This window comes from Mixophyes fleayi, chromosome 4 (genome assembly GCF_038048845.1).
Source record: "Mixophyes fleayi isolate aMixFle1 chromosome 4, aMixFle1.hap1, whole genome shotgun sequence".
NCBI classification, from domain to species: domain Eukaryota; kingdom Metazoa; phylum Chordata; class Amphibia; order Anura; family Limnodynastidae; genus Mixophyes; species Mixophyes fleayi.
In genome coordinates, this window is record NC_134405.1 from 161,046,363 (window position 1) to 161,311,938 (window position 265,576).

Sequence of the window (265,576 nt, forward strand, 5' to 3'; positions counted from 1 at the left end):
GGATAGACCACAGGAAAAAGAAAACACATATTGGCCTACGCTTTTAAGGCATTGACTCATTGACATTAGTCTATATAATATAGGCTAGGCTTTGATTTGCCACATTTCCTACTTAGAATCACAGCCAATTTTTTGTACAAACAGAATGTCTACGGTATTCAAGATATTTTTGTTGAAATTTGTATTGTAACTGCCAGACCACTCAATGATTGGTTGAGAGCTTTCACTATTTTCCATTCGTTAAAAAAAGAGAATACAAGAAACATGTGTCTTTCTCAATGCAATACCCATTGCAGTTCTTTCAGATTATCTTAATGCCGCCAGAGGAAGTTCAGTGCAATACAAACAGTAAGTGTAGTGGCATGATTTTTGGCAGATAATTGCTCTTAGCTTTTTAACATTACTCCTTGTACATAAACACCTGGGGACATATATCAAGCATAGTGAGTAAGGTTAAATAACTATTTCGCCTAAGTCACATTTACAATAACATTTGTTACCTGTTTGATGCTTAGAAGGTATTACACCATACTGGACATAGCGCTTAAATTTAAAACACTTTAGTCCACTTTTATGCATGTGTTTATATTTTCATATATTTAGATGATGAAATATGTTTTGCCTTGCAAATAAACATGAAAACCAGCATAATCCACAGCATTTCACAAATGAAAACAAACATAGTAATAAAATAAAACTGGGTAGTAAGAAACATGAGGATAAGTGCCACAGATTACATATTTGTCCAGAAAGATTGCAATGGGGAAAAAGTGCTTAGGGGGGTTTTATGATCCAGTCACATAGCAATGTTGATTTGGGAGGTCAGAAGGATGTTGTTCTAACATAGACGGAGAATAAATCTAAAATGTGAGTGATCTGTGTAGAGTGGAGGTAATTCGGTAGAGTAGGTGTTTGGGAATTTGATAAGCTTGCCTGAATAGGTAATTCTTGAAGGCCTGGAGGTTAGAGGAAAGAGAAGGGAATTCCACAGAGTGTGTGCAGCCTGAAAAATTCCTGTTATGGGCAACATTTCTAAGGTTTAAAATATATATTTATTAAACATTACAGAATAAACCTAAACTGTAGAAATCCATTGACCAGTATTGTATGCAATGCCTATTCTGTTGATCCCACTGTGAAGATACCAGGTTTTCTGGCCCAATTCGACCCACTTCACATTGGCTGGCCACCCAGGGGTAGCTTACTATGCCAGGGAAGCCTACCCTAGTACATTCTAAGGTTTGTATAATCACTCAGGCAAATGCAGTTAGAAAAGTAAAACGGCACATTTATTGTAATACAAAAAACAGTAGAATATTACATCCACATAGTAAATAAATGCCAGGGCAGGTTAACCACATTATCTGTCCCTTACACCACTAGCATAAGGATCTGCCGATGTATTCCACTGGTAGAGGATGGCAACTCAAAAACCAGCCACCCTGCAGCTTCCAGCTATCAATCCCAGAATAAACATCATCTCACCCCCCGAGTATCTCCTTCTATCTATGGTCAAATTTCCACAGTGTTTTCCCCTCCCTGGGCAAACCCCTGGCTCTCTCTTTCTCTTTAAACATTGGTGGGTGCTGGACTAGGGGGATGGAGGGAGAGTGGAGATGAGCTGTTATTCCACAGAAGCTCTCCTGCGGTTTTGCAGACAGAATGTCTCAGGAAGTCCTGTAGAGGACAACAGGTACTAATTGGCCTTCCCCACCTCCAAATATCAGATAATAGTTAACCCCTCCTGAAATTAACCTCTTACACTATTTTGTGATGTCACAGGGTCCCCAGCTGTTCCATGCTTCCTGTAGAGAAATGAGAGGGGGTGAATGAATGCAGCTCCAGTCCCCTCAAGTGTATCTTGGATACCACCTAATCCTTACCCATAACCCACCTGGCTTCAATTTGAAAACCATGCATTACAGCATTACTGAATTAACAACAAACACATTTTTACAATGGGTAACATGGAATGAAGGAGTCTCTTATCTAGGCATGGCTACAATGTCCACTTATCTACATGTACACTGCAGTTGTACTCTGTTGAGCTGGAACAAAAGCAAGGGCTTTAATCCACATTTTGTGTGAGATGAGTGACAGGCTGTTTGACGTGCTATCAAACTCGTTTCATCACACCCACTGATCGCTACATATATATATATATATATATATATATATATATATATATATATTGTTTTCTATCTCAGTTTCAATCAGTAATTATTCCTCTCTCCTCATCAGAACAAACAACTAACAAGCTGCAGTCATTTGCTGCTCTAATTGCTTTTAACTAAATAAACCCCAGTATCTTACACAGACTTAACAAAGATTAAGTGCACTCCATTAATCCGTTAATAATAATAATAATAATAATAATAATTTCATGTCTGAAAATCATTGAGTAAAAAGTAAGGTGTTTACACTAATTCTTAAATCAATTTATAAGATGATCAGAACAACTCCCACTACAGCTCTACAATGAAAGCATTTTTTAAAAAAAGCATTAATAACTACAGTGCTATATACATACTGTGTATGATAAGCCAACGCTGTCAAACTTCTTACAACAACTTAAGATAAGAGACAACTAATGTGCAGCCAATCCATTAATGTAAACAGTGCTTCCACTGAAGCTGAAGAGCAAAGCTGCTGCTAGTCTTTTTCTATCTCGATTCCACGTAATGTGAGGTTCAGAGGTGAGTTGGGGGGTTAAATAGAGACAGACTAGTAAAGAAATAACTAAATACAATACACTTGTAGGCATATAAATCAACAGACTGATTGGGAAAATGTGATAGGCAATTTTTTCAAGACAGACAAATAACACCAGTAAAACAGGGTGGGCAACAAAAAAATATTGTTCTAACCTAAAATCATATTATGGATAAAGCTGAATAGAAATATTAGGTTCATCTTTTTTGTCACATCACTTATTTATCATTATAGACATGAATTGATACATATCAAACATGTAAAATTCTCCGCCATGGCTTTGCAACACAATGCATTGTTCTATAATTGCATTGTTTGTGCTCTTTGCTGCTGAATAAGAAAAGAAGGCAAGCGCACTATTGGAGCTTAATTAAGTACTAATCTCTGAAGAACAGAGCATTACTGGCCAATAATTAGCCAGTAATGAGCTGTTGAAGACCCAGAGAGAGAGAGAGAGAGAGAGAGAGAGACTCTCCAGTGGACCAGTGGACTGGATCATGAGTGCAGACATCTATGTATGGTTTGATATAAAAAAAAAAACGAAAGCTAACCTCTTTTTCTGTGGCCTGACAGAAGTTGTGTGGTCTGTGCATTCAATAATCCTGAGCACTTTACGCCCACATAAATCCAAATGTGGCTGGTCTATTACTTCGGCAACGCTCTTTTGTTTTTTATATTACTTTCCTTTATTTGTATATTATCAGAGTTATGCTTTTCCCACTACTACAGTATTGTTTAATATGTTAGTAATGCATGTTTGTAAATACAAAAATAATAATAGCAATGAAATTAAAATTTATAATACTACTACTACTAATAATAATAATAATAATATGTACTGTATCTTTTTTAACTATTTAAACTGTGTTTTTTGTACAGTAGCTCATGTTTTCACATTCCCAGTATAACTCAAGCTTTTATCTAACACATTTGTAGCTTCACAATGTTTATAAGGCACTATCACATATCAGGATGTGTGTAAAAGTGAAATACATGTACAGAATTACGCATGTTAAATATGGAATTTTGCAATGTTTCTTTCAATGTAAATAAATGATGCAGTCTAGTAAAATATATAGCACGCATAAGGAATAGGGAGTGACATTGGCACACCTGCATTATGTTTCATTTGGTTTACGTTATACAGTAAATGACGTTTGTTGGAAAGATGTTTACAAATGTTTCACAATTTCCGAACATTGACTTCACCTAATGCATGGCATTTGATTTCCTTATTTGTTACTATATCATGTTTAATTTTCACTGATTTGAAATTTAGAAAAAAAAAGGTTAATGTGTAATACAATGAAATACATAAACTAATTCGGAAATATCAAACATATGGTAGATGACATAACTCAGCCATCCATTGATCCATAATCTTATGCAACACAATATGGACTAGATTATTTTTGCTGAGATAAGAGTGGAAGTAGAATTATTCCTCTTAGAGTCCATCAGCTTGGCTGCATTAGCAGTAATACGTCTCAAAATGCACTTAAAAGTGCAGCTGTCATAGGGATCGTTGATGTGTCTTTTGTGATAGATCTAGTAGCTCTTGTATTTACTAGATATTTTAACATAATAATTCCTACATTGAGCTGCTGAGAATCGTCATGTAGAGAGGTTTGTTTGTTCATTAAGTTGTTGTACAGTGTAAACATTTAAGTCTTAAGATGTTTTATTATTGCCAAAATGTCTATGTATATCATGTGTCACAACTACTAAAGTTTCATCAAGAAACATAATCAGTGATTCAAACACAGAGAATACAGTCACATTCCTACAACTCGTTCGTGGACGTGAATGCCCACAGATGAGTCAGGCAATTTGGAACAGCAGAACCAGAAGATCAGTAATTTGTCTCTCCTTGTGTATTCTCCTATCTCCTCATTTGTATTTTAATTTTTATATAATTGAATGCTAACAAAGTAAAAGTTGATTTTTATTAGTATGCAAGTGTTTGTGTGAATTTCCTCATAAACTACAATAATGTGACAAATATTAATAAAATATGTAAAACAGAAAATGGTCTACACTGCAATGCATGATATAAAGCAAATAGTAAAGCTACATAAGCAATATATTATGTTTCATGACAGCTGTAATACTTCTATGTAAAGTCACTTGATAGGGCATTGAACCACCATGTGGGCCAGTATGACCTGCATGCACAGTGGAACTGAGTCTACAAATGCATAATAGCAGTGTAAAACTTCATACTACTGAGCGACAACAGGTGCTCTGTGAAAGACAGAAAAGAATGGCTACAAGATGGGTTGAAGATGATCGAATAAGTAACGATTAGCAATTGACCTTTCATTCGATGGGAACAACTACATGCAAACCATGCACAGAAATGCTCCTCACCACAACACGGAACTACCAAATATCTTCACTGTACAAAACAAGTACTCCGGGCTTTACAGATTTTATGTTGGCGCTCTACCTACACTCCTCTGTTTGTCCGGATCATGGAGAAGGTCAATTGATCTGACCCACATCTCCTTCCTCCACTGCTCAGTATTCTACTGCCTGTGCTATTTGCAACATTTAACTCTTAAACCTATATTGCCAGTTGTAATGCGCACTTTATGCACTGAAACCGACAATGATGTCCTGCTCTGTGGGGGTCTCATCTGACCGTTTTGATAATATTGTCTGCCTGTGCCATAGGTGGAAATTTGCAGTCAATTGATTTGAAGTTTCTTGCCTGTTTACCTTGCTCGTTGAATCAATACACATATAGCATAATCCTAGAGTATGCTGTCCACTGTTGTCCTTTGCTGATGATGTATTTACCTCAGAGTTCAATGATGACATCACGTTAGACACTATATTTTGTGAGACATTAGAAGTTGAGCTTTTTTTTTTGCCACTAAAGCTACTGCCAAACACACAAAAACAACCCATAAAGCATGAGCCACACATGTGAGGAAGCCCTTGATTTTGTTAGGCTTGGTGTCACTCATTGACATAACTGGGTTTTCAGTTGAGAGTATTTAATAACTTTATTAAATATAAATGGTACTGGGAACTATAGCTGTTTTCAGATATTATACCTTTAGAGATGAAAAGAGTGAGAAGGTGGACATTGGACTCTAATTTGCAGCTGCAGAGATGCTTTTGACCAAGATACATATATACAGTAAACACCATTATCATCAACATGTATTTATTTTTAAGGGTAGAGAGACATAGGGTAGAAGGACCTTTCCTTTGACAGCTTACATTCTAGAGGTAATGGGTAATGAGAGATAGTAGGTACAAATAGGACATGGTTGGATGTTGTGGATGGAACAAGTAGAGGGAGTGGACAGGCGTTCTAAGAGGGGGTAGGGTAGACAGAAGGGGTGAGCTTGAAGGGGTGAGTTTTGAGGGAGCACTTGGTGGTTAGTATGATGGGGGAGACTCTGGTAGGGTGGGGCAAGGAGTTTCATAGGTAGAGAGCAGCATGGGAGAGGTTTTGGAGATGGGAGAGGCAGGAGGTTATGAGAACAGAGATGGGAAGGAAGTTTAAGGTCAGAGGAGGAACAGAGCTGGGCTGTATCTTGTGACAAGGTTAGAGATGTATGAAGAGGAAGCATTAGTGAGGGCCTTGTTGGTAAGGCTGAGCAGCTTGAACTGAAATCTGAAAACATTAGTTTTATCTGATCCTGACAATCCCCACCATGTAATGTACACTGTTACTAACTAGACTTATAATAGTAAGGTGGGATGGTGAGTTATAAAGCTTTTTGTATCAATAAAATCATATTCTCCTTAGCGATGGTCAGATGATTTATGAACAGAAGTTACATTACTCTTTAAATCATTGGAAATGGGCTTTCTGTATGTTTTTTGTAGAACCTTTGGGCTCCAGTTTTTCCTTGTAGCAAAATTGTTATTTTGGCTCACATAAGGCTTGTTAAAGTGGGTGTCAACCTTAATACTTTTCAAGCACTTCCAGTATCTATTGATTATAATAATATGGGATTTATATATTTTAATATTTTTTTTTAAAAAAAGAGGCTATACAAAGAACATACACAGTCTCAGTCTTCTGTACAAATATTAATCAATAAAGGGCCATATTTTTATGGGAACAAAATTAGGTTGTGAAATGTAGAAACATTTAAACATATAAATATATTTAATTATTTAATAAGTGCCTGGTAATACAATCATCAGCCTTGACAGAAATTGTGAATCCACTACACCTCTTATGAAGATAGAACTTCTCCTGGAGTGTAAGCGGCACCTGATATTTCACACAGGTCTTCCCAAAGACCCCCTTTGCTTTGGGGTACATTTAGAGGGGAAGAAAACTCTGGTGTGGAGGAGGCGGCTGGTAGGTTGTTGGGTAAGTCACTGGAGCGGGGGGGAGGAAGTGTGTGCCTGTGTATTTTCCATATTTAAGTGTCTGCTGTTTATAAATGATTAAACCTATTTTCTAATTTATTGTTTACTTCAGGCAATATCACTTACCTGCAGCCCTGTTGCTATGACTTGGTTACTTACAGGCATAAATTCCCTGAACAGGGAGTCACGATAGGAATAAAAGGGAAAACAAAATAATTTTTTTTATAAATACTGAAAATACTTGCAAAATGGTCAAATATGCCATGGGGAACATCGATGTGGAGCTTTTCTCTGTAGTACCTTTATTCTGTGTATCTAGATAGAAAATCATTCTAAAGTGGTGTCTTTTTATGTGTTTTAAGTAATTGAGAACAAAATAAAAATCGCTCTTGGCTCTTGTTTGCAATATAAATGTTTATTTCCTGCTTCCTCCAATATATCTCTAACCCTATCTAAATCTCTATACTTTACCCAGCAATATTAAGTAAGCTGGTAGTAAATGCCACATATTTAGTCCTTTTATCTTGATGAATTCACTCCTTAACTGAAATTTAAATCCCTTTTATTATAAACATAAAGAGTGACCTTTTGACCTCTGTTTGGTCTTAATCTCATTGTACTGACCTTGGGTGTAATACAGTGGGATAATGTCCTGTTATGAGTGTCTCTAATCTAATGTAACCTAAGTCTCACCCACCTCCCAGTCTTTAGAAACATCCTGTGACTACATTTTTTGTATGGGCATAATCTGTAAAATGTGCATATCTCATTATTGGCTTAAATTAATCATGGGACTAAGAGGACATATGTCACATTTGTATATTGCAGTGATTTTATTATTTTGCACAAAGAAGTGTACATAGAAATGTACTTACTGCAAATGTGCAATTGGAAGGTGTTCCCTTAAAAGTATAGGGATGTGGTTCAATTTGTGATCTTATGATGACACAGCCAATGAGTGGCCTTCGGGTAGCCTACTCCCCCGGGAGTCTGGAAGGTTTGCCAATAATCCGGGAGAGCAGGCAGCTTTGCTCAAAATATGCTGTCTCCACCTAAATCTGCACATTTAAATGATTCGGCCCCACAAAAATAAATCACATTTCTCCACATAAGTGAAGAAATAGGCTTGTTCACACAAATTTACACAGCTTTTCCTATCAGATGGTGCAACATTTTGAACCCATGCTGACACCTTCATCTTGCTCCGCAAATCCAGGTGCATTTTCACAAAAGTAGGTGCAGGACCTCACAAAAGAGCATTTGCACTGCAGTTTTGCACATTTGAGCCTTTATAATCTTTTTTGAGTCATTGATGTGGGCCCAGTGTCCTAGTCATGGGTAAATCATACTATATTTAATTGCAGTATACTACATGCAATTGTGCAGTAACCCTATAATATTTACATTAAATGTATATAAGAGCGCCTGATATTTTCCTTTTAACTTTTTCCTTTTTTTAATATTTCAAGTTATACCTTATTTATGTACTACTATGAATCTAGTGTTTGACTTTACTTCTAGCTTTTACCTTTATTATAAATATTTTAATTTACATGAGGCAAATCTGGCTGCCGATTGACATCTGAGAATACCATGCACGGAACAGCACTCTAGCGCTTTAATCAAATATGCTGAGAGAGGAAATGAGTTCATACTTTCTCCCTGAGCAGCATAGGAACAGAAAAAGGAAAAATCCTGTGTTTGCCCCGGATGTTACTGTGTTATAATAATTTCATAGTGTTGTGTTACTTAGTTTTAGTGGAAGTACCCTAGACCAGGGGTGTCCAACCTTTTAGCTTCCCTGGGCCACATTGGAAGACGACGAGTTGGTTTGGGCCGCACATAAGATACACTAACAATAACGATAGCTGATCATCCAAAAAACCATAGAAAACATAGTTAACATATATATATATATATATGAGAAAAAAAGTGATATATATATATTTATATATATATATATATATATATATATATATATATATATATATCACTTTTTTTTTTAAATCCCCCTATACTTGCCTTTCAAGCGCCCTGTTCAAAAAATCCTCTCTAGTTATTATACTATAATCACTTTTTGTATTGTTTAAGGCATTGTATATCAGGGTGCCCTGACCAGGCCTGTGGTACCTGATATATACATCACTGTGACCCCAAATTGTGACCTGTTTTGCTAATTACACCACTATGTTAGTTAAGGGATAACAACTTATAATGGGCCAAGAGAATAATATATAATGCCCCATTAGTATTACAAGTAGAAGTATGTAGCAGGGAGATAAGGTCCATGATGCTCCAGGACAAGATGACTTTTATTCACTGGTCAGCATCCCTTGAAATAATAAAAAAAATCCCCTGTCCTCTTCTCTTCTTTTCTCCAATTCTGTGCTGCTGATTGTTCTTCTCACGCGGGTGACTCCTCTGTGCTGCGCTCCGCAATGGATGTTGGGCGTGATGACATCACGCCCGACATTCACTGCGAGCACCGCACGGAGGAGGAGACAAGGGAGGGAGCCGGAGTACCAGCTGACGTGACCACGTGACCGCAAGGTAAGTATTTTCTTTTCTTTTTTTAGCAGGATTTTTTTTTTCCATTAACAGTGCTGCCCCCTTGCCACAACCAAAACTCCTTCTGGGCCACATTTACAGGCGTGCTGGGCCGCGTGTTGGACAACCCTGCCCTAGACAGTACAGAGATATTTGATATTGTATTAAAATTTACTGTGTATTTAGGTGCAAATGACTGTCTTTGTTATCAGCCATCTTCTATTTAAAGCTACACCTATAATGGACACTGCTCATGTACTGTGTAATATATATATATATATATATATATATATATATATATATATATATGCATGATTTATGATTTCTTTCTTCTTCATTTTTTTTCATAAAAATTGTCTCTTTGTTATTCACTTGAAAGGTCTCACATGACTTACCTTGATATCAGGCTTTCATTCATAAACACTTACAATTTCAAATTAGGGTGCATGGACTTTGTATTTAATATATTATTATATATGGGTAGAACATACAAACTCCACACAGATTGGGCCCTGGTTGGAATCAAACCCATGGCACTTGCACTGTAAGGCAGCAATGCTAACCACCGAGCCACCCTGCCACCTATATATATATATATTATATAACCAAAAAAGAACAGATCATCAGCATCAATTCATCAATTCTCAGGTCTGTAAATACTTTGTTTGAATTTTGGAGGCCTCTGCAACCCTAAAACGTGATACCCTGGAACATATGCTACTTGTAGTTTGCTTGTAGAAAGACTTGTTGCTTTAATACTCATAGACAGCTTGCTTTGGAGTGTGGATTTCTCATGTTCAAATTTACATAGTTACATAGTTGATGAGGTTGAAAAAAGACACCAGTCCATCAAGTTCAACCTATTTTGGATCTCCTGCGATCCTGCACTTATATTTGTAATTAATCCACAAATTGGACTAGGAACTTTTCTAAGACAGTAAATACAGAAACTCCAAAAACTGTATCTGTTCTAGTTTGTCTTTATGTGTGCTATCAAATTCATTTTCATTTTTATTCACTGTCTATGTGACAAAGCTAAAAGGAAATAAATATGTAGATACAGGAGCTAGTTTAGAGGTAGATGCATGTACATTAGCGTAGACAAATAGTGAGGATATTTGATTTCTAAAAGTGGAAACATTTGAAGTTTGCAATTATTTTAATGTAATTAAATTTTGCATTTGTATTTTTAAAACGTGATGTAATAAATGAACCGGACGGTAAAGTACTTTTTTTTTTTTTTAACATGTGTCTTTACCTACATACTGTTAGAATACAAATGCTTCCACTTCTAAATCAGTCTCCTTATTGAAAATAAGTCTCAGTACTTGTGACTTAAAAATAATCTTTTCCTGCTGCTTAATATATAGGGATTTGATTCAGGAATAACATCCTAAAGGTTAAAGGAAGAAGGTACCAAAGAAGGTTCTTCTTTGTCTTTTTCTGTTTTTGTGAGGAAACCCAACTTTGAAGTAGTTTGTACTGAATGACACATTCATTCATCAAATAATGAAATTATCCTGTAAGCACGTCATGCATGGCTGAGCCCCTGTTCAATAGAGCTGTTAGTTTTAAAGCCACTTAATGCCCTTCACGGATTACCTTTCAAGGCCCTGCTGTAAAAGAAAGAGCTGCTTTTTCTTTCGCTTCAGGGGTGAAATGTCACTGAAAGAACAATGTATTATATGTATAGAAATCTATTGATTTATCACTATAAATGCTGTAAAGAGCATTTGGCTTGGCTATATATCTACATAGCTTTTTGGTGTTCAGATATAAGATATATGTTACAGAGCCTTACTGAGCAGGATGTCATTTCATGGAAAAAATCCAGAGCATGGATATTAAAACAGAGAAGGACAAATATGTAAGACTAAAAATGGTGTATATCCGGGAAGTCCAAGTGGTCTTTTGGGGGCCACTTGCAGTCATCTCCTTAATTACCAAATTGTACCCCCTGTCCTTTCAACAGTTCTATATCACATTTCAATGCAATTGCTAATAAACCACTTAACAGTACTGATAATATTTTCTAGTGAGATCTCTTTATATTCATGTGGGGAATTGAACATACAGAGCCTGCTTCATTAAGGAATGCAAAATTAACCTATTGTGTGTGTTTTTATTAAATACTCATAAATCAGGCATACACATGTAAATCGGACATAAGCACATCTGTATTCACCTACAAGCGGATCTAAAGGGAACATCCTTGCTGAATACGGTGTAGGTGCATTCTGATTACACGGCACCTTGAGACATATATATATACAAGTTAACCCGTGCATGATACTCATGCATTCTAGTCAAATCAAGCTACTTAAGGTGTTAAAAAGGTTCTTGTCATCTTCATCGCCACACACACACGCCGCTAGGCTTTTATATATTAGATAATGCTAAGAATTTAGTAGGTCAGTGTAGTATATAACTCCGCCCAGCAGGTGGCGCTGCAGCTTGAGCACTCTGTCACCCGGTAGTTTTTTCCACACACACACACACACACTAACACAGCATTTGTGTTCATGAGGTAAAATTACCTCACGAAAATGAGTTTGAGCCCTCAACTCGTAAATTTAGCCTTTATTACCCCTCCCACGGGGGGATGGGGGGATGATGGAAGTTAACTGACTTCACTATTATAAATTTTTTGTCAAATAATGTCAGTATACCAAATTTCAGGTCAATTGGATGAGCCCTTTCTGAGATAATAGTTTTTTCCACACACACACACTAACACACGCCGCTAGGCTTTTATATATTAGATAATGCTAAGAATTTAGTAGGTCAGTGTAGTATATAACTCCGCCCAGCAGGTGGCGCTGCAACTTGAGCACTCTGTCACCCGGTAGTTTTTTCCACACACACACACTAACACACCCCGCTAGGCTTTTATATATTAGATATATATATATATATATATATATATATATATATATATATATATATATATAAACTTTTCCTATCCACACTATACATAAGGGTCAATAAATTAGTTATTTCAGTCTATTCTCTCTGTTACCATCCTGAGACGATGGTACATGTATCGCTGTGATACTTGATGAATAGGCTTCCCCATGCAAAGCTGGTGATAAATAGTGCCTTTATATAGAGTACAGCTAAAATTACAGCTTTCAAATGCAACATGGCTTTTTGTCCTTTAATAAATCTGCCCTGTGTTGCATCGTCTGATATAAGCTTAACATCTGCAAAAAACTCACTAAAATGCACTACTCACGTTTGGCATGCGTTCCAAGCAGCTTTCGACATTATTGTTATTTATTGTAATGAAAATAAAAATAACCTCAGTATTTACATTCCCTGTAATAGTTCTTATATATGTCAAATATTTCAGGTGCTACAGCATCTGTGGCGCTCTATAACTAAACGATGATGATTGCATAAAACTAAACAAACTTAAGTAAAACCAGAATAGTTCTGAAACAATTAGGCTAGGTACACACTGAAGACTTTTCCGACCGACATGTTATCCCAAACGATTGAACCTACGACTGAAAGTCCGATCAGCCTGACGATTCATGCACACACACTGACACGATTTACCTTCAGATCTGTGCTCTTCATCTGGTCCTCTAGTCTTCAGAGAATGACAACACAATATTCATTCATTATTGTCACATTGTCACACTGATTAAAACCACCTTGTTATAGCTATCCAGATGTCCTAACGATTTTCGTTAGCTTTTGTGACTCTGAAATGAAACATTCTATCTCAGAACGAACAAATGAATTATTTCTTCCACAGCACTCTCTACATTTCTTCATCGGGACATTCGTTGCTAGCATCGGCTATAAAAGAAGACAACTGTAAATTCTATGGAGATCGTGAGCATGAGTGCATACACACTACGTGATCGGTCGTTGGTTTGGAAAATATTATATAGTACGACCAACCAAATGAAATGATGATCGTCACTTTGGGATAACTTTAGATCATCGTGTCAGTATACACAATCACACAATATCTGACCAAACGGTCGAATGTCGGCTGATTGGAGGTTTTTTGTGCAATCACCGGGCCAGTGTGTACCGAGCCTTAGTATTTGTTGAAGAATGCAACACATATATATTGAAAATTGCAACAAAGCATCTAAAAACAAACAGGACAAACACTTCATAGTGTAAAACTGTTTTCTTTATAACTACATTTAATATAACACACAGATCCATTCACAGTAAAAAAAAATGACTACGGCTCATGCATTGACCCAGAAGAAAGCATGAAAATCACTTTTAGACAATTTCCTTAATGAATAACAACTTCCTTAATAACAAAAAAAAATGTTTAATCAGTTACAACTTTCTCTTGCTATGGACCTTCATTTATGACCTAATTAAGCCACAAGAGCACAAATACATTGGGACAGTCTATATTTCATGTGCTCTTTTTTCCACATTACAAGGTTGAAAAGATATTGCATTTCCAGCCACAGAGGACATATAAAAGTCAATTTATTTTGTAAAGGTAAAAAGGGTTTGCGACCACTAATTAAACTAGGAATTAATGCACTCTCCATCCATTGAAGTTATTTTTTTATTTTGCATTTGTATAGAGTTTGAGGAATTCATGCAGTTAGTTGCTTTTCAGCAGTTACATCCCTGCACTCACTGCTATAAAAATGGAAGCAATCACATGATGTTATGTATGGCATCTGTATTTCTCCTCTGTTGCAGATGGGCCCACTGAGTCCTATAATTGCTGGAAGAAACTGCTGCCCACCTTTCTTCCTTCACAACATTCACAGTACCAGCACACTCAACAGAAGAGGATGCAGAAGAGCCGGAGGTAGTGTCAGTATATGTTACAGAGGCTGGTACGGAAAATACTTACACACCAAATATAATGGGATGGTTAATATCCTATTCAACATCTGCTCACCCCCCTTCATGACCAAAATGACCCCATTCCTTGTGAATAACGTATCATGGGGGCTTCTAGGAATGCTAGTATATAGTATAAAACTGTATAGTGTAAACAGGCAATAAAGTCAGATTGCAGAGTTCCATTCCAAATCACATTGATTAATTGAAAAGAGTATATGGAACAATGATCCAATTATTTATGAATATTAAGCACAATCGTTATTTCCATCTTTATAGAAAATAAAACATGTATTAGGATTGTCTTCAGAGGATACTATTTTTTGTTACACCTGTTCAGCTGCCCCTGACAATCGCCTTGTAATGGCAAGCAAAGTAAATATTATTGAAGTATATACAGTATGTCTACTTGTCTCATTAGCAAAGTCTAGCCCCTATGCTCACATACTGTGTTACACATAACTCTTGTATCTGCGTTTGCATCTGCTAGACACAATTATCAGACAGATAACAGCACTTCAGTAAAGCATCTGTTGCCAAACAACTCTTTCTGACTTGCAAGGAAAAGCTATTTGCAGTCACTTGTTTCTGCAAATGACTATAAAAATGAGTGGTTGCCAATGGATTTGTCAAGTTTTCCATTGAACATCAAATCCTAAATGTGCACTGTGTAGCCTTTCCATCAATAAATTGCAATAAGAAGAACATATGGATAAAGACGAAACAAGACTAACCTTGAGTCAGCACAAAATGGAAACTGTCCCTCTCTGAAAAGTTATCTGTCTTTTGGATGGAAGTATTATTGGCACGATAAAATATTCTACGTAATTTATTTCCTTTAATTCTGATTTCCATATACAGACACAGCTGTCTAGCTGTTCAATTGTTTATAAATGATCCTAATACATATTGAGACATATTGACCCTTAGTGCTCCTGAGAGTCTTACAAGCAGTAAACTGCTTAATGAACTATATTGATTCAGGGCAAAGTTCAATTGAATGTGATATTGATGATCGTTCTCGGGGTTAAATAGTAAAGGACTCATTTTTTATGCAAAGTACAAAGGACAGAGCCGTGTAAATTCATTTGTATGGGGTGCTATTAAATGGATATTTAATAGATAATAGAAGTGTATGTATCTGTTTTAAATAGGTGTGCTGCAAATATGTGTGTTCTAGGTAGAAATGCTTTATATCTGAAAGATATTGTGTTGCTAGTGGGAGTTGTTTTATTATTTATACATTAGAGAAGGATTGAACACAAGGGAATAACTATAGCCATAGCGGCAAAGCAGTAAATGTTCCCAATACCTAGTAGAAAAGAAGTGTCTCTGGGTCACTCAGCTGGCCATGTATTAATTTTCCAGTCAGCTTTCCCATATGACATCTCCTAATGGTAACAGATATTACATGTAGTTCAGACATGTTTCAGATGGTTAATTATGTTATGAAAGCAATTCAGGATCTTGTTTTGGAGTGCAATTAATTTATATGGGAAAATTCAATTAGGTTTCCGGTCTGCGGTAACGCGCGTTTACACATAAAAATAAAGAATATCAGGCAGGCGGGCCCTTTACTGGTCAGAGGCCCTAGTACTCTGCACTGGCTGCAATGTCATTAGTGCCCACTGATATTATGCAAAGGACAAATGCCCTCAGCTTCAGCTTCAAGCTACACATTTATGGAATGACAAAGTTAAAATGAAACAGTCACCAAGGAAAAAATAGCCAAATGCAAAGAACATGGTAACATGTTTTGAAAGTTCCCCAAACAGTATTCAAAACAAATTTAACAATTTCTCTGTAAATTGATCCTGTATTGCGCCGCCTTTATGAAGCCAGATGTGGTCGAACAATGAATATTTATTTTGCTGCCCTCTCTATTCTCGAAACATCTCAGAAGTGAAAAGTAAATATATAGGAAAAACTCAGACAATAAATCTTCTATGAAAGTGGGAAAATTATCTCTGGCAATGCATCCAGTTTGGGCAAATGTGCCAGTTTATACCTCACATGCATGTATAGGTTCACAAAACGGTGCCCAACCAGGACAAACAATTACACTATGGATTCTGAGCTGCCCTCATAAAATCAGTCTGCACTTACGTTTGCTCAATCTGGTTAGAAATGTACATGATCAAAAGTGCGCTGAGTACTAATACTGTAGAATCACCCCTCCATTAATTTCCACATTTTTATTTATCTCTTGAACTACAGCTCATTGTAGCTTATTTGGGTCTTAAAGTACTCTTAAACTGGAGAAGACATGTGTCACTTTTGTGTGTTTAAATATTTTAATTACATTTTTGTGCATTTCTAAATGTGTATATCTGGTAAAAAAAACAAAAAACTTTACCACTGAAAACTAAATAAGTCCCTGTAAATGCTTCATCTACGCATTTTGGGCTAATTAATTAAGGCACGCAAAATGAACATAATATGCATTTTTTTAAAAACACCCATAAATTTCATGTCCGTATTCAAATATAAGTGGATCTGAAGAAATGTCTCTTGTTGAACATGGGTCTAGGTACGCTCTGCTTTGACAGACAATACACTGCAGGATATGTTCAATACATATATATAGAATATAAAGTCCCACAGAAAAAAAAATCAATAAATGTTACCTGTTGATAATATAGTCGTTGATGACAAAACATTAAAAAAAAGTAAAGAAAAATATTTTTTTTTCACCGCATAATACATTTATTAGGAAGTAATTAATGTCTACTGTAACTTAAATGCATTTTTACAGTTGCTGCTGATTGTAAACACGTGTTCTAGCATATACATGTGACCTTCATCACTAGTAAGCGGTGATACGACAAAAAGACACGTACCTTTGAGATACCCAAAGCTTGAATCGGACGTTGCTGCGTGTGCTTGAGCTTGGCACGCCCTTACTGAACATTGACTACATGCACATGCAAAGTCCCCTCACCGCTCTGACTCTGAAATCGTAGACTGTAAGGGGTATTTGCACTCAAAGATCAATTGGATGAATGTTGGTGCTCTTTCTGGGGTTTGGTCCAGTTCTGGGCATGCGCAGAGCTACTTTACGCAAGATATAGCACATATCTGCGTTTACGTTCCTTAGTGAATCAGGCCCTTTAAGTTTTATTTCAATATTTCTTCTCGCAAAATAAATCTTATTTTTGTATGTGGGTGCAATACAAGATAAGGAAATACTTGCCTACTCTCCCGGGATTCTCGGGAAGATCCTGAATTTCGAAGAGTAGGCAAACGTCCCGGATTTGCCGAAATTCACGGCATTGAATGGTGGGGGTGGTACCTAATTGTGCCATTAAGCCCCGCCTCCACTATTCAATGCCGTGAGTTTCGGCATTTTATAGTTGGGGTGGAGCTATGGTGACACAACAACGTCACCACGCCCCCTCCTACCCTCTGTCACTTGTCCCCGGGTTGAAGTTTTGAAAGTTGGCATGTATGAATAAGGACATGATGCCACAAAACAGTAGATGCACTATGCGGGTGTATTTTTGCATTTTCATAATTGATCCTCAATGGCTACACGTTTAAGCAGAAATTCTTAGTTCCTCATATAACATGTCAAGATGGTCAATTACTATATGTCATAGTTATCCTTGATGTGGCCAAAACTCACACTAATGAAAACAAATTGGTATTCAGTATGTTATTCTTTTAGAAACGGTCTGAAACTCACTTCAGTCTTTTGTTTGATATACCAGGTGATTAATTGGTGTATAACTGCAGTAATTAAAAAGAGAAAAGAAAAAAAAATAGAAAGCTTTGTGTTAGAATTGTCTACAAGAATTTTGAATAAAAAAACATATAACGTGTTCACTTTAATGCTTCACATCAGAGTGATTTATTTTAAACAGATCATGAGTCACCAATGCATTTCATAAACAATATAGACCCACCTGATTTAATTAAAAATGCAGAGGAGACAGTCTGGTGGCTGAAGGTAATAGAAAATTATGCAATATGAGAAATGCTATATGTAATACTGTAAGACAGGAGGAAATAGTCAAAGAGTTCTGAAGTATGCAAAAGAGATTAGCTGCAATTTGCTATACAAAATATGCAAGAGTAAGCCAGAAGATATATATATAACACCTGGCTAGTTTACTGTTGATCCTGACTTTATATCTAAATTAGATATGTTAAAAGAGTTAGTATCAACTGTTTATTCTACAGGCAAGTGTTTAAAAGATTAAATTGTTTTGTCTGGAACTTTGGCACATTCAGGAGTAGTCTTATCAAACAGCAATGAAAACAACTCTACTGTACACTGTTTTGTTAATATATGCAATAACATCACATACACCATATTGTTTATCAAAAAGTAGAGATATATTTAAGAAATTCGAACAGGATCAACCACGTGTTCAAGCTGACTTGTACATGATTCAGCTTCAGTTAATCCATGGTAACAGTTTTTAATGGTGGATGGCAAACCTTGAACTGAGTGGGCCTGAGTCATTAAGGAGAGAAAAGTGTAAAAAAGAGTAACTTTGTACCTTGGCAACACCATGTTGCATTGGAGGGGAGAGGTAAATTTAAAATTTGGGGACAGAGTTATAGTTGGGATAGGGCATCAAGGGGATAACTAAAGCTATCAAATATGTGTTTGCTACATGAAAAAACAGCCACTATTTTCCTTATATGCAAAATAATAAACTAATTTGCACCCCTTGCATTGTAACATGGTTTGTCCAAGAGCAAATTTACTCCTTCTTTTGCATGGCTCTCCTTAATGACTCAGGTCCAGTGGTCAGAGCCGTAACTCAAGATTTTAGCACCCTGGGCAAGTGGGAACACTGTTTCCTTGTAACTGTAGATGCTACCTCTCAGGGAGGTATAGCTCTCTTATGGTAGGGACATGCCTAGCCCTCAACTTTCTATTCTTGCAATTTGACTACCTGCTGCTGTTAGTGTCATAAGTGTACTTGCTGCTTGGCCATGTCCTGGAATGTTGGGTGCTGTTTTAAAAGAGGAAGATACTATTCATCTACTGGAAATCCTAGCAGTCAGTAAACAATCTAGGCCACCCCCCTACACATCCAGCTAGACATTAGCTCAGTAGCTTTTTTTGTTTAATAAACAGGCCTCCTAAAATCCACTCAGCACCAGAATTGCGTTAATAGTATTCACATTCAACAAACAGACCTATTTCTCCTCCCTTTCGTATTCCCTACAATAGAACTAGACAGCTAGACACATTATTATTTGTTCAACTTGAAAAAATGTGTTGTCGCACTAGTCTGTTCCCTACAAGACTATTATTCCATACCAGAAAGTGATTTGCTGTATGCCTATAATTATCTCATTCTTGGGATTTGGGCAAAAACTGCAATAAAACTATTGGTATCCCCACATAATTCCAAAGTGGTCCAATCACTAGTTATAAAGAAGGAGGAAGGACACACAGCTCATGCGCCAACACACGTTTCGCTGCATTCTGCTTTTTCCAGGCAAAACCATTTGTTATGAGAGCGGGATTTTTAAGCTCTCTATGGCCAGCCAAAAAATACGGGTGTGGAAATTGAGTGTGGAAGGATGCCAGTATCACAATTAACCCCTTTTAGTTAGATCCAAATTGATCCTTTAAGAGGTATTTGTAATTATGTAAACTAAAAAGTATTTCAAAATTCTTTGACGAATAGACAAATGATAGATAACAACTCAAAATGTTTGAATAGGTTAGTATAATACATACCTCATACCCTCCATATGCATTATATTTAGGCCTCCATTTATCCCTCAATATTGTTTGCGCTTCTTGATTTCTATCATATCAAATAATACATGTTCACCTTTCAATCGGGTAAAACTGCAACATCAACTACAGTGTCCTTAGCCATTAATACCCTCAGGTATTATCATAGAAAGCATAGAATATTTAAACTTCATTCCGAAGAATATTTAACAAAGTATCAATATTGATTGAGTATAGAAGCAATGAAGTGAATTATAATCCGTACTTTCACTCTGATATGACTTAATATGCAGGATGGGACCAAATACAACAGTGGCCGATATTATATATTAAACAATGAGCAAATTTATATTTAACTATTTTCTTGATATGTCCTACTCTCTATAATTATATTGTAATAGGTGATTATATTTCACTTACCTACAATAGTTCAAACTTATTAATGGTAATTAGATGGATCAATTTAGTGCTTACCATTAGTCTCACTATTCTCCCTTAAGGGGTGATATGGGCGACTCATATTCATGATATGATGTGGAATTACCCTTCAGGGAATTATTATGTCTATGTTAAATCATGTTAAATAATTGTTACTGAAGAAAATTTCAGGCACATTATGGTTCAAACTTCATCGTGAATATAAAAGATACCGTTCTTTAAATCACTTAATTTGGTTCTCAACAATTAGTATCTGAAGCTATGGAAACAATGTTTTTTTACTTACTGGTTTTCAAGGGAATTGATATAATCTCCTTTACTATAGAGTGAGTTTCTCTTTAACAAATCTTAATCCTTATACTTTTAGCTACTAATTTTTATAAACATCATACAATGAACAATATATCATAATCAAATACATTTGTCATCATAATTGATTTATAATATTTTCTTAGAGAATTCCAGGAGGAATAACTTAACTTCCTTATCCGATTCAGTTACCTTTACTTAAATGACAGAGTGACTGTAGGGCTATACAAATTGTATGTAGGAAGGATAGTAAAGTGTTTCTATACTTAATACATTTTGATACTGTGTTAAATATTCTTCAGAATGAAGTTTAAATACACATTGCGTTCTATAATAATACCTGAAGGTATTAATCACTAAGGACACTGTAGTTGATGTTGCAGTTTTAACTGATTAAAAGGTGAACATGTATTCAAACATTTTGAGCTGTTATGCATCATTTATATATTTGTCAATGATTTTTTCTGTCTGCAGCATTATGAATACTGCTTAGTTTACAAAATTACAAATACCTCATAGAGGATCAATGTGGATCTAACTAAAAGGGGTTTATTATGACACTGACATCTTTCCACACCCGTATTTTTTGCTTGGCCATGGAAAGTTTAAAAATCCTGCTCTGATAACGAATGGGTTTGCCTGGAAAAAGCAGAGTGCAGCGAAATTCACATCGGCGTATGAGCTGTGTGTCCTTCCTCCCTCTCTATAACTAGTGATTGGAGCACTTTGGAATAATGTGGGGATACCAATAGTTTTATTGTAGTTTCTGCCCATACACTGAGAATGAGATAATTATAGGCAGTCACTAAATGCAATCAGGGAACCGCATAAATTTAAGCGGCAACAATCCTATGCAGCTACATTTAGGGAGCTACGGATACTATATTTTCTCTTAACCTGATAACTCTGATGGGGTTGATTGATTATTTTATATTAGCCAATTTGTCAGTTGCATGTATCTAACGGAGCTCACAATAATAGGATACCATTACACCAACCTTTAAAGAATGATCAACAAATAGCGCAACAATAACTCCAATAAAGGACAATAAGGAAATACACAAAGATTTTTTTAATTTACTGTTTTATTTCACATTCACTTTTGTATATTTCACTGTTTTTAATATTATTAAACTATTTTAATTCAATTTATTAAAGGTTAAGTTTTATTTTTCAATAGTGGCATACACATATCTATCCACTTGGAAGTGAATGATCCTTTTTCTTTTCTTCTTACACTATTATTTGTTGTCTTGTTATAGCAGCGTGCAAAACAAGCTAATACGATCAAGGATGAGTACAGATGGTATAGCTCCCCTTTAGTGGTACTCTAACTGAGCTGCAATAGGCTCTTTGCTGAACCCAGTTTATACTGTATGTAGAATATAGGACTAAATATCCTCTGTGGAAACATACCTATAAAATGATGTATAGTAACAAAACTTTACTGCAGAACAATACAAAAAAAATGGACTTTCTTGCTGTCGACACCAGAGGTAGCCATGGAGGTGTGATCAGCCGATACAGATATTCCAAAATTGACTGTACTTACTTGAATTTTTGATGACTTCAAAAATAGAGAAATTTGAGGTTTGACCATATCCGGCTTGGTTCAACCCATGATTTGGCCAGGTTTGCACATGATCCAGCCAGTTCATACGTGATCGAGTTGCTATGAACATGTTCGAGATTAAATTGATACATTTAAACCTTAAACGCAAACAGCGAACTTTGAACTGCAAATACAGTAGTGTTCGCAGTTCAACTAAAAAAAGTCGAATCATTTTTTATTATTTAAAAGTATTATTTAAATAGTGTTTTAAAATAAAACCATTTAAAAACCCTAATTTTAATGTGATCAACAATCATACAAAGTGCAAACAGACACCTTGAATAGCAAACCTTAAGTGCAAACAGCGAATCGTGAATGTGAATGGTGATCTGCAAATGTTTAGTGCAAGCAGGGCCGGATTAAGGGAATGGAGGCCCCTGGGCTAAGGGGGCCTCCATTCCCCCGTGAGGGCCCCCCCCCCGTGATCCGAGCTGCCTGCGCCCCCCGGCACTTACCTCCTTCTCCGGCGCGCTGTACGCTCTTTACAGAGGAGATCTCATGAAAGTGAGACTCATGTGATCTCCTCAGTAAGGAGACTACAGCACGCGGGGAAGGACCGCAGTGAAAGTGCTCAGCAGCACTGATCGCGCCGGGGGCGCCCCCGCCCCCGACCGATCAAGCACTTTCAAGGGCCCCCTGGATGCCATAGGCCCCTGGGCTGTAGCCCAGTTAGCCCTATGGTTAATCCAGCCCTGAGTGCAAGATGTAATTTCAAACTGCAATTCAAATGAGACGATTGTTTCAAGAACATGCCAGGGGCCTCTGAGCCAGAAAAAGCTGATAGAATCTTGCACCGGTTTAAAATTTTCAAGCATCTATAGTCAACACTTCTTACATAATTCCGTGGATATGTCTCCATAGAGTACACTTTTCTATATAAAATATGAGTTGCTACATAAAATGGACAGTGGGCAATGCTATCTTCGCACAGACTAAATGTTCTTTTTCTACCACAGAAAACATTGTGGCAAAATCATCTGATTATCAATTAGTGGGTATAAATTATTTAAAAAGAATACTCCTTTAAAACAAGCCATGTTCTATGGTTAATGAGTAAAAGGGGGCAATGAACACAATATCCCTACAAAGAGGCCCAGGGTCTAACAGACTCTAAATCGCAAATGTGACATTTTTATATATGAAGCATGAACGTAAGATATAATGTTCAATATGATTGGGAAGGATCGCGCTCTTTGAAATATACTGCAAGAGCTGCACCAGCTGAGGGTATCCCTCCCTCAAACAACAAGAGAATTATAGAACATAGATAACTGGGCGCTCATTGACTATGGGTTCCTATTTGCTGAAAGTAAATAATGAAAATCAGTGTATAAGATGACAGATGCAATACATTTAATATAAAAAATGCAGACACAAGTGACAAAACTGCCTATATATCACTATTGTTAAAAACTATCATAATCAAAACAATACAAAAAAGACTATATTAAAAATTATACAATAAAAAAAGGGGCATAATGCAGACACAAGTGACAAGACTGTTTATATGTCACTGATGTTAAGAACAGTCTTAAACAAACAATACAATAAAAGGAGGCGTTATGAATACCAATGTGTGAGTCCCATATGCATTCTGCTTAATAAAAAACCAAGGGTATTGACAATGAAATGACGATAGCCTCCAGCCAATATATCAATGGGGTGTTGCTATACCACCCCAATTGGCTACGTAGCATCCCTTTGAGCCAATTTAATCGCATAAGAAGCAATTGTACAGAGATAGAGGACTACCGTTGAACTGCATATCGTCTTTCTAGCAACTACCTCTCACTTCAACTTACAAGACTTGTCCTGTGCTACTACCATGATGCTACCTACAATTTTATGGAATTCCCTACACGCCCTACCACTTCCGATCAGATACAGACACAGATAAGGCCATGGTCGGGAATTGAACTCATGACCCCAGCGTTGTGAGGCAGAAGTGCTAACCACTTAGCCACCGTGCTGCCCATACCACGTATGTCCCTGTCTTTTGTATGTCCTGTTTTCCCTAGTGTCTGTCACTGATAAGCGCTACACAAATCAACATTATTATTAATAATAATGATAATACTCTACATCAGTTCTAATAAGTGAGTGAATATTACTTTCTAGTCATCACAGACAGCAACATAAATTTTGTATTATTTTCTTATGTATTTATGTAGGGATTTTTAAATTTATCCATATGAAAATGTCTCTTCATTTTACAATCTGGCCTATGGCCAAGTGGAATAGATAATGGCTTAGAACAACAAAATGTCAGGCGCCATCCCCGCACTCACCATCGATGCCAAGGAAGGGCGCCTTCCTCTGCCGGCAGCGCTGACCATTGCTAGGCAGCGGGACACCGTTTTCTCTCCTCAGGATTGCCGTGCGCATGTGTGTCTGTTTGTGTCTCCGTTTCCTAGCAACGAGAGGCCTCTCTGCACTTCCTGTCGGCAGTCAGCTGTTCAGGCCACCGCCTTCACTGCCACCAATCAGGGAATGGGCTCCACTATTTAAACCTGCCTCTAACACTAGGTAGGCACCAGAGTATCTAGGTCTTCCTATGCTCCAGTGTTCCAGCCTGTTTCCCCTCTCTCTGACTGACCTCATGTGTACCAACCCAGCTATCCCTGGTTCTGCTTCTGGATCTCCCTTCAGCCTGATTGCTCCCGCTGTATCTGACCTTTAGCTTACTGACTCCAATTTGCCTTACCCTTTGCTACCATGTTTGCCAGTACGGTTTGACTTCTGCCTGTATGACCACGTCTGTTCACCATCCACTCTGCTGATAGATAACTTGGAGGGCCGCGACCTGCACGTCCCTTGCAGCAAACTCCAAACTCCCTTATGGGGGTCCCTGGCAAAGACCGGGGGCATGTTTATACTCCGCACCTCCTAGTTTAGCAGCGCAAATATCAGCTAGGGGCCTTTAGTCCCTGTGACTTGTGACACAAAAGGTGTGAGTTCAAATCCCCTGAGGATAGACAAGCTAATATTTATATTCTATATTTGTCATTTTCATAGATTTTATTTATATTTTAGTTAGTTTTAACTAGAGATGAGCGCACTCGGATTTCCTGAATCCGAGCCTACCCGAACGTTGCCGATCCGAGTCGGATCCGAGACAGATCCGGGTATTGGCGCCAAATGAAAACTTGAAAGCGAGGCTCCGAGTCATAATCCCATTGTCGGATCTCGTTATACTCGGATCCTATAAATTCCCCGCTAGTCACCGCCATCTTCACTCGGGCATTGATCAGGGTAGAGGGAGGGTGTGTTAGGTGGTCCTCTGTTCTGGTAGATCTCGTGCTGTGCTGTTTAGTTCTGTGCTGTGCTGTGCTGTGTTCTGCAGTATCAGTCCAGTGGTGCTGTGTGCTGTGCTCTGTCAATTTTGAGTTCAGTGGTGCTGCTGGGTCCTGTGTGCTGTGTCCTGTTCAGTCCAGTGGTCCTGTGTCCTGTGCTCTGTGCTTCTAAGGGCATAGTTATTTCCCCAATATTCCCAAGTGTTTAAAAAATTTAAAAAAAGTTATAAAAAAAAATACAAAAAAATAATTTTTAAAAAAATTTAATTACAACAAAATTTGCAAAACCAATCCTGCAGTATAAGCCCATTGGTACTGCAATATTACCAAGTTCACACATTCTGCAGTATCTTGTGCTACATATAATGGAGAGCAAAAATTTGGAGGATAAAGTAGGGAAAGATCAAGACCCACTTCCTCCTAATGCTGAAGCTGCTGCCACTAGTCATGACATGGACGATGAAATGCCATTAACGTCGTCTTCCAAGCCCGATGCCCAATCTCCTAGTACAGGGCATGTAAAATCCAAAAAGCCCAAGTTCTCAAAAAAAATCAAAAAGAGAAACTTAAAATCATCTGAGGAGAAACGTAAAGTTGGCAATATGCCATTTACGACACGGAGTGGCAAGGAACGACTTAGGCCCTGGCCCGTGTTCATGACTAGTGGTCCATCTTCACCCAAGGATCTTAGCCCTCCTTCTCCTCCCCCCCCTACAAAAAATTGAAGAGAGTTATGCTGTCAGCAACAAAACAGCAAACAACTCTGCCTTCTAAAGAGAAATTATCACAAATCCCCAAGGCGAGTTCAAGGGTGTTGGTGGTTGTCAAGCCTGACCTTCCCATCACTGTACGGGAAGAGGTGGCTCGGGAGGAGGCTATTGATGATGTAGCTGGCGCTGTGGAGGAACTTGATGATGAGGATGGTGATGTGGTTATTGTAAATGAGGCACCAGGGGGGAAACAGCTGATGTCCATGGGATGAAAAAGCCCATCATCATGCCTGGTCAGTAGACCAAATAATGCACCTCTTCGGTCTGGAGTTATTTTTATCCAAATCCGGACAACCAATGTATGGCCATATGTAGCTTATGTAAAGCTCAAATAAGCAGGGGTAAGGATCTTGCCCACCTAGGGACATCCTCCCTTATACGTCACCTGAATAACCTTCATAGTTCAGTGGTTAGTTCAGGAACTGGGGCTAGGACCGTCATCGGTACAGGGACACCTAAATCCCGTGGTCCAGTTGGATACACACCACCAACACCCTCCTCGTCAACTTCCTCCACGATCTCCATCAGATTCAGTCCTGCAGCCCAAGTCAGCAGCCAGACTGAGTCCTCCTCAATACGGGATTCATCCGAGGAATCCTGCAGCGGTACGCCTGCTACTGCCACTGCTGCTGTTAGTCGGTCATCTTCCCAGAGGGGAAGTCATAAGACCGCTAAGTCTTTCACAAAACAATTGACCGTCCAACAGTCGTTTGCCATGACCACAAAATACGATAGTAGTCACCCTATTGCAAAGCTTATAACTGCGGCTGTAACTGCAATGTTGGTGTTAGACGTGCGCCCGCTGTCCGCCATCAGTGGAGTGGGATTTAGAGGGTTGATGGAGGTATTGTGTCCCCGCTACCAAATCCGTCGAGATTCCACTTCACTAGGCAGGCGATACCAAAAATGTACAGAGAAGTACGATCAAGTGTCCTCAGTGCTCTGAAAAATGCGGTTGTACCCACTGTCCACTTAACCACGGACATGTGGACAAGTGGTTCTGGGCAAACGAAGGACTATATGACTGTGACAGCCCACTGGGTAGATGCATCGCCTTCCGCAGCAACAGCAACAGCTGCATCAGTAGCAGCATCTACTATCATATATTGTGGTGACCCACTCCTCTACGCAGTCCAGATACATTTATTGGTGCGATTCATACAAGTTCAGGTTTTTAATTTATATTGTGGTGACCACTCCTCTACGCAGTCCAGATACATTTATTGGTGCGAATCATACAAGTTCAGGGTTTTTAAATTATATTGTGAGGACCACTCCTCTACGCAGTCCAGATACATTTATTGGTGCGAATCATACAAGTTCAGGGTTTTTAAATTATATTGTGGGGACCACTCCACTACGCAGTCCAGAAAGATACCTCGTTGCAATGTTTTGGACTAATAACTATATTGTGAGGTGTTCAGAATACACTGTAAATTAGTGGAAATGCTTGTTAATGAATGTTATTGAGGTTAATAATAGCATAGGAGTGAAAATAAGCCCAAAAACTTGATTTTTAAACTTTTTATGCTTTTTTCAAAAAAAATCCGAATCCAAATCCTTAAATCCGAACCAAAACCTTTCGGCAGGTGTTTTGCGAAACAAATCCGAACCCAAAACATCACGAAAATCCGAATCCAAAACACAAAACACGAGACACCAAAAGTCACCGGTGCACATCCCTAGTTTTAACATTCATATCAGTAAAAGTTGTTGATATTGTTCATGTTTTATTATGATACATTGTTGCCACAATTACAATCACTAATTGTATTTATTAAGAATCTATGTACATATAAGAATGGTATATAAATGGTTAATTACAACTCCCGTTTTTTAATTGCACACATTGGACCTCATTTAGAGTCGGACGCAAAGTCTGTTTAAGAAGTGTAGGAGTGGGAGTATGCCGCAGCTTGGTAGGGTATTACGAATGGCAAGCAACCCCAGTTGTGTCCAACTCTTAATACCCTATAGAGCTGCGAGCAGTTCCTGCAGCTAACGCTTGCGCCACCTAATTCCTGCCGCACAGCTTTAGCCCTGTTTTGACGTGTGTTGTGTCTGCGCCTCACTGCGACTAGGATGTATTTACATGGTCACACCTTCAAAATTCCGCGTTCCTCCTATTCTCTTGTAGTGAGCCGCAAGCTGTCGCAAGTGGTTTTTGCGTCCAAGATGCAGGCGGATTTGGTGCTTTCTGCACATGCGTGATAGTGTTTTTTTGTTGGATGCGCCTAAAACGGACTTTGCGTCCGACTCTAAATGAGGTCCATTATGTTTTAAAAGGAAGTCCTGTTCTTGAACAAATTATCTCTGATGAAACCACATACCCTGCTGGTGGAGAAAGACGTAAGATAATTGATGCAAGAATAGCGTTCATTTTAACACTAAGGACGATTGGAGAAGCGAGGCAAATATTTTACCTTTGGATCCTTAAATGCTTGGTCATCTACCTTTAGAACAAGTTAGTCTTTCTGTGTGGCTACATTACTAATTTAATTTTGAACAGTGGCTTGATTTGCTCTTTAAGCTCTCTCACAGAAACGGGGTTGTAGAGTTGGATCTCTTAAATAATATTAAAAGGCTACAGTGTTTGTATGGTTAAAATATTCAAAGTACGTCAGTTTCTCTAACACTTATATTCTATCTATAGAGGCAACATAATATTTTTATTGAGGGAATCTTGGTTTAGTCAAAATGGGTCATTTAGTAAAAATGGAAAAAGGTGATTAAGTTTTAGTGCAACACATACATATAATTCACATAGTAAATGTTGTGCAGGCTATGGGCACGCTGTTAAAACCTGCTTTTTTCATAGCAAAGGATTTATGAGTTTTTTTGTTTGTTTTTTTTAAAAATAGCTTAAATTAACAAGTCCCATTAATTTGAAGCAATGTGTAGACATGTCCGGACATACAAAGCTTACTGGAGTTAAACTGCCACTCTGCCAAGATTTGCTGTGTCATTCTCAAAAAAGTGCATAATAGAAAAACATGCTTAGCTTTTAATACATGGTATTGAGATTTTGTATAATGCTATAGGTGAAAACATTTAATCTAGAATTAAAAATTTGTCCAGGGTCAATGATGTTTTGTATGAGCAGAAGTGAGCTCACTTCCCATCTCCAACTGGGATTAGAAACATCACAAATGGCTGTGTAGAAAACTGACACATAATTGGCAAAGTTTGGGCCCATGAAACACTGTGAAATAAAGTGGAGGAACAGAGTATCAAAAGTGGATATGGGTAAAAAAAGTTAAAACCAGGCCTGGTCTGCAGGTGTAAAGACAAAGCAGGTTATTATTATAAGATTATTATTAGGACATGCTCAAGCGTTTTAACATTTCTCTCCAGTTAGAGAAATTTAGGGACACAAGTGCACAGGAAAAAACTGCTCCAACACATAACAAAAAATTAAGGGCCTGATTCATTAAGGAACTTAAATTAAGAAGCTTCTTATTTAAGTCTCCTGGACAAAACTATGTTACAATGCAAGGGGTGATTTTTAGTTTTCTGTTTTGCACATAAGTTAAATACTGACTGTTTTTTCATGTAGCACACAAATATCAACTTTAAATGTCAGTGTACAAATAAGCTATCAAGTATTTGTGTGCTACATGAAAAAACAGTCAGTACTTAACTTATGTGCAAAACAGAAAACTAATTTTCACCCCTTGCATTGTAACATGGTTTTGTCCAGGAGACTTAAATAAGAAACTTCTTAATTTAAGTTCCTTAATGAATCAAGCCCTAAGTGTTCATCTCATTGTCCTTCCCTTTAGAATGTAATCTCTCACAGGCAGGGTCCTCTACTCTGTGTCTCCTGCCTGTCCATTTTTCAACTACCTCACTTTACCTTCCCATGCCTTATGCTGAGTTGTTTCTGTATGCCATGTGATTTGCTGTCTAATTTGCATCCATACATTTATTATTCCTCTTATCTGTGCCCATGTTACTGTTCTTTTTTATTTTGCATGGTTTGTCCTGAACTCAGTTTATTCGTTGTTTGTTCATTGTATAAGTATGTATATAAGTGTATTCATTGTTTCATTCGTAAATGTGTACTTTGCTCATCTGCCTACACTGTCTAACACCTTATAAATAAAAGATTAGAATAACTATTGTCTAAACATTACTAGAAAAATGACAGGTAAAATCGGATTGGTTGTTAGGCTGTACTACTTATGTTCCTGTGCATCAATTTTCATAAAGGTCCTCAATTGAGATCTGAACAAAACACAAACTGAAGGAACACAAGAATTAAGAATTAACATTTGCACAGAGGACCAGAAATTACATTATATAAATTATTTCACTACTTTGGTTCTCACACTACAGTAGGCTCTCTTTTTAAACTACTGGAATGCTGCTGAATTTGTCTCCTTTCTTTCTCATGTAAAGAGTCAGTGGTATAAGAAGGCGCGGGCTGGGAGATGTCAGCCCGGGGGGCACACAGGCGGCCGCATCAGTTGACCACCCGCCCCTGTATAAGTTACGGGGAGAAAAATCACAGATAACCCCAAAACATAAAACATTAAAAATGGTTCAAATTAAACATTAGACAAAAAATGTATTGAGTCAAATGAAATATATAACATTATTACAAGTGATCTAGAAGCTAACTAAAAATATTAGTATTCCACATAGACATTTAAGAAATGTTATTGTTTACCCAACATTTTTTTCTAATTACATTCTACATAAACATTAATTATGTAGTAATAACACAAGGCTCATGTATATTTCAGCAGGCTGTGGATGCATGCATGTGGGCAGGGAGCATATAATGGCATGTGTCTAGGCTCCTCTACGTTATTTGTATAGAGGGAGTCCAGCACATGAACTGCTACTTCTGCACCAAGATGTCTTTTCCCTTCTGTGACTTTCTGTCAGTGCGCCCTGCTCGGATGATGGGTGTGGCTGATACATAATGTAGCAGCTATAGCTGTGTGTTAGCTGAGAGGCTGATCTGCCCTTGGCTCAGCTCACAGTCTGTGTGAGGCTCATGCTTTCAGGCGGAGGGCAGCAGTTACTGTACAACAGGGCCAGAGCTGTGTAATTGGAAACCAAGGTCTCTCCCTCACTGACTGTCAAAGACTCGGCTACTTTCCATTCACTGTGAGGTTCAGGACGGATTCCGGATTGAAAAGAGGAGCTCCCAGGCGTAATAAGAGTTCACAGGCAGGGATTATTGCACAAAGTCTCTTCAACCAAATCAGCAGGCAACACAGCACTGGAGATTTACTAAAAAAGAGAGTTTCGAATTGTAAAAGGCACTCAAGGAAATATCACAGCACCCTAATCCTGACATGTGGAGCCAGGATTGAGATCTAGAGCTCTTCTGATTTCTTCCAAAATTGGGTAAGCTATTAAACATCTCCTATTGTGGAAATGACAGCTTTGGCATTGAACCTTTATGAGTAGACATTCTGTGCTATTTCTCTATGCTTTGCTGTAACGTGGACTGGTTGGATTCCTGTCCTTGAGGTACGTAGAGACCATGAGTAACTGTATGTTTATGGGATCAGGCACCTGCATATGCTGAACTTATATATGCTTTACACAGATAAAACGCTCAGCAGCCCAGACTGGTAGGATAGACAAATGGATCTCAGAGGAATAGGAATTCTTATCTTTATAGAACCTCACGTGGCTTACATCCAGAAATACTCTTTCTTTAGACTGATCTGATGCACATTCCTCTTTACATTCAATTCTCGTAGAAGTAAACGCAATGGTTAAATTGTATGGCAGCATTGTAGCAAATTCGGGTTTAAATAGATTCGCGGATTGGAATTGTAAACTTAAAATTGTTTAGAAAATGAAAGATCATCTGTTTGTATATGCTGAAACTGCAACTGCACGTATTTAATAATACAGTTTGACGCAAGTAAGAATGTTTATCACATGCCCTGACGTTTACTGCCTGTGTCAGTGCAACAAAATGTAATTATTGTAAATAGAGAAGAGTTCTTTGAAGGCTCTATGCCCTCCTCCATATGTTCTTGACTTTGAGCTTGACAGCAGTCCTTTAACTCTCGTTTTTTTATATTGAGTTGCAGTGAAGATTGTCGTGCTGTTATGCTAGGTGAATGTTAATAGCACAGTCAGAAAACCCTGTTTGGACAGAGCTGATCTTCAGTTTGCTTTAGCTTACAGCGTCTTTTGGATGATGAGGTTTTTAGGTGTGTGTTCTGTTTGAAGAAATCCACAAGATGTTATCATAGCTGAAAACATTTTGGAGAAGCCTCTGTTAAGACTAGTGTGTTTACAATGCTATAGGCAAGTTTATTATTCAGCATTGTAAACTAGTAGCCTGCTCACACTAGAAGTAGGAATTGTCCACAGGTAGTACCTGTTTATAAAAAGATATAGGAACATCTGGTGATAATATGCGCTGGCTCTGAGCTGACATACGCAGGCACAGGGGACATACACCACATTCAAAGTTTTGGCTTACTTTTCTAGATTGGCTATCCAGCAGGTGGAGTTATTATTCACATGATATGACGGGTCTATATTTCCAAGCTTGAAATGTCTTTATATATTGGTTGAGCAAAACATTTAGGGCGAATTACCCATTGTATTTATTTTACAGGTTGTGTGGCCTGGATTAAAAAGAAATAATACTTAGCCAAAATGGCATCTTTGGCCATCCAGGTTTTGATTGGGCTAGCTGTTTACACCAACTGTGCCGTGGGATCTCCGCAGACGCAGGCAAGAGTTTTTTTGACTTTCAATGGTAAGAAATTTATACTTTCATATGAAAAGACTGAAAGCATTAGATATTATATACTGTGATTTTCTACACATGAAAGTTTTCAAGCAAAAGGGAAATCTGTGAAAAAATGATAATACCAGATATTAAAACGAGACCTACACATTTCTGTATAAATCACAATGACTATTACAGTGCAGACAGTCATGCCAGAACAACAAGCTTGGTCATTGCACTGTCTGCTTGTGATTGATTCTGCTGCTACTGCATGTTGGACTCAATTCAAGGCTATAACTAGATATATAGCTAGCATAGCATGAAAGGCAAAAGAAGGTAGTCCAGACTTGGCAGAGATTTGTAATAATAAATCCATGTTTATGTCTGAATAACCAAAAATTCCTTAAAGTAGAAATACTTTAAAACAAGGTAGAGGGACAACGATGTATGACGGCATCACTGGGACAGCAAAATTGTTCTACATGTGTAAAGAAAGATTACACTTTGATTCTGAAACCTTCTACTTGACTTAAAGACAGCTATAAGAATTATGTTAACTCACATTAACACATTAATGATAACATATGGTTTTATTCATGTGTGTGTATTGAGGAAAATTGAAGTGATCTGCATTATATGCAGAGACGGTATTAAGGTTTGACAGCAGGGACATTTGAAGTGATCTTTCACACTCGCCAGACACTCTTGGTCACACACTCAGCATGTACTCTTGGTCAGGAATTCTTTCTTAACAACACTGGGCGTCTTGTAGAGTCAAATGTAAGTCTGGCATCTAACCGCAAAAAGAGCTTTTTACAAAACTTCCGTCTCCCTTGCACCTTTTGCTGGGAGAGGCGGGACAGGGGAGGTAATATCCTTCTAAATACCTTCTAAACTACAAAATAATGAAGTATTTTGCACCAGTTCTATATTATCCACTATATGAAAACTGTAAGTAAGGCTCTATCTTCTTAGTTTGACTTCTAAATACTTTACACTTGTCCTTTAAAGTTTATTTGGAACATGATTTTGCAATATTTGAAGCTATATAGTTTCCTTTTGAATATATGGCTATGTTGGAACAGACAGAATAGCTTTGAAGTAATGGACTAAAATGACCTAGATTATATCTTTGCTATCAATGATACATTTTTATCAAATTATCTTAACTGTAAAGTTATGAAAGTGAAATATCCCTTCAATTTGAAGTTTGTTACTAGTACATCTGCAATTGCGCCCCTTTGTGGCTAGCTATAAATTATCCTAGGAAAATGTGGTAAAGATCACGGCTATGGTGGGTTTGGATGGTGCCAAAACACTTATGTTTTGAATCTGTATTAAGTGTCTGAAGCATAATCCCATCTGACAAGTGTTTGTGTGACTGAAGGTTTAGAGCAGTGAATGAACGCATCCATAACATGATTGGTAACTACCTAACAATTACATTTTTTAAAAAACTATTCCACATATGGCCTTGTTGGTGGAATTTCACTTTTTGCCAATAGAGTTTGGCCTTACCTGTTCCTAGCCCTATCAAATCCGCACCACACAACAGAATGAATTGCTCTTCAGTGTTCCAGCTCTATTCATGAAATACAATTACATGGAGGATTAGCAAAGCAAAAACAGAATTGTATCTCTGGCACTTTGCACCACTGTGAAACTTGATTAATGTGAAACTTTGCCGCAACTTTGCTCATCTCTTCTAATAATGCAGACTACTGTCAGGTCTTAAAAAGGTTTAAAAAATAAATTAATGCAATGTCCATCAAAGCCTCAGTCCGGTGTAAAATCTTGAACCTGTAGTATAGCTGCTCTGGTAATGGCTGGTATGTGGTCTGGCAGCTGAGGGGCCCCATGTAGCAGTCACCTGTGCTTATTTTGGGCTCTATTCCCCTATGTGTGGTCAATGCAAGTAGAGTTATAGTGCAAAATTAAAATGAACACCCATTTTCATATTTTATAACATGAAAAGTTGACTGTCCAGAAGGTTATGCAATTCTTTCATGCTTCCCAACTCTTGAATCCAAATTCCCTTGTCTGGGTGTATTTTCACATTATACCTGTTTTGGTTTGGTGTGCAGGACTGGATAAACTTAAATGGCTTGTAAAAGTGTCTGCTTGACTGAAAAATGTATCCTTAATGTATTTCGTGACTTTAAAGTATTATAGATGTGTTTAGTAAGCTGAATTATGATTATTTCCATTCCAAAGTCTTTTGAGACACATATCTGTAAACATATGAGATCATTTTATAACAAATCTTAATTAAATATCCACCTTTGGTAATTTGAATTCTGGGGAATCTACTTTGTTTAGTCTTAGAGATGTGGGGCTTGATTCATTAAGGCAGGCAAAACGGACATATTATGCATTTTTTTAATACCACGGGCAATTCGGGCATACACGCGTTCGTATTCAACTACATGCTGATTTGAAGACACGTCTGTTGTTGAATACGGGTCTAGGTACTTCTTGCTTATAGAGCACATGCCGTATTAGCACAGAAACAATACACTGCAAGGAGAGCAAAGCAAAAAAAAAAAGGGTAAGTTTGCTCCTGGACAAATCATATTACAATGCAAGGGGTGGAAATTAGTTTATTATTCTGCACATAAGTTAAATACTGGCTATTTTTACATGTAGCACACAAATACTTGATAGCTTTATTTTTACAGTGAAATTTAATGTTGATCTAGGATATGGCCTACCCCAACTATAAATCAGTCCGCACATTTTTAAATTTGCCTCCTTCTCCAATGCAACATGGTTTTGCCTAGGTGCCAGTTTACTCATTTTTTATGCTTTGCTCTCCTTAATGACTCATGCCCAATATGTTTAATATAAAGTCACATCAGAACACACAAAACATTTTTTTTAATACTGTCACCCATTAGTAATATAATCATTTTTTTCCATAAAATACATTTTTTTTCAGGATGTTATTTATGTGTGCAGTGCATAAAATTAATTTGAACATTTGTTCCTGATTGCAAACACATGTGCGCATGTATACACAGCCATCGTCACTATCACTCTGCACTTACACCTGATCTGTAGCTGGTGCAAGTGTTACAACTAAAAAACACGGACCTTAGAGGTGCCCAAAACTTGAATCGGACGTTGTGTGTGCACTCGAGCTTGGCACGCCTTTACTGTACACTGACTATATACATATGATCCATCCCCTCCTTATTCTGCCCATAAAATTGTAAACTGTCAGAAGTGTCATTAACATGTGAAAATTGATTGCATTCTTCTTCATATATTTTGGGTTTGCACACGCAGAGTGAAAAAACGCTAAATACAGCACGTATCGTACATTCTGCCTGTGATGTCTATATTTCAGAAATTATTTTCTTTTATTGACAAAAGATATCTAGCTGTATACTACACTATATATTGTTGGTGAAGGCAAATTTAACTGATTTACTACGATACAGCCATTTTAATTACAAATAATATGTTATTTCAAGGAATTTTAAGGGTATTAATTAAGAAAATGTGTTGCTTTAAATATATACAAAAAACTTCCTGAATGTCAATCCTATTTATATTTTTGACACCTTCATTTATCCTTCCATCCAATTACTGCTTGAAGGACCTCAGTGCTTCTCAAAATCTTCCAATACAAATTGAGTGTGTTTTGCATGAGCATAAGTTCAGTGATTTCCCTTTGTTGAATATATTTATGAGCTGCACTGTCTGCTACCACATAAGGTGAGGTGAGAATAGTAACACTGATTATTATCCAAGTCACTTCATTAATTCTGCAATTGTCTTTGTTTAATCTACAACTTCCTTCCTTCCAAGATGCAAGTGCTATATTTAGATCAAGTGCTTTAATTGGTACATAGCAAATATGCAGTTGAAGGAACAACTCAAATCGAAATCCATTTTATTTTCATAGCCAATTTTTGAGCTGTACAAACAGACACAAACCAGGTACCTGTATGTAATTTTGTCACTAATGTTATACATTTTAGTTATTTCAGCACCTATTTTAAAATGTAAACTTAAAGGGTATAGTCATCTTCAGTAAACTATATCCAAAAGCACCTTCAATGAGCCAATGCATATGTAAAGCAAGATCTACCTAGCTTCTTCCTTTATTTGAACACACTCCAATAGAGAGTGTACCTAACAGCTTCTAGCAAGTGGGTATCACACAGGTTCGACTACAGTCCTTGGTAATTCAAGGTTGTTTTGAAGGGAGTGGAACTGAGGACAGCCTAGCTATTTGGAAAGCCCCCAAACTGACATGACCAGGCTCTTTTTGTGTGCGCCCTCCACAGCAAAGCATTGGCACTCTACAATTGTCCCAGTTACCTCTGGGATAATGTTAGGAGGTATGCTATAGACATTTAACCATACTTGCCAACTCTCCCGGAATGTCCTGGAGACTCCCGAAATTCGGGTCAGTCTCACGGACTCCCAGGAGAGCTGGCGATTCTCCAGCATCTGGCCCATCTGCCCAACTCAATAAAATTAGAGACGGAATGTACGGGTGGAGGGGGCGGGGCTTCACAATTCACATCATTTTGGCCCCACCCCCAGTGGCCCCACTCACGATTCACATAATTTTGGCCCCACACCCCAGTGATGTAATGCTTGTTTGGGGCATTACAGGCATTACATCACCGGGGCGGGGCCAAAATGAAGCAAATCACGAAGCCCCGCCCCCTCCACCCATACACCACTCCTGCCCTCCAGGATCTCCCGGACCAGCCAACATAAGGTTGGCAAGTATGCATTTAACTTCACGTCAGACAGCATTAGTCTAGAGATTTTTAGGCGAGGATGGCTTCCTATATCTCTCCTGATGATTGCCACTGCCTGGCTTCTCAGCTGTGACCTCATGAAAAGTGAAATTTCAGTGTGCAAGAAACATAGAAATCCTGATAAAATTATAGCTAAAATCCAAGCTGCTATTTTGTGAAAGTAAGTACACTCCAGGGATACTTAAAGAATGCAATATTGTGCCATTAGTTGCGCTGAAATAAAATTATAGCAATAATATATGTTTTGCCTTTAAAAGGCATTTGAGGTACAGAAAAATTTGGAAATGTACTAAGAAAAACGACATATCCTCTGGACCACTTTAATATAAAATAAGTTTTGTAGTCATTTAAACTAGAGTTGGAATTGTGTCAAAAAGACTCAGAAAAGGCCATATGTTATTTCATTCATTAGACAGGATGGAGCAGATAAAGTCAGGGGATTGGTCAGTTCATTTTCCTGCTGGCCCTTCCTCCACTTACCAGACAGCACTTGGGATATGCTGAAAATGGCCAGGGAGTTGGCCAATTCATTTTTTAATCCCGTCAGTGCTGAGAAAAGCCAGGGGTTATATAGGTCATGGTGGTGATCCCATTAATTATCCGATTAATTATCCGATCACCCTCTTTCACCGAAAATGTCTCTGACCTCTAACCTTAAAAGGAAGGGCAAGTATTGCAAAACCTGTTTTGCAGCTTCATGGGAATTATTTATGCGGTGTTGGATTGGACCGCACTATTGTAGAGGTGTACTTCTTTGCTTGTTATCGCAGTTGAGTAAACGTGCCCTATCTTATGACTTCAATTAAAAATGATTGTTAAGAAACCATAACGTGATGTCTCTAAAATATATTTTTGTGAAAGCATTGCTAGCATATGTATTACTTATTGCACTTTAATAAGAGGACACATTACGCTTTTAGTATATACAAAAAAAAAGAAAATGCATTTGGGCAGTGTAACTTAACTAAAAAGGAGCCTTAATTCCTTAACTACAAATTGGATTATAGATTTGAACAATTGCCTGGATTTCCCACTGTTGAAAGCTATTGAAAAGGAAATCCGGGGGAAACTGCTTTTCCAAATGAGAGGTGATATAAGAGAAAATGATTTAAAGGGCTTTTTAACTGGAATTTATTTTAGTCTAAAAATTGTGTTAATTATCCTGTATAATGATGATGAAAGCACTTATTCTTTTCAGTAAATGCCTGAAATATTCCATAGTTCATTTTCTCTATCTGTAAGTTTTCTTACAGCTTTAGTTATATTGCTGCCAAAAATTGAACATTTAGAATAGGATTCACTAGCCCTCATGGTATGCGTGTTCTATAGCGACAGAGAACAAAAGAGAGGACAAAGGTTAGCCATATCTGGTACAACTTATTATGTGGAGTAAGTTGACCATTACTAATTCAACCCTGGACTGTCTTTCTTTATTCTTGTGTCTAAGAAATTGCTGTGATCAGAGAACTATCTTAAGGTCTATTCAGCATTGTCATCTATGCATAGAATTGGTACCCTGGTCTTTAAGAGTTCTGTTAAGGATATAAGATGGTATTTTCTTGGCTAATTGCCTGAACTATAAATTGTATTTCTAAATGCATATTTAACTAGGCTCCTCCACATAGTTCACGTGACATACCATTCACAACATTTTTTCAGTTAGAAGAAACCTTGGTTAGAGAAAAATTCTATATCTGCAACAATTATGTAACATTTATGTGAATATTTTAAATGTCCCTTGCCTGCTACACTTGACAATAGTCAATTAAATTAGAATTCTGTTTTTAATTACATTAATATCTTCAAGTTATGTTGATTTTTCCCACATAAGCTTAATTAAAGGAATTAAGTACTTGCATATTCTCACACTGCAAATTTGATTAAATTCTTCTATACAAAGACAGAATACACTTGACCTGTGACCTTTACTAAGCCTGGGTGTGTGAGCAGTATGTGTAATCAGTAATAAGATGGGTTTCTAGGCATACAAGTCTCTTAATGGTATTTACTTTCTATATTAACTGCGTCATGAATTTGGATATTTGCCATAACGTCCTGCAATTATGCATATCTATGTGGTCACAGACTGTCTAAACGGGTGATGTGTTTTAGTACTGTTACTCTACCTATGTCAATCTGAATTCTTAAACAGTAGATTAGTAAAACTCTTCCGAATCCTAAGAATAACTTGCTAGTAACGTGCAACTAAGAAATAGTGAATAAAAAAGGAAGAAGATATCAATGTGGCATTCAAGGTAGATTATATTATAAGAGCATTATGAATAGTACTGTTACTCCAGCATCTGGGACTGTTGGCATTTGGAGCAGGTCATAGGTAATCTCTAAACCTTTGAGCATACACTGCAGGCTTAAAAAACAAAGTGAATCTCTTAAACCACAGTGAACGTAGCACTCTTGTTATTTTTAAATTTAAAAAAATGTATCCATGTTACCCTAAGTTTGCTCAGGCTGTAATATCTACCCCATCATCATCATCATCATCACCATTTATTTATATAGCGCCACTGATTCTGCTGCGCTCTACAGAGAACTCATTCACATCAGTCCCTGCCCCATTGGAGCTTACAGTCTAAATTCCCTAATATAGACACACTCACACAGACAGACTAGGGTCAATTTTTGTTAGCAGCCAATTAACCTACCATTATGTTTTTGTGCCCCAAGTAAGGTAACACAGTTATAGGAACATATTAATACTTGTCCTTTTAATGTGGTTTTAGCTGGAGTTTAAATTATGGGAATATTTAGTTCTGTAAATTCAAGATTTTGGGTGAAAAAAATTGGAACTATCGTGGGAAAACTGGGACACATTGGTGACGTAAGTGAAAGGCAGTTAAAAAACAAACAAAACTCAGACTAGGGAAGGAATTGTGAATGGGAAAAGTTAGACAATATTGCATTATGCTATAAATACCTGTCACAGATTGAACCTGCAATTTATGTGTGGTCATTGTGTGATTGTACACTTCCTATGTGTCTTTTTTGGAGCATGTGTATCAGAGGTCAAGGCACCAAAATGTAATGGCATACGGTCTTACTTTCTATTGTTTTGAGCACTGAATCTTCTCTTTATAGCTGCTAACACAGAACGATTGACCTTTTTACTAAGTTTTAAGAAATTTCTACTGATTGTGTAACACTGTAGTGAAATCTATATTTGTCTCTAGAGACTAGTAGCTATAGTATTTTGTCAGTTTTCACATGTTGTGGTCAATATTACTCTAGGGAGTTGTGCTTGTTGTACTTGCTTTTATTTTATTTTTTCTATCTTCTTGCCAATTTACCACAATATCCTGTAAATGTAGCGTGATTGGAATATCTATTCACAAAAACCATTATTTAATATTTAACGTTCCCTGGTTTATTGATAAATTGTGCACATTTATGGAAACACGTTGAATAATTTTTTTTAATGAACTGTTTGTGATTTGAAAGAAATTGAAACATAGTTTGAACTTGAATTATACAAAAAAAACAAAAATACATTCAGGCACTATCATATTGCATGTATCTTTTTTAATCAGTTTAATTTATACTTATACCGTGGAAAATATTAGACAAACCCTATGATTTTAAAATTGTGGGTTTGTGACCATGTACGTAACGCAGTCAAGCAGAGCAGAGATTTATTTCTAGATATATATGCGTGTGTGTATATATAAAAATACAAGTTAACCCGTGCATGATACTCATGCATTCTAGTCAAATCAAGCTACTTAAGGTGTTAAAAAGGTTCTTGTCATGCATTTGGGCCTAGCCCAGGCCTCCTCAGGGGAAGAGCGTTACTTCCCGATGCAAGCGCCCTTTTTTAACGTGGTTTTGTCCACATGTCACCACCTCATCATTTTTCTCCATCACCTCATCCTTCATCTTCATCACCACATCCTTCATCAAGCTACTTAAGGTGTTAAAAACTCCCCACTGTCACCCCTGGCAACCACCAACCACTCCCAACTGTCACTTCTCCTTCAAGAAATATATAGGTCAGTGTATAACTCTGCCCAGCAGGTGGCGCTGCAGCTTGTTTTTTTTTTCACACACGCCACTAGGCATTTATATAGTAGATATTCAGTATATGTGTGTGCTTCAACAAGGTGATCTCATTTGATTCATCACAAGTTAAGTGTCATACAATACTTTTTACTCTTTTCACTCTTTATATGAACATTTTTGTAACAAATGACATAATTATACATCCATCGACGAATCTTAGTCCCTGGACACTGTCATTGAACATTTTACACAGTATATGAACTGTTTTTATTATTGTTTACAATTGTGTGTTGGAGCAGAACTAATGAAATCACACATATATCCGTGGGTTGGATTTATGCCAAGATCTCAATTTATCAAGCTTTGAAGGTTCTGTGTTATTGATCCTTAGATTAAATCAAATATGCACCTAATTTGCATTTAGTAACTTGTGGAGTGAGGGCCAGTTTTTCTCACTACAGATAAGACCACATTTCTCCAACTTGATTTTTCACAGAGCGGTATTTTTAGCAGAAAGCTATTTTGTCTATAACACCTCTTTTAGTACTGCAATGTATAGCTGGAAGATTCTACAGCAAGGTTTCTGGGTGCTTCAACATATAGCAATATGTACAGGTTGTTCAGGAATCTTCTATAGCACACTAAATCAAGTTAGGAAAAAATGTTTCCTTCTAGCTGATAAATTTACATTTTTAAGCCATATATTTTTAACATGGAAACACAAACCAATGCCAAAGGTGTAAATTGCACTGTTTGAGAAATGATTCAGTGTATGTAAGAAAAGATGTCATAGGGCTTGCACTATAACATGTTATTGATGTACTTATTTATTAGTGTCAGGGAGATTTGGCTCTCTGTAAGAAATTTGACTAGTTGTTTTTGTGATCAATATATCCATATGTCATTTGTAACATATCTTGTTAGGGCATTCAGTTAGTGGGGGTTTGATTATTTTATTGAATTTTACATATGTGCAAATGCGCATCTTCACAAGAGAGAAACAAGACCGTGTCTTATATAATTAAAGATATTAGTAATCTGGCAGCAGACTTTGTAAGCAGTAGTCAGTATCTGTCCCCCTTTGTGAGTAAACACAGAAGGCCTATTTTTAGATGAAATCAAAAGTAATTGTATTTATAGTAGCTAGAAATGTCTAATTTGATTTTCCATGACAAAAATCCATTTCAGAGTTTTTGTTGTAACCACAGTGTAAGGTGTTTAATAAATGTTCTTATTTTTATTTAATGTGTCAAATGTTTTTTTTGTTTTTTTTTTAAAGTAAACTGGAATGTTGTGACAAGCAATGTTGCATGTTACATTATGGTGTGAGTGTCTAAAGGATACGGTTATTATGTGCCACAGTCTTTAAAGCTCTATTTCAACCTAGAAAAATATTTTCCTTTGTGGTCCCCCCCTATTGTCAGAGCACTGTGTGTGGTGGTGGTGGGGGGGGGGGGGGGGGGCTCAGAGCTATTCCATTTCCCTAAAACCCCTGGGTGAAGAGATTGTGACTTGTGATTGGTCCACAGCCATATAAAGATTGGGATCTTTATTTATTTTCTGAAAAAAATGCCTGTGGCTATTGGGAGGTGACACTTTAGGAAAAATGTTTTGTAGGTGGTAATGCAGCTTTAACAGTCATTTATAAACTGCAATGGTGGAAAAAGTGTAATTGGCAGTCTTCTACCCCTACTTTAGGACAATCCTTGCATTAGCTTCAACTTTTACAAGTATTAGTATTATTATTCTTTATTTATATGGCGCCACAAAGGATCTGCAGCACTGTACAAAATACAAAAATACATTACAGACAGTATACCAGGGTACAACAGTACAGAGTAAAGCGAGTATAACCAAGACTTCAATATCTCCAGGCAAAACAATTAAAGCGAAGTTGGAGCAGAAGAGTAGCTAGAGAGACAGGAGTGAAGAGGGCCCTGCTCATAAGAGCTTACATCCTAAAGGGAGGGCAAACAGATGGCTGACACAAAGGGAGTCAGAGAAGGGGAACACGCACAGGAGGAGCGAGGAGATGAAAGCGAGCATGGAGACAGTGTTAGGTGGAAGGGTGGTAGGCTTTGAGGAAGAGGTGAGTTTTGAGTGCCCGTTTGAAGGAGCACAAATTAGGGAACAATCATTAGATATTTCTTATGTTCATTCTATATTCATTCTATGAGATGAGTGAATCTCCATTATAAACAATATTTAGCTTACGAGAATGAGAGCGAGAATGTGCAGAAACACATCCAACACTTAGACCCGTAATGACACCCCAGGAGTATCTCGCAAGAGGTGAAGCACCCATGATTCTACTAGTAGACAATGAAACATGGGTGACATCTGTTATCAGTATGACAGGATGCAGTCAAGTAATTTAAAGAAAAGTATGTATATGTGAAAAGGGAAAAATGGTGGGGAAACATATGTGACATGGAGAGGGGTTTGGGTTAATACAGTGTGTGACAAGGAGAAAGTGTGGAAGGCATACGTGATAAGGTGAGAGAGGGGGCGCGTAAGCAACAAGGTGAGAGTGAGGGTGCATAAGCGACAAGGGATGAGTGGGGCACATAGGTAACAACACAGCAGTCTTGCTGGGCAGAGAAAAGTCACAAATTTTATTGAGATAAATCAATTAAAGTCATGGTGAAGCAAAACTGCATGGCCAAACAGTTATTATCTATCTATTTATCATATCAAGACAATCGCCCCCAGGGGCTTCTAGGCCGTGAAGCCCACTCTTCCTCGTGTGGCTCAGTGGTACCCGCCCATGCAGGCAGTACCCCATAACCACCCAAGAGGGAAAGTCACTAACGATAAGCCTCCCTTTTGAGGAAATTACTAAACATCCACAAAATGAGCCCTTTATGGTTGCTAATTGTCAGGCTTTTGACCACATTAGACACTTCTGTAAGATAAACAATGGTTAAACATGCAATATATAAATTACAAATCTTTCTAACGGACTGGGTGGGGGAGGAATTTCAAAAGACAAGAAGTAGAAAAAAGTTATATAACCCCTTTCCCAGGATGACCCCTAAGCCCAGCTATGAATGGCCATCATCTACTGTCTCCATACAGTCAGGCAGAGTAACACTTGCAGGGCACCTATGCAGGATTTAAGACAGCAGTTTTTATATGGCGTTGAGTCAATAACCAGTCCTAAGTTAGCTAAGGTGCAAAGTTCTGTCAAAATATTTTCCCGTTCTGTGCTGTATTTGTAAATTTGCAGTTTACAGAATTTATAGTCTGTGAATAGAGACGATGACGGTAAATTCATTCCACTGTATGTGAGGTAAATATTTTCTGGAACAGTTTTGAAAATTTAATTTATCTCTGTAACTAATAATTAAAATTCACTCAAATTAACTGTAGGTGCTTTTAATTGTTACATTCATTTTCATAATATTTTATTGTGTTCTAACTTAGGAAATTATGTTATGTTTCAGTGCTGGTCTACATTTCTGAAAGTGGTGGCACCGGGAGATTCACAGTAATACTGAACAGTAAACACAGTAGCAGAACTGTGGTCCCAACTGAATTAATGAAGTAATGAATTTGGCATTTGGCCCATATTTAATATTTCCTTTGGCATTGTATAGTTAGCTCATTGTTGCTTATCAATCTTGGTAAGAACACAAGAAGGGCTTTTGTTACCCACCCACAATTAAACTTGAAAACAGCAACAACTGATGTGCTTCCAAGCTAGAAATATTTAAATAGAACGATAAGTGCTTGTTAATTGATTTGTCCTTTGAAGGCCATTGACTTGCCTCAGAGCTGATTTTGATTTTATTTATATAGCGCCAGCAGATTCCGTAGCGCTTTACAATTGGGAACAAACAGTAATAAAACAATACTAGGTAATACATACATACGTAGAGGTAAGAAGGCCCCGCTCGCAAGTTTACAATCTATGGGACAATGGTTTGATACACAAGGGTAAGTGCTACATCATATTGAATATTTATTTAGCTAGAATGAAAAGGTTACAAAGTATTTAGTGGGCAGCATGCTCAGTCACACAACTATGTTGGTCAGAGGGTTGTTGTCTTGTGTTAGCTATGTAGAGGGTGGTAATAAGGTCACCTAGGGAGATTAAGAGAGTGATAGAGGAATATTATAAGCTTGCCTGCAGAGGTGGGTTTTCATAGAATACAAAAAGACAGTTTTCAGCGCTTATCCTTTACACTTCATATCTGTGTGTGTCTAGCAAAATGAAAACATGAGGTAATAGTTCATATTTTGATCAAAACATTTAAGCCTGCATCTCCGCGTCAAGGGCACCTGATTATATGCAGGTCCTACACTGACCTATATGCTTTAAAACACCATTAAATGCACTTAAAATCAGGTGCACTCAGAAGTATAGGGGTTTACATCTAGCAAGGGCTGGCTTGTGAGCCACACCCAAATGTGCCTTAAATAGGTTTGATGGACAGCTGCTAGGACAATAAGGCAACCAGAGAAAAAACAAGCCCGCGCTCGGTATATCCCACATTATATATGGTACCAGCTGCTTGGCAATAAGCCCATGCTCGGTATATCCCGTACCACATACAATATGGGATATACCGAGCACAGGCTTAATGCCAAGTAGCTGGTACCATATATAATGTGGGATATACCGAGCACGGGTTTTCATAGAATGCTTGAAGTTTGAAGACTAGAGGAAAGTCTTGGGGTGAAAGGGAGTGAATTCCATAAAGTGGGTGCAGCCGGAAAAAAGTCCTGTAATTAAGAATAGGAGGAAGTGATGAGAGTTGAAGAGAGACGCAGATCTTGTGCAGAACGAAAGTATCGAGCTGGGAGAAATTTTGAGACAAGTGAGGAGATGTATGTTGGTGCAATTCTGTTGATTGTTAGTAGAAGAATTTTATATTGGATTCGCTGAAAAGCAGGAAGCCAATGTAGCGACTGACAGAGTGACTCAGCAGAGGAAGAACGGTTTGCAAGGAAAATCAGTCTAGCCACTGCGTGCAAAATAGATTGTAGGGGCTCAAGTCTGATTATGGGAAGACCAGTAAGGAGGGAATTACAATAGTCTATGCGGTAGATGCAATAGTGCATGTATTAAGGTTTTTGCAGTGTCTTGTGTGAGATACGTACGTATTCTAGAAATACTTTTTAGAGGGTTGCAACAAGATGCAAATATAGACTTGATGTGGGGAGCAAAGAATAGTTGCGAGTCGAGGATTACATCTAGGCAATGAGCTTGCGAGGTGGGAATTATGGTCAACAGAAATAGAGATGTCAGACAGGAAGCTTCTGTTGGTGGGTGGGAATATTATTAATTCTGTTTTTGAAAGATTGAGTTTGAGTTGGCGAGAGGACATCCAAGATGAAATGGCAGAAAGACAGTCAGTAACACGAGACAACACAGATGGTGAAAGATCAGGAGAGGATAGATACATTTGTGAATCATCTGCATAGAGATGATACTGAAGCACAAATATTCATATATGCATAATGACGCAGAAACTTTAACTTTTTTCACATCATTTTAAGTATACCAAAACAAAAGCACATATATAAATGTAATACTTTCTTTCTATAGCTTTATCTCATAGTTTCTCAAACACTCAATCTGGGGTCATTTAGGTGCGGATTCAATTACGCATTTTTACAGTTACTACGGTAAAAAGTAACGCTCATTTTTACTCGCACCTCTATAGGGCGCAAGCAGAAATGAGCTTTACCTCTGTAAAAAAAATCTGTTTCGGAGGCACTTCATGTGGATATGTTGAGAATTGGACATACAGCACTTTTTTGCATTTCCATATTGCGCAAACACATAGAATTCATTCAAGGGAACGCATTTAAGCCCATTGCGCTCTTACTCACCTGGGACCTGATGTAGAGTCGGACCCAATTTACACTTAACTCGTAAATGTAAATTGCATCCAATAATTTACACAGTATTCCAAGTCAAACGAATCATTAGATCTGTGCCACTCAGCCTATTATGGAAATTGCACAAACACAGCTCTCTATCTGCCTTATGGGCCGGTGTGCATGATACACTTAAGTGTATCAGTAACAGCAGCCCTGTAAACAGGCCCGGCGCTCCCATTAGGCAACCTTAGGCAGTTGCCTAGGGCGCCGGGACCTGCAGGGCACCGCTGCCGCTGACTAGATTTGAAAATCTAGTCAGCGGTGAGAAGTGGGAGAGGTGGTGCCGCCGTTGTTACTTCAATGTCCGCCCAGGCTGCCCAGCGCGTCGCTCCCACTGTCTGTCACACACCTGATCACTGACATCAGTGATCAGGTGACACTGGGTCACTCTTCCGCGGCACCTGTGTAATATATCACACTATCTGTCAGTGACAGACAGTGTGAATAAAGTTTGCTACCCAGCACCCCCCTCCTTTCCCAGCATGCCACGGCTGCTCCACCCCTCTCCTCTGCTGTAAAGAAGCTGAGGAGCGGTGGGCAGCCATTACAGAAGAGCCTCACTGCATCTGAACAGCCTTCAGCATCCAAAACAGTAAGTATCTTTATCTTTTATTTTTTTTTGTATTATTAATTTCATTTTATAAAAAATGGGGTACCCAAAGGGGAAGTGTGGAGGCCCAAAAAATGTTGGGGGTGGGATTTTTTATTATTATGTCACACATTATGGTCTATATTTAATTTAAAAACTATGGTGGATAAAATAATTATTTTATTGCACCTCATGCTCTATATTTGACTTGCTTAAAGTCAATAATAGAGCATGACGTGCCAATAAAATTATTATTTTATCCACCATAGTTTTTAAACCAAAGATAGAGCATGAAGTTGCAAATAATATTAATTTTTCTCCCACATAGCTTGAAAATTAAATATAGAGCATGAGGTGGAAAATAGTATTTTTTCAATGGTATAAAAATTACTATTTTCCCCATCATACTCTATATTTGATTTGCAAAATATGCGGTGGAAAAATTACTATTATTTTGCACTTCATGCTCTATCTTTGATTTAAACACTATGGTGGATAAAATAATTATTAAATGACTATTTTATTGGCACCTCATGCTCTATTATTGACTTGCTGCTAGTCAAATATAGAGCATGACGTGCCAATAAAATCATGGTGCTGCAGGGGGGGGGGGGGGGACAGAGGACATGGTGCTCCAGGGGGGGGGGGGGGAGCAGAGGACATGGTGCTGCAGGGGGGGGGACAGAGGACATGGTGCTGCAGGGGGGACGACAGAGGACATGGTGCTGCGGCGGGGGGACAGAGGACATGGTGCTGCAGGGGGGGGGACAGAGGACATGGTGCTGCAGGGGGGACGACAGAGGACATGGTGCTGCAGGGGGTGGGACAGAGGACACGGTGCTGCAGGGGGGGGGGCAGAGGACATGGTGCTGCAGGGGGGGACAGAGGACATGATGCTGCAGGGGCGGGGACAGAGGACATGGTGCTGCAGGGGCGGGGACAGAGGACATGGTGCTGCGGGGGGGGGGGGGGGAGAGAGCACATGGTCAAGCAGTGGGGTGGGGCAGTATGCTGCAGGGGGAGCAGAGTGTGATGGGTCATTCTCACAAGTTTTTGTTCCCATATCTAATACTTGGATACTTCCCCTCTAGAAATCCTGTGATTGCCCCTGGACAGCAGTGGAGTCTGGACAACGTTCTCTATGAAACATCACGGCAGCCAGACCGCTGTAGGAGGTAAGGCTTATTTTTTTATTTTTTTTTACCAAAAGTGAAGTGTATGAGGGTCTGGGAAGTGAGTATTTGGCGTGTCTTGGGGTCGGTGGGGGTCATGCGGTATTTTGAAATTTTGCCTAGGGCGCTGAGAACCCTAGCACCGGCCCTGCCTGTAAAACAGATTACTGAATGAATTAATGAATGTAAAAAAAAAATAATTGTGCTTTTTCCCCCAAAGAGCACTATGATTGGTAAAGCTGTTTGGGAGGGAGTGCACACATATTTTATTTAATCATTTTTTGAATTATTTTTTTAATAATAGTTCTGTTGCACCAGTAGGAAGCACCCATGAGATACGTCTGCTAGAGACCTATCTGTGGCTGCTTTCAACTCAGCATAGCATGTAAAGTGTGTTTACACGCCTTTACATTGCTAGGTTCACCCACTTACGTTCCCGTTCCACCTCTCTAATCGCAGAGAGGTGCAAGAGGGAGATCAGTCTTGATCTGAATGAAAACTGAGACGGACCCTTGGCTAAAAGTGTTTTTTGCACTGATCAGTTGGACTTGTGTCCGACTCTACATCAAGCCCCTAGTGCATTTTTCTTCCATATCACTCAGCAACAAAGCTGTAAGGTGTAGACAAAGCTGACATAGGGCAATTAAGCTCCCCGGACAGCTTTCTCTATGCAGATGTCCATAAATAAGAAAAAAATAATAATTTTACCTATGGAGAGGAGGAACAGGTGTAGGCAGGAGAGTGCAAGTGTAAACTGGGTACATATTAGGGGGTGTTCACATAATTGTGAGACAATAAAACGAGATGGCAACAGCCAATACGCTTTTAGAGGCCTATCTCTTGCGGATGTGGAAGGGCTGGTGCAGCAATACATGGTAATGATGGTTACTGTCAGCACTATCTAGCTGTTTCTTATTGGCTGATTGCATATTTACCTGTCCAGCTGATTATATTTAAATCATTAACATTGCAGCTATTTGCATTCCATTTGACTACAGCATTGATGAAGATTTCTAATTGATTTTTAAAGGGAAAAACAACAAATGAGAAATGTTCGTATTTAATTACATTTTAAATAGAAATTTTGAATTTCTTATTTATTATTGACACTGTCAAATCACATCTCTAAATTATCGTGGTGTGTAAGTATACACACTTGTTATACCTAAAGTGTGTGTCTGGTGAAGAAACTACTGCTTTTGAGTGAGACATCATAAGAGGTGTCTGATTCAATATATGCATGTAAGTATGCGTTTTCCCATACAGATGCTCAGAGTGCAAATCCGTCCACCTTTAAATTAGTTCCCTTACCTCAGCCAGAGTGCTTTTTCTTCCAGACACAGCAGGACAACTGTATGGCATAGACAAAGCTGGCCTGGCATGGCAGAGAGCACATTGCATTCACGCTGTCAGTGCAGAGTGCCCGTTTCCTGTTTGGCTTTCTCTATACTTCTACATAATTCACACACTAGATTCAATGCTCTCATCCAGGTGATCACAGGAGAAACCCATATTTTATTTATGTTTTTCTATCTACATAGTATAAAAAGCACTGTGTAATAAAACAATAAAATAATATTAGAGTACTGGGTGGCATGTCTTCTTTTAAGGTCTAATTCATTTGACGGAATGGGGGATGTGTATGGTGTAAACATTTTGGCATCATTTGTACAGGCTATGAGGCTGAAACACTGTTTTTGTGCCCAAATATAATCCTGAAACTAACAGATGGGTTGAAGGAAAAAAACAGTATCCACATTAAATCTATTTTGCCAGATTATATTATGAAATCTGTTCAATTCTATAACCCCTGACCAATTATCACTACAAAACCCATTATGGTAATGTGAGGTAGGCTATGGTAGAGAGAGAAACAAACTAAAGAAACACAGAAACAAATCCAAGAATTGAATCTGTTTACTTTTACATCTGTTTAAATTTGTATGAAGAATATTATCAGACATTCCAATAAGGTTTAGTTTTTTTCCTTTAAACATATTGTTATATAGTTATCTTATGACACACAGTCCATGGAATGCACATCTCCAGACAATAGCATTTACAGTATCTGACAGGGCTTTCCAAGTGGTTTATCCTACATTGATGTGTTATTTGGATGTTTAGAGAGATGTGATTGTGTTCACTTGGCCAGATAATGAGGTTAAGACACATGTGCGTAGAGTGTAAATATATTTGTTCAGCTGCAAATAAAAGGAGCACTTAGGTCAAAAGTGATGAACCACAGTCCTTAACCCACGGAGGTGCCATATTTTATGCAGGAGTGCTTCAATTCTTAAGTGTGACCCATATATTATGTATACCTTGAGAACTTGAGAATCGATGCAGAATGAAATGCTGCGTATGATTGGCTGGACCCTCTTTTTGACCGTTTTACAGTGTCTGTGCTGCATCAGGTCCTCACCAAACTGTATATAAATAATACATTTAGTGATAAATGTTACATTCCAGTTTAAGACAAGTAGATAAACTTACATTTTTTCATAGACAGCGGAAGACTATAAAATCTTTGTTCATAAGCTGGAATCAGGTACTTAAGAAAAAATGTATGTATCGTTATGATATAAAACCATAACTGTTTACAGCTGAGGTTTTTGAATGTAAGGATTAAAATGTTTGTCCTTTAAATGGCTATAATAAAACAGTATTGTAAAATTGGTGGATTGAGTGGATTTACATTGCTGGAAGAGGGAAATTATTTTCAAAGCCTGTGACGCGTGACAACAGAACCAGCTTTCCACCATAAACTGATTACCGGAGCAATAATAAAATCACTTAGTGTTACAAGGATTTTCCCATGAAAAGTTGTGCAAATGAGTACATTGTGCGTAGACAGTTCCATCAGAACTATAGAGATAATAAATTGGCTCCAGCAGAAATCTTATAGAAAATACTTTTTGCTTTATTTCTCAAACATTAATAAAAATAAGCAGACCAGACCCCTGAACATAAAATATGCAATATCAAATATTTTATATTATTTTAAAATAAGATTTTTTTTCCATCTTCATTGTATCTTAGACTTTTTTTTCTTTGCAGATAACTATAAGCACGTGTACCTCTTTATAGGTCTATATGTTCATACTGCAATAGACTGGGAGCATGTACAAAGTGGAGATTGTTTACATGTAATCCATGTTGTATTACTTTGCATTCCAGACAGATATACCCAATGTGTTGTGCATATTTTATCAAATATTTGAAAAGAAATGTGCTCTTGCTGTTTATTTGCCAATTGTATCTTTTTTATGTATTGTGGCTTTTTTAAATTGATAACTTGTTGATGCAGTTAGGCTCCTATCAGTTGTGGTCATTTCCAGTGCAAAACAATAGCCTAATTTCCATCACCTAGTTCAGCATAATGGTGCATGGATTGTGACTTTTTGTTTGTGACTGCTTGTTTGTGACTTCTTGTCTGTGACTTCTTGTTTGTGACTTCTTGTTTGTGACTTCTTGGTCACAACCGAGCAGGCAAAATATTTGTCCTTTTCTTCTGAAAACTTAGCGCGCTCATTGCGATTTGCGGTATATATCTTCAATGTATGGGTTTGCAAACTTAAAAATACACATCAATACACTGCCTACTGGCACATTTGGTCCTTCTACCTCTATAATTACCTATGTAATGCTTGATTAATGCTAATTAAGATCTTAAATATCTCATGATAGCGAGGCAATGAGGGGTCTGTGTTTACTTCAAGGTCAGCATACATTTTTATATTCAAGTATACTGTTTGTGCAAAACTGGACACTTGCATATGCATTGAATGAACAAAAACTTCCCATTGAAAATTTTGAGCATCAGCACTTTCAAGATGGCTGTACAATCATGGCTGGTTTGTCTTAAAATTTTGCACCAATTAGCAATTTAGGCAGGACCTAGTCAAAATAGGCTCATGCCAGGGAAAACACAGAACATAATTTGTTATTGATTTTGTTGTTGTTTTCTTTTAATATTCTTTAATACTCTTTACCAGTCAATTGTTTTTCTGAGTAAAATTAATGGAGAACGCGAGTTGGATGACAAAAGGAGCAAGCAATTGCTGTTTTTTTAGAATGCCAAGTTCAGCATCAACAGGTACAATGAAGTACAGCCCTGGATTTTGACATTCATACAGTTGCAAAATTATGAGTAAGGGCCTGATTCATTAAGGATCTTAACTTGAGAAACTTCTTATTTCAGTCTCCTGGACAAAACCATGTTACAATGCAAGGGGTGCAAGTTAGTATTCTGTTTTGCACATAAGTTAAATACTGACTGTTTTTTCATGTAGCACACAAATATCAACTTTAAATTTTAGTGTACAAATAAGCTATCAAGTATTTGTGTGCTACATGAAAAAACAGTCAGTATTTAACTTATGTGCAAAATAAGAAGTTTCTCAAGTTAAGATCCTTAATGAATCTGGTACTAGATTGTCAACTTTACGAACATCCTAAATGTCAGCCTCTTCACCCCAAACTTCTCCATAATAGTACACGGTCTGCTGTGACCAACAATAATATATACTGCCAATGACCAGCATATTATACTACCCCATTTGACCAGCATATTAATATATGCTAAATGATTTAACATAAACTGTTATTTTTTATATTTGTTTTTTATGCCTGAGGGATAATTATGACTGCATCCATAACCTGAGAATGAACAACATGTACTGAACACTAGCTTAGAATATAAAGATTATAGAGAGTCAGGTTAATCAGAACTAGAAATAGGAAACATGACACAGGTGTTCATCTAATATTATTTATGTTTAACCTGCATGCCTCTTTCTGCATGTTCTGTATCTCCATGGAATGGAATGTAGATGTAGCCTATAACCTCATGAATACCACTAATACCGCTTTCATACTGCCGCCCCGGCAATATCCGGGTTTTTCAAGCCGGGTTTTTGCCGGGGCTCGGAGCGTCCCAGCTCAGAAACACCATTCATACTGCACCTCGGACCCAGGAATTTCCCGGGTTGACCCCATTCATACTGCACAAGTCTGTGCCTTGGCAATTTGTGGGAGTCATCACCAGAGCAGTTTTCATTGGCTGAAAAATGGTGATGTCATTGAAAGGTGACTGTTTTTTTTTTCTTCCACGGGCTCCCACCGATGACATCATCCTCCAGAGACAGGCAGACAGCCAATCAGCTTGTTTTCTGTGCAACCCGGGTTGAAAAACCCGGGTTGCACCATTCATAGTGCAGGCAACCCGGGTCCGACCCGGGAATTACCCCTCGATAAATCCTGGGTTGAAGACCCGGGTTTTTAGACCCGGGATTTTTGACTTGTACCATTCATACTGCGCCAAGACCCGGGTCGTTTGAGCTCGCCCCGGCAAAAACCCAGGATTTTGGTGCAGTATGAATGCGGTATAATTCGCAACTCTACTGCATGTGCAAACACTCTCTAGACTGTAAGCTCTGACGAGCAAGGCCCTTTCTACCCTCGGTCTCAGGTCCGCAGCTCCTTTGTCAATTCTGACAGTACGGCGATGTCCAGTTTTGTGGCACCTTACAAATAAACAATGATGAAGGTAAAGCAGTGAATACCTTACTACCACTAAAACCTACTGCTTGCTGGTTTATTGTGATCAGCACACAATCTTGACATGTGACTTGCAAAATCATACAGCCCTCTAGTCACTATCAATTAGCATCAGAGCCGGATTTAGACCTTGTGGGGCCCTAGGCAAGATACTGGTTTGGGGCCCCCTCCCTGAAAAAAATCCATAGCACTATAGTTTTTTGCATAACATATATCCCTATTCAGGGGCTGGCTGGCAGACTTTAGCCCTGGGGAAGCAAGCATATAGCACTGGCCCATATGTAGCGACCCATTTTTAAATTGTGGTCTCACCGCCGGCCCTGGGGGGGCCCTCTGGGGACCGCTGGGCCCTAGGCAATTGCCTAAGTTGCCTAGTGGTAAATCCGACCCTGATTAGCATTAGTACTAAATGCATTTTTAGGGTTGTTTGTCTGGGCTATTTTGAGGCTGAGACTTTGTGCAAACTCAGCTGCTGCTGTGAATGCTACACCAGTGCATAAAACAGTTTCACCTATGTGGCAGACACTTTAGTGTAGTGTTATATATGAAAACTGGTTATTTATCACATAGATTGAATAAAATTATGTTGGGTTCTAATATCACTACACAGAGTGAAGAAACCATTGATTTGTCAGAACCAGAAGACAGGGCAATCTTAACAACATTATGGGCCCCCGGGCAAAGCAGTGCACCGGGGCCCCTAGATATAGATATAGATATAGATATATACAGATACAGATACAGATATAGATATAGATATAGATATATAGAGATAGATAGATGTACTTGCTCAGTGACCCTTGAAGGTTTCTTTTGCAGGTTTTTTTATTTTGCAGGATTATTTATTCTCATTAAGAGCCATGCCTATGGGGCCCCCTTGCCCGTGGGGCCCCCGGGCAGCTGCCCATCGTGCCCAATGGAAAAGATGGCCGTGCCAGAAGATACTGTGTAGGCTGTCCATCTATTGTTTGGAGAACCAGGGCCAATACCAGAGACAGTACTTTTCTACAGGTTATGAATACTTTCCTGCAGCACACTGTGCAGTGTAATCAGGGGCAGGATTCTTAAAATAACTGTACTTCTGCTGGAAATCCTTACTAGGGGAGGATAGGAAATTACTTTTTAGGTCATACTGTGTATATACAAGTCCACTTTATCAAGTGCACATTTCTCTATTGTGAAAAAGGTAGAATATAATAATATTAAGTATATATCTTTGGTTTACTTCCAAGCCTGCCAAAAGTGCATTGTTATTCAAAAGAATCCAGCATGCATGAATAAATCCCCAATAAAAAATGCTCAGCTTCGAACTCTCCAAGATATTACATCTGGTTAAAGTTTTTATTTAATTCTAAATAAATAAATATATATATATATATATATATATATTCATACATACATCATTGAAAAATAACACCTTCTTATTCAAACAGATTCCAGATTTCTTGTAACATAATGAAACAAAAAACCCAACAAGTTTAATATTGGTTTAGTTATAACCTATTGCTACTTGAATTTGTGGAACAGCGTGTTAAAAGAAATTGTACATTGTATTTGTATGTTATACTGGTTGTAAGTGATGAATGCATAAAAATGAAATACCTTATGTTATACATTTGTACCCAAATCTACAATTAAATGTGCATCCAAATGGTTTTAGAATTTTGCAGTGCTGAAAAACGGCAAAAGATAATTCCAAACAAAATTGAAAACTAAAATCCTGTATAGAGCTAATCGTAAAATTGTGACACTGGCATACACAAAAAAATGCGTCTGTATACTTATTTTTCGGTAGCTGTATTCAGAATTGTACTCTTCAGGACCATAGGGAGCACAAATATAAGCCCACTAAAAGGCATAATTTAAACATATGTTCATGTCTAAATTTTCCACACCTCTAAGGAGTGTGGTTGACTCCCTTACTATACTGAACTTGAACACCCTTCACCCACAGGATGTGTTTGTACTTAGTGTGGCAAGTTACATTTTCAAGTGATGCAAATGGATTTATGTCCAACTATAAATCAGCCACTTTTGATTGGAAGTAGTGAGGTTAGAATGAATGGGAAGCTCACATGGGCAGGGCCTTGATAACATCATCATCATCATCACCATTTATTTATATAGCGCCACTAATTCCACAGCGCTGTACAGAGAACTCACTCACATCAGTCCCTGCCCTATTGGTGCTTACAGTCTAAATTCCCTAACACACACAGACAGACACACACACTAGGGTCAGTTTGTTAGCAGCCAATTAACCTACCAAGTTTGATAAAAGCCAGGCCCATTCAAGGCATTATGGGACCCATCAGAATGGAGGAGCGCAGGTGACATTTTACATATATAATTTAATCTCACCCAAAACTTAGAAAAACTTAAGAACTGTCCTTTCATTTCTTTAAAATCATAAATGATTACACTTTACATTAGTGTTCCATTGTTTTAATGTTGTTGTTTTTGTCTATTTTAATTTACTGAGTAACAACCCTTCCTTTACACCAGTGGAACTTTAGCAAATTTGACAGACTCAGGGACAGATGCTGTAGCTTAAAACCATTATGACCACTTTGGTGAACTCCATGAAAAGATAGTTACAAATATGTATTTCTGTTGTTGTACTGTATATGTGCACATTCTTATGTATTTAAACTAGTCTCAAATAAAATAGTTTTGTTTTTTGCTTTAGCCATATATTTACACTGCAGTTAAAGCCTATAAGAGCCCAGTAATTTAGATAAGACCGGAAGCTACTTGAACTGCCATCACTGCAACATGACCTGGAGTGCATTGACTTAAGAGTGTTCATGTTTATGCATCACAAATCCTAGCCTTGATTTATAGCATTGCATAGTTCTATAATGCAGCTTTGCATTGATGTTGCCGATGGTGACATTCTGTAACCGTAGACAGTGTGTACAGTTCTATGGCTGAACAGTAGTCCAGTTAGCAAACATCCCAATATTTAAAGTGACCAGTGCTCATCAGAGGCTTGGAACACAATTCCAGTTTGTAGCCAGGAGTTAAAAAATAAATATATTTATAATGTACCACATAAACCTTAAAAATGCAAAATCCCCCACTACAACAGCACTCAGCAAAGCAGTAGACCTATAGGGAGCCAATAAAGCTGATAAGTGTAACTCTTTTTTTTTACCATAATGTCTTATAGTCATTTGGGGGAATATTATTTAAACATATATAAGTGGACAGCTTTTAAGTCACATATCTGTTAAATATTGTAAAGGGGATTTTGCTCTACTTTTTATCAGCATCAATTACAATGATATAGAAAACATGTAACTAGTGAATTTATTACATTAGTACATAATGGGGCCTATTTAAGAAGCTCCTAATCAATTGCAATATTAAGGATCCCAGCTATTTATAACTAAAGGATCGCAGCAGATATTTCTGATAGCAATTAAAGCCTATGGTAAGAGCAATGCGGTAATGGGATCTTCGAATCCCTCACCGCATCTTACCTGCTCTCCCCTCCGGTCACTATCGCAAAGGTTGTCACTTTGTGAAAGTGACCTTAAAGGAGATGATCACCGGGGGAGCCGTTTATGATGACTGCTGTTCCGGCAGAACGCTTTTCATAAATGGTCACGATCTTTCATTCCTTATAATTGCGATTGTGTAAAAAAAAAACTGTTATTGTTAAATATTGCTTTTCACTTTTCTTTTCACTTTATACTCTATATACATTTGTGGCAGCACTTTTTAATTGTAATATAACAATTAGAACCACATATAATATATGTAATCTGATGATAGTACTCAATAAATTGCACCAGTTTCTTCAAAGGAAAACATGTCTTCATGCTTGCTGTCTCATATGCAGGGCCGGATTAACCATAGGGCTAACTGGGCTATGGCAACCAGGGGGCCCTTGAAAGTCCTTCTCCGGCGCGCTGTAGTCTCCTTACTGAGGAGATCTCGTGAGTCTCACTCTCACGAGATCTCCTCAGTAAAGAGCGTACAGCACGCTGGGGAAGGAGGTAAGTGCCAGGGAAGGTGGTAGGGGGGGGTGGGCAGCTCGGATCACGTGGGTAGGGGGGGGCCCTCACAGGGGAATGGAGGCCCCCTTAGCCCAGGGGCCTCCATTCCCTTAATCCGGCCCTGCTCATATGCATCTGTTATTTTTTTAGTAAGTGGATTATAAACATATTTTATCTATATCACATGTTTATGATCCTGATAGACATATTTAATGAATACTATATAGCATATTGGTCTGGTGAGTGCATTATTTAGCTTATCTGAAGTGGGCTTTCTTGTTTTCTCTGCCGCAGCCATCTGCTGCATTGTTCTCATGCCAGCAAAGGAGATTGCCAGGAGGGTGGGATAGAAGCTGATGGCATCCAGTATACATTTCTTAGATGTTGATCATTGCAGTTTATTCCTCTTGAGACACTGTCATACAATACCAAGATTCTTTCTTTCATGTCACACACAGTATGTAATGCCACAAGTTCTCTGCAAGGCATACTGTTCTGAAAGCGAATGATACATTTGTTTATTTTTTCATTATTAAATGTATATAATACCTTTAAAAAGATATTTTTTTTAAATAAAGAAATGGAAAAATAACTCTACTCTCTGAAAACAGTACACTAGCTAACTGGGAGTGGCTTAGCTTTACTGTTATGTTTCTAAGGCCTTCAAACTATTAAGCCTCTTACCCACTAGAATTACAAACATAGTTGCCTACTCTCCCGGAATGTCCGGGAGACTCCTGAATTTCTGGGAGTCCTCCCGAACTCCTGTGAGAGCAGGCAATTCTCCCGAATCCCGTCCGCCTCTCTAAATTAAACAAAGGGGGCGGGACTTGGTGCCGCTGTGTATGCGTCATTATGGCCCTACTCCCTGTTTTTATTGGTGCAAAATAGTGATGACCATTTTGGGTACGGGACTAATGACACAATTCTTCAAGCCCCTCCATGCCCACTTGACCCCCCCCGGACTTTCCGGGAAACAACTTGCCTATGTTGGTAAGTATGGTTACAAATACTGATAGCACCCTAGCTGTGAAGGATGTGTCAGAACTAAAAACCAACACAGCCAGTAAACTGAACCTGGGCTTCATAGCACTGGCAAGTGCAATGTAAGGTCTCTGAATTCTAAAAAGTGAGATACAAATTATTATGGACAAATGAATGGATTTACATACAGTGTAACTAGGCACTGAAGATAGTGGCAAAGATCTTTATGTAAGGAAAAGCAGATCACAAACAAAATACAGGTAGAACATGGATTTATGTGCTAAATGTTACAATCCAGAGTACCAAAGCTGCAGCAGATATGGCAGAACACGCTGTACCAATCTCACCAACTCAAAGCAGGCACTATTCAGTTTGGCACAGTTAGGGATGCCCGCACTGTTTAGAATGTTCTCCATCTGTAAAAAAATTAGCAAAGTATAATTTTCATGAATAGACATTTTTTAATTTGTTTTGCTTTGTCTGTCAAGGTGGTTCAACAATCCACAGAATAAACCTTGGCCAACATAATTCTTCCTATATACTAAAAATACCCTGCTAGCAAAAGTATTTCAAATGTCATTATGGAACATTATAAGTCATTTATGAAAACTGGTTGCACAAAACAAAAGTGTTGCAACCCATGGCGCCAATCCAGATTTATCTGGAAACAGTGACTATTAGATATTTATGAGCAGGTGGCACAGAGTTATTTGTACTTTATTGCAAACATGCCAACATCAGGAGATATGTGACTAAGACCTGTTTTCCAGATGTAATCTGCATCTGTAATCTATATATATTAGATCTATTTATCTTATCATTATTATCTTACTACAGGCCACACTCCACCGAATAATGTTCTTAGGTGCACTTCCCTACATATTGTATTCAAATGCTGAAAACAGCATTACATGCAGAAATATAAATAGCTAGTTTGATCATTTTGTTTGAAACTGGCCACAAATCCCTGCATGTGTGGCCGGAAATGACACTCAATCCCAAGTCAACATGTGATGAATATCAGGACTTGCAGTAAATGCAGTCAGGCAGTGACCTCTATCTTAAAGGTCTTTGGCCCACTGCATTAATTGGGTCTTATAGGAGCCCACAGAATGGCACAAAGAAAGTAGAATTGTAGAAAGAATTTGTAGTTCATTGTAGCCACACACATTATGGCACCTATAGTAAACCAAGATCATACAAAATGAAGACTCTTTAACATCTACAACCCTTATATAACAACTCTGCTTCTGCAGATAATGTTTTGCTTAATTCTGTTCCGACACCTTTTTATTATTCTTTATCAGCGTTTACAGTTCTGCATAATCAATGCTAAAGCAACACTTTCTACAGTTGTACTTTGTTAGGCTATAGGGCAATGCCTATTTACTTTACCATTGATATATATATTTTTCATCACATGTATGAAGCATAGCACGCTGGATACATTTTTACTGTTTTGGATAGCGCTCTGAAGTGAGCGCCCTAAGTTTTGAACTTGAATCATACTATAGAAATATTTGTTTATTCTGCACACAGCCAGGGATCTTGTGCAAGCTTGTTTGACATGGAGCAGCATATATTATATTTGTGAAGTGAGCAGAACAGTGGGCATTATTGTCTATGTACACAGGGAGATTATTAATGAGCTTGTAGAGAAATTCTATCTGCAGTATCACAGAGTTTTTCTGACCATTCACACATCTGGAAAAACAGAGGCAACAGCCTGACATTCATTGCAGCTTCACACTGCAATGATTTCCTCTTCAGGAAGACCACCTGCAAACCATACGTCTGTCCCCTTGTATTGTAACTGCTGGCATGTAAGACCTCAAGAAGAATAAAGAAACATTTGGATAAATAGATTATTATCTTTTATTTGATACTGTTTGACATAAAAGATGAAAAAAAATAATGTAAACCAATTTTAGATTTATGTCCTGATAGTTCACTGTATTAACATTTAAAAGCAACATTTAAGTTATGTTTATGTTCAGTTTGTCTTATTTAATGATTCCCTGTACAGAGAACCATTTTTATTTGTATAATAGTAAAGTCCTATTCACTGGCCAATTTATAATGAATAAGCAGATTGAATTAAAGAATGTTACATAGAGAACAACTAACAACTAAACACATTATTTTCAAAATAAAATAATTTTGTACCATAACAATTACACTATAGTATTTTGCTCTTGAAGCAAATATGTTTAAAAGTTAAACAAGATATTGTCACAATAGCAGCATCATTTGTTTAAATGTTATTTTCTCTTCTCTTTTGTTTAAGAGGAAGCTTGTGTGGACACAGGTCATAAACTTCAGTCAAGGCTAGGGAAAATCAACAAGTACTCTTAGGCAGTATATACAAGGTGCTGCTTCGGGCTCAATTTCCATCTAAAGTGCAGACGTAAGTTGCGTCCAGGATGAATGCACAATTTGAACAGGTATGTTGAGCCGGACGCATCTCAGCTGACCGTCATCATTATCAGTTTGTAACTTACACCAGTGGTCGAGCACCTGCATGTTTCCCATCTCTTCTCAGGCGTAAATGTGTATGAGTCTCGGTCTACATAAGTCACATTTGCTCCACCACGGCCATAATGTGTTTTGGCTTTATCTACATGCCCCCTCCTTCTCCTTTTTTTAAATTTTAAGGGACTGGAAGCAGTAGTAAACACATGATGTCGACTCATCTTCCTGTGGCCGCAACCATAGTTTGTGTGTATTTGCAGAAGCACGGTGGCTAAGTGGTTAGCACTTCTGCCTTACAGCACAGGGGTCATGAGTTCAATTCCCGACCATGGCCTTATCTGTGTGGAGTTTGTATGTTCTCCCTGTGATTGTGTGGGTTTCCTCCGGGTGCACTGGTTTCCTCCCACACTCCAAAAACATACTGGTAGGTTAATTGGCTGCTAACAAATTGACACTAGTCTGTCTGTCTGTCTGCCTGTGTTATAGAATTTAGACTGTAAGCCCCAATGGGGCAGGGACTGTTGTGAGTGAGTTCTCTTCACAGCGCTGCGGAATTAGTGGCGTTATATAAATAAATGGTGATGATGATTATATACCTCATACCACACTCTGCAATCAACTCTACATGACCCCCTCAGTATCATGATCTTTTGTGAAGGTATAAATACTGTGAGCGTAGACATAGAAAGTCTCCCATGATTCCATGGATATAATATATGAGACAATGCATACCCTAGTGTAAATTACATGTATCTTAGAAGTCAGTGAGGAGTTCTGTGACCATATAAAAGCACAAGGCTGTAGGCCAATAGCTTTATACAAATCACAGAAATATGAGGTAACTTCTAATAATTATAATAATTTACAGTAGGGGTGCAGTATTGCTTATAATGCACATGGTTTCCTAACACATACTGAAGTGATGACATCAGATTTCACTGTGTTATAGATATATTAACAGCACTTGTATAGTATAATATCCTATAAGGAATACAGTTTTAATAAAGGTAGTTTTGTGTTAGAATTTTCCATATTAAAATGTTATAGGAGTATTTGTCATACTCCTACAGATTGCAAGAGTAAGGTTTTGAGATTGTAAACGGTCTTGAGCAGGAACATTTTACCCCCTGATTGTTGTTGATGGGAGGTGTATTGTATTTTATGCCTGTGCACTTTTACTAATTGTATTGTGTTACATAAGACATTGGTGATTTAAATAATGATGTTTAATATGTCTATTTAAATCCTGCATTTGCTGGTGCTCTATCATTATTTCTCTGCTTTGTGCTCTATTTATACTTGCATAACTCAGATTGGTTACTATAGATATACATTCACATGGTTACCTAGGTTCACAGAAATGTTTGACTGTAACCTGCAAGGTAGCATTAATGGTTAAATGCTACATTGCATTAAAGTTAGTTCATGGTAAATATAAATTTATAGGTAGCTAAATATATTTGTGGTACTTTTTTGTTATTATCTTTCATTTCCTAATTAATAGAGCATGAGGTCACCGACTAGTTTAAATGTTCTTAAGTGTTTTGGTTTTGTGATCAGAGCGTTCTTCTTCCACAAGAGCCCTTCAGACAATTTGTTTTAGCTTATGCCAAGTTATGATACATGAGACTTGGGAACATTTAAAGCAGCATAATCAGGTTTTACTACCTACTAAGGAGTCACTGGATGCCTCAGCTAAGAGTCCCGCATGAGATCATTGAATTCTATAAGTCTGCAGTAAGTGTCCATGCTGCTGAGTGTCACAGTACTTTTGGTGAAAGCTGAGCCAGAGTTTCCAGAGAAGATAAAACATTATTCCATAAGACAGGAAATCTGTGTGCACTTGTAAAGGTAAAGTGAAAGGAATGTAAACTGTAAACTTTTTCTATACATTGTGTTAAGGTTTAACCTAATTCACAGTTGCCAACACTGAAGTTACCTTCTGATTTTTAAATTTATGAGTCAATCCAGAGGATCTTTTTTTTCATGCTATATGAATCCCCCTTTCCTCTGCAAAAATGTCTCACAGATATCGGTATCCAAACCACCCTCCTTAAATCACTAGACTGGCAGGAAGGTTAGTTGAAATAACTATGTTCATATTTTTATGGAAAATATATATTGCATGTGTGTATATACATTCAAATCACCAGGACCTGTCTACTAGGAAAAAGTTGCACCTAACAGCACAATCTCTTTCTTTCTATAGGTTTACAACAGACAGGAGAACGCTAATGTATGGTTAAGTAGGAAATAAAATTTTTAGCTACCACAATGGTATGATAAACCCCGCTTTATTGTGGAATATGAAAACAGAAATTCACAATTATGTTAGATAGTCAGGTGAGTTGGGCTTTATCTCAATTATCACTGTATTCCTTGAAAAGGAAACCTTTGAAATAATTAATCTTTCTTTGCAGGAATGTCTCTACTTTTAGCAACACACAGCCTAGTAAGATAGTATATAGAGATCATCTACTCAGGCCAGAGCAGCCAGCCTAGTGTATATGTAGGGGCACACCTCCAGAGCCTCACTACATCCCACATGAGGTATACATAGTCTAACACCCGGGAGTGCTTTATTGGCACAAATATGGAATGGAATTTCCTCCCAATCTAACTGGTCTACTCTCCACACTCTGGAGGGGAATGGCCTGGATATGTGCTTACAGCCTCCCTAACATAGATAAGAAAGAGTGAGTAAATTAATCTTTGTCTCATGTTATCACAGTTCATAATTATTTTTCATGCCTATGATTTATATGCAATGAAAAGCCATGATTCATTCCCTTCAAAAGTTATGGTTTAATGAGATTTAAATTGTTGTGTATGACATTTGTAAATTACTATTGTATATCATTTGATAGTAAAGGGTTCAAAGTACTTCAGTTAGTGCCTTATAAGATCTTGCTTTTTACATTCCATTCAAGAAATCTATTTTATATATGATTATGTACAAAGTGTCATATTATTAGTTATTATAAGCCTCAGGAATCAAATATATAATGGACTCAATATTTTATTGGAAACTTGCAACTGGGTCCTACAAGTAAAATGCACCATGTTTTCCCAAGAACTACATGACAATATTTTTACTTTAAGTTTCCAGTTATACAAATACTTTGTGTAAGTTTTTTTTTTTTAAGGCAAGCTGGCTATGTTATAGCTTAGCAATGATAACATTTATATTTCGATTAGGACTTAAATTTGCATCTTAAATTAGATATAGATTTAAAGCAGGGTGGTCCTACCCGCGGCCCGCGGGCCGCATGCGGCCCAGCACGCCTATAAATGTGGCCCAGAAGGAGTTTTTGTTGTGGCAAGGGGGCAGCACTGTTAATGGAAAAAATCCTGCAAAAAAAAGAAAAGAAAATACTTACCTTGCGGTCACGCAGTCACGTCAGCTGGTACTCCGGCTCCCTCCCTTGTCTCTTCCTCTGTGCGGTGCTCGCAGTGAATGTCGCGCCCAACATCCATTGCGGAGCGCAGCACAGAGGAGTCACCCGCGCGAGAAGAACAATCAGCAGCACAGAATTGGAGAAAAGAAGAGAAGAGGACAGGAGAACAAGCCGATTAAAAGGTAAGTTAAGGGGGATATTTTTTATTATTTCAAGGGACACTGACCAGTGAATAAAAGTCACCTGGTCCTGGAGCATCATGGACCTTATCTGCCTGCTACATACTTCTACTTGTAACACTAATCTGGCATTATATATTATTCTCTTTGGCCCATTATAAGTTGTTATCCCTTAACTAACATAGTGGTGTAATTAGCAAAACAGGTCACAATTTGGGGTCACAGTGGTGTATATGTCAGGTACCGCAGGCCTGGTCAGGGCACCCTGATATACAATGCCTGGCTTAAATGCACATTATTGATATTGCATCAAAATAATACAAAAAGTGATTATAGTATAACAACTAGAGAGGATTTTTTGAACAGGGCGATTGAAAGGTATACATATATGAGATAGCCCCCTTTTTATAAACACTAATTGTTTTTTAATAACACTGTATGTTTTTATTAATACTGTATGCTTATAAATGTACATTTTTATATATTGTATGATGTAGTTGGTATGTATATGTTTGGTTATTGGAATCCAACTATAGTTCTGTGACACATTTTAATTGTTTTATGTTACAGTGTATGTCTCATATATATTGCACTTTATGCACCTTCATATGGAGCAATAATCACCTTCATATGGAAGGTTTTGTTTGAATTAATAATACATATCACTTGGTTATACATCACCTTAATATCATTAGTATTATTGCCCCATTTTTGCCATATATTATATTAAAGTGTACATGTCTCAAAGATTTGGTACTTATAGCACTATTGGTACTCCATATATACTATATGGGAGGCACCATACTAACTTCACTTATAGATTATAGAGTTATCACATCAGATAATCTAGTCACTATGAGGCTGGATATATGGATTTTTTTAGGTAGGTTACATCTTTTTCTAATGTCTTAAATATCGTTGTATGCTTGTTTTACATAGTTTTCTCCGGTATACGGAGTGTCTGTTTTGTCCTTTTTCAATAAAGTTATTGTCGCGCATGCGCGGAGACTGGCGGCCTCTGCGCACGCGCCAAGATGGCGCGGCCGTTTGCTATATAAACGGCACTATGGATGTGTTATGTTATATGCTGTTGCTCCTGAGGAAGGCCCGTTGTACCGGGACGAAACGCGTTGAGCGGTGACATCTATCAGCGCTTTTGTGGTTACCTCATGTGAGTCACTATTGCGCTATTCAATTTTAAATAAATTGATTATATTTTTACATTGCATTTTTTCTGTTCAATCTTGTTCATTTCCGCTACTGGATGGGGTTGTGACAGAGGAATGGCTTGATCTTTTACATGGTCCAAGGAAATTCATGGTCTTTTGACTATCTGGTACGCAGTTTTTATTTACCTAGGGCTGTATGTTGCACCTGTGTGCTTCACCTTTAGGTCTGCTACCTATTTTTACACTTTGTCTCCTGGTGGAGGACTATCTCTGGGTTCTGGTGCAGTTTTTATATATAACAATACTGCACTATGTTATTTTTTGTTCTGTTTTTCTACATTGTCGTTATGTTCGATGGAGATTGAGAGGGACTACCTCTGAAGAGGAAACCTCCATATGATCTATACTTCTTGAATACATCCTTACGGTACGCAGTTATTACATTTTCCCAACACCATATTTGTGATAATACACATTGGGGCGCCCTACTTGTTTTTTCTGTTGCAATATATATATATATATATATATATACATCTCACTTTTTTTCTCATATATATATATGTTAATTATGTTTTCTATGGTTTTTTGGATGATCAGCTATCGTTATTGTTAGTGTGTCTTATGTGCGGCCCAAACCAACTCGTCGTCTTCCAATGTGGCCCAGGGAAGCTAAAAGGTTGGACACCCCTGGTTTAAAGCATGGACTATATGCCATGATAAGGGGCTAGTTGGCACTGATTAGATGAGGTCGCTATAATTCATTTCTTTATTCTGGATGTTAAACAAAAATATTTTACAGCCATGGATTAATAAAAGGATTTTTAGAAGACACAGTCATGGAAGGTAGTTTGGTGCTGAACGTTCTCTGTGGTATAAACATTTAGTACACGCTGGAAACTGCTACAACCAGCACCATACACACATGGATGCATGAGAGTAGTTGCTATGGTAGATGCATGTGGTCCTGCTTGTTATTATTAAAGGTGAATATGTTTTATAAGACTAAATATAGCTTTGTTTAACACACTTAAAGAGCAGCATTTGTAAGGGTTAGCATATATGATTTGTCTAAACCTGAATCAATATTTGCTATGAATAAAAGCACAATTAATGTTATTAATAAATAATTGGAATGCGGCATAAAGATCTGCTGCTTCAGGGTAACTGCTATCCCAGATGTGTAACAATCAATCAAACAAGAGAAAAAAAGCAGCACTAACGTATATTTTATTAATAGTAAAAATCAATAGATGTAAAACTTGGTATATCCAAAAAATATACAACAGAGTTTCAACAAAGTTTCACATCTGATAAACTTAGCACATATGATAATCAAAAACAAGTATAAATTACAAGAGCCTGTTTATAGTGTTCTTATAAGGAACAAATCAATCACCGCAGATCGCTAAAAGGGACAGAATACAAGGTTATAATAATGTCGATATCGCTCCATGTTGTAAAATACTTCTTCTTAGGAAGCATAATTATCTAACTGTTTAAGATGATAATCTCGGTGATATATGGGGAGTTAAAATGAGTTAATCTGCCACTTGGTACAATGTAACTTACTTGTTATGAATTACAGCTTGTAGAGACCGAACTGTCACATTGATAATAAGGTTTAGATCCAAATAGTAAATATAAAATCATTAACAAGAAATTAGAGCAGGTAACAGCAGAGATGAATATCAAACTGATTGTACTCAAATAACTTTACTAGTAGCTCCTAATTATATTAATCGGTATGGCTCAGTTGTTTAGAGGAAACTTCAATCCAGAGACAGTGACACAGATGGATAACAGACCAGTCAATCATACTCGAGTAACTTGTAAATAACTCTAAATTAGCAATTAGAATAACTGTTCTATACAGGACACTCTTATCCAGGTATGCTGCTAAATATCAAATAATAAGCACTTATGCGTTTCTCCACAGAACATGATTTCAAGCTTAAAACATGAATTGTGTTATTTTGACCCAAAAGGTCTTGGACTCAAATTTGTTAATCTACCCACTGTGAAACAAGTAGTATCTTCCTTGGGAAGACTCCATTACAAGGCAGTCTAGTAGTGGGTGCCCAGGCAAATGCTTGTTCTCCCCTAAGATGTATTTGGAAGCAAAATAAAACCTCTCTTTATTTCATGTTGTAGTATTAGATGCTTATAAGTCCATTTGAGTTATGTTTTTTGTTTGTTTTTGAAAGGGTTAACACTTACTCATTGTAGTCTTTCACATCAGTTAATCGATTCTCCTGTTAGAAATGTTGTGTATGCCACAGATAACTGGCCTGAGTCATTAAGGAGAGCAAAGAAAAAAAAGAAGTAACTTTGCACCTTGGAAAAACCATGTTGCATTGGAGGGGGAGGTAAATTTAAAATGTGGGTACAGACTTATAGTTGGGGTAGGGCATGTACTAGATCAACTTTAAATTTCAATATAATAATAAACCCATCAAATATTTGTGTACTACATGAAAAACCAGTATTTTCTTTATGTGCAAAATAATAAACTACTTTGTACCCTTGTACTGTAACATGGTTTGTCCCAGATCAAATTTACTCCTTTTTTTTGCATTGTTCTCCTTAGTGACTCGGGCCCAACATGGTGTACAGCTCCATTAAAAAGTCAAATGAGGTAAAGCATATCCAATATAATGTAAACACTATTAATGTGTTCCTCAGTTGTACATTGATCTGAGCTGACCTCTCTGCATGTTGTTTTGACGTTTTTGTTTGCTGTTTGTAGAAAATGGTCATTACTCTGTTGGAAAGAGGTGACTTGACACTGTAATCCGCAGTAGATACTATCTTTATCATCTATATATAGCGACACCAATTCCGCAGCGCTGTACAGAAAAAAAATGTCATTCACATCAGTCCCTGCCCCATTGAAGCTTATAGTCTAAATTCACTCATACTCATACACACACACACAAACACACACATTTATTTTGTCAGCAGCCAATTAACCTACCAGAATGTGCTTGAAGGGTGGGATGAAACAGGAGCACCCATAGGAAACCCACACAACCACAGGGAGAACTTACAAACTCCACACAGAAAAGGTCCTGGTCCTTAACTGTAAAAGAAATAAATATATTCTACTATTCATTGAAATCATGTATATAATTTTTTAAAGCAGATAGTAAAAACAGCAAAACAGAAAATGGCATTAAATGTACAATCCTTATGTGAGAATTTAAGGCGAAGTCTGCTACCCCTGTAACACTGCCACCCTACACCTGGACCCATGTCACCTTTCCACAAATCCCCAGCCTGTCATATTATATTTTCATATTTCTGTTATTGATTACATTCCATAGAATGTTTTAGCAATTACAGAAGTCCCTTCGTCCTGTGAGTCCCTTATGATTCATGAGTGAAAACAGGGCTGCCAGATGCATAATTGTAAATGGGATTTGAAATTTGTCCTTTGTACTTTGGCCAACAACGTTAATGAAGAAGACCACTGTACCACTGGGAGATGATGTTACATTTTTCTGTTAAAGTCTGTACTGTGGTTTGCATTAACCATCCCTGACAAATGCACAGCCCCAAGATATTGAACATTTCATTAGTCAGTGTTGCACCAACAGGGAATTGTGCTATTCAACTAGACCAATAAATAATGGAAAAAAGTAGCAAATATTTTGCTTTGACTCACTTGCTGGCGTGTGACTGGGTGTAACCCTGGAACCCAGTCACGAGGAACATTCTTCTGGGCTCTCCAGAGGCTCTCGGCACACGTTGACTAACGCAACACTCTCTTTTTGTTGGTATTTAGTGGGAATTCATCTTCCAAGTGCTTTTAGTAGCAAGTGCTCTCAATCTTTTTCATACAAAAAAAGAATGTCACTGGAACAGCTCAGTGCCATTGCTGCCTTTGTACATTTGCAAGTTCTTTTGAAGCCTTTGTAAATGGACAAGGTTGAAACTCGTTATTACAAAATAAAGTTCATTGATGTTTCTTATGAAGCAGTGCAGAGGTCATGTGTGAATGAGGTCCTAGATTCTAGTATTGCTGCCCAATAGCCACTTCAGTATCCAGCTGTGCAGGAAATTCTTCACTGTCGGCACTTTTGTCTTTTCACAGTTTATTTGCAGCTGTCACCAAAACATTACCCCTTTGACCAGGCAGATTTTCAGCTTAATGTATCAGAGCTTTACACCATACGAGTTCAAATACTATATTCATGACATCCTGATAGTCGCAATCAACGGACATGATGTGTGTTTATTTTAGAGAAGTCCTTTTGTAATGTTATAATTGAATTGTCATTTGTTTAGAAAACCTTGACAGTGAGTAAGTATGATAAGCTAAGTTTATTGCACAAGACTTTCACCTTTTAAGTCAAAGTTCAAAGACTGAACAGAATGCCAAGTGAAATGAGTGTGATGGTATCAAGCTGACTTTTTAATTAAATATGCAGGGATCATAAGGCATAAAACTGGTGCATTGAAGGCAGACAAGATCAAACATTCAATATAACAATAGATTAAACTTTTGTTGGTATTATGGAGAAAATGAAAGTATTTTGTTCTTTAAATTCTGCTTTCTAAAAATATAACAAGATCGGAGAATGTTGCAAATACTCAACATTAATATATACATATTGATAAACAATTTATCTCAATTGCTAACATAATAAATATATGTGATTTGCATTGTTTCCATTGCTTGATATGTGTTTTTCTATACCGACATATTTAGATAATATGAGTCGGCTTTCATCATCATCATTATCAACAACATTTATTTATATAGCACCAGCAAATTCCGTAGCCCTTTACAATTGGGAACAAACAGAAATAAAACAATAATGGGTAATATATACAGACAAAGAGGTAAGAAGGCCCTGCTCTGAAGCATACAGTATGTGGGACAATGGGAGTTTGGTAGTATAAGGTGAAATCAGTTCAATGTTTAATTTGGGTTTATTTGTGACTTTTTTTTTGTTTTCTAAAATTCTAATCAGTTAAATTGGCTAGTTATAGTTGCCATAAATAGCACTGATTTGTCTTAAGACATTTAGGCTGATCATCTAAAGGTGTTGTATTTGTGTGAAAAAAACGCAGGTGCATGTAAAAAAAACATAAAAACACTATGATTTTAGAAATGTAAACGCATCCAGCTGTGAGTTTTTCACACTCATTGCTATAGCCCATCCTTTTCAATGCGGTTTCCAAAATGTTGAAACCTCACTGAAATGAGTGGGCTATTGAAATAAATGGGAGACGCTCCTACTGTAAATAATTGAAACAAAAAAGAGCACTCCTTCATTAACAGCACCAGCGCTATATAGCCTGGACTGGTTCCCACTAAAGCAGTAAACAATGAACTTTTGGCCATGTTGCTGAAGTGGAAGGTTTCAGGCTTTCTCTACGTCGGAGAGGTTTCACAAAGAAACAAGTGGGCGACTTCCAAAGACTAGCAGCCCTTTGCTGAAAAGCACCGGGACCACTCCTGGCACCCTTGGGCTGTGGGGTACCAAGGTAATAGAAGAAAAATCAGATTGAACAGGCCATAAAATTCAATGGGAAAAAATACAGCACAATCCTTAATCAAGTGCATTGACATGCTATGAACTCACTGAACAAGCAGCGCCCAACAAGTCACAACACGGCCACAACAGGCGCAAATGCGAACACAGATAGTAGGAACGCACTAAATTAAAGGGACTTTAGTTTAACATTTGCACTTCAGTTAAAATTGCACAGTGAATAACTGGCCTCAAAGCCATACAATAAATTCTTAAAATTGAATTGCATTATCTATAAAGAAAAACATGTTATAGATTTTTTTCTTTTTAGCGCATGATTTAATGGCTGGTGTGGATATTCAATCACATGTCACCTTTCAAGTATTCTTACACTCCTAAAATAGCCAAATATGCTCCCTACAGACCACGGTGTAAATATAAACATCAAGAAAGAAATGTCCACACTTTAAACTCTGTTTTAGAACTGTTTCACTTGATGAAGCATAATGTTATAACCCAGGAGGCAACGCAGTGAAATCCCCCGCAGCGGGGCTCCGCTCCTGTGTCATACCTAGAGATGCACGTAGGATGGGCCAGGATTTGTGTCCAGGGGCTCAATCCCTGGGAGAACAAGATGTAGAATCCTTTACTTTGGCACTGATGCTCAATTAATACAATGCTCTCCTCTCACAGGATAAGCCAAGAATATCCTTCCTTTTGGCAGTAAGCCCAGATACCAGTTCTTCTTTTTCAGATTGACATCACTCTCTTATTCTTCCTATTAATACTGGTGTGCTCACACCCCAGGTAAGTAGACTAGAACGGGAGACTGGAACTATATATACAATGTAGCCACCAGTTAAAAATATTTTCAGGGACATTTTGCACGTTACATGCGATACTGTTTGGTGGAACTTGAAGCGTTACAAACCCCATTAGGTCATGTTTACTGAATGTGATAATAGGAACTTTTTGAGCATGACCTAACATGTAGGTAAGGGAGAGACACACATGTGGATGATAGAAATGTGAATGATGCAAAGCCAGTCTTCTCAGAACCCACTAATTACAATTTCCATTGTCATTGCACTGATGGCATCAATCTAAAAAAAACTTATTACAGATATCTAGTATATGATTTACTGCCACTTATACTAGAAGCCTTTTCATGTGAATTACTTTTAATTATTGTAGTTACTGTTTATACGTCATACAAGTTTAAAGTAGTAAGTAAAATATGTTCAAAACATTTGTATGTTGTTTTGGATGTTGAACTATATCACATTTGTGTGAAAGTATTTCCCACATCCTAAATCAGTGACTTGGATCAAAAAGTTCTATGATAGAATTACATTACATTTTACCTGCTTATTTATAGCATTGCGCTTTTTTATACAAAAAAATCAGAGCACAGCATTTCAAATATTATATAATTGTCTTTGTACATCACAATGTCACCCAGGTTGTTAAAGATAATCATGGTAGTCTCCATTAAAAAAATAATGTGTTTATAAAACTGATATGCTAAGAATAAGTTATCCGTAGCATACAGTGATATTTATAAGTGGCCAATATAAGGTTGAAAATAATATATTGTATGTAGTACAAACAGTTTATCCTTTAAATATGAAATAATATATAGTTTAAAATATCTAGTGGGTGGTTTTGTGACTTGAATGGAAATTGTTGATTTTTTTGTATTAAGCCTGCTAGTATGTATGCTGTGTGTATGTATGTGTATGTGTATGCGTGTGTGTGCGTGTGTGTGCGTGTGTGTGTGTGTGTGTGTGTGTGTGTAATTCTACTTTAATGGAAACTTGCATTTTTCTGTATTTGTTTGTGTCATGAGATATTAATGTACGTCGTATTGTATTAAACTTTTCAAACTGTTACCACACAGTTTCCTTTGTAAGGTCATAGCCAGACCTACATCATAGATTTCAAAGAAAATAAAATTTGTTTCTTTTGTTGTTTTAAAACAGGTTTTCTATTGTTTTTAAGCCAATATTTAGCAACCTTAATATTTTTTCCCCCAAAAAAGCACATGTGTTTCGTTCTGTTTCAGAAAATCTGCTTGTCGTTTTGGCTCAAGAAGTCTTAATTAAAAACGTGTTGAAAATGTTGTCTTTTATTAGTAAAATGTCTGATATATTGAAGCGGCTGCCAAGCTACATTGAATTGGAAAGCACTTAATAAGCATAACGCAAACACGTTTGGGCTGTCCATAATGAAATAAAGGACAGTGGTACATTAAACACAGTGAGGAAGTGAACACATCACCCTTTTATCTCGCAAATCAATAAAAGAAAAACAAAGAATTATTTATTTAAGGTTTAGCAGCTTATGGCTGGTTTTACAGAGAAGCAGACAAATCACCTACCTCCATCCCTTGACAAATTTGGTTGTAACGTGCTATTATTGGCCTGACAGAAGGACATGATAGTGTTTACCATTTAATGACAAGTAATTGTACAGTTGCAGTAACTTGAGGAGATGTTCCACCTTGCCCTTTAAAGTGAAACAAGATTCACAAAGATAAAATAATTGGATTTTTATATTGGCTTTGATTACACATTTGCTATTATTTTTAAACATTTTTCAAAGTTTAGTAAATACACACTATACTTGTTGTGGAATCGTCCTGTTAGGAGTCTCTAATGTAATATCCTTTCCTTATTGAGACAGCTGCTCTCTCACACTCTACTCTTGAACCTTTCCCTTGGGCATTGTTTGCTGGGCCTCTGCTCATTGGACTTGACTGGGATGAGAGTTCTCTGTTGCCAGACAGACTTAAGACAGCAAATAGGTGGAATCTGAGGTTCTCTTTTTGTTGCTGGTAAAGAACAGGTTTAATAGGATGTGTTTTAACAAACGATGTTTCCAAGCATTGCTGCATAGCATGAGAAAATGTAACGTATTTGGTTATTATTATCATTTATTTGTTAGGCGCCACAAGGTATCCGCAGCGCCGCACACAGTACTAACAGTAGACTATACAGGGTGAAACCATACAGAACAATGAACAAAAAGTACCAATACTTCAGAAACTCCGGCTAATCATATGCAGTAAAGATGGAGCGGAAGAACAGGTATGGAGACAGGAGGGGAGGGGGTCCTGCTCATACGAGCTTACATCCTAAGGGAGGGTAAACAGACCAGGCACAAGAGGAGCCAGTTGAGGCAATGAGGCTAGTTGGTTAGTATGACTTGCTTGTCCTCTCTAGTCAAATATGTTTTCATTCCTAAAAGAGCTAAAAAAATAGGGTTTTCTTTTTGTACTATATTTTAATACATACATATATTTCTTCTCTTGTGGGCTTTATATAGGAATAATGGGCATAAAATAAGCCAATATTGTGGGTAGTTTTAGCCATTTAGTACAGTCCCAGAAATGTACTTCATAATAATTTAAAAGACTTAATTTATCTAAAGATATTGCAAATCAGAATAGCACATAAATTGTGCACATTTAGTGAGATACGCTTAAAGCGCAGGCTCTGCAGGGCGCTTCAGAATTAAAAAGCTGTAGTTTAAAACTGTGCGGCGACCGCTGAGCATACCTTAAACGGCCGCTGCACAGTTTGAGATCGATCCACGGGGAGGGGCTATGGATCACCACCGCCGCAGTCCCCTCCAACAGCTGATGGGGCGCTCTGTCTCCTCTCCTCCACTCACTGACTGTCGGACGTGATATCATCATCACGGCCCAGCAGAGAGGACCAGCTTTATGGAGCCAAGGTAAGGAAAGATGGGGGGGGAGTTTTTTTACATTGTGCTGGGGGGGTAGGGGGCGGCTTTTTTTTACATTGTGCTGGGGGGGGGGGTGTATTTTTACATTGTGCCTAGGGCGCCGAGGACCCTAGCACCGGCCCTGTTAAAGCGAGGGTGTGTGCAGTTTAGTCGCAGCAGCCCCGTAATGCTGATCAATAAATAAGTATTAAAAAAAATAACCAGCTATACAATTACTTTTAGTACCCAATATACATAGTGTACAGCCAAAGATTTGTATACGTGCACTTACTGCTCCCAATCTTTTCTGTTTGTTTGGGTTTTTTTTACTCAATGTACATCATTGTTTAAATTATATTCACATTCAAATTTCAACCCCTATCTGTACATAGACTCTGTAACCAATGCATTTTTTAACTTTAGTCCTCCATGTATGAAGGCTTATATATGCCAGGAAACATTTAAACATGTCAGAAGAGGTATGTAGTGAAGCAGTACCTAATTAGATGGCCTCACACAGCAATATTTTTCAGGCTTCCAAATGCGTGTACGGACACCCATCTGTAGTGTAGAGATACGGCTGGGAGGTGTTAGTTATAAATGCAAAAGTCACATTACCTATCATGCACAATATAATATAATGAAGTGACATATACACAAGAAAGTAGTATCTTTAAAGTGTTATTAATGTGAAAGTCATATATTTCAAATAAAATGGAATGGAATATAAAACATCTGGCTTGTCCCTTTCCCCCTGTTCTGTATTATGTAATCAATGCTATTTTGTTCTTCTGTATTATGTAATGCATATTGTCTTATAAATAAATAGTAATAATAATAATTGCTGCTTTACAATTCCAATTGCGATCATCTTTCCTGCAGTAGTCCAAACTACAGTATGTTCTTCCTAAGAAGATGCATAGTGAAGGCAAGTTTAGTTTGGTCACATCTTTAAGGGAAGTGTACACAACGTTATTGTGTCTATCTTTAGCTTGGTATAAGATGCCATAGGTCTATAGTAGCTCAATCTAAGTAAGGATGTAGCAAGAATTGTCTCTAAATTATGCATACTCTGTTAGGGATTACTGGAACAGTGATTTTTTTTTTATGTTTTACCCATATTGGAAGGTTCTGTAAGATATTTCATCTTAAACTGCACTTCTTAAGTGTACATATGGCATTTTCTCAGAACTGTTAGTAACAAACATTCCTGGCATTCTCATAATTAGTAAGGTTAGCCAGCTTACCATTGTGAATGCCAATTTGTGAAGCCAGAAAATGATTCCTGAATCTAGCTCTGTCTTACAGACAAACTTAATCAGGCCAAAACGGATTATTTTGCTAATGATAGAATCCACAACTAGAATCATGCTGTTTACTTATGTACAATATTTTTTATAAATACATTTAAACCTCAGTATAGTAAGCAGGGCCTGATCAACCACTAGGCTGACCAGGCTGCAGCCTGGGGCGCTGGGTCCCGGGGGGCGCTGCCCTGTGGGTATTTAAAAAAAAAAAACATTTTTTTTACATTTTTTTTTTTTCTTCATTCATTTTTTTTTTCGGGGTGGGGGAGGGGGGGTCACCGCGGGGGGGTGGAGGGCTCGACAATCAAAAGCAATGGTGGTCAGTGGTTAGCAACACACAGCCAATCGCCAGGCTGCCTGTTGCTGTGCAGCAGACAGGAAGCAGGACGTCTTCACTTCCTATCTGCTGATCTGAGGAGAGGAGCGACACTGGCACAACTACAGGTAATTGAAGGGGGGAACTGCCCTGCATATCTATAGGGAGGGGGGGAACTGCCCTGCATATCTATAGGGAGGGGGGGAACTGCCCTGCATATCTATAGGGAGGGGGGAACTGCCCTGCATATCTATAGGGAGGGGGGGAACTGCCCTGCATATCTATAGGGAGGGGGGGAACTGCCCTGCATATCTATAGGGAGGGGGGGAACTGCCCTGCATATCTATAGGGAGGGGGGAGAACTGCCCTGCATATCTATAGGGAGGGGGGGAACTGCCCTGCATATCTATAGGGAGGGGTAACTGCCCTGCATATCTATAGGGAGGGGGGGAACTACCCTGCATATCTATAGGGAGGGGGGGAACTGCCCTGCATATCTATAGGGAGGGGGGGAACTGCCCTGCATATCTATAGGGAGGGGGGGGAACTGCCCTGCATATCTATAGGGAGGGGGAGAACTGCCCTGCATATCTATAGGGAGGGGTAACTGCCCTGCATATCTATAGGAAGGGGGGGAACTACCCTGCATATCTATAGGGAGGGGGGGAACTACACTGCATATCTATAGAGAGGGGGGGGAACTACCCTGCATATCTATAGGGAGGGGGGGGGACTACCCTGCATATCTATAGGGAGGGAGAGGGGGCACTGTCATGCATATGTATAGGGAGGGAGAGGGGGACTGTCATACAAATCTATAGGGTGGGAGGGGGGGGCTGCCATGAAAATCTATAGGGAGGGAGAGAGGTTGATATGTATGAAGGAGGGCAGAGGAGGGGGGCTGATATATGTGACTGGGGGAGTTTTGATGTGACGGGGGGGATAGCTAGCTAGCAGAGTGGAGGTAAGGAAAATAGCTGCAAGGGGGATGGATGCAGGATGGGAGGTAAAGAAAATGGCTGCAGCAGGGGTTAAGGAAAATGGCTGTGGGGGGGTTGTGGTTAAGGAAAATGGCTGCAGGGGGTATTTAAAAAATACAGCAGCTTTGGGGGGCAGAATCTCATGATTGTGTGGTGGTCACATGGGTGGTCTCAGCAATCACTAGAATACTAAATATTAGTGAGATGGGGCTGGTAGAGGTTTGTATTTGATTGACAACAAATATTCAGATATTGCTTATATATGCCTGTCCAATGGGGTACTTTTAGCTGGCCATAATGGAGTGTTTTGTTTTAACTAAAGGGCCTAATCATTCAGGGTTTGCATTATAATACATTTTTGCATTTTCAAAACAGGACGCCAACTTTCCAGAAGCCAGCGAGAGGATAACAAAGTTGCAAGAGAGAAGAGCAAGAACAGGTAAGAGACAATGGCACAATCTGTCTAAATTTGAATGCTGGAGAATACACCTGAACATTCATATTCAGGAGTGTTCCTATACACCTATATATTCGGAGGAGGGGGGGGGGGGGGGGGGGGCGCTGCGGCCATATTAGCCTAGGGCGGCCAGAACCCTTAATCAGGCCCTGATAGTAAGTTCTATCCAGAGACTTAGTTGAACATATTTTTCTTTATTGTCCCCATTTTCTAAGCATGCAAAATGAAAAAAATCCCCCTGCATGAAATCTGCATGATTATACAAATTACATAATAAAATCACTAATAAACAATATCATAAACTTGAAGAGATAATAGTCAAGTACAGTACATTAACATTAATAGTCCAAGAAATTTAGCAGCGATTGGCACTGCTGCCCCAGTTCTAACTTGTTGCCTTGTTATTTAATAACATACTTGCCAACTCCGGGAGACTCCCGAAATCCAGGTCTGTCTCCTATACTCCCGGGAGAGCAGGCAAGTCTCCCGCATCCGGCAAATACCTGGCCAAAATAATGAGAATTGCAGTGAATCGCGTAGTTTTGGCCCTGCCCCTGCATCAAAACATAATTTCCTACACGGGAGCGGGGCCATAATGGCGCGATTGACCGCGCCACGCCCCCTCCCACCCTCTAGTCACGCCCCCTCCCGGACTTCAGTGCCTAAAAGTAGGCAAGTATGTTTAATAAGTAGGATGTTGTGTGTGATGAAAGGTGATACTGTCTCAGGGGTCGGGAGCGTTCCTGAAATCTTTCAGCAGAATGTAGAGTGCTGTGACTAGAGATGAGAGGAATTTTCAAAACTGTTCAGCAAAATATTTTTCTTCTTCAGGATTTGCCCGCAAAATTATTCATGTTTTGGCAGTAGAAGTGTTCCCAGTCCTACCCCAAACACAGCACACAGCAGAATTAATTATCCATCATTAGCCCAGCTTCATTCACACTGCGAAATGCAGATTTACCCACATAGGGCCTGATGTAGTGTTGGTCGCAATTTACACTTCCATAGTATATATAATATTATAAATCTAATATGAAGTGTCAAATTGCATAACTTTCAGTGACTACCTATTACCCTTTAATAAAGAGTAATCAATGTCTTACAAAATCCCATTCACTAAAGTTTACAGGGTGGATTCCAAATCTGGTAGTCAAATAATAAAAAGTGAATAATATTCACAAGAAGGGTAATTGAGGTAAATCATAACCTCATCCCTGTTGTCTTTCTTTGTGTCCCTATCAATATGTCCAACAGGCTTGTTTTCCGATTCTCTGGTTATGATATAACCAGTTTCCGTACCCCAGCTGATGTCCTTTCATGTAATCTTCTTGTGCATTTTGTAGCCATGATTTTAAGGAGATTAAACAGTAGTTGTACATAACATTCAGGGATGTTCGGAACACATTGAACAATGTGCACAAGTGAACTTTATTGGCTCACTCCCTGTTGCTTTGTCAGATGAATAAAAAAACAAGGGAGAGTCTTCTAAGGCTAGCTCAGATTTTGAACTTAACCGCCTCTGGGACCACAGCTGTTGGAAGGTCTCATGTTTTCAGGAATAGTTTATTTATTAAGCACATAATGGTTTAGAACGAGTATAAATCATCGGGACAATACGATTATAGTTTTTATTGTTAAGAAAACACCTTGTGTGGTGTTTTAGCTGACTGCAAACAAACTAACATGCACAGTGCTGTTTTAGTAAAGCAGTTCACATTATACTGCAGTGTAATAGATACTTTATATGGTATGGCTGTGTCATATTATATTGTCTTATCTACTGGGTTGCATTTCCACAGTGTACTACATACACAAGGGCACATTTTTCCAAACAAATGCCTAAATGCTCAGGATAGTGACACAGGTCTGTACTTAAAATAATACGATTTGTCTGCAGTTGGAATCAAATAGAAATAACTCAAAGTACTTTTGAAAGGGCGTAACCAGGCCCATTACAAAATTCTTGGGGGCCACAGTAATGCTTCTCCATCCCTAGACTACCGCTCTGCTCTTATTCCTGAACATTCAAGCAGGATTTCACTGCACATGCACCGGACACTGCACACGCTCAAAAGAACAGTTTGGGGGCTGGGGTATCAGATGGAGAAACATAGTCATTGTACCACGAGATGCCTCCGCCTCTGCTCTTACGTACAGAACCCTGTGAAAATCCTGTTTCTAATTTATCCTCGTCTGTTTATACTATTGGAGATCTTTCATTTTGAATTCTAGTTTATCTAACATTTAGATTTCAAATATACCTGAATTAATATGATTAATGATATTTCTATAACTATATTACCGTAATAAATATTCAGAGAGAAGTCTATAGTGGTTGCTTTGGCCACGTATTGTAAGGAGAAAATGTCAGAGTAGGCTGATTATAACTTACCAAGTTTTTCAAAAATGGAAATGTCTGTAAATAAGGCTTCAAAGTAATAGGTAGCCAGTCATGACAACAAAATGCAATACTGAAAATGTCACAAGAGGAGTGTGATTATGTTGTGGAAGGCCGTGACATTTCCACTCATGTAATTATATAAATGAGGACATGGTTGCATGTCACAGGGACTGTGTAATGATTTGTAAAGATTAATGGGGGTAAAGAGGAGGCCACAGGACTCTGTGCTATTGTGTACCCTGCTCCGTTCACTTTTAATGTGAGGCTGCTTTCAAATTAAAATGTGTATATTGTGGTGTCAAATGCACCTGTATATGAAACAAATTTCATTTTACACATTTTTATGAATCCATCTTCCAGCCAACTAGCAGAACCCATCACATTATCCCAGCATTCTACACACTCATTATCTGAGTGTTATCATTGCAAGGCACAGCTTGGTCTGACAGTCACTGGGCATCTTTTTAACAGCTGGGATACTGTCATCGCCTGAACAGATGCATGTGTGATATGTGTATTCATCATGCTATAATGTAACCACAACACAATAAAGGGAGAGAGCTAGTGACCTAATGACTCTAGTAAATGAGCAGCTGTGAATATATTTTTCAAGAAAGGTTTGAGAAATATTATATCCCATTTGTAACATGTAGACTGTAGCCTTATATTCTCTTAAATATTTGTAATTTACACCTTGTTTTCATTAACTTGGTGATATGGGTTTGTGTTGAGAATGAAAGGAGGCAATTAAGGAAGAGTAATGTAGAAGAGAATGGGATATCTTGGACACACATCACATGATGCCTGTGATCTTCAAGTTGACAACATAATGTCCATGATTTAAACAACATTTATTGATATGAATGGGCAGATAAATGTGATGTTCTTTTCATGCACAATTACATGTTTATATATTTAGAGCCTTGAAAATGGTGTCTCATTACCCGATGCTGGGTGTGAAGCCTTGGTTGTGCTTCTTGTCTGTACCCCTAAACAGCAGTCACTTGTCATCTATGTATTTATCTATATTAATCAAAATTCATGCATTTAATGCTGTAGTATTGTCAGTACTTGTAAAAGATATACATGTAGGATGAGACCCCAACATCTGGTAATCTCTAAACCCCGCTAATCAGTCTCAGGGTCACATAAATACAGTAATATACATGGTAATACTTTTGATAGATATGAAAGGTTCATAGTTGCAGGTTGGACTGACATGCTATATGTTAGATGTGTAGATACCAATCTGTAGCTAGCTTAAATGTTCATAGAAGGAAAGAGCAGCAAGCAGTTTTCAAATACCATTCCCAAAGGATTCTGGGAGATGCGCCAACTAGGCCAAGTGTGCAGGTTGAAGTCACAGTTCTAGTTAAGAAGAGCAGCAACAGAGTTGTCCAAACAATATCAAGGTTCTGAGTGTAAATGCTTTTAGCAATTCATGCATCTGAACCCAGCAATAAATCTCCTCAGCACAGTATCACTGAACATCCACTTCTCAGTTGGCATACAGCATCGGAGTAATAGCAATGCAATGGTAAATATATGTTAGAAGGTACAAACGGGAACTGGCTTCACTATGCATTAATCAATAATTTGGATTAGTAGACTCACAGAGCTTAGAACAACAGTAATAAGTCTGGATACAAGTGTACAGGTGTTAAATCTGTAATTGAGTGCAGCGCCAGGGCAGCAGCGATGCACACAGCGGGTGATCAGAAAACAGATTAAGTGTTCGCTCCAAATCAGGGAGTAGCAATAGTTCATGCAGCAATTACGGTTGCCCATAGGTCATATAGCAGTAGTGCTCACAATACCACAAATGTACAGATGAGGAACAACCAGGAAACCAAAAAAATAGAGTAAAAAGGAAAGCATTGGTCAGAATGGATAGCAAAGTCTGTATGGCAGGCAGCAAATAACTAGTGGCAAAACTAAGCCTAGTCAATATACAGGAATACAGGAAACAAGTACGCTGGACACTGGTCAGTAAGAGTTAGTAATCTGGGAAGGTATCCCTGTACTGACCAGGGGTAAATTTATCAAGCTGCGGGTTTGAAAAAGTTGAAATTTTGCCTATAGCAACCAATCAGATTCTAGTTATCATACTTTTTCAAACCCACGGCTTGATAAATTTACCCCCAGATCTTATAGCAGCAGATATACGACCCAGTACCTGCATTACATCTCTGTTAATTAAGGTAGACATATTATTAACCCTTCTTCCTTTCTCTTTGTCTTAGACCTAAAGTCAGTCTAGCAATTGTCCATGAACAACAATTTCTAGCAAACTTCTTATACAGTGCCTTCTTAATTATATAAGCGTCTCTGTCTCTGAGCCCAAGTCATCACAGCTGACACAGTCCATGTCAAGTATTCTCCAATTATACTAAATGTGAAATGTAGAAGACTATAGATTGGTAAATTCAACTATACCTTCACCATGACTCAACTTTTCTGATTTGACAATATAACAGAAAAGACCATAAAAATACAGATAGAGAAAGTGTCAGAAGAAATTAAGGCACCTCATCACCTCAACTCATCATTAAGACTGGGAATATAGTGTCTGAGTTGGACATTTGTGACCTCCTGGGTAAGATAGGGGAGGTATAATGCCCTTGTAACGAAGTGCAACCCAAGCACTTTAAGCCATTGGGCATGTGTGACTTTAAATCTGTCTACTCTCCATTCCATTATTTGATAGGTGAATGGAGGAGGGATCAATGTTCATATAGAGTTTCATATTTTAGGTTCAGTGTACACTGTCATTTTACAGCTGAGAAAAAGAACGTGTAAAGGTAGAACTGTTCTACCTCCATTCAACTATCAAAAACATATTGTAAGGGAGATTGCTATAGGGAGACCCATGACCATAACCCTTTAGATTGTTCTATGCCACATAGGGATTTCTATGTCTGAGGTAGGAAGTGGATGTGTTCTTATTTAAGGGTTCATTCACATGGACAGGTTGCCAGTGGAAATGGCTTGTCAGCTATCTAAGAAACGTGGATCATTGAGGAATTATTCTCCGTCCTGAAGAGATTCTTAACAGGTTGGAAATCTTATAGGAGAAACATTGTCTTGTAATGTGAAGACCTCTAGGACATGCCTACATAGACATGTCTACATTTTTTATATGCTCCCTTTGGAGTTTAAAATATACTATAATAGTTTAAAAATAGATCCATTCACTGCAGCTGTGGGGATATAATAAAGGAATAATATTGACAATAAAAAAAGTTTATATAACAAGAAATGAGTCAACTGAAAAATATTAATTCTGTTCTGAAACTTGCTTTGTGCTCCATATGCCGTACAAACAGGAAATGTCTTTATCAGATAGATGTTATTGTGCAACGTGTTGCAAACAAATTATTGTGTTACTTCGTCTGAACTTGTCACAAATCCAAATTGAATGAATCTACAGCACCCAGCTTAATGATTGATTTTTCTTGTATTTTCCACAGAAGCAGGAAATGTGATAAGGACATCTTCATTCCCTTATGTTACAATGAATAGCTTTACACATGAGCAAATGTATTAGAAATCTGAAATGTGTGAAGGTCATAAGAAAACAAAGCACATTTCTGTGCTTGATATGTTTTAACAAAGCGAAGTTCATCCTTAAGCTGCAGATTGATTGTGTTCAAACTAGAAATCACTCTTTTTTGCTAAACCACAATACATGGAAAATTCCATTACCAACAGCTGCTGAAATTAGGTATAATTCTTTTAATCTAAAGTTATAGATATGTTCCTTCCTGCAATTGATTTTACATCCAGACTACCAGAATGCATCTATGTATTTCTGCTGATACTTGTGTAAAAACGGGGTGGAGGAAAAATGAAAATGACTTGCCTGCGGCAGCAAAATCCTGAATTCTGGCCCCACCTAATATACAGAGTTTTGTAAAAACATGCATGGCCCTATGAACATTTCCTGTACATCCCTAAAAGTTCAGATGGCGCCCTCTGCTAGTGGTGAGATAAGGGGAGGGGGGGGGGGGGGTGCAAGTGGTTCTGACACTTGTAGACAGGTGGAAGTTAGGGAGAAAAGATGTATGTGGTGTAAGTAGTTAAAGTAAACTCGGAAGGGAAGATGTCAGTATTTGATGAATAGAAATCATGCAGTTTAAGAGATAAAATTCTACTCCTATGTCTCCTGTAAACCCATTTGCTGTGCATCAGGCCTGGCCAACCTGTGGCTCTCCAGGTGATACTACAAGCCCCAGCCTGCTTTGCCAGTAGATAGCCAGCTGATAGCTTGCAAAGCATGGTGGGACTTGTAGTTTCACAATACCTGGGGAGCCCCAGGTTGGCTAGGCCTGCTCTACATGATCTATGTAAGCATACATTATGCCTCAAGAACACTGGAACTTATAGTTCTGTACCCATGTGGCACCTTCATCTGCACTAAATCTCAGAAAAATCAATATCAATGAATGTTTCACAAAACAAAAAAGTCAACAGATACACACAATAATATGGCTGTTGTGTAATGTTATATATGGTAGTGGGATCAACATTATTAGTAATGAATTTAGGGGACCCTATTGATTGGCAGTACCAACATTTGCATGTTTGCTTTCTGGATTACGCCTTCATTTACAACAATGGAAATGGAAACACTATTTCTTACTTGTACAAGGTTCTAACAAATATAGTTGAACATGTCTAAACTAAGTATATAGGAAAAGATGCTTTTTCAGTATTGGACTAATTCAGCTCTATAGTAGTTCCTTAAATGTAATTTTTATATATTAAATGAGTTTGTGCCTTTTACTATTTTGAATAATATACATTGAAAATATATGATTCATTTTTTAATTCATGGTTCGTGTATAAAAGCCATGAAATCCTAGACTAAGAAACTGTACTTCAGTCCAACAATTACAATGGTGTGAAGGAAGGCCAATGTGTAAGCTTATCATTCTAGTGTAACAGTTTTTAGTAGATGTGGGGTAATCATTGCTATGTGTCATTGTGATTTGAGGTCTAACTCTCACCACATCCTCAGCCGGAGATTAAAGTAAAATAAGCATTGGTTGATAGATCTCCTGAACTAATACTTCCATTACCATGTATATTTTTCTGAACTAATTACAGTAGAAAGAAGATTTCATCATTCATGACATAGTGTTTCCTAAAAAGCAACTTTTTGTTTATAGTATTTCTTTTAAGGTTTATCATTGCTGACTTTTATACTTGAAATAACGGATATAGAAATTATGTTTATGGGTCATTACTAAACTGTCAATGTCATGTAGATAAATTGACAATACCATTGAGCACTTTTTTTAATTGCTTCACTTGTAGTGCTCTTATTTTGCTGTTAAATCCTATTTAGTTCTTCCTCGGCTAAAGTGTTCCCCTGGCAATCGATTATTGTTTGTTTAACTGTTAACTGTTGCAAAATATTGTTTTCTAATAATCAAATGATCCACTATTGACTGTTTTGTAGCATTCCTTTCAGATTAAAATATTTAATTTGGGGGGGGGGGGGGCCTTACTGTGCAGACGGAGATTTTACCAGCTCTCCTCTGTCGGCCCCAAAATCTTCCCTATTGATCTCTATTCCCCTTGAGCGGGACCCCAGTCACCATAAGTGAGGGCAGCTTACCCCCCCCGGACACGTTGGCGCAACTCCGGGCGCTCCTCTCTCCTGTTTGGGCCCTCCAGCCACAACATCGCTGGAGGCTGCATCCTTCTGAGCAGGCTTCTGGTTTCGATCCCCGGCCTCGAGTGCGGGTGGTGGAGCTCGGCGGGTCACTTCCGGTGGGGGCATGGCCTGTTATCGGAAGACCCAGGAGGAGGAAAGAACTGCAAAACACAGTATAAGGAGAAGCCGAGCACAGTGGGGGCTACTGTGTACCTGGAGGCAGCGCATTGATGGCGGAGAGCCTATTAAACCACACCGAGTGTTCTCTGGGTGCCACAGCAGGGATCTCACATCGCTACAGTAGGTGTACTACTTTGTGCTTGATCTTGGGCCACAGAATCTCAGGGCCTAATACTCGTGACTGCTTTGTGCTCTGACCTACCTATATATCGTATCTGTGATCTGGTAATAAAACCTGCACTCAATTGATTACTGGGCTGTTGCTGCCACCTGCTGGCTAAATACAATGCTACAGCTATAGAGAATATCTAGCATCACAGGTTATTGGCACCCCTGTCATCACACGATTGAAAACAAGTAATTATCTCTCATACTGTACGAGTATTTCCCCGGAATAATAATGGAAATCTTCTGAATTAACATGTAAGGAGACCCATCAACACTCTGAGAAATCAACCTTCAAGCAGCCTTCATCTCTTAATCTCGCTGGCCTCATTCACCTGTCAGCCTCCTTGTCAGTCCGCCATGGCTCCTAAAAAGATCAAGCCTATCGTCTTGGCTCCTCCACTTAAATTTCAACCAAAACCTAAGTCGGCAACAAGCTCACCTTCTACCTCCAGAGCTTCCCCTACAGCGGCCCAGGCCAGGGAATCGGAGATGTCCCCTCTGCGCCCTCCTGTCTCTGATCTAGGAACTGATGCTGCAATCGATGCTCCATTGACGGCGCGTGTTCTGCATTCTACCTTACACCAGATGTTAACGGCTCTTCAAGCTGACCTGACTTCTGAAATGAGAGCGGCAATCGGGGGTTTGACAGCAGAGATTGCTGAAGTTGGAGACCGTACAGACCACCTTGAGACAAAGATGGGGGAAGTGGTTGCGTTCAACAATGACCTTTCCTCCTCACATCAATCCCTGCAGAGTGAGGTTGCTTTTTTGAGAGGTAAAATGGCGGATCACGAGGACCGCTCCCGCAGAAACAACATGAAGATCAGGGGCATCCCAGAATCTGTTTCCAATGCGTATTTACAGGACTATGCTGTCTCTTTGTTCAAGAAGTTGGTTTCGGTGGCTGACGATAGAGACTTTCTCATTGACCGCATCCATCGTCTTCCACGCCCTCGATCTGTGCCGGGGAATCTACCAAGAGATACTCTCCTCAGGGTGCATTGCTTTTATATCAAGGAAGCTATACTCCGAGCGGCCCGAGACCCGTCCAATGTGTCATCCCTGGGAGATCTCCAGCTCTTTCAAGACCTGTCACTTACCACCATCAACCAAAGAAGAGCTCTTCATCCAATAACAACAGCCCTGTGAGCAAACGACATCTCCTATCGTTGGGGCTTCCTGGTCAAGCTTCTGGTGTGTCATGAGGAGTCCTCGTATGTCATCTCGTCCCTTGAAGCTGGTACCAAACTCCTGGAGGAATGGCATATATCTCTTCCATCAGGAACCGCACCTAGCAGGACCCCGCTTCAATCAGATTGGACCCGTGTTACTAATGACTGAGGTTCTTTGTTTCGAATAACACAGTAAAGTTATACAACTTCTACCTCTGGCTTGATAAGTATAATCATTAGCATTTTTCCTCTCTACCTAATATTTAGTATCTCCTGTTTACACTGTTGTGGTTTGCTTCAAGAATCCTGACGCTTAACGTTCAAAAATTTGTCAGGTCTACCTAAGGTTACGCTGGGCTTATGCGAGGATTGGGATGCTGAGGTGGGTGGGCTTAGCTCCCCCACCGGGAAATGCATCCCTCCTTTGCAATGTCTGTATTATACTGTTGTAAGATATGTCTTTTTTCATATAATATTAGAGGCTTAAGTTTGATATTGTACAGTTGTTATATTGTTGCTTGTCCTTTTTTTGATTATCCTTTCCTGAGTGTTACATGGGTGGGACCATAACCTTGTTCCACCACCTCCCCACATGGTACCTACTTTTCCACATGCTTTCCTCTGTGGCAAATGCTCTGACCCCGTCCTACGGGTTAGTTCAGTCTCTTTTTTCTTTTTTCCTTTTGTTCTCTTCTACCCTGGTTCCCCTTCCCCCAGGATCACTTGCACTACACATTATAAAAATGAAGCAGGCGCACTTCTGATATCCTTTCCCTTTCAGGTCCCATAAAGTATGGTTCGGTTTTACTCCTTGAATGTTAAGGGACTTAACTCCCCAAACAAACGCCGATTAGCACTCACTACATTTCATAAACGTAAGGCGGATGTTATAGCCCTGCAAGAAACACACTTCTCGTCCAATGCCCCCTCTCCAATTTAGAGACCCAAGATACCCTTCTGGATATTTTTCTAATGGCCCATTTAAAAGAAACGGAGTGGCCGTGTTGTTCAGTGCTCGTGTATGCTTTGACTTGTAGCTAAAAATAGAAGATAAATCTGGTCGATTTATAATCCTGGTTGGATTGCTGGAGGATAAACTGGTGACTTTAATCTCCCTATACGCCCCCAACTCCCGTCAGATTCCGTTCCTTAAGTCACTATGCGAGGAGATCAGAAAGTACGTAGAGGCCACTTGGTCCTGATGGGAGACTTCAATCTGACTCTAGACCCCAAAATTGATAAATCCAGACCACTAAAATCGGTGGGGCCTGACTCAACCATAGGTCCTTCAACAGCATTTCGTAAACTGTTAGCAGAATAAGATCTCTATGATGTCTGGCGGGTCCAATCTCCAAATGTACGGGATTATACTTAACATTCTAGTGTGCATAACACATACTCTAGGATAGACATGGTGCTGACAGACAAATGGACATTACAGCACACTAATACAGTTAATATCCTTCCTATCACATGGTCAGACCATGCCCGATAGAATGGACCTGGAACTTAAACCTCACTAAAAACCCCCCGAGACCGTGGCGGATGCCAACCTACCTACTCACCTCCCTGGAGGCCAAGCTTGGCTTGTCAGAAACACTATCGCAATATATCCAGGTGAATAACCCGGAAGATACTTCCCTCTCCACCCACTGGTGTGCACTGAAAGCAGTTTTACGTGGTTCAGCTATCCAAATTGGTGCACGCTTGTAAAAGCAATACCTTTTTCGACAGCATACACTTGAATCTACTCTAACCACTCTAGAATCACAAAACCAGTCACGCCCTTCTAAAGCCCTCCAAAAAGAAATAAACAACATCAGGAAACAGCTTAATACACTTTTTATATCTCGCATGAAATCAGCCCTAACTAAATTGCGCCAGAAATTCTACTCTTCAGGTAACAGAGCCAGTCGGCTTCTGGCCCGTAAACTCAGAGGGAAGCAAGCTAGGAACCGAATAAAAACCCTTCATGACTTTAGGGGCAATAAGATTCACAATCCCGCTGACATAGCAAACCAATTCGCTAAATATTATGCCAGACTATACAACCTATGGGATGACAAAGACACAGTGCAGCCATCAGAACTGTCTATCTCTACCTTCCTCACCAACTTAATCTCCCCTCGTTAGATCCTGAAAGTCTGAAGCAAATTAATCTCCCTTGGTCTCAGCGAGAGATTGAAGAGGTCATCAAGTCCCTCCCTAGAGACAAAGCCCCTGGTCCGGATGGCTTCGTTAATGCCTTCTATTCCACGTTTCGGTCGGAGCTGGCCCCGCTCCTTACCAATCTATATAATAATGTTTTGATGGGAGGCAACTTCCCGGCTGAGATGTTAGAAGCGCAAATAATAACAATCCCCAAACCTGGAAAGGATCACTCCGATTGCAAGAATTATAGACCTATAGCACTACTTAATACTGATCTAAAGATTTATGCTAGGTTAATAGCTGATCGTCTGAATCCTCTCTTACCTCAGTTAATCCACCCGGACCAGGTGGGCTTCATATTGTGTCGCCAGGCGACAGATAATACGCAACGCATTCTAGATGTGTTGGACCTTCTATCCGGGACTGGAGAAGAGTTAGTAATGCTTTCTCTAGATGCAGAGAAGGCGTTCGACAGGCTCCACTGGCTCTATATGAAAGAAGTTTAACTTAAATTTGGGTTTCAGGGTAACATCTTACACTCCATATTAGCTTTGTATCAAGGCCCTTCTGCAAGAGTATTTAGCAACGGTTTCCTATCCTCTCCCTTCCCTATCACTAATGGAACAAGACAGGGGTGTCCCCTTTCCCCTCTGATGTTTGTTATGGCCATAGAGCCTTTAGCACATACTATCAGACATGCCTCTCGTTTCCCAGGCATCACATTTCACTCCTATACACATAAGCTATGTCTATTTGCAGATGACGTATTTCTATTTGTCACCAGCCCGGAGACCTCGTTGCCAGCCCTGAAGCGTATCCTAGATGACTACAGCTCAGCTTCACTATATAAATTAAATATGACTAAATCTGAGGCCTTACCTATTAATATACCGCAATCCTCATTATCGTCTTTGCAAAAGAAATTTCCATTTGCCTGGGTAAAGGATTCTCTGCCGTATTTGGGCATCTACTTTCCCCCAACCCTGCCTACAGTATTTGAAACTAACTTCACTCCAATTTTTTTGCATCTTTCCTCCCTAGCTAAGAATTGGCTTAACTTCGAGGTCTCCTGGCTGGGTCGCATAGCTGTTTTTAAAATGATGTTATTACCCAAACTGATGTATATTTTTCGTGCTATTCCCTATATTGTACCCAGGCAATTGATGGCCCGCTTCCATACGTTAATGATTTCCTATGTGTGGCGGCAGAAACGCCCCCTCCTCTCCCATAAACGTATGGCCCTATCTAAACAACGTGGGGGGCCGATGCTTCCTAACCTATCTAGCTATCAAGAGGCGTGCATATTGAGCCATCTGCGGGATTGGGTGCTCCCCCCACCTCTAAGACATGGGTGGACTTGGAGAGAGCCTTGTGCCCCAGCTACCCGCTGCTGGACCTTCTTTGTACACCCAGGCCGGTCCGTCCATCTGTTGTATGCAGGCTACGGTCCATTTCGGATGCCATGCAGGTGTGGGATAGAGTTATAGGGCTGCATCCAAACTTTGTTCTCCCGTCTCGTTATCTCTCTCTACAGGCAGTGGGTCAGCTTATCCCAGACCTAAATCTTGCTGCTTGGAAAGCTAGAGGGATTTCCTCCATGTCGGATTTATTTGCCCAAGACCTTTTTCTTCCCTTTCCTCAGCTCCAAGCTCGTTATAGTTTGCCATCCTCAGAGACATATAGGTACTTGCAAATCAGTCACTGGGTCAGAACTGTCTCTAGGAGCCCCTACTCTCTTATTTCACTCCCAACACCTGTCATTGACAGATTGACGAAGGGTAGTGGGAGAGGCGGAATAACATTCTGGTACCATTACATTTACTCCCTGATCCCCCCAACTAAAACATCTGCACAAACCCAGTGGGAGACGGATGTGAAGTTAGTGCTCACTGAGAGACAATGGGAAAGAATTTATGTAACTTCCCACCGTATGTCTAAATGCATTAATCATACCGAGATGCAGGTTAAACTTCTCAACAGGTTATACCTTACCCCGGAACGGCTACACAGGTTCTGGCCAAGCCAATCAAAATTGTGCTGGCGTCAATGTGCCCAAATAGCAGATATCTTCCATGTATTCTGGTTATGTCCAGTGATCCAGCCATTGTGGAGCGAGGTATTTGCTTTGATTTCTTCAGTTTTGAAGACTCCTGTTGCCCCAGACCCAGCTTTAGCTCCCCTCCACATCTATCTGACTTCTATTCCAAAGCACGATCACTGCATATTGGGTCACATTTTGATTACTGCTAGAGCAGCAATAGCACAAAATTGGAAGTCTCAGACCCCCCCTACCACTGCTCGCATCATCTCAAAGATACAGTACAGTTTTGAGATGGAAACAACAGACACGCCCTACGCCTCATCTGCATCAGCTCCCATCATGAAGTGGTTTAGGTGGCACGTGTACATTACGGACGGCCCTGGGTCTCCTCAGGATATTTCTGGTTTCCCATCAGACCACTCTCCAGCGGCTCTTATAGAACCCCCCCCTGACAGTTGGTCAGCCCGCATCCCCTGCTAGTCTATTTATGGCGGAGGAGCCTCCAAAATGCCAAAATGTAGGTTGACATGCCTTGCTACATTTTTTTTTTCTCTATTTTAAAATGTATACTGTTAATACTGTGTGCCTTATCTTAATTCAGTGATCCTCCTCCCCCTACGCGGGGATTCCCATGTGTTTTTCCCTATGTCTGTATTTCCTTTCCCCCTTCTTTTTTTTCTGTACCCCATATACCCTTGGAAAGATGTAATAAAAATATTGATGCAAAAAAAAAAAATATTTAATTTCTTCTCTCGCCTCTCCCATCTAATTGTACCACTATTAATAATATTTTTATTTAATTAATATGGATATTTCCTATCATATCACACATCACTTTGGTTCCTCTATTTATGTGTATCTTAAAATGTGTCAACCATAAAAAGTGATTTGTACTGCAGTAAAAACTGCAAATTCAATTTTCATTAATTTTGGAGCAATTAACTTGGTTTTTGTCAGACACATATTTATTACTGACTTACAACCAGTGGTGTCTGAGGGTTAGTCAGAGGAAGCAATTGCCTTGGGCACAATATTACTGTGGAATTAATTGAAAACACTCATGGAAGGTGGTGCTTTCCACTGCCTAGATATACTACAAAAATAGGCCTGAGTCATTAAGGAGAGCAAAACATAAGAAAGGAGTAACTTTACACTTTGGCAAAACCATCTTGCTTTGCAGGGGGAGGTAAATTTAAAATGTGGAGACAGATTTTAAGTTAGGGTAGGGCATGTCCTAGATCAGCTTTATATTTCAGTGCAAAAATAAAGGTATCAGGAGTCACACACTATAGCTTTTAAACTATGGGTCATGTTCGGACGCAACCTGCACACAACTTGCTAAACGTTTCTTGCCGTATGCTAACAGATAGAACAGACAATATATACACAAGTGTCTGTTCATTAAAATTTCACATCAGAACACATAACAAAAAGTGATTATAAAATAAATGAACAACTCTTAACTGTATAAAAATTAATAAAAATATAGCTTTAATTATTTTTTGTACATTAAATACAAAAATCAAGATGCTTTGATGTGTACTGTACATACAATGGAATACAGAGCTATTTCATGCAAGATACAGCACAAAAAAGAACTTACATCTCAACATGAATTAGGCCCTCTATGTCAAAGTACTACAACAATGTTTTACAAAGTAACAACGAACCTCCATATAAGATCTCTCTACTATTGTGTTATAGTATATGGGTAAGTAATATTAATGCATGTGTTCTATGGCATCAACCTTTTTAGCTTGGCACTAGCAAGATGATCTATCCTGTCATATATACATAATGTGACACATATCTCTTTGCCATTCAGAAGGCAGTAAATAGCTTTATATTAATCTTCACTGTATTGTTTTGCGTTTTTGTGTTAGTCAGCCTTTGTCATGCACCCACGGTTCCCAATATTGGTACGATGTAGTAATATAAGGTGTATAATTACTTATTTAAAGAATATTGATTCAGAATAACCTAAGACAGCACAATTTCTGTCATCCTGGTGATACTTTCATACTGTGCTGATTCATGTAAAATTATCTGTACCTTTTATGTTACTTCTAGAAACTGATGTTTTCTACTAGTGCAAAACAGTGAAAGTACCTTGCTTTTATTCTTGTTTGTTGTAAAAAGCATGAGATTGTATATATTGTTTCTAACAAGGCGGTTTAAGTATCTATTATATATTATATCCCATGGAGCACAACAAATTTAGTATGTTGAGACTTGTATTGCACATATTGTAAGATCACAGTCATCATCCAATCATAACTTCCGCCAGTCTGAACTGACCTGAATATATGGATCAGATGTTGGTCGCCTGTCATCATGTACACACAAATTCTGTGATTGGCAACCAGACAGGTGTAAAATGTCCTAATTAGTTGCCAGCATTGCAGCATGTATGGGCACCTTAAGAAAGCATAATGTGAGTGTTAGACTGGGGGAATGCAACGGTATTGGTCCATGAAATAGCATGAAGGGGTATGTCAGACACCAGAGGGGATGTGATCAATCATCAGAGAGGTGTGGACCGCCACTAGAGGCGACTGAGGAGAGAAGTATCACTGCCCTACTCACCTCATCTGAGTGACACTGTCTTCCATCAGTCACAGTATCAGAAGGAGAGAAGAATCACTCATGTGAGGTGACTAGGGCATTGATTCTTCTTCCTTTCCAACATACTACACGGGACGAATGGCAGGATGGGTATGGTTGGGGCATGGGGCCCTCAGGTACTGGTGCCCTCCATGGATTTCCCAGTCCCCTTGTAGGGCAATACGACCCTGTGCACTATATTACAACACACTAGAATACAAGTAATAGTCTCTATTTCTTTGTCTAATTGAATATAATATAATATCAATAAGTGCACATTTTCTCCTGTGAAATCTAAAGAAAAGAATACATTTTTTTTTTACTACAGGCCATAATTCTGCAGATATATAGAATATTTCAGCAATTGAAGCTCAAAGTAATCAAGTAGCATCTCCTGGAAACTGCTGCAGCTATGAAACTGTGTCAGAGGTAATCAGACATTGCAGCAAAGTAACTCCTGGCTTGGATTACACTTTAAAGATTTTATTTATAGTTCCCAAAGACCTGAAGTTAAAACGGAAACATACTTCTCCGACTTCTGTCGTCAGTCTCTAACCTTTTTTCTAAACTAAGGTGTTCACAATTTTTTAACACTCTGATTATTTTAACCAGTGTTCCCTCTAAGCTGAGCAATCTGGAAAGGAAAGAGTTAAAAGGTCACTCTAATGAGGGCTCCACCCGAAAGGTTTGCATTCACAATCTGCAGGATGATTCCTAGTAAGATACAGGTTTAACTCTATCATTTCCAGATTGCTCTACTTAGAGGGAACACTGATTTTAACATATGATTTTTAATTTTAAAAAGGATCTATATCCACTATTTAAATTCATACCCACCATTCAAGCTTTCACCATCTGATCCCAGTTTTATTTTTTCAAATATATCCCATCTAACTCTGAATATGCATTGTCAGCTTGCTTTGGAGTGTGGATGACACATCTTTAAACTGGTCTAAAATAAATCTTTAAACTGGACCAGAAAGAAGTCTGTGAACTCTTATAATTGCTCTGTACTTAGAGGTGGACAAGCCTTTGATATGCCTGTCAGGAGGCATTTCTGTAGCGAGTGCTTCACCCCTGGTGATCATCAGAACCTACCTTTGCAGTGTACACCTTTTAAAAAGGCAGGCTTCTCCCGCTCAATAGGGATCCAAGCATCAGTGCTCATTGCCTGGGCTGGTTGCAGCAATTGGTGATGAAGAGCATATAACATCCATATACTGAGATCAGACGCAGGGGGATATGAAGATGTGGTGCTCAGTTTGAAGTCAAAGAGGCTGTGGATTATGCATTCAGATGAATAAGATCCTTGGGGGCATATTCAAATAGCTTTTAAATTCGCGGTAACGCGCGTTGCCGCGAAAAGTGCGCGTTCTTGCGGGTATTACGGTACCGCATTAACGCGGATTTTCGTTCGCAACCCTATGGGCTGGGAATGAAAATCCACGTTATTGCGGTAACGTGTATTACGTTTCGCGGCTGTTCCGGCGCGTTACCGCAAATCCAAAAGCTAATTGAATATGCCCCTTTGTGTGATGTCAGTAATAGGTAAATACATACTTGTCTACTCTCCTGGAATTTCCTGGAGGCTCCCTAATTTTGGGGAGCCCTCCCAGACTCCCGGAAAAGTAATGGAGGCCGGGGCTTTATAGACGCAATTCCACGTCATTAAGTCCTGCCCTCATTACGAAATGCCGTGAATTTTGTCATTTCCTAGCAGAAGGCGGGGCCACGTGACACAATTACGCCATCACGCCCCCCTCCTACCCCTATCACATGACCTTCCCTCTGGTTTGAAAGTAAATACAGCATATGTTACTAATATTGAACCATATAGCCTGCCAGATGTCATACTAACGTTTATCACTATAAATAAAGCATAAAGCTATTGTAGTGGTCACGCTTGAATGATGAGGATGATAGTGAATAGAATGTGACTGCTGATATTTCCTGTATAGGAGTTGTTAAAGTGGCGAAGACTTATAATTTGTTTTATCAAGTTGCTTCTGACCCTTTGTAATGTCAGGCACAGCGGGGATCTGGGAGGTTCGCCTACCTTCCAGGGAATCTTGGATTCTCCCTGACATTCTGGAAGAGTAAGCAACTATACTTTCAAATAAACAGTAGCAATATAATAATAATAATTATGGTAAATGATTTACATTATGTTGTGTTTGCAGGGCCGGTGCTAGGGTCCACGGCGCCCTAGGCATTTTTAAAAAAGCGGGCCCCCCCCCCCCCGCAAAAATCGCCGCCCTCCTCCCTCCTCTCCTTACCTTGTCTCACCACCGCCGCCTCTCTGCTCCGTCTCCTCCCCTCTACTCACTGACACTAGTAAGTGGAGGGGAGGAGACGGAGCAGAGAGGCGGCGGTGGTGACAAAATAGCCTCTTCCCCCCCTCCCCGTGCATCTGAATGCTGTGCGGCGGCCGTGACAGGTATGGTCAGCGGTCGCCGCACAGTTTTAAAGTATTTTAGAATTCTGTGGCGCCCTCAAGGCGCCCTCCAGAGCCCGGCGCCCTAGGCAAGTGCCTAACCTTGCCTAATGGGAGCGCCGGGCCTGTGTGTTTGGACCACAACATAGCTACACCTGAAGAAAAATATGTCTAAAATAGTTCAGCTCCCTTTTCCAGAGCAAAAAGCCAGACATATACTTGAACTGTTTCTGTCATTAAGACTGGAGCATAAGACTAGTAAGGAAGGCTTAATCCTTCACAGCTGCTGAGTGGATGTACATTTAAAGTTGAAGTTGTGGTTACCCAAGAAGTGGAAATGCGTAAATAGAAACACCTGACTGAGCTAAAGGAAAATGTAACATTAGAATAACTAACTGAAAGTAAATAGATGTTTCTACAGTTTATAAGGCAAACAAACAAATGTAGGGCTCTTATTAAATATATAAAAAATGTTTGTATATTAATGAAAATATTGAAGGTGTTGAAGCAGAATATAAATATCTGTGTACCAAGCTGTAACTATTTACATGAATGCACAACACTATTTTTGGCCCCTATTTTTCTATATGTTCATTTCCAGCCGTCCTAGAGCGCCTCTGGCCCACCGATCCTTTAATATGTGTGTGTGTCTGCAGTGACTCCTCTGTTGTAATGTTCACTCAGGTCCTGAAACACCTTCCTACGAACATATCATGACAAAATCACTGACCTCAGCCAGCAACTAGCACTGTACCTGTATATAGCCAGGAACTAGCACTGTACCTGTATATAGCCAGGAACTAGCACACATGCCGGTAAACACCAATTGCCACATTCATGAACTAGTGCTGCACCTGCCTGAACCAGGAACTAGCACAGTGCCTGTAATTATCAACTGCCTGGAGCCAAGAACTAGAACAGCATCTTTGTCTATGTACCTGTATCCCCACCACAGCTATAAGTCTTATTCCTCTAACTTATATCACGTGTTCCCCACACTTGTTTTGGCAGGGCGGCCATCTTTACCTTCTGTTTGGTGTCATTATTTGTCATTTTTTTGTATTATGATCAGCCAAGTGCACAGTGCTGCATAATATGTTGGCACCTTTATAAATAAAACTTAAAAATAATAATTTGTGAATCCATAAAGTGTAACCTTTTTCTTAATAAAGTGTAAAAATAATGGTAAGAGTTAGGAATGTTGGATCTGTGCATTGTGTAAGTTTTGGATGTATATGTTTGTGTAGTGAAAAGACCATCAATATAGGCTTGTGTAAATTAAGAGTAGTTATCAGAATGCTAGTCTAAATACGTTCTGAAGAGAAGGTGCGTGTCGTACACAGAGATAGTGTGCAGGATGGAAAAAAAATGATAGAAGTGAAAGAACTGTGTTGACACAGACAGAAACCAGGCCTCAGCAGAATGTTGTGAACGACTTGAAGTATAACGGAAATTAAATAGGTTATCTGGGGAGGTAGAGGTAGATTTTCTGTTGCCATACAAATCATTACTCAGCAATGCTTACTTTTCATATAATTGTGTATATGAAATGTGTGTACTGTAATTTTTACTAGATATTATTCTTGATTAACAGTAGGAGGGCATCAGATGTCGTTGCGGTACTGTCTTCTAAAGAAACACTAACCTCAACATTTTTCTTTCTTTATTTGTGTTGTGTTTAGGAAAGTAAATGTGAAAATAGATTTTTTTTTATCAATGAGTAAAGACATTTCTTTGAGAAACAGCAAGCATACATTTACTGATTATACATTTTAGACCAAATAGGCTACACCCCCAATCTGCCAAAATCTGATGTAGCGAAACCATGCCCAGATATGTCCAAACATTTCTAGATACCACCCAACTCTTCTGACAGGACCTTTCTGCATGTGAAAATGTGGACTGTTTAGAAGCACAGAGCAGGCAGATATGAGTGGTCCTTGAAATTTCCCTCTTCTATAAACAAATGACTTATAAGAAAGTAAAATACCCAGGGGTGTAGCTAGCAGTTGCTGGGCTCCATCGAAAATTGTCTTTGGGGGTAAGACTCCTGCGATGCTTAGCAACTCACCACTCGAGAGGTCCCTGCTCTGTGCTTCTGAGCATAAGCGGGGGCCAGTTAGAACATACTTGCCAACTCTCCCGTAATGTCCGGGAGACTCCCGCATTTTGCGAAAGTCTCACGGACTCCTGGGAGAGTGTGGCAATCTTCCGGATCTGCCCACTTCACTAGGAAGGGCCCACTTCCTAGTGAAGTGGGCAGAATTAGGTCCCAAATGCCGCGATTCCCGGTGAATCGTGGCGTTTGGCCCCGTCCCGTTTTGGCGGGTCCAAAATGACGCAAATTTTGCCCGCCCCCATCACGCCCACCTCCCCCGCAGGCTCCCGGATACCAACATTTCAAAGTTGGCAAGTATGAGTTAGAACTGAAAGACAAAATGACAAAATGTACCAGCTCCGCCCATGCATAGAAGAGCAAAGCAGAAGCTTCTGGAGCTGATATCACTAGATCCCCCCTCACTGCTGGGCCCGATTACAGTATGGCCTGCTACAACATTAGTACCACTCCCTGCTTCTACTTATAGTTGAAAAGGGAAGTGGTGTTGATATATATCTTGAGCAAGTCTCATCTGGAAAGACAACAAGGACAATGGCGAAGCCTCATTTTGGCTGTTTAACTGCTGTTTGTAGTATATAATAAGCTGAAAGCCTTTATGTACAAATTGTTATATAAATAAATTTATTTATAATTCCACTGGATAAAAAATATGGGAATGCTTTACAAATGGGCTTGTGGGCTTTTAAAGGTTTTAACTTGTATAGAGATAAGTACAAACCTACATATTTAGAATATTGCTCACATCCTCAGGTGTGTGTCATATACACTATATTGCAAATAATATTGTTTTAATACAAAATGTGTCTGGGTACAATATGTTATTTCTCATAGCAGCATGTAAGGGAAGTAACTAAAATTTCTCTTGAAAGGATTCTCTGTGCTTTTAATGAGCTGTGATCTATTACATTTATCAATGGAATCTTTTCTTCTCTTTTATTACAGAACTTCAGGAGACAGAAACATCTGAGTATTATAGCTTATCCCAGAGTCCCCTGGACTACAGGATTTTGTTAATGGATGAAGATCAGGACAGAATCTACGTGGGCAGCAAAGATCATATTCTGTCATTGAACATTAACAACATAAGTCATGATCCTCTGAGTGTAAGTGAATATTATGCATTATGGCTTAAATCTCTATTAACCTGCTTACACACATACTTTTGTTCTCCTAAGTTGTTGCTTACATGGTATCAAATGCACTAGGGGGTATCTTAAATTGTCCTAATGCATAGTGAAAGCTGACACCATCATTCTGTTACAGAACAGGTTGCGTGAATGGCACACAGTGTTACATTTATCTCTAACTGGAAAATGCTATTAATCATGAGGGCCACAAGTTTGCCTCTTGATAGTGTCAGGTAGGAAAATGAATGTCCCACCAGGAAATTTAGACCATTGCTAATTAAAAATTAATATTATATGTAACACAGACATTTTAGACTGTACATGCAGAATGACATATAATATACATACAGTACAGATACAGGAGCTTTTCTGTAATGTTGAGCATTATGCCTAAATATACTTAATTACACTAAGAATTCTCCCATGGCATTCCTGTCTTCGTTCTGGGCCTCATGTAAAGTTGGACGCAAGTTCATTTCCGTAGCATAAAATGTGAATTTCATTATTGCGTATAACCACAATAAGACTCATGAGTCTGTAGCATCTTGCGTCTGACTCCTTACGCTTATAAAGGCGGATTGGGGGACGCAAGGGCTGTACAAGCATAGGCAATGTACAATAAGGGCGTATTCAAGTAAATACGACCGATGTAAACTTAGTCACAGATAAGCCTGTCAGGAAACCTATGTGCTGTAGATTCTCTACCCTTGGTATAAGTTATGAAGTGATGATGATGACGATCAGCGAGATGCGTCTGACTCAACATACTGCACAGAATGTGTCTTTTTTTCAGAAAGCGATTTACACCTGCATTTTAATTGTGTCCAACTCTACATGAGATGGAAATAAAGACAGCGCTGGATCTGATCAAGAAAAAACACACATGATGCTGAAAAGTAAAATACAAAAGTAAAATATAACAATGTATTTAATGCACACAATATAGATATTTCAGTGTAGATTCTGCAAACAGTTATATCATATGACAATAAAAAATGCTAAACTAGATCTTATAAAATAAAATAAAATCAGCACAAAATACCATGTGCCATAATCAGATAGTTGTTATTATATTAACCACATCAGCTATTATCAATAATATTAAGAGCTCATTAGAAAGTCACTGCACAGAATTGATGGTAATATAAGCCCAAAGAAAGCAGCACCGTTGTGCCCAAAGTCCATATAGCGGGCTCTGGGGCATAAATGCTTGATATAATAACGACTATCTGATTAAGGCACATGGTATTTTGTGCTGATTTTATTTTATTTTATAAGATCCAGTTTTGCATTTTTATTGTCATGAGTTATAACTGTTTGAAGAATCTACATTTAATTATCTATATTGTGTGCATTAAATAAATTGTTATATTTGTATTTTACTTTTCAGCATTGTGAGTGTTTTTTCTTGATCAGATCCAGCGCTGTCTTTATTTCCGTTTCTTGTTTGCCTTTAGCAGTAGGGTTACACAACCCTAGACAGCTGCGTTTCAGATCAAGAATTGGGTGTCATTAATACCTTATTATTAATTATTTATAATTGGGCTCTATTAGAGCTTAAACTTTTGAGTCAATTTTAGACAACATTTTAGCCAGTAGATACGGTGCGCCATTTTGATCTATATTTTTTGGTCAATTACAACTCTGCATAAGGCCCTATGTTGAATAGCATTGCTTCCTACAGTGACTGATCAAAAGATCCAATACCTGTATATAGCCAATTGTTGAATGTTTTGGGAGTTATAGGGGTAAATGTATTAACCTCCGGTTTCTTCAACCCCCGCGAGTTCGGCGTCTTTGGCGCTTAAATTTAAAGTGGCGCTACCTTGTAAAGGGAAGTTTCCCTTAACAAGGCAGCGCCGCTTTAAATTTAAGCGCCGAAGGCGCCGAACTCGCGGGGGTTGAAGAAACCGGAGGTTAATACATTCATCCCATAGTGTTACATGTGATGGGCCAGAGGGGTAACTTAAAAATGTTGCCTACTGGTGGATGACTTGGTTATTTTAATGAGCCTGAAAATAAATGGAAATAGTATATACTGTATATTGCAAACATGTATTTTCTGTAACATTTACATGTTGTATTGTTGAGAGCATATATTGTACCAACAGTGAAACATAATAAAAATATAAATAACAAGCAAAAAAATGTAGACGTTTCAACTGCAATATGTACTATGTATTTGGAAAATATGATTTGCTGCATGCTTGGAAGATGCAAAGTTATAGATCAAAATGTTATGGATTCTATCTTGTTAGTTTATCAGAAATTATTTATTTTATGGTCTGTTTAAAAAACACAGTTTTGTTTGTCATTTAAAACTCTTTCTATAGATGAAGTAACTAAGAATATGGCACAGTCACATAGCCTGCTGGGCCTCATCTGGTACTTGAACAAAGCACCAATTCATGGTTGCACAATACAGTATTATAGGTCTGAATGTACTTTAGCACCAATTTGTACAATTTCCTTGTTTTTTAAGCTTTATGAAGTGAGACTGTTACATATGGTATGCTACCCCATTTTATTCTCAGTACCTGACTTGTTTTAGTATAATTGTAGTTTAAGACACCAATACATATCTTATTTCTCCCAATTAATTTACAGGGATTTAAGAAATAGCTACAGAAAATAAAATATTAGATCTAATACAGTTAGTGCTAGTATTAAATGTATGGTGTTGCTAATGGGATAGTATATAAGATGAGTAGATAATAGATTCATTAATAATAGATTCAGTGAGGGAATATCCCACATTTCTGTACAAAATAGAATCTGGGCCATTGGCCTAATAGTTCGCCAATATTTTTGTAGAATCATTTGCTCTGGATGTCATAATAGTTTTGCCCATTTTCAATAAAATGGTATTGTTATGATTAGTTGTCATGTATACAGAAATGTATATGATAATCAAAGCTAAATTACAACCTATCCTAAAAGCTAGCAAACACATTTATGTCCAGAAGTTAAAATAATAAATAAAAATATTAATTTCAGTTTTTGTAGTTTTCTTTCTACTTCAAGAATGGGCATCTCACTTTTTGTATAGAAAATTCATAGATAAAAGTTTAGGTTCAAAAATAGAAATCTCTGGGTTGATCAGTGACAACAAGTATGAAAACAAGAGTTTCCCCAGAATGGGGGTTTGTGAGGGAATATCATCCCATCCTGCTTAGAGCATACTTACCTATTTTTTATAATTCCCCTAGAGAAGAGGTCAGGTGACAGGTGAGGTGTGTGTGTGTGTGGGGGGGGGGCGGGGGAAGGGGGCGTGATGCAGTGAATTGCCTTATTTGGCCCCGGGCCCCATGACATAGGGGCACGATCGTGGCTTTGAGGCCAAATGAGGCCAGACACAGGAGGGTGGCCTGCTCTCCCGGGAGTTTTGGAGAGCAGTCCAATATTCTGGAGTCTCCCGACATTCCCAGGAGAGTAGGCAATCATGGCTTGCATGCCAATGTTGAACAGGCCTGGGTGCCTATAACTACGACTTTAAGGCAGCCGTCACAAAACTTTAGTGCAGAGTTTCGAAAACTCTAGTCCACAAGCTCCTCATAAGAGTTCAGGTTTTAAAAATATCCATGCATTAGTATAGGTGACTTAATTAGTGCCTTAATCATTTTGATTGAACCGCCTGTACTCAAACCTGGATATCTTTAAAACCTGGATTGTTAAGGAGTCTTGAGGACTAGAGTTGAGAAACACCACCGTAGGTTATTATATGCCCAAATAAAAACCATGAAAAAAGTAGCTTACATTCCGCTAACTGCATATTGTCACTCTAGGAATGAGCAGTAATATTCATAAAAAAATTATGAAAAAACGGCACACAGTGATATCTTATCAAAATTGTGTTATATGCGCAATTGCACTGTAGCACATAGAAAGAAAACAAATTCCAATTATTATTACTATTAGTGCAATTTACAAAAGAAAAAACATGTGATTGGTTGCTATGTGTACATCTTATTTTATTATAGCATAGTCCCATTGATTTTAGTCTAACTATGTAGGCATCTTTCAGTCATTTGTTAGTTTTGTTTTGTTAGTGTTAATATAAAACTCGCTTGGTGAATACTAAAATGCATTCCAATAACATTCGTATATTAATATATTTCTGTAGTGCTTTTTAATATTCAAAATGTAACAAAATTTATACTGTACCAAATGCTATGAAAATATCTATACAGTTGTACAAATATTACTTTTTAAATATTTTTTGTGCCTTTTCTTTTCACATTTTCAATCAGGTTTTCTGGCCGGCTTCTGCAAACAAAGTTGAAGAGTGCAAGATGGCTGGCAAAGATCCCACAGTAAGTCAGCGAGTCAAATGCTTGTCCTGTGAGTCAGGTTGAGGCCTGTGCAGCCAAAGGAAAAATGAATATAAAGGGTGCGGTTTCTACTAGCTATCCCCGTGGAGTGATGGCATTAATGCACGCAGTTCCAAAAGGGAACCTGTTGATGTTATAACCATAGCATGTAAACACAATTGATGAGTTAATGTGTAACTTCAACAACCATAGCAGATGGTGTTAATTCCTGACTTAGTTTCTGCAAAATCTATCTTAATTGTTATAAATATTAATGTGTATGCATGTTAGCACATTTGATACAAATGTTTTTTTTTACATGTGAAACATATATTGTGATGCTAAAATAGTTACTTCAGGAGATATAATAATAACAATAATAATAATAATAATAATAATAAAGGAATAATTTTATTTATATAGCACTTTTCTTCCAATAGAACTCAAAGCTCTTTTTGTGCAAATTAAAGTGAGATTATATATAATCAGAAGCTGCTTCATGTAAACAGGACCCTGGTTATGTAATGCTTTGAATGTGAATAAGCCAATCTTGAAACAGAACTTGCGGGCAGACAGTGATAGGAAAGGAGAACCGGTGTTATGTGATAGGAACGGGGCTGGTTAGTTAACAATCTGGATGCCACATTTTTTACCAAATAGAGGTGGTGTAATTCTTTTTCTGGGAGACCCAAGTGCATTACAGTAGTCCAAGCCTGAGGACACAAATGCAGGAAGAATGCAGTTAGATCTTCTTAGGGAGCCAAATGTTTTTCAGATGAAAGAATGAAGATATGATAATGGCTGAAACCTGATGTTTAAATGTCAAGCCACAATCAAGTACAACAACAAGATTCTGCATAAGATTAAAGTTTTGCAACTCCAAACCCCCAAGCTTAAACCTAGCTGGTTGGCCTAGATGCAATCTTGTTATTTAAGGTTAAGCTCCTATCATAAGAAACTCTGTTTTATCAGGATTTAAACTCAACCAATTAGCACCCATTCATTCCTTGACCTCTGCTAGACAACCATTTAGTACCCGAAGCACAGATATAATTGAGTATTATCTGTATAGTAGTGTTAGGCTGCTTCCTATGGCCGCAACCAGGGCTGCCAAGAGGATTTCAGGGCCCCGGTACAACAAATTCATGGGGCCCCCCTTATAGTCGAATATGTTTATAAAAAAAAAATTAGCATTTTTTTTGGGGGGTGTGGTCATGCATTTGGGGGCGTGGCAAATTCACCATTGGGGAGTGGCTAACACTTCAAAATCACTAGGCTCTGAATTCGCCATAGCATCACATATGTCCAAGCACACCTGACTTTCAGGACATCTAGCACCACAGTGTAGTATAGAAAGAATGCAGTGTGTACACAAATAGTTCAGTCTTGGCCTGCATCTTACATTGGGCACAACACTCACCAAAAATTGGCATTGTCCCTACTAGAATCACAACATTTCACATACTGTCCTGCTCTCTCCTACCTGTTCTTCTCACTTTCACCACCTGTGGCTGCAGGTTTCTTTAGTTTCGGCTTGTCTGTATCCTGGAATGCTGGGGGCCCTATTTGAAACAAAATGGCTACATTTAGATAATTCCAAACAACCCTGGCGTTAAATCAATACCACCCACGATTAATAATTAGGTCTTCCTCCAGCTCCAACATTACAATAATGTGCCCCTTCATCATCGCCATACCTTATGATCACACTGCGCCCGCACTCTGTGCTGCTTTTGCCCCCTTCACCTGGCTCCCTTTCATCACACTATACTATGCTGCTCCCCCCCCTTTTTCAATCCCACTGTGCCATGCCTCCCCCCTTTTTAACCCCAATGTGCCATGCTGCCCCCCATTTTTTAACCCCACTGTGCCATGCTGCCCCCTGTTTTTTAACCCCACTGTGCCATGCTGCCCCCCTGTTTTTTAACCCCACTGTGCCATGCTGCCCCCCTTTTTTAACCCCACTGTGACATGCTCCCCCCTGTTTTTTAACCCCACTGTGCCATGCTGCCCCATTTTTTAACCCCGCTGTGCCATGCCCCTCCTCTTTTTTTAACCCCACAGTGCCATGCTGCTCCGTTTTTTAACCCCACTGTGCCATGCCCCCCCATTTTTTAACCCCACTGTGTCATTCTGCCCCCTTTTTTTAACCCCACTGTGCCATGCTCCCCCCCGTTTTTTAACCCCACTGTGTCATGCTGCCCCCATTTTTTAACCCCACTGTGCCATGTTGCCCCCCTTTTTGAACCCCACTGTCTCATTCTCCCCCCCCTCTGTTTTTTAACCCCTCTGTGCCATGCCCCCCCGTTCTTTAACCCCTCTGTGTCATGCTGCCCCCCCATTTTTTAACCCCTCTGTGCCATGCCCCCCCTCGGTTTTTAACCCATTTGTGCAAAGCCCCCCTGTTTTTTAACCCCTTTGGGCCATGACCCCCTCGTTTTTTATCCCCTTGTTTTCCTCCCTTTACTTACCTTTTCCTTTTCTTCTCTCTTCTTGCCCGGGCCCGGGTAATTAGTACTCCCTCCCCCCCTCTCGGCGGCTCTGCTGGGTACACACTGGAGCATTTTCGGCCAATAATTGGGTAAATCAGCTGACATACGACCAGGGCCATCTTTTCCATTGGGCACGATGGGCAACTGCCCGGGGGACCCACGGGCAAGGGGGCCCCATAGGCACGGCTCTTAATGAGAATAAATAATCCTGCAAAAGAAAAAAACCTGCAAAAAACACCTACAAGGGTCACTGAGCAAGTACATCTAGCTATCCCTATCTCTATATATCTATATCTATATCTATATCTATATCTATATCTGTATCTGTATACATCTATATATCTATATCTCTATCTATATCTAGGGGCCCCGGTGCACTGCTTTGCCCGGGGGCCCATAATGTTGTTAAGATGGCCCTGCATACGACTGTTCGGTTGGAAGTCGGGTTATAGTGACACGATGGTCGCAAGTTGTTCCAAAGTGTCGATTGTCGACTCATTTGGTTGGTCGTACACTACTTGATCACCTAATGATCATGTAGTGTGTATAAGTTTCTGATCGATCCACAAGGAACTTCCGATAGTTCCTTGAGCTGCGACTCCTTTGGGGGCGTGTGTATGTTAATTTATGATGCCCGTACCAGTCCCACGTGGTGTGGTGTCCGCACGTCACTCATTTGGTAATTAGGTGCTTCTAGAGGTAAAGCAATAGCAGGTGTCTATTGCGTTAATTCATACAGCATATGTCTGCCATTTTAGTTAGAAAACTTTGTTAGTGTAGTGTTGTAAAAAAACAACATTTCATTTATATGTGTATTGCTTATGTCTACTTTCTTAATAATAGCTATGTGTCACTTTATTGTACACTCACTACACATGAATACAAATGCTAAATTTGTGCATTACATTTTTCTGTCTGCATAATTATATATATTTTTGTATATAACACGTTTTTGTGTTTACTATAGATGTGTATTTTATATATGTCTGGTTAGTACATCTGTGTAAATGGTACTGCCTCTTTCACCTGTTTTCTGTAGCCCTTTACATGTACATTGAACATGTTTTATAATCGAACTTTACTTGTTAATGCATATGTTTGTAAAATAACAAACATACACTATACACGTGCTAACAAATGTATGAAGAAAACATGTTATCTTCGCTTTTTTATGAGGTTTGGGGTGGCTACTATTGAACATGCTCTGCCCTTTATTTACATTTCTTGGGGATATCGCTACATGGACCTCAAAAGTCGTTTCAGTGTGTACAAAATTCTAATTTTTGCTCACGACAATATGGCTGTGAAAAGTCGCTGTTCGGATGGTTGATCTTTCGTTAATCGTCTAAAACGTGACTAGTGTGTACGCATTAATTGTCCAAGCGATCGGACCTTCTGTCGAAGATAAAGTCGTTGTACATAACATGTCGGACGGAAAATTCTTCAGTGTGTACCTAACCTTAGGCCTGGCTATGACATCTGATTGTTTTCACCCAGCGGTATCATCTATACTGCAAAAAGCATGCGAGATAGGATAGAGCCCTATTTATCACAGCATGACAGGGGCCCAGGTGAAGAAGATTATACTCCTGAATACACTCTCTGTGACCTGCCAGTGAGAAACAATTTGTAGGAAATATTTTCCTACTGCGGTTGGCTGTTCAGGATGTTTCACTGTAGGGAATATATATTTTGGCTTGGATGGAAGCAAGAAAAACTGTAGATGTTTTATGACTTTCCTAGAGCAAAATACAGGAGCACTGCACTGGTTCCGTGTCATTTGGTTTTAAGTTGTTTGTGGGTACTATATTATTTTATTAATCTTTTCTTGTTACCTTTTTCTTGGCTGACACCCATTATTTAGTCAAAGTATTGGATAATGGGGTCTTAGACAGCTACGTTTACATCTAGGTAGCTAGAGGCCCATGGAACGCTCTGTGAATAGATCTGTGCTGCCTTTATCATCTCACCCTCTGCAGATTCACTTACCATAAAAGACAAACACATTTGTCCAGCACATAACACAGCTCAACAAATGAAAGCAGATCATCCAAAGCAACATGCAAGTCATTTCCAGTACATAATATGGCCCCTTCATTGTTTATTTTCCCATAATGTAAACTATTTACGGGCCCAAATTAACAGAAGAAGTTAGAATATGTTTCTATAGCAGTTATTATCCTATTTGTGTCCTAGAAGGAGGCGTGACATAGATTTCATGGCCTGAGCACACATGGGTGTCTTGGTTGCACTCTTCACCTCCTCCTGCTTCCGCCATGTGTTACAGAGAGAGTGCCTGGGTGCAGTTACAATAGCAATCTGCTCACTGGTTATAGGTGTGTTCCCATTGATGATATCTATATCACATGTTTAAAGAAGGGCAAAAAACTGTAGTGTAGTTTTATTCAAAGCAGTGTTTTACTGCTTGCTGTATCTGCACCTGAACCCATTCTCTGATAAAATATATTGATCATGAGCAGCAGGAAATGAAAGAGGATGTGCAAGAAAGCATTAGGGGCTGGTAAGTGCTATGGGGTTCCTGACTTGGACATCTCTTGGGAGAGATTATGTAGAAGTGCAGAAGATCATACTTACCTACTTTTGACAGGCTCCCTCCGGGAGATCACTAAAGAGGGGTGTGAAGGGAGGGCGGAAGCGGAAGGGCTTCATGATTTGCATCATTTTGGCCCCACCCCTAGGGATGTATACCTGTTTGGGGTCATTTTACAGTGGTAAAAAGACCCAAAGCAGGCATTATGTCTCTGGGGGCGGGGCCAAAATGACGCGAATCGCGACCGGCCACCCCTTTTCTGTCCATGCACCCCTCCATGTCAGCAGATGCGGGAGAATTGCCAGCTCTCCCGGGATTCCGGGAGACCTACCCGGAATTCGGTAGTCTCCCAGAGATATGACAGTTATTCTTATGTTTTTGCATTTCACCACATGTGGTGTTCTTCACTTTGTAAGTTACAGTATCATTCACAGTGGCCTAAGGCAGCATAAATCAACTTTTTGTATAGATTTGAGTACAGCATATTGTGTTGAAAGAAACGGTTATTTCAAGTAGTTAGGATGTAGGAATCCAAATATTTTCCTTTTAAAGACTGTATGTGCTTGTAAAGATAACGGATTCTGACATGGATGGAAACATATTTAACTGGAGATATATATGTACCTACCCACCTAAAATAAAATATATTCATTTTAAACCGTTGCCAAAACACAGACACTGCTTACCTTTTATTACATCAAGATCTCTTTTGACAGATTACTGTTTAACTTCTGTACAGAAATGTAAACTGTCTGTGATTGCTAATGCTCTGACGTACCACTGGAAGTCCCCGATAATTCCTTATATCTAAACTTCCTCTAATAACAGCACATTACCTGCTGTTTAATGTAGAAAGTTTTATTGAAAACAATATGACAATTATACTAACTCATATATAAGGAATTTTCCCTGAAATGTTCATTATGAATCCATTTTGATTGTACAGTTTTCAGTAATGTTACCACAGAGCTATTTGTCTCAGTGTTAACCATGTCATTTACAGGTGATTTTGCATTTTAAATGACAAGATGCATGTTGAGCAGATCACACCACAGACGACTTCATAGCAAAAGCCATAGCACCTACAAAGTCAGCTTGATGCTTTAAAAGTGGAACTGAAATAATAAATCACTTATTTCTTAAACCTTTATTAAAACATGTATACATTTTTTCATGGGCAGAATTGTGCATCCACGGGCCCCAAAGCAAAATTTGAGTAGGGGCCCAATAGTGCTGCTGTAGATACCCAGACCCCCTATTCGGTTCTGGAAAGAGCAGAGAGGGGCCTTCTCAGCATTAACAGAATCATTTATTCACTCTGGAGAATCAGGCCAATCACAATGCGTGGAATGTAAAGAAGCTAATCAGCAAGGATCAATAAATGTTACATGTCTATAGCCATATGAAAGGAAATTACAGCCCCTCTGGGATGCCTTCTTCCTGAATTGTATTAGGAGTTAATACATTTTTCTGATTGTGAATTATGATGTGATCTGTGACGGAGCAGTGAACTGGTTTCTAACTAATCTTCATCTTCACTTTTGTTCTGTTGCATGCTTGGTACATAGCAGCATTTATACTTGCTGACTCTCCCGCAGTGTCCGGGAGACTCTTGAAATAGTGGGTGATCTCCTGTAATCCCAGGAGAGTCTTTTAGTCTCCCGGAGACAGATGAATGAACAAAGTGCAGCAGCGGGATTCTCGCCCACACTTCTAACCGGCAGTAGCACTGTCCTGCACTAACTTCCAGGTCAGGTCCCCCACCGCTGATTAACACTAAGTGGGCGATTTATATGTGTTGTAAGTACAGTATCCAACTGTTCCTATTGAAGATAAGAAATTATCTAGGTCTGCTGTATATCAGCTCTATTAGATCCTGATTCCACTTGGTCTAAAACTAGTTAGCAGGAGAAACATTTTCTTGGTCTGCTCTGCAATCTTTCCACGCTGCACTTGGTTTCCATATAATTCAGCAGATCCTTGGTATTGTTCTCCTTGCCTCTCTGATAATCATGTAGTAGAAAGCTGTAGGCATATAGTGTAAAGCTGTGTTCCAGCAATTAGGTGTCCAAGAGCAAAATCATTTTCTTCTCTTTCTTCTTTTAGTCATTTACTGTACCAGATAGTGAGCACCTATCATCTAATATATAAAAGCCTAGCGGCGTGTGTTAGTGTGTGTGTGTGGAAAAAACTACCGGGTGACAGAGTGCTCAAGCTGCAGCGCCACCTGCTGGGTGGAGTTATATACTACACTGACCTACTAAATTCTTAGCATTATCTAATATATAAAAGCCTAGCGGCGTGTTAGTTTGTGCGTGTGTGTGTGGAAAAAACTATTTTCTCAGAAAGGGCTCATCCAATTGACCTGAAATTTGGTATACTGACATTATTTGACAAAAAAATTAGAATAGTGAAGTCAGTTAACTTCCATCATCCCCCCTTCCCCCCGTGGGAGGGTGTCACGGTTACAAACAGGAGTACAGCTAGGAGTCTCGAATATGGTGAAAATACTCTGTTTATTTGCAGATAATTATAAATAGCAGGTAAACGAGAGCAGTAGTAAATACCAGGTGCAAGCTGATGCAGGAAATAATACGAATGTTCAGGAACCAGCAGGTAAACAGCTAATGCAGGGAAGCAGGAGGTATGAACAGATTCCAAGCAGGCATGAACCAGAGGAGCAAGGCAGGAGGAAGAATCCAAAGGTTGCAACAAGGATATGACATCACAGGATGGGACAACAATAATCAGCAATGTGTGCTGGGAGTGACAGGTATATAAAGGGAAAACCACACCCAGGTGCATGGGATAATTGGTGAACATGAAGGTTAACCCCTAATGCACACAATAAGGCACAATAGCAGCACCTCTGGTGAATGGAGGTACTGCCAATACAAATACAATAATAAGGACAAAAAGGCAGGAGCTGCCATGCAAAGCAGCATGTAATGCATAAGCTGTAGGCAGATCGTGACAGAGGGGTAGTAAAGGCTAAATTTACGAGTTGAGGGCTCAAACTCATTTTCATGAGGTAATTTTACCTCATGAACACACATGCTGTGTTAGTGTGTGTGTGTGTGTGTGTGTGTGTAAAAAACTACCGGGTGACAGAGTGCTCAAGCTGCAGCGGCACCTGCTGGGCGGAGTTATATACTACACTGACCTACTAAATTCTTAGCATTATCTAATATATTAAAGCCTAGCGGCGTGTGTGTGTGGCGATGAAGATGACAAGAACCTTTTTAACACCTTAAGTAGCTTGATTTGACTAGAATGCATGAGTATCATGCACGGGTTAACTTGTTTTAAAATAAAACTCATTGAATAGTTGCTATAAGTAGAGATGCTCACTGACCCCCGTGTTTTGGTTTTGGTTTTGGTTTTGGATCTGGATTACCGTCGTGTTTTGGTTTTGGTTTTGCCAAACCGTCATTGCGTGTTTTGGTTTTGGTTTTGGTTTTGTTTGGTTTTGTTTTGCCATTTTTGAAAAAAATACAATTTTTTTGGTCTAAAATAACCTAATTTAGTGCTCCACTAGTTTCTTGGATAAGTGAGGTAATTCTAAAGCTAATAAATTATGAAAAAAACAGTTTAATCCCTGGTAGGCTGTCTTTAATGCGAACACTTGCCTGCAAATTATACAGACAAACCTGGTTGTCTACCTCCTCCATCTTTGATTATTGGCAATGTAGCCATCATCTTTGGGTGTATATTACACCCTCCACTTGTAGATGAATAGAAAAAAAGCAGCCTGCATAGTCTGTGGAATTAGAAAGTAAAAATAAATGGACCAAGGTAGTTTGGTGGCTATCTATGCCCCCCGCCCTTCACTTGAAGTTGAATAGACAAAAAGCAGCCTGCATAGACTGTGGAATTAGAAAGTAAAAATAAATTGACCAAGGTAGTTTGGTGGCTATCTATGCCCTTCCCCTGCCCTCCACTTGTAGTTGAATAGAAAAAAAGCAGCCTGCATAGACTGTGGAATAAGAAAGTAAAAATATATTGACCAAGGTAGTTTGGTGGCTATCTATGCCCTTCCCCCGCCCTCCACTTGTAGTTGAATAGAAAAAAAGCAGCCTGCATAGACTGTGGAATTAGAAAGTAAAAATAAATGGACCAAGGTATTTTGGTATCTGTCTGCATCAGACCCCCTCTCCACTAGGAGTAAGATAGAAAACTATTCGGCTGTTATAGAGTCTAGAACATAAATAGAAATTGAGAAAGGCAATTTGGTATCTGTCTGCATCATAATCATCAACATCATCATTAGTGTCCTCGTCGCCTACACAAATCTCCCCCTCATCCTCTTCTAATTCAAAAGTGGCATCCTCAATTGGTGTATCACCGACTACACTCGGGCTGTTAAGGCACACATCAGCAGAACTGCTGAAAGGAACCTTAATGGGTACACTATCACTAACAGAATGCTCACGATTAGACATACCACTGGTGGATGGACTCTCCACAGGGATTGTTGTCATTTCTGATTCAGAGCATACATTATCCTCTAATGCCTTACTGTTTTCTTGCAGCTCGGCTTTCACGCGTAACAGTACTTGTGCACCACTTTTAGACTCCAAATTACTTGGTTTTGCTTTGTCACGAGTGTCCGTACAAGAAGAAGGTTCAGTAACATTTTTTGATCTGCCACTTATGAGAAAGGCGAAGGCCTCGTTCTTTCTTTGCCACTGCGTGTGTAGAATGGGATGTTGGCAATTTTTTTTTTATCGGCAGTTAACTTTTTCTCAGTTACACTTCTTTTTCCCTTCAACAGGGTAATTTTTTTTTGGGTGTGTGTTTTTTTGACTGATTTCAAAAGACTGTGTAGTTTGACATTGCCTTTCCCAGATGACGTACTGGGAACACTACCTTCAGGACTGGTGACAGAACCTGGTTGCTCATTCTGCTCATATGTGGACTGCTTTGAATCCATTATGAGCCCAAAGCACTTGTAGTGCTACAAATTGTTTTAGATACTGCTGACAAATAGGACTTTTGACAGCCAGAAATATTAATGCAAAAAAATGGGGGACACCCCAAAAGCACTTGGGAGTGCTAAATATTATATTTTAAGTCTGCTGACAAATAGAACTTTTGACAGCCAGAAATATTAATGCAAAAGAATGGGGGACACCCCAAAGCACTTGTAGTGCCACATATTGGAAAAAAAAGACTCCTCTATCCTCCTCTCTTCTCTATCAATTGTTATCAGAATTGTAATCAGAATTGTAATCAGAATTGTATTCTCTGTCCCTGCTCTAATCAGCCTGTGACTACACCCTGCTCTCTCCCTCTGTCAAATGGCGATGGATTGCTGTGGAGGCAGGTATTTATAATTTTCAAATATCGCAAGAACCGTGCCCCGAGATCCAACGACGTCACGATGACGTTCGGCCTCGATTTGGATTCTGAGCGGGCGGGAGAGTACCGAGCCTGCTTGGCTCGGTACTCGGATAGGCAAAGTTCGGGTGGGTTCGGTTCTAGGTGAACCAAGCCCGCCCATCTCTAGCTATAAGGGTGTTTTCTTTTTCTCTGTAACCTTGAAAGGCATTTTACAGAATAATAATATATTTGTTCTTTGAATTGGGACATAAGTTATTCACAACTGTCTTAATTTTTCACTATTTTGTGTACATTTCTGATAAAAGATGAACAATGTAAGCTTCATGTGGATTTTTTCATGTGAAAAGAACACTTAATTATTTTGAGCCAGGGCATTCACTTCAAACAAAATGTTAATCCAATCTTCCAACAATGACTAACACATGAGAACTGAACCAATCTTGTTGTCTTCATGCTTACAAGTTCACTCTTTAGCATGCAAACACCACAAACAAGCCTGGCAGCAGTTTCAGTTTTATCATTTAGAAAGCACACATTTATATTTATATTGTGGCAAAGAGGCATATTTGTCACAATTCCCCTATAAGAAAATAGGTAAAATCACAGCTAGTCTGCAGGAGCTGGCTGCGGACAGGGTTAAATTTTCCCTGGGATCCTCTTTCAGCACATACACACACAGGTGTTCCACATGGGTGTAATTGGTTTGTTTTGCTGTGATTTGTTTGTAGTGATTGGGTTAAGGAGGGTGGAGGATAAAGACACTCTTTGTATTTGTGGGCGGGACCACCAATGCCAGTAAGTGGCCAGATAGTATTCAGGGAACTAATGTTTAGCCAGATGTAGGTGGTGAGAGATTTTGTGATACGTTTGCTGGATATGACTGCTGTACCATCGCTGAAACTGCTTAGCCATCCTGACAACTGCTCATAAACAGTGAAATGGTCCAACAAACCTGTGTGAGATTCCAGTGAATGCCACACTTTATCACAATATATATATATATATATATATATATATATATATATATATTTATATTGTCATGAGATCGGGTTAGAGGTACTGTCTCCTGAGGTAGATGTGTCACACCAGACCAGTGCTTTGGTGTGAATAGATTCGGCTAATTTTATTCACTAGCATGAAAATAAACAAAATATAAACAAAATCCTAGCCCATCTGACTTCTAACAAATACATGGCAACTCCTTTTCTAAAGTGAGGGACCTAGTGTCCCACACACATACAGAACAACAGAACTTAAAGATGCCGTATCTCTCAGCAGTCATCTGACCTCTTCCCCAGGTATTGAGAGACTGAATGAGCTGCCTAGCAACCTTATAACAGCACCTCAACAGGTGCAACTCCTTATTACTAGCAAATTACTAGCTGTTTGAAAAACCAGAATGGGCCTTATGAATGGATCCCACCTTTCTCTCTCCATTCATACACCAGGGACCCTTAGACCGCCTCTCCCTACAGCCTAACAGAAGAGAAGATTTTTCCCACAAACACACGCACATATATATATATATATACCAATTAGCCACATTATCTTGGAAGCAGGAGAAATGGGCAAGTGTAAGGATCTGAGGGTCTGAGCGACTTTGACAAAGGCCAAATTGTGATGGTTAGATGACTGTGTCAGAGCATTTCCAAAATGGCAGGTCTTGTAGGGTGTTCCCAGCATACAGTAGTTAGAACCAAGGAAGGACAACCGGTTACAGGATCACGGGCGCCCAAGGCTGATTGGTGCAAAAGGGGAGTGCAGTTTGGTCCAATCCCACAGAAGAATTTCTGTAGCACAAATTGCTGAAAAAGTTAATGGTATAATAGAAAGTTATCAGAAAACACAGCTTGCTGTATATGAGTCTGCGTAGCCACAGACCGACCAGAGTGCCCATGTTGACACCTGTCCACTGCCAAAAGCGCCAGAACTGGACCATAGAGCAATGGAAGAAGGTTGCCTGATCTGATGAATCACGTTTTCGTTTACAGCATGTGGACAGCCATGTGCGTCATTTATCTGGGAAACAAATGGCACCGGGATGCTCTATGGGAAGAAGGCAAGTCGGTGGAGGCAGTGTGATGCTCTAGGCAATGTTTTCCTCAGAAACCTTGGGTCCTGCCATTCATGTATACAATACTTTGACCACCTACTAAAACAATGTTGCATACCAAGTACACCTCTTCATGGCAACGGTATTCCTTGATGGCAGTGGCCTCTTTAAATAGGAAGTGATATCTGCCACTAATACGTTGGCGGCAGAGCACATTATCCTCTTTAAAGAGGCCACTGCCTCTTTAAATAGGATAATGTGCTCTGCCACACTGCAAAAATTGTTCAGGAATGGTTTAAGGAACATGCAAAAGAGTTCAAGGTGTTGACAAAGAGTTCAAATTGTTGACTTCAAGGTGTGAACTTCCTCAGTTCTCAGTCCGATCAAGCATCTGTGGGATGTCCGAGCCATGGAGGCCCCACCTCAAAACCTACAGGACTTAAAGGATCTGCTGCCAACGTATTAGTGGCAGATACCACATACTACAGGACACCTTCAGAGGGCCTTTGAAGTCCACAACGTTTTCTATTGAAAAATAGTATAATATATAATTTACATACTTACAATAAAATTTAATATTCAGTAAAATGAGAAAATGATTTGACCAAATTTGGTAATAACACCTGAATAATCCGGTCAAATTTATTTTTAATTCCCTATGGATGGTTTCCAGGAATTTAATTTAATCATTAATAGTTCAAACTCTTCATTTTTTAAAAGGGCGATGTCTAAATAAATATTGAGTAACATTTGGCCTGACGCTGCTGATTCACAAATTACATGTGAAATGTAGCACGATGGCCCTATGGAAAAACTGTAATTTATCAAGTGCTAATGTGAAAGTGATCAGAAAAACAAACCAATCTATTTTGAAGTCAGTGACATTTTGGCCAATCTCTCTTGGCAAGTTGCATCTGGTATATGCTCCTTTTATTTGGGTCTGTAGTTATATTTAAATAAATATTTGTTAATAGAAACAGATTTAACAGGATTTTTAAGCAAGTACATGGAACACTGAGGGCACATAGTGTAATCTGTAAAGTTCTCCAAGATGTATTTTAAAAGTCTCTGAGGTTTAAAGTTGTTATGTGTAAGCACTGTAAAAATTTGACTAATAGAAGTGATTATATGAGGCTGGATTTTCTAATCTTTGCCAACTTTTCCTTGTTGGCTTCAAGGAGATCCCGGGGGAGGTGGACGTGTTGGGGCGGGGCTTGACGAATCGCATCATTTTGGCCCTGCTCCCTAAACAATTGTTACAATATTGGCCAACTACAGCAAGCGGCGGGGCTAAGATAACACAATACTTACGTTATTAAGCCCCCACCACTTATCTATTGCGAGGGCGAAAACCGGGAGGTTGCCCTGCTCTCCCGGGAGCCCGGAAGGTCTCCCAAAAATGAGTGAGTCTCCCGAACATTCCGGGAGAGTAGGCAACTATGCATTAAAGAAAAGCAGCTAATGAATCTCTAGAGACTGAAGTGTCTTTTACATTTCTGTCTCCATTGCTGAAGTCATGTTGTCTTACCTGTCAGTCTTTGATTAAATCTTGGTCTCCATGAAAATGGCCACCTCCATATGCATCAATACATTGACATAGGGCACAATTTCTGAACTGAGTCATCATGCCACAGATGGTAAAGCCAACCATGTCTTGTACTGGTTCAGCATCAGGGAGAATGCCAGACTCTTCAGGGAGTGAGAGAGATCACTCCTATTTCAGGGAGTCTCCCTGGCACACAGGTAGAGTTGGCAACTATTATATATATATATATATATATATATTTACATTAAATGAGTAAGGGGGGGAGACAGGGGCACCGTTTTTGGTTACCACCACCTATGCCAGCTGAATGACAAGGCACACTAAGGCATGACTAAGTACATACTACAACATTATTTTTTTTTTTTTTCATTCAGTCTTTAATGGACAACTACATCCTGACATACATTTAGTATATGAATTTTTGGGGCTAAATGTACGTTTATACTGTACTATATGATGGACTATAATTTACTGACATTCACTCCCTCAGCTACAAATGCCCTGCCCTCACTAAAGCAGTGCTTTATAATGAAAAGCTATGACAATTATAACCACAATAACACTGCTATAGAACAGTTACAGCAGCATTTCCACTGACACTGCAGCCTGCTCCCCAAAGTTCAGCTTTAGCAGTGACAAAACTACTGAACGGAGACACTCTTATGAGAGCGCTTCTTTGTTACCTGAGATATTATTCCTTACAGTGTACCCCAAGACAAGGTCCTTCCCTTCGCGCATGATGGACATAGCCCCAGATGTCAGATAAATACAAAATACAAAATATCAAAAAGTAATAAAATGTAATAAAGTACATAAAACTCAGTATGATTTTTCTAGCAATAACTTGATTTACAGTCTACACTTTTGCTGATTGGGAGTTGCTTAAATGAACTTATTCAGTGTGGTTGTTACTGATCATGTTAATGCAGTTTATATACTCAACTGAATTGGGTGCTTTTACTAACATCACATTTATGTGCACAAAACTATAGTAACCCATCCAGCACTAGCTTTCATTGTCAAGCTTGCACTGAGACAGATAAAAGCTAATCACTGATTGCTGTGCTTCTGTGCACCTAAATATATTGCAAGTAAATGAGTCGTAATGATTCTAAGTAGCCCTGACCTTGTTACAGATTTTGTTACATCTAATGTGCATAAAGTGCATAACCTCTTGAGTCCTGCAGCTCCACTGCAGGACTCAAGAGGTCCAAAAATTATTTTTCAGCAGTATCATAAACGTGTAGAGATTTACACATAATTACCACTATAGAAAACATTTTCAAACTTTGCTCTGTGTGTTGCAGTTTATAAATGCATTATTAAGGTACTGCATGATATGATGTTATTAAACACTATATATTATATTTTTATATTATGCAGCAGTGTATTAAATGATTACATTTTTTTTTTTTCAAGCATGGCTGTGGCAATTTTGTACGTGTAATTCAGAGCTTCAACCGAACCCATTTGTACATTTGCGGAAGTGGAGCCTTCAGTCCTATTTGCACATATGTCAACCGAGGCCGCAGGTCCGAGGTACAGTACATACTATTAATTAATAGTTTTAGGTTCTGAATCTTTTTGTCTCTTATTGTTTGTTAAAGCTTTCACAGATACATCTGTATAAAATGTTTTGTCAGAAAAAGAGTTCATATATATATATATATATATATATATATATACATATACAAGTTAACCCGTGCATGATACTCATGCATTCTAGTCAAATCAAGATACTTAAGGTCTTAAAAAGGTTCTTGTCATGCATTTGGGTCTAGCCCAGGCCTCCTCAGGGGAAGATCGTTACTTCCCGACGCAAGCTCCCTTTTTAATGTGTGTTCATGAGGTAAAATTACCTCCCGAAAATTAGTTTGACCCCTCAACTCGTAAATTTAGCCTTTACTACCCCTCCCACGGGGGGGAGGGGGGATGATGGAAGTTAACTGACTTGACTATTCTAATTTTTTTGTCAAATAATGTCAGTATACCAAATTTCAGGTCAATTGGATGAGCCCTTTCTGAGAAAATAGTTTTTTCCACATGTGTGTTCATGAGGTAAAATTACCTCACGAAAATGAGTTTGAGCCCTACCAAATTTCAGCCCTTTTTGATTTTTTTTTCCCACACACACTAAGTATTTAGTAGGTCAGTGTATAACTCTGCCCAGCAGGTGGCACTGCAACTTGTTTTTTTTTTTTCACATACAGACGCCACTAAGCATTTATATATTAGATATATATATATATATATATATATATATATATATATATATATATATATATATAAATATATATATATATATACATATATATATCCAACTGAGCTTTTCTTTGATTTATTGGGTACAGTTTATCAAACACAGAAGTTTTGTGTTTTACTCATGGAAGACAGGAACAAACAGCTTTGACTAGTTCAGCAGTTTCCACTGGTGGCTTCCAGAAGATTTTTCTGCCACCAGAGGCACTTTCAGCATTTTTGTGCACCCCCAACATAAATGGCCACATTTGTCAAAGCCAAAGAAATTGTGGGCCATAGAGCAGCCAGCACTGTGATTGGAATGCTGGCGACTTCTCCTCTATTAATTCCCATCAGCCAGTATTCCTAAGTAATATCATGCTGGCTGCTCCAGTTTCTGTACGCCCTCTATTGAACACCAATAACAGTTGAAATATAATAATATATACCAATATACAATATAAGTTGAAATGTTGTACTAGGCTCACCAGGGCCATGGAGACACCGTATTCTTGCCAATGACAGTGCTGTATGTTGAGGATGAGGGGCAGATTCCACCTCCTCACTGGTTGGCTGCAGTGAGAACAGCATTAGTAGAGCTGGTCAGGGGTATCTGTGTGCTCACCCAGTGGTAGTCATTTTACCTATTACCAGAATTCCAACAGTTCGTATACTTACATAAAAATTCTGATGACTATATGGGCAACAAGAAATAAATATAGACTGACCTTAAAACAGACAGGCAACATAGCTGATAATGTTGATATTGTGACTACTCATCAATTAAGATTTCTGCTTATTGGACAGATAGGTTCTGTTTACAGGACAAACATAATATAGCATTTCTTAATGATTTGTTTTTTTATTTGCTGTACTATGTATTTTAAAAAAATAACTATGTGCTGAAAGAGCTTAGTTATGAACACAGAAAATGTTCACTGAAAATCAGTGGTCATCGCTAATAAATACTATGGTGAAACATAGAATGCAAAATGATATATATTGCAATGTAATTGGTACAATCCCAAAAAAATCAAGATTGTTTGGAGGTGGTACTGTTGCACCTAACTTTTACTATCTGAACTCCCATGTATGTCTTCCAAACCTAACTTACATTTTAAAATACACATACTGCCTGGTAATGAATTCTCCCTCTTTTAGAAGACATTGGAGGCATTTACTAATCTGCCCTCTGCACTAGGCTATGTCTGACACTACAGGAATGTACGTTAGGAAAGGTCACAGGAAACATTCTTTCTGCACAGTCACGCTAAAAATCAAAGACGCTATTCATAATGTTATGAACAAAAGGCTATTTAAGCATCTAGCATGTGCTACAGATTTGTTGGCTAGAAACTATTATATATTGTAGCCAATCAGTGACAGTAAGTCACTTGGGATTTCCATTCACAGATTTTGTTGCAATAAACTGCAGTCACTTAATATAGTAAAGTTTGTTTCTGATAAAAATCAGGACAGATAGATAGACAAACAGATTCCAGTATAACTAAATTTTATAATACAATACCTTGTCACCGGTTGGAAGCAATGTGCAGAAATTGTCTTATTTATTTAAACTCTTATTATATAAATTTGTTTTTGCTCAATTCTTTAGGACCGCACCTTTTTAATTGATTACAAGAATGAATCTGGAAAAGGACGCTGTTCTTTTAACCCTAAAGTAAACACAGTGTCTGTTATGATCAGTAAGTATATACATATTAATAAAACAAATACAATTTATTACATTCCAGAATTTTAAAATATGATCCATTTGGTATGATTTAATTACTTATTTTTTTTCTCTGTTTTGTCAAAGGAGGTTTCCCATTTAGAACTTAATTATTCCACCAAGTTATTATTTTTATTTCTACTTACCCATTCCAGTGATTTCAGTGCCGAGTAAGCATTGTGCAATTCAGTCCTCATCTAAATGTCTGCACTGAGACAATTTAACAAGTTTGCCATGTGACCCTCCTGCTGCCTGAATACACTAAAATGTACTACATGTGATATAACATTTTAGTTGAACCTAGTACTATAATATTTTATTATATATAGTACATTAAAATGAATGTAGCAGGGAGGCTATGAAATCACATAGGATGGGAGCTGACAGCTTAGTGTCATGCAATATTTGTATAGTGCTCGATCAACACTGGAATCCCTGGCTAGGTGAGCAGAAATAATTCATTACCACTAAAGCATATGATAAACATGTTGGGGAGGGTCAATTATTTATTTTATGCAGGTAAGGCATTTATGTTTGTCTGAAATACTAAAAGCTTCAATACTGGTCTGTAGTACTGTTAGTTCTATATCAGTAAGTTCGCTGTCAGCTCCAAAAATCTTTTGACCAGTTGTAAATATATTTATAATTACAAGTTACCAGTTATTAATTTTTACCCTGAGCAGAACAATGCTTGCAAACAAGTTTGGCGCTGGAATCCCCAGCATTTCCCCTGCAAAATTTTGTAAATGCGCAGTGTACATACTTACAAACAGTTTAACTTTGCAGATAATCACTAAAGCAAACACAGTTATAACATTGGGTGCATCATGAATGACATAAGATACCTCCATTGTCTAGAATTATTGAAACCACCTTGAGAATTGTAAGTATGTCATAGGGATCATCTGACCAGTAGTTTGACAAGCACCCAAGGGGCCTGATTTATTAAGTAACTTAAATGCCAATACGTGCTGTATTTTGCGTAAAATTGCTCTGCGCATGGCCAGAACCAGACCATATGCCAATGAACACAGCAACATCCAATTCATATTCTATCATAAAGGACTCTTACTACAGCTTATGATGGGCGTAATGGGGGGGAATGGACATATGCACATAGTCAGTGCACAGTAAGGACGTGCCAAGCTCGTTCACACGCAGCAATATCCTTCCTATTCAAGCTTTGGGCATCTCAAAGATGCGTGTTTTTCAGTCGTTTCACTTGCACCAGCTAGAGGTCGGGTGTGAGTGCTGATTACTAGTGATGACAGTTGTGTATGCATGCAAGAAAGAACATGTGTTTACACTCAGGAGCAACGGTAATAATGCATTGTATGTACAGTAAACCATTACAACATCTTAAAAATGTATTTTATGCAAAAAACAAAAACAGCTTTTCTTTTTTAATATTTTGTCATTAATGACCATGGGCCTGATTCATTAAGGATCTTAACTTGAGAAACTTCTTATTTCAGTCTCCTGGACAAAACCATGTTACAATGCAAGGGGTGCAAATTAATATTCTGTTTTGCACATAAGTTAAATACTGACTGTTTTTTCATGTAGCACACACATACTTGATAGCTATTTGTACACTGAAATTTCAAGTTGATATTTGTGTGCTACATGAAAAAACAGTCAGTATTTAACTTATGTGCAAAACAGAATATTAATTTGCACCCCTTACATTGTAACATGGTTTTGTCCAGGAGACTGAAATAAGAAGTTTCTCAAGTTAAGATCCTTAATGAATCAGGCCCCCATATTATTAAAATGTGACATTAATTGAATATTTTTTTTTCTGTGAGTTCTTTTGGGACTTTATATTCTACAAATCTATTGGATGTTTCCTGCAGTGTATTGTCTATAAGAGGAGAGTGCTCCTAAAGCTGTATTCAACAACAGACGTATCTTCTGATCCGCTCCTAGTTGAATAAGAATGTGCGTGTTAAAAAGAACGCAATTTACATTTGTTTCTCGTACCTTAAAGAATCAGGGCCAAGCTGTGTTCATGTTCCTGTGAACAACATACAAGCCATAGCAGATGAAAAACCTTATAAATTGTATGTACTGTAACAGAAACACTTTACTCTCAATACCTGTTTTAAGTTAGGCATTATAGTTAAAGTATTGCAGTAGCATACATAAACAGTTCCACTTACAGTGCAGCTTATTTATTCATTGAAGATAGTAAATTGGCATGTAGACCTGACTGCCATATTAGTATGGCATCTTGCAGTGAGCAACTTCAGATGATTTTCTGAGTGAGCACAACATTCAAGAAAAGACAATATGGTACTGTTCACTTTTATATATAACATGCAAAAGTGTTTTGCTTTTTTTTTTTAGCTCAACATTAGTGGTTTACACTGCACACACATTATGTTGGTTGGTCTACTGCAGGGGAAGACATTTGTAGGTAATTACATTTGACTAATGGTTGTAACATATGTACATACAGCAGACAGTGTATGCATTGCACAAACATGACTATTGAATAATCAATAAAAAGAGACAACACAATGAGAATCAAAGATTCCCAGCTGCAGCAGTAAGGCTAATGAGATGTACAAGCATCACTAATGTGGTCAGACGTCTCTGGAATGCTCATCCTTTCATCAGGCGCCCAGCTCCCAGACTCGTCACCCGTATTACCTACACATCTTTAAGGACATATTTTTGTAGTTCTTCCAGCCATATTCAAAGAAGACACGGCCACTTGTATTTTGTTTAGACTACCAATAAGTGTGACAAATCATCAATGCCTGTCGGTGTTATGTCTTAGAGTCTTGTTTTTCTAGTGCCTTGTGCCATATAGCTTGATTTCACAGAACTTTGGTTAGTATACCACTCCAGGGTATGTACTTTGTTTAAATGTATCATGCCTGGTCTATATTTGTAAGTGAATCGGTATCATAGCAAAGGCCAAGTTTAACTCAAACAAGGGGCTACAGATATTTCATGCTGGTGTACACGTCAGATCAGCTGAAATAGTTGATGCTTCCTTATAAAAGTAATAGGAAACTGTACAGTATTATCCCATATTGTGGCATATAGAGTCTCTAGGCTGAGATGTATTCATAGAAATCCAGGGTACTGAATTAGCTCTGCTCATTTAAGTAACACTCCAACACCCTCTTTGTTGCTGTGTCCCAAGTCAATCCGTCCCCACTAATAAACCTACAGGGAGTTAAGTATACAATATAACAGAGCAGTCAAAGGGTAATAAAATAAAATGCCTTAAAGCATAAGTGAATAGTAAACAGAGTATAATATTGTTAACAAACTTTATGAATGATGCCATTAAAAAGGAATAATAACAGATTAAATTAGAATTTGGAACACACGCCCGATCTGTTTGCCGACATGTAATATTATGCTAGTATGTAGAGATGGCTTAATGTTATATTATTCCTGGATAGAGAAATGGTTAGAAAAGTTCAGGAGAACCATTAAAGGCCCTAATTGCAGGAGCAACATGCCAAACGACTTCAACATTGTACTCAATTTATAAAGTATTAGTAGTGACACCTTTTATGTAACCGACTGAAGTAAAATTGCTGCTTAGCTTGTTATACATGACATCCTGAATGGTTCTGATATATTTCGTCTGAAACTATAGCACACAACAATAAGGCATTTTTCTAATAGGAAATAGGCTTACGTGGCCCAGGCCAATCACTGTGCTACTTGCCCTAAGGTTATATCCGCAGACTGAAGATTATTATGTCATAAAGCAAATTACCAGCATTAAATGGTGATCAGTGTTGAAAGACTGCAAGAGTTAAGATGTTGTCTTTTGTAGTTGTGTTTGTTACTGCTATGAGTTTGAAGAAAATGTTTTTAGCAGATATAATAATCCATGTGTTGGTTTATTCACTGTTGAAAGGCGACGGGTATGGGATCTATTGTATTGAATGCTTAGGACAAGGAGATTTCCTATCAGTTGGAGCACCATGATCAAATTATACAATATTATATTTAAAGATAACTACTGTCCTATTCTTGACCCTGGACCATGGGTTTATGGGTAAACGGTTCCATGCCTGCATATACTTTAGTTTTCAATCTTTTTACTTTTATAATATTTAGTCATGTGTTTATTGTTAAATTTGTGCATGTGGTAAAAAATATAGAAACATTATTTATACACATGTTTTATTATGTCACATGTAATTGTATTTTTTTAGATCATTTTTTGGCATTTTTTTTATAGATGAAGAACTATTTTCTGGAATGTATATTGACTTTATGGGCACTGACTCAGCCATATTTCGCAGTCTCACAAAACGTAATGCGGTGAGAACAGATCAACACAACTCAAAGTGGTTAAGTGGTAAGATTCTGATGCAGTTCAAGACTACTATTGTTATTATTTTTTTTATTTAGTATATATTTTAGCACATTTAAAATATGATTTTCAGTAGCATACAATAGAACATATTTTTAAATGTAAAACCTTTAATGTTTTTTAAGTGTTTGCACAAGTTTCAACATTTCAAATGGCAAAAGAGAGACGGTTTGAGGTGTTACCAACCTTCAGACAACTTTCTTTTATTGGTATTTGTTCTACTCTTAAATACATTGTATATCTTTCTGGCTTTTTCTTGTGTTGTTTTAAAAATGCTTTTATATCATTCAAGCATACCATTATTAACCTGCTTTAGATCACCTTAAGGTGTTACAATATTGTTACCTTACCCAGAAGCAAAATAATTATTACTTGTCATGGGGTAACACCTCTACTGAAACTTGATTAGTAGCATACCAAATGTAGCATGTCCATGTTATTACATTTCAACTACTAGTTTTACTCTAATTGAACTGAGTGATGTTCCTATCATCCTACTTAATGACCTGATATACTATTATAATATAATCTTCAAATTAAACTGAATAATTACATTATAAGCACTGATTACTGGGAACTGGCCATTTAACGGCTGATTCCAACCTCTTCCCCTTACCTCCATGAAGTAGAGAAATGGTCTAATATGTGTTGACGGAAAATTAGGTGATGTAACTCTTGTAGTATGTCAAGGTGGGGATGGCACACAAATTAGTCACATAGTTGATGAAAACCTTATTTACAGTTAAACTTTGTTAACTATATTCCTACAGATGACTAACTTGAGTCTACAATCTTTTCCACCGAGCTTTCTGTGCACTCTCCACTCTTGTGGTAGACTTGATAAATAGGTGTGTTACATTTAAGTGCTGAGCCATTAGGTGTTAATATAGTTGTTTAGCACTAACCAGTGTCTGATCATTTCTAATTACCAAAACCATTCAGAATGCCTGTTCTCTCCTACACCAGTACTCAGAGTACTCAGTTTCCCCCTAGCATTTGGTTAAGAATCTGTATGTTTTGTCTGTTTATTTACTGTACCAGCATGGATAGTTTGTGTGATTTTAAAATGACACATTAAAATAGATTTAACTTCTTCTATCCACTCTTATCCTCACTGGCTCTAAATGCTGATATCAGCCAGGCTCTCAGTACTTTTAGTACAGCAGTGTGACCTACATATGGCAGAGTCCTGGGGATGGGGCAACACTTTTGACTGGTCGTCCAAGGTTCTCCCTATGTGACTCTTCCATTAGAGCAAAGAATATATACTAGTACAACTGGGAAAAAGGCTACGTACAAAGCAAACGCCCCCCTACATTCATTATGCCTATATTAATTTTGTGACTAAAAAAATGTTAAGTACACTGGATATAATTGAACAAGTAATTATTTTAAGGAATGTTGTAATAGGAAATATTTTATGTTGTAGAGCCAATTTTTGTGGATGCACAGCTCCTTCCAGATGGGACTGATCCAAATGATGCAAAGGTTTATTTCTTTTTGAAAGAAAGATTGACAGACAACAGCGGGAGCACCAAGCAAATCCATTCCATGATAGCAAGAGTTTGTCCAGTAAGATCTGTTTTGTTCATATGTTGCAGCCCCGTAGAATATAATAAAATCTAATAATTACATCTGTGCTGGACAGTGTAAATGCATTTCCTGCTCACGACGAGCAGAGGAACAAGGGCATGCACTGTTAACAACCTCCTACTTCTAATATGTTCATAACTGCCTTTCAGTGTCTAGTTATTTCCATCTGGTGTATGTCCAAATTAATTGCATATACATAAATGGACATTGCTGGAATATTGAGTATTTTTAAATAAAAACTAAAAACATGAGGTTAAGAAGTAGTCATTTTATCAGTCATTTAAAAATATATCTATCTCCACAAAGTACTATACTTATATCCCACTTTATTAGAAATGAAATACATGACACAGCCAACAGCTGCTGCATATGTCTTAGTATACACTTTCTCTAGGCAAACTGTGTGATCAGATACCTAGAAGCATGTGCAGGAGTAGAGGGCTTCATGATGCATGGCCTGACCCCAGGAAGGGGGGCTGCCGAACAGCCCAGCACTGGCCTTACCAATGCTTCTAATGCCATTGGGCTAAGTGAGTTTGAGTGGACTAAACACTCTGCAGCTTGATTTATAAGAACAAACGAGGCTGCTCGGTCAGCAGTGGGAAAACATGACCTTGACCTTGCAATAGCCAAGGTCAAGGTGGAGATACAAGACTATACTTTCACATGACATCATCATGATTGCCATCCTTTTCCGTCTTATCAGAAAAGATATTGAGAGCTATATAAATAAGCGACAACAAGAAAAATAACTTGTGATGGGCCAGAACACCTTTCTGCAACTGAACACCAGTATGCTTTCTTTTATCCACCTGTTAAATGTAACACACAGTGTCATATATTGTCTACTTACCTGTTATCTTAAGCAGCTACCTTCTCAATTATTCATTTAGTACCATAATTCAGATTCTATTTCTTTGGTTTTACTATATTTCTATGCTATATTTGTACAGTAAACCTTGCCCCGTGCAGTAGTTTACCAGAGTTACTACAGTATGTTTAATGCTTATTATGATTATATATTTAGCAATCAAACCAATGCATTTCTGCCTAATTTGAAAATAATTTTGAAGACAATAGATCAGAAAATGTAGTTATAATGTGGGATTTGGGATTTATGTGGCTGAACAGGCGCCATTCAGTTTGATGTTAGCACTTAGCATTTAGTTCAGCCAGAGTTTTTAATATGTGCTAGTATAAAAAGCCCAGTGTTGGGGAGGACTGAGTAATGTAATCAAGTAAATGGAAAACACTATTTCTGTGACACAAGTGCTTCACCTCTAACAATGGTCCATGCAACTTATTATACAACATAAACATTTTGAAGTGTTCTTCTGCCACAGAAAAAACATTTCACATTGAATCTGTTGAATCACTAAAGATACTTCTGACAGCTTTAGAACTCCCATGTTTTCCTCATTAACAATGTTGTGTGCAAAGAAGTCAATGTGACATCAGTCTAACTGCTTTAAACCTCAGCTCAGTTCACAAGTTTATTGTAAAAGTCTGGTTTCCAGGAAAACGCCAGATTTCAACAATTAGGAAGTGAACACAAAAGCAGACGTTAGCCTCTTTTTGTACATAGATTTTAATGGTTTGGTGAAAGCTGGAAACTTGCACTCTTCTCTCCAACTTTTGAACAACAGCTTCATATTCTGCTGAATCCACTGCATGAGCTTATACTGGAGAACTCCAGGGAGCATGCTCATGATTCAGTAGTGGTTGTTTACTGGGAAGAACTGAAAGTTAGGAACAGCAGGGAAAGAAGGCACAGAAAAGCCCAGAAGCTTTCTTCTGCCCTCAGAGGTTCTTAAAAATTAGATAGTTATACAGAAAGCATGTTTAGTGTTGGGAATTAATTAGCTAATGTTTTGTTCTTTGATGTTCTAAACTTTTAAATATATTGTTAATGAATGTGTTTATAGTTGGATGCTCTGTACAAAGCAAATGTCATGAATTTGTTCAGTCCCTACTTATTTGGAGGTTAAGGGGCATATATTTAATTGTGGACGTTACTGGCCAATGTAACCCGGCACGCGCACTATTACCCATACTTTCCAACTCTCCCGGAAAGTCCGGGAGACTCCCGAAATTAGGTTCAGTCTCCCGGACTCCCGAGAGAGCTGGCATTTCTCCCGAAATTAATGTGCTAAAATGACACGATTCACCGGGAGTCGCTTCATTTGGCCTGGCCCCCTCGAATAATCGGCATTTCACTCGAGGGGGCGGGGCCAAAATGACGCGATTGAATGTGTTCTGCCCCCTCCCGCCCTCTAGTCACGCCCCTCTCCCGGATGTCGCCTACTGGAAGTAGGCAAGTATGCTATTACCGTCATTACGATAACAGTGAGCGTAAATACAGTTATTACGGTACCTTTCACGCTGGATTTCAGCTCGCGGCTCAGGGAGCTGCGAGCTGAAATCCGGCTTAGTATTACCGTAATAACGGTAATATTTTTTACGCGGTAGAAAACGGGAACAATTGAATATGCCCCTAACAGTCTAAATTCTTTTCCACACAAACACACAAACAGCAGCCAATTAAATAACCAGGTTGTTTTTGGACTGTGGAAGGAAACAGGGCCACCTGGAGCAAACCCATGCAAACACCGGGAGAACACACAAGCTCCATACAGATTTCTGTTGATAAAGCCAATAAGCATAAATAAGTCATATAGTATAGCTGAAATAAGTTGTTTTATTTCGCTGAAGACATCAATATAATATTATTATATATCATATTTCTTTTCATATGATGTTGAAATAATGAAGTTTTCTTAAATAACTTAAAAAATATGGCCATCACGGTTTCACTAATGAGCTAATATCACTTTACTTTCTAGAATGACATTGGTGGGCAAAGAAGTCTTGTTAACAAGTGGACAACATTTTTAAAGGCACGGCTTGTATGTTCAGTGATGGATGATGATGGGACTGAGACCCATTTTGATGAATTAGGTGAGATTGTGACGTGGATTAGCAGATTTTATGTGTTCTTATTTACACAATTTTAAAAGTGCATAAATAACGATTCACAGATTCCTACTTAACATTTTTTATTTCAATTGGATTGAATAATCATATTTATATTAATACAAATGTACATATATGGGGTCATGTAGAGTTGGACGCAATTTACAATTACAATGTAAGTGTAAATTGTGTCCCATACTCTACTTTGTATCCCAAGCCACATATTTTAAGGAACATGTGACTTGGAATAGTGCACAGAAATGTGTACAATCATCATCAGTGCAGATCTTACACCAGGGGGGAGCAGCCCTTACTGCACTATGCCTACCCCTGCCCCACCTCTCCCTCCCTTGTTCTGGCTAAGCATGGAGAGGTACAACGGGGAGATATGGCTTAGTCTGAGAGCAGACTGAGGGCCTGGTGATGAGATAGGAGCAAAGAAAAAAAAATGGAGAAAATTTGCACCTTGGCAAAACCATGTTGTATTGGAAGGGGGTAAATTTAAAATGTGGGAACAGAGTTATAGCTGAGGAGGGAGTAAATTTGGTCTTGGACAAACCATGTTACAATGCAAGGGTTACAAATGTATTTATTTTTTTTGCATGCAAGGAGAATACTGGCTGCTTTTTCATTTGGCACACAAATGCTTGATAGCTTTATTTTAACACAAAAATTTAAAGTTGATCTAGGACATGCCTTACCCCAACCATAAATCTGTCCCCACCTTTTAAATTTACCTCCCCCGCTAATGTAACATGGTTTGTCCAGGTGCATATTTGCTCCATTTTTTTTCTTTGCTCCTAACGCTGGATCAGACCCTAAGGGCTAGATTTACTAAACTGTGGGTTTGGAAAAGTGGAGATGTTGGCTATAGCAACCAATCAGATTCTAGCTTTCATTTATTTGGTGCATTCTACAACATGACAGCTAGAATCTGATTGGTTGCTATAGGCAACATCTCCACTTTTTCAAACCTGCAGTTTAGAAAATATACCTCTCAGTGTGTATTGCTGCTAATACTACTGTTAGAAGCTTGAAGCAGTTTTAATGATTATGAAAGCAAAAAGTTTAAATAAGATTTTTTTTCCTTTTACAATAGAGGATGTTTTTCTCATGGAAGCAGACAATCCTCGAACTACTCTGGTATATGGCATTTTTACAACTTCAAGGTATAATATTTTTTACATTAAATTCACATATATTTCTTGTACGTTATAAGGATTGTTACACGTGTTTCATTTGAAGCATAAAATATAAGTGGGGAGATTTGTTTACCAAAACCGAAGGCTAGACGGAATATTGTAACTTTGTTTTAATAGTAGTATTAATATAGAGAATAAGATCATGTCTAGCACTTGCCTACTTAGATTATATCCATGCCTGCTTCTGAAAGGCAATAAATCTTCCAATATGTTTTTAGTATAGTACATTACTACTGGTTTGGATTCTCGCAATTTTTCCATCATCGATCAGTTGTAGCTGGACTGATCTTGGCAAATAATTTTGTTTACCAGGGTTATTCACTATTTAAAGTTTCACATATGCACATAATATATGAGGACCAGCTACACCTAGTATCTATTTAACACACTTTCACAAGTTATACAACTCACTTTTAAACATTTAAAAAAGAAAATTTAAAATGGAGAAAAAATAAAGTTAATATTTTTTGCCTTCTCAAGTATGTTACTGGATTGGCCTTTATGCTAACTGCAGCCTCAACTACATATTGTATCTACTACATGATTATTTTATAACAAACAAGATAAACCATGTCACATTTTTACATATAATGTATAAAATGAAATACGTGATATCATCTATCCAAAGAAAATATCTCCGAGAGATATAGTGCTAGAATGAACATCCCGAAATAGTCATACATTGAGGCTACATCATTACACCCACTCGTATTTCCTGTCAGTCAGTTGTTATGTCAACGTCTTAACCAAATTAGGACTTAGCTCATGGACAGAGTAGGAAGTTATCTTATTTTAAAATCTCTATTAATATAATTTCACATATATTAAATGTAATTAAAAATACTGCTGTCTGGAAGATTTTTAATATTTCATGTAAATGGTAAAAATAATATTAATAAAATGAAATGAAGTCAATGATAAAGTTAATTCACTTTATGTATGTATACATGCCATACTTTTCAGCACAACAGATAAGCTTTTTCTTACCATCAATTTTGTCTGAGCACGGGTGCTTCTTATTTCTATATAAACACACAGGGCCGCATTTAGAGTCGGACGCAAAGTCCATTTCATGTGCATTGTGCACATTTCCACTAGTGCACATGCGCAGTAAGCAACAGTTCCGTCTGCTTTTCAGACGAAGTGTACACTTGCAACAGCTTGCGTCTCATTATGAGGGAAAGGGCGGAACGTGGAGTTATGTAGGCATGACCGTGAATAATTTAGATACTATGGACATCTACCCACAAAAACAACCCTAGATGGATCAAGACGCAGACAAAACACAAGTCAAAAAAGACTGAAAAAGTGCGGCAGGAATTAGGTGGCGCAAGTAGTTAGCTAGCTGCGGGAACTGGTCGCAGCTCAGTAGGGTATTACGAGTGGGATGCAATTGGGATTTCATGCCACTCATAATACCCTACCAAGTTGCGGCACACTCCCAATTTTGCTCTTGCATGTACGTCTTAGATGCAAATTGTGTCCGATTCTAAATGAGGCCCACAGATTCTGTCATTTTGTTTTTTTTGGTGGTGATCCCAAGAGAATATTTACTTACCATCGCCAAAACATTGAGTACATCGCCTGTGTCTTCAGCAGTGGGTGGCTCATACTGTTTAATAAGCCATATATCATTTGTCCACTATAATTATGATGTTTCTGGGCCAATAGTCTACATTCCGAACACAGCCGACTTTGAGATTAACTTGGCAGTTTGAACAGAAGTCTGTTGATATTAGAATTTATTATAAAAAAAGATAAGTGGGAAGAAAATAGCAAATTGTCATTCAATCCAAATTCTTATTAGAATGTACAGTTTAATTGCATGGCAGATAAATGCTTTCTTCAATTCTGTAGTTTAGATGGATTAATAGAGAACAAAAATAAATGTATGTACATCCTCCAAGAACTGCACTTAAAACCCATATAGAGGCTGTATAATAACATCAGTCATTAGACACAGAGAAGTTCAGACATTAAAAGGGCCGCATGGATACTTGCCAGCGATGTTATGGAAAACGGTGCAGCAAAAATGTTTTTTTCAATTAGTCTTTATCCTTGTTGAATTTTTAAGTGTACTTGGATCTTTGTACAGAAAGCTTATCAAGTAGTATGCAAATAACAGGACAACTAAAAGCAGTTTCAAGCTGTGTGTGGGCTTTCTGAAAGATTAAATCAAGTATAATATTTTTTATTTTCGTTAAGAAATGTCTGCTTGGAGAATAGGCAGTGCTTTTCCAGTATCTGTTCTCAAATGAAGTTTATTTAAGAAACTAGGCCTCCAAAGTTTAACAAATGTAAATAGAAAATGTTTTAAATGGAGAAAAGACGGAATTGTTAAGAATTGAGGATTGGTTGCCTGCCAGTAGGTAGGATTTCAGGTTTTGCTACATAAACCTTTAAACATGTGGATTTAATCCCAGAGGGAATTAACGTGTGAATGAAACAATTGAAAAGAAAGAGAAAAGTAAGCTACTGTGTCCAGACACAAGCTTTGTGGCACATTTCAAAAAGTAGTTCTTGGAAAGCGGTCAGTCGGACCGAATGAGGTAGTTAATGAAAGTTTCTTTTGAGTGTGGTTTTCTAAAGCTCAAGGTTTATGTTACAGTGCTGTTCAATGTCAGATTTAGAGGGGGGCCTTTATAAAAACTGAAGCAGCGGTAACCCATAGCAACCAATCAAGTATTTCATGCATGACGCATAGTAAAATATAATCATTTTTAAATTGTTGTAATATTAGATGTTCTATTATTATTGTTACTATAATTATTATTATTATTTTCAGTTGTATTTCTATAAAATGCTATTAACACATGATTATATATGATTTTTTTCAGCTCGGTGTTCAAAGGATCTGCAGTATGTGTTTACCACATGTCTGACATTCAGACTGTGTTTAATGGACCATTTGCACACAAGGAAGGCCCAAACCACCAATTAATTCCTTATCAGGGTAGGATTCCTTACCCAAGACCTGGTACGGTAAGTTACCACTTTGAGATGTCAAGTTTCACAATCTGCATGACATAAAACAATGTTTTAGCCATTTGAATTGTTAGACACTAGACAAAGGTAAAATGAGAGCTGGTGTAAGGAATACAGCACTTGTGTGTATGTGTTATTGTAGTTACACAGGGTATATAAAAATCATGTGATACCGCAGCACACAAATGTTAACGTTTATCCTATACTCAGCAGGCCCAAAACCAGTTGGCTTAGAAAATCATTGTGGTTTCATATTATTTTAACTGGTTTACGATCTGCAGAAGAAGTGGAGGAATAAAAAAGAAAACAAAGTGTTATCGGGATGTCAGTTACGTGAAAAGTAGCAAGTTTCCAGCAGTCTTATTTTAAAGAAGCGTTTTAATGTGCGTTTTGTATAGAGGAGTTGTCACTTTTGTGTTTAAACATTTTTGATATTGCATTTTGTCAGGAACGGTACTGCATTATGCTTGTCCCTAAGTGACTTCCTTTACACTGTTTCTATAACTGATCAGAGCTCACATTTGTATGCATAGACAGTGCAGAACACAATTATTTGTTAGTAAACAAGAAAAGATGAAGCAGTCATAAAAAAAATTAATAGTTATCTATAGGCTTCTATTTTAACCAGGAAAATCTGTATTTTACTTCTCATATATAGTGTATATGCGTATATATATATATATATATATATATATATATAAGATGCAAACACAACTGAGATGTAGAAGACACATAAAAACAGCTAATAGAGATACTTCTGGAACAAATAATTAAAATGGTTATTTGTGGTATTTAGTTAAATAGTTAAGTCAAGTGGACGTTTCAGATTTTTAATCTTTTATTGAAATTTGGCTTTAAAATGGGGGTTCCACTTTCAGATTCCTTTAACGTATTAATTTGTACATTTTCTCCTTTGTATTTCTATTTAGCTTCCATATGTACATTTCAGCTATTTATTTATGTCATCAGGTACAGTTGTTTAGATTTCTAGTCCAGGTATAAGTCAAAGCTCTAAGTATTGGACACAATTCTTTCCAGAAATCAGGTTTGTGTTTTATACCAGGAGACCACAAAATAAATAAATGCATTTTTATTATGATATTTATACTGTATATTGCTGATGAGTGCAAAAGGAAACTAAAAAATAAAGTCTTTGGGGTATATTTACTAAACTGCGGGTTTGAAAAAGTGAAGATGTTGCCTATAGCAACCAATCAGATTCTAGCTGTCATTTTGTAGAATATACTAAATAGATGACAGCTAGAATCTGATTGGTAATTATACATCTTTGTATTTAGTAAATGTTGTATAAGGACATGTAGAAGCCAATGCACTAAAGTCATCTGCTGGTAAAATACTCCTTTACTGATAGTAATGTTGATTATGTATGCAGCTGATATACAGCTATGTTCTGTTTTTTTAGTGTCCTGGAGGTGCATTTACTCCAACGGTGCTGACAACCAAAGAATTCCCAGATGATGTTGTTACCTTTATAAGAAATCATCCACTTATGTTCAACTCGGTGTATCCAGCACATAAGAGGCCTCTTCTAATAAGAACAGGAACAGACTACAAGTATACAAAGATAGTGGTGGACAGAGTACATGCCGCAGATGGGAAGTACCATGTCTTGTTTCTTGGGACAGGTAAGCAGAACAAATAATATACAAATATTTGTACAGATGGAGCATCTGATTATCTGTATCTGTCTCTAAATTCAGTATGATAAGTAGGGAAAGATGTATTGAAAAATAACAGTTACAATTATGGTTATAGCATCATTATTATTATTCTAGTTATCTTTCAGCTCGAATGATTGAAATCTGTGTAGACGTGGAACTTGAGTAAGTCAAATGTCAAGTGTGAGATTGCATGCCTTGTAAGTACATATTTATTTCTGTAAGGAAAATTTAAAGTTGAGTATTTTTATACTTACATTTTAGGAAACTAGTGACAAAAAGTTACACACTTAGTTTAATCAGTTTGTTTTGTACAGAGCATTTGCAACAATAAAATGTAAAAGTCAATATTATCTTCAAAACACATCCCTTTACAAAAATATATCTCATCTGGGAAGGGGCTACTTATACCATGGTAACCTACTCTAAAGGCACAGTTATAAATAGAAGAAGAGCAGGAGGTGCAATCGTTACCATGCCCAATACACCTAGAGGCAGGGGAGGGCTTTCAAATTTCAGCCCGGGGGGCAGGACTAGACTCAGCAGTCTTTTAGGAACATTTTAAAGGGGAAAAAAGGCAGGTAGCTCAGTGCCCCAGCCCAAAGTAGCCCACTATGGGACAGGCCCAGCCTGCCCCTGCCTAGAGAACTAACAGTGGGCATATCCTTTACATTGTATACCAATATGTACTGTTTATTATACTACAAAATGTCATCTTGTATTATATTGTATATTTATATATACCTCATGTTTGGATGGCCTGAACTCATTTTACTACTTTGTGGTTCCAAACATATATGTTGAGGTTAGCAAACAAAAATCACTTTTTTGCAAAATCAAATTCTGAAAGGCCTCAACATTTTGGTCATCCTTGATATTGTCACCGATACAGGTTCCATATCTGTGAATTGACTTCTAATATCCTTGGTAATTTTTAGTGGTGGCGCATTACTCCATATAATACACCAATTTTTCTTGTGATGATATTAAAGTTTACTATTTATACAAATTTGAACATAATTTGTGTTTTACATCGGTATTATCTACAGGAGAATATATTTATGGTGATTATAATTATATTTGTTAATAAGATGTACAGTATGAACAGGACACAACATGATATTAATTAATTTTTACATCACAAATGTTCCTTTTTTGATTAAACAAATAGGTAGCTGGCTTGCACAAAATCTCATCTTCAACACATCTGTTTCCAGTGTGTAGAAGTTTAGTTTACTTTTGGATAGTGTTGCAAATGGATATGCAGTTTTCAGTACATCAGAGAGTGGAAGCCTGTCTGATGTTTTGCCATTTACTGCATTTGATCTTGCATATCAATGCTACATTGTAATCTTCAAGACCACATTCTATTGTTAAATACAGCATATTGATGTTTATACACAGAATTAAAGACAGCACAAACAATTGAGTTTCTTTGGCATTGAGATAGGATACAATAAATGACAACAAAAAACAGTGAAATGTAATTTTACATTCAGCTTTGCTTTTCACTTTTATATGATATATTTATGATGTAATATTTTATATGACTATCCCTAAATGTTCACTAATACAGTAAAAATAATATTGATCTATATCCAGAAGTGCTGAGAGGAACCTCGGGCTCCAGAATAGTCGCTACTCGCCATTCCAGGCTGCGCCCAATTCTCCCTTAATAATCCACATCCAACTTCTCTGCATGCACCCAGTCTGGCTTCTTCTACGTTCTCATGCTGTGTGAGCTGGAGTTTGCCTAAATCCCAAATTTCAAGCAAATCAGGAATTTTACATGGGTTCTTAAACTGGGGCTTATAATGGAACCCCTGATAAAGCCTTAATACTACAGTATTACATTGCTATAGTAATTCCACAGAGAGTTCTGCAGTTTGAATAAATTCGGTTATCAAACTTAAACTGGGCTGATATAGTAGTTAGAAACAACATTCACAATGGGCCTGATTCATTAAGGAAAGTTAAGCAAAACGTATGTTGCATTGGAGGGGGAGGTAAATTTAAATTGTGATGGCAGGTTTCTAGTTGGGGTAGGGCATGTTCTAAATAAACTTTAAATTTCAGTGTACAAATAAGGTATCAAGTATTTGTGTGCTACATGAAAAAACAGCCAGTATTTTTCTTATGTGCAAAATATGAAACTCATTTGCACCTCTTGCATTGCAACATGGTTTTGTCCAGAAAACTTGAGTAAAAAAACTTACTCAATTTTTTGCTTAACTTTTTTTAATGAATCAGGCCCCAGGTTTCTATAAATTGAGCCAGAAAACGTAATAATAGATAAACAAATTAAACATTGGTAAACAGGAAAGCTGTATTATCCCCCAACATATGTGAAATGACCTGGTGGTTGACAAGGTTCTGCTTTGTTTTCACTGCTTTGTTATAACATACGTTTCTGGTAACTTCCATCATGCTATGAGAATAGGGTTATGACCTGACTGGCAAAAATGGCACTTGACGCCAATTTTGTTAATATGACAGTAAAATAGCAGACATAGGGGGGTATTCAATTGTTAACGAGACCGCTGAAATACTCGCACTCCAAAAATATTACCGTTAATACGGTAATATTGCGTGTAAATACCGTTAATACGGTAATTTACTCGCTGGATTTCAGCTCGCAGCTGAGGGAGCTGCGAGCTGAAATTCAGCGAGATATTACCGTATTAACGGTAATATTTTTGGAGCGCGAGTATTTCAGCGGTCTCGCTAACAATTGAATACCCCCCATTGACTGTTACTGTTTTTTAGTAAAGGTAACAACCATATTTGGGAATAGACACCATTCGTGCCACCACAAGGTTTTTAACCCCAAAAATATATTTTGTAAAATCAACCATATAATCTTCCCCTCAAAATGCATTGGTGACTTTTAGAATTCTCTGTGCTCTGTTATATATACCGGTTTGTTTGCGCCCTTCCACAAGGTTGATAAATGTCTCATTATTAGCCCAAAACATTTATTTCACCGTAATAAAATAATCTGATTGTGCAATCCTTTAAGTGTAGACTAGTAATGAGCATCCTGATACCGTTCAGGGGACACATGACCTACCCTCTAACCTTCAAAATGGTTGTACAATACCCTCAATCTCAGTAATATGTTAAAGCAATACATTTGATCAAAGAAAAGACGCCTGTCTGCAACAACAAATAATAACACAATAACATGTCCAAAGGCATTTTAAATAAGGGTTAAAAGCTATAACAAATCTGTAGCAGTAAAGCAGGTAGGAGCTGGGGGATACAGTTGAAGGCTGGGGGGGGGAAGGGGGGGGTTGTTGCCCATCACTAGTGTAGACCCTCACTGTTTGACCTTAATTATGTCTGCAGCTACTTAGTGTATATATAAGTCCTACTTACATCATGAAAGTGGGAAGAGCCAAGTGGATCCAAACCTTCTGTTCAGATGGTTTGGGGCCATGTGGTATAACTGTACTGACTGGGATACAACCAGAATCTTCCCTATTGGGATACTTAAAAAGATAAAGCTGGCGATATGCTCATAGATGGAATGTCAAAACACACTTTATAGAAATATTTTTGTCTCCGGACAGTAGTATTCTTATCACTTATGTAATCTTGGCTCTGCATTCCTTCACCTTCAATGCTTTGCAAGCGCAGAAGCAGGAAAATGACTTACAAGAAACAACCCCCCGGGAGTGAGTATAGGGCTGACTCTCAAGCACACATTTGCATACAGTGCTTTCTGCTGTGTTTTTTCTAGCTCTCATGTGAGTAAAGGGAATATAGAAAAACTCTTTTGTTTTAACACTTAAGTAGTGAGCTAAGCACGATTTAAAAAGCTAAGTAATGCAAATGTTATAGATGATCATTAAATTGACATTTAAAGGGCCTGAGTCATTAATGAGAGCAAGGCATAAAACAGGAGTACCGTTGCTCCTGGCCAAAACCATGTTGCATTGGTGGGGGAGGTAAATTTAAAATGTTGGGATATAGTTATATTTGGGGTAGGGCATGTCCTAGATCATCTTTAAATTTCAGTGAACAAATAAAGCTATAAAGTATTTGTGTGTTAGATGAAAAAACAGCCAGTATTTAACTTATTTAAAAAGAATAAACTAATTTGCACCCCTTGCATTGTAACATGGTTTGTACCAAAGAACATTTACTCCTTTTTTTTCCTTACTTTCCTTAATGACTCAGGTCCATAGTGTATATACTATAGTGACAGAGATATGATGTAAAAGAGTATTTCCCATCTCAGACTGCATTTCTTTCCTTTATAGCATGTAATGTATGTTTATTACTGTGTATGCCAAAGCATTATTGCACTGCCTGGATTAAAATTCTTATTGGATAACATTAAAGTTCTGGACTGGACTAATCTGTAGTGTTTAAATTTTATAGGATTGCTATTACAAAGAGACATTACAGAAATAAGCATTATATAAACTTAGTATATGCTTACTTAAAACAGATTTATCAAGTGATGACAAACTATCTGTCATGAAAATATATTGCTAAGCCCATTGTTTTAAATAGGCTGCTTTCACACGCAATGGTTTTCACAGCAAGGACTCAGGAGCAGACCTATATCTGTACATGTATTTTATCTCTATGTCTAACATCTGCAATGCAGCTTGTCTGGATGTTTTCTTTTGTCTTTTTAACTAGTGTTCCAAGAAAAAAACAAACAAAACAAAATTGTCAACCAAAATGAATAATTCGATTTTAAGGGTCAGATTAGAGTTAACTATACTAGACTAACTAATCTAGTGTTAGAATTATAATTGTGATAAATTTAAACCAATCTAAACTAAAAGCAAATAAACTGCATAATTATATATAAAGTATAATGTAACCTGTACGTTAAATTATAAGGATATTAGACCATACTTGCCAACTCTCCCGGAATGTCCGGGAGACTCCCGCATTTTGCGAGAGTCTCCCGGACTCCCGAGCGAGTGTGGCAATCTCCCACATCTGGATAATTCTGCCCACTTCCTAGTGAAGTGGGCAGAATTAAGTCCCAAACGAATCGCGGCATCTGGCCCCGCCCCCGCTGTCAAATGAAGCGTTTTGCGTTATCACATCATGGGGGCGGGTCTAAAATGAGGCCATTTTGGAGCCCCGCCCCCTGTTACGCCCACCTCCTCCGCAGGCTCCCGGATTTGAACAACAGAAAGTTGGTAAGTATGTATTAGACGTCTCCTCAGAATTCCATAACCATATAAAGAAACAAGGTGTACAGCTTACGTTATCCCTTACAAACATTTTGTTATATAAAACACAGACAATATAAAGGTTTTAAAATGAAATGAGACTTAGATAATAGGAAGTGAGAAGGAGCAGGCTGGAAAGTGTGGGAAACATAGATTATGTAGTGACGGTTTTTAATACAAGAAGCCATCTCACAGTAAGGAAGGAGATGTCTGTTGCTGTTTTCTCTTTGACTTACATACATATTCTGTTTCTAAATAGTTCTACTATGACAGGGTGTAGAACTGTCAGTAATAATAGAACATACCTTGAGGATAATATTAGCAACTGTGTATTGTGTAAACATGTATAATAATTTTATAATCAATGAGTTGTGATATCACAACTCAACGATTATATACTTAATTAGCACATAAATGTATTGGCATATAATATACATCAATGGGCAATGTTCATTGGCGTTTCTGTTACTATTATTTTATTATAATCAGTGTTTTCTGGCATCAGAACATGCTGATTACTGTAGACATCTCACTATCCTAGCAGGTGCTCTTTACAATGATATCTATTGCTACTAATCACATGACCTGCTGTGAGCAATGGCACGTTGTGTTCATCATTTCCTTTGAGCTCATCATTGATCTGAGCAGCATGTGAGCTGCAAATACTCTGCTGGCATCAGTGAAATGGAGGACCCAGCGCATCTCTCAGTCTGTCATGTAATCAACAAGAGCAGTCATTGTAAAGTCATGCATTTTTTCCTAGCCCTAAGCACAGGAAGGTGGGTGGAAGTATTTGAGTATGTGACAGCATAATAGGTTGTTAAAAATATATTCAGATCCAATCGTATATCAAGATGCGTTTCAATTTGAATCTGGGTGGATGTATGCTCTGCCTAAACAGTACTTGCCATATGTAGACAGACAGAACAGATTGCAATATACACACATGTGTAAATACAATAAAAGTAACATCAGGACACATACAACATATATTTTATCATAAAATAACTACTCTTCTATATTTTAATTTTAATTTATTTGTTTACATTAATTATATAACTAAAGATGCTTTCAATGCAAAGTGTACATACGATGCATTTTTATAGTCTATCTTAGTTGCATGCAGTTGTTCTAGGATAACCAGTGGCACGCATATGTGTACTTTTTAATTCAGAGGCCATGTCAGTCATCACTATCAGTTGGCATTTACACCTGCCCTGTAGTGGGTGTAAAAGATATGGGGGAAACCAAACATACTTGTGACAAACACAGAACTTGAATCAGCTGCATCTCTGCTGGAACGTCCTTACTGTACATGGCCTACTTTAGTCCTGTCCTTCCCTTCTCTGTTCCACTTATCGAGTCATAGATAGTCATAAGTGTCATTTGCGTGCGGACATGAATTGCTTTCATTTGCGTGATGTCAAGTAAAAGTGCAACTGGAAAGTGAAAAGGTATAGGATAAGCCTTTCCTAAGTGGAAAAATGTAATCTATTTGTGAGGAGAAAAATGTGGTACATTCTCCCACAAAGCAGGAACCTTCCACCTAAAGCTCTACCCATCCTCTAATTTAAATAATCATAAAACCTATTTTTTTATCTGTTCGTGCAAAAGTAGGTGCCTAGTCCATACTCATCAAGGAACACCCTCAATGCAAGCATCTCCGCACAGACGCCATCATCACCATCATATCCATGGCCTTTCCCATTAAATCGTATTTATTTGCACGAAAATAGACATGTGACATCATGAAGGAACATTTGCGCTTTCAGAGATAAACCTTATTTATTGACTCAGGGAAGCTGATTGAATGCGCTACATGTGCTAAGATGTTTACTAAGAACCACCCCTATCTATGCTTCCTCACTAGAAAGTTTAATGGTTGACTTCCTGTACTGGTGCACTTAACACAAATATCTCTTTGCCTCTTTATTATAACTGTTCTGACTACATTGAAAAAATGAGAATACCGTATATACTCGTGTATAAGCCGAGTTTTTCAGCACATTTTTTGTGCTGAAAAAAGCCCTCCTCGGCTTATACACGAGTGAACTCCTGTTCTCCCATCCCTCAGCTTTTAACTTCCACAGTGGAACGCATGCGCGTTCCACTGACAGGAAGTTTGGCATTTGGAACGCAAACTTGCGTTCCAAATGCCGAACTTCCTGTCTGTGGAACGCGCATGCGTTCCACTGCGGAGATAAGCAAAAGGCCGAACTCCTCCTCCTGATCACTTATTGCACTGCTTCAAGCTGATGACTTTTGAGGTCTCAGCAACAATAGTATCAAATGTAATTGGCATTAACTGGCGCAATGAGGAGACATGGAACTGGGGCGATCCCAACAGCGCAGTGGAGGAGACCCCAGGGGAGGAAAACTCCATGATTCTGGTAAGGTGCAGCAACTTTAGTAGCCCACCACAACCAATCAGCATTCAATGACAGAGAGGTTTTAATCACTACAGCATCAATTTGCTTATTTTTTTATATTTCAGGCGCTGGTAGCAATGGTTGCTAAAAACAGGAACTAAAATGTTAGTTAAGTTAACATATTCAGGGAGATCTTAGACTCCAATTTTCCCAACCTATCTGCCATGTCCTGCTGGACCCACCAGAACCTGTAAGATATTAGTTCCCCTCCATCACTTACATATGTCTCCTGTTTGCCAGTAGCTGCTGCATTTCCCACACTAGGCTTATACTCGAGTCAATAAGTTTTCCCAGTTTTTTTAGGTAAAATTAGGTGCCTCGGCTTATATTTGGGTCGACTTATACTCGAGTATATACGGTATATAGAAAATTATACTTTCCATGGTTTATACCCTAGCCTCTTTTACAAAAGAAGTACATTCCTATAAATTTATGTCAAAATGTAACCAAGATCAATTAGACCTGGTTTTACAATGAGTTTGGCAGGTGGAAAAATCATATCTGAATGCTGGAAGGAAAATGCTGTGAGCTAACCTGTAAAATTAGAAGCACCTCCCTAAATGTACCCACTCCACCCCAGCAAGCTATTAAAATAATTATGTCCTGCCAAAATGAAATTTTATTCTTCTACTTTGCTGAACAAGTATTTAGCAAGGCACATACCGATTCACCCAGCTCCCTCCACTGGTGAGTGTAAACGTTTGCAACTCCATTTTGTTGGAAAAGCAGGCACATGACATCAACAAAGACAATTTAGGATGTTTACTTTTACATAACTCTTAATGAGCCTGTATTTTTTTCTGTCTGTATTTTTTACATTTTCCTTTTACAAGATACTTGCCTTTTTGTACAATTTAAACCTACCACATGTTAGTATTTTGAACATATGAGAGTCATAAGAAAATTAAGAGGAGATTAGTTTGCTTTCCATGTAAAATTCTGAATGCAGAACATATAATCAGAACTGCCAAAATGGAAAGCCAAACTATAGAATCTTTGTTCCCTTTCTATAAAAGTACAAACACTGTAGTAACTGCTTTGTTAGATAATTGCTTGGAAGCCTCCATCAAGGGTTGCTGGATAAAGTGTAAAGTGGCTTTTTTCGCACCTGGTGCCAATTAGGATCAGCCTTTAGTGCTGAGAAATTCTGCAAAGCTGGGATCTAACCAGGACTGTCTCTCACTATCAGTGTCTTGTCTTGTATGGGAAAAACATATAGCACACACAAGTAAACCTTTTTTGTGTGTTTGGTTAGTAGTAAAGTTATAATTGCACTATATGAACCAATTGTGGTTACTTAGACAACAGAATTTGTATTCATTTGCATTATTACATTGATGAAATAATATCATAAAAATGGTTTATTTTGGTAAATAAGTTAAATATAAAATCTAATTGAATGTGAGAAATCCATGGGAATGTAACTTTACATATATTGAATTAAGATTGCCTTAAGCACACACCAATTTGTAAAATATTAACATATGGTATGATGGAAATGAATCAATATTATAACATTCTGATGAGTTTTTAACAGCAGTAAATGTGAAATTGTTTTAAACCTTTCTAAGATAGAGTATTTACAGTGAGGTGCAGAAGCCGGCAAATGAGAAGTGAACAGGGCAGGCCAGGATTTCTGGACAGGCCACATAGTAACGAGTTTAGCATTCAGACAGGAATTGCACCATTAACACCATTCCTATTCTCCAAGTTTGTTGTGGCCTGACCCTTAAGGCTCAGTTATCTATACTTTATTCTCTAACTAGGTAACCCCAATTTTACAAACATATATTAATATCTGAAGGAATATTGCTATAAAGAATTCAATGGCATCAGGGTCAGGACAGTTACTAATTGGAAATTATATAACTGAATTAGAGTATAAGATTGCATAAACCTATAGTGGGGAATTCAATTCCCCCCTTAACATCGCAGCCTTAAACATATTACCGTTAATGCTGTAATTTTAACACTGATTTCCGCTTGCAGCATTGAAATTACAGTATTAATGTTAATAATGCACACTATTAACGTAATATTGATAAGCGTGCACAGGGCGCGTTACTTTTGACAGCAATATGCCCCATATAGTCTTAGACTTCATCAGACAGTATCTGCTTCCTGCAGGCAAAATGCTTGTGCCAATGCCCTGATTTTTAAAGAGGAAACATTTATGGCTATGAGTGAGTTTGCAGGCTGATATTAATCATTCTGCTTAGTAGAATAATATTTTGATGTGGGATATTGTATGGTATAGTATTGCTATTGATTTCATAATCATTGTTCTTATGTCTGAGAAAGTTGATCATTGTCAAAATTAGCTATTATTATTATTATTATTATTATTATTATTATTATTATTATTATTATTATCTTTGACTTATAAGGCGCCACAAAGGGTCCGCAGCGCCGTACATTACATATACAGAAAACAGAACCAAGACACAACATGATACACAAATATATACAAACACAGGTGACAGGGTAAAGCAAAATCAGATTATATCTGACACATAGTGAAAGGGATGGTAGAAATCAGCAAGAAGAAGGCCGAAGATTAATAAAACAGGGAAAACAGGGCTAGCGAAGCAGGCCAAGAGGTACAGAGGGTGAAGGAACAGTAGAAGGAGCACACAAGGAAAGATGGCCCTGCTCATGAGAGCTTACATCCTAAAGGGAAGGGGGAGACACATAAAGGGTGGTACTAACTGGGGGAGAGAGCCAGGACAAGAAAGTTAAGAGGACTGATAGACTTGAATAAAGAAATGAGTCTTAAGGGCACACTATACATGTATGTGATCGAGTGGGTAACATATGGCTCTTTGTCTCTCAATCTGAGCAGCCAGATTCCCATTAGAATCACTGTGGCCTCTTTGTGCTATCAGAAGATGACCCTACATACAGGCCCATAGTAAGTATCTTTCGGCTACAATTGCCAACAATGATCCCATCAATAGTTATAGGACTGATATTGGGCATTGTAGTCATTTTGGGACATCACACAAGAGATATCCATAGTCCATACAGCGGCCAATTCCAGCATATTTGTTTGTACATTGCTGTCTGTGTGTGGTTGATCTGAACAAACATATTTTTTTATTATTTCTACTACAGCTATGTATATTTTAGGTAATGGAAAGCAAAGAAATGGGCCATTGCCATTTATGGTAGTTACTGAAGTCTGATCAGTGTGCTGCCTGCTATATGTCTTTGGATTTTAAACATTTACTATAAATTAGGCAGTTTTTCTTACAACACTGCTGTGTAAGTGTGTTTTGACATATTTCTAACAGCCTGCTCTTAGGGACATCTTGTAGAAGTAGATATTAAGACAATGTCATTGTGTAATGGGGACTACCACCCAGACTGTACATCTATCAGGTTTCCATGGAGTAAATCTCACAATAATTATTTAGCAACGCTAAATAATGAGACTTCACAAATGTAGGCTAAGCGAGACAAATGTAATACATGTCTAGATTACAAAACTATAGAGATGTACTGAATGCACAATGGCCTCTAGTATTCCTTTTGTGGAAGTGGCATTTGAAACAGGATACTGCAACAAAATCCAATACGCAGTTGAAATATGTATTTATGGCACCTTGAAGCAACATGATATTATAGTAGAAAAGATTGTATCACTTGTGGACTCAGAATTGTGATGTAATTATAAATTAGCATGCTTGGGTAGTTTAAATTACACAGTTCCCAAATCTACAGGATAATGTACTAATATGGTTAAATGTGCAACACTGTTCCAAATCACACAGTGATCCATTCTTTATAACCTATATCAAATTTTACTTTTTTTAGTCTGGTGCCATGAAACAGAAACACAAATGTGATTGTTGCTGCCAGGACTGGAAGCCCACCATGAACTTTTCTTGCAATGGAGCCTAGATAAGGGGGTTCCTAAAATAGGTTCTGTGTCAACCCCCTGACTTATGAGCAAGACAGGAGACATTTTTTTTAAAGATGTGAGTCTCCTCTGTAAAGTTGTTTCACCAAGGCAATCCTAGGATCTGCAGGGACCAAATAAAAAAGTGTGAATTATAACAAATACCAAGGTGAAATTTAACATAAACCTTAATTGTAATCCTCATATAGGGCCTAATTCCGTAAGGATCTTAACTTGAGAAACTTCTTATTTCAGTCTACTGGACAAAACCATGTTACAATGTAAGGGGTGCAAATTAGTTTTCTGTTTTGCACATAAGTTAAATACTGACTGTTTTTTCATGTTGCACACAAATATCAACTTTAAATTTCAGTGTACAAATAAGCTATCAAGTATTTATGTGCTACATGAAAAAACTGACAGTATTTAACTTATGTGCAAAACAGAATATTAATTTGCACATGGTTTTGTCCAGGAGACTGAAATAAGAAGTTTCTTAAGTTAAGATCCTTAATGAATCAGGCCCGTAGTCATTAATCTGGACCTACCTCAAGTGCTATACTTAGATCTAAATGAAGTGTAAACCCTAATACAGGCATAGGTTTTAACCATAAACACAGCTCAGGCTATAAACCTATCCTACATCCATTCCCACTACATCACTTATACTCTCACTTGCGCCTGGGAAACAATCAACTTTCTTCAGCTATTACTTCCTTGGGGATTAGGACGAGCCCCATCACACTCCCAATGGCCACACTATACATTTAGGTAGAGAAGCGCGGATCCCATTTTTGTTTTCTTGCTATCCAAAATCCTAACTTTTGCCCAAAGCTCCTTTATAAAGCATAATTTTTACAAGTGGTTTTGACTTGCTACAATTGTATGTTCTGCAAATGGGCATGGGGCCCACTAATGTGATCTTTGCCCTGGGCCCACCAATCTCTTAAGGTAGCCCTGATTACTACCATTTATAAAAGGAGGCTCTTGATATGTTTTTCTATATGAATACTCCATATGCCATTTTTATAGTTTATGTTATTATTTATATGTTTTGTTTTATATTTTTGTACTATTAAATACATATGCTCTTCCAATCATAGAATTTATACACGGGTGACATTTAGGGGTATATTTACTAAACTGCGGGTTTGAGAAAGTGGAGATGTTGCCTATAGCAACCAATCAGATTCTAGCTGTCATTTTGTAGAATGTACTAAATAAATGATAGCTATAATCTGATTGGTTGCTATAGGCAACATCTCCACTTTTTCAAGCCCGCAGTTTAGTAAATCTAGCCCTTAAACTTGGATGTCTTCACTTTTTTAACATGAACTGAGAAAAAATTAATTTTTTGTTTTACATTTTGTCTAGACAAGGGGACTGTACACAAAGTGGTCGTCCTGCCCAGTAATGGGTCTATGAGTGGAGAGCTCATCTTAGAAGAACTGGAGGTTTTCAAGGTTTGGCATGTCTTTTCTCTTCTTAAATTGAATATGTTTACATACAACTTTGATCTGCCAGACTTGGCACTATAAATAAAACTATAGATAAAAAGAGTTGGTGTTGTAATGTGTGTTTGAGTTTGCTGACACGAGTCTTGAAATAACGTAATGTTTGTTGAACTCTGAAGCTATGATCTCAGTGAGAAAATTCAGACTTCCCTTCAGAAATGATAAATGTAACTAGCCACAGAGCCAGGAGTGTAACAGAAGTTGTTTGTGTTCTTGCTGTAGTAAAGGGACGACACTTCTGTCATTGTAACCTACTTCAAGTGGGGTCACTGTTTGTTATTTTCAGCAGTGACTATACTTACTTTACATTAAGTTCTACTCCCACTGATGTGTATGCAATTGTTTTATTTGGGTAGATTGTAATTAAACAAGTTTTAGTTTTATTTTAGTTTCCTTTTTAATATCCTATCAATTCACTCTTCACATAGTGTCCTATAAAGAGTATGCTGATGGCAACTAGTGACGTCTGCCAAAAAGCAGTGAAATTATTTATTTTTGCATACCATAGGCATCTGCAGTTTGTTACTCTTTAACAGTCTATAGTGAACAAGTGCAGTCAAACATGATAATTAATATAAGCAAACACAATAAGATATATATTCATGTAAAGCATTATTTCATGGACACTAAGCCAGTACAACATCAGCTATGAAATCTGTGTTAAGTGGCATCCCTGTGCTGTTTGTTGTGAGAGCAACCTTAGTTATACAATGGGATAAATGTACAGTTTCTGGTAGATTTATGATCATGTTGTATATATTTTATACAGGTCGCTGTGTTGAAATGTACGTCATTTGAAATAAAGTCAACCATAATGCCATCTTGCTTCCATAAGATAAAACAAACACCATTTCATGTAATAAATATTTGTCTACTTATGCAAGTGGGGAATGCTTAGATTTCATTTTTCACCTTGGCTCCCTATGCACAGACCAATATTTACAATTGGTGTGGAAATGCGTATTAGGTAGACTTTGCTTTACATACAGCAAAATCAAGCGAGCTAATATTACTAAGTGGCTTTTGGATAAACAAAGTGTCATGATGACAAACTAAGGTTAAACAGTGTAGTTCATAATAGAAAGTTCAAGAAACTCAATAAATAATCCACTGTGAAGCAGGCAGAGAAAATGGATTGTATAAAAAGCACTATAAGCAAGAAGTATTAGCAACTGTACATATAGATCATAGTACTGTACATACTGTACCACAATGATAGGTGCACAAAACAGGTAAGCACACTGCAGTTATCAAAAAAGGAGATGTGCATGAAGAAAACTTATCCCAACCAGGATATATTTCCCAATATTAGCATGTTAACAAACACTTAAATTTATCTCTTTGCCAACCTGCTACATCTTCGTCTGTTGTCACGTTACCTTGACAACGCGACATCAACACCACTTACTATCAGCAATGATAACCAATCTAATAATAAACCTCATTGCGTATACAGCCACTAGCATATAAACTATATCATATGAGTTGATAAGACAAGGTGATCCACAGGGTTATATAATATTTAAGCAGTAATAAGACAGATAACTGAAATATCAGGATTTTAGACTATTTAGTAAACTGATGTTAAAATGTTTATTGTGCAAATGAATGTGCTAACAATGTCTATTTTCTTGGTTTAGAGTCAGGCTCCCATAACATCAATGAAGATTTCTTCAAAAAAGGTAACTTGCCTTGGCCTCAGTTACTTTCATATTACCTTACAACTTGAATTCTGGTTACAAGAACATTTTGTTTATTTTATAAACACTTGCAATTGGACAGTGTTACAATAAAGTAACATTTATTTTTTTAGTGCTGAATGTTCCCGAATTCCATTCTTTCACAGCCCAGCTTAATCTAATTTTATGTGCTTGTAGTAAGAGCTGTATTCACAAACTTAGAATTATGCAACAAACCAATTCAGAATGTATTCAGTCTGCTGACAGTTTAAACTAATTTTGCCAACAATTTTGATCCCTGTAATTTACGTTTGCACTTCAAGATGTAATTCCCCGAGGTATGTTTAAAAAACAACAACTAATGGTAGACATTTTAGTTTCCATAAATGATGTTTAATAAAAATTTACACTTTTAAAAAGAGATCTTTAGGGAAACCGGAGTACTTATGTGTTACATCCTGTAAAATGTATATGATATTATATTGAATCTAAATGAAATGAATAAACCATTTAAAAAGCCATAATACCGTATATTGTTGATTTGTATTCATTACATGTGATGCTCCTATGAGCATTTTGTTCATTTCATAGAATTGGTGTAGGTAATCAAACTACTTTCAAGTGAAATTACCATTTATTAAACCAGACTACACATGATTTGTAATAAAAAAAACATCTCTAATAGGCAATACCATGGCAAAAGAAAACAAAATAAAACAATCCCTAATAATAATAAATATGGGGCCACAGCATTCATTTTGCAGAGTATTTATAAAGCACCAATATTTTACATAGAGCTGAACAATTAGTGAAAGATTACATACTAGTACAAACTAAGTACTGGGTTAAGCGAGGCATGCTCTGACCACTGATATGGGAGTAGAGATTGAAAAAAATCACAATACAAAATACTTACTTATAACTCTTTCTCAATAAAATCCCAGGTCAGACACAGTGTAATGAATATGGTTTCAACTTGTGTTGCAACCCTTCACACCACGCTTTGGTCCCGGGTATATCCCTGGTCTCTGCCTTTCACACTGGACCTGTATCTTCAAGTTCAGTCATTATAAAGGGACATCAGAGGCTCATATAGATGACATAGCAGAGGCCAATGAGCAGCTTATACCTGAAGCTGGGTAGAATAACCCAGGAACACCTTTCAGACCGTAGAGGATCTGGCTTCAACACGGGAATAACCCTGATTGCGACCTGGGTCACGGACCCGGGTTGCATGACCCGGGTTGACCCATTCAAACCGACACACAATCTGGGTTATTCTTGGGTCAGTACCTTGGTGTGATAGGGGTATATATAACTGCCCTGGGCCCTTGCCTTTTCTTTTCACTTATTTGTAAAACATATTTTGTTGCTATTTTTCAGAAAAGTATCTGAATTTGCTTAAAAGTTTTTAAAAACCAATAGATGTGACTATTCTGAAACCATATTTCTTATTGCAAAGATCATGTTTTTTGTCCACCATACCCAGATCTGCTCTACATGCATAATAATTTGATATATTACTATTATTATTATTATTTTTATTATTATCATTATTTCCGTATTGTTTAATTATATAATTCTATTTCACAGCAACAATTGTATGTCAGCTCTGAAGAAGGTGTCACCCAGGTGTCTTTACATCGCTGCCACATTTATGGAACTGCCTGTGCCGACTGCTGTCTGGCCAGAGACCCGTACTGTGCCTGGGACGGGAAGTTCTGTTCCAGGTATTATCCATCTGGGAAGAGGTAAGACGTTTGAATGTTGTGTATTACGTTTCAGTAATGGTAGAAATCATAATGTCTGGTTCCCATCAGTATTCATGGATATTTGAAAGGACTGGTTTACAAATAAAATCAACATGTATGCTTTAATATGTTGTATGAAATTGAATATTAATGCACTTATGTGATTTTTTTTTTTTCATGATAAAAAATGTTTTGTAGTTTGTTGAATATACCTTTAAAATTTTCACTTACTAAACTAAGATATAATGGATCACCATTTTATGAGTCGAAAGCCAATAATGACTCTTAGTTACTAGCAATGATGGAAGTTTTTATCATAAAAATAGCTGACAGCACATTGCATTCCAGTGTTAGTATATCCAAGTATATCCAAAATAAATGTTATTAATACCCATATTTCCCAAGCTGAGGTTTTAGAACATCACGGTCCAATTCTCAAATGTTAACTCACCATGTATCAAATGGCATATATTGTGTGCACTGAGATTATCAGATGAGCATTACTTATACAATGGTGGTACTTTCACCCCTCAATTTCACACATATCTTTCACATGGGTTGAAAGAAATTGCTCCCCTAAAAAAGTCCACAATTACTGATAGTAGCTGTCACCACCGAGAAATTAACTTATGGAGTAACAATAATAAATCATTTAGATTCAATCAGTGGTCCAAGTATTAAATGCCATTCACTTACATTCCCATTGCATGTTTTAAAACCGCTACTTCTGAATTCCATACCGCCAATTCTAACTTTCCACTTTCTAGATAAATAAATACACTCTAGCACACTACATTCTAGCAGTCAATGGGTTAATGTGACACTCCTAGAGGCGGGTAATGAGAGGATCGTACCTGGTCCCTGGATGCTCTTCTTTCTATCACAGCACGACAGTGGGAAAAGAACCCCTGATTCTCCAGTATAAGTTGGACACCAAATGAATAAGTGCCGTCAGATTTATTATGTAGGAACAATACGTATTTAAAATATTTCTGGACAAAGAATGATTAGCAATAAGTATGTACAGTACTCTATAGATTTTCAACAGTTTTCCACCTCTCTCCAACACCTTCTCTCCCCAATTTCTACATTCCCTTCCCCTGGGTATGGCAGTTCCTCATTTTCACCATACCCTAGCAACTGCCCTTGATCAAGTGGCTCCAGCGACTCTTCATACTCTCAGTAGACTTCATTGTCAACCGTGGCATACTAAAGTAACACAAAATCTACAAAATCTTTCTCATAAAGCTGAACTTCACTGGCGTAAATCTTGTACCTCTAATGATTTCAGCGTATATATTGTTATCTACCACTCCTATCGAAATGCTCAGGACACTGCTTAATAAGCTTCCAATCTCTCATCTATGCTCAGGCTGCTAACCCAAAACACCTTTTTAACACTTTTAAATGTCTTCTCAATCATCCCACCCCAAACCCTCCAACTACCATCAGTGTCCAGGATCTTGCTTCGTATTTCAAGGACAAGATTGATAAGATCAGACTTGAAATGGTATCATCTCTCTCAACTAGCAATCAGCTCAATTTCTTCCCAGTATCCTCTGACATCTCTCTTCATTTAATCCCACAAATGAAGAGGAAGTTTCTACGCTCTTCTTATCTTCCTACTCTACCTCCAGTCCTCTTAAACCCATACCCACACAAATTGGTAGGTCTTTGTCTCATGTGCACATTCCCCCTCTAGCTAAAATCTGTAATCTATCTCTTTCTCTATTGGTATCTTTCAATCACTATTCAAGCACTTAGTGATTATTCCTATTCTAAAAAAAACAAAATTCTGACCCAGACTCTCTCTAAAATTACCACGCCTCAGCTCCCATGCCCCTCCAAACTTCTTGGGAGAATTGCCTACAGTCGCCTCATACATTTCCTTTCAATCATACTTTTGCTCTCAACACTCCATAGAGACTGTGCTGTCCAAGGTAGCTAAAACTAAAGATGATTATTCTCTTCTAATTCTCCTGGATCTCTCTGTCGCATTCAACAATGTTGACCACTCTCTCCTCATACAGACACTACAATCCCTAGGTCTTCAAGACACTGTCCTATCCTGGTTTTCATCCTATGCATCTAATTGCTTATTCAGTGTTAATTTCTCTGGAACAACCTCCACTGCGCTTCCTTTATCAGTTGGAGTACCACTATTAAAGTAATTTTATCGTTTTAAAATAAGCATTGCCCAATCAATTGTATGTGTGTCCAAAGCACAAAGTGATTTATTTTTAACAGATGTAAATAGTCAACAATTCAATACATTATTATATCATGATAAAGTACAGTACAGCACAGCCAATACCAAAAGATAAGTACATACCAAATGCAATCGCTTGCGCACGCTGCGCACCCACCGGACCCGATGGACAATATTCTGTATAGAATATTGTGTCAGAGTTGACTGAGGCCCCAGTGAGATGCAACTAATATATATACAGTCAGTGTTTCATTGTGAACAATAGAGATGACGTAGATTGTTTCTATAGGTCCAGACGTTGGGTGGGTCCAGGCCAGACAGGTAATAGGTTGATTCAATCTAAGGAATCCAAAGGTGGGGGTCTTCTCTCCAGGGGGTCTGCTCCTTTTCATAGCCAGTATCATACAAAGGTTTTACTCTCTAATATCAATAACTAAAGTATGCAATGTGCGATCTCTTCGCCGACTGCACCGGACAGCTGCTGATGATTAGGGCTTCAATATGATATCAGGCATGACACCTTTCCTATTACCTAAACCTTTAATAACACTACAATGTATATATAATCAACATATACATATATATATATATATATATATATATATATATATAGACTAATAATAAACCGAATACTATCTGCTCCTGAATTACAGTGTAACAGAACCAATATGAAATTATATAAATAACTAACTGTTGTAATGCGAGTGTGTGAGTGCGTATTTTACCGTGCGAACGCACCACGTCACGTAACACGTGGCGTACGCTTTGCAATACGCACGGCACACCAATATTAAACCAATATACTTTCGTTCATCCAATTATACGACTTCAACACACAAAACTCAGTCCTAGGTCCTCTGCTATTCTCTCTATACCACTTCTTTTGGAAAACTAATAAGCTCCTTTGGATTTAAGTATCATCTCTATGCGGATGATACACAAATTTATCTATCCTTTCCTGATCTCTCACCATCTGTGTTGTCTCGCATTACTGACTGTCTCTCTGCCATTTCATCTTGGATGTACTCTCACCAACTCAAACTCAATCTTTCAAAAGCAGAATTAATAATATTCCCACCCAACAATAGAAGCTTCCTGCCTGACATTTATATTTCTGTGGACAACGCGACCATAAATCCCATCCACAAGCTCGCTGCCTAGGTGTAATCCTTGACTCGCAACTATCCTTTGTTCCCAACATCAACTCTATATTTACATCATGCTGCATACATCTAAAAAACATTTCCAGAATACGTACATATCTCACACAAGACACAGCAAAAACTTTAATTCATGCACTCATCATCTCCCGCATCGACTATTGTAATTCCCTCCTAACTGGTCTTTCCAAAATCAGACTAGAGCCCCTACAATCTATTTTGAATGCAGCGGCTAGATTAATTTTCCTTGCAAATCGTTTTTTGTCTGCTAAGTCACTCTGTCAGTCTTTACATTGGCTGTCTGTTTTTCAAAGAATCCAATATAAAATTCTTCTACTAACATAAAAGGCCATCAACAAAATTGCACTGACATACATCTCTTCACTTGTCTCAAAATATCTCCAAACTCGAAACCTCCATTCTGCACAAGATCTGCGTCTCTCTGTCACTCTCATCACTTCCTCCCATTCTTGGTTGCAGGACTTTTTTCGGGCTGCACCCAATTTATGGAATTCACTCCCTCACACCACAAGACTTTCTTCTGGTCTTCAAACCTTCAAGTGTTCTCTGAAAACCCACCTTTTCAAACAAGCATATAATATTCCTCTACCACCCTCTTAATCTCCCTAGGTTACCCTATTACCACCCTCCACACAGCTAACACAAGACAACAACTCTCTGACCAACATAGTTCTGTTACTGAGCATACAGCCAACTAAATACTTTGCAACCTTTACATTAAATTTATCTCACAGCTCTTATATTGTGGGATAGACTGTGAAGTGAGAGAGAATGCACAGTCAGTTTCATTATCCAGACCTGTTTCCTGGTTTCTTGTTGTGTAGATAGTTTTCAGCTCCATCTTCAATATTACTGGTGTCAGACTTTTGTCTTTAGTGTCAGCCTCTTTGTAGCCGCTATAATAAAGTCTTTACACATGCTGCATTCTGGCTGACAACACACCTCAGCCCTCTGCAGCAGTCTAGATCTCAGTAACAACACTTGACTCCCTTTCCTCATAACAGCATCCAGAAAAACATGTGTCTATTTACAATTTCTCCTCAGTCCTCACTCACTCCTCGAGGTTCCTCCTCTCAACAGTCTCTGTCTCAAAACAGCCTGGGACTTTCCAGTAGCCTGACAGCCTGGGTTTTCCCTGGGCCCTAGAGTCTCTCCCATATCATGCTGTGACACAGTCATGTTCTGGTATCACATTAACCTACAATTTTCTAGTGAAAGTGTTAACACAGCTGAATAATAGATATTCTGTAATCCAGTGATGGGGAACCCAGTATACATCAAGGGCTGCATATTCGGCCCTCCATGCTCCAAAATTGCTATGTGTTACCATTAATTTAAAAATTTAAAAAACAGCCCCAAAACAACTTTTGCACCTCTACATCATTCACCCCAAAATTCACCCACATGCATTAAAAGTCCACCACATGCCACTTAGACAATATGTTGATTCAGGGCTACCTCCTCCTCTGATCTTCATTCATATCAAACAGACCCATCATACACGTTGCATATATCTCTCTGTCACTTTGTATAGACCCTTCCCTTCAGGGATTAAGTATAGTAAACCACTGTCCAGCTGTACCCAACTCATTCAATACTCAGTAAGGGTGTTATCGAGATGAAAGAGTGTGGGATATGGCAGTGCAACTCTTCTCCCCAGATCTTCCACTCGACAAGTCCTCTGACTCCAGGTTCTGAGTCATTCAGCACTATTAGGGCCTTACTAGTGCCTTTCCGCTTGAATGCAGAGAAGAAAAGAAATGATTACAACACTCTTTTTGTAATAAGGACATTTGTCATGCTGAGTTTCTGAAGTAGCTACCGCTGCTGTCCAAAAAAAAACCTCCCCTTCCCAACGAGCAACGCCATTTAAAATAGTCGTGAATCGGATAGCTTCAGTCCTATGTAGTAGCCTATGTTGTATTTCTGGTAATATGGCACTAAGTTTAGGACCTAAAGAAGGCTCTTAGTAAAGGACCATACATAATAGATGAGATTCTAAATCTGACTGAAAGGTAATACTAGTAATGAATACATTTGTTAAAATAGCAATAACATATTTGCAGGAGTTATGAAGCATGAGGAGCTCTTTACTTGCAGTTTGCCAATTATAGAGGCCTCAGCGGTCTCCATCCTGCTGAATGTTTTATAAATATTTAGCTACTGTACTTGAAAGTTAGTGAGCACCTCTAATTTTAATTTGTGCATCTTGTTTAATAGGCCAGGCAGATATGTTTACATTATACTTTGCTTCTATTGCACCTGGTGCTTACAAGATTGATATTATTATGGAAAAAGCCCTTTGGATCTTTGAAAACAGAAATACATGTGTGAAATATAGTTGAAAACCAGCTTTCTGCAGAAAAATATTTGCATTATGTAGGATATTTTCTTCCAAATGAGCCTCCCATTTATTTTGTGTTTAACTGTTTTAGGAGAAGCAGAAGGCAAGACGTAAAACATGGAAATCCAGTTACTCAGTGCCGTGGATTTAACTTGAAAGGTATACCTACTGTAGCTGTTCGTGTGTTTAAAATTGTAGCTAAATAAAATAACGTTTGGGACAATATATATGAAAAAAAGGTTTCCTATCCCACGTACAAGCTAGTTTTAACCCTGAAGGCAAAATGTAAGTGTCATCCTAAAATAGTGTCCACTGTCCATGGTGTTGTCACACTGCCCAACATGAGCTCTGCCATAAGTTGCCTGCATAGATGAATAAATAGTACTATCAACCTGCAAGTAAAAAGGAAAAACAAAAACAGTTTATAGTTATCTGTCCTATGCACCTAAACAGTGCCATCCAACAGTACAAAACCACACTTTATTGTGGTTTGCAAACAGTGAGATTTACTAAACATAAAACTCATATAAAACCACATTTTTTTAAACTTCCATATCTAATACCGTCATCCTGAATTCGGCACGTGGGAAGTATGCCATGCTCTTTGAAGTATCTTGCCTGTCAGAGTGTAAAAAAAAAAAAATAAAGGGAAAAAACTCCTCCTTTACATTTTCTACAAGACCAGTGTGCCTGGCTCTTCCGAGTGCGTGTGGGAGGGCTGAAAAAATAATCAAGCCTTCACACCTAGAGAGTATCAGGCCAATGCTGAGTAACACCGGGCCCCCTCTGCTATCCCTGGCCAGTAGATACCAGGGTAAATATAGTGCAAGAACTTGGCACTAAAAACTGTGTACAGTGCATACTATCACTTGTATGTAGTGTGCATCACAAGTGTTAGCCTCATAATAAATTAAATTACAGGGCCAACGCCTTATAAACATAACAATAATAGTGCCCTCTTTAGATAAATAATACATAATAGTAACCCTATTAGATAAATAATTCATAGTTATGCCCCATTTAGCTAAGTAATAATTAGTAGTGCCCCCTTAATATAAATAATATTTTAATATTGCCCCTTTATACAAATAATAAATGAATATTTCACCCTTTATAAAACTAATATATGAATATATATTAGTTTTATAAATTTTATAATTAGTTTTAAAAATATAATTTATTATCAAATGTGTCCTTAATAAATACTTACTTAAATTTTCTTTTCTTGTTCTTTTTCGCGTTCCATATTGGGATGCAAAAAAAATCCTATTGACCGAACTAACTGCTCATGAGGTGCACCCAACGCGAAATGAGTTAATCTTGAGCCTGCCTAATTAATAGCCAGGCAACAGTTTCTTACACTGCTTATCCAATCATGGATAATAGACTGATCCTGATTGGCTTTCATTTATTTAGTACGTTGTACAAAATGACAGCTAGAATCTGATTGGTTGCTATAGGCAACATCCCCACTTTTTCAAACCTGCAGCTTAGTAAATCTAGCTTATAGTGTTTAAGGCATAGTCCATATCAATTTAAATCCCTAGGATTTGTGATGTTTGATAATTAAGTAAAGTAATGAAAGCAAACATTTCATCAGCACTGATACATGTATCTATAAATCATTACTCTACCTTTTTAGCTTACAATAATTGAATTAATTGTTTTGTCCCCTTCATTTTAGTATATATATATATATTGCAATTTACATTGTATTTAATATTTTAGAAAACCCAGATTGAAAACATCTGTAAATGTGTTTGAAAAATACATAGAAACAGTATTTGCAATATATCCTAATGTAGTGTTTAAATGCTTTAAACTGAAGTAAATATCTAATCACGACATGCATAGTACCAGAGCTAGTGCTGGCAGAACAGCAAGATAAGTAATTACTGGATATTTTTAGCAGTCTAAATTAAGATGTAGCTGACATGTCACTTGTGTTCTTTGCGTCTGTCATCTATAGTGTACCTTTTACTATACATGTAAAATGTAAGTTGGTATATTTACTACTAAAATTTAGTTCTTCTTAATATCAAATGGAAAATAAAATCTCACTCAATGCACATTAATAGTATATTTAATGTGAGTTTTTCTTAAAATGAACATATACATTCACAAATTATGCATGCAATAATATTTTAGTGCTAGTTAATTTCACAGGTGAGAACTGAATAATCCTACTAATGTAAAACAAGTATATTGAATAATAACTATAATACTGCAGTCTTACCATTGATCACAAAATATTTAACAATTAAACAGACAACAATAACCCTTTTGAGAGGTTTTCAATGCAAAAATATAGTGTTTGGGGGTTACACATTTACAAGTCACTGGACAATATTACAAATTAAAAGCCAATTATAATATATCGAGTACCACACAATTTTATAGAGTATAGTTTCTACAAAACTTTATCCTTGGCGTTTCAATTTACATTTCATTTTTGCCAGAATAAAGTCACGATTCATTAATAATTGAGGATTTATATTCTCAAAATCATAAATTGTCCAGGACCTGGTGTCTTAAGACCTGTGATGTGGCTCTAGTACATTTATATTTTTCCCTTTGGCTCAGGTTTATGTAGCTAAATATATTTAGCTGTTTTGGAAAGATTCATACATGTGGCACAGTTTGAAAGATTTTTTTTTCTTCTTTCTTTCCAGAATACAGGAACACTGAAGAGATTGTTCAGTATGGAGTCAGAAATAACACCACTTTCTTGGAGTGCAGTGCTAAATCTCCACAGGCCTCTGTCAGATGGCTGCTACAGAAGGATAAAGACCGAAGGAAGGAGGTGAGTTATGGCACTGGAATTCAGGCAAATTATTAACTTGTTTTGCTCCAGTAGATTCCATCTTAAATACTGTGTAAGTACAAACTGATGGGCAACAGTCTATATAAATGATGTGCTAATTTATCACTTTAATCGCAATTGGTCACATGTGGATCTCCAGATGTTGTTCAGCTACAACTCTGCAAGTTAAGTGACATACCAGTGCAGTACATTACAGTAGCTGTCAGAGTTTATAGTCTGATACCATGTAGCTCTTTTCAATTGGTACATGTGTTGCATAAAATTGAGAGCTGGTATGTAATACACAAAGTATTACATTATGAAATTAAAAATAAAATATCAAAGGTTTTCATATTTTTGCATTTTTTAAGTAATTGAAACATAAAACACCCAAAACTGTTTTAAGAAGGCACAAAAGACTAGAAAATATAATGTCTACAATATACAAAGTACATTGGATTTGTGTTCTCATTGAGACGGTAATTTGGCCGAGCTGTATGTGTGTTCTTACAGGCTGCTTATTGCTAAATTGTTTAGGGAACTTTGTACAATCAATTATTTCAAGTAAGGTGGCTGTATAACAGGAAATTGGTGACAATAATTTCCATAATCTGTTATTTTTATATAACATTGTTTGGACCTATCTAATTTTTGAATACCTAGTTTTTTTGTCGTTTCAATAATTAACACCCATTCTCTTTGAACTACAAGTTGCCTTTTCATTTTTTATTCCTTATTACCACCACCTTTTTAATTCTCTAGGAATTCTCCTGTGCTCTACCTACAACTTGGAGTGACCTTATTCATTCTGGTGTACATAACTTTCAAACCTCTAAGTTAATGATAAAAAAACTGCTCTTCAAGAATGCTTACCACACAACGTAACTATTCTGTTATTTACGCTTCTCTTCCTGCCGTCACACTATGACCCCATTACTGATTCCTGATCTCTTACTTAATATGCCTAGGCACCATCCTTAAAGGACTGTATTTCTCTATCTATAAAAGAACAAGTTCTTTGGCTAATCCTGTCTATACTCGATAGCACAAAAATTCCACCCATGTAAACTGAAATGTGGCTTGCCCATAGCTTAAAATACAGGTGGTCAAAATGTAACCTCAAAATAATGTAACTTAAAAGTAAACACCAATATAAAGTAAGTTAAAAGGGTGTTGGACCACCAATGCAGCCTGTAGGCCTCATTGTATTGAGTCTACAAATATCTGGAATTATGTAGGGGGGATTGAAGATCATTGTTGCTCAAGAAAGTAATGAACATGACAGTAGGCTGATGGTGGTGGAAAAAATCTTGGGCATTGTTCCAGGACATCCCATATGTTCTCAGGTCCATAAGAAGGCCTTATGTATTATATTAGAATTATACTCATCAAGCCAGTGTGTTTGTGGATGGGGGCATTGTCATCTATAAAGACACCCCTCCTGTCAGGAAATAAATATTGCATCATGATGTGAAAATGATCACTCAGAACCATTAAATAGTGATTAGGATTGACCTTGCCTTCTAAGGCGATGACTGCAAACAAACCATGCCAGAAAAATCAGCCTCACAACATTATGGAACCTCCAGAACCCTTCACAGTTGGAAACAAGCTCTCATGACCTTAAGGTCTTTAGGTTGGCCCCAACATAGATTGGTAGCACATTGCCTGTGCTCTTTGCACCATTGAACATGCAAACATGCATTTCCAGTTGTGATGAAAGATTTATGAACTTGATATCTTGATCTGTGGAGTTCTCCATGGCAAATTCACCTTCACAAATTGTGGGTCCCAGTATAAAGGTAACAGGCAGCCCCTCTTCCCCTTTGCCTTATCACCTTTCGCCCCCATTTTTCACTGTCACCTAACTGATTAGGTTTCCATCACAGTGAACACCTGCATTCTTTACTTTTACCATAACAGATCTTAAACCAGCTGTCTCCCTCAGGATCAGCTGCTTAAAAACACCTCCAGGGACCTGAACTGCAGAGAATACACATCCACAGCAACTGCCAAGCACAGTGGAAGATGCAAGCAGAGACCAGTGCAGGGCTCCAACTAGCAAGATAGGGCCTAGTTGGGTGTATGCAGAGAAACTACTACATCCATTTTGCACAGTTACTAGAGGATATGCAGTGTGCATAGAATGGACTGCAAATTCAAAGATTTCTTCCACCCCTTGCATCATGGGAGATTCAGCATGCTAAGATTTTTTTTACTGTCAAGAATGCAGTTTTTATTTTTACATTTGTTTAAATGGCAGATATAAAAATGGTAGAATATTGTTATATTACGTGTTTTGTATGGTCGACAAAGATGCAGGAGGATATGTTGTACTTCTCCACTGAAATGTACTTTCCCTCAAGCTACCCACACTGGCTGTGTAAATGGAGCTCGTGACTTTTAATTCCTCTAGATAGTCAAGTTTGACCGTCTTCCCAGTTGAACTGGAAGCCCGGACTCGGGTTTCAGTTAAAGAAAAGCAATAGTTATTTTTTTTAAAAAAAAGTAAAATATAGAAAACAAATGTAAAGAATAACGTTATTTAAAAAAAGAAAAAGTAAAAATGCTTTATTTTACTAATAAAGCATTTTTCCTGCAGTGACCATCCTGTGATGTTAGTAGCAATTGGAGGATGGTGGCCGTACTTGTAACCCCAAATTTATTTAGCTATGATAAATAGAGCTCCCCATGCATAGGAAAACTTCACCGGAGGCCTCTAGCAAAGGCTACCGCCGGCGACAGCTTTCTCTAGCATGGGGGCTTTGATGAATAAGAAAAATCCCTAAATAGGGTTTTTCTAGTATTGAGTCTCAGATTAAGTCTACCATAGATACAATGAATGGGACCCACGGCAGGGCCCATCTAATACAGACAATCCCAGGACTGTGTGATCAGCCGATTAGAAATCAGCTCTTCCCACAGGTGCTAAGTAAACCATAGCTGCTAACTCACTAATTTTCAAGCACACACCTAACTTTTAAATATTAATCCCTAAAATGTTTACCCCTAAAAATGTCCCAATTTTTCTCCTTTCTGTTATTCTGTATGTAGGATGCATTTCTCACTGCCTATTCCTATTACTGGACTTAATAAATAAGTATTTATTGAAGAGACATATCTAAAATGCAAAAAAACAAAACAAACATACATTATAATCATTTCAATAAATAAATCATTATGGGTATTATAGAGAACTAAGGTCCACATCGATTGGGTCATGCACGATGCACCGATCTGTAGCTTAGTGTTCCTGGAACTAATTGTAAAAAACTGTCTACTCTTATAGAAAAATGCATACCTGCAGGGTGGGAATTTTCTTTGTAAAACTCCTATAGGTAGACTGGCTGATATGTGCACTGTAATGAAAAAGACTCACAGTGTACGAATCCATATCTATGGTTAATCATCATCAGGGCCGGATTAACGGAATGGAGGCCCCTGGGCTAAGGGGGCCCCCATTCCGCCGTGAGCCCCCCCCCCCCCGTTAGCAGACTGGCCCCCCTGTTAGCCGACCGCCCCCCCCCCCCCCTCCAAGCGCTTACCTTCTCCTGACACTGCAGTCCTCCTTCCGCGGCGCGCTGTAAGCTACTTACTGAGGAGATCTCGTGACACTCTCGCAAGATCTCCTCAGTAAGGAGATTACTGAGCGCCTGGAGAAGGAGGACCCCATGGATGCCCGAGGCCCCTGGGCTGTAGCACAGTTAGACCTCGGCTTAATCCGGCCCTGATCATCATACATTGCTTTTTGTAGAACTGGCTATTCTTTGTCCGTAACTATATGTCAAATCTTTGCACAGTGAGATCAGCTATATCTCCTGCTGTAAGCCTGCTCCTAGTAATATGACATGAGATCTAACAGAGGGTCCCAAGATTACTTACTCAGCAGCATTACTCTGCCTTTTCCATTACTAGCACTTATCCCAGACACAAAAAAAAAATGCAGGCTGGAGGTAGCATAAAGGGAGAAAACCAGGACACACGTGCACTATGAGACCATGTTCAGTCTATAGATTCTGAAACAAAAGTACTTGCATTTTATGGCTCAATGGTTGATACAGTTGTCTTTGGCTCAGCCAAAGTTCTGCCCGTACTAAGATTAGTAAACATAATATATAAATGATACAGCTGGAAACATCAGCATTTACAAATTAAGTTATATTTACCCGACTTTATATTATATTTTGTGTTGTTTGTATCAAAGCTAAAACAACGTATTGCTTTATATTCTATTTAATATATCTGTTATATTATATTTAATATATGCAATAATTTCTTAATATACAGAAGAACCAGTTTGAAATGATTATGCTGCTTTTATTATTTACTTCCCAATGAGGTCATTTCTTTTATGTTTATGTCAGAGATTCCTTACAGTTTGGACCTGTTAACCTTAGAGCATGACCCAAATCACCAGCTGTGCTTTCCTTCTAGACAATACCAGCATCATTGTCTGGAAATGAGTCTTCCGATTGCCAAGAGACAAATGTTACTTGGGCTTATTTTACAGGGAAAAATATATCCAAGCATGTTGCGATCGTTGGAGTGAATGTTAAGACTGAAAATTGTTCAGAACCAGATGCAATACGTGATGAAGTTAAGCATGTCAGTTCCTTACAATAGTGCCATTGTATAGAGCACAACACATAAAATACTTCAATATATACAGTTAGCGCTAGGATCTCTACACTTATGTCAGCAATCTTACACTGCTTTGCAATCTTAATTCCCTTCAACACATAAAACAAACAAGTTTTAAGGTTTACAGCATTGTATTATTGTATTTCAAAATAGAGGAGAAACTATTTATTTTATATACAAGTGGGTAATAATCTTCTAAAAGCTTGTTTTACACACACAACATCTCTGATTGAAATTTGTAGTCATGAAAAGCCATGGTAGACCGAGGTAGGAGAATAAAATGGCTCCCTACTTACTTCATGCACAAAGCAATATAATAATTACTTTTACTTTGCAAGTTGTAAGACACACATTTTTCAGAAGGTAAGAACATGCTTCTGAGGTATATTTGACTAGGATCAAGGCACCAATTGTAATCAGTCTTGAGAACTGGTAATATAGAGACATGCAGGAATAATAGTAGGTGAGGCTAGAATAACTTATAGATATCAGAGCATTAGAGTGTAAACAGCAGCCCAGGGTATTTCAACTCTTGCATATCCATGTGTAGGGAATTTTTAAGACAGAGGAGGGTGGCCATACTCTTTCCAATCTGAGCACCTAAATGTTAACAACATAGAGTAATGATGTGAGACTACTGTGCATTCATAATCATTTCTATTTAAAACATCGTTCATGTATTTCTACTTGTTGGCAAGTCCTGCCGAGACAGTTGCCACACAGTTGCAGCCAAGCCAGTAACTAATGCTTGTAATTGCACTGTAGTATATTATTACAGGTTCATCTAGTTCACTGTTCACTCTAGTATTGTTAGAGCCAGAGCCGACGCAAAAGCTGTTTGGTGTGCCCACCTTCCATCGGAATAGGTGCGTCCCCAACCCCTGCTGCTTCATATCTAAGCAGGAGGAAAGTGGGGGCTGCATCATCTGCATAAAAGGAGAGTTTTCTGAATGTTATCATGGTTAGTTTGTGATTTTTTTAATGATGATAGGAGAGTGCAGAGGGTGTCATTTAACCTGTAACATTAATATCAAGAGCAACACTCTTGTGCAGTTATTGAAGAAACACTACTATTATAATCAGGGACTGGAATTAAATGCAGAAGTGTCTATAAAGATACTTTTAATCAAACTGGTCTTAAATAAGTATGTGAAAATGCAGAAGAATTAGTGAATATATGACCAAAACACCATATAATTGACAACTGAAGGAAAAATGGCTTTGATATATATATATCACAGACTGTCTGTTGGTATCCTTACTAGTTCAGTCCTTGTCTTTAATCAAGTCCTTACAAGATGTCTCATGTAGAGAAAATGGAAGTTGCTCAAATCAATTTATAGGCTATATCAGGTGCATGAAAGGGTGGGGTTATCCTAAAAGGAACAAACACAGACAAATACCCCCAGCACACTGCTATAGCCAGCAACAGATCAGCTATTTCTACTGTAGATAAAAATGCAAAAGTCTCAGTTGCACACATTTGCAAATGTATGTTGAAGCCACCCACCACGCCAAGGTGCTTTTGCTAATAGGGTGGTCCTACTCTAAACAATGAGAGTCCCATATATTTGGGCCATACATATGTGTTTTTAAATTGAGAGCTAACTTACCAAAGAGGTACCCCAGAGACCTCCAAATAGCAATCCAATGTCAGTACTCCCCCTCAGCTACTGACACCAACATGCCTCTCAGACAAATAAAGAAAATGGAAGTTGCTCAAATCAATTTATAGGCTATATCAGGTGCATGAAAGGGTGGGGTTATCCTAAAAGGAACAAACACAGACAAATACCCCCAGCACACTGCTATAGCCAGCAACAGATCTGCTATTTCTACTGTAGATAAAAATGCAAAAGTCTCAGTTGCACACATTTGCAAATGTATAGTGAAGCCACCCACCACGCCAAGGTGCTTTTGCTAATAGGGTGGTCCTACTCTAAACAATGAGAGTCCCATATATTTGGGCCATATATATGTGTTTTTAAATTGAGAGCTAACTTACCAAAGAGGTACCCCAGAGACCTCCAAATAGCAATCCAATGTCAGTACTCCCCCTCAGCTACTGACACCAACATGCCTCTCAGACAAATAAAGAAAATGGAAGTTGCTCAAATCAATTTATAGGCTATATCAGGTGCATGAAAGGGTGGGGTTATCCTAAAAGGAACAAACACAGACAAATACCCCCAGCACACTGCTATAGTCAGCAACAGATCTGCTATTTCTACTGTAGATAAAAATGCAAAAGTCTCAGTTGCACACATTTGCAAATGTATGTTGAAGCCACCCACCACGCCAAGGTGCTTTTGCTAATAGGGTGGTCCTACTCTAAACAATGAGAGTCCCATATATTTGGGCCATACATATGTGTCCAAGATGTCTCATGTTCCATCAAAGCCGCTTTCTGTCCGGCAGGGGTTGCAGTTTAAATATTTTTCCAAAATGGCAGTTTTCTGTTACAGCGGTTCTTATGCCATCTGACAATGCCAAAGCTCAAGAAGAATGTGATGTTGTGCTATTCTAAACACTGAATCTGGGTTCCAGAAGTGTAACCTCTACACAATGAGCCACATAGTCAGTTAATTCCCACTTTACACTTTTTTGTTTTCACCTGTGTAGATCTGCATCAGGGAATTACTAATTACATGCTATATTAATTTAGTTGCCAGCACCTAAGACTTGTTTCAGGCCTATAAAAGCAGCTTCCTGACACATTGCCAGTTCAATGAGTTTGTCTCTGAACCAGCTTCTCTGAACCTATACACCTGACTAATTGATTTTTACCTATGTTTTGACCTTTGACTTTGTACGACTACCCTTCTGGCATGCAACACTTCTGGCTGTGGATGGCTACCCTTCTGGCTCTTAAACCTTTTGTCTGTAGATGAATACCCTTTTGGCTTTTAATCCCTTTGGCTCAGGGTAACTACCATCCCCTGAAATCTTCTAAGGACCGAGTTCCACTCTCTTAGATGAAAAAATCATTTTGCTCATTAAAGACTGAGCATTTCCTCCTAGAACTGGAACCCACCAGTTGAACTCTAAAAAACCACTGAGTATTACTGACGACATATACGTGGATTGCTTATACCTAACTAAAAATGTGTGCCATGCTCTTTTACTCCTTTGCATCGGAATCTTCTCTAGCTAATGAAACTATTACTTAGTGAGTAATCACTAATAGCTAGGCTTTTGAGAAAGGTATTTATTCTCAGTGGCATAACCAGTTATGTCAAATCAACTTAGTCTCAGCTTTTTCCTCTACATAAAATCTCATCAGGACACTGTCCTAAAAATGTGGGTGGAGCCTCAGCTGCCTGTAGTTGAGTGGGGAGGTAATGTATTTTGTTTTTGTTTTTTTAACAATGCTGCAGAGGAATGTCAGGTTATCACATTGCATTTTACCTTAAAGCTCTATAACCACCTAAATTGGTGAACATTTTTGTTCACCACTTTAAAATGGCTACGAAAGGGGGAGGTGTAAAGGAGAACTGCAGTGTCTGGGATTGCTGTTTCTCATTGGTCCTCCTGTTCACAAGACACTAACCACAGTGGCCCAGGAAAAGCTCCTAAATAGTTCCAGGTGGTAGTTTTACTTTTATGTCTTATAGGTGGAAATTGAAATGTTGGGGTTTAGTGGTCCTTTAATAATACACAGTCATTGTTTTTTTGTTTTTTTTTTAATACCAGAGCAAGAAAGATATGGATAAAGAAATAAATGAATATATAAATCTATATAACAATCTATAACAAATAATACATTTATAGTTTATGTTATTTACATTTACATATATTGCAAATCCACATGTCTAATAATAGGTTTAATTCTAATGAAACTACAATATATTGACCAACAGGTATAACTTGTTATGACAGATATATACTATGAGTGATGAGATGAGAGAATAGGCAGGTTTAGATACACCGTACTTCATATTAGTAGTCTGAAAATCAGTCATCTGTAATAATCTTAGTTTAGTGGTATTAAATTGATCTGCAGAGGATTCTTGGAAACATAAATACCTGTATTACTGTCGAGATGATTTTATTTGTGTAAAAGAATATATTCTGTTCTCATTTCACAGGTGAAATTAAATGAAAGGATTATTTCTACTGGTCAAGGACTCCTTATCCGTTCTGTCCTGGATGCAGATCAAGGACTGTATCACTGCATAGCTACAGAGAACACTTTTAAGCAAACAATTGCAAAAATCAATTTAAAAATCTTAGAGCCGGAGATTGTGACTTTCATGACTGACAAATCTCAATTGATCTGGGCCAGTACATTAAGTGGACTACAGTTTCATCCCAAGGACCTCACTGGATCCTTCAGTCACTCTGAGATGCAGATGATTAACCAGTACTGCAAAGAGACTAGGCAGAAAAAAAGTCAAGTAGTGGAAATTCCAAAACTCAAAGCGGATTACAGCAAGCTAAAAGTCCTTATGAACACCAGAAAAAGCAGGAACAGAAGAAATCAGTTACCTGGGTCTTAAGCGTCTGTTTTTTTAGGATTACGAGCATACAATTCTAATTTTTGTTACAAGTTGCATAATATAAAACACAATAGGATAATTATTACCATGGCATCAAGTGAACATGATGTTAAATGTCATTTTTGCATAGTCCTCCAGTAATGCATTGGTTGGCTGAAAATTCTTACATGAAACTTTAGTGAATTCTGTTTTTGTATTAGCTTTCATAAGCTTAAGTTAATATTAAACCTTATTTATTAATTTGTATCCAGATGGAAATTAAACTGACCATAAAAATACAATTTTCTTTCTGTATAAAAGACTATCGAGTTAGTTTATAGTGTTGACTATATAAATGTACTATATGTAATGGAGTGCTCCAGAAATTTGTCTTAATACATTGCTACTAAGGACATATAAATGAGCAATATGATTTTAACAATGTCCGTTTTTCATACAGTATATAACAAAACAGCGCAATGAAAGTCTCCCATCTTAGATCTTATTTGATGCATGTAACGTACTACACAGACATTTCCATTTACTGACATAGTTTAATAAAAACTTATAGCACATGTACACACAAGAGAAAGATAGAAATGTGGAATATATTTATTCTCTTGGTTGTAAGATGGTCTTTAGAACAGGTGAAATAGACGAAGAAGGCAAGTTAGAGCTGTAATAGACCTACAGTTACAATGACTCTATTGTCCTTTAAAAATAATTGTTTTCTTATCAAAAAGGGAAAAAAAAGTGCAAAGTGTTCTTGTACTTTCTGCTGCTTAGTAAAGTATCTTGTCTTTATGAGATGTGGTTATTCTTTTTGGCTCTATTTCCATACACTGGACAAGGAGCTTAATTAGCCCTGCTCTAATCTCAGCCTGAATATTTTACTAAGATTTAGTTCTACTAAGAATTAGTTATAGTAAGTGAAATTAATTAAAAAGAAATATACTGTATCCATGTATATGGCACTGGGAAATGGTTTGTCAATGTGAACAATCTTCAAGCTTGTGCTACATATTCTAAAGTAAAATTGCAACTTTTGAAATGAATATGTAACTGAAAAGGTAAAAGCATATTGGATTTCAGGTGTGCTAGCAGAGTAACCTTTTTCAAGAAACTTTCTTTGAATTGAACGTGTGTTTCCGTCACACTAATACAGCATTCATAACTGTCTGAAAGAAATGAAAGTCCTCTTTTGTAGTACTTCAATGCTGGACAATAATCCTGTTGTTAATGTTTACAGTGCTTGAAAGGTAAAGTTTAGTTGCTTTGCTTCCTTTGCTTGGTGAGGTTGCTACACAGAGGTGCAAATTTTCATGTGCCAGTTGTGGATATCAAAAAATAGAAAGAACCAGGGCACTCGCAGGCTTTGCCAAACGCTACACTTAGTCATGTTTATTTACATTTGACAGCTTGAAACATAGCTGAGATAAACAGCGTTTGCTGAAGCCTGCGAGTGTCGTGGTTCTTTCTATTTATTGCAACTGCTGAATGGATCTATTCTTGAGTATCTAGGTTCCTAGGGGTATATTTACTAAACTACGGGTTTGAAAAAGTGGAGATGTTGCCTATAGCAACCAATCACATTATAGATGTCATTTTACAGAATATACAAAATCGATGATAACTAGAATCTGATTGGTTGCTATAGGCAACATCTACACTTTTCAAATCTGAAGTTCAGTAAATATACCCCCAGAGGGCAAAGCAGGGAGACTTCAGTGATGTTATCAGCAGATGCTGGCTGGAATGTTCATATAAATTTGCCAGTTTGAGATATAACCATTATCTGCTTTATTGGAGAATAAGCATTAAATGTTGTAAAGGCTGTGGCAGTCCTTCCATTGCAACATGACTATGATCTGTTCCAGTCATGTAAATTGCATTAATCACATACATCATAATACTGTATGATATTTATTCCAAAAATGTAAATCATTTCTATTTAAGAAGCTTAAATTGCTAATATCAGTCACAATTGTTGAAAAACAAAAAGCCATATTTATTGTTGTTTGTTATAATAATTGTTATTTACAAATAACTCTATGCACACTCTTATATATGAGACTAAAAGTCTTAATTTGGGGTAGATGTCTCAAGTGCCATTATCAGGACACAAATACCAATAAGTGCTTCACATTACACTTATGCATATGTCTAAAAGGACTATGGAGAAATGGGATTGTCTACCCTAATTGATCTTGTCATCATACATTTGTGTTGCAGTTTTCTGTCATTCATCTGATTGATTTCTACAAAAACTTTAAATGTATAGATTTATCTTGTGTCGTGTTGTCATGTATTTTGTTAGTTTGCTTGTAGTTGTGAAAGGGTGAATTTCATCTGATTAATGTTTAATATTTCTAGATGTGTTGGGTACTTTTATAAATTGTTATTTCTGGATGGGGTCATTAATCATTATACCATTAAAAGGGAGACCGATATGCCTTTTCCTTGTACACATCTCTGTGCCTAGTTACACATTTGCCCATACACACAGAATAATTGTTGCCTTGTGGAAGATAAGTACTGCAATTCTCTTCAACATTGTAGTTTCAACAGTATACGTCTTTGTTACAGATGGAAAGGAGAAGGTAGAATAGCTAGTGACTCTGTTCTGGCTGCCATATGGCTAAAACATTTGAAGGTTCTCATATTAGGTCATTTGTTATTATATCATAGTGACGTTTGCCGGTAAAGTGGCAGTTTACAAGATGTGCTTCATATTTTTACATTTCTGTTCCAAACGAATTGGGGATTTTAAACATGTCAACTAACGAATCTTGAAAAAGATGTCAATTTAACTATTAATATTTTTAAATTATAGTAAAAAAACAAAACTTTTTAGCAGCAAACACATTTTTAAGATATAAACATACACAATATTTTGATTTCATGCAATTTTAGGAAACTTGTGTAGTTCCTAAACTGACAATGTGCTGACACATTCTGACATCACTGTTTAAAATGTATTATTTCTTTAATTGTAATAAAACTATTGACGTATTTATTAGATATACATAATTATTTGTATGCTTACGCACATTAATTATTTTGAAAATAACCATTATTAATATGCTTGTACTGTTTACAGAAATGTAATTTACTTAGAAAGATACTGTAGCATTCTCAAAGCATCAGTTTTATGAATTCATGGCAAATCTCACTTCTGCTTTGCACCAAATATGTGACAGCTTTGCATATTTGGTAATATTCTGGTATCATTAACAAGCACAAATTAACTCAGTGTGCTGAGGTTTTGTGGTAATTTCCATTTTACTAAATTATTAAGGTAGTATTAAGCAAAAAATAACATTACGATCAATTAATTGAACTCATAATGTTTCATCTCACAATAATAATACGAATCCCTCAACTACATATTAACTGTCTACACTAGTAGCTGACTACATATTAGTAGAATAAGTGTGTGTGTATGTATGTATATATATCACACCAATAAGCCACAACACTGGCAAGTGAAGTGGATAAGAGTGATCATCATCTGTCAAGGGGTGGGATATATTAGCAAGTGAACAGACAGACAGTTTTTCAAGTTGATGTGTTGGAAGCAGGTAAAATGGGCATGTGTAAGGATCTGAGTGATATTGACAAGGGCCAAACTGTGAAGGCTAGACGACTGGGTCAGAGCCTCTCCAAAATGGCAGGTCTTGTGGTGTGTTCCCGCTATGCAAGAAGGTTGTCCTTCGAGAAGGACAACTGGTGAAATGTTGAGAGGGTCATGGGCACCCAAGACTCATCGATGCGCAGAGGGGGGGGTGTAGGCTAGTCCGCCTGGCGAAACGAACCTACAATGTGCACGTGAGAGCCAGAACTGGACCATGGAGCAATGGAAGAAGGTGACCTGGTCTGATGAATCACGTTTTCTTTTACATCATGTGGATGGCCAGGTGCACGTGCGTCATTTACCTGGAGAAGAGATGGCACCAGGATGCACTTTGGGCAGAGGGAGTGACTGCTCTATGCAATTTTCTGCTGAGAAACCTTTTGCCCTGACATTAATGTGGATGTTACTTTGACACATACCACCTACCTAAACATTGTTGCAGACCAATTATTCCCCTTCATGACAACAGTATTCCCTGATGGCAGTGGCCTCTTTCAGCAGGACAATACAACCTGCCACTGCAAAAATTGAGAGTCCATACCTCAAAGTGTCAAAGCTGTTGTAGCAGCATGAGGGGGACCTACAGAATATTAGGCAGGTGGTTTTAATGTTGTGACTGCTGAGAGGTGTGTGTATGTATGTGTGTGCATATATATATATATATATATATATATATATATATCTATATATATATATATATATATATATATATATATATATATAGAAACATACTATCTCGTGCCCCACGCAACATGTAGACTTGGCATATACAACATAACACCAGAACGCACTCTTATTTGATGTAAGTGACACTACTGAAGAAGTGGTTGCATAATTGATAGTGTATGTGAAACAACTCTCAGGTCTACAAATTCACTGTTACTATAAATCATTACGAGGAGACCATAATTTCAACTTCAAGACAAATTTGCACTTATATAATGTACTGCTTTGTGTGTTCATAAGATACATATAAAATGATTATAAATACAGAACCATCAATGCAGGAGCCCCCATGTACCACTCAATGGTGGAAAAACTCACATATACACATGAGGCTTTGACAGGAAAGATTGGTCCCCTCAGTTATGGGCACCATGGCAGCTGCACAAATGCATGTGTGGCATGTACTCCCTTGCACTGATGTCATTGAAACCTTTCTGTGTAATTTTTATAAACCTTCTACTCTTTTAAGATTTTCATAACTTTGAAGCCATTGATCTTTTCCCCCTACAATATTTACTTGCATGTTACTACATCCTGTTTTGTTTAGTATTTAAAGCTTGAGTATGTTTTCTTTGAATTATGGTTCATTTCTGACATTTTCAAAGAGTAAGTTGCTTTCATCCTTGTTATATTCAGATAAGAGAACACCATTTCCATGTAACTGGAAACTATGTCTTATTTCACTACGTGGGTGCAGGAGCAAAAAAAAACAACTGAACACTAAGGGGTATATTTACTAAACTGCAGGTTTCAAAAAGTGGAGACTTTGCCTATAGCAACCAATCAGATTCTAGTTATCATTTATTTAGTACATTCTACAAAATGACAGCTAGAATCTGATTGGTTGCTATAGGCAACATCTCCACTTTTTCAAACCTGCAGTTTTGTAAATATACTCCTAAATATCATCATACTTTTTATATTGCATCTTTACAGTTAGACTTGGGAATTTTACATACTAGAGTACAAATACTTCCGATTGAATTGTGAATTATGATGGATTCATATACATATTATTTTGCACTTTAATAAACGTATCATATTATTATTGTGGTTTATTACTATTTGCTAGCATACTATTAGCATAGATAACATTTTACATCATGACATGAAGTAAGGATTATTTAATGATATCTGCACATATTAATGGCTTGCATAGAACCTTTTACTTGTTTAGCAACTTTAGCATTAATGTATTTGTCTTGTACACATTTTAAATAAGCTTGTATACTTTATGCCAGTGCATAGGCAAGAATTTTTTGTACATTTTCCCACTGACCGTTTCTCCAGCACTAGCAGAGAAGCAAGAAAGGTTTTTTTTTTTCTGTTTCCCTCCTAAAAAAATTATCTTTATACTGTCTCTACTATTGTAATATAAATGTTTTTAGATTGTTTTTTTCTGTGCTATTTAATGTGTCCATTTTGCAACATTTTTAAGTTGATGTATATAGATAGATTTTTGTTGTTTTTTTATTCTATTACTTGTACCCACCAAATACATATATTATGCTTTTGGTTATATTTTATTTCTACAATTGGTACGTATAATTGCCTATGTAATCCGTTTGTCCTATTATTTTGTACATACATTCATTGAACAATAGAGATGTTGTATAGCGTCTAGCATTTTGATGAAACTGTGTTACTGCGGTGAATATGAATGTGTTTATAATACATGTAACAAATCATATAGATACTTAATGATGGTGTTCATTGCTTGTTTAAATAAAAGACACTTACATGATTTAAAATTTGTATAATCCTCATCTATATTTCTAATTCATATGTGAATTTTTATTGGCAGTTTTTAGCATTAGGCTATGATCAGATTTGATTTCTTGCTGCAGGATATAATAATTTAATCAACATAAAAAATTTAGATTGGAAACAACAATAAAGCATTTACACTTGAACTAGTAAATGGCATAAATACTTATGCCTCCATGTAGATAATTAGCGCTAATTAAGAGTCAGGTTTTATGTACTAATTTTGTAAGCTACTGTGTGTAAAGTTTTCCCAGCTGCCCAGGTTTATTGACAAATCCTTTCAGATGTTCAAATGGTGGATGTGTGTCACGGCTCTGAAAGATTTTAGTAGATCCCTTGCCTCTACTATAGGGAACTCTGCCCAGACTAGTATAGTAGAGGTTGGTAGAGGTAGAACACAATGATATTCACAGGTTTAAAAGTTCACGACTCATAAGCATCACTCATAATAATAACACAGGAGATGATAGTAGTGCTGCAAAGTAGTGTAATGAATGATGGTACAACAGGAATGAGAGAATATATATATATATATATATATATATATATATATATATATATATATATATATATATATATCGGCAGAGACAAACACATGGCAGTTGGTCAGATTGCAGAGACAAATCACATATGCTACTTCATAGTTGGTAACCCTTGGCAACAGCATGAGATGAATAATACAACAGTTCAACGCAGACGTGATGAATAAGAACACAGATGAATGTGAATCACTGGTACAGCTAAAGTCCAAACAAACAGAGTAGTATATAGAACTTGGCTGATCCGTGAATAAAGATGATTTAACATAGCAGGTGGTTACTGATATCGCGGTGATTCTTATTTAGCAGAGTAGTAAGCGTTAAACAACATCCAAGGACTTGGATGAACACAGACACATGCAGCAGAATGTTGCCTAGAAGTAGCAGCAAAGTGAGTATCTGAACCGTGCATGGAACTACAGGTAACAGGTATTCCAGTCTTAGATGCAAAGGTGAGTTCACTGTAGTATGAGGCAGCTGAACAGAGGCACGCAACTTGAGCTGAAGTAATAGCCACAGACACAGCAAGCAGTTCACAATAACAGTCCAGCAAACGGGTTAACAGCAGAGTGAGGATAAACTGTGCCAGACGTGGAACTACAGGTGACAGGTAACTTGATAGTAGCTCTATCAGCGAGATGTAGCGATATAGCCAGCCAGATAGAGGTAACCTTGAGCCAACAGATTAGGCACAGGTGTAGCAAACAACTCACGATAGTAGTCAGCATGCAGATGAACAGTGGAGAGTAGTTACAGCTTGCAGATGAACAGCGGAGAGGAGTTTCAGCTGAGCCGACCAAGAATCAAAGATGACAGGTAACTTCGGCAGCAAGTATAGCCCAGCGAGCAGGTAACGGACAAACGGAAGGTCAAGGTATACAGCCAGATGCAGCGTGAGTAACCCGAAGAACAGGCAATGAGTCCATAATCATGGGAGGTTAAAATAGTGCTCCAGGACCAATGAGATTTGGGAGGAGGTCCAGATCAAAGTAGCAAGGAACACCTGTGTGAAAGTAATGTCTCTGAAGCAGAAGCAAACACAATCATGGTTCTTAAAGGGAAAGTCACAGCGCCGGCACCTAGCTATGGGACCGGCGTGTGACAATGTGAATGACAGTCCGACTGAGATATCCATCCCTTTACACACAAGCTCCATACATATGAATATAAATACAATTTTAGGGTTTGACACTACACACAACCAAATTTTCACATGTGTACAAAAATATGAAAAACCTAACATGAAATTAAATGATTTGTTCTAAAATATGAGTGGTTCAGTATAACTAGCACGATACGTTACGCACATTCCCTGCTGTATAGAAAGCCTGCACAAAATATGCAAAATATTTAAAAACAATAATGAACAGTGACAAAAGTGCAAAATGTGTGATTAAAATTGGCCACCTCACTATGTTAAGTATATTTTAGTAGTGAATCAATAATCACAATAGTAAATTATTATGAGATCCTAAATTGTTAATCTCTCAATAAAGATTATTTAATCTCTTTCAATGTCCTAATTGATACAATATAACAATAGCTTTTTAAAATCTGACAGACAAATTAATATTATATCTGAAAATTAACTAGGTACAAGAGAAAAAAGCCATTGAGAAAAACACTGCACCAGGTTCAAATGGCTCTATACAAATACCAGCCTCTGTATGGAGATTGAACTAAGTATTTATTATTATTATTATTATTCATTTTTATTTATAAGATGCCACAAGGTGTCCGTAGCGCCTTACAGGGACAAACGAATTACAATACAATGAGAGACAGCACAGTATTGTACAGTAACTCAGTAACTAAGTAAGCTCAATGCACAGCTAGAGAGGGCGGGAAGGGGGGAGGGAGGATCCGCGAATGACGGGGCCCAAGAAGGAGGGTGCGGAAGACAGGGAGACTCCCAGAGGGGGGAGGAGAGAGCGAGAGGGGACAGGGGGTGGAGGACCCTCGAGTAGGAGGGCTAAGTAGCTGGAGAGCAGAGTTAGAAGTGGTGGAAACAGGATGAGAGATGACCCTGCTCTGAGGAGCGTACAATCTAAGGGGAGGGGTGGACAGACAGAGAGAGACGCAGGGGAGAGAGGGAGAGTAGGGGGACGGAGGCAGAAGATAAGGTAGGAAGTTAAGTGGGAGACTGAAAGGCTTTAAGAAAAAGGTGGGTTTTTAGGGCCCATTTGAAACTGGACAGATTAGGGGAAGTTCTGATGGATGGAGGGAGCTTGTTCCAGTGGAGGGGGGCAGCGCGGGCGAAGTCTTGGATACGCACGTGGGAGGAGGTTATAAGGGGGGAAGAGAGGCGACGGTCAGAGGCAGAACGGAGAGGGCAGGATGGAGCATGAATAGAGGAGGGTGGAGATGTAGGGTGCAGTGGAGTTGGCGAGGGCCTTGTAGGTGAGTGTGAGGAGCTTAAAGAGGATTCTGAAGGGGAATGGGAGCCAGTGAAGGGCTAGGTAGAGGGGGGAGACAGAAGAGGAGCGGCGAGGAAGGAAAATAAGCCTAGCGGCAGCATTAAGAACAGATCGAAGGGGAGCAAGATGAGAGTGGGGGAGGCCAGTGAGGAGGAGGTTGCAGTAGTCCAGGCGGGAGATAATCAGAGAGTGGATAAGGCATTTGGTGGCATCTTGGGAAAAATACCACTAAGGATTGACAGATGTTTAGACCTATCCTGAACTGAGAGTGAAAGTCCCACCTTACCAGTTAAAGTAACTGTTTAACAAAACAGGTTAATATAACATGTATTCATTACTTGGATCTACAGGTAAATCAAATATCCCTGATGAATTGGTCTAGGTAAACAAATGGACCCCCATTGTGATAAATACTCTAGGCAATGAAAAATTGAAAAATAAAAATAAATGTAAAAATATTACATACAAATTCGAATGCAAAAAGAAAAAATTAAAAAATCTAACCATAATTGTACTAAAATATAGGTAATAATGATTAATTAACCCTATGAAAAATATTCTTAATGCTGAAAAAACAATGCCCTATTGAAGTGAAATAAAGGAGTGTAAGATAAGGTGAATGTTGAGAATGTGTTTAGCTGTAAACCAGTGAATAAAAATATAAAAACTGAAAGATGGTTCAAGTGAAATAGTATAAAAATGCTAAATATACAAAAGAAATAAATTAAGTGTTAAAGTGATAAAAAAGAAAAAATATGAACTTAGGCAAAGAGTGAAATAAGTGTGAAAAACTAGTGAAATAGTAATATAGGGCCACAGTAATTATTAGAGAGGATATATGTATTTATATAGAAATTAGCTCATATTTAATATGATCCTAAATCCTTTCCCTTTACCTGAAATAGATATGAAATATTAAAAGTAACATTATTTAATAAAAATTATTAGTAAAATGCCCATATATATTTACAATCACCATCTACACAAAGACCAAGTAGTTAGTGTGATCAATTAATCCATTCGGTATCAAGCTATTCATAAGGAATATTTTTTTGGACTCTTTTTTATAGTTCTTGTTGTAAATCCCCTCCTCTGATGCCGAGGGTCATTTTTTTCCATAACAAACGCTCCCAAAGAGTCAGGATTGCCTTCATGATGTGATAAAAAAATGTTTGACTACTGTCGTGAGCGGTTTAAATTTGTTTTTATCACTAAGAGCATTTCTGATATTACTAACATGCTCTAGTAATCGCCTTTTAAATGGTCTTGTAGTCATGCAATATATTTCAAGTCACAGGGACAGATCAGACAATAAATAACTCCTGGGGGTAAATGTATCATACTCCGGGTTTGTGAAATCGCCGGAAATCGGCGAGTTGACAGCTAAAATTTAAAGCGGCGCTGCCTTGTAAAGGCAAGTTTCCCTTTACAAGGCAGCGCCGCTTTAAATTTTAGCTGTCAACTCGCCAATTTCCGGGGACTTCACAAAACCGGAGTATGATACATTTACCCCCTGTTGAGCTACAATTCACAAACTCTTTAATTTTCCAAATCTTGTGGAATTTATCTTCATACTCATCCATTTCAACCGTATACTTGCAAGCTTTGCACATGCCATATTTGTGGAAACCAGTAATGGATTTGGATGTTTTGTGTTTGTTGGTAAAGTCACTATGGACCAGATGATCATTCAAATTTCGTGCCCTCCTCCAAGTTATTGAAACTCATTCTTCCAATTCTTGTTTCAGATCTGTATCTGAAACAAGAGGGGTGCCTTGAAAAAATTATGGAGACCCTAAGGGCGCCTTAAACTGAGAAAGTTTGGGATCCACTGGTGTAGGGTAATAAATTGAATTCATTTAGTGTAAACGTTATTTTAGTTTGCAGAACTACAGCAAACCCAGTCTGCCATTAACAGGCATGCTGGTGCTTGTAGAACTACAAGCACTAACATAGCCATGACAGCCAAGGCATGCTGGCACTTGGAGAACCACAAGTGCCAGCATGCCCTGACACCCAGTGCCCACTGAGCCACGTGGTGCCACAAGCTAAAATTTAAATAAACCACACTCCTCATTCATACTTTTTTTAATCTTCTTTTCTTCAATCTTGAAGAACAACCAAATAATCCACTGTATCCAGCTTGGCAAAAAAATAAACCGTCAAAGACAACGAATGTCAACATATATTATGTGAACTGTATAAGATTTTATATGTGTAATTGGATAAATATGTATATAAAGAAATATAGAGAAATATAGATAGATAGAGGTTGTATGTTATTTAAAGTGATGAAAAGGACTGAAGTAGACATAGTCTTACAAGATAAAGTGTGGAAAAGGTGTAAGTAATTAAAACTGTGGACGCCAGCCGGATGACCAATAATGGTACTGAAGGTATGCTCAGTAGTTGCCATATTGCTTCTCCTCTCAGAAGATGCAATTAATGTATAATAAAATCTTTAATAATAGAAGATTGTGTTATATGAGATGCAGAGCAAAACAGAAATGACTAGCTTGGCTGCTAGGCTAGATGTTTTTAGATGAATGCAATCAAGTTACTACTGAATAGAGGCATGTCAGTGTTTTTTTTACCCAGCATCAAGCAAAATGGATCTAGTTGAAAGTTTTACAAACATATTAGAGTTGTTTTGACATTTGACAATTAATTATTGAGTCCACTTGCTCCTCGGCACTCGTAAAAAATGTAGGCTAAACAGATTTTACAGGATCGGTTCCAAAAAAGGAATACAAATCTGCACCTGAGTATGGGAATATACAACATTCAGCCACAACATTAAAACTGCCTGTCTAATATTGTGTAGGTCTACCTCATGCCACCAAAACAGCTCTGACCTGTCCAGGCACAAGATCTATGAAGGTGTCCTGTGGTATCTGGCACCAAGACGTTAGCAGCAGATCCTTTAAGTCCTGTAAGTTGCGTGGTGGGGGCTCCTTGGCTCAAAATTGTTTTTCCAACACATCCCACAGATGCTCAATATGATTGAGATCTGAGGAATTTTGAGGCCAAGTCAACACCTTCAACTCTTTGTCATGTTCCTCGAACCATTCATGAACAAATTTTTTCAGTGTGGCAGGGCACATTATCCTGCTGAAAGAGTCCACTGCCATCAGGGAATACTGTTGCCTTGGTCTGTAATAATGTTTAACTAGGTGGTACATGTCAAAGTAACATCTACATGAATGCCAGGTTTCTCTGTAGAACATTGTCCAGACCATCACACTGCCTCTACCGGCTTGCCTTCTTCCCATAGTGCATCCTGGTGCCATCTCTTCCCAAGTAATCAATGCACACGCAGCTGGTCCACATGATGTAAAAGAAACGTTATTCAATAGACCAGTCCACCTTCTTCCATTGCTCCATGGTCCAGTTCTGCATTTGCACAAATAATGTACTGCACTGTGCATTTTATGCACAGTTATAAATTGATCTTACTATGTAGGCACATGAAATGTTAATAAGCAGTATTTATGCAGCAAGTTATGTGTAACTGCCATTCTTTATAACACATGCTGTAATGCAAAAACTGGTGTAATAGTGACTTTCTAGAGAGGGTAAACTCTAGTGCATTAATACATTTCAATGTACTTTTATGCCACCAAAATATTCAATGTGCAATAAAGAGAGATGTAAAAAAAGAGATTTATTGAAATTCTTTTTTATCGTTATTATTTTTCTAGACCCTTTCTTTAGGAAAAATATGACAGACCTGGAAAGCCATTACATATGTGTTTTCTTTTGCCTTTTTTCGCTGAAAACTTGGAAACAAACTTAAACGTTAAACATTTTGAAAAAAACAGATACAAAATCAATTTAATTTATTGTCTGGTATTCAGCAAATGCCAAAGCCTAGGAAAAGCCAAAATGCACAAAGAATGCTCAATACTATACAGAAAATGTGCTTCCAGTGGTGTTCAATGTCCCCATTGAATCACTAGCATATAATGCATACAAACACAGAGATCTGTTAATAGTACAGTGTGCTGCTCATACTGGATGTTCACTGTATTTTGTAACATTAGGCCAACTAAGGAAAGATTTGCATCACTCCAGCCAAAATTACTAGGATGAAGATTAATCTTTCATTTGTTAGCTCTGTGGATTATGCTGGTTGTTAAAAGAATGTATGAGTATATAAATACCATCTGTTTTAGGAAGACCTTTACTCCATGAAGATTTTAATCTTATATAATATACATATATGTGTATACTATTTACATAGCCGTCAATGAAAGGAATGTTTTCAATAAGCATTTCCCCAATCCACCATCTAATGCAGGAGTCAAAGGGAACAATGTAGACAATCCTTAGAACTGCATCTGTCTAGAGATGAGACACTATTAATGATAAGTGGTGGGCAGAGGTGAACTCACATGTAGAGCTGAATGCATTTGTGCCCCAAACATACACAGTAAAGAACACAAACTAGAAAAAGCACATTTAAGTGCATATGCTACCTATAGTGTACAAGTACAGCTAGTGTTAAGTACAGCTGATTTAGAAGGTAGAGTGGAGTGCATGCTATGTTTCTCAATAAAAACAGCTTGCAGTAATGACAAGTGAGGCTCTGAGTCGAACGGACTTAAATGTTGACTGTGCTTGCAACTAAACTTACACTTACCTTTAAGTGGTTAACTACAGTCCTGGCCTGACCAATGATAAATGGAGTGGGAGGGTCCTGGTTTTCATATAGGAGGCAGCACTTCCTGGTTGTTTCACTCTTCGTCATGAGATCCAGTGGGAGAACCTGCAGCAGAGATCAAGGATTTGTATAGACTGCTATACCGATTTTCTTCTTCTTTACATTTTCTCTATACATTCTTGCCTTTCCCTTTGTGTCCAAGCTCTGCAGTGTTAATATCTTTCTTTTTTTTTTCTATCCTATATTTTTCCTCCTTATTCCTTTCTTCCTCCTTTACTTCCCCCCTCCCCCCTTCCCTTTCCCCCTGTAGCCGCCTTTATTCCAGCCCCATTCCCAGTCCAATCCTTATTCCCCTCATTTCTGAGCCCATTCTCCCCTTTTTTGGAAATGCCTCGTCCGAAGAGAGCATCCATCTGGCCGGCGCGCCTCAGATCCTCCCACCCTCTCAGCACCGGCGACAATCTTTGGCTCCGATCCCCCCGTAGTTCAGGTCCCCATTCTGCTGTGGTTACAATCCCCGTGGCCTCTTCCCCCAGTGATCCCCCAACTTCCTCGTCCTCCCTCCCTCTTCACCTTCTAGGCGCGGCATCCGGCTGTCTGTGAACTCGTGTGGCCAGGTAATTCGGAATGAATTGCCTGGCAGCCAGGCAGGTATCACAAAGAAGCTTTTCCATATTGTTGTGGCCATGGAGCTGTGGGCGCCTTCATTGCAGGGCAAGCACACAGTTATTTGGTGCGACAATCTGGGAGTGGTTCAATCCATTAATAATGCCTCTTCATATCATGCTATTTCTCATCTGCGACACCTCATTTACCCTGCCTGCAACACGATATATCGTTTAACGCACGGCACATCCCTGGGGAGAATATAAAAACTCCACACAGATAAGGCCATGGTCGGCAATCAAAATCATGACCCCAGTGCTGTGAGGCAGAAGTGCTAACCACTAAACCACTGTGCTGCTCACACAATAGCACCAACATTATTGGCCAATTTAAACACATGTTGTAAAGTCTCATCATTCCCCTGGTTTAGTGCAAAGTTCACCAGATGCTAAAGTTCTGGATAACTAGATCAGTCTATACCAGGGGTGTCCAACCTTTTAGCTTCCCTGGGCCACATTGGAAGACGACGAGTTGGTTTGGGCCGCACATAAGATACACTAACAATAACGATAGCTGATCATCCAAAAAAACATAGAAAACATAGTTAACATATATATATGAGAAAAAAAGGTGATATATATATATATATATATATATATATATATATATATATAACTTTTTTTCAAATCCCCCTATACTTACCTTTCAATCGCCCTGTTCAAAAAATCCTCTCTAGTTATTATACTATAATCACTTTTTGTACTGTTTCGAAGCAATATCAATAAAGTGCATTTTAGCCAGGCATTGTATATCAGGGTGCCCTGACCAGGCCTGCGGTACCTGACATATACACCACTGTGACCCCAAATTGTCACCTGTTTTGCTAATTGCACCACTATGTTAGTTAAGGGATAACAACTTATAATGGGCCAAAGAGAAGAATATATAATGCCCCATTAGTATTACAAGTAGAAGTATGTAGCAGGGAGATAAGGTCCATGATGCTCCAGGACCAGGTGACTTTTATTCACTGGTCAGCGTCCCTTGAAGTAATAAAAAAAATCCCCCTTAACTTACCTTTTAATCGGCTTGTTCTCCTGTCCTCTTCTCTTCTTTTCTCAAATTCTGTGCTGCTGATTGTTTTTCCGTGGGTGACTCCTCTGTGCTGCGCTCCGCAATGGATGTTGGGCGTGATGACATCACGCCCGACATTCACTGCGAGCACCGCACGGAGGAGGAGACAAGGGAGGGAGCCGGAGTACCAGCTGACGTGACCACGTGACCGCAAGGTAAGTATTTTCTTTCTTTTTTTTTTTGCAGGATTTTTTTTTTACATTAACAGTGCTGCCCCCTTGCCACAACCAAAACTCCTGCTGGGCCACATTTGCAGGTGTGCTGGGCAGCATGCGGCCCGCGGGCCACGGGTTGGACAACCCTGGTCTATACCCTCACCAACAGACGGGAATGGCTCACCCGCAATGTCATAAGCCAACTTTGTTTTTGTGTGTCCAAGCTTGCCTGAATTATGAGATGTTTGTGGAAGTCCTGCCGTGATTCCCAGGATAACATTCCAGGATATCAGCTCCCCACAATCGAGTTCCACATACTGCGAGTTTCCTGGCAGATCCTTTAAGACCAGGATTCCGACCAGTGAATCAGTTTCCGGCATGTCCGGCTAGACCCACTCACAGCAGACTTCTTTACACAATGGGAAATCTCGTCCCAGAATTAGCAGATATGGCAGCATAGGTGTTATGGCAGCCATTACTTCCAAGGTTTGGCCATTGTAACTAATGGCCAAAAGAGTCCTTCTTAACGTCTTGGTTACCCCATGTGTGAAGCGCACTTCAACTGTGGCCAATCGCAAGACCTTGACTCCAGCCAGAACACAGCAGGAGATCAGTGTAAGTTTACTTTCAGAATCTACGACTGCCTGGTCAACCTTGTTGTTCACTCGCACATTCTCTTTAGTTAAAGTGAGTCCACTGGTTGCAAAACAATTGGAACAGCAATCTAGAAAGACAGGCCCAACTTGGGTAAGTGAACAGTTTATGTGTTTATGGGGACTAGTGCACTTGGCTTTAAAGTGTTCAAGCTCTCCACAGTTGAAACACCTCCGGTCAAACTTCTTTAAAACTGAACATCGACTAGCAGTAGCACTATAAAGCATATCTGACCTGTCGAAGTCAGCAAATTGGATAAAGTAATTTCTATTAATATCGAGCAAACTTGGTAGAGCGCGCTTCGGCGTGGAAGGGCGTATCCAGCCGCAACATGTGGCAATAACAAGGTTTTACATTTTACTCACATTTACACGAACACACACACTTGTAAATAGTACAAATTAATTGTAGTTGCACCACATAGTTATTTATGTTGAAATATAGTAGTATAGATGTTTAATAAGATAAGATATATGCATTTTAGTGAAACACAAGGTTCAGGTTGCAGGAACGGTGTCATGTTTAGTATCATTTTAATCTCCTATTCATCAGCAGTTGTCCGGTTCATTCGCATAAGAGATCGCACATCGCATACTCTAGTTAGTGATGTTAGGGAATAAATGTTTAAAGTGATACTGACTATAAAATGCTAATAGACTAGTTGAAACTGGAGTCTTGGCGGGAAAGTCGGAGCACATCCCCTGGAGAGATGACCCCCACCTTTGGATATTTTGGTTTGAACTGGCCTATGACCTACAGAACCCTGGACCTTCCTGAAGCCTGGACCAATAGAAGCAAGCCACATCATCTGCATTGTTTTACTGTATTTCTGACTGCATATAAGCAGGAGCTCTGGGCTTAGTGACCAGTCTTCTTTACCACAGCCTTCAGACCTGAATGACTGCTCACACCAGAGCGCCTGCGATAAGTAACGGCTATACTTGTTATTATTTTGCTTGAATTATTCTGCTACTTTTGGATAATAAATTACTTTGTGCTTTGGAAACACAAATCGAGATTCGACAATCGTTATTGGATAGCGACAAAACGTGCATAACAGACCAAACTGCGCTATGAGGCTCCACTGACCAAACAGCACTATGAGGCTCCACTGACCGAACAGTGCTGGCAGATACCTTTGGCTTAACAGTGCTCGGAGAAACCTTGGGCTGAGCAGTGCTGGGAGACAGCTTGAGCTGAACAGTGCTATGGGGCATTTCCTTGGGGAGTGGGACTTCAGGTTTACACATTTGGACTTTTTCATCCTTGGTGTTTACCAAGTCCTTCAGAGAGGAAGGCAAGGCCACAGCTTTGGTACGATCCTCAGAATGCTTATCAGAAAGAGTCTATTCTTGATGGAGCAAATGTTCAAGCTTTTCAAGCTCTGTGGCCAGGTGCAGCCCCTCTAATTTGTATTCCACGAGCTCCTTTACAGACTCTCTTGATGTGTGCACCTCTTGCTGAACCATGACAAGCTTTTGTTGTAAAACAGCATTTTCTTGGTCTCTACTGCTACCTCTTTAAGAGCTCTTACTGTTTCTCTTTCTTCATACAATTTCTGCAACACTTTTAACTCCTCTTTCATGGATTCAAAGACCACATTTTCTTGCTTTCTCTGCTGCAATTTCTTTGCAGTTTCTACCTGTTTTTCTCTTTCTTCATATTTTGTTTAACTCATGCAACTGTTGATTTGAGCTCCTTAACACTTTTTCAAGCCAGGAGATTTCTTGAAAAGTTTTCTCCAAGCAATCATACTCTTCCCTGGCCACATAATCTGATCCTGGTAACAGGCTTGCGCCAAGAGCATGAGATTTTCCAATTTCATGTCCGCTCTGCAAACTCCCATGCATGTTTTCCAAATTTTGCTGCTGGGACTGAATATCAGACACACCTGTTTGTAAACTTTCTTTTTGACATATTTTATTCTTTTTTTTGGCCATCTTAGCTGGAATAAAGAAACTTTGTACCGGTAACAATTTCTCTTTGCTGTATTGAGGACTTTAAACCCCAAGCTTGATCTTTACATTCATCCAGTACTTTCCATGGGCAATTAGCACAACTTCTATGTAAAGGTTTTTTTGGAACCACACTCAACTTACAGCTAAGAGAATAAACAAGGTGTGGCACTCCAATGTCCAGCAATTTTTAAAACTGGTGCTGAACAGTTCACAGTAATATGGATCCTTTATGTCTCTTTCCACAGACAAAATATTTGCTTTCCCTACAATACAGCAATATCGCCACTGCAACCAACAACTCTATAAATAGTTTGGTTTGCGAATGTGGTATTCATTACATTTCACTCACCGCCATTGCATCTGGTTGGCTGGGCGAACACCTTTGCTTTGGCTGTCCTTTACAGATCCCATTGTGACACCATTTTTAGAACTTCTGACACTGTGTGACACTGGCACCCCGCAGACATCAGACACCAACAGCTTGAAATCAAAAAGTGCTTTATTGTTCACATCACAATTACAGCATACAGTATTGTCAGGATGACACCAGTAAGCAATACCAAGTTGGCTACCCCTCCTTGTGACCCTAATGCTAACTTTCACAGTCCAGCTCTCTATCCACTGGCCGACTTGTTCAGCATCATTTGCAAACATAGCAGCACAGCGCAGGTTCACATACCATAAACCTCTCACTTTACTGTAATTACCTCAATTGGGCCATCTATGTGAGTACAGCCTACAAAATAAATATATATATATATATATATATATATATATATATATATATATACATATATATTATTAGACTGGCTTCCTGCCCATATAGGCAGGAGAAGAGTAGGAAAAGCACAGCAAGAATAAAAAAAAAAAAGAGAGAAAGACAGAATTTACAATCACTTTTATTGTATGTTCAGTTTTTTAGTATAATACTTTTCATTTTTATCGTTACAACATAGGATTGTTTTGTGTGTGAGTATAGTTCATCATATAGATAGCGTAAGGAGAGACATACCATATAACCAAAGGTAAGCTTACCCAGATTTTTGTGTCATTTTGGGGAGACAACTGTGGGACTGGAGGAGAGACCAATAAAGGAAGGGTGCGCTAGGTAGACTTTCATCTTTTTCAAGTTTTATATAGATTGATTTTGAAAGTAAATAAAAGTTATTTAAATGAGTTATGTGTTTTTTTTCTCTTGGTACTTATTAGTTATACAGATGCACATCAGTGCAACTTCTTTAACTTGAACTGTTTAATTATCTTTTGCTTGAGCGAATCTTGAGCCAGCAGCATAGGATTTGAAAACAGTGGTAGAAGTAGTATGCTGCTAATTAGCTACAGTTGTGTAATTAACAATATCTTTATTTAACGAATACTAATGTAAATGGTACTGCATTAGAAACATGCTTTGTTCCAAGAATTTAGCTTTATTTTAATGTTTCTGTTCTGGTAACAATATCTGATTATGGCTCTAATAGAACATGCAGTACCACCTCAGTGTCTGATAAATAGGTTTCCCCAACAAGGGTCATCGCCGGCAACCCTATTAGCATTTTCTGAAGGAAATCAAGCTATTTTGCTGGCAAATACATCAGTTTGTTAAAGAAAAAGGTTTTTTTGCACTTTGATAGATTAGTCCCTGTGTTCAGTACTGTAATCAAATATTATTACATTATCTATTGTTATAATATAATAGATAGATGTAATCAGCCAGGTATGTATGTAAAAAAAGGTGTTGTAGAGAGAAGGAACATATCGAAAATCAAACCTTACTTTATATTTTATTTTATACCATATTTATTTTCATTATTTAAAATGTATCATTTATAATAAAGTGTTCCTGGGTTACACAACACTAAAATAGCCTCTTTTTTGTATTGATAAATATATATATATAAAATATATATATATATATATATATATATATATATATATTGTACTAAAAACCACCCTTTAAGGATAGGCCACTAATTATGGGCCAGTGCTGTTTGCTTGCCCCCAGGCTAAAGTCTGCCAGCCAGTCCCTATCTACACGGTTAAATCATTCACTAACTATGGTGCAGAAACAAAATGCAAGATACTCTCTGAAGTTAAACATAGGCACTCATTAACTAGCAATCATTATGCCATGTTATCCATAAAATGTCATGCATATCAAATCAAGTATGTTTATCATTTCTGAAAAGATATTTTGAATTATTAACACCCTCAGAGATGACCCTATCTCATCTACCTCCTCCAAGTGACTGGCTCCTTCATCATAATACTGCCTCCTTCTACCCATGAGAACCTGGCTTCGCTTCCTCTTCAACCAGTGTCACTGGGCCCACTTCCTCCTCCTCCATCTACTCCATGGCTTATTCTGTGAAACATCATACATCATTTTGGGCAGGGGGGTTCCCATTAAGATGTGTTTTTAATTTATTGACCAACATTTCATCTTGTACATGGGATAAGAATGGTGTAGCTCACTATATATGCTAAAGAGAAAAAATAAACTTTGATGCATATGTGTTTCCAACACTGAAATTGTGTTATGTATATCTTAACACAAGCATGAGGTTCTTACTGTTATTGTGGCCAAATATGAATGTGCATACACTGCAACAAGGTGAATACACCGCTTGTCCAGGTCCTCTGGGAATTGGTGCATATAATTGGTGTGGGTGTAGGATTTTTTCTCACATCTCTTAGAAGAGTGCCTCCACCCAAATCTTGACATGTGGCTTCTCTTCTGGGGAATGTACGGGACCCTTTGCACATCACTATAGCTAAGCACTCAAACTTTAGAAATCACATTAGCACGTTTATTTTTAAAGCATGCTGAATGTCAAATGTGTTAACTTTTATATCAACAATATATTTTTCAAAAGAAGGTTGCTTTGCAAGATGTACTTAAAAGGGTCAAGGGACATAGTGTATCAAACAGGATTTTCAGTGCAATGAGATAAGCACAGAGCAATATATATGAAAGTGTTTAATACTATAGAGTGTGTCTTCTTATTAAACTAAGAGGTACCTCAAGCCCATGTGTCAACTTGTAATTCTGAATGAAAGAAGAACATGAACTACAGAGGAAATATGTTGTGCGTGAGTTCTACAAGGTAATTTGTATAAATTAAAAATACATAATGCAAAAAATTATTTCATGCTCCACATTTCTCAATTTTCAGCTTGTGTAATGTCTTTTAAGCAAAAGTATGTAAACAGTTTCTAGATATATCATACCTGTCTACTCTCCCGGAATTCCCGGGAGGCTCCCGAAATTCAGGGAGTCCTCACGGACTACCAGAAGAGTAGGCAAAGCACCCGCATTTGCCGAAATTCACGACAGTGAATGGAGGGGGCGGGACTTAATTGTGTCATTAAGAGGCTATGGTCACATGTAGGAGATATATGTATAACACATATAATTCATGTGGATATAAAAACTACTTAAGATTTTACTTGGTAAGAACACCGATATATAAGTTAATTTCTTTAATCTTCCATACTTTATGTTAACAGCTCTGCTCTAATGAAACGCATAGAAAATTATTATGTGTCATCGTCCAGGCAAAGTGATATCAATTTCCCCCCCAAAAATTATGGGTAACAAATGTACGTAAAAGTTGTAAATGCGACAATGGCGGTGCACAACTCAAACACAATATTATTAGCCTAGTTGAATATTAACCTTCTAATATAATAAATGTCAAGGAAAATACTTGTTTACCTTGTTAGTTGTGAATGTGAAAGGTGAATTCTCAATGTAAAATATTTTATAAATGCCTGTTTAAAAAAACAAATGCAAGTGGCAGAAAATAATTACAAATAGACAGATGCAACTTTGTGTAATATTCCTGTAATAATAATGAATTCAGTGCTATGAGTTAGAGGGACTAGTTCTCAATCAACAATGTAGAAGTGGCTACCTAATGCTGTTGCTGATCATCATCATGAATTCCTAAAGCTGAACCAGCCCTCCAGCACCCACAATAGATATGCCCTCTGACAGGTGTATCTGAATGCAGGTCTACTTGAGTAATTAAGTGAACACACCCTTTGTGTACTCACGAAGCATAAAGAGTTGTAAGTATAAGGTGCACCAAAATCTGTATATGAAGTAAAACAGATATAAGTCCAATCTACATGAGCCCTAATGTGTACATGTATAACTATATAAAGAGGTATTAGTGCCTGTCAGAGGAATTCACAAGAAATGATAACTCATGTTTCTCCTTACTTTGTTAAAGTACTGTTAAAAAAAGTAATAATTGCAAAAAAAGGGATAGTTAGCCCTTCTAAAACAAGACTGGACAGCCCCACGTTAGATTTTTAGGATATTCAAAAATAATTATAAGTGTGTTCACCACTGAATCACAAAAAATATTTTTGACTGTTACACATGTGAATAGTTTTGGATATCAAACAAAACCTGACTTTTACTAGGTCTGGAGTACAACTGTGCATTAAAGGAAACAAGAAACCGGATCTTGAATAGACACCAAAAGTAACACAAACACAATACAAATAGGTTCAGGCAACAGATGTCTATAACTGAAGTACATGTTAAGGAAGTTTACAAGACAGTAAATATTAATGGCAAAGCAATGAGTGGATGACAACCTCCAGCTCCTACTAAGATAACTGCTAAACACATCTGAGCCTTACACCCACCCAAATTGTTCTTATCGCTTGGAAGATTTTTCTTTTACATCATCTTCCTTTATCTTCTCCCATGAGTTTTACATTCCAGCCATGTTTACTGTCCTGGAGGAAACATAAACAAACCTCAAGAGGATGTGTGTATGACAATAAGATAATGACAGGGGATCTATGCTTTAGATCTCTGAATATTAGTTTTGGAAATCATGTGTACTTAAACAACAAATATCTATCATCTGGAGCCAAAATGATGTCACTAACATGTGCAGCGGACACATTCATTATAATCCTAATTTGTCACTTGCATTACATCCAAGAAACGCCTGCAGTATTTGGCCTCATCTCAGCTAACTACACAGTATAAAAACAAATTATTCTGATTTATAAATACAATTTTTTTCACATCTGATAATATCAACAAGTAGTGTTATTAAAAATATATACATTTATTATGTATGTATTTTATTTGGGATAGTCAAATATACCCTTAAACCCAAAGAGAAAACAATTAAATGGGAGTTTCAATTTACTTTCAATGATGAAGCAACATGTACAACCTTTTGAATCACAATCTATTTTTGCTTTAAAAAACATAATATTAAGCCTGGAGCAGTCATATTAGTCATCGACTAAATGGAGGAGCAGAGACAGTTTGTTTGTTTGCATTAATATTTGTTTCTAAACCTTGCAGGTTGAAAGTAGAAAGACCATTTCACCTTTCCTGTTGCAGAAAACTGCCTTCCCAACATAGAGCAATTGTAAATCATAGGTACAGGTAATTCTCTATGACATATTTTGGTCTTACCTGCCTTCCCCTTTGTCTTCAATTGGGGTTGATTCAGCCTTTAGAAACAAATGTCGCACTACTCACTCTGGGTTCCTGTTTAACTCTTAATATCTTTAAGTGCTCTCTTGTTTAGTGTTTCCATAATGAATGTTTACTCTGGTACAGGGAGTAGACACCTTTCAATGTTTTATGTTATTTGCTTTCTCTTCAAACTAAAAAAAGATAGCTACACTATGCTGCATAGGTGGGGCACCTAAGACCACCTCCATATGTTAAAGATGTTACCTCACCATCCCTCTACAAGTACCCCCCGACCCCACAAACAAAAAGGAAAACAAAATGTACCATTCTAGAATTCTAAACACATTTGTCTGAAATTTTTACTATTATTTGCCTTAACATTAGATATTAATCATGGTTAACTTATATTTTTTAAATATTAAAGATCTCATCTTCCCTAACAAATGTGGACTCGCCCTTACTACATTTCATATACAAGTGAACATAGTTGCAGTACAGGAAATACACTTGTGGGCCCATCCTCCTTTTAAAGGCAATAGATATCCTATCTGTAATATGACAAACAGACCCCAAAAACGCAATGGCATTGTTATATTTATTAATGCAAGTAGAGGATAAAAATTGTAGATATTTTAATCGGCCTACTTGAAGACTGAAGAGGTACTATTGTTTCATTATATGAACTCACCTTTTCCTCAAAGCCTACCAACCATCCACCTAACCCTCCCTTATCTCCTCCGCTTGTTCTCTGATCTCTCCTCCCAGCCCCCCTCTTCACTCCCCCTTGCTATATCCCCTCACCTGAATCCCCTCTGTGCCTGATGTGTGTTTACCCTCCCTTAGGATGTAAGCTCGTATGAGCAGGGCCCTCTTCCCTCCTGTCTCCATACCTGTTCTTCTGCTCTGTCTCTACTGCAATAGCCATGTCTGGAGTTTCTGAAATGTTGGTATTATTTGTTTATTGTTCAGTACTGTTTCGCTCTGTATAGTCTACTGTTTGTACTATGTACAACAAATAAAGGATAATAATAATAATATTATTAATAATAATAATAAAAATAATAATAATAACAATAATAATAATAATAACACACACAAGGCTTTCATTTGGGATACCTGTGATGAAATCCAAAATGTTAAGGAGAGTAATATAATCATCCTATGGAATTTTAACCTAGTTTTCAACCCTAAAATGTATAAGACCTTCTACAGCATTACGTAATCTTATTGCTGAATTTAATCTTCATGACATCTGGAGAGTAAGTGTGCCTAGGGATCATAACTCATCCTCATGTATAGACCTGATACTTTCAGGTAACTTGACCATACAACACAACAAATATATCAAAATTGTTCCAATCACCTGCTTGGACCATACAACTATATTGAGGTCACAGAACATTGGTCAATGCTCCATGCCTCCAAGCCCTTGGGGATTGTCTGCTTATTTGTTGAGTTCACAAGAAGCCAAAGTGACATTATCAGAAGCATTACTTTTACTTTTATATACATAAACCAATCACTCAAATGTTACATCAATATGCAACTATTGGTATGCACTTAAGGTCTGGCCATACAAACGGTATCTAGTTTAAAGAACAACAAGCAAAAATACAATTCAATCTGGAAGCCCAACTTGCTCTATCTAGAGGAACAGAATGAGTGAACCCTCTTGAAATACATTAAAAAACAATTAAGCTCAATTACAATTACAAAAACTCTCCATGTCAGGCATCCAGGCAGCATTTACTAGAATGTGTCAAAAGTTTTACATTGCAGGCTACAGAGTAGGTAAACTCTTAGCATGAAAACTAAGGTCATGCTAAGCTAAAAATAGGATTAAAAATATCATATTAATTAAAGGTACTAAAGTTGCAAACCTGGTGGAAATAGCTAACCTGTTTGCTAAATATTATGCCCAATTGCACAACTTAAAAGACCACATTAATACTACTCACCCCTTTTGACCTCTATTCAAACCTTTTAACTGAGCTTAATTTTCTGAAACTTGCAAAAACTGACCTTGATGCAATTAATCTTCCAAGGACACGACAAGAAATAGACTATGAAATAAAAAAACTCCAAAGATAAAACCCCTGGTCTGTATGGCTTTATCAATAATTTCTATATATCCAAGAAGACCTTGTCCCTTTTCTCACAACGTTATTTTAGGTGATTACTGAAACTGGTTCCTTTGCAGCAGACATGTTAAATGCCCAAATTATCATGACCCCCCACACCTGGCAAAGATTCAGCAGATTTCAAATATTATAGACCTATTACATTACTAAACACTGATAACGAAATATGTGCTAAACTGTATCGGCCACCTTCTCCCCCCCACTAGGTAAGCTTTGTGACAGACAGACAGGCATCTGACAACGCCTGCAGAGGCCTCAATCTGTTAAAATGAAAACAAAGGGCCGAGATATGTTTATCTTGCGTTCAGTAGATGTTGCATTCTAGGCTACCCTTATACAAGGACACGTGTAAGGCTGTCTTCTCTCTCTCCCTTTATTTCTATTTACGTGTAATTCAGCCCCTAGCCCAAAAAAAAAATTCATCCTCCCCTCATATTCCAGTGGTTACTTGCAAGGACATGTAACATAAGCACTACCTATTTGCAGTTGATGTCCCTTTGTTTGTTACCACCCTGTAGACCTTTTTGGTAGCCCTATTTTGTATTTTGGACCAATATAGCGAGGTCTCCCTGTACAAACTCAGTGCCACAAAATTTCTCCCATTTACCATTTTCAATGCTACTCTGAAATACAAACTCTGTTTAAATATACTTGGAAGAGACATGTCCTAACATACCTTGGGATCCAGATCCCTGCTGACCTGGGGGATGTACTTGACCTTAATCTACTTCATTTGATGGCACATTTGTCTAATATAATGAAGACCTGGCTAAACTATGAGGTATGGCTTGGCCACTTAGTGCCATTTAAAACAATGCCATTGCCAAACTGATGTACCTACTCAACACTATTCCATATTTATTACCTAGGAAATACTCTGGCAAATACTCTACTCCTGAGTCTCCAGCTGTTGCCTCTACTCCCGAGTCTCCAGCCGCTGCCTCTACTCCAGAGTCTCCAGCTCCAGAGGGAACCCTTACAGTCTGCTCCAGAGGGGGCGCTGCCCTTACAGTCTGCTAGAGAGGGGGCGCTGCCCTTACAGTCTTCTCCAGAGGGGCGCTGCCCTTACAGTCTGCTCCAGAGGGGGCGCTGCCCGTTCAGCCCGAGTTGCCACTCTATGGCGGTGCAGACCAAGTTGCCACTCTATGCGGTTCAACCCGAGTTGCCACTCTATGCGGTTCAGCCCGAGTTGCCACTTGATGCTGTCTGCTCTGAGGTATCTCACAGTGCTGTCTGCTCTGAGGCATCTCACAGTGCTGTCTGCTCTGAGGCATCTCAGTGCTGTCTGCTCTGAGGCATCTCACAGTGCTATCCAGTCGGAGTGCTGTGCCCAGTGTGGGCTTCCCATCAAGTGTGCCCAACTTGCCATCCTAGCTGGGGACTCCTGCTCTGTCATCCCAGCCGGGGAATCTCCAGAGACTGCTGCACAAGCTGGGAACTATTCAGAGTCTCCTATTGAGCCTGAACACCCAAAAGCTTATTCCGAATCTTCAGACCCTCCTCCAACCTTCTTTGACGGAGGGTCGGGATAGAACCTTTTATTCTATTACAATATGGCGGTATGCCCAAAAAGCCAATCACCAAGGTTGATGCTTGTTGAGACTGAGGTGGCAAAGAGAGACCCCGATCAGGTGACTTGACTGGAGATGGAAGATATTTCTGACAGACTGCATTTACAAAGTCCATGGTGTTGTGGGTAATGGGATCATCAGTTTTAAGAAGGGAAAAAGCCCAAGTCTGCGGCACCCCTCTGAAATTCATGATAATCCTACCAACTTTGTTAAATTGGTCAGAGAAATATCCTGGAATTTCTTCAAATTGCTTCATACAAACTTGAAGGACTGAAAGATTTTTTATGGGTCCCCCCTCAAATTCTGAAACCACCACCAGACTATGACATGCTTGACTGGTCACACTATAAGAAGAAAACTCACAGCATGGGGTCCTACTGTTCATATGAGACAAAAACCTACCCTGATCAGCAGGGTGCTGAATTTACTAGGGGAATCAGTATGTCACAAGCCGTGGCGGTACGCCGCATCCTGGTGTGATGTAGCAGTCGGGCACGTGCATTAGTTACAGTACACTGTTATTATTCTTTGGGGTTATCTTTGTGGCATAGAGTAGGAGGGTGTAGGGACATCCTCCAACTCCAGGGGGAGCGCTCGTATGATTTTAATTTGTTAATTTATATATTTATACATGTTCCTGGTTTATGATATTACCTTTACTAGTTCTAAGCTAGTAATTAATTAGCAGCCTCCTGAGGCTGATTGTCAGCCCTGTTCTCCTCCTTTCTGATTTGTCCATCAAAGTATTTAAGGCAGCTAACCTGCTCCTGTGTTGTGCTGTGCTTGGTGAAAACCTTTTGGATTGACTGTTGTGTATGACCTCTGCCTGTTTCCTAGATTCTAAACCTTTGCCTGTTGCCCTGACCTTTCTTCCTGTACCCGGATTCTGAACCTTTGCTGTGGCCCTGACCTTTTGCCTGTACCCGGACTCCAAACCTTTGCCTGTGGCCCTGACCCTGCTTGTACCTGACGTCTCCGCCTGTGCTCTGTCAGGCCAGTCAGACATTATCATCTCTGTTCAGTCCGCAGACCTCTGGCCTGTCCCTACTCCGTATATTACCTCCCATTCCTGTGTGCCGCTGTGTGACCATAAACTTGTACTACATTGAGTGTAAAACCTGGGGGCATCCAAGTAACTGTGAGCATAACCAGTCTCTACGTGAAAGGCGGCTGCTATAGGTGAAGACCTCTTCCGATAGTTCTACAAGTTTATGACGCACTGGTGGCCATAACACAGGACTGCAAAAGACCAGGAAGCTCTGACCAGTCAAAGAAATGCCGGACATTGCAGCTTGAATAGTACAACACCAACTTAAACTAAACTGATGCAGAAATATCAATATTTCCCTAATATAAAATGATCCATCACTATCAGCAGCACAATCATCACTCCCACTTCCCATGCTCAGGTCTAGCGTATTCTTTGCCTCTCCTTTCATACCATTGACCAAACCACGCCGCATTACCTAACTTTGCATTTTGTGTCTGAAAACAGACAAAAAATGTGGTCAGTAAAATCCACATTTACGTGTATATGTAAAGTTGAACTAATCGCAAGATGCGTACAGTTTTGCATCAGTAGCATATGCAATAGATTTATGACAGAGATACATTAGATAAACTTACATTAAATTTTTTAAACATTTGTTATAAAATCAAAATATGCATTCGCTATTAGTTTTTAATGAAATTAAAAAAACACCTCTCAAATACATCAGGTATATGTGTATAAATAAAAAAATAAAATCTTGCCAAAATATGCTCAAAGAATCATGTAATATATGCATGAACAATGAAGCAAGCACCTATCAGCTTAAGAGGTGAATCTGCAATCAACAAATTCGAAGCTAGTGGTGGTGACTGTCATCATTACCAGAGTATATTTGTACCTAACCTCAGGCACCTGTAATTGATCCAGCTACTAACAGGTATATTCATCTCTGTGTGGGTCTGCATCTGTTTGAAATTATGGGAAAAGTTAGTTTTGTTGGAACTTGCAATAACACAAGCTCCAGCATGACCTACCACTTAATGATGTACTACAGACAAAGTAATTAATAATTTTTTTCACTTATTAACCCACACCAACCTCACCAAGACCGTGGAAATAGCCATTGTGCTTCTAGAGACTTCAACCCTGTTATGACTGGACTATGGCTGATTTGGTACTATGGCTGTACCATACTATATCTCAATATGTTGCAACATGTATTCTCCTTATCTCTTGTTTGTAAACCCTACAGCGTTAAATAAAATGATGTTTTATACATATTGTATAAAAATAATAACTATTTATATTTTTTAAATATTTAAAGCTAAAAATATTTTGTGTACCACCAAATAAATATTGTATTTAATTAAATTAGAATAAGTAATAAGTAATGAGTCCTATAAAGTATGCACATATTTTTTCAATCTTACCAGTTCCCTACTGTTCATACAGACAAACATTTTAACAACATCGGAAGGCTGTTGCTGCTCTGTAAATGGAAATGAAAGATCTTTAAACCAGAAGCTGAACGGAAAATGTAGAGAATGTGCAGGCACACTGCATATATTAGATGCCTATTAATTCCTCTTTTGCCTAAAAAAGTAACTTATTAGTTTGCTATTTATTAACCTTTATATTAGTCTTTGTCATGTACCAACCACTTCATAAAACTAATACAGTGGTTGATTATGACGGAGGCTTTGGGCAGTAGCACAGGTTCCTGGGGATTAAAAAGACTGAGATTTAAACTGAGTGGTGCAAGTATAACCTTGAAAACGTAGTAAGAATTTTTTTGTTATATTTTGCAAAATGCAGATACTTAGAATATAACTGTGACTGGATCACTTATAAATAACTTATGGTAGAAATGTATTTAAAGGAAATAGCGCAGGGTGCTAATTTATAAAATTGCCAATGCACTTATAATTGATATTGTGTATAGTTTGATATAGGAAATCTTTATTTCTGAGATCAGGGGAGAAAATGCATTTTTTCTATTTTAACCTTGCTAGAGGAAATACATTATTTCTAATGTATATATTTAATACAATAAGCCTTTGTTTAGAAAGTCTTTTGTATATCTTGGTGTAAGGAAAAGTCTTGTTTGGGGTTTGCAACTTTTCTTGGGGAATTCTTTTCTTTGGAGGAAATGTGTATTATGCAACTGTTGGAAGAAAACATCCATGCTAATCTCATGTTGATTAGACCTTTTGATGTGAGTGTCCAATACCCCTTAAGGGAAAAGAAGGGGTAATTAGACTTGCTGTCAGATGTCCACTGTAAGATGCAGGAAATAACAGCAAGGTTTTAGAATATCACAGATAAGTGTAAATATTGTTAGCTTTGCATTGCATGTAAATCGATGTTTGGATAAACAAATTGCATCCTGATTCTAAAAATAGCCTGTGATGCTGTGTATAAAACTGTATAAAAAGAGAGCTCTTGTAAACTGAAATGTATCATTCTGATGTTCCATCTGACCTGACCACTGATACCTTTAATCAGCTGAAATTTCCTTGTCAGGATACTTGAGCGAAATAAACTCTTTGCTTCAAGACTCTGTTTGACAACTTCTTCAATATTGCTGTAATCCTGTGACCTACAGATTAGACCCTAAATCTAATCCGTCCTCCGGCTGTTTCTGAGGTTTGGACCCAGCTCTCCAGTACCACCGCTCTTCCGCTACCCAGCAGCTCTGGTCAGTGTGATAGGCCAGGGGGATCCATCCACAGCACCCTGATCCATATTAAGCGGTCAGGGGTACCAGCCCATGTGTACCAGCACGGGAGTACGCTAACAGCAACAGTTACCCAGAAGGAACGTGATTTTGGCCGCCAAAAAGGAGTCAAGTGGTGGCAGCAGGCTCCTCCTACTGCAGAAGGAGGGGCGTATTCAGAATAACGAAAGGGGACGGTGGCAAAGTAAGCCCAGCCGGTTCCCAGCAACAACAGACAGGGTGGCATAGGTGGTCCATCCTGTCAAAATGACACTTGCCTTGCATATGAATTTGTTAACAGCAAAGGAACTGCTGTGCATTTAAAATTAAACTGTATACTCTAAAGAACTACAGATTTCTGATAAAAAGTAAAGTATAACTCCTCACTCCATTACAGACAAATGAAGCCCCTCTTATAAGTGTCCTAATGAGATCTGATACAGTTGAGACCAGTGATCTGAGATACTCTGATTCCACAAGCCCTGCACCTGCATATGAATCAATCAATCCACAAAACGTATTTCTGCAAAGCAGGTCTGCCAGCCTTTCAGACTCTCTCTGCCTGCTCTAGTAGCAAAGCCACACCCCTCTGGCTGCTGCAGAGGGATAAAAGAGAACATGTTAAACTTACTAGGTTAAAATGTGTATATTACTTATACAGAATATTAAGGCAATATAGTGGATTTACAAGCTCATTTAATTATGCAAATACTGTAGGTTTAGTTTGCATTGCACCTTTTTGCTATTAAACCATATTACACGTGTTTACAATGGAACCATCTGCTAAAATAATTGTTCCATTTGTGTGCATTGCTGTGTCTGATGTGTCAGTTTTTATGTGTTACAGCAAATATCAATCCTGTAGGAATTAGATTAATTACATATCAGATATAAATATTTTGCTACACTTTTTCCATTTAGATTAAAGCTTGTTCACATGAGTGGAATACTTGTGTTACATTCCAAATGTAATGGGATCTATTGCATGGTTTTCTTCGGTTCACTTCCTTTGGACAGCGTATGCAGCACAGTATATGGATCAATAGTGTAACATTTGTATGCTATCTACAAAGCAAACACACAAAGTGTAAAATACTTAGCTTTTTAGTATATATTTGCATGCACTAGAGATGGGCGGGCTCGGTTCCCCGAGATCCGAATTCATCCGAATTTAGCTTATCCAAGTACTGAGCCGAGCACGCTCGGTACTCTCCCGCCCATTCGAATTCGAGATCGAGGCAAAACGTCATTGTGACGTATTCGTATTTCTGAGCTCGGTTCTCACGAGATTTGAAAAGCATAAATACCAGCCTCCACAGCAATCCATCGCCATTTGACAGACTGAGAGAGCAGGGTTAGGTCACACTGGCTAGATCAGTGCAGGGACAGATTAGTATTTGTACACATTATTGTTTGTATGCAATACCATTGTAATCTTAATACCAGTTGTTACAGCAGTAAGAGGAGGATAGAGGAGGTTTTTTTTTGCAGTTTCTCGCACTCCAAGTGCTTTTGGGGTGTCCCCAATTCTTTTGCATTAATATTTCTGGCTGTCAAAAGTCATATTTGTCAGCAGTATCTAAAACAATTTGTAGCACTACAAGTGCTTTGGGCTCATAATGGATTCAAAGCAGTCCACATATGAGCAGACTCAGCAACCAGGTTCTGTCACCAGTCCTGATGGTAGTGTTCCCAGTATGTCATCTGGGAAAGGCGATGTCAAACTACACAGTCTTTTGAAATCAGTCAAAAAAACACACACCTCAAAAAAAATTACCGTGTTGAAGCGAAAAAGAAGTGTAACTGAGGAACAGTTAAGTGCCGATAAAAAAAAATTGCCAACATGCCATTCTACACACGCAGTGGCAAAGAGAGAATGAGGCCTTCACCTTTCTCTATTAGTGGCAGATCAAAAAATGTTACCGAGCCTACAAGTGGTGCACAAATACTGTTACGCGTCAAAGCCGAGCTGCAAGATAACAGTAAGGCAGTAGAGGATAATGTTTGCTCTGAATCACAAATGACACCAATCCCTGTGGAGAGTCCATCCAACAGTGGGATGTCTAATCGTGAGCATTCTGTTAGTGTACCCATAAAGAGGGACCCTTTCAGCAGTTCTGCAGATGTGTGCCTGAACAGCCCGAGTGTAGCCGTTGATACACAAATTGAGGATGCCACTTTGGAAATAGAAGAGGATGAGGGGGAGATTTGTGTAGGTGACGAGGGCGCTAATGAGGATGTTGATGAGGATGAGGTTGTTTGTGTCAGTCCTGCACCAGTGGCAGCAGTTCTGGCACGTGACAAGAAAAAGGCAATTGTCATACCAGGCCATAAAACAAAAAAAATCCACTTCTTATGTGTGGAATTATTTCTACCCCAATCCAGACAACAACTGTATAGCCATTTGTAGTGTATGCCAAGCCACAGTCAGTCGAGGGAGGGACCTTAACCATCTTGGAACCTCGTCCATGTTACGCCATTTGACGAGAGTTCATGGCAAGGTGTTGGTAAAAGCTGAAAGTTCTTCCAAAAAAATTACAAGCACTTCATCATCAGCTAGGACCCTCCGCTCACCGACACCCCGACGACTACAAAATACACCCACCACACCATCCTCATCAATATCCTCAGTAGCGCTCGGAGTTAGCCCTGCATCGCATTTATTAAGGCTGGATGACTCCTGCACTATTGATTCCTCTGAAGAAAGCGTTAGTCCCATTGCTGCTGCTGTTGCTGCTGCTGGGGGTGAATCGTCAGCCCAGAGGAAGGCCAAGAAAATGAGCAGTCCTACATTTCAACAATTAACTGTGAAACAATCATTTGCTAGGGGAAGCAAATATGACAGCAGTCACCCAGTCGCCAAGCGAATCACAGACGCCATGGATGCCATGTTAGTGTTAGATCTGCGTCCAATATCTACAATAAACGCAGCTGGTTTTTCACAGTTAATTGAGGTTTTGTGTCCGCATTACAGAATTCAATCGCGACACCATTTTTCACGTAAAGTTATTCCACAACTCTACCAAAAAGTGTGTACAAATGTAGAGATTGCGCTGAAAAATGCCATTCTGCCCACTATCCACTTAACCACAGATATGTGGGCAAGTGGAAGTGGTCAAACCAAAGACTATATGACTGTGACAGCCCACTGGGTTGGTCATTCACCTTCACCAGCAGGAATAGCAGCAGTATGTATACCACTACGTAACATTTGTTACAGGCAGGCCACTCTTTGTATCACCGGCTTCACTAACAGGCATACAGCTGACAATTTGTTACGCAAACTAAGAGATGTGATTGATACAAGGCTTATACCACTTGGACTCTCCCCAGGATATGTCATTTCTGATAACGCCAACAATATAGTGCGAGCATTACAGCTGGGTGATTTCCAGCACATTCCCTGTTTTGCTCACACCATCAACTTGGTGGTGCAGAGCTTCCTACGAAATAACCTTGAGGTGCAGGAGATGCTTTCGGTGGCCCGTAAGATTTCAGGCCATTTCAGGCATTCTGCCACAGCATGTAGGAGATTGCAGCAGCTCCAAGAGCAGTTTAACTTGCCCTGGCACCAATTTAAGCAAGAGGTAGTAACTAGGTGGAATTCCACCCTGTACATGCTGCAGAGGATGGAGGAATAGCGCAAAGCCATCCAAGCGTATTGCACAAGCTATGACATTGGGAAAGGAGGGGGCATGTATTTCACTCTTGCACAGTGGGGAATCCTTTCAGTGCTGTGCAAGGTGCTGAAACCATTTGAAGTTGTGACGTGTGAAGTGAGTGCAGATTCTGCTAGTTTGAGCCAAGTCATTCCTTTAATTAGACTATTGGAAAAGCAGCTTGAGAAAATGAAGGAGGAGATGAAAGCAAGCAATTCCACAAAGTATGTTGGCCTTGTTAATCAAGTACTTAATTCTCTTCACAATGATCCTCAAGTTATTAAGATCTTGAACTCGGATCAGTACGTTTTGGCCACTGTGCTTGATCATAGGTTTAAGACCTACATTGAGTCTTTGCTTCAAAATGAATGAGATGTGAACTTTTGCAAGGAGCTATTGCTCAGCAAGTTGTCCGCTCAACTGGGCCTTGCCTTGCCGACGTGTCCTCCTTCAGTTTCTCAAGCAGCTGCTGCTCGTAAAAAATTGAATTTTCAAAAAAGAAGCAGGGAAGACGCAGAGGGCAGACCAGAACAGTTTAACATCTGAGCTAGTTTGAAGGATTTTTCTAAAAAATGTGTGACCTTGCCCATAACTCCATCCAATATGAGTATTAACATGCAAAGGATGGTGGAGGATTATTTTCAAGAGGTAATTGATATGGAAATGTCAGACAGTCCCTTTCCTTACTGGGAAGAAAAGCAGGCAATTTGGAAACCCATGTACAAACTTGCTTTGCAATACTTAAGCTGCCCACCCTCCAGTGTATACTCTGAACGAGTGTTCGGCACAGAAGGGAACTTAGTCAGTGATCGCCGTAGAAGGTTACTTCCCAAAAATGTGGAGAAAAGGATGTCTATAAAAATGAACTACATCTTCCACAAGGAAGGCCTTCACCATCGAAGACATCCAAGCACTGACTGTTCTCTAACGGCGGATTCAAGCGGCGATGAATTGATAGTCTGTGATGATGACGTACACACTGATGAGGGTGAGGATGAAGCTCCAGATGATGACGATAACATCTTTTTAAAACTTTCTATGTAACTGTAGGGTGCAATCTTCCCCCAAAGAGGAAAGGACTTGGGGCATTTCCATATCACGTACCATCTTGAAAGGCTGCTGTTTGGGCAATTTCTCCTTAAGGGTAGGGTGTCATCCACAGAGTGACCCCAAACTGTCTTTGTCCATTTCTCTTAATATTGTACAGTCTATAACGGCTGAATTTTTTGGTATTTTATACAAATGGAGGGGAGCCTAGAGAGACAGAAACCAAACTGCCTTTGTCCATTTCAATTAATATTGTACAGTCTATAACGGCTGAATTTTTTGGTATTTTATACAAGTGGAGGGGGGCCTAGAGAGACAGAAACCAAACTGCCTTTGTCCATTTCTTTACATATTTAAGTATAAGTGTAGGGTGTAATATACATCCAAAGACGATGGCTGCATTGCCAATATTCATAGATGGAGAGGAAGACAATCTGGTTTGTGTGTAGAATTAATGAAGGCCTACCAGAAATTAAACGATTTTTTGGATAATTTATTAGCTTTACAATTACATTACTTATCCAATAAACAGGTGGAGCACTAAATTTGGTTATTTTAGGCCCAAAAACATTGATTTTTAAACAAAATAGCAAAACAAAACCAAACAAAACCAAAACCAAAACCAAAACACGCAATGACGGTTTGGCAAAACCAAAACCAAAACCAAAACACGACGGAAATCCAGATCAAAAACCAAAACCAAAACACGGGGGTCAGTGAGCATCTCTAGCATGCACCTACACTTGAAAATTGTATATATGTAGTCTGTTATATATTACCGTATTTTTCGCTCCATAAGACGCACCTGACCATAAGACGCACCTAGTTTTTAGAGGAGGAAAACAGGGAAAAAATTATTCTGAACCAAATCTCAAATCTTCTGAACCAAATAGCACTGCTAATATGGCTATGAGTTTTAAAATATAGTCCAACAACTAATTCATCATACATAAGAGGTCAGAGAATGTATTATAATTACCACTTAGAAATTGCACTACCCATCAATAAAGTTTAACTTCTAAAAACCTATCCAAACTAAAATACAATTCACTGTCCCTCCTGTCTCGAGTCTATAGGGAGTATTTACTAGTAAGGTGTAAATGTGCAATGATGCAGCAATCCATCTTTGAGGCACCTAGTGCACATTCTGTAATTAAGGCAAATATCTTACTGATTGCTATGTGTAGAGGGAGTCCAATGGTTCTTTAGGGTGACCAAGATGCAGGGATCCCCGTTGAAACGGACAGCGCTATCCGCACTCACAGAGCAGATCCCCAGTGGTGTTTTGGGGCCGATCAGCGGGAGAGACGGCGTGCGTTCCACAGTGGAACGCGCGTCACTTCCGGATTGACGTAGTGTTATTCTCAACACCATTGACACGTTCAGCGCTTACCACGTCACTAACATGCGCACACCACTGCAGAATGGAGACATCCGCCCGGCAGCAGGACGCTGGAGCGTCCCCACGGCAACCAGGTATTCTGTACAAGGCTTTTTTTTTAGTATTCGCTCCATAAGACGCACACACTTTTTTCCCCACTTTTTTTTGGGGAAAAAGTGCGTCTTATGGAGCGAAAAATACGGTACTTAAAATTTGTTAACTTAACCAAACTGAATTTGCAACCCTGGTTTTAGTTCACATTTAATTTGACGGGATACATCTTATTCTCAGGCACAAAACTAACATGTATGTAAAAAAATATTTATACACAAAAAGTATCTTCTGCTACTAGATTGCACCAGTGTCAGTGTTGAGACCTGTGATTTCATTTAAATTCTGTGTAATACTGCCATCTGCTGTTCCTTTAAATCAATAATTGGTTTTATACTGTTTTTAAATATTCTATCTTACATGTGCTCACAAAATTCTTTAAAAATAGTAAATTAAAAAGATGTACAGGTATTACATGTTAGTGTTACCAGATGTTACACAATATACACAACATAGTATAAGAGGAGGTTGTTATATTTAACGTAGCATTGACAACAAGAAATAAGATTAATGGATACACAGACAATTCTGTGAAGCACTGAAAATAATAATTTTATAAAGAAAATATGGGAGGGATTACCATTATAATCTAATATTAGGTATGTGTCACCTTATTTGATAAATGTAATCTGTGACAGGACAGAACCAAAATAACATTAATTAGTATTATTATTTTTATGATTATTATTATTCTTTATCTATGAAGAGCTGACATAATACACAGTGATGTGCATTGAGGGGATTATGATAGAAATAAATCAATAAGATTAAACAGAAGGCCTGCCAAATGAGTTTATAATCTATAGTTTCTAAACTTGTTATAACTTTGTCTGTTTGTTAATACCTTAATGTCTTCTTTTACTCATGTGTTTGTTCCCAGGTTTAAAGTACTGGAGCATGTTAGTGCTATATAAATAGATTTTAATAAATAAATAAGAAGTGTGGGGAACATTTGATACACAAGGTAGCAGAATAATAATTGTAGCCACCGATGTGGAAAGTGTTTGTTGCTACTGTAAGGCAGAAACACAATCAGTCACCAATCTTAAACATGGCAGCACGGTGGCTTAGTTGTTAGCACTTCTCAGCACTGGGGTCATGAGTTTGATTCCTGACCATAGCCTTATCTGTGTGGCGTTTATGTTCTCCCTGTGTTTTGCGTGGGTTTCCTCCGGATGCTCTGGTTTCCTCCCACAGTCCAAAAATTGACCCTAGCTTGTGTGTAGGGAATTTAGATTGTAAGTTCCATTGGGGCCAGTGGCGGATCCAGGGGGTAGGGGGGGATCGGGGCGATCGCCCCCCCTAGCAGGGGCTTGTTGCCGGCGGCTGCACACTGTGCAGGTCCGTTCAGCAGTGACAGTGTGCTGCCCGGCTGCTCTGATTGTGTTTTAAACACAATCAGAGCAGCGGGGCAGCACACTGTCACTGCCGAGCGGACCTGCACATACTGTGCAGTCGCCGGCAGCCTTAGAAATTAGAAAGGGGCGGGGCCTAAATCACCCCCCCTAAAATCGCCCGGGGTAAAGCAATAGTCTGGATCCGCCCCTGATTGGGGCAGGGACTGATGTGAGTGAATTCTCTGTACAGCGCCGCGGAATTAGTGGCGCTATATAAATAAATAATGATGATGATTAAAGCAGCCACTGTCATTTTTGTGCAGCATTCAAGTGGTACCGGGTGACAGTAGAAAGTGGAGACATGAATATGAAAGTTGTGATGGCAACTGCTAATACCAAGAAGGCCATAGAGATCACCAAAACAGCCTAAAGTGGACCTAGGGCACTCATCAATATTCCCTTCATCTGCTTAGAGAAGACAAGACCTATGCAAATTGGTGCTCTGGTAATTCAAATTTGGAGGATCATAGGGTTGGAGAAGCCGTTAGGGTGCAAAATGCTATTCACCTGCCACCCACTGCTGTAAACTCAGCCCAGACATTATATTACATATAGTTAAAGAGCCATATTTTTCACTGAATGTAATGATAAGTAAATTAGATAGTGTGCCGATCTCCCAGTACTTTGACACTTAAATTTGGTAAAAATCTAGTTGAATATTATGTACTGCACCTTGCCCATTTTCTAGAAGTAGCAATAATAATAATCAGGGTGTGTGGCTTGGAAGCCAGTGGGATAGGATGAATTTCTTTCTTTTCTGATACCAAGCTCACACTCTCAGTCACATCATTATCTGGGTCCCCACCATGATCTCATCTGGGTCCCCACCATGATCTCATCTGGGCCCCCACCATGATACCATCTGGGTCCCCACCATGATACCATCTGGGTCCCCACCATGATCACTTTGAGACCAACATAACACTGCACTACTTCTGAAGAGAAAATACTCTGGCCTACCAGCTACTCACAAAAGCCACAAGTGGACTTTAACAGCGGATTATTTTACTTTCATGCAGCTCAGCTCTCACGTTTATCTGGCTTCATCACAGGCCTCCTCAACCCAAGAAACCTCTAAGAATTCTTGCACTTGAGTGGCAACAAAAATATCTATTTTAATTTGCCACATTTCCGGTCCCCCAAGCTGCAGATCTGAACATTTCTGACTCATAGAACCGTGCCTCCTCAACTTGAAAATAGAGGCCGACACCCATCTAGATCCTCCACATACACTTTGCCACCAGCAGCCAAATCATGAATTAGAAAACAGGCCTCTGAAGCCCACTTCAGACTTTCCTGGTCAAGGAGCAGATACATGCATCATAGACAACCTCCAAAGGTATTTTAAACTGCATCTGGTCCCATACCCAGTGTAGAAATTGGCCTACTGTTCAAACAATAGGCTTTTCTAATATGTGAGCTTCCAGGGGGGTAATTTTCGCTAGTTGGATGGCAACAACTTCACGCTGAGTGTGTTTATTTTCTGTTGATCTAAGCTCATCAATTCTACTAACATATCTCAAAAGAGCAATAAAATGCTACAATCTGAAATCTTGCAAAAAGAAAAATCAACTCCCTTTACTCAACAACCCAGTTCTAGCTCCAAGGGCTCTGCTAGTTCCTCTCCTAAGGCTTCAAACATACTTTCCAGTAGCAGATAAAGAAGGCAGCACACGACTTTAAATAGAAACAACACTAGGAAATAAGACCGATACTCTAGAAACCAAGGGGTAGATTTACTAAAACTTCTAAAAGGAAAGTGGTGGTGTAGCCCATAGTAACCACTTTTCTTTTCTGCCACTGCTGTGTGGCAATGTTTCCTAGATGTGCTATGAATTCCCATGTGTTTGAATCATTGCTCTGTCGCTTAGTATGCAGCCAGGTCGCTGCAGTCTTTGTTTGAAAGTGTATAAAAATAATATTGTGACCTGCGAGATGGTCAAAATTGACTGTGAATGACTTGAAATTAGTGTTATTGAGGTTAATAATAATGTAGGGGGAAAAAAGCAACATTTTCTAAAATCACGTAAAAAAAAAATAGGAATTTTAGAAAAAAATAGGGATCCAAAACCAAAACTCAGACACGCAAGGACGGTTTTGGTAAAACCAAAACACGAATTTAATCCAGATCCTAAACCAAAACCAAAACCAGAACACAGGGATCAGTGAAAATCTCTAATTTAGACATCCATGCTTACATTACTGTGGCTTTACAAACGCTACAAATGGCTAGTCAACTGTTGTCAGGATTTGGGTAAAAATAATTCCACATATGAGAGGTAGAATTTTTGGTATTATTCCCAGGTATGACAATGGCCCTTTTCTTATCACGTGCAAGAACTGCTTCCACTGGTGCAGGACTTACACAAACAACATCATTCTCATTAGCACCCTCATCAGCTACACAAATATCCCCCTCATCCTGTTGCAATTCCAAAGTGACATCCTCAATTTGTGTATCACCAGCTACACTTGGGCTGCTAATATACACATCTGCAGAAATGCTGAAAGGGGCCTTCTTTATGGGTACACTATCAGACAGGTCAGGATTATACATAGTACTCGTGAATAGACTGTCCTAAGGGATTTGTGTCATTTCTGAATCTGAACATACATTTTCCTCTAATGCCTTACTGTTTTCTTCCAGCTCGGCTTTTACATGTAAAAGTATTTGAACACCACTTTTGGTGACCGAATGAAAAGGTCTTGCTTGGTCATGACTGACCTTACAAGAAGATGCCTCAGTGACAGTTGCAGAACTAGAACTCATAGAGAAGGCGAAGGCCTCATTTATCCCTTGCCACTGTGTGTGTAGAATGGCATGTTAGCAATTTTATTTTATTTATTTTCTGCAGATAACTTTGCCTGGATTACAGGTCTTTTTTTCTTGACCAAGGTAAAAGGTGTTTTTTTACATTTTTGTTGCCCTGACTTAAAAACATTATGCACTTTAACATAGGCTTTAGCAGATGACGTAGAGGGATTAGCATCATCATGACTGGAGCCAGCAGCTGCTTGGTGTTCCTGGTCTTCTGTGTACTGCTGTGAATCCATTTTGATAGCACAGTACAATGTGACTGCAGATTAAGAACAACACTGCTAGCCCTATTATTTCAATTTTTTAAATGACAATTAGCAATGGAGCCCTACTGTTTGTGTTTTACCTATATAACACAGTATAATGTGACTGCAGATTTAGAAGACCAAGCCTACCAGACCTATTATTTGTATTTCAGCAACAGCAATTAGCAATGGAGCTCTCCTCTTTATATGTTACCTATATAACACAGTGCAATGTGACTGCAGATTTAGAAGACCAAGCCTACCAGACTTATTATTTCTATTTCAGCAATGACAATTAGCAATGGAGCTCTCCTTTGAAGGACACTGCTACCCCTCCTCTTTCTTTTCTACCTTTGACGCTGCCCAACTGCACTAGAGACTGCCATAAACTGTGCTACCCCTCTGTGAAATGGTGCTGGATCGCCGTGGAGGGCAGTACTTATAGAATTCAAAACTCCCGAGATCAGACGACGTAACGATGATGTTTTGCCGCGTTTTCAATTCCAAGGGCGTACGAAAGTACCGAAACTTGCGTGACACCTGGTGAGTTGTAAACTCATCAGATAAAATAGAATGTCTACACTCATTCCTTTTATCATCAAGATAAAAGGAATATATAAGATGTTGTTTGCTGACTTGATACGTTAAAACAAATATTATATACAGCAGGGATTATTCCCTTATCCTGTTATGAACATTCAACATTATCATTCTCTTTAGATTTAGATATACTGCAATTAGCCACAACATTAAAAACACTAACAAGTGAAGTGAATAACATTGATTATCTTACTACAATGGCACCTATAAAGTGGTGGGATATATTAGGCAGCAAGTGAACAATCAGTTCTTGAAGTTGATGTGTCAAAAGCAGAAAAAATGGTCAAGTGTATGGAATTGAGCGGCTTTGACAAGGGACAAATTGTGATGGCTAGACGACTGGGTCAGAATCTCCAAAACGGCTGGTCTTGTGGGGTGTTCCTGGTATGCAGTGGCTACTACCTAACAAAAGTAGTCCAAAGAAGGACAACAGGTGAACCAGTGACAGGGTCATGGGCACCCAAGGCTCATTGATGCATGTGGGGAGTGAAGGCTATCCCGTCTGGTCCAATCCCACAGAAGAGCTACTGTAGCACACATTGTTGAAAAAGTTAATGCTGTCAAAACAAAGGTGTCAAAACAAACACTGCATCTCAGTGCATATACGGCTGCGTAGCCACAGACAGGTCAGAGTGCCCATGCTGACCCCTGTCCACCGCTGAAATCGCATGCAATGGGCGTAGTGAGTGCCAGAACTCGACCATGTAGCAATAGATGAAGGTGGCCTGGTCTGATAAAACACATTTTCTTTTAAATCATGTGGATGACCAGTTACGTATGCTTAGTTTACCTGGGGAAGAGATGGTATCAGAATGCACTATAGGTAGAAGGAAAGCTGGTGGAGGCAGTGTGATGCTCTGGGCAATGTTCTGCTGGAAAACCTGGGGTCCTGGCATTCATATGGATGTTACTTTGACATGTACTTCCAACTTAAACATTGTTGCAGACCAAGTACAACCCATCATGGCAACCAATGGTATGGCAGAGGCCTCTTTCAGCAGAATAATGCGCTCTGCCACACTGCAAAAATTGTTCAGGAATGGTTTAAGGAACATGACAAAGAGTTGAATCGAGCATCTGTGGAATGTGCTGGAGTAACAAGTCCAAGCCATTAAGGACCCACCTCTCAATTTATAGGGCTTAAAGGTTCTGCTTCTAACGACTTTGTGCCAGATTCCACAGGACAGCTTCAGAGGTCTTGTGGAGTCCATGCCTCAACGTGTCAGAGCTATTTTTGTGGCAGATGGGGGACCTACACATTATTAGGTAATTGGACTTCAAGATCCCAGTAGGGGTAAAACAGGTAAACTTGATTTATAAATGCTACAACAGTTAAAACACTGTATACACCAATCAGCCACAACATTAAAACCACTTACCTAATATTGTACAGGTCCACCTCATGCCACCAAAACAGCTCTAACATGTGGAGGCATGGACTCCCTAAGACTTCTGAAGGTATCCTGTGATATCTGGCACCTAGACATTAGCAGCAGATCCTTTAACTCCTGTAATTTGCGAGGTGGTGCCTTTATGGCACATCCCACAGATGCTCGATCAGATTGAGGTCTAGAGAATTTGTAGGCCATGTCAACACCTTCAATTCTTTGTCATGTTTCTCAACTCATTCCTGTGCAATTTTTTCAGTGTGGTAGTGCCCATTATACTGCTGAAAGAGGCCACTGTCATGAGGCAATAGCGTTACCATGAAGGGGAACTTGGTTTGCAACAATATTTTGGTAGGTGGTATATGTCAAAGTAACATCCACATGAATACCAGTGCATCCTGGTGCCAGCCCTTCCCCAGGTAAATAACACATACGCACCTGGCCGTCCACATAACGTAAAAGCAAATGTGATACATCAGTCCAGGCCACCTTCTTCCATTGCTCCATGCTCCAGTTCTGGCACTCGTGCCCATTCTAGGCACTTTCAGTGGGGACAGGGGTCAGCATGGGCACTGTGATCGGTCTGCAGTTAACAGGCACCATACGCGAAAGCTGTTCTGACACTTTTCTATCATAGTCAGCATTGACTTTTTCAATGGCGCTTCCATTAGGCAGCTTTAGGCGACTGCTTAGGGAGTTGGACTCTGGTGGGAGCCAAAAAAAACAGGCACAAGCATTAATAATATCTCTGAATGATACATTATTAGTCTGTTTAATGTTGCCGGTTGCGCAGCATAATTAAGCTAACATCCCAAACTGCTAGCCGTCGCACATGCAGCTCCCGTCTGTTTTTGATGACGCAACTACAACTGAGCTTTATAGACTGGGGTGCAAGAGGGGGTTGCCCACATTGTATAGACAAAAAACAGGGATATTCTGCTCTCTAAAAACACATTGATGCTGTACTAACTACTTTTCTATGTTAGAAACAGAGAATGTTAGTTGTTGCACCCTAGTCTGTACATGGAGTGTGCAGAGGATCTATGTCTTTTTTTGTTTATACAATGTAAGTCCCAACTCTCTTGCACCCCATTCTACACCTTAATTATTTCCAACTTGTGTCAGGTGAGTCCCAGGTCTCCCATGGCTGCTAGTCCTTGGGAAAGACTTGCCTTTAAAAGCTGTGTGTAGGTAAGCTTTTAGTCCAGATAGAAAAGCATAGCATTTGATCATGTTAGGACTGACCAGAATGGGAAGACTTTGGCGTGAGTTGGTCAGCTTAACATATATTGCAATATGTTGGGATATCACCCTTAGCTGGGATGGCAGTTACCCTCTGTGGGATTCAACTCACTCAGGTAGACCAGAGTATTGTTATGGCCACCAGTGCAACATAAACTCATAGAACAGGTAGAAGAGGTCTTCACCTTTAGCAGCCGCCTTTCCCGTAGAAACTGGTTATGCTCACAGGTACTCGGATGTCCCCAGGCCTTATGCTCAGAGTAGTATAAGTTTATGCTAACACGGCAGCGCACAGGTACAGGAGGTAGCGCATGGTATAGTGGCAGGCCAGGGGTCAGCGGACTGAACAAGCACCAGAGAGGATGTCAGGTACAGGCAAAAGGGTCAAGGTCACAGGCACAGGTTCAGAATCCAGGGACAGGCGATAGGTCAGGGTCACTAGCACAGGTTCAGAATCCAAGGACAGGCAAAGGTCAAACACGGGTAATCAATCACAGGTTCCACACCAAACAATAGCACAGGAGCAGGCAGCAGTACTGAGACATGACCCTATAACCCGCAGTGAGGCTCAGTCCTCATTGCCTTACATAGTGCAGATGACCAATCAGGAACAGGCCCTGTAAGTGCTCCCAGCACTTGCCTAATTAATTACTGGCACTAGCAGCCAATGACATGAAGTGCGCCCAGCAGATTTTTAAAGCTAATCAGCCATAATTAGCTGAGTTTGTACAGCCCTGCGTGTGCGCTCGGCTGTTTGACAGCTGGCCAGGCGCGGCGGCAGGGAGCCCAATGCGTCCCGGTTGTTGCCCAGGCAACCGGGACATAGGAACCGGAAGTGACGTCCCGGTCGTCATGGAGACGGCCGGGACGTCACAAGCAGGACAGGAAGAGATGCAGTGGCCGCGGGCACCGCCCCGGCTGCTGACAAATATATCCAAAATAAGACTTTATTACGACAGCACAACACCACAAGATGTTCACAAGATACAGGGTAAATGGTACCATGTATCCTCCAGCAGTCTCTTGCAGTCAGCACTCCAAAGTAATAATCTCAGTCTCTTTCAGAGTTTTATCCTCCCACAATATTACCATTACCTTTTAGCTAGACAGTTACTATGTTGCCCAGCTTGGGAAACTGGCTCACACAGACCCTGTCCTTGTAGAGTTTCCTCCAGTGGCACTGCAATGCCTGCCCAGAGTCCTTTTTGCTGATGTCCTGCACACCAGGATCCTCCAAGCTAGAATAGCTCTCTTTGCATTCTGCTCTTCATCTATTCTTGGCTGTATACACAGGGAGCAGGGTCAAATGTCTCAATCCTCCCCCTTATAGCAGGGGTCTATCAGTGGACACTTTAACTGTTAAACATAAAAGGGGTAAATGTATTAACCTCCGGTTTCTTCAACTCCGCGAGTTCGGCGTTTCCGGCGCTTAAATTTAAAGCGGTGCTGCCTTGTAAAGGGAAATCAGACCAGACGGCTTCTGCAAAATCAGACCAGGTTAATCTATCTGGACAACTTTTTTTTAACATGTCCGTAAGTGGAGCAGCTCTAGTGGCAAAGTGGCTTACAAACCGCCTGTAGTAACCTACTAAGCCTTAAAAGGTTGTTAACTGCGACTTTCTCTCTGGTCTTGCCCAATTTTTGACTGCCTCCACTTTGTCGAGCTGGGCTTTTACACGCCCTCGACCAACAACGTACCCCAAATATTTGGCTTCTCTCATGGCTATGGCACATTTCTCTGGGTTAGCTGTTAACCCTCTGACCTTAATGAAGCTAAGACCGCCTCAACTTTGGCTAAATGTGATCCCCAGTCTGGGGTATAAATTACTATATCATCCAGGTAAGCAGCTGCATAAGCTGTGTGAGGTCGTAGCAATTTATTAATGGCCCTTTGGAAGGTGGCAGGTGCCCCATGCAACCCAAAGGATAGGACTTTATATTGATAGAGACCATTAGGGGTGGAAAATGCAGTCTTTGGCTTGGCCGTGGAAGTCAGGGGAACTTGCCAATAACCCTTTCTTAGATCAAGGGTTGTAAAATAATTGCTACCAGCAAGATTTTCCACTAGTTCATCCACACGTGGCATCGGATAGGCATCAAACTGCGACATACTGTTTAGGCGCCTAAAGTCATTGCAGAACCTAATTGTCCCATTGGTTTCGGGACAAGCACAATGGGACTATTCCACTCACTAGTGGACTCTTCAATCACATCTAACTGGAGCATCTTCTCGATCTCCTCTCTCACGTCCACCCGTCTGGCTTCTGGAATACGATACGGCTTCTGATTTACGATGACTGCTGGCGCAGTGACAATGTCGTGTTTGATTAAGGTAGTGCGCCCAGGAATGGAAGAGAAGACATCCCTGTTCCGGCGAATCATTTCTTCAGTCTGTTGTCTCTGCTGAATGGACAAAGCTGGCTCTATGGGCACTTCAGACTTTTCAATGGCAGTACTCACTACCTGAGGAGAGGTTTCCTCATCATGCCAAGGTTTAAGGAGGTTAACATGATATATTTGCTCCTTCCTTCTCCTACCTAAGTAGCGGACTCTGTAACTGACAGGACCGACAGCCTCTAGAATTTCATATGGACCCTGCCAATGGGCGAAAAGTTTGCTTTCCTGGGTGGGAACCAGGACTAGGACCTTGTCCCCAGGCTTGAAAGATCGAACAACAGCACTTTTATCATAACTTTTTCTCTGTCGTTCCTGAGCCTCTTTACATGTTGCTGCACAATGGGCCCTATCTTTCCTAGCCTCTCATACATTTGTGACACAAATTGTACCAGATTTGGCTCCCTGGGACCTTGCTGCTCCCACAATTCTTTTAACATATCCAAAATACCCCATGGCTGTCTCCCAAACAATAACTCACAGGGACTAAACCCTGTTGAAGCTTGAGGTACCTCACGGATAGAAAACATCAAATAGGGAATAAGAGTGTCCCAATCTTTTTTTCGCTTGAGCCACTGCTTTCCTGAGCATGTGCTTTAATGTGCGGTTAATGCATTCCACCAAGCCATCTGTTTGTGGATGGTATACAGAGGTGTGAAGCGCCATCACCCCTAGCAACTGGCACATGTCCTTTATCAGTTTAGACATGAATGGAGTACCCTGATCTGTGAGAATTTCTTTGGGTATGCCCAAGCGTGTAAACATCAATACAACTTCTCTAGCTATGGTGTTGGACTTTATGTTTCGTAGGGGAATTGCCTCTGAATACCTGGTTGCATAGTCAAGCACCACTTGTATATATATTGGTGCCCACGTGCGGATTTTTCCAGTGGCCCCACAAGGTCCATAGCTATCCGTTCAAAGGGAACTTGTACTATTGGTATTGGAATGAGAGGTGCCCTGTACATGGGTTTGGGACAGGTTCTCTGACAAATGGGACAGGACCGGCAATACTTTTTCACTGCCATGTGTACACCGGGCCAGTAAAACCTAAGCAGGCTGGGCGGCTTTCGCTACCCCATTTACCTCAGTCACACTTTTAAAGGCATGTTCCAAAGTGGCATCATTAAGTTGGTCTCGAGCAAAGTCCTGCAGAGGAAACAAAATTGGTATTGCGGACCAGTCCGTTTCCTCACTGACAGGTGGGGTGGGCTCATCTGTGACATCACCGACCAATGCTAGTTTGGACTGTCCATGTTTCCCCGCAGGTGGATGCTTTTGTGAAACTCCTGCTATGACTCCCAGGATGGCATTCCGGTTTGGCGGTTCCCAAAGATCGATGTCCAGATGTTGGGGATTCTTAGGCGGTTCCTTTAAGACCGGGCTCCCGACCGTTGCATCAGTTGCCGGCATGTCTGGCCGGATCCACTCACTAAAGACATCATTAAACAGTGGGAAGTCTCGCCCCAAAATGAGTGGATATGGGAGTTTAGGTACTATGGCAGCTATCATAGGGATGTGCATCGGTGACTTTTGGTGTCTCGTGTTTTGTGTTTTGGATTCGGATTTGCTTGAGGTTTTGGGTTCGGATTTGTTTCGCAAAACACCTGCCGAAAGGTTTTGGTTCAGATTTAAGGTTTTAGATTCTGATTTTTTTTGAAAAAAGCATAAAAAGTTCAAAAATCAAGTTTTTGGGCTTATTTTCACTCCTACGCTATTATTAACCTCAATAACATTCAATAACAATCATTTCCACTCATTTACAGTGTATTCTGAACACCTCACAATATTGTTATTAGTCCAAAACGTTGCAACAAGGTATTGCGTAGTGGAGTGGTCCCCACAATATAATAAGAAAACCATCAACTGGTCTTAATTACACCAAAAATTGTATCTGGACTGCGTAGTGGAGTGGTCCCCACAATATAATAAGAAAACCATCAACTGGTCTTAATTACACCAAAAATTGTATCTGGACTGCGTAGAGGAGTGGTCCCCACAATATAATAAGAAAACCGGCATCAACTGGTCTTAATTACACCAAAAATTGTATCTGGACTGCCTAGAGGAGTGGTCCCCACAATATAATAAGAAAACCATCAACTGGTCTTAATTACACCAAAAATTGTATCTGGACTGCGTAGTGGAGTGGTCCCCACAATATAATAAGAAAACCATCAACTGGTCTTAATTACACCAAAAATTGTATCTGGACTGCGTAGAGGAGTGGTCCCCACAATATAATAAGAAAACCGGCATCAACTGGTCTTAATTACACCAAAAATTGTATCTGGACTGCGTAGAGGAGTGGTCACCACAATATAATAAGAAAACCATCAACTGGTCTTAATTACACTAAAAATTGTACCTGGACTGCGTAGAGGAGTGGTCACCACAATATAATTTAAAAACCCTCAAATGGTCTGAATCCCACCAAAAATTGTACCTGGACTGCGTAGAGGAGTGGTCCCCACAATATAATAAGAAAACCGGCATCAACTGCTCTTAATTACACCAAAAATTGTATCTGGACTGCGTAGTGGAGTGGTCCCCACAATATAATAAGAAAACCATCAACTGGTCTTAATTACACTAAAAATTGTATCTGGACTGCGTAGAGGAGTGGTCCCCACAATATAATAAGAAAACCGGCATCAACTGGTCTTAATTACACCAAAAATTGTATCTGGACTGCGTAGAGGAGTGGTCACCACAATATAATAAGAAAACCATCAACTGGTCTTAATTACACTAAAAATTGTACCTGGACTGCGTTGAGGAGTGGTCACCACAATATAATTTAAAAACCCTCAAATGGTCTGAGTCCCACCAAAAATTGTACCTGGACTGCGTAGAGGAGTGGTCCCCACAATATAATAAGAAAACCGGCATCAACTGCTCTTAATTACACCAAAAATTGTATCTGGACTGCGTAGAGGAGTGGTCCCCACAATATAATAAGAAAACCATCAACTGGTCTTAATTACACCAAAAATTGTACCTGGACTGCGTAGAGGAGTGGTCACCATAATATAATTTAAAAACCCTCAAATGGTCTGAATCCCACTAAAAATTGTACCTGGACTGCGTAGAGGAGTGGTCCCCACAATATAATAAGAAAACCGGCATCAACTGCTCTTAATTACACCAAAAATTGTATCTGGACTGCATAGAGGAGTGGTCACCACAATATAATAAGAAAACCATCAACTGGTCTTAATTACACCAAAAATTGTACCTGGACTGCGTAGAGGAGTGGTCACCACAATATAATTTAAAAACCCTCAAATGGTCTGAATCCCACTAAAAATTGTACCTAGACTGCGTAGAGGAGTGGTCCCCACAATATAATAAGAAAACCAGCATCAACTGCTCTTAATTACACCAAAAATTGTATCTGGACTGCGTAGAGGAGTGGTCCCTACAATATAATTAAAAAACCCTCCACGGGTCTGAATTCCGCAAAAAAAGTTTCTTGACTACGTAGTTGGGTGGCCCTGGTACACAATTTTTTACCGGGGCCACAATATAATTAAAAAACCCTCCACGGGTCTGAATTCTACCAAAAAAGTTTATGGACTGCATAGTGTAGTGTTCCCCACAATATTATTTAAAAATTACCTCTTCCCGTACAGTGATGGGAAGGTCAGGCTTGACAACCACCAACACCCTTGGACTCACCTTGGGGATTTGTGATTATGTCTCTTTAGAAGGCAGAGTTGTTTGCTGTGTTGTTGCTGACAGCATAACTCTCTTAAATTTTTTGTAGGGAGGGGGAGGAAGCTTAGTTCCTTGGGTGAAGCTGAACCACTAGTCATGAACACGGGCCAGGGGCTAATCCGTTCCTTGCCACTGCGTGTCTTAAATGGCATATTGGCAACAGATGATTTTAAGTTTATCTTTTTGCTACTTTTACCTAACTTGGGCTTTTTGGATTTTACATGCCCTGTACTAGGAGATTGGGCATCAGGCTTGGAAGACGACGTTGATGGCATTTCATCGTCTATGTCATGACTAGTGGCAGCAGCTTCAGCATTAGGAGGAAGTGGGTTTTGATCTTTCCCTACTTTATCCTCCAAATTTTTGGTCTCCATTATATGTAGCACAAGATACTGCAGAATGTGTGAACTTGGTAATATTGCAGTACCAATGGACTTATACTGCTGGATTGGTTTTGCAAATTTTGTTATAATTACTTTTTTTTTTGTATTTTTTTTTTTGTATTTTTTTTTATAACTTTTTTTTTATTTTTTAAAAACTTGGGAATAATGGGGAAATAACTATGCACTTAGAAGCACAGAGCACAGGACACAGCACCACTGGACTGAACAGGACACAGCACAGAACCCAGCAGCACCACTGAACTCAGAACAACAGAGCACAGGACACAGCACAACTGGACTGATACTGCAGAATGTGTGAACTTTGTAATATTGCAGTACCACTGGACTTTTACTGCTGAATGTGTGAACTTGGTAATATTGCAGTACCAATTGACTTATACTGCAGGATTGGTTTTGCAAATTTTGTTGTAATTAAATTTTTTTTAATTATTTTTTTGTATTTTTTTTTATAACTTATTTTTAATTTTTTTGAAAATGGGGAATAATGGGGAACTAACTATGCCCTTAGAAGGACAGAGCACAGGACACAGCACCACTGGACTGAACAGGACACAGCACAGGACCCAGCAGCACCACTGAACTCAAAATTGACAGAGCACAGCACACAGCACCACTGGACTGATACTGCAGAACACAGCACAGCACAGGACAGCACAGCACAGCACAGAACTAAACAGCACAGCACGAGATCTACCAGGACAAAGGACCACCTAACACACCCTCCCTCTAGAAAATAACAGATACAGGTGATAATAAATATCAACTGAACAAAGTAGTGTGTGAGGCACTCCTGTCCGAAAGAAATATGTCAGTATAAAATCAACTTTATTGATATGTACTTAAAAAATTTGACATAGACAAATAGCTAAATCCCACCTGGATCGGTGAATTAAAATATACAAGTGAATAGAATTGAAAATATGTGTAAAGAGAATTAAAAAATGACCCAAAAAAAGGGGGTGGCCGATCAATGTTTTCAAATGAAAGACTGGTGTTGTACTATAGTTGGTATTTATAGTTTAGGTCTGGTCCTCTAATTATATATTTCTATTTTGACAATTCATAAGACCATCAAGACCTGATATAAAGTGTCTCTCCAGAAAAAGCCTAGGAATTATCTCTATGACTAACATAAGATGGTATGAATTCCACATAAATTGAGATCCGAGCGTATCTTTATGTGTGAAACGCTTCCATTATTTTTAAATCTCTCATAATATATAAGTAAGAGGAAATACCAAATATATTATGTTAATATTTTAATTCGATAGTAATGGTAGTGGGCGGTTCCGTTGGATTAATACATCAACAGAGGGACATAGCATACAATGCAGTACCTATATATAAGGGTGATTACTTCACATATGATCCCACTCTAGATGTAAATAACCAAACAATTGAATCTGTGTCTCAAGCTGGTACACATACCACAATGTGTTAAACCTTTATTGTATTGGTAGAATCAATCTAATTTATTAAACCATTGTTGCTAGATAGCTTAATAGGGCTGTGATCCACCAAAGTAGTATCGGTATGTTTTCTCTCAAATATATCTCTGCATGCATTGATATTACAATGTGCGTGAACAATATTGAGAGTTCCAAAAGGTTCTCACTAAGTTATAGTCTTCATGCAGCGGTATTGCCAACATTATGGCTGTGTTATAATCCCCAATGGACTATCTAATATTGTGATTTGTGATGTATATTTTAATTCACCGATCCAGGTGGGATTTAGCTATTTGTCTATGTCAAATTTTTTAAGTACATATCAATAAAGTTGATTTTATACTGACATATTTCTTTCGGACAGGAGTGCCTCACACACTACTTTGTTCAGTTGATATTTATTATCACCTGTATCTGTTATTTTCTAGATATTTCTAGTTATGAGAGCACCCCCTCAAAGCATGTATTATAATTAAACATATTTAATTGAGGTGTGTCCAGACCTTGGAGCGGATTAGTTCATTTTTTTCTTTCACACCCTCCCTCTACCCTGATCAATGCCCGAGTGAAGATGGCGGCGACTAGCGAGGAATTTATAGGATCTGAGTATCGCGAGATCCGACAGCGGGATTATGACTCCGAGCCTCGGTTTCAGGTTTTCATTTGGCGCCAATACCCGGATCTGTCTCGGATCCGCCTCGGATCGGAAATGCTCGGGTGGGCTCGGATTCACGAAATCCGAGTGCGCTCATCTCTAAGCTATCACCATAACAGTTTTGTCTTTGAGTGTGACTGGTAATATTGTTCTTTCATACTTCTCTGTTGTGCCATGTACGCAAAGAACCTTCACCTTGGGCAACCGAGAAGTTATGGTTTCTGGTAAGGCAGAGCTGGAAAACAATGAGAGTTCACTCCCCGAGTCAACCAAGGCCAGAACAAGATTTGGTTGATTATCACAGTCACCCGGAACAAACAAGGACTTCCTGATGTGGGACTCATGGTAAAACAGCTTGGAAATGCAGGCCAAATATGTGCCACGGAACAGTCCATGGGTTCCTGTAGTTTAGGACACTCTGGCTTAAAGTGGCCTGGCTCGCCACATTCAAAACACTTCAAATTAGACAGCTTTGCACCTGGCCCTCTCTCCGTAGCAGTTTTGCCATTGGGCCCTGTAGCAAGGATTGTCAAACCTGGCTTTTGGCGTGGCAGCGGATTTGGCACAAACGCAGGTTCTTTGGTCATTTGCTGTAGCGCACAAAACCTTTCTACCACGGTGACAAGCTCTTCATAAGTTTGTGGGTCTGATTGCAGAACCCACCTTTGTAAATCGCGGTTCAGCCCCCGGATGCAGTGATCTATCGCCAGAACTTCAATAATCCGAGAAGCCGAATTCTTCTCAGGCTGCAGCCATTTCTTTAAAATGTTAGAAAGCTCAGCCACTTGTGCGCTGACCGGTTTTTCTTTATCATAGCGCCATTGGTGATAGCGCTGGGCACGGCCTGGCCCGGAAACTCCAATGCGAGCCAATATCTCAGACTTTAGGCACAAATAATCAGAGGCCCGTTCCTCATCTAGATCCATATAAGCTCGCTGAGCTTCCCCAGTCAGATATGGTGCCAGTCTCTCAGCCCAATCTTTAGGAGGCCATTTTGCCCTTTTTGCAAGTCTCTCAAAGGACACCAGATATGCTTCTATGTCATCACCTGGCGACATTTTCTGGAGAACCGGACCAGGTGGTTCATTTCTGTCATGCCTCACCTGGCTTAACTCTTCCCTTAAGAGCCTTGTGTTTTCCACCTGTGCCTCGGCAACTCGTAGCATCTGAGCTTGCTGCTGTTGCTGCGCAGCGGCCTCATTCATGAGGGTTCTCAGTACTTCCTCCATGTTGACGTCTGCGCGGGTTGGGTAGTGGAGACTTGCCTCCCGGAGCATCCCACTCCTGACACCACTTGTGGCAAGAGCCCGCCACTGCAGAAGCACACGCGAGCAACTTCTTCCTTTTTATGTAGGTTTATTGTCAGGATGGCAAAATGTTTTGACACCATACAGATTTCACAGCAATTCTTGGAGACTCTAAACGCTAGCTAGACATAACTCAGCTCTCTCAAGACCAGCCAGCTTCCCCAGTATTGGTCTCCGTGCACAAATGATACAAACTAGCTTTTATACATGATACTCCTCCCCCAGCCTTAGCTTGATGGGCAGGTGACACACCCACCTTCCCTTTAAGAGAAAACGCCCATCACTGGCTCTGGTTTGCACTAAAAGACACACCCTGTCTGTTTGCTGAGAGGAAATCATGTAAGTTAACACACTTTAAACTATACATAAGTCTTTACTTGGTTTAACTTGAATCTAGGTGCATAACTGCGCCAATGTCTTACTCTGCTTGTATGTTTTCTCTGCATCTTGTCAGATAAATGCCTCCCTTTGTTACAATATATATATATATATATCTACTATATAAAAGCCTAGTGGCATGTGTCTGTGTGTGGGGGAAAAAAAAACTAAGCTGCAGCGCCACCTGCTGGGCGAAGTTATACCCTGACCTACTAAATTCTTAGTGTGTGTGGGGAAAAAAAATCAGAAAGGGCTGCAATTTGGTATACTAAGATGTTTTTAATTTGTTAATTTAATTTGTTAATTCTTAAAAGTGTTTATAAAGATTTTAAAAAAATATATATATATATTTCTTGAAGGAGAAGTGACAGTTGGGAGTGGTTGGTGGTTGCCGGGGGTGACAGTGGGGAGTGGTTGGTTGTTGCCGGGGGTGACAGAGCGAGAGGAGTGTGATACTCAGGACCGCTGAGAGAGATCCCTGTGTCTGGATAGACATCTGGATAGATGTGGCGATAAAGATGAAGGATGAGGTGATGGATAAAAATGATGAGGTGGTGACATGTGGACAAAACCACGTTAGAAAAGGGCGCTTGCGTCAGGAAGTAACGCTCTTCCCCTGAGGAGGCCTGGCCTAGCCCCAAATGAATGACAAGAACCTTTTTAACACTTTTAAATATGTTCTGATTTCTAGTCTATTATGTAAATTTACAGCATAATTGTTTCATTTAGGCAGTTTGTTGCCATATTGTTTAACCAGGTGGCAGCACAACCTTGCAAAATCGCAATCTCATCATCATCATTAGCAGTAGCAGCAGCTATTTATATAGTGTCACTAATTCCGCAGCGCTGTACAGAGAAATCACATCAGTCCCTGCCCCATTGGAGCTTACAGTCTAAATTTCCTCAAAATACACACACACAGACCAAGAAAATCTAATGTCAATTTAATAGCAGCCAATTAGCCTACTAGTATGTATTTGGAGTGTGGGAGGAAACCAGAACACCCGGACATTTAATTTGCTTTTATCCACAAAACATGCAGAGACATTTAAACACAAATCTTTCTTCACTGTGTCTGTCACTTTAACACAGACACAGAGCTGATTCCTGCAAGTTTCTCAAACTGTTGCTATTCTTAACATGCACAGATCTTTGAATTCTCCAGTTGTGACCATGTGAGGGGAATAGGTACCATCTCCTGGGGAAGATGGTGACAAACAGAAGCAACAAGTTTTCTTGAATGCAATATTTTTGGTGCAACTGACCTCAACAAGTTTAATTAGCACAATCAAAGTAAACAATATAGAAATAAAACCTTGCCTGTCCAGCACTTACTTAAACATTTGTGGAGACCCTCTATTCTGTGCAAGACATTATGTCACACACACCACAATAGTGCCTCTCAGGGAGCCTCCAGCATTCAGCCTCCTCCCCAAGACTGAGGCAGAGAGTGAGGCAGAGCGACAGCCTTTTACAGACATCACTCACCTGCAGGTCCTAATTAGTCTGCTGCAGACCAGAAGACCCAGACGGGGCCTTTTGCAGAGAGCTCCCCTGCTCTCTCCATACAAACACCAGGGGCCCTTACCAGCTTTTCCTAAAGCTGAATATACTCTTTTGGATGATGCTTCCTATTAAGAGCAGTTTCCCTGGTTTTAAGATTATATAAGGGAGACAGCCTGGGACATGGATACCTGTCATTACATATCAACCCAGTGACTCTATCACAATATCTAATATATATAAGGCTAGCGGCATGTGTTAGTGTGTGTGTGTGTGTGTGTGTGTGTGTGTGTGTGTGTGTGTGTGTAAAAAGCTATTTTCTCAGAAAGGGCTCATCCAATTGACCTGAAATTTGGTATACTGACATTATTTGACAAAAAAATTATAATAGTCAAGTCAGTTAACCTCCATCATCCCCCTTTCAGTAAAGGCTAAATTTACGAGTTGAGGGCTCAAACTCTTGACCGTGTGGGTATTTATTTACCAGAGCCTGTGTTGGGTCATGGACAATTGTATGTCGCATTTTCACGAGTACGGAGAAGCAGTGATGTGAAAGTGCAGGTTATGAATACTGCCCTTCAAGGAAGACTGATTGAGCATAGCGATAAGGTGTTTAGCAGAAACGTTGTGTGTCGAGAGGTTTTAGAACAGTAAGACGATGGAGATTAAGGATGTGGCGACGAAGATGAAGGATGAGGTGATGGAGAAGAATGATGAGGTGGTGACATGGGACAAAACCACATTAAAAAAGGGCGCTTACGTCGGGAAGTAACGCTCTTCCCCTGAGGAGGCCTGGCCTAGCCCCAAATGCATGACAAGAACCTTTTTAACACCTTAAGTAGCTTGATTTGACTAGAATGCATGAGTATCATGCACGGGTTAACTTGTATATATATATATATATATATATATATATATATATATATATATATATATATATATATAACTAATAGTCACCGGGCATTAGTTAAGCCATGGACAGGTTCACTGTTCTTGCGGACTGAATTCCCTTACAAGCAAAAGAACAGAAAAATTATGTAGTTTACCTCCCTTATAGCTAGATGGTCTTATAATGTTGATGTAATAACTGTGCACTACACTTCTTGTTTTTTTCTTATTTTTTACAAAAAGTAGCCCATGTCAAGTTCTGTATAGATAACAATATCTATTTTGTCACCTATGATGCTCCCCTCCCACACCGTGATTTGTCTGCCAGATCAGTGAGTAATCTGGCCATAAAGTGTCTGGTTAAATTGCACTGGATGTTCAGGTGCCACATTGGACAGCTATATTACACTGTAGAGCATGGGCTCCTGATACTGCCTCCATTGCCAGGTTGAATAGTGACCCCTCATATGTGGCAAGGGCATAATTAACTTTTTTGGGTTAGTTCTGGTCCAGTCAGATCAAATTTGATTGGGTATGCTGAGCCCGCATACAAAACAATAACTAGTCAATTTGTTTGAATTGCCTAATCAAATTTCACCATGTGTTGGCAGCTTTAAACGTTGATATCTACGTTAATACTTTTTTGTTTTGCACTTAACTGGACTATTTTTTTCCAGATTGCATTACCATTTTATCACTTACTTTATTTTATTGATAGTTTTAATCATGGTGTAACAATTTTATTGCTAGCATTATCACAGTTTTTTTTGCATCCATGCATCTGATTGGCATTTGCTTAGAGACCATCTGTTTATTTGCTTTCATTCTCTTGTCAAGATACTGTATTTCCCATTATGCAACATAGTGTGGGCAGAGTCCATTTTACTAGAAGAGAAGGCTGGATAGAACATGATGTGGTGTAATAGACTTTCATCTATTGCGGTGGATTTGCCAACACGTAAACAAGGATATATACTAGGAATATAAGGGTTCCTTACTAACTGCAAAATATCCAGTTTCGCAGCACACTTCATGCAAATGCGCCTAAATATGACTGTCTTAAATATAAGGGTATACTCAATTTTCCTGTTTGAGAAGTGTCCCCATGCAAATGATTTGCATGACTATTGGCAGGAATATTATTACCATTTATATTCCACCACAAAGGGTCTGCAGACCATACAATGGAGGCAGGAAAAAACAAATCACAAATGACACAATCAATGAGCAAACAAAAGGTTTTAACAACTTTATTTGTAAATATCATCACACACTATATAATGACTTTGTTGAAACAGTTGTGGACAAAATATCAGATATTACAATATATTAGCATAAAGGATAGGTTCATGTCATAAAGGACAGTTATACAGTTTAAAGAGGTAAGTGAAATATGCAAAACATACAATTGGTCATAAACCTCTATAAGAGACAGAGTAGTGTAATGGTTTTTATATGTATGTGTGGGAGGGTAGGAAGGAGGTGGGTGAGGGAAGGAGAGGTTTAAGTTGAGGCAAAATATAGGGCTTCCGGTGGTCAATAAGTGTTCAATAAAAGCTAAAAGAAAAAATTAAATATCTAGGGGTATATTTACTAAACTGCTGGTTTGAAAAAGTGGAGATGTTGGCTATAGCAACCAATCAGAGTCTAGCTGTCATTTTGTGGAATATACTAAATAAATGATATCTAGAATCTGATTGGTTGCTATAGGCAACATCTCCACATTTTCAAACTCGCAGTTTAGTAAATCTAGCCCCTAGTCTTTATTTATAGGAAGAGGGGTTGTATGTCCTGTACATGGTTGAACATTGAACCAGTAATAGGGGGAGCATTGTAGTCAAACCAATCACTCCAAATTTGAGAGCATTTATGTGATTTATTTAAAATATGCAATATTATTTCAATAGATGCCAGTTACCATATTTTGTTGAGAAGTTCTTATTCAGATGGAGGTTCTGGATTTTTCCAGTTCTTCGCCACCAGACATCTGGCAGCATTAAGGATTTGAAGAGATAATTGCTTGGGGTGTTTGTCTAGAACTTTTAGGGTTAAACCCAGGAGGAAAGACCATGGGCCATAGTCTTTAACAACAGGTTGCATAGTACAGTGAGGAGTTCAGACAAGGAATGTGGACATACCAGTGTGATGCAAGCCTGTGCTCAGGAGGATTAGTGCAACAAACATGGCCAGAGAAGCTGTAGGCAGAGACTAAGATAATAATGTTAAAATCATACTTATCACTTTTGGACAACTCCCTTAAATATTGATTGTCGCATGAAACAAAACAATAACTCTAAACACAGAGCTCAGCTGAGCAAGTAGGTGCAGTGTCTAACGCACCCCTGGTGTTCAGCAGAGAGCCCTGCAAGGGAGTTTGAGCTTTGCTGCAAGAGGGTGTGCAGGTTGCGGTTCCCTAGTGGTGCCAGAGCCTTCTATAAATCCCGTAGATGAGCCCTGACAGCTGGGCAGTTTGCCGGTGGTCAGACACACTGACCTATCAACGGGACGCAAGACAAACTGCACATGTGTGTGTCACGGCCGGAAACGGAGGAAAGCGCCCCTCGGAATTTCACAGACGACCGCCTCTCGCACCTAATGTCAGTTTGGAGGCGGCGCCTAACAACATTTATACATATCGGTGCTGATTCATTAAGGAAAGGAAAGCAAAAATAAATGAGTAACTTTGCCCCTTGGCAAGACCATGTTGCATTGCAGGGGGGAGGTAAATTTAAAATGTTATGGCAGATTTATAGATGGGGTAGGACATGTCCTAGATCAACTTTAAATTTCATTGCACAAGTAAAGATATCAAGTACTTGTGCACAGCATGAAAAAACAGCCAGTATTTATCTTATGTGCCAAATAATAAACCAATTTACACCCCTTGCACTGTAACATGGTTTTGTCCAGGAGAAAACTCATTTTTTTGCCTTACTTTCCTTAATGAATCAGGCCCATCATGTTTTTATGTTGGTATTTTCATGCAGTGGTCATTTCCCTGAAACAATAGGCCAATTCTTAACCTCCAAGGATGAGTATAAATCATGTGGTTTTGCAGGTGAAACCTGCAAATATAAAAGTGACATTTTGTATTATAAGGTGCATTCCTGCAGCTAGCCCACATTCAGCAAAGATAGCCTTGATCCACCCAGCTCCTCCCATCTAAAGGTACACAATTTTGCACCTTGCAGTCATGTTATCACACTTATCCAAGCACTTCTCCATACAAACAGGTGTTATAGCTCAAATATAATCACATGATGTTGCAAAATAGTACTTGCGCTGTGGGACTGCTTTTCCTTAATGTTCTTTGTTTTTCCTGAATCCTCTGGAGATTCTGCCCCATGAGAAAAATATTTATTAAAAACTATTTTTAAATGCAAAACAAAAACAACATTTCTCATCATTAAGTTGATGTTCTGTCATGGTGTAGAGACACAATGATTTTTTAGAGTGTTGATTAGTAATTTAATGCTTATATCAAATACACCAAAACATGACTAACTCATATTTTTATAATAGTTACATTAAAACAAACAATTAAAATAATTCACAGATGTTTACATCTACGACTATGCTTCACATCAGGAAACAGCCTGGTTAATTTTACTTGTATATACATACACAAACATACTGTATACACTGTTTTCCTTTACTTATTCATGTTATATTATATAAACTTGTGATAAAACATGATTCATATCAGTTATATTGCTGTAGCTATCTCCATTATTATGAAAGAGTTATAACATACCTTCAGATATTTGCGCTTCAGATATTATCACACATGACTGTGACACAACATAGCATGAGCTTATTGATTTGCATAATTTTCTTTCAGTGTCTCTGCATAATTATATAAATTGAGACAGAATTAACTCACAAATATAAAAAAAAAAAACACTTTCTTAAAAGACCACTAAGGTTTCATAGAAAGCAGAAGAACCCACAGGGGATATTGTATTTAAGGTTCAGAACCAACCCATATTGCCCTCACTCCATTGGTATTTTAGATATGATTAATAAAATTACATGAGAAATGGCCTAAGTAATGAAGATTACTGAGGCTATAGATAACACAGGTCTGCAAAAAAAAATAATTCGGACAGCTGTTTTGGTTTAGTTGACTGATTCTTACGTTTTTTGGTGCGCTGAATCCAAAAATGACAGCCGTTTTATCCTGGGACGTCAGGTTTTCGAACAAATGGGTGGTCATCGTTTAAAAAAATCTCTTTACGCAAATATTTTATTTACATGAAAAATATTTACTCATTTGCACAGGTGACGACAAAATTAACACCACACTCAAGTATATTGCTTGTTAAATCGTCTTTTTTTAAACTCTTAACTTCTTTTTGAGCTTTTCCTCTTATAGGTGGCTTCCGGAACACCCCTGTACAACATCCAGCAGTAGTCAGCCATCATCGTAACACTCCATTTCCCTTGATACCTTCTTTTCATTTCTTTCATTTCTTTTATATCTTGATGGAAATGTTCTCCCTGTTCTTCACTCACTGCTCCCAAATTTTCAGGAAAATAGTCAAGGTGTGAGTTGAGAAAATGGACTTTTAAGCTCATGGAGCAACCAAGCTTGTGGAACGCTTTCAACATTGTTTCCACCATTTTCTTGTAATTTGGGTCCTTTTGGTTTTCCAAAAAGTTTTTTATGACCACAGTAAAGTCAACCCACGCTTCTTTTTGAGTTTGAGTCATTGAACTGATGAAGTCTTTGTCGGATATGAGTTTTCTAATATCCGGGGCAACAAAAACTCCCTCTTTTAGTTTTGCCTCTGTTAAACCTGGAAACTTGGATCCCAAGTACTTGAAGCATTCGCTATCTTTGGGAAGTGCCTTAACAAATTGCTTCATTAATGCTAATTTTATATGGAGTGGTGGTAATAAAACCTTCTCAGAGGGTACCAATGTATCTCTGAGAACATTCTTTTCACCAACAACTAGACTTCTTGGTGGCCAATTTTTTTGCTTCCAGTGATTTTGCCGGTCTCTACTGTCCCATAAACATAGAAAACAAGGGTATTTGGTGTACCCAGCCTGTTGTCCCAGCAGCATACACAATACTTTTAAATCCCCACATACTAACCAGTTTTGGTTTTAATAACCCACTTTCTTGAGTACCAATTCCAAGTTCTCATAAGTCTCCTTCAAGTACACCGAATGAGCAACAGGAATGGACGCATAACGGCCACCATTGCGAAGTAAAACTGCTTTTAAGCTTCTTTTGGAAGTGTCGATGAAAAGCCTCCATTCAGAAGAATCATACTGAATGTGGAACTGATCCATCAACCCCTCTAAATCACCATGAACTCCCCACATATGAAACAGAAACTGTCAGGCGAATTTACACACTTTCTTGGAGGCATTGCACTAATTTTGAACCACACAGACAATAGCAGGATGACGACTGAAATGTTTTACAAGATTGTGGAGGAATCACAGAACAAGTTAATACATGAAATAACATGTCCGGGCAGGCCCTAGCAAGCACACTCAACAATACAGTGATCACCATCAGGACCAATAAACATGTATTTTCATGTTTTTTCACTGGCAGTGAAAATAAATTTGTTTTTCCATGTTGAGTTTTTTTCCCCAAGTATGATGAATTTGAAATTTAGCGATTTCCAGCTACCTGTTTGACCAAGGCACATTTCGATTGTGAAAAAAACCTGACGTCCCAGGAAAAAACGGTGGTCATTTTCGAATTCAGCGCACCAAAAAACATAAGAATCAGATAAAATTATGAAAACAGCTTTTTGGTTGCAGACCTGTCTAATTTTTGGAATGTACTATATGATAATTGCCATTGTTATATCATATTAATTGATGCTTATAAACTCCTTGGGAGTGGAGGTAATTAATGTTTGCAGTTGTAATACCACAATTTACTTGTTTTTAATTACAGAACCCTATAGTCACACAAGTTTAATTTTTTTTAAATCTTTATTTTGAATGGTCAAGCAGAAAAATACGTACATTAGTATAACAGGACAATGGAACAAAAATTGAAAATGCAGACCAGTATATAACAAAAACAAACATTGTAAAAGATAATTGGGGCACTAAGAGTACAACCGAGAATTGAAGGTGACATATTTGAGTAATAAAAGTCATTGGGAAAGAGCAGTTGGGAATTGGAGGGTTGGAAAGGAGGAGGGGTACAGGACTAGTAGGGAGGAAACAAATCCTAACCTTGCTGCACTAAAGGTATTGGTTCACCAGTTGTCCTTGCTTGGGCCACTTTTGGTAGGTACTAACCACTGCGTACCTGAAACACCCCACAAGACCTGCCATTTTGGAGATGCTCTGACCCAGTCGCCTAGCCATCACAATTTGTCCCTTGTCAGAGTCGCTAAGATCCTTACGCTTAGCCATTTTCCTGCTTCCAGCTCGTCAAATTCAAGGACTGACTGTTCTCTTGTTGCCTAATATATCCCACCCATGTAAAAGTGGCATTGAAACGAGATAATAAATGTTATTCATTTCACTTGCTAGTGGTTTAATGTTGTGGCTGATATATATATATCACTGTTCCTCTCCATCACACTGCCCCCTCCATTATCACACTGTTCCTGTACTGCAGATAGGGATGAGATAGTAGCAACTTGGCAGTATTTGCACTACTGAGCTAGGAGGCACAGAGTCTAACGCGCCCCTACTGTTCACCATGGACCCCCACAAAGCGGTTTGGTCAGACAATTTGAGTTCAAGCCAACTAGGAGCAAAGTATAGAATCAATATCCAAAGAGTGATCAGGGAAGCCAGAGTTCAGAAGCCCAAAGAAAGCAACAGTACAGAAATCAGAATCCAAGACAGTAGTCACAAGTCAGGAACCAGAGGATATTCCAGATGCTAGGACAAAGAGAAGGTAACCAGATGCAGGATGCAGGAACAAGGAGGATTGCTGGAGCAGTGGAACAGTGTGAGACCTAATACTCTGGAACCTTAATGGTGTCAGAGTCTTCTTAAATCGGGAGGCTAAGTAGGGGTTGATTAGGAGACCCCGGTGGTCGTGACATCATTGACCGGTGCCAGAGATCAGGATCAAATCTCGTTTCCTGGCAGAAGGCGTCCTTTTTGCTGAGCAACAGGATGGGCATAGCCACGGAAGAGAGGCAACCATCCATTCATGGCAGCAAGGAAGTAGGGATGGTGACTGACAGTTCCCCTCTTTCATTACACAACCCCCCCCCCCCTCCTTCATCACACTGTGCCCCTCTTCATCACACTGTTCTGCTTTGTTCTTTTCTTACTTTCTATGATCTTCTTATCTTCTGTCTTCTTCTGTGCCGAAGCGGATTCTCAATGAGAGCATTGGGAAGTGATGATAACCGTCAGGCCACATATGGGCGTGCACTTATATGTGACCTGATGGTTAACATAGGCACATTTTTGCACAATGAAATGAAATGCAGCTTTATATTTTCTGCGATTCATAAGTCATCCGCACTGTGGCAAATTTACCGCAACATCCAGGTCTGGCAAGATTGAATAGAACCTCCTTGATCCAGACGGCCATGTGACAGCATTTGTCATTGTCAGACCAAATTTTCTATTCCGTCTGATTAATTTTGATCCCATACCGCAGTGCCAGCCAAATTTGATGAAAATCAACCAAATTGTCATCCTTGCAGCTGCTGTTATATAAAAGTAAAAAAATATATAAATAGAAATGGGTCGATGATGGCTAACTCATTTGGCTGTATGGTGTGCTTAGAGTAGGACTAGTTACATTCCACCAACAAAATGCACAACATTTTGCAGTTAGGTGCAGAATGATGTGAATACATTACAAAAACAGTTTTGTCCATAGTCTGCCTGTTATTATGGAAACCTAATGCTGGGGATGCATTATGATTTTAAGGTGGTACTCTGTCCATTTTTTATTTATTTATTTTACACAGTACACTATGCATGGGTACTAAATCTTATTAAAAGTATAGGATGAAACTCAATCTCTGGGTAATGTCCAGGCACAGCAAGGATGGCCTCTGGTTTTGCTCCTTCTACACCCCGTTACCTCATGACAATAATGTCGCTCTGCAACATTAAGCCTCATTTCTACTTTGCTGTGCAAAACTATGCACACCAATAAGCCTACTCCATACTTCACTAAGAGTGCTTTCACTTCACTGATCTCCACCCACTGACCACCGCTGCCTGGGTAAACGTATGGTACTCTGTAAATGCTCCACCAACCTATGCACCCTGCCACACCTTACATTTTAGTAGGAGGAACATTTAGTGCTTTGCTGTGATACAGTGGTGATTCATTGTATTGCAGCTTTGCAAGTAGATACATTATTCTTGCATTAGATCTTTAGGTGATTTTAAGTCTGGGGATTAAACTTGGGACATGTCTATAACTATTTAAGCAGTGGCATGATGAATACCTGATCTAGATTTTGGCCTCTATGTTACAACACACAAACATACAAGTAAATGTATTTTTGTTAATAGCTGAATCAGCAGTACAGTGTGCTCAATGTCCCTTTTTTACTCATCAAAGTGATATCCCCCTTCATAAGGTCATCACACGATTTTTATTTATTTAAGTGTTAAGCTTTATTCTTTTCACCATATCCTATTTTTGCAAAAACTACCTAAGAATCCTAACCAAATGCAATACACTTGGCATGATAACTGAATATGGTGTTTTACTTAATAATTATCTTTTTTCAAGAATTATTGCTTTAAAGGATGTTTAAAAAAAATAAATGGGTTTTTAATATGTTGTGTTTGAGAACCCCGTTTTGCTTATGTGGGTAGTGGTAGTGTGTTAGACTTAACTCCTAGTTTGAAGATACTTATTACTCTTGGTTTAATGACTGGCTGTTGCACAGTCTAATCAAGCTCAGGATCCGAGGGTCAAGATTAGATAAAGAATGTCTCTGCAGATGCAGGTTCAATAATCGTAAAACAGATGTAAATCAGATTCAGCTGTTGTACAGTTATCTCTGATAAAATGACTGGGCACAGGTTAACTTGTGTTCGGATAAATAAATGATAAAGATGTATTTATCCATGGTCTCTTATTTTTCTCTTCTATAGCACAAATCACTTTAGTAGTAATTTATTTTGCAGTTAGGAATTGAGCTAGGACACAGCACCTCCCAACTCTATATATGTTCTCTATAATTTCAAAATGTTACCCCTTCCTGCAGTGCAACAAGGTTTTTCCAAGGTGCAAATTCATTCCTTTTATTGCTGCCTCTAAATGAGGTCCATTATCATAGCACAGATCGTAGTAGATCCCTTGACCTACAACCGCTAGCGAATTAATTTGCAAAACAAGTTCAATTTGCAAAAAAAATGTGAATAAATAACACAACCAGATAATCAGACAATCCTGTCCCCATTTACAATCCGTCATTGACCAGTAATAATCTATTACTGGTAGAAAACCACTCTACCATTATCTCCTATTGCATCAGGATTCTCCCCCTCCAGAGATCTTAGTGCTGACTTCGAAAGACCATTACTTTTCAAAGTAAATAAATAAATAAATAATCAATAAATAAAATGGTTTCTAGAGTATTCTGTGTAAAAACCAGCCCCAGAACTAAACAATCTGGTCTGCCCAGTATAGTGGGATAACTGGAGTTGCAAATTTGCCCTATCCCAACTCCCACGTGGAGTCAGAAAAAGCCATGGACCTTTTCAGGAAGCCTCTGGGAGGAGAGGAACATGTTATTTCTTGAGCCCTCTCTGCCAAATAGAGACCAGAATTAAGCTGACAAGCACAACCCATTTGGGTTCCCTGTTATAGTGTAAGCCATGGCTATCTAGCACTGGGACTGGTTGAGGATTTAGGAGGGTGCACACATTATTTATTTATTCCATTATTTATTCATTCCAAATAGGTTGGTGAGGTCCAGCTCTATACAGCTCAATAGATATGGGGAACCCTCCACTGACAAATGAATCACTACATCCAGCATACCAGGGATATCTAAATTGCATATTTTAGTTTATTAGAAGATTTTTATCAAAAGTAACACGTACACCTACAAATGTGATTTCCTGTTGAATGGGTCTCATTAAAAGTATAGTACTTTGGGGCATGGTCTGGTGCCAAGACAGAGAGCACATATTTTGTGTAAGCTCCATGCTATACACTATTAAAACTATTTAAAGTTGCATAAAGCCAGGGTATCTATTGCCAATAACACTCCTAAACCACCTGTTAACACCTACTGAAGATCACTATTACCCAATCAGAATGTGTAGAGAGCAGAGGTTCCTGTGAAGTGGAATCTAGCTCCTGGAGCCCCCATCTGCCAACCTACCAAATGTGATCAGGTGTGCTGGTGACTGACTACCACTGCACTGCCTCCAGAATAAGAAAACCAGTGGTGCTTGGTGACCGGTCTTCTACTGCACTTCAGACATCCAGTTGGTGGCCAAAGAGAGTCATTACCTTCTCCTTGCAAGCAATATTTCTGGAACAGCTGAGATCACTGTGAGAGAGCAGATATTTCAGCCAGGGGTGACGGAATTGACATGTGATAGAGAATCTGAACCCAATAAAACCTATCAAATTATACACCCATCCTGCGACTCCAATAGGCTGTTTCTACAATTTGCAGGTTTATGCTCCAAATTAAGGCTTTGTACTCCAATCCACACTCCAGTATATTTACACACTAAAGGAGCACACAAGGAAAAATATTTGAAACACTCCCTAAATCTCAAGAGACCACTATGCTATTTCTATTAGATACCCCAATAGATACAAAACTTTCGCAACATCTAAGACTATACATAACTCTTGACCAATTATTATTATTATTATTATTATTATTATTATCATCATAGATTTGTAAGGCACCACAAAGGGTCTGCAGCACTGTACATGACATTTACAGAACTATACAATAAACAGAAAGCACCAATCCATAAAACATTACAAAATACATGAAAACAAAATAATACAAAGACCAGTCCTCTACTGATTAAACAAATAATACATAGATAACTTGGTAATGCATATCAAATTATTTACGGACTGTGAGTCAGAGTGATGGTAAAGTCCAATGTGAAGTAGGCTTAGGCTCAAGAAAACAGGGCTAGGGAAGCAGGCCTAGAGGTACACAATGTGATCGAAGAATCACTTGCTTGTGAGAGATAATATCCTAAAGTGAAGGGGCCAGATGTACTAGAAAAGGAAGACAGAGTGTGTAAATACCAAGATGTGGTTGAATAGTACATTTTAGACCTCCGTTTGGAACTTCAATCATTAAAGGAGCACTTGGAGGATTTTTCAGGAGAAATAATATAAGAAATGCAAATATTCCTGAATCTGTTGTGATGGAGGCTTACCGGTTTATCTTGAATGCTTCTTGAAACAATTATCAATCAGAAATGTCCCAGCAGTACCATATAATAGTTCTAACCTATTGGTGTTTTAAGCTCTGGCACCCACATTGCAATCATATACATTTGACCAGGGAAATCCAGAATCACAATGTTAAGAGGATTTCCATTTTAACTAATAATCACATATGAAGGCAGGAATTTTTAAAACAAAACACTGAGAAATGTAATATGCGTGACTAGTTACAAACATGCGTTATGCCCCATCTCACAGACACCCAAATTAAATGGCTAAATAAAAATACAATGGAAGATGAGGTTACCCAAAGTATTAAGGAAAGCAGAAATTCAGCAGACAGATTTACGGTACTATACAAGAAATTTTATATAGTACAAGAAATTTTCTTGGTTAACATATGTTATGGTATGCTGGGCATATTTATGCTAACTGTTCTGTAAGAAATTCTTAAATGTCGCCAGATGGAGTGTTTATCAGGGATAAAGAGAACAATAGGACTGGGTTTAACAACTAGCATATCCAGAAATAATACTATCAACCTTTTCATGAAAGAAAGAGAAAGGCTTTATCTCAGGTGCTACACAAGATATAGACTAATTATGCAATATAAAATATATAAAATACATAAATACCATATAAAAACTTGAAACAATGTCCTAAATGCAGATGTTCATACAAGGAAGTGTTTTAACGATCCCTTAATGAAAAGTAAACTCCAAAAGAAAACACTGAAGTGCACAAATTAAGACACTCTAGATAGCAATAAAATGAACTAAAGAAAAGATAAATCACAATAATCCCAGAGGATCGGTATAAGAACAAATTAAACATTCAATAACCCAAAAATAAATATAAATACACACACATATATATATATATATATATATATATACATATATATACACAAATGTATGGGCTGTGTCATCACAGTGTTTGGTTCATCACAATCAGGTGGGATAAAATGCAATCAGATTGAACAATTGGGATCAAGAGCAAATGATCATCTATAAGTGCCAAACACACTGCCATAAACATAAGGGAGGTTTTATCCCTAAGGACAAAATCCAATTCTATGATTCTGCACAATAATTTCTATCACTTTGAATACAAAATCTTCTATTAATATAAAAAATTATTGCAGTGTAACACACATTTTGGTTTATTCACTTGCACATATATCTTTTATTTTAGATTTTGCAATTTTGTACAATATTTCATTTTATTATACATCATTAAAAGTTACATTTTAAACAAATAAAACGTTACCAATTCAAACTATAATCAATATAAGGGAGTTTGTCTGTAAACTACTTTTGAACTAACTTTTTGTTTCCTCTTTTTTTATTCATTAATGATGTCCCCATAGCTAACAAACGAGAAATATTTCTACAGTCATGGTCAAAAGTTTTGAGAATGACACAGATATTATTTTTCACAAAGTCTGCTGCCTCAGTTTTTATTATGGTAATTTGCATATACTCCAGAATGTCATGAAGAGTGATCAAGAGTGATCAGATGAATTGCAATTAATTAAAGTCTCTCTTTGCCATGACAATGAACTTTTTCCCAAAAAACAATATTTCCACTGCATTTCAGCCCTGCCACAAAAGGACCAGCTGACATCAGGTCAGTGATTCTCTCATTAACACAGGTGAGAGTGTTGACAAGGACAAGGCTGGAGATCACTCTGTCATGCTGATTTAGTTAGAATAACAGACTGGAAGCTTTAAAAGGAGGGTGGTGCTTGAAATCATTGTTCTTCCTCTGCTAACCATGGCTGCCTGCAAGGAAACATGTGCAGTCATCATTGCTTTGCACAAAAAGGGATTCACAGGCAAGGATATTGCTGCTTGTAAGATTGCACCTAAATCAACCACTTATTAAGTCATCAAGAACTTTAAAGAGAGAGGTTCAATAGATGTGAAGAAGGCTTCAGGGCACCCAAGAATGTCCAGCAAGCATCAGGACCGTCTCCTAAAATTGATTCAGGTGCAGGATCAGGGCACCAGCAGTGCAGAGCTTACTCAGAAATGGCAGCAGGCAGCAATGAGTGCATCTGTACACACAGTGAAGCGAAGACTTTTGAAGGATGGCCTGGTGTCAAGAAGGCCAACAAAGCAGCCACTTCTCTCCAGGAAAAACATCAGGGACAGACTGATATTCTGCAAAAGGTACAGGGATTGGACTGCTGAGGCCTGGGGTAAAGTCATTTTCTCTGATGAATCCCCTTTTAGATTGCTTGGAGCATCTGGAAAAATGCTTGTCCAGAGAAGGGAAGGTGAGCGCTACCATCAGTTCTGTGTCATGCCAACAGTTAAGTATCCAGAGACCATTCATGTGTGGGGTTGCTTCTCAGCCAAGAGAGTGGCTCACTCACAATTTTGTTTAAGAACAAATCCATAAATAAAGAATGGTACCAAAACATCCTCCAAGAGCAACTTCTCCTAAACATCCAAGAATAGTTTGGTGACAAACTCCAAGCATTGATTAGACAAGAATAGGTGGCCATCAGTCAGTATGTGGCCCAGAAGTTGATTGACAGCATGCCAGGGCGAATTGCAGAGGTCTTCAAAGGAAGGGTCAACACTGCAAATATTGACTCTTTGCATGAACTTAATGTATTTGTCAATAAAAGCCTTTGACACTTATAAAATGCTTGTAATTTTACTTCAGTATACCATAGCAACATCTGACAAAAGGGTCTAAAAACACTGAAGCAGCAAACTTTATGAAAACCAATACTTGTGTCATTCTCAAAACTTTTAGCCATGACTGTAGATTTGTAACTAAGGGTAATTTAACTTCCAACAATTGGTGCGACAGAACACAGTTTTCTCTTTGTCTGACCTACAAGATTACATAAATAATTCCAGCTACATCTCCCCTACACTGACCCTGGTGCAGATGCCAAAGATATTTTATTCATATCTGGTTGCATTGTCCCAAAATTTGGAGGGGAAATTCATGAAATGCTGGAACAGATATTCTGACTTTCCACCTGTCTGCTCCTCTGTGCCTTCCTATTCCTGGCTTAGGAGTACATTCTGGAAAACTTGCATGTCATATCTTAAATGCAGCCAAATCTTCTATTACTAAATACTGGAAAGATGCATGTATGCCTCCCCTCTAGCACATTAAAAAAATGTTGCTTTGCTACCTCTATGGAAACAATTAGTCTGCAATTACAAAGAAAGGAATACCTTTGATTATATTTGAGAGCACTGGTTTACATTCGACTCAGCCAACCATATTAGCCCATACAGCACTTCAATGATATCCCTTTTTGGCAATCTCATTGTATTGTGTGGACCTTACATATAGCAATGAATAAGTTCATCTGAACTTAGTATAACAACTTCATTGCCATTATTTGTAATTCATTCTTAGTGAATCCTTGGTAAGGTGCTGCTCCCATTTTACTTTCCCTCCCTTTTCAACCCTTCAAATTTTATTAAGTTTAAAAATATCATTGTTCTTATTGTTATATCACTGTTAACTTATTGATCATTATTTATACTGTTTGTACAACTTGTCATTTTATAAATACATGGTATAAACAAAATTGAAAAGTTTTGTATACTTAGTATAAGGTTGAATGTATATGAGAGCATGTTCACATGTTGCATACATTGAGTCAATTTCAAGGAATAGTAAAATCATTTTATTATATTTTGGTTCTGTCTCCAGATATTAATCAAGTCTGTTAGCTATACATACGTCACAAGTCTTAGATTATGCAGAAACTGGCATTCAGTGACACAGATAATATATAGAGATAAAGATGCAATAAAGTTATTTAAGTGAGGCCAAGCTAAGTTTTCATTCTCTACATTCTTATGCACAAGACTTTACCTTTGTTAAGATACTTTAGTTGTTTTTGTTATTTCTGACTAATCTATTATCTAGTGAGAACTTTATTGTGAACAATAAAAGCTTTACAGTGTATACCTAAACTATGAAGCAAACCAATGTTATAGAAAGTAAGAAGAAGGCATTAGTAAAGAAGTAGGGATTGACAACAGACAGTTGTATTGACTTCTGAACTGATTATTTATTGATCAGCCCTCAGTCCTCATACTCCGTAGGGAGGTGACATTCTGTACAGCTGCCCATGTAGTAGCAATGTGGAAACCCAATTTGGTAACACCAAGTGGTAAAGTTTGAATAGCTTTCAACAGAGAAACTACTGCTAGTATCTAGAGTCTAAAAAACCTAGATAGGAACCCATAACTGAGTGTGCCCAAACAGCTTACAGATGTGATACAGCTAGTTTATTATATATTTAGTGCTGACCTAACAAACAGGCCAAGGATGTACCTTACCATCCATTGCTTCAAGCTACTACTGACTGCAATGAATTGTCCTGGCTGTAAACTCACTGTGTGAGTTTGGCACTGATTTGATCTGATGCATGGAGACAAGCGGAAAACCTTGTTTTTTCACTAGGGGTTGACGCAATGGGATTCAATGTAAGGAACCCACAGATTGGTGCTCCCAGAAATGGCCTGTTATGTCCGCAACTGTTGTCGCCAATAAAGATTCTCTGATGCGATCCCTGTGGTTCCAAAGCACAACAAGTTTTATTCCCTAAGTATTACAAGACAGAGTTTAGCATACATACAGAAGCTTGCGCTTGTTGGCAGCAACACAGGCTTTGGAAACCAGAGCAATTTCCAGAAATAGAGGTGAATAGTTTATACAGTACAGTTGTAAAAAGCTGTGACATCGCAAAGATACACTGTGACAGTATTAAGGTTTTAATTCATAGATCAAAGGGTCTTGACCTCCCAGGAACTCGACTTGGCATTGGTGGATTCCACTGGTCATTGTTCCTTGAGATTGTCAGATGTCCTTCTCCAGTTTCTCACCTCTAGACCTGTATAAACATGTTTCTATGATTCCTGGGAACTGACTATTTGGTGTATGAAAAAATGATATTATTTATGACTAGCGTTTGCAAAGTGCAAATGGTACATAAATAATAACAGAAATGTTCTCATGCAATTGCGAACAGATTGATACTAAACTCTATGTAATTACTAAGTCAGAAACATTGTTTAGCCCCTTTACCATTTTATATTTTTTATGAAACTAGACAAACATTAAATTTATTAAAATGTTCTTACAATAATAACAGTGTTGTGTATTAATCGCTTCACTGCTGATCATAGTGTACAGAAATTATTCTTTTGCCACCTTTGTCCAATTATTTAACTTCAACAGGCCTCATTAGGCAAGAGAGAAACAGAAAAAGTAGACAGAAATTGTGGTAAACATATAGTCCAAGATTAGGGAAGCCAGAACAGATTCAGAAACATGTAGAAAGATGGGGTCAAGGCGATGTTACACCCCTGGCTGGGAAGCAGAAATGCTAAGCACTAAACTAGTCATATTTGGGGGCGTGGCCTGGACGAGCATGGAGTAGCAAGCACAGTTGCAAGCTCTCCATCCCAGATATCCTGATGATCTCCGTTATAGTGGAATAAAGAAACTTTTGGACCCAAAACTGTGCATCCGAATAGTTGCTGTACATAGTGTACCTGTTTTGATAGTGCTCTTGTCCTCCAGAGAGAGAGAGGAGTTCCATGTGATCGGCGGGGCCTGACTGGTGCGGAGGTGAGTGCTGAGGGAGGCTGTATCGGCAGAGAGGTGAATAGCTGGTGCTCTTGGTTCCTGTCTGGCTGGTGCGGAGGTGATCCTTTAGTGGCTGTTGTTCTCCCCGATGGTCTCCTGCGGGGTATAGTCTCCATTTTACCGCCAATCTGCTTCAACGCCATTTTACCCAGGACTGGGAGAGAAAGTGCTGAGCCTCTGGGTGGAGGAATGCTGCAGGCAGTTTGTGGCAGTTGATGACTGCTGGGACATAGCGCCTCTGCAATACCACATACTGGCCTGTGTACAGGTGAACACAGCCTGTGATATCCATCTGATACAGGTACATTTATATCCTTGTACAAGTGAGGAGTAACTGAATTGGGCTCTGGACTTATTTGATTATCATTATCAGTGTTGTTGGAGGAGATATACCTTTCTCTGTGAAGATAACTGGCTGCACTGCACTGCTAGCAATACAATCTGAGCTGTACACCTATATGTAATTAAAGCTATACAGACTACAGGGTTGCATACAAGCTTATAGGATAAATATCATTCCATCTTTCCTGTGAAATTATGGGCAAACATAACCAGTCCACTGCAGTGGGAAAATTGGACCGCTTTGCTTGCTCCTCCACTGCGGCCTCTGGTTCAGGAGATGCATCACATCCCGTTACCCCCCCTTTGTCGGCTCCACTGGCGGATCCTGAAGGTACATTACAGCAGGTCCTGCAGGCCATTGGGGCATCTGAAAAGCGTGTTACGGATAAAATAGGAGAGGTGCAGGTGGACCTCTCTCTTCTCTGGCAAGACGTGCAAAAAATCAGGGAGAGAGTGGGTGAAGTGGAGACCCATGTGTCTACATTGGAGGACACTTTTGCACCAGTTGCGGGCCGTTTGGAGAGTCTGGAGTCGCAAGCCTCCCTGTTTAAACAAAAGCTTACGGATATGGAGGGGCTAGACAATTTTTTGTCTATCTTAACTGAATTTATGTTTACAACAATCAATGTTTCCATCATCACCTTTTATATTTCGCTATTAGATAATTGTTTTTAATCAGATATAAATAAAGATTAATTTTATTACTTACAACATATAAATATAATTAAAATATATATGTACACATCCATTTATGAGTGCCCCAGATGGTCATTTCTTTCTTTCTCTTCTTTCTAAAAGGTTAGTACAAATCTTTGACCGGGTGCACCCCTCCTTAATAAAGTTATTTTCTCCATATTAACGGGGAACGAGGTATTCATACAATAAGAGGAGGTTTAATGGTACACCTGGTGCAGTCAACTTTTCTTTTTAAAGGGATATGGAGGGGCGTTTACGTCGCAGCAACATTCGGTTGGTTGGATTGCCCGAGAAGGCAGAAGGTGTCTCCCCAGAATCCTTCCTGGAAAAGTGGTTAATCCAACTGTTTGGTTCAGATTCATTTACAGCCCAATTCGCGGTGGAGCGGGCCCACCGTATTCCAACTCAATCACCCCCTCCTGGAGCCCCCCAACGCACCTTCATAGCCAAATTGTTCCACTATCGTGACCGAGATACCATTATACGCTTGGCTAGGCAAAAAGGTTCAGTGGAAAACAATGGTCAGCGAGTAGCAATGTATCCTGACTTCGCTCTGGATGTACAAAAGAACAGGGCTCAATTCATTCCGGTGAAAAGAAGATTGAGAGATTTACAGATCCCATATGCCATGACCTTTCCTGCCCGGTTGAGGGTGTTTTCAGAGGACCGTACATCCTTTTTTGATACTCCCCAAGAGGCTGCAATTTGGTTGGACCGCCTAGCTGCTGCTGGACGCTGATGCTGGATGAGTACTTTTCTATGTCTCTCCTCATAGTCCTTTGGACATTGCTGATTTGTCATTGATATTATGCATGGCATTTGCTATACATGTAATTTACAATGTAATTTCTCTTCTGTGGTACAAAAAAAAAAATGTATTTCGCTCAGGTGGGGTCTGTGATTTTCAAACTAATGTTGAAAGGTCCACTGTAAAAAAAAATAAAAAAAAAATGTAATGGGCTGGAGAGCCCATGGCTTTAAGGCCATTTTTTTCCTCTCTTGTCTCAATTCGCCCCATTCCTTCCTTCCTTTTCCTTCCTCTATCTTCTGGTATTTTGCGGGTTGGCGGGTGACCTCCTTTGGTAGTGTGCTGGCCTGCTGAATATCTTAAGGTAACTTTAGTTAGGGTTTAAGGTATACTTAAGTTGGGTGGAGTATACAGGGTGGGGATGTGGGTTTAGTATTAAAGTTATTTATGTTGTGGGTAGTTTTAATGTTATCGCAAATATATAGACAAGGATTATATGTGCTTATAAGTATATCAATGTATGCTCTGCAGGGGTGTAGGATGCGGGGTAGTGGGATAAGAGGGACTATTATATGTATTCTGGTACATCTGATAAGGAGCTGAAAATTCTCTCCTGGAATGTTCGGGGCCTAAATAATGCTGTGAAACGTTCTCTTGTACTAAGACAAATTAGAAAAAATTATCCTGATATTGTTTGTCTATTGGAGACTCACTAACACGGTGATAGAATACTCGCCCTTAAAAAAGCATGGGTAGGTAGGGCATACCACTCTACGTACACGACTAATTCTCGAGGGGTCTCTATATTGGTACATAAACATCTCTGCTTCTCCTTGGAAAAAATTCAAGTGGATGCAGGGGGAAGGTTTGTACTGATGAAGGCGGTCATTAATTGGGTTCCGGTCATTCTGTTAGCTCTATATATACCCCCACCGTATAATGGTGAGGTGTTAAGGAAATGTGGAGAATTCATGGCATTGTTCCCAGAGGTTCAAGCCCTTTGTATAGGGGATTTTAATAATGTGATAAATGGAGAGGTGGACAGATGGCGAGAGAAAAATGCTGTAGTTGGCAACTCTAAGTCTGCTTTTTCTGCTCTGGTTGAGGAAATGGGGTTAGTAGATGTATGGCATTTGAGGCACTCAGAAGATGTCCAATTCTCCTGCTTTTCTACATCACATAATGCATTTTCAAGAATTGATCTGGTTCTGCTGTCACACTCTCTGGTACCACTGGTAAGGAGCGTGGAATAAAGGGCTAGGGGAATTTCTGACCACTCGCCCCTCTGCCTATCTATTGATTTTGCAATTGATAGAGGCCAGTCCTTTTGGAAATCAAATCCCTTCTGGCTCTCCTTGATGGGTACAGGAGCGACATTGGTGACACAGTGGGAAGGCTTCTTTGTAGATAATCTGGTAACAGCAAGGCCACCTATAGTTTGGGACGCTTTTCAGGCTTTCCTAAGGGGGACGTTAATTGCTGGCGTAGCTGAAATTAAAAAGTCATCCAGACAAAAAGAACAGATATTAGAGAAAAAGTGTAAATCCTTAGAAGCACAATACATTGCGGACAAAACTGAGGTTGCAAGGGGAACATGGCAGTTGGCCCAGAGAGAGTGGGTAGAGTATGTATTTGAGAAATCCAAACGTAAATTTCTGTTTTCTAAGCATGTACGATATGCAGAGGGCGATAGAAATGGTAGCTTCCTGGCTTATCTGACAAGGGCGGAGAGGGCGGATGCGGCAGTACCAGGTATCTGTGATGACAGTGGGGTTAAGAGGTATCTGATGCCTGATATTGTTGAGGTATTTCATAAATATTACACTAATACATATAAGTCACAGGTCAGATATGACATGGATACGTTACAGCGGTATTTGAATGGTATCTCCCTTCCTGTCCTCTCCGATGATAGTAGGGAGTTTTTGGACTCACCCTTTACTCTTGAAGATATTGATATTATGTCATTCCCTAATGGTAAAGCCCCTGGAGTAGATGGAATCCCAATTGAATTATATAAAAAACACCGGCCCTTTTTTGTGTCTAGGTTGTTGGATACATTCAGCGAGCTGGGTGAGACTGGCGCTCTTTCCCCTTCAATGGCAGAGGCAATAGTGGTGGTACTGCCTAAGTCAGGGAAAGATTTGTTGTACCCTGAGTCCTACCGCCCGATTTCACTTTTGTCAAATGATGTTAAGATTCTGGCAAAATTACTGGCTTTGAGGTTAAGTAAAGTGGTGCTGGAATTAATTCATCCGGATCAGACGGGATTTATGCCAGCCAAGTCCACGTCTATCAATCTTATAAGGCTGTATACTCTCCTGCAGGTGCGGTCACCCTCTTCTGAGAGCGAAGTTGTGGTGTCCTTGGATGCAGCCAAGGCGTTTGACTCGGTGGAGTGGACATACCTGTGGGAGGTACTGTCCCGATTTGGAGTGGGCCCGGAATTTATAAAATGGGTTAAACTTTTGTATTCACATCCAGTGGCGCGGGTCTGTGTCAATGGGCATCTTTCTCAACAATTTCAATTAGAGCGGGGTACTAGACAGGGATGCCTGTTGTCTCCGGCCCTGTTTGCATTAGCAATAGAGCCGCTGGCCTGTAAGATCCGGCATGATAGAGAAATTGTGGGACTTAGATCAGAGCACAGAGAGGATAAGGTGGCATTATATGCAGATGATATGCTGCTGTTCCTTTCAGATCACGACACTTCCCTAAAACATTTGCTGCGGGTGGTTGATGGATTTGGTTTTTTTTCTGGCCTAAAAATTAATTGGGATAAATCTAGCGTGTTCCCTCTGGGATGGGAGTGTCCCGTGACAATGCTAGAAGGCTTGCAGTTAAAATGGGCATCGAAATTCAAATACTTGGGAATATGGATCTCTAATACCCCCGCTGAATATGTAGAACTTAATTTGCGGACCCAGATCAAAAACATTAAAGAAAAAACTCATGTATGGAAGAAACTCCCACTTTCTGTCTCCGGTAGGATAAATTTAAATAAGATGATGGTGCAGCCAAAGTTTTTGTATATACTCCAGCAGTCACCTGTATATATTCCACCCTCCATTTTCCAATGCATTGATAGCTATTTGATTTCATTGGTTTGGGGAGGGGGAAGGGATAAGGTCAAGCTCAGCTCGCTGTATAGATCCAGATCTTCTGGTGGATTTGCACTTCCTAACTTGAAACTATATTATTTTGACTCTCAGTTGGTCCACCTTAGGGCATGGGTTTCGGACCCCGATTACCATGAGCTACATTGGGTGTTGGTACACCAATTTAATTCTAATCACACTCCCTTACAGTCACTGCTGGCGGGGCGGCTTGGTATGCGGGCTCCTCCGCTCCTGATTCAGGCAGTTAAGATTTGGACAATCTGTAGTAAAATAATGAAACAAACTGACATTGATCCATGTACTCCTATCTGGGGGGCAAAGAAATTTGAGAAGTTGAATCCAGTGAAGAGGGCCAGGGAGTGGTCTCGGTTGGGTGTGGTGTCGGTAGGTCAACTTTATGACACAAATGTACTTAAATCCTTCGAACAGTTGGTTGGGGAATTCTCTGTACCCAGAACAATGTTTTATTCTTACCTTCAATTACGACATGCCCTAAACACACAATTTAAAGGGGAGACATTGGTGTTTTGGGTAGATCCACTGAGGAAACAATTACAGGCCTTGGGTTATAGAGGTCTGATCTCTCGAATGTATTCATGTCTTCTGTATGAATCCACTGCAGATGATTTGGATGGTTTGAGGAATCAGTGGGAAATAGATATTGGCCCTTTATCAGACAAGGAGTGGGAAATGGTTACAGACAGTACTAAAGGTTATACTTCATCATTAAAGTTTCAACAAATACAGGTGTTTATCTTACACAGGGCCTACTTTACCCCTATTAGATTGGCAAAATTTCGCCCGGATGTTACCCCTAACTGTCCAAAATGCAATTCGATCAATGCTAACTTTTGGCACCTTCTATGGGAGTGTTCATGTATACGAATCTTCTGGCGAAGGATCAGGAGATGTATTCAGGTTACTGGAATTGAAGTGTCTCTTAGTTCACCGGCCACTTGTCTCTTTGGGCTCCAATTGAAGGGGAAAGTTAATAAACTGACAAAAATGTACATTTCACAATTATTGATGTTGGCTAAGGTCTGTATAGCGAGGCTGTGGTTGGCCCCGACGAGTCCCACGGTTAAAAATTGGAAGGCACTGGTTAATACCACCATAAGGCACGAGAGATTTGTTTATACTAGCAGACAGGCTCTGAAGAAATTTGAGAATATATGTTACGGATGGTTAGAGTCTCCATTCTATCCTGTGTCATCTAGTACAGATGCTCTATTTACTTAAATGTATGGCTCCCGCTGTTCTTATAATAAGTATCTGAGTCCATGTAATAAACCCTGCATGTGTAACATACTTATGTATAAGCATTTACGATGTATGATCCTGAATGAATATAGCACATTTATTATTATTATGCTTTATTATAATCTTGTAAATTCCATCATTTAATTCTGATATGTATGCGATTGTTTTTCTTTTCTTTTTGTTGTTTGGTATGTTTATATCTTAAATTTAGGCATTGTGTACTCACTGTATTGCTTGGTCATAGCACATCATAATATTCTTTGGCACATGTGAACTATTAAATTTGTCTGACAGTCTTAGATGTCTCATCATGAATGGTACCAACACAATATCATCATCAGCAGCTATTAATATAGCGCTACTAATTCTGCAGTTGTGTACAGAGTCTCACATGGTGAGATTTCACAGTGGTGTACTCTCACATCAGTCCCTGTCTTATTGCAGCTTACAGTCTAATTCATTATTATACACACACAAACACACAGACAGACTAGAGTCAATTTAACAGCAGCCAATTAACCTACTATCATGTTTTTGGAGTGTGGGAGGAAACCAGAGCACTAGGAGTAAATACAAAATTAGCTGAAAGTTTCAAGAATCTGCTCTACCTCCTGTGTTCAAAAAACATAATACTTAATAGAAATAAATACAGGAACAAAACAAAGAAATTACCGAATTAACCGTACATAATTTATTTTTAACCCTACCCTCTAAAAAAAAATCACAAATCACTCAGAATTAAAGAATAATAATAATAATAATAATAATAATAAAAATAATAATTATAATAATAATAATTATTATTCTTATAATTATTATTATCAGTAGTAGTAGTAATAATAATAATAATAATAATATTATAATCATTGATTTGTAATGCGACACAGTGTCAGACAGAGGGGACAACACAGCATACATTAAACAAAGACATACAAGGTAGACAAAATAAATGCAGACAAGAAAACAAAGGGTAGGCATTTCCTTTACATCCTAAAGGGAATAGGGTACAGTTGAGACAAGAGGAGCGAGTGTCACTTAGACAGGAGATTGGGAGGGTGTACCAGTTTGAGTAGCTTAGATGCGATTAGGGAAACTGCAATAAAATTATCAGTTTTCAAAAAGCATTAAAAGATTTGAAGGCTGTGGATAAGTCTAATCAGTAGAGCATCCCATAAGTGGGCAGCGGAACAGGAGAAATCTTGAAGGCAGGAGTGAGAGGTGGTTATTAGAGACAGGGTGAGACATAGGGCAGAGGTAGATCTAAGAGTGAGCAAGAGAGAATATATTATTTGAGGTAAATGAAGTAGTATTGTTGATGAGGGCTTGCTATGTGATGAGAAATTTGAAATGGATTCTGAGGACTTAGGATTTGCAGAAGGGTGCCACAGATATGGATCAGTGAGAGGGGAAGATCAGTCTTGCATCAGCATTTAAGATGAATTGAAGAGAGACAGATGGGTCAAGGGAAAGCCAGATGATAGGAAGAGGTTGCAGCAGTTGATGCAGGAGATGATGAGAGAATGGATCTACTTTTCCAACTAAATGTATACAATTTACACAATTGTGGGCTTGGTAGGGAATCTAGACTGTAAGCTCCAGTGGGGCAGAAACTGATGTGGACGATTTAATATTCTCTGGAAAGTGCTGCAGAATATGGTTGTTTTATATAAGTAAAAACTAATCAAATAAATATGTCAGTAAAATCAAGCAAGAAGAACCAGCCAAATAGTCTTTCTGACTCACATGAGTACATCAGTACGTGGCAGTATGGAAAGGTGACTTGCGTTTTGGTGAACCTTTATTTATTGTATTTTTAAACTTTGCACATTGAGTATTTGCATCCAATTTGTGGTGTTATCATCACTGTTCTTTCTTAAAAAAACATTTTCTAGTAGGGAATTTAAATAGCTGGTTACACAAGTTAACACTTGTTTTAGTACATCAGACAGCTCTGATGTAATAATGCCATAGGGATTCACCTGTCACGATTGTGTAGAATATACAAAAGTATAACCCAAAGGATTGGGTCACATGGGCATTTTGGAATGCTGAACTTTTGTGACCAGAAAAGATTATATGCTCAGTCAATGAAATATAAAAGTGAATGGGGAGCGCTGTTTTCCTTTCACACCAGAGTGATTCTATTAGCAAAAGAAACATTCAATACTTTCTTTAATGTCACTTTTCTGAGCATAACATTGCTTTATAAAGCTGTGGCTTCTTGGTTAAGCTCAGGACATTGTAGATCATACATATTACTCTGAACGTATCCCTTTAATGTAAGAAAACGTGCAAATTTAACGTATTGAGACCACACTCAGCACAATAGAAAATATACATGTAATTAACTTTGCAACTTTGCTTAATAGCATTTTTATGCTCAAATGAATCCTTATGGCACCATACACTAATTAAAAAAAATTACAAAAAAAAAGTACCACCATGAAGTGGCAGTCACAGTGTCATCAAAATGTGTATTAACAATTTAATTTTATATAAAAAACAGCAATGTGCAGAATTAATACATATATGTGTTCTATTGTGTGTAGTATGCTCTTGGTATTGAAAGTATGCTCCTGTCCTCCTTGATTTGTATCACACTTGTGAAGAAAAGAGTGTAAAGCAAATTCATTGCATCAATCAAGAATGGAAGGAATCTTTCGGTCTAGCCTGTATTCCTTAGAATGTGAGCCCTTGATTCTACCTGTATTCCTTAGAATGTATCCTCCGATCTAGCCTATAGTCCTTACAATCCCAATTCCTGGTCTAATCTGTTTGCTCAGGAATGTGCTCTTGGTCTAGCCTGTATTCGATAGAATATCAGCTCTTGGTCTCGCTTGTATTCCATAGAATGTCAACACTGGGTCTGGCCTATATTTCATAGCATGTCAGCTCTCATCTAGCCTGTATTCCTAACAATTACAGTTCCTGGTCTAACATGTATTCCTTAGAATGCCAGCTTTCTGTCTAACCTGTATTCCTTAGGATTCCATTTCTCTTTCTAATCTGTATTCCTTAGAATGCCGCTCCTGGCCTAGCCTATATTCCTCAGAATGCCAGGTCCTGGTCTAGCCTATATTTAATAGAATGTCAGCCTCAGTCTAGCTTGTATTCCAATCAGTGGCACAGTAATATATATGCACTATGGTGAATATAGGAATATAGTTATCAGCAGGTATCCTCACTTGTATGAATCTGTAGATATACAGTATAGCTAAAGGGCTAGATACAATAACAAAACAATACATGTAAACATTTGTCTATATAAAGTGTCTTTATGTAACATGTACAAAATGTTTTGATGAAACTTCCTCTTTAAATGGTTGAGGCGCGGTCTTATCTGTTTACTTGATGGTGAAATTAATTGCATGTTTTTAAAGTGATATCAGCTATGCTTATCTATAATTTCAGAGGTATTCAAGGTCAGTGCAATGAGACTTCTAAACGAAAAAATTATCAGATAGTGGCATAGCCTTGGACTCCCTTGATAAAATTATAAAAGCAAGATATTTTCTAAGTACTACAGTAACTGTATATGAGCCAGTACAGGTTTTTACATATGCACTTTCTTAAACTTGTTTTTGCTATTTTCTAATAAGGGCATAAGGTCAGTTACTAACATTGTATTTAGGTTGCAATTTGCATCAGATCACAGCGACTAATCAGGTATTTTGTTTTTATTGTCTATTTTGCTCTAGATTAGACAGATAAAAAGTCATTTGTTTGCTTTCGCTAAGTATGAATGTGTAATTATGACATTATATTTAGAAGCAATATGACCAACCACATTAAAGAATAACTCCACCCAAATCTAAAAATTCAGCTTTTAGATGTAATTTGTGTGAATAAATAAAAAATAAAATTATGTGAACTGTGGTGCCATTCGTCAGATCTACCAGAGTCACACAAATTCTATGTCCACAGTGGAGGGCTTGCTAAGCCCCTTTGGGGTGCTTGTAACAGGCTGAGCAGTAAGAGGAGAGAGGAGTGTGGAATGGGACTTTTATAGCCACAGAAGAGCTCAGCAGATTCTGGGAAGGGGACATCCACAGTAAGTATAATTTTGTTTTTATATTAATGCATGTATTCCCCCCCAGATTGCATTCTTTATCGATTATCGTCTTTATAGCACAGATGGTTACCAGAAAGATAAAGTAGCATATTTTATTAGTTGTGCAGGAGAGCAAGTACAAGTCAATAAATTGTATATACAAATTTAAACATAAGAAATTAAATTAAAGTCATCCAAACATGGTAAATCCTTTTAAGGCTCTATTTATTATCATAATGATTATTACAGTGAAAAGTGTTACCTCACTGTGAAAAAATTTATTAAAATGATTTATTAAATTTAATTTATCTCAATGGAAGCTGATTGATCAGCTACCACAAGAAAAAATATCCAATAAATGTTACTTATTGCTCTGAAGGCCCCTGTTCTCCTGTACTGAGCAAGGAGCAAGGGTCCGAAACATGCATGGAATAGGAAGGCAAATAAGGCAGATATGATTAAAAAAAAGTTATATTACATCTACCTTCCCTCCCTTCCACTCTAGAAAATAATTTATTTACACTACGAAGGGAAATATCCACATTAATTTGAAAAAGTTCCATACTGAAAAAAATATTTATTGCAGTATATTTTCAAGTTCTCTAACTGTAAGCATTTGCAGAGCTGGTATCATGGTAGACTTGATAAATAGGATTGGGGAAGCCTTCATCCACAAGGCAGTAACTCTTATGATGTATATGGTGAAGTGAAAAAAGCCCTATTGCCCTTTTGATAAATAGAGCACTATGCTACCATGTATTTTTGAGGGATTTTAGATACTTCTCTTTCATACATATTGCATTACAAATTCTATAGAGTAATAACAGATAATGAGCATTTACTTTACATAATTAGAAAAATTTCACCGTTAAGTTGGTCAATAGTGAAAAACAGTTACATTTCCAGGAATAGACTTTGAATCCTGGGACTGACCTGGTGACCAGGGAGAGTTGGCAACTATGCTATTGACTGGCAGACTTTCCAATGGCCTTTCTTGTAGAGATGGATGGGCTCGGTTTCCTGAAAACCGAACCCACCCGAAATTTGGGGTTCCGAGTATCGAGTCGAGTCGGCTCGGTACTCTCGCTCCTATTCGGATTCCAAAACGAGAGAAAACGTCATTGTGACGTCATTGGATCTTGGATCTCGGGAGTTTTGGAATCTATAAATACCACACTCCATCGCGATCAAGCACCATTTGAGAAAGGGACAGAGAAGGGATAGGACAGAGTATAGAGCAGTTTGGCAGGCAAAGTGATAGAAGAGATGAGGAGGGTGGTAGCAGTGTTAGAGAAAGCTCCATTGCTGAATTTCTCATTGCTAAAATCTTAATATACCAGTCATTGCACTCTTTTTTTTCTGAATTTGCACTACAAAGTGTAGGGTCTGATATACACCCTTATAGAAGAGCTGTGTTGGTCACTGCTGAAATCCTAATGTACCAGTCATTGCACTCTTTTTTTCTAATTTTGCACTACTAAGTGTAGGGTCTAATATACAGTTATATACCCAAATAGAAGAGCTGAGTTGGTAATTTTGTCATTGCTGAAATAGTAATCTACAAGTCCTTGCAGGCTTTTTTTCTTAATTTGCACTAATAAGTGTAGGGTTTAATATACACCCAAAGACGAGTGCTCCATTGCTAAGAGTCAATGATGAATAGGAAGACAAGCAGGCTTGTCTTCTGAATTTGCAGGCAAATTCAACAGTGTTATATTGAATAAACAGACACATAGTGGGAGAAGAAGAAGAGGGAGACAGAAAATGAATCATCTTCCTCTTCCTCAGGACTGTCAATGGTGCTATAGTCTCTTAGTAGGCTGTGGATCAGCCTGCGACAGTCCTGGATGGTCATCTTCTCCCTTTTCAAGATGAGGTGATTCCTGACAAGCCAAAAAGCATCCTTAAAGCAGTTCATTAGGCTCCAGGCCTCCTGGATTGCCCAATGATGTGAGTCCCAGGAAATAATCCATAAAATACAAGATGGTATGAAAGGCAAGTTCTGGGCACACTGTCCTAATGTCCATGTTCCAAGGCATCCAACAGTGCCTGTGTAGTGGGGCAGTCCCAAAAAATACGCTGTGCTGTTTCCCTTCTGGTGATGCAGAAGGGGCAGTGGACATATCGGACCAGGTTCCGGTGTCCTGAGAGGCAGACATCCCTGGATAGCCATCCATGCAATGTCTTTTGTGTCTACTAGTCAGCCTCTTAGAGGCCACATTTTCCCACACGTGTTTTGTTGTGTTTGTAATCTGCACTTTACATAAAAGGTACCTAATTACATTACAATTTTGGGGGAATTGGGGCTGATTCGAAGCTCACTGATGAACTGGCTTTTTGCTGGGAATTACAATGGCTCTTTTTAGTGCATTGTCTGGCACCCTGGATTGGTGTAGGTCTGATAAAAGCACGCATCCCGGGGGGGTCAGGCTCGTTGCCATGTATTAGCTGTAGAATTACCTCACTTATCCAAGAAACAGGTGGTGCGATCGTTGCCATGTATTAGCTATAGAATTACCTCACTTATCCAAGAAACAGGTGGAGCGATCAACTATACCATAACTGGTTTCATGATCCAAGGACAATACCATCTTACACCACTTTTCTATTCTGTCACTGATGTGTGCCAATGGGCCCTAGATGTGCTAGGAACTGCTGTGTGTTTGAGTCATTGCTCTGTCGCTTACCATCCAGCCAGGCCGCTGCAGTATTGGTGTATGAAAATAATAATGTGACCTGTAAGGTGGCCAAAACCTTGAAATTAGTGTTATTGAGGTTAATAACAATGTAGGATCAAAAATCAGCAAAAGTATGTGATTTTACCATATTGTAGCAATTTTTCTAAAAAATAGAGATCCAAGACCAAAACCAGAACCAAAATACGGGGGTCTAGAGGCACTGTCTCCTGTTGGTTTGCCAGAAGACTACATATTTATCTTTTCACTTTACTTTTACAACAGTGTGTCAATAACTATTGCAATTATTTATCAGGTTAGAGATGTCCAAGTATAAGAAAGTGCAGAGTGAAGGAAAACAACAGAGTGAAGGAGGTAATGAAATGCTGAAAAAAAGACAGATAAAAAATATAAAAAGAGTTTGTGGAGTGTAACACAAACAAAGTTCATCATCATCATCCTCATCACCATTTATTTATATAGCACCACTGATTCCGCAGCACTGTACAGAGAACTCATTCACATCAGTCCCTGCCCCATTGGAGCTTACAGTCTAAATTCCCTAACATACACACAGACAGACAGAGAGAGACTAGAGTCAATTTTTGATAGCAGTCAATTAACCTACTAGTATGTTTTTTGGAGTGTGGGAGGAAACCGGAGCACCCGGAGGAAACCCACGCAAACACGGGGAGAACATGCAAACTCCACACAGATAAGGCCATGGTCTGGAATTGAACTCATGACCCCAGCGCTGTGAGGCAGAAGTGCTAACCACTTTGCCACGTGCTGCCCATAATGTCACAAACAGCACTCACCTGAGCCTGTGTGAAGTGTATATGATCACTAAAGGATTAAAATGATATTTTACACTATTAATACAAAACTGCCCCCACCAAGATGTGATTTCAAAGCTAGCACAATGTGGGAGTCTTCAGTTGCTTGCTTAACTCTAAATACATTCATAATTTATATACCACTACAAATCAACTTAATTCAATTAGCTATTGTTAACCAAACAACCCCTGTATTTCAGATCTGTAGCCAATTTCAACACTGTTGGTCTCCAGGAATATGACAATTTTTCTCCTCTGCAAAGTCATTCACAAAGGCAGTATATATGTGGGGAATTTACACCTGGCAATCTATTCAGGAATAGCCTGAAATTCCTAAACAAGTGATAAGCTTCCTCTCAAACATAACAGAATCTCCAAAGTTGTTTCTCAGTTGAGGTGCGGTTTCAAACACACAATAATTCCTTATAAGATACTGGAGCAATCAGACTAACAACTGTGGCTTCACCTGAATTACAAACAATGTTTGCCTTTTGCATTACTACCTTGGATTATTTGCACAGTACAGTAAGTGTGTGAGTACAGTCTACAAAATTGGCTGAATAAGTGCTGGTTAAGGAACCATAATATGGTGCTCACAGGCGCAATAAACGATGAACGGATATCTGTGATCAACAAGCTCTATATTGATATTTGACTCAGTCAGTGACTTCAGTTTTTAACTCATACAGACAGCCACTGCACAGTGCTATTGCATTAGGTACACTCAGGAATCGGACAAGCAATTACATTATTACTCTGCATATTGAAATACTGAGCATCACTTTATATATAATTTGTGAAGTGAAAATAAACTGCACTCTGTTTTTCCACTAGTTTTTATAGCTTTTTTTTTAAAAAAAAAATTATTCTTTATTTTTCAATATTGTACCAGTCCTGTAAAAAAAAAGATTGTGAGATGCTTATGGATTCTGTGTTCTACCATAAGCATCACAAGTGAACCAGAAAGTCCACCTGTGTTTGTGGGACAATACCTGTGGGTAAAAATATACAATGATTTACTGTGTTCATGTATGTCTTAAACTGTTTTATTGATTACTTATATGAGAATCTGCATATAAGTAATCAATCAGTCTAAAGGTCTGAAGCTAAAACAAACATCTCTCACCTGTTTCTGCCCCATAACAATCAATCATCTAAGAGTTACTAAAGCTTTTGCAAAGTAGTTGTTTAATTATTCTATTCATGATTATATAAATTCCTCATTTGCAACACACTATAGGCCTGATTCATTAAGGAAAGTAAGGCAAAATAAGAGCAAGTTTTCTCCTGGACAAAACCATGTCACAATGCAAGGGGTACAAATTAGTTTATTATTTAGAACATAAGATATATACTCTCTGTTATTTCATGTAACACACAAACACTTGATAGCTTTATTTTTACACTGAAATTTAAAGTTAATTTAGGACATGCCCTACCTCAATTATAAACCTGTCCTCACATTTTAAATTTACCTCCCCCTCTAATGTAACATGGTTTTGCCAAGGTTCAAAGTTACTCAATGTTTTTGCTTTACTTTCCCACTTTCCTTAATGAATCAGGCCCTATATGTACAGGGCCTGATCAACCACTAGGCTGACCAGGCTGCAGCCTGGGGCGCTGGGACCCGGGGGGCGCGGGGCTGCGAGTATTTATTTATTTTTTTCATTCTTTTTTTTTTTTTCTTCATTCTTTTTTTTTTTTCGGGGGGGGGGGGGTGTCGTCGCGGAGGAGGGGGGTGTCGCCGCGGGGGGGGGGGGGTGTCGCCGTGGGGGGGTGGAGGGCTCGACGATCAAAAGCATTGGTGGTCAGTGGTTAGCAACACACAGCCAATCGCCAGGCTGCCTGTTGCTGTGCAGCAGACAGGAAGCAGGACGTCTTCACTTCCTATCTGCTGATCTGAGGAGAGGAGCGACGCTGGCACAACTACTGGTAAGTGAAGGGGGGAACTGCCCTGCATATCTATAGGGAGGGGGGGACCTGCCCTGCATATCTATAGGGAGGGGGGGAACTGCCCTGCATATCTATAAGGAGGGAGGGGAACTGCCCTGCATATCTATAGGGAGGGGGGGAACTGCCCTGCACATCTATAGGGAGGGGGGGGAACTGCCCTGCATATCTATAAGGAGGGAGGGGAACTGCCCTGCATATCTATAGGGAGGGGGGGAACTGCCCTGCATATCTATAGGGAGGGGGGGGTGACTGCCCTGCATATCTATAGGGAGGGGGGGAACTGCCCTGCATATCTATAGGGAGGGGGAGAACTGCCCTGCATATCTATAGGAAGGGGGGGGGAACTACCCTGCATATCTATAGGAAGGGGGGGGGAACTACCCTGCATATCTATAGGAAGGGGGGGAACTACACTGCATATCTATAGGGAGGGGGGGGACTACCCTGCATATTTATAGGGAGGGGGGGACTACCCTGCATATCTATAGGGAGGGAGAGGGGGGACTGTCATGCATATGTATAGGGAGGGAGAGGGGGACTGTCATACAAATCTATAGGGTGGGAGGGGGGGGCTGCCATGAAAATCTATAGGGAGGGAGAGAGGTTGATATGTATGAAGGAGGGCAGAGGAGGGGGGCTGATATATGTGACTGGGGGAGTTTTGATGTGACGGGGGGGGGGTAGCTACAGAGTGGAGGTAAGGAAAATAGCTGCAAGGGGGATGGATGCAGGGTGGGAGGTAAAGAAAATGGCTGCAGCAGGGGTTAAGGAAAATGGCTGTGGGGGGGGGGGTTGTGGTTAAGGAAAATGGCTGCAGGGGGTATTTAAAAAATAGAGCAGCTTTGGGGGGCAGAATCTCATGATTGTGTGGTGGTCACATGGGTGGTCTCAGCAATCACTAGAATACTAAATATTAGTGAGATGGGGCTGGTAGAGGTTTGTATTTGATTGACAACAAATATTCAGATATTGCTTATATATGCCTGTCCAATGGGGTACTTTAGCTGGCCATAATGGAGTGTTTTGTTTTAACTAAAGGGCCTAATCATTCAGGGTTTGCATTATAATACATTTTTGCATTTTCAAAACAGGACGCCAACTTTCCAGAAGCCAGCGAGTGGATAACAAAGTTGCAAGAGAGAAGAGCAAGAACAGGTAAGAGACAATGGCACAATCTGCCTAGGGCGGCCAGAACCCTTAATCAGGCCCTGTATATGTACATTCTTATATTTGTTTAAATTCTTACATGACACAGCTAAATATATGCTGGTCTCAAATCACAACTTCCATAAAGTTTAGTAACTCATCCTGTTAACAGGTACTGAAATCTACCCATTTTGGGGGGGTTTCAGTTTTTAGCAAATTGGGATAAATAAAATGTTAATATAAGTTAAAAAAGGACACATATAACAAATAAATACAAAGTGCAGCTACTTCATCTGGGCATAGGGATAAAATATATGGGGACTTTACTTATGATCTGAGAGCTATACGGCACTAGAGATGGTTATCCAAAAATTGCAGAGACTTCAACAGAGTGGATGCTGTGGTAATAAATTGCTTTACTTAACTAATACTGAAGGAACCCAGGAGGACAAGTGCTCTTCTCCAAATTACCCACTTTTACTTTGTAGATAAGGGTGAGCAGCCTGAGAGGCAGAAGGACCTCCGTCATACAAGTCACTGTAAATATAACCCATTATGTGCTTTGGTCTGTTTTCTGGACTTTCAGTGCTGTCACATAATGGAGTTCTCTACAAGGAGCGGACATGGCTGTAGATGCAGTTTGAGGCTTTTAAAATATAGGGTTCTGTTTTGTCACACAATCTGCATATATAGTTAAATGTATATGCCAAGACAACACAAATACTTGATAGGTTATTTGTACACTGAAATTTAAAGTTGATATTTGTGTGCTACATGAAAAAACAGTCAGTATTTAACTTATGTGCAAAACAGAATACTAATTTGCACCCCTTGCATTGTAACATGGTTTTGTCCAGGAGACTTAAATAAGAAGTTTCTTAAGTTAAGATCCTTAATGAATCAGGCCCATAATTATTATTAAATGTTTTGTATATGGCAAAGGTTGGATTTTGGTCCCATTGTAAAACACACCTACACATTGCTATGTTATTTGTTAACTAGCAAGCAAGGACAACCATGCCACATTAAGTAGAATCAGTATTTAAAAGTC

The 265,576-nt window shown here is 38.7% G+C and overlaps 1 protein-coding gene across 2 annotated transcripts; it reads left to right on the plus strand.

Moving 5' to 3' along the window:
- The first annotated feature begins 31,399 nt into the window (after window positions 1-31,399).
- On the plus strand, window positions 31,400-176,019 carry SEMA3C (semaphorin 3C). 2 transcript variants are annotated; one of them, XM_075208711.1, is made up of 18 exons: window positions 31,400-31,926; window positions 33,164-33,307; window positions 101,637-101,797; window positions 106,072-106,134; window positions 121,536-121,655; window positions 123,970-124,060; window positions 128,303-128,422; window positions 129,867-130,009; window positions 132,874-132,988; window positions 134,103-134,172; window positions 137,043-137,187; window positions 138,614-138,836; window positions 151,775-151,863; window positions 153,555-153,596; window positions 155,187-155,344; window positions 161,170-161,237; window positions 163,751-163,881; window positions 172,611-176,019. In XM_075208711.1, the coding sequence occupies exons 2-18, from the start codon at window positions 33,205-33,207 to the stop codon at window positions 173,019-173,021; spliced, it is 2,253 nt and encodes a 750-aa protein (XP_075064812.1). In that variant the 5' UTR covers window positions 31,400-31,926; window positions 33,164-33,204; the 3' UTR covers window positions 173,022-176,019. The 2 variants fall into 2 exon arrangements, with proteins under 2 accessions (XP_075064812.1, XP_075064813.1); XM_075208712.1 differs by lacking the exon at window positions 31,400-31,926 and adding an exon at window positions 31,983-32,052.
- The last annotated feature ends 89,557 nt before the right edge of the window (window positions 176,020-265,576 follow it).

Bases quoted from the DNA above. Each gene is read 5' to 3' on its own strand.
- SEMA3C (XM_075208711.1), top strand. From the start codon at position 33,205: ATGGCATCTTTGGCCATCCAGGTTTTGATTGGGCTAGCTGTTTACACC. The intron at 33,308-101,636 runs GTAAGAAATTTA...CTTTTATTACAG, and splicing joins AGTTTTTTTGACTTTCAATG to AACTTCAGGAGACAGAAACA. The intron at 155,345-161,169 runs GTAAGACGTTTG...TAACTGTTTTAG, and splicing joins TATTATCCATCTGGGAAGAG to GAGAAGCAGAAGGCAAGACG.